At 36.8% G+C, this 288,358-nt stretch overlaps 2 protein-coding genes across 4 annotated transcripts; both read left to right on the forward strand.

Annotated features, from left to right (window-relative positions):
* Positions 1-10,887: 10,887 nt before the first annotated feature.
* Positions 10,888-164,974, forward strand: LOC131061778 (protein TIC 62, chloroplastic). 3 transcript variants are annotated; one of them, XM_059220034.1, is made up of 11 exons: positions 10,888-11,268; positions 36,799-36,832; positions 37,005-37,077; positions 37,215-37,270; positions 37,626-37,810; positions 43,395-43,476; positions 92,115-92,187; positions 92,498-92,608; positions 141,725-141,862; positions 164,259-164,407; positions 164,621-164,974. In XM_059220034.1, exons 1-11 carry the CDS (start codon positions 11,115-11,117, stop codon positions 164,667-164,669), a joined length of 1,104 nt encoding a protein of 367 aa, XP_059076017.1. In that variant the 5' UTR covers positions 10,888-11,114; the 3' UTR covers positions 164,670-164,974. The 3 variants fall into 3 exon arrangements, with proteins under 3 accessions (XP_059076017.1, XP_059076018.1, XP_057851584.1); XM_057995601.2 differs by having other exon boundaries at positions 10,891-11,268; positions 36,673-36,832; XM_059220035.1 differs by lacking the exons at positions 37,626-37,810; positions 43,395-43,476 and having other exon boundaries at positions 36,673-36,832.
* A 29,781-nt stretch (positions 164,975-194,755) lies between these two features.
* LOC131875310 (uncharacterized) lies at positions 194,756-195,646 on the forward strand. The gene has a single exon (XM_059219391.1). It carries the CDS (start codon positions 194,756-194,758, stop codon positions 195,644-195,646), a length of 891 nt encoding a protein of 296 aa, XP_059075374.1.
* Positions 195,647-288,358: the final 92,712 nt, after the last annotated feature.

Consider the following 288,358-nt stretch of genomic DNA (forward strand, 5'->3'; position numbering starts at 1 on the left):
TATATTCATAAATCAAATGATAAGTAATAATTTATGCCCTTTCCCTAAGCTCCCGATGACATATTGGTAAGTCACTAGTTTGATAGTTTCGTAGTGTGTAGCAAGCAACAACAATGAATTCCCCTCTACATTTGGTATGTAAGAAGAGACATGTCATTCTTAGAGTCAATTTTTAACAAAAGGCTAAAGAGGGTATTCAAAATAGACCATGGTTTGATTATTCAAGCTATCAGGGTGGTGCTTGGAGATGAGTTATTGAGGGAAAATCATCACCATAGGGGAAACAAATGTTGTCTCAACAATGTTTCTAGCCACATTGTTGAATGCAAGTGAAACAAAGGTGATTGTGAAGACCATGTGCAAGAAGTTGATTCGCAAAAACTTTTTGGGTGAATTGGATGACGTTCTGGAGAATGTGGACCCAGAGCATGGTGACCCTCTACTGATGGATTATTATGTCCTTTGACAACGCGAGAGGGAGGTTGTCAAGTTTTCACTAATTCATTCCCTGGACCATTCTATTGTCCCATGGAGGAAGCTTGTTGTTGAGAGGAGTGTGTCATTTCTGAATATGATGTTGGGGATGGTTCTAGAAGGGATGGATGGTTGGTTGCCAAATTATTACAAGGAAGAGAGTCTGATGGGCTTTGAGATGCGAGAGGTTGACTTCAATATGGACATTGTGGAAGAGAAGGACGAGCCTATCATTGCAAAGAAGGATTTGGATGATCTAATGACTCTGGAAGAACATGTGAATTGTGGCCTGAAATGTGTTTCAAAGCTTATACAGTTGTTGTTAAGAATGGGCGGCCTAACATGTGATGTTAGTGGTTTGGTCTGGTATGAATAGGGTTTCTAGTTAGATAATATCTAGTTTTTTTCTTTATATATAGTAGATGAATCTAGTGTTCAACTTCATTTTATTCCCAGGAGCCTAAGTGGTGTTTGTTTCTGGTATGGTTTTGTGATTATTGCTCCTTTTTGTTCTATGGAGATGGATAGGGTGGTGAACCATATGTTAACTTATGGTGTTTTGGGGTGGAGGTTTGTTACTAGGTTGATACTCTCTAATCCAGTGAAGGACATTTTCGAATGTAAGCATATGTAAATGTTTACTTTTAATTTTAATACAAATGCATGTAGCCAAGACTTATTCGCTATTAGCTTATAAAAAAAATCAACAAAAAGACCTTGGAAGACTCCATTGTTTACTTGATAAGTGCTTGAATACTTCGTGCAATTTTTATCTCAAATTTTGTAGCATAACTTTAATATCAACATAGTAGTATGAAATGGACACTTGATAGATTCTTGATAATGGATGCTTGATAATGATAATAATGTTGGCCAACTCAAGGCTATGATAATACTGTATGGTCAAATATTGTGCTCTTGTAAGAGTGCTAACTTTAGAATATATTGATCATAATGTGCTCTGAGTGTTTTAACAAAGAAGGTTCTAGCTAGGGAAAATGAAAGAGTGTCAAAGGTCTTTATTTATATGCCTCACATAACATTTGATCAATGGTAGGGATTAAGTGACAAGATCAATGTATGAGAAAATTTGAGAGAGGGTAAGACCTAAAATGCACATGGATTGATGAGGTGGAAAGATAAGGGTGTAATACATATAGTAAATAAATAAAATTTAATTTCATTTATTGGAAGTCAAATAAATTCAAATAATTTATTTAATTTTGAGAGGCAGCGTTAGCTAATTCAATAATTTTAAAAAACTAATAATTATAGTGGACCAAAAGATGAATTAATTAAATAATAAAATTGTTTGATTACTAGTGGAGGGAAAACAATGAATTAAAAAATATCTAATTAATAATAGAAGAAAAATAATAATGAATTAATGAAAAAATTAAAAACTATGTAATTAATAGAAAAATAGGATAATGAAATAATTTAATGATTAAAATTATTTAATTAACATGGATATAAGAATTAATGGAAAGGTGATGACAATAACAAGATGAAAATGCGTTATTCATTTTTAGATGTCTACACTTGCAACTATTACACAACCTTTGATAAATTTTATGTGATTAACAATATATCCAACAAAAATTACCTCTGTAATTGTCTTTGAGACTAGGAAGTTTAATATTATTACTACTTTAAGAAAGTCCACCATTAAGCCTTCTCTAAATTTAATATACTCTAATAGTGTACCAAAAGTATAATAAATATACACTCTTTAGATTTAATAAAATTTGTATGCTCCTACATCTTTCTAACATCATACAAATTACTTGTACATGGTCTTTGATCAATTAATAAACAATATAATCATCTAGGTTTACTTCTAATAAGTTCATGAATGAATTACTTAAATGCATTGATCATGATTCTATTAAATATCATTGATGTATTCTTTAATCGAAAGTGCATTATGGTATACATGAACAATCCCCATTTTATAGCACATATGATTGTAGGTTGGTCCTCTTCACCAAGTGATGTCGTAAAAAACCATTTCTAAATGATTGTATTTATTTATTTGCTACTTATTTGAGCACCTCTTCTATAAAAGGGGTGAATAAAAGATCATGTCTACATGACTTATTTAGTTCTCTAAAATTAATGTACACCCTTCGTTATTCTATTTTCTTGTGTAGTACTACCATAGGACTTATCCATTGAGTGTCTTCTATTAGCTTTCACTACCTAATTTTTTTTCTATTTCATTCTTTACTCTTCTTTTAATGTTAAGTTTTAGTTTATAGGTTCTCTATATTTATGGTTTTGCGCCATCTTTCAATTAGTTTTTCATCACTCTCACTTTCTTCGTAATATCCTTAAAATTAGTAAAGGTATGGGGAAATAATTTTTCATAATATTTGAATACCTCAACAATTTGCTTAAGGTAACATTGATTCCAATAATATCTTGTTTTAACCAATTTCGAGCTTCCTTCTAGTGTTATATCTTCTTTTTCTCTTTAAGAGTGATTAGAATGTTTCTCTTTCTCCTTTATTTACTTCAATTTCAATTTTTTGTCATCTTCATTTTCCCTTATTTTCTTTATAGTATAACAAAGTTTTTGTGGTGAAGTATCTATCCTGTCCATCATTCTATAAATTTTCCAATATATTTTTCTTTGGGTGGTATGGTATGATTTTTATTGTCTCCACATATGTTCTTTACTTCTTTTGTAGGCGAGAAGATTATTTCCTTCATCTTTGTTAATGCATTGCAGATGACCACATCAAGATTATAGAAAAAGAAGGTTTTGTAAAAGTATTTATGTACCATATTCCATTATCTTGTTTTTCCTTTTTATTCTTAGTTGATATAACATTTTTATATAAATGATAAATTCCAATAAAAGTGGGGGTGTATATTTTATCATTATACTCTCTTTTGTTAATTCAAAATTTGATACTATTTTCTATATGTATTGTAGGGTTAATGCCACCATAGTATTGCGAGATAAGCTTCTCTTCTCCTTATTTAGTTAGATAGATGTTTTTTTTGTGTGTGAGAAATATAAATGCTTTCCATGTTGGGATATTAAGTTTGTGGGTGTACGACTATTGCACCACATTACATACTAAAGTGTCTTAAAGATATTTTAGTTTGGGACCCTCTCTTCCAAATATCTTTTTCATTGTTGTAATGTAAGTTATTAGGTTTCCAACTCCTAAATATCACAAAAGATTAATGTATGATTGTTATGTTAAATAAGATTTAGATGATTTAAAAAATTAATCATTTTAAGTTTTTAATATCATTATTTTAGTTGTGTTAATTTTGTATTGGAATACTTCCATTTGTGGTAACATTAATAGATTATTAATTTTTTTTAGTAAATTGTATATCCTTTTGACTCTTAAAACCTTTATAGACCTTTCCTTTGATTCTTCCTATATCTAAGCCTCTATATCATTATCATTATTTATGCTACTACTACTATCAATGATGATCTCTCCTTCCAAGCTAGGATCTACATTTGTGTTCTTTGTAGGAATTTTCCCCAAGTAATATAGCACTCTATTACCTTCTCATTCATTTTCTTCTTGTGTTATCACTTTTCATATTTACATCAAAAGAGATTTGGATTTATCTTATCCTTATCAATTTTATAACTCTTACTTATTTGAATCAATTATGTTGCTGCAATTCACAAGCCTTTCTAAATTATATAAGAAATTAAATAAGTTAAACAAGTCCTCCATCTCAATAACTTCAAAGTTAATCCTTCTTCTAATCCCTTATAGGTTAACTTGCATGTTCCTCTAAGTTTCAATTTTGCTAATTTAAATGACATATACATGAGTGATGTTATAAGGTGTATTATATATTGTTAGTCTCCCAAATTCTTTTGGGTAATAATACTAACATATGCTTCTAGATCATTTAGTATGTATTGACTCAAAGTTATATCATGACTAGTTTCCTCTTCCATGTCCTAGGCGCTTTTCCCGTACTCCTAATTGTGGTTTTAAATTGGTATTTCTAATCTTGTTCTAATATTTTTTAAAAATAAATTTGTCTAAGAGACTTTATTATTCCACAAAGTTTGTTAATCCCTTTAATATTTGTGCTTCATTTCCTAAAATGCATGCCTTGTGGTAGTCTTGTTTTTTCTTTTATTAAGTGATGACTTCCTTAGTATCTTGAGTTATTAGATCATGCTTTGATTTAGTAGGAAAATAGTCATTTTCTCACTTGAGAACTTTCTTCTTCTTTTTTTTTCTTGATGTTAGTCCCTCCTCAAGTGATTATACCAACTTTATTTTTACTTTTATACTTATTGATAACCTTCTTAATTCCTATTTTTTCTTTAAATACTCTTTTTCTAGTTGTTTTCCTTTGTGAATGACAATGGTTTATTTATTCTTTATTAACTAGTTCCATTTTTACTCATCTCCTTGTTCTTTAAATTTTTTATTGAGGAACCCTTATTATGGCTTTGGCTCCTCTATTTGGATTTGGTCTTGAAATTTTGTCACTTTCTATTTGTGGTGGGTCATTCTTAAAGCATTATTGAGACCTTGAGCAAATTAATATATCATGATTAGTATAACCATATAAACTATGTCTTCCTTTTTTTTGACATTCATTTACACAACTTCATCAATTTGACCACCGTCGTAGCTTGTATCATTTTCTTGTAAATTATTTGATAAAATCCCTTCCTCTACCATATCATCCTTAGTAATTACTAGAGTATCCTCTATTATTGTTTGAGGGGTAGCTTGTAGAAGGTGGTTCATTCATAACTTTTTGTGGTGCAAATTATGTCGCATGGATATTCATTGATTCTTCCTTGTTGGTTATTTGTAGTCATGATCATAAGTATTCTTTTAGCCAATCCTTTATCCTTTGGCAATCCCTTATGGATCGAACCATTATCTTTGTATTGATATTCGTGTCATGGTTTGTGTTTATCTTCTTCCTTCAATTTGAATAAGAGGGATAGAAAATCATTTGTTTTGTGGTTATCCCATTCACCATAAATTTAATAGCACACACTTTTTAATTTCATAAGTATTATTTGTAAGTCAACTCTAATTACTACAAATCTTTTCTCACCTTTCATCACAAGGCATTAGAAAAATAGGTACACTAAATTTTCTTCCTCTAAATAAATGACGAGGTCATGTTGTTTGCACCTTTGACAAATATATCTTGCTTAAATTTTAGTTATTTCATTTCTAGTTTCATCTTTTCTATTTCTTTATTATGTAGGAGTTTATTGCAAACTCTCCACACTGAAGGATCACCTGAAAAAAAGTATCCTTCCACAAGAGATAATGACAAGAATAACTTGCTTGATTATGGATGCAAGATTGAATTTATTGAATATGAAATGTACATGAGATGCCTTGCTTATAAAGGAAACGTTGACAAGTAGGATAAACAATATCATGCCATGTGTCTTAATCCTATGACTTGAGACAACTCTTATGATAATTATTAAATGACTTGCGACAAGAAGTAAATGCCAAGATAAGATCACATGACAACTAATAATTCTAGAAAGATTCCTAGGACCTAAGTAAACTTAACATATGAATGAGACCTACTATTGAACTAGTTAGGTAAAATACCTTATTCACACCAACACTCCCCTTATGTGCAACTTAGGGAGTAGATGATTATTATGAAAATGATACAAAATAGGAATATTAGTATATGTCCCAACTACTAGGCCATGTTAGGTACCCATTTACAATGCAATCTCCCACAAATAAAGAAAACGAGAAAATCTAGTGGAAGAAAACTGCTCTCCATAGGAGAGAAAAGATGAACAAGTGGTGAAAGAGAGATGAATGGAATAAATGATGCCCCAATGAATACATGCATCACACATATACAATAAACTTATATATGAAGGAAATCAATACTATGTTCCCCCCCCCCCCCCCCCCCTCCCCACAATGGTAATAACCTATTACAAAGAAACACTAGAAGATCACTTTGGAACCTTAATCGAAACAACAAAGACAAGATCATTTTGATGTAAATAAACATGTTGAAAAATCTCAATGGAAACTTGGAATTTGATTGAAGCATCAAAAAAATGGTTTGACTATCTTGTTGGAAAGGAACAATGGAACAATATTTATGGAGAAATCCTAGAATATGATTGAAGCAATAGGATATTAATGTATGGTCTAGAGTTAAAATAAAGTGATTTGATCAAAATAGCACCTTCCCAAATGCCAACATGTCTAAGTAATCCTCCACAATACCCCTAATGAAAGAAATAAAAGAAAATGTACTTGGGACTAAATCTAGAAAGAGTGCATAGATGTCTTGAAAGAGCTCCTCAATACCTTCCAACACTACAAAATTTACAAAAATAAAAGATTATTGTAGAAGTTATAAGCTCAAGAGCCAAAAATATATATCTAACTTCAAATAGAAATTATTGGCGCCAAACAATAGAATCTATAAAAGTAACCTACTCCACCACAAAGTAAATTGAGCTACCTATTCAATGATATCTTTTATTTTCTAAATGAACATCATGACAATAAGTTATGGCTATTTTTAAATAAATACCCAATTAGATTATGAGGGGTCAATTTTGGGACCCTAGGCCATAGGCACTTAGGAATGGACGCGGCTAAACTGGCTCCAAAATGGGCTTATAATTTTTTTTATTGACTTTTTCAAAAATTTTGAAAAATCAAATCCGCAAAAAATTCCGTTGATCACGATCAATGATCTATGATTTTCGAAAAAATCAATAACACGAGTTTTATAACCGCTTTTTGGAGCCAATTTAGTCGCAGCCCTCGGGAACCCATGTGATTGTGAAAAAAATATTGGGTTTTAAAAAAAAGTAACACTGCTAGTGATGATGGCGCTATTAGGGAGGAATGATTGGGGGATAGGGCAAATGACACATTGCTTGGGGTATAGTCCCCTCTCAACAAATGTGACCATGACTCGGTGATTATACACAATTACTCACTAATTCAAACCAAATGGAGGTTTAAAATTTGATCAATCAATTTTAATATTAAAAAGAATGATTTGTATCATATGACACTAAATTGACGCGACTTGACCAAATTGTGTGTAGAGACAAGTTCTGTGCAAATATTGCTCTAGTGTAGGGATTATGCCAATTGAGAGAGAATATTCATTGATGAAGATTCTACAAACCACATTGACATCAACTGAGGGGAGGGAAAATATGAAGATGTACAAAATGGATTCATACAACCGTACAAATTTTGTATGATGACAAAATGGTAGAAAATCTTTGATGCCCCTGAATGAAAAATCTTAAATTTTGATAATTTGACAATTGATCTTAGGGTTTTTGGGCTTTCTAAACATAATGGAAGATTTTGTTTTGTCCCAAAGTGCTCCAAAAATTTAGCTCTCTCTTGAATTTTGCAAACATCACCCAACTTGAAACTATTGTAAATCTAGCCCATGATGTAAGATTTTGATGAAACAAAAACCAAAAATGACTTTCTTTGACGCCCTAGATTCAACTATGAGGTCATTATATCCCTAAAGTACACTTAGCAAGAAAATCAAGCCAATTTTCCTCCCTTATATTCTTGAAGGAGTTTGCAACACTAGAGCTCTGATACTATAGAGGAGTTGATTGTAAACTCCTCACACCCCAAGATCACCTACAAAACCAAAATATCCTTCCACAAGAGAGAATGGAAAGAATAGCTTATTTGATCATGGATGCAATATTGATTTTATTGATTATGTAATGTACATAAGATACCTTGCTTATAAAGACAAGGTTGATAGGTAGGAACAAACATGATTATGACATGTCTTAATCCTATGACTAAGACAACTAACATGATAGCTATTTAATGACCTATAAAAATAAATAAATGCCAAGATAAGATCACATGACACTAAGACTTCTAGAAATATTCCTAAGAACTAAGTACACTTAACCTGTGAATATGAACTATTAGTGAACTAGTTAGGTAAAAGACCTTATTTGCATCAACATATTATTACTCTCCATGGATAACATCTATCCTACATGTAAATTCTACCACACTTGAGTAGGTATTAAAGGTATTACCATCTAATACAATTCTTACTTTTAGTAAGAGTCCAAACACAAACCATTCAATTCTTTATATTTTGGTAAGAGGTTCCTCAAACTTTCTTATCACTCTTAAATCTACAATTAAATTGTTTAATGATTTCTCCTTTTGCTTGTAACATATCTCTCATTTTACTAACACCATTTGATGGAACTTCAAATGATTCAATTTTGTGTGATGAATTCATCCTTTATTTCTTGACATTCTTTGTTATGTGTTTAGGGCATTTTTATATACCATATAAGTGCATCATTTCTCAGTGTTTTGATAAAATCATAAAGTTTGCCTTGATTGGTATGGGTTCCATTTTCCTCCGTGTAAACTCTAACACAAATATGTGTTCAACTTCCTCGTCGATGTATTTGCCAAAAAAAATGGTAACTTTGCTATTGTTTTGTCTATACTTGCGTTGATGTTTTCCTTGTTTCTAGGTGGGATTTTCTTCTCTACTTCTAAATTTTATTGTTCTTTTCTTTTAATCTTTTGAATTTATTACTGCAATATTTTCTTACCACTTTTCTTTAATAGCTGAATTTATTCCTATTTAATTCTATATCAAAGAATTTAGTTCTCGACACCTCTTCCAATTTATTACAAATTCTTATTGTTGATTTTTTCTTGTTTTGGTTGAGTCACTATTTATACCTAGCACAAATATTCTTTTTTATCTTAATTAACATGGGCGACAACTCTTGATCCAAGGGGTTCACCTCTTTATGTGATCATTTAAGTTTAGGAGATGACCTTTCATTATTTCATTGCTGACATTCACATGTTGTGATGGTTAAGTTGTAGTGTTGTTGTTCTTGCCATCAAGGGTGAAAACCTGCTGGAGGTGCTATTGTTGAATGTTTAAATGGGGATAAGGTTCCCCTATTTGTGACCTCACCGTTTCATAGCTCTGGGTCAAAAGCATTTACCCCTCTAAAAAAATAAAAAAATAATGACATTTCATCAATTAATATTAGGTTTTTCCATTTTTTATTGTTCATCTCAATAAAATCCATTGTAAGGCCATCAAATATGTTTTCTCTTTATTTCTTCTACACACTCTTTCCATTTTCTTACATATTTAGATTGTTTAATATTTTCTCTTTTGGAAAATCCACACTCTTACTTACTACATTGTCTAAATATCCTTCACTAAAACTTAGAGGCTTTAATTTTGTTAAGGGTTTAATAATTCTTTAAATCCATCATTAACTATGATTTTTAGATTAGAAAGTTTAGGTTCTAGTTGAGGTGCATGAGTCAAAACTTTGAATGACAAAGCCCTTTTTCTTCTACACCCTTCTTCTAACGACTCTTGGGATATTATATAATCTTCAATCCGGTTTACTAATCTTTGAAGGATCCCAATTACATTGTCTAGATAGCAATTCTTCTAATTGCGGGTCGTCTTTCTCTTTAACAATTTTATTAGTAGCCCCTTTTTAGCACATTCTAGCTTTTCTTACCCATTCCAACAATTCTCATCTTTTGTAGTAGTAGGATGCTCTAATATGGCTTCTCTAGCCTTTTCTATCCTTTTGCAATATCTATCTTGTTTCTCCTTAAATTGTTTGTCTTTTTTTTTCCATGTTGAATTCTATTACTAACTCAATTTCTTCTCTAGTCTCTCTTTGTTTCTTGCTATCTCCTTTTGCTATGGGTTCTTTATTTCATTAATTCTTTTATTCATCCCTAACGAAATATCCTCATCTTTTTTCTAATAGTTCCATCTCTTTATATATCCAATCAAGATCCTCCTCCTTTTCAATTTCCATCCCCTATATGCCTCCCTGCCTCTCACAAAGCTAGAACCCAAGATATATTTTTTTCTTACTCATCTCAAACCCTTTTTTATTAGCTTCTTTTAATACTATAAATGATATATTTCTTGATTTGAACTTTCCTTTATCACTTTTCTAGGATTTCAACATGAAAGATGTTGGCAAGAATGGGTGTAGCTCTATATCACATAAGTAGCGATAAGAGGAAGCTCAAAGCTATTACACCAAATTTAACTAACTTATAATATATTCATCATATCTCAATATATTTTAAATAAATTCTACATCATATCACGTGACACATTATAATCATATAAATGGATTAAGTACCTCTAAAATAATAATTTTAAATAAGTTTTTTTAAAGATAAATATCTTATTGGTTTAAGATACCTAGATTAAGCATAAAAATAAATATTTTCCTTTACAAGTCACGTATGTTATGAGTAGTAACCCTCCAAATCATCTCAATGATGTGTCTTTTGGGTCCCATTATGGGTATTCCTTTCTTAGGTGGCACCACTCCACACTTACATAACCAATTGCCATTTTGAATTGTGATATTGGATAAAGCAACGTCTAATTATTTGGAAACTCACGCTCTCAGGTCGCACCAGCCATTTGATTTTGGAACCCTGCTCTTATCTTCCTTGCCTTGTGGTTTCATGAATGTATGCCAATTACATAACGAATTGCTTTTTTATTCAGGCCATCGAGAAGTTTAGCCTCCTGGGAGTTGGGAAAAAAGAACAACGTTTCACTGCTGAATGTTGTGAATAGGATTAATGGGGGCTATGTCAATGCATGTTTCTTCATTCATACTACATTCCCCAGGTGTTACATTAGACCATAAATTTGTGGGTGGCCCAACGCTTAAATTTATCAACAAAAAGAAGCAACGGGGACTATTCTCAAGATCAAGACTGATTTTAAGCTCAGGTGTGATATGCTTAATGCTTGACATTCTATGGATTTCAACTATTTTGGTAGAACTGCATTTTATGTTAGATCAATCAATCAACTCAATTCAATATTAATTACAAGAAGAATGCAGGGTTTATATTGTAACTTATACGAAATTGTACTGTATTGTTGTGGGTTTTTCTTTTCTTTGTAAATAACTCCAATTCAGTATTAATTTCAGTAAAACATTTGGGGTTTTTAGTCCATTGTGATGCGAAAATTAATCTGGACTTTTGGGAGTACCATATTCTCTGTTTCTTTTATTTTTCTGTTCGGTTATGTTTTTCACTGTCTTAGGATCTAAAAGTTGATTACTAACCATTTTAAATCTATACTGCACAACCATGAATCAAAGGATTAGCTATGGAGGTTGTGGTGTATGGCACGAGCTAAGTTCTATCCCACCTTCTGAATCACTGAAAGTGAGGTTACGAGACCCAGGTTCTGCCCCAGATTTCAAAATCTGTCTAATATCCCTTATGAATTACTGAAAGTGTGGTATAAGACCCAAGTTCTGCCCCACATTTCAAAATCTGTCTAAAACCGCTGAAATGTTGCCTACAGGCTACACCTATTTCTACACCTACAAAACTTCTTCCAGAGTGAAATTCAGTGCTTAAAAACATATGACATGTCTCCGGCCCAGGCTTGCTCAGCTAAGAAGAGATCACAGGTCTTGGCAAGTTTCAACAGATTCACCAAGTTGTGGCAAAAAAAACACTAAATACTTATTTCTTGGAGATTGAGACAAGCTTAATCGTTTCCAGACTATCCTGTCCTAAAGACTATGGGTTCCTTTATGTCAATTAAAACTTTGAGATCAAACCTCCTCACTTTCTTCGAGTTCATGATTACAAATGAGAGTATGCTTCAATAAATTTGCTATACTCCATAATATGGCTTTATATATGTGAAACTGCACATAAACGCTTCCATATATGCAATCTGCATATGTCATACATGGAACTGTATATAGTGAAATTTGATTATATTATTACTTTTTAATCCTATGGTTAGTAATTGCTTTTCTTACACTTTGTTTTCGCAAATTGTGTTTAGTGGTGTAAATGAGAAGGTGGGGATCTGATCTGTAATGTCCCCAAATTGGGATTAACTACTTGTGTCCAGACTGACAATTTCAATTTAACAATAAGACACTTAAAGTAACTTCATCTTAATCATTAATAAACTTTAGAAAGATTTTTTAGCCCAATATTAAGATTTTTCAATCTTATCTTTCTATAGGGATCATCTATAAAGTGAATAGGTATTCTATATTTAAGGTTGTTCACCTGAAATTAAGAGGAAAGAAAGAACTACAAATAAACTAACATAGATGTTATGGAGCAGAGCAAAACTATTTTTTAATTTTTCTTATTCACAAATATTTATTATTATGTGAATAATCGTTTTTCATTAGACCTCCCATTCTATCTCTCTCCCATGGAGGAGCCGAATGAAATTAAATTTTCGTGTTCGGTTCTGAATTAGAGGCGTTCATCAACTTCAACTATAACCCCTAGCCTTCCAAGCTAACGATGCGGGTTCGATTCCCGTTACCTGCTCATTTATATTCCTTATTCAAATTTTTCATGTCAACTTCTCTCTCATTCATATGAATTTTTTATGCCCATGTTACATATCTATTCTTTCTCTTTCTTTCCCGAATCTGGTACATCCTGAGCTTATTGACTGTAATCTCCAAGATCAACCCTTGAATATCCCTACCTTTGCCAACAACTATACATTAGCCTGTTATCTTAATGCAGTTGAACAAATGGGCTCTTCCACCAGTGAACAAAGTGAGAACATGACAACAGCACATGTCAAGTATCTTAGTCTCAAAAATCAAAAAAAGAAAAATAAGTGTTCTGATGGCGAAAACCACACTGGTGGTGTCAGAATAAAAAATAGTAAAAATAAAGGACGTACCTATAAAGGTGAAAACCTCATTGAGGAAATATATCGGTTAGTGAACAATTACATCTTATGGAATGATAAACATGATTACTAATTAACTACTCCATAATCAGTCATAGTTTAGTTTGGTAGGAAAACTTGAAAGGGCACCAGTAAACTGCTCAGCCCAACTAAGCCCAAGAGCGTGTAGCATCCAACTATGACAACTCACCCCTCAGCCCACAAGTCGCAGGAACTGTCATGTCCCCACCAAATCAGATAATGAAAAACTACACCTTTAAGTGATAAACCCTAGGCAACTGGAGTGATAAGGCCGACCAGGAGTAAAGGCATAATAAAAATAACAAACAAATAATAATATTAACAACAACCTTTATCTAATAAAGGGCCGACTCAATAAAAAATAAAATAAAAGCACACTAATTTGTATTAGGGCCAACCTGCTTGGTAACTGAATTGAAAAATATATATAAATATATCCTCAGGGCTGACTACCCCTTGGAGTAATAGCAAAGGACGTGTATTTAAGGGGTAAATTGGTGCGATTTCCTCCAAGCAGAAATCTAATTTTTAATGAGCAGTGATAGAGTTAGAGGGAGGAGAAGCGATTAACTAGGCTAAGAATTAAGCAATATTTTAAATAATAATTTAGGGCCGACTAAGTATTGTTTAAGGCAATGGTCAGTGAAGAGGCATCTCCTTTCAAGGATGAGAAGACCTCTGGTAAAGTCACAACCCTATGTAGCAATATAAGAGGAGAGTCTCCCATTGGAGAAGGGGCATGAAGAAAATACCAAGAATTCAATCTGAAAAGAAGCAGGTCTGATCTGATCTGGAAGTAGACAGAGCAGAAATAAGAACAAATACCAATAAAAGGGCATCAATCAATAGAAGAAGTAAACATATATGCAGCAAACTGAATATGTAATAACCTCTTCGATTGTTGTGGGCAAAGTATAATACTATAAGGTGTTCCAAGTAAAGAAAATTACATGAACATCCCACTATGACAAGTTCCATCCCTTGGGGTGGTCTACTTAGTTCAAGGGAATCGGTAAACTGCATCTCCCTAGCTTATTTCCTCCAACTTTACATCTGATTGATTATGAGATAAATATTTACATGATTTATACATTCAAAGGAAAATAGTGCCATATCAATCTTATTAGGATCAATGTCTGAAAGATCTCCATATAATAACTAATGTACAATATACCTATCTCATACCAAATTACTTGTAGATTGTTTAATCGGCTGTATGGCTTGAATATTTCTTACTCAGATCAATGTTCGATTGATTTTGATTGATTGAATGATTGACGAGTGATTGATTGATTGAATGAATACCTTTGATTGTATGATTTGAGGTATTGGTGAGTGATAATGTAATGAAGGCTGGTTTGATATATTGGTGAATGATGATTGAATGAGTGCTGGTTTGATATATTGGTGAATGATGATTGATAAGTGATCCTTTAATGATTGGAATGATCTCTTTATACTTCATTGGTGAAAGGATCACCACCTTACATAAGACTTGAGTCACCACCCTTCATTGCTACCTTGGATAATAATAAATTATTTCCCAAGTTGATCTCCCTTGGATGTCCTCCTCAAATGAAACCTTCTCCCCTTTATATCTTCCAATGTGAGAGAGAGTCTGTAATGTCAATTATTTTAAAGTTATTACTGTCAAATTTAAGAGTCTGTAATGTCAATTATTTTAAAGTTATGGCAATATCACTTTGTACTGTGGATGTATATTATGACTGTCATACATATTGCAGTCTAAATTAATATTACTATTAAATTCTGCATAAGAACATTATCAGGCTTCATATATTAAACATAAATATTAAGCATACCACCAAGAACAAGGATGTTACTGCCTGTAACTTAGTAACAGTTCTGATCTGATCGGATCAATGGTGATGTCACTAGATGCTTTTGATTCCTTTCCTTTATAGCTCTCAATGTTGTTGTAAAATGTGGATCGAAGAATAATGATAGCGATTCTGGAAGACTGATTGCCGTAAGTAATTGATCGTCCCCACCATTGAATCCAGTTTATATACAAGAGGAAAGGTTGCCTACGTAGGGACATGTCCATATGTGGCGGTTGCCACGTGAGGCAACCGTTCATAACAATATGTTTGTTAATGTTTAATTTGCCGAACTACATGCTCCATTAGTTTAGTATAATGTGATTGATAATCACATGGGCAAGATAACTATCGTGCCCACTGTGATTACATTACAGTGCATACTGCAATGTAATCACAGTGGCACTATAGATATCGTGCTCACTGTGATAATCATCGCAGTGTATACGATGTTACTGTCCATCTGCATATCGGGACTGTGTGTTAATATATCACTCTCCAGAATGACTTTCAGGCATCGAATTAATAACCACACACACACACACACACACACACACACATATATATATATAAAACAGTCGATTTGCCATCAGTTAGATTCACAAGGGCTATATCTTAACACTCCCTCTTAGCAAGAGTGGATCTAAGTAATTTTCTTGGGAGCATATTCTGTCATGACTTCTGACACAATTCGGGACAACAATTAATGTAGTCTTGTCATGACAATAAAATCAATATCATGATATCCGGCTCAGTCCGGGACAATCACTTAAGAAGTCAATCATGAGATGATCACATACTTTAGGAACAAGATATCCGGCACAGTCCGGGACAACAACTTAGTGTAGTCAATCTTGACACTTGGTCAACTATTGTCAAGATCGTCACCTTGAAATAGTAACCTTAACCATAAGAAGATCGTCATCTTCTTTGAACACAGTTAGAATATTGCAATATACATTTTATTTATTTATTCATGAACAAATTACACATGGTAGGAATTTCATCCTAATAATCTCAATTATAATCTAGTCATACCAAGTTTACTTCTGAAGTATTCTATCTTCAATCTTGTAAGTGGCTTGGTGAAGATGTCAACATTTTGTTCTTCAGTACTGATGTACACTAGTTTTATGACGTTTCAATCTACCATGTCTCTTATGTAGTGATAAGGGATCTCAATATGTTTGGATTGATTGTGAAAAACTGGATTTACTGAGAGCTTGATACAGCTCTGATTATCGCAGTGAATTATGGTAGAATTCAAAGTTTTTCCAAACAATCCAAATAATAACTTTCTTAGCCATACCGCTTCACGAGCTCCCATGGAGGCTGCCATATATTCTGCTTTGGTGGAGCTTTGTGCAACTGCTGACTGTTTTCTGCTGAACCAAGATATCATAGCAGAACCAAGACTGAAGCAACACCTTGTTGTACTTTTATGGTCAGTGGTACTTTCGGCCCAATCAGAATCAAAATATCCTTCAAGTTGAATCTCAACATTTTCATACTTTAAGCCAAGTCCAATTGTGCCTCGTAAATATCTTATAATGTGTTTAGCAACCATTAGACGTATCTTCTTAGGTTCACACATGAAGTGACTTAATACATTTGTAGCATAGCAGATATCAGGACGAGTATTTACCAAATACATGAGTGAACCGACGATTTGTCTGTAGAGTGTGGGATCTGTAGGTTCTGAATCTTCTGCCTCAATTTTTAGCTTGTGCAAATTAGTTTCCATTGGTGTAGCTAATGGCTTACACTCCATCATCCCAAATCTAGTTAGGATATCTGTGGTGTACTTTTCTTGATTTAGGAAGATGTAGTTTTTCTTCTGCCATACTTCTAATCCCAGAAAATAATGTAGAAGCCCTAGATCCTTCATATCGAATTCTGCTGCCAGATCTTGTTTACATTTCACAATGAGATTATCCTCTCCCATTATCAAAAGATCATCCACATAAAGGACCAATATAATCATATTGCCATTTGAAACCTTGAAGTAGATGTTGGGATCTGCTAGGTTCTTGGAGTACCCTAGTTTGGAGAGATAGTTGTCTATCCTTGCATACTTGGCCCTAGATGCTTGTTTTAGCCTATAGAGAGCTTTCTTCAGTTTACAAACATAGCAATTTTTATCACGTATGGTGAATCCTTTTGGTTGTTCTATATATACTTCTTCTTCAATTGAACCATTTAGGAAGGCAGTCTTTACGTCCATTTGGTGAATTTTCCATCCTTTGGATGCTGCAATTGCAATGATTGTTCTTACTGACGTATACCGGGCAACTGGGGCAAATGTCTCTTCATAATCAATTCCTGCTTTCTGAGAGAAACCCCTGGCCACAAAGCGAGCTTTATGTTTTTCAATGCTGCCATCATATGCATATTTGATCTTGAATAACCTCTTGGATGAGACAACTGATTTGTCTTTTGGTCTAGGCACTATATCCCATCATTCTTTAGTATGGATTGATATTCTTCAACCATAGCATCTTTCCAAGCCTATTTTGATAGAGCTTCTCTAACATTTGTTGGTTCAGAATTTGTAAGTTCGGTTAGAAGTGCAACATAACATTTTAGAGTTCTCGTTCTCTTATTTTCTTTGGAAATTTCATTTGGTTCTACGTTATTCTCTTCAATCATTTTCCTTGCCCATAGAGGTCTTTTCTTGTTATTGAGTGTTTCAATATTTTCATCAACTAGAGGTTCAGAAGCTCTTATGATGTCATCCCTCTCAGTGACTAAAGGTTCGGAATTTTCTATGATATTCTCCCTCTCAATCTCAGTTATGTGATCTTCTTCTTATTCAGTAATGTTATCATCCTTAGGTTCTTTGAGTGTAGTGTTTTCTTCAAACTTTACATCTCTACTTATCTCAACAGATTTTTTCCCTGGAATGTAAATGCGATATCCTTTAGTATTTTCACTATAGCCAATGAAGATACCTCTTTTTCCGGATGGTTCTAGTTTCGTCATCTTTTCTTTAGGAACATGTATATATACTGGACAACCAAATATCCTTAAATGACTTAAGTCTGGTTTGTTCCCTGTAAAAGCTTCTTCTGGAGTTATGTTTTCTAGAATTGAGTGCGGACATCTGTTTTGAATGTAGACTGCTGTATTTGAAGCTTCTGCCCAGAATGAAGTGTGTAAATTTTGGTCATGCATCATGGCTTTTGCTGCTTCAATTATGGTTCTGTTCTTTCTTTCTGCTACTCCATTCTGTTGTGGATTATATGGTACAGTATACTCCCTCTTAATCCCAACAGAATTACAAAAGTCTTTGAAGTTGTCAGATGTATATTCTCCTCCATTGTCGGATCTTAACACCTTAATTTTCTTCCCTGACTGGTTTTCTACTAGTGCCTTGAATTCTTTGAACTTAGATAGTACTTCATTTGAGTCTTTGCACTTTAGAAAATATATCCATGTTTTTCGAAAGTAGTCGTCAACAAAGATTATGTAGTATAAAGGTCCAGTTAGGGATGGTGTTGACATGGGACCGCATAGGTTTTGAGTGAATTAATTCTAAAATAACTTTTGATTTGTGCTCGCTTGAGGGAAAAGAAACTTTCACATTCTTTCCCAAGGCACATCCTTTGCAAATGCCTGTGTGTTCAGATTTTAGTTGGGGTAGTCCTGAAGTAATCTTCTTTATGTTGGATAGAGCACTATATCTTAGGTGTCCTAATCTTTTGTGCCATAATTCATTATTATTTCAAACTTCAAGATTTAGTGCTTCCTTTTGATCACTGCATAGTTTGTACAGGCTACCATCTCTTGAACCTACTGTTATGGCATTTTTGATATTTGTGTTTTTAGGCCAGAGTAGAATTTTATCTTCATTGAAGGTAACCCGATATCCTTGATCAGCTAGGCCTGAGATTGAGACTAGATTTCTTTTTATTCCAGGTACAAACAAAACATCTTTTAATTGTAGAGATACTCCATTTCTTAGTTTGATAGTACAGGTCCCAATTCCTTTCACAGGATATGTGGAGTTATCTCCAATAGTGACCTCTTCACTTGAATGCCCGTTAAGTGTTTCAAACTGATTTCTGAATCTAGTTATATGTCTTGATGCTCCACTGTCTATGATCCAAGTGTTTTTATTTGTATTTATTTCGCTTGATAGGGCTAAGAAGAAAAGTGAGTTTTCTCCTTTGACTTCGGCTAGAGTAGCTTGTGTTTTCTTCCTTTCTGGACAATTCCTGTGAGTGTGCCCATACTTGTCACATTTGTAACACTGAATTTTTGTTATATCTCTTTTCTGATGGTTTTTATTTCCTCTCTTCCGTTTGGAGAACTTTTTCTTTTTGTTGAAGGTATTTGTATTGAGTGCTTGGATTTCTCCTTCTTTATTTGGCCCTAATTCTCTTGAGATTAGTCGAGATTCCTCTTGAATGCACTCATTCTTAAGTTATTCAAATTTGGGTAAGGGAGGTGTTCTGCTAATAGATTGAATTTAGGATTCCCATGAAATTGGTAATCCTCTTAGGCCAATGAGAGAGATTTCTTGATCATCTACCTCATTTCCAATAGTTTGTAATTGGTCTTTTACTTTGTTAGGAAACTCACAGATACTGAGAGGGGGGGGGGGGTGAATCAGTATCTAACCGGTAATTAGAATTTCTCAACTTAAAACATGCAGAACATATTATAACAGTGTACCGGTATGCAAGAAATAATGAAATAAACAAAATTAAAAACATCCACATGAAAAGCACACCATAACACAAGGATTTAACGAGGAAACCCGGTGTGGGAAAAACCTCGGTGGGATTTGTGACCCACAATATCCACTTACTAGCCAATAAGAGAATATTACTTACAAAAGGGGGCCTGCACATGCAGGAAGGCCAACTGCCTAGAGTTCATTGCTCAATGGGAAGTCTCACTGACTTACAATGTGGATTATACAAATCCAATATCTTGTACTTCTTTACAATGGCATCTATAATGCCTGATCCAGTACCGGTTTCTGCTCTGTTCTTTACATAAAACCTTTAACCTATATTTCGCATAGTAGGTCTGCCTAATGTCTTCCTTTTTCGCTTACATCACTTACTTACAAAGTGTCTACAATGATCTCTTTATATATGAGTCATTTTACAACTTGCCAAGTTGGCTTACAAGGTTTTTACAATAATAAACAAAATGTAATACAACAAAAATCCTGTCGGCCTTTGTGCCGGTATGCTTCCTTTCTCTGTGCCGGTGTAGAGTGTGATCTGTTGATGCCGGTGTAATGCCTTGCCGGTGCCATAGGATTGTAAGGTTGCCATCAATGACAAAACCTTCAATCACATACAATGTCTCATTGGAGTGTGCATATGCCAACAATCTCCCCCTTTGGCATTGATGGCAACACTCATGAGAAATTTCAAAAGTGTATCAAAAAATGTGAAAAAAATGTTACCAAAAATGTGTGCTCCCCCTGAGCATATGATTCCTGTGATATTTGAATTTTCTCATACCACTACTCCCCCTTTGGCATCAATGACAAAGGTTGTCAAGATGTCAGTAGAGTTTGTAGTTTTAACCTTGTAACTGGGTAGTTACAATTTGAAATAGATCCGCCAAAATCAAGTTTATACTCTCCATAAACTTTTTACTGTCTCTTATTGCTGTCTCTGTTCTTTTAGCTGTACCGGTGAGGTGCTGCAAATGCTCTGCCAGTGTTTTCTGTCCCTGTATCAGTGCCTTAGATATTTCCTTCCGTAATGATGCTAGATAGTCCAATCTTTGACTTAGTTTTAATCTCAGGTGCTTTGCCTTATTCACTATTCTCTCCTTTTCTCTTTCTAATTTAAGTAATTCTTCCTCAAAATTTGTTATCTTTTGCTCAAAAACTAATAATGTATCAGCTGAGTTAACAAAATTATCAGCAAGTTTATTGATTTCATCCTGTACCTTGCTTATTTTCTTATCTATGTCTACAGTCAAAAAGTTTGTCTTACAGGTGTCTTTGTACAGAGTTTTGTACTCTTTCAATAAGTTACACAGTTCCGGTAGAAGTGTGTCAAAATCCCTAGTACACTTCTTTATTTGATCTTCAAAGAATTTTTGCTTTTCAATTTCTACTTTGTCCTTCAATGTCTCTTCCTTTATTTTCTCAATGTTCTATGTGATATATTTACACAAAGTATCAAGTTGTCATAAAGAATCTTTATTGTCTATATTACAGTTAGGAGCAATTACCTTCAAGATTGGGATTGTGTCATCTATAGCTTTGTAAGCCTGTGAACTACAATCTGTTATCCTTTTGATTGAATCCAAAAGTACTTCAGTTACATTTGTTGGTTTGTGGCTTGCTGAGAAGGAACCAACATTCTGAATCCCGCCGGTGGAAGAAGTAACCAAGCTTGTTGTGACCTCTGGTAGGTCTGTTTGTGTTTGCATTTCTTTAAGCAATGGTTTGTGTACTTCTCTAGTTACCGGTGTGTTGTGACCATTTCACACATCGCCCCATTAAAATGGGGACCCCCTCTTTTTGCTTTTGTTTTGTTTGTTCTTCTCTCTGCTTTTAGGGTTTTGAGTGAGTGAGTGAGTTGTCTGGGCTAGGGCTAAGCCTTAGGGGTTTCTTTTGGATATTTTTTAAGCTGAGTCCATACAAATTTTGAAAGTTATTAAGCGTCCTTCCAAGGGTTGATTATTGAAGTAAGATAACTTTGTTGGGAAGTCAGATATGTCTTAGGTTAGGTCTAGATTCGGGAATTTTTTTGGGGTAAAATTCAAATTTTGTCTAAGTGTTAGCATTTTGAAGATGAAATTGTATATTCTTGCCTAGGTAAATTTTGATCAAATTTTGGGGGCAAGATGATGCCTGAAACAGAGAAAGTGCTCCTGTCCTTCACTGGAGGCCTAGGGCGAATTTCATTCTAAGTGCAATTTCTTGTTTTGTGAGAGCTTGCTAACTGATTCCTGGCCTTGAAGATGGCCTAACTCTGCCTTGTGAAATGATTGGAGACCTAAATTTTGAATATTTTAGCCAGAAAGGACGAAAGTGCTCCTGTCCCTCACCAAGGGACCAGAGCACAAATGTTATTTTATGCATATTTGTCACTGACTTTTCTATTTTGTTTTGTGCAGGGTCTTCCGGAATGATAATTGGACACGACTTGATACTTTTGAAGATTTTGAAGGCACAAAAATGGTGAATTTTGAAGGTTGAAGGAAAAAGTGGTCCCGTCCCTCTCCAAGGGACCAAGGCAAAGTGCTCCCGTCGCCCACTAAGGGACCAGGGCGAAAAGACTTATTTGAGCCATTCCTGGCCTTGTTTGGTTAAATTGAGACATCAAAGATATGGTGAAGGACGAAATGAACATGATAAAGCATCCAGACTTGATTGAAAACAGAGAAATGATGGAGTTTTGGCCTAGAAGGTCAAAAGTGCTCCCGTCCTTCACTGAAGGACCAGAGCAGTTTTCTTTATATGTGCAATTTTAGACCTTTATTGGAAATTAACTTCTATTCATAGCATGAAGTAAGATGAAATCTTCCCTAGCAAAGAAATTTTGAGGTGAAAAGTGAGACAATTTGGCTTAGAACGCAAAAAGTGCTCCCGTCCCTCACTGAAGGACCGTGCCACTTTTTTCAAATTTGCACTATCTTTGCAAGGTTAAGGTGATTTTATGATTTGAAGAGGTTAAGGGAAGCATGTTTTGTCCATTGAATATAATTTAAGCAGTCTACAAAGGAGTAAATCAACCCAAATGACAAAAAGTGCTCCCGTCCCTCACTGAAGGACCGTGCCACTTTTTCAAGTTTCTCCTATTTGTTTGATATTTTATGGCAAAACTTGACTTGGATGGGAAGGACGAAGGATGTTTTATGCCTTGGATGCAATTGAGAGATTTAAAGAACAAAAGGGTACGCCGAGATGTCAAAAGTGCTCCCGTCCCTCACTTAAGGACCGTCCCACTTTTCCAAAAGTGCTCCCGTCCCTCACTGAAGGACCATCCCACTTTTCTAAAAATACAAATTTCTTGCAAAGGCAAGGCAAGTTGCGTGATTGAAATGAATGAAAGAGGGCAAGATTCATTCATTGAAGATAATTTGGAAGACTAGCAAAGGACGAATTGGCTTAAAAATGAAAAAGTGCTCCCGTCCCTCACTGAAGGACCGTCCCACTTTTTTTGAAAACAACAAATTCCCTTCGAGATTATGCTAAGGCAACGTTGTATGAGATGGGAAGAGTCTTCTAAGGCGTGGTGAACAAAGGTTTGACTTCAAAATTGAGAATCCTAGCCTAAAAATGAAAAAGTGCTCCCGTCCCTCACTGAAGGACCGTGCCACTTTTTCAAAAGTGTTCCCATCCCTCACCAAGGGACCAGAGCGCTTAACATGTGCATTCTTTATTTTGCAATGTCCCAACGTTAACATCCTCCAAATCGCATGAAATGCCAAAATCATCAACTTCGAAATGTTTGAAAAAAGAATTAATTAAATTGGCATTTAATAAAAGTGCATAGCATTTAATAATTAATTTTAAGCCTTGGAAGATCGATTTTTTTATTATTATTAAGGCATTTAAAATTAATTTTTATTAAATTAAAATTTAAAAAAGGGAGCGCTTGAGGTATCATTTTTATTATTTTATTAAGTTGGCCTTTTCTTTTTTAATTTTATTTATTTATTTTGGCCTATTTTCATCAATTTGGCCTATGGGGAGGTGAAATGGTGAGCGCTCTATATGTTTGGGGCATGTTTTCATTATTCAAATCATTCATTCATTGTTTCAAGTGTGATTTGGAGAAGCAAAGAAGAAGTGCGAAAGCTGGCCTATTTGGAGCGAATTTTCCTCAAGTGTTGAAGACTAAAGGTGGTGGAGTTGATGCTTGTGAAGACTAAAGGAGGCGCATTTTGCTAAAGGAAGGACTTCAATCTACATTTTGCCTAGCCAAAATTCACCTTATTTTGCTTCATTTTTTTAGAATTAATTCTCAAGTGGAGGTATGGCGAGATCATCCTAGTCCCGATGTTGAAATTTTGAATTTTGAACTTCAAGTTTTGAAAATTGCGTAGTTAATTAGGAAATGATAACTCAAGATTTATTATGAAGTTTCCTAATTTAAATCTTGAATCTTCCTTTCTACTCTATATTTCTACGTTGTAAAATATATTACTCATTATGAAATGTTGTGTAGGTGTCAAGATGGCGACCCCAAAGGCAGGAGCATCCACTAGTCGTCCAACTCTCATGAAGGAAGATCAGAGGAATGAAGAATTGGAGACCAAGATCGTGTCAAAGTGGAGCAACATTGGAGATACCAACTTGGGAAACTTCAGTGTGAAGAAGTTTCGAGAGGTCCCTTACATTGAAAAGCCATCACCTGTCGCAAAGAGAATAATTGAAAGTGGCATCATCAAGGCGGCCGGTTTCCCTCCAGCAGTCCAGTGCCATGAGCTGATGATCGAGTGTGCTCGCCATTATGACCCACAATCAAGATCAATCGTGTCCAAGGAAGGGAACACTTTGGCTTACCTTTCGGAGGAGGCTATAAGTGAAGCTCTCCATCTTCCAGAGCATAAGGATATGATTTACAAGAGCCTAGAAGGAGCCAGGTCCATGTATGAAGATGATCCAGACTCTTGCTTAAACATCATCAATAAGAGTTGGTTACTCAAAAGTCATCCTCGCCTGAGCAAGATTCCCAACACACCACATAGGATCGACTTCCAGGAGGAGTATAGAGATTTGATAACTTTGCTCAATCGAGTTACAGGGGCTCCTCAGGCCTTCTATTTTGAGAAGTGGATGTTCTACTTCATCCAAGTGATAGTTCAAGGAAAAGGAACGATTCATTGGGCTAGAATTATTAGCCATTGCTTGGATGTGCAGTTAAGGAGACTGAAGGCTACCAAGTCCTTCCACATGAGTTCATACATCATATATGCCTTGATCAGGAGTTTCGAATATGCAGGACTACCTCACAGAGGAGTGATTGGGAGAGGACCTGGGGAAGTTAGAGTTTGCGAGTCTTATGTTCATTTGCATCATCCACCAGGAAGTGACTACAAGTTAGTCAATGATACCTTCACGATGAACATCACCAGGATATTGCAAGGTGGGATTCACAATCGGTTATCTCAAGATGCACAAGAACTTATAAAGAGGTACGGTGCTTGGTTCATCCAGTTTCAAAAGTTTACATATATCAGAGTCCATGGATGTCCTTCACCTCCCTACATGTTGCCGAGGTATCTGACAGACAAGATAGTGCTACTTGAGGTGGCTAGGCAGTTGGCAGACTATGCGAAGACATTCAGACACAGGCATAGAAATGGAGCTCCCGTGCCCATCATATTGAGGAATTCAGTTGAGGTATGTCCTAATGCTCTAGCCTTGGAGGATGTAGAGAGGGAGTTGGCCTCATATTCATTCGCATTTTTTGCCTCAAGGGAAAATTTTGATCCTTATGGGTGTCTAGAAGAGGCATATGGTAGGAAGTACAAGCACGAATTTCAGGTAGAAGACTTTTGGATGAATCTCTCAAGTGATTTAGAAGTGAAAAGAAAAATGCATTCCAGATTATCTTTAGATTTCATCAGGAAATGCAAAGTTTACAGAGTGGCCGATCAAGCTCAGGACAGTGGTAGACATATCCAGTTATCCTATGACAGGGAAGACAAAGCAGTAAAGATAGATTGGAATGAACTTGAGATTACAGACTTGAGAGCTTTGATGGCTCCAGTTCTGTCATGTACTCACAGGTGGGTGGATGTACAACATCAAAAGTTAAGAGAACAGAACATACCAATGACTTATACTTTGGAGGAAAGACCAGAAGAAGGAGGATCAAGCGCAAGTGAAGACAATTCTCATCCTAGAGGCGCGAAGAGGAAAGAAAGACCTGAGAAAAGGGAACCCTCCAAGAAGAAGCAAGAGGCTAATCGAGATCGCTCATCAGGTACATCATCTCGACATGAGAAAAGGACAAGTCAAGTTGAAGGACAAGAGATGAAGATGCCTGAGGTGGATGAGTCTATGGGGTCAATCGTACAAAATGATAGACCTGAAAAAGGGAAGGCACCCCAGCATTCATCAAGTCGATCTCCCCAAGTCAATGAGTTACATGAAGACAATAATGATGATGAAGTGACATCTCCTCTCCGAGAAGAAGAACCATTGCCTAAAGAGATACAAGTTAGAGAGACAAGATCTGCCATTCCAGATTGGTTGAAGGAGAGACTAACAAGGGTGATTGTGATTGAGGATGAAGATAATGTGATTGACTTAGAGAGCCTTGTAGGAAATTCTCAGGAAGTAACAGAGAAGAATAAGGTCACCAAGATGTCCAAGATGATCAGAGATGAGACAGGATCCAGGAAGTTGTAGATAGCTACACCAGCAGTGGACAAGTATGAAGGTGAAATCCTTGCAGAGGAGTATGATGTAGAAACATTCGAACTTGGTCCACTCACCGTTGAGCAGGCACTGGATGAGGCAACCGATTCATTTGAGGCACTTAAAGACAAGCTTAAGGAAGAAATGGAAAAGAATAGAAAGCTTGAGCGAGAGGTCGGTGCTTGGAGAGGCTACTTTAGCCATCTCAATCAGCCCTTGGGACGTCAGTATCCAACAGTGTCTCCTGTGCAAGCACTTCCCCTTGAATCAGTTTGCGAGGCAGAGAGAGTCAAGAGCTTGGTTCAGCTTATGAGCTCTTGGATTGACAAATCCCACACAGTTGCCGTTGAATTTTCAACAAGAATGATGCAGACAATCCACCGAGCTATCCAGGTCCTTGAGATCATCCACAACCTAATGATAACAGTAGCCGCCTTTGCCCACACTAGAGATGTTATCATTCCTGTTCTACAAGTAATCAGGCAAACACCAAGGAAGATCAATAATGGATGGAGGAGCTCATAATTTACTCCAGTGGTCAACTCTACTTCAGATGAAGGAGGTTCTTTTCGAAGACATCAGCACCAAATGCAATCAAGTTGAAGAAGTCATCCATCCAATTCAGGACAAGGTGTTTGAGGTGTTATGTACTATCCTTGGCAGGAGGATCGAAGTTGAGACAGATGTGGATCTTCAAGAGTTGGAAGAAAGAGTCAAGGTCATCTTTTGCAAAGATGAGAATGTCATCACAGATGAACAACGGGATCAAATGTTCGCTACTATGCTCCTGATTGAGAAGATCAAGGAACTCGAACCTGGATGGGATGCAACTCTTCTCAAGGCCTTTGATCAGGTTATCCACTTGGAGGAACGGATGAGGAATCTTCTCGAGATTCCTATTGCTGAGATTGAAGGAATTGTGTCCAGATTCATTGCATATGCTAAGAAAGAGCATTGGAAAGGGAATAAGGTTCTAGAAGAGAGGTTGTTGTAGATGACGTGGCACCTTAATTATCATTGGTCTATGTTTCCTAGATTTTTGTGCCAATTAAATATTTGGCTATGCATTTAATATTGTTCAATAAAAGGGGAACTTTTGTAACAAACCCTAATTAGGGTTTAGGTGTCAGAATCTCAGCCGTTGATCTTCTTTTGATCTGGGCCATTCATTGTAATTGAGGATGCTATATATACCCTCACTCATTTTCATTTTGTAATTAGAATTAGAATTAGAGACTAGATATTAGAGGAGATATTAGAATTTAGAGAGAAGAAAGTTATTTTGTAGCAAGATTGAGCATTGAGGAAAGAATTTCAAGCAATTGTTGTCTATTTTGGCTTTGAGATCAATAAAATATTGAAGTTATGGTGTTTTATTGCAATTCTTGTGGCTATTTTCATGGTTGTTTACTTTCTTGAATCATTCTTGGTTGAAGTAGTATTTAAATTTGAAGGACTAAGTGTTGGGCTTGATCTTTGGTGAGATTCACGTTCCAAACCACTAGCTTCTTGCTGATTGTAAGGACGCCTTGTGTGGTCAACTGGAGATATTTGGATTGCTTAAACCTTCAATCATTATTGAACTATTGATATGTACCTTCATGGTAGTGTCTATGATTCTTGATGAATTGAAAAATCATTAGTCACCCTAGAAGATCACATCAATTTCAGTAGAGTTGTTATTCCTTGGCAATACTGAAATTGGTAGAATCTTACCAAGTCTAGCCTACATTGAGTCATTCTTAGGTTTAGATTAGAATTCATCTCTTGCAAACCCTACCTTTTGATCTTTTTGAGAACTTGCTAGTTTTAGGAAATTCTGTTCCTACAATTCGGAAACGTAAGGCCCCTTGATGAAACAACATTCACAACGACCACTGGTGCTTATCCACACGTAGAGACCCTACATCGAAGAACCTTGGAGTCATCCTCATTGATCCTTTTTCGCGATATCTTCAGCAATCAGAGGCTTTATTCAAGAGAGGATAAGGTACCCTTGGGTATTTTATTCTGTGTTTGATTGTGTACAAAATACACGTCAACACGGTGGCACTGTTGCCTCATGAACCCGTTCTTGTTTCTGTTGCTTTTCTTGTTGCACTGTCTCAGTCTGAGTTTCTGCCTGTTGTTCTTTGTCATCTGCCAGTTTCTCCTGCGTTTTAACGGTTTGCTCAGCTACCGGTGGCTCACTAGCCATTTCAGTCTTACCAGTTGTATCTTTGTCTACCACAATGTTGATCTTTTGTGTATCAAAATCTACTGTGTATAAGGCTTCAGGATTAGGATTGACATCCTCTACATCCATACTTTCAACTGCCGGTTGATCTTCTGTAGTTGCTGTTACCGGTGATGTAAAAGAAGGTGGAGATAAGTTGTCTTTTACTTTAATACTCAGAGGTCCACCAACCTTTCCTTTTCCCTTGTCTCTTTCTTTTTGATATACCTTTATTGGTTTGGGGTTCCGGTATTCTTCTTGTTTTTCTTTTTCAACTTGGAATATATCCCATGCATTTTCTGTCTCTTCAGTCACCTCATTGACTCTTCCAACCATTAATGCAATGTGCCGGTGTGCAGTAGAGAATATTGACCGGTTGGCTTCAGCAATCAAATCATCAATTTCTTTAGGTGAGTTCACTGGGTACACAACAAGAAGCTTTTCTATCTTGATTTTCTTGTCAAGTTCTATTACTGCTTGTCTCCTTGCTTCCTGTCTTTTGAATAGTTCATCTGCTACTTCATCTACAACTTCCATCAAAAATTTCTTATACATGTCCATATGCAATATAACACCGTTTTCTACTTGTTCTTTTTCATCTGCTGTCAGAGTGTCATATAGTTTCTCTATATTCTTCAATTTCCCTTCTTCTATAATTTCATTCAATAGTATATCAAGAGGAGCTAGGTTTTGTTTTGTTCTCTTCTTCTTCTTGGGTGTTAGTTTCTTCTTTGGTGTAGTCTTCTTAACCGGTGATCTTACTGCTTGTTGTTTCTGTCTTGTCCTCCTAGGTGAGGGTGTGGTTGCCGGTGAGGGATCTCTTTTCCTTACAACTCTTTTGAAAGCTGCAGGCATGTCACTCTCCGAAGAAGTGCCTACCGGTGATAGATGAGTCTCAGGTTGTAGAGTTCCTAGCTCATCCTTAGTGATACCGGTTTATTTTAACACATCTTCTTTAATAGCTTTTGCCTGTCTAGAGCCTCTTCTCACAACTGTCTCAACCTTATTTCATCCTTATATTTGTCAACAATCTTTTGTGATAATCTGATTCTCTTCTTTATTGTGGCCTTAAGTGCTTGAAAGAAATCATGGATATTGTTTTCATTATCTTCTCCCATATTGTTGAATAATTCTGTTAGCTGTTTACCTACCGGTATATCAAATCCAAGTTCTTTGTAACCTATACCGGGAACTTGTTTGGTTATATGTAGCATCAAACATACTAGTAGATTTCCAAACCTAAAAGTTCCTTTCTTATCCTTCTTAATCTTGCCTAGGTTGTCAATTAACTCATCCTTCAACCACTCACAGATATCAATTTTTGCATTATCTGTAACCATATCATAAGCACTCTTAATGCTTAAACTTGAAATTGAGTTGAGTCTATTTGCATGAGTAGCTTTATACCCTAAAATCATGCTAACAAATCTCACATTTATATCTGTTACATCATTTACCCTCAAGGACCTTCTGTCGGATGTTGCACCAGTTAAGTTCATAACTAGGTCACTGGAGACCTTAGTTTTGTTTGGCCTTTTACCGGTGGTCGGTAACCCTGTGACAACTTTCACAACTTCCTTGGTGATTTTGTGAATTGCATCTAACCAGAAAAATTCACCATGTACCCTGCTTAAGACTATCCTGATCACATCCTTGGGAAATTCAGGAATGCAGAGGATTTCAATAAATCCTAGGGTTTCAATGATTTTGTGTTCCGGTTTCACATTTTCGGAGTTATCACATATGACAGTTTTATACATAGTTTTGATCTCTTCATCTCCCAATTCCTCTATGTTGCAGTGAATGTAAATTCTAGGGTCTTTAGCAAAAACAACTCCTTTTGGAATTTGTGAGAAAGCACCTACATTGTCATCTTTCTTTGCTACTTTGGGAACTAGTTGAAACACGGGCCTAGGGCGTTTTATGACCTCGACTACAGTAGGGTTTGCTATATATTCAAGTGCAGAGGTGGATGCCATGATGATAAATACCTTTTTTTGCCTTTGGATGGATTGATTGCTTGAAGTGCTTCGCCTCTTTGCTCGAAATCCCTTAGCTCTGCAAATTTCATGCTCTACGAATGTTTGAAATCATGGTGAAATGAAATGGAGCCAAAACCACAAATTTATAGTGTTAATTTGCCATCTACCACATTAAATGCATGCCGGTTAAGTATTCACTTAACATTGTCTGCCGGTAATGAAGTAATTTCCAACTTCTCATCTCTAACCGAGGGAATAATAGCACATGTGTCATTAGATCGCCAAACCCTCAAGGAAACTTTCTTCAATTCGATGAAGAACTTCCTACCGATGGAGCATCACTCTGTCCTGCCGGTGAAGCATTGACTGGTTCTACTGGTGGAGGAGTATTCCCAATATTTAGATCAGCTTTTCTAATCCATTGTTTTGAGAATTCTTTCTTAACCTCTTCAACTTTTTCTTTACCTTTCAAGCTAGAACTTTTGTTGTCTGCCAGTGATCCTTTACTTCTACAGAATTTTGCAATATGCCCAATCTTGTTACATGCATAACAAGTTACATTATTCTTCTGAATAGCTTTCCCATAACTTATGCCGGTTTGTGTTCTGCATTGATTAGATAAATGTCCAAATCTTCCACAAACATAACATCTCACATTCATTCTGCAATTCTCAGAATTGTGACCAACTTTGTTGCATTTAGAACATTGACCGGTGGGTGTGTTGATATTCTGATAATTTCTAGATCTACATTCATTTGCTCTATGACTATACTTATTACAGTTAAAACATTTTCCATTGAATTTATAAGCATTAGGTTGCCTTACCGGTTTGTTGTGATCCTGTGTGTTTGCAGTACCGGAGCTTTCACCAATTTCAAAGCCAATTCCAAAAGTGTCACCTTTAGGTTTTTGATTCTTCAGCAAGGTGCCAAGTTCCTCTGAGCTTTTCTTGAATTTTTCTTTATGTTGATTTGCAATTTCTAGTTCTCTTTCTAAGACTTCTTTCTGTCTCATCAGTTTATTGGAGTCATTTTGAGTGTGCATTAGATCTGTCTTTTAATAGATCATTTTCATAGCTAAGTCTTGTGTTCTCATTTGCTGCATCACTTAGTCTTCTGGTCAATTCTTCTTCATTCTTCTTCCTATCTCCAATCTCATTACAAAATCTCATAGTCATATCCTGCATCTCATTCTTTGTAGTTATGTTCTCCAGTTTCAGCTTACTTAACATATCATTAAGTGATTCCTTTTCATCATTCTCATTTTGCATCTTTTCACAAAATTCTCTTCTCTTATTTCTTGCAATAGTAAGATTCTCTTGAAGTGCCTGAATGATATCCTGAGCTGCTTTTATATCATCTTCTAGTTTCATATTTTTCAATTTTTCTATATCATACTCTGAGAGAGCTGCTTCAAGTTGCTTCATCAGATTTTCCATCTTTACCGGTGTCAAGATCTTCCTCAAGCTGTTAGGCTTCTAAAAATAGAGGACCAAGCTCTGATACCAATTGTTAGGAAACTCACAGATACTGAGAGGGGGGGGGGGTGAATCAGTATCTAACCGGTAATTAGAATTTCTCAACTTAAAACATGCAGAACATATTATAACAGTGTACCAGTATGCAAGAAATAATGAAATAAACAGAATTAAAAACATCCACATGAAAAGCACACCATAACACAAGGATTTAACGAGGAAACCCGGTGTGGGAAAAACCTCGGTGGGATTTGTGAGCCACAATATCCACTTACTGGCCAATAAGAGAATATTACTTACAAAAGGGGGCCTGCACATGCAGGAAGGCCAACTGCCTAGAGCTCATTGCTCAATGGGAAGTCTCACTGACTTACAATGTGGATTATACAAATCCAATATCTTGTACAACTTTACAATGGCATCTATAATGCTTGATCCAGTACCGGTTTCTGCTCTATTCTTTACATAAAACCTTTAACCTATATTTCGCATAGTAGGTTTGCCTAATGTCTTCCTTTTTCTCTTACATCACTTACTTACAAAGTGTCTACAATGATCTCTTTATATATAAGAGTCATTTTACAACTTGCCAAGTTGGCTTACAAGGTTTTTACAATAATAAACAAAATGTAATACAACAAAAATCCTGTCGGCCTCTGTGCCAGTATGCTTCCTTTCTCTGTGCCGGTGTAGAGTGTGATTTGTTGATGCCGGTGTAATGCCTTGCCGGTGCCATAGGATTGTAAGGTTGCCATCAATGACAAAACCTTCAATCACATACAATGTCTCATTGGAGTGTGCATATGCCAACATACTTCAGATAACCTTGAAAAGTATGTAGATATTGTATCATCTTTATTCATCTTTATGTTTAAAAGTTGTTGTTTCAAGGTTAACATTCTGCTTGCATTGTTAACTTCATATGTATCTTTAATGGTTTTAAATACTTCATATGCTTTAGGCAGTCTGGCTATAGATGGAAGAATATGATCTTTGACTGAGTCAATAATTATTTTCTTTGCTTTATTATTACGCCTTTTCCAGGTAGATTTCTCTGGTTCATCATTTGGCATGTCTGAATTTTCTTCTATGTAATACTCTAATTCTAGTTCTTCAAGAATGGCAATGATTTGTATCTTCCAGGAAACGAAGTTTGAGGCTCCTTCGAGTCTATCTTCCACTCTCATATTACTTGACATTTTGAATATTTTCTTAGTCGGATATAGCCTCTGCGTATATAGCCTCTGGGTATATAGCCTCTGCGTCTATAGCCTCTGCGTCTATATGTTATTTACTTCCGATAATTGCTTATGAGTAATATAGTTGTCTAATTAATTCTCTAATAACCTGGCTCTGATACCATGTTGTAAAATGTGGATCGAAGAATAATGACAGCGATTCTGGAAGACTGATAGCCGTAAGTAATTGATCGTCCCCACCATTGAATCCGTTTTATATACAAGAGGAAAGGTTGCCTACGTAGGGACATGGTAATGTCCCCACCTTTTTAGCATCTCAGTGGAGTTCTTAGCCTTTACATTCTCCGAAGGCTAAGTGGAGAAATAAGGAGAAATTGATTAAACTAATTTCTTATTAAGTCATTAAATAAAATAAAATAAAAAAAGGTGACTTTATATTTAATTAATTTAATTAAAAGTGACTTAAGTGATTTATTTAAATATTTTAATGTTATTATAAAGTTATAAAGTAACTTTATAATAATAAAGTCACTTTAATATTATAATGTGTGAATATGTCTTTAATCCCACATTGGCCAAGAAAGTGTTCGAGCTCTCATAAGAAAGAATAAAAAGGGACTTAAGAGCTCATTTTATATCATCCATCTAGAGAATTGATATTTGTTTGTTATGAACTTGGGAGAAGAAGCCAAGGGTTTCTGATTCAGTCAGCCATTGGAGAGCGACAATTCTTCAGTGTTGCAACCATTTGAGGTGGTGAAATATCCATTGAATTTGGCATTTCAGGAGAGCTTCATTCTGGAGTTCTATTTGGGCTTTAAAAAGAAGGGAAGACATCTAGGGTATGCAAATTTTCGAATATATATCAATTGCAGACCTACAGTTTCATTTGGCAGCCATTAAAAATCAGAATTGAAGCAATCATTTCAAGATACAATTGCTGCTACAGTACCCGCGCTACAGTAGACGTTACAGTACTCACGCTACAGTAATCCGTGAATAGTGAAATGCTACAGTGGCGTGAATAGCGACGTGCTACAGTACTAAGAAATCAGGCATTTAATTGGCAAATTATTCGTAGCTACAGCAGGAACGTGTTTAATTGGCAGTCCATTGAAGAGTGGAGACCATCATTTGCAGCAAGCATTTTACATATCAGGTTCTCTAATTTTGCTGTCATAAGTTTTGGAAATTACATGTTATACCTTTGTAACTATTTGGTGTGAGAATAACTAATAAAAACTTCATTATGCTGCTGCCACATAATTTCTAGTTTGCATGCCAAGTGTTTGATGATTTGTCAAGCAGCTGTAGTTGTTATTTTTAGTTACTTATATGCATCAAAATCAATTGGCATATCATTTCTATGACATTGTTAGTCAATCTTTCATGGGTAGAGGCATTAAAAACATTAATTGCAGTGTACAAGACCCAAACAATACAAACAAAAAACTCATAACAGCAAGTACAGACTTTGCAAGACAAGTGTTTGACAAAATTCCCAAGGGTAGAAATCAGTGATTTAAGGGCAAAGTTAGTAAGGGTTCTTACACATGTCCATATGTGGCAATTGCCACGTGAGGCAACCGTTCATAACAATATGTTTGTTAATGTTTAATTTGCCGAACTACATGCTCCGTTAGTTTAGTATAATGCGATCGATAATCACATAACTATCGTGCCCACTGTGATTACATTACAGTGCATACTGCAATGTAATCATAGTGGCACTATAGATATCGTGCTCACTGTGATAATCATCACAGTGTATACGATGTTACTGTCCATCTGCATATCGGGACTGTGTGTTAATATATCACTCTCCAGAATGACTTTTAGGCATCGAATTAATAACCATATATATATATATATATATATATATATATATATATATATATATATATATATATATATATATATATATAACAGTCGATTTGCCATCAATTAGATTCACGAGGGCTATATCTTAACAAATGTGAGAGAAGGTCACACCTCTTTATCATGTATGCCCTTTGGCAAGAGACACACCCTTTCACCATTAGCACCCTTTGAAATAGTGCAACTCTTCATTATTTCTGCCCTTTGAGAGGGACACAACCTTTCACAATCAGATCTGCACTTCTGATTCCCAATTGTCTCCACATCAAATAAGTTCTCTCCTCCCTTTTATACCTCATATTTGGCGGAGTCACAACTTATCATTTCATGCCTTTTGAGTTTTGACCATTCATTAACTTTAATCAAATTATAATTATATTTAATTATATTCTTTTATATTTTAATTTTATTTTAACTTTAATTTTTATTCTTTTGTATTTTAATTTTATTATTATCATTTATTATTAAATTATATTTCAAAGTAGGGACATTATAGAGTCACACCTCTTCATCATGTCTGCCCTTTTGCAATGGTCACAACCTTTAACAATTACCACCCTTAATAGAGTCACAACCGTTGATCATTTCTGCCCTTTGAGAGAGTCACAACCTTTCATAATTATTACCTTTTTTGCTTCTCATTCCTTTCTTCTTCCATTAATCCTTCTTTAATTCCTACGTTCCCTTCATTCTTCCTTCCTCCATTCCTTACCCCATTATACTTTCATATTTTATTGAGACACATCTCTTTGGAAAGAGACATTCATTTAAAGGGTCATGTCTCCTCATTGTTGTCTTATTATTCAAATCAGATCTGCACTTCTCATTTAGATTAAATTGCTGCTTCAAATGAAGTTCTCTTCTCCCTTTTATACCTCATGTTTGAGGGAGTCACAACTTTTAATTTCATGCCTTTTGACCATTCATTAAACTTAACTAAATTTTAATTATATTTTAATTTATTACTAGTATTTATTATTAAAACCTATTTCAAAATGGGGACATTACATGATCAATGCCAAAGTAAGATTTAGATAACTTTACTTGTAATGTAGATTGATGAGCGAATTCACCCCTGAATCTAATTCCAATCATTTACATCTTACAGTTCCAGGGATATGTAGAAGCTATACAATATGAATGGCCCACTATTCATATGTGCTTTTAGTGATGACATGGTATTTGTAAGAAGGAACAAGGTGTAACGGTATAAAATTCCACGATGAGAAAGTTGCCAGATATAAGTCAGACAACTCTCTAGATTAATCTTGGGATTTGTAGGAGGCATTTGTACAATTCAAAGATTAGTATGTCTATAGAGTAGATGAGTTTTCTTGGCAGGAAGAGCCCATAAATTGAGTCTAAAATGTAACAAATCATCCTAGATGTTTGCACCTCTTAAAAATTAATAGGAAAAACCAAAATTTAAGAACTATTTTATCTTTGTATAACGATCTATGCCATTTCAGGCACTGTAAACACAACAAATGAAATGGTCTCTGAGAGTTACAAGGACGAATCTGGGAATGTTAAAAAATCTGCAATATCAGGTGTTGGAGAGCCATCTAAGGACAATCGCATTGTATTTGTTGCAGGAGCCACTGGTAAAGTTGGTTCGCGCACTGTCAGGTACCTAACTTCCATACTTCTTATTTTGATAAATACATATAGCTGGCAACTTTTCTTCAAATAATTATGTATTCACTTTAATTTCTGTGTAAAGATTCATTCAGCCACTTCATCTCTCAATTTGGATGGTGTGTTTTGCTGTTCTTTGACATTCTTCTGACATGTTCAACAGGGAACTTTTGAAGCTTGGATTTCGTGTACGGGCAGGTGTGCGTAGTTTGCAGAAAGCAGAGCCACTTCTTGAGGTATGCACTGCTCTTGTGGGAGTCATCCATGGAATTTAGAAGATTTCAATATATAATTGAAAGACATTTTATTATACTATTTTTTCTTGATGTATTATACGTATTCATTGTTGTGTACTATGCTGTTACTTGTGCAGAGTGTGGCACAATTAAAATTGGATTCTCAGAGTGTGAATCCTTCTGTGCCCTTAAGGTATGAGCCTATTTCTTACTGGCTATTTGTTCTTATGTTGTACCTTAGGCTGGATTGTCTTCTTTTGGAACTTTCCTTTCTTTTATTGTGTGTTCATGTACCACCTGTTCACCATTCCATTGACCTAACTGGTCATTTGTTGTACAATATATATATATATATATATAATTTTTTTTTTTCTTATTTGTTGCTTACAAATTCAAGTCAAAGAAGAAGTAAAAATATGTGTCTAGATATTTAATATTTATGTAATAAAGAGGAGACCAAGGTTAAAGTTTAAACAACTCAGACACATGTTCTGGTTTTGTGTCAAGCTGATAGCCTGAATATTCAAACAAACTTTGCTGATTTCCAGGCCAACAGAGGAAAAGAAGATCGAGATTGCTGTGTGTGACTTAGAGAAACCAAATGAAATTAGATCAGCAATAGGCAATGCACGTGTTGTAGTCTGTTGCATAGGTGCAAGCGAGAAGGAGGTTTTTGATGTAACTGGACCATACCGTATTGACTATCAGGCAACCAAAAACCTCATTGATGCAGGTAATCTAATGGATAATCCTGATCTGAGCCTTGTTATTCATGAGACTTTGATCACTATGGATACAGAAGATCAATTTAATAAAAACCTTGAAAGCTGAAGTATTTGTATGCTAGACACCGAATTATTTATAAGGTGCTTCATGGTGTTTTTTAAGGAGACTAAAATAGCTCACTCACTATATAGCCAGCATCATAAATTCATCCCTAAGCTAATTTTATATTATTTAATAAACAATATATTGCAGTGAAAAGAAAACAGATAGTCCTGTTGTTTTCTTTCAACCACAGTATTAATATTTTACTATTAACGTTTAAAATAAATACAGAATGGCAAACTTCAGATAATCTGTAATTGTATCTGTATAAGTTAGTGGATTTATCACACACACCTTAAACTTTATTAATTGCCATTCTTCGATTTAGTTTGCATCACAAACTTCATTATTGCCCTTTTTTGATCTATTATACTCTCTCTCTCTCTCTCTCTCTCTCTATCGAAAAATACAGGCACATACTTGAGACAGAAATTGATGTGGAGAGAATTTTCTTGAGGCAGAAATATCCACAAAGAAATGCCAAATGCCTGATAAAGGGAATGGAGAAATTTTATATGCAGGTTATTAGTAGAACATGTACCCATCGTGGGCATTCTATGTTCTGTGTTCTGTTCTCTTGATCAATCTGTCTCACTGATTTCTGGTATGTTCTCTTTGCGCAGATTGACTCTGCATCTATGGACATGAATGCCTCTTCACTCATCAATATCTACATGAATGCCTATGCATCCATGGCTTTGATAATCTGTCTCTTTCCTGCATGACTTTGAATAACTGGAATTACCTGAATGCTCCCAATAAATGGAACGCTTGGAATGTCCTCATCATTTTCACATGGATATTATGGCTGTGGTGAGCTGCTGCAAGGTATCAACTGTACGCTGTTGACCATCCTGCAATCCTCTCATGGTCTCCCTCACTTCTCTGGCTTCATCCCGTAGTGGACTATTTTCTCTTCTGTCGCCCATACCTGCAACCTATTCTGTTATCCCAAAAGTTGACTCCTGATGAGCCCCAATTAATCCTGAAGCTGTTTTCCCTTCGAGTACCTGTGGTGGTTGCCAAGTTTTTCAGGCTTCCCTCTGATAATACTTTCTTTCTCTGTCACTTGGTTGCATTAACAATCTGGTTCAAACCCAAAGGATGGCAGGAAACCGCCTTGATACCAATGTAAGAACCTGTCTAACCCTTAAAACAGTGTCACTGATTGCCTGTGATTGTTTGCTGATTTTGCTTGTTTTGTTTTTCCAAGGTTTTATTCTTTTTTTGTATTTTTGACTTAAAAAGCAATGCCATAGAATGCAGATAACAACAGGAAATCTACCATTTGAAAAGAGAATAATTTCAGAGAATAATTTTGCAATGGAATCCTTTATTTTATTATATCAAGGTTAAATCATTACATGCATACTCAGATAATTGATATCTTCATTACTTGAAACCCTTGTTATGTTGCAGCAGCAAAAAGCAACTATGAATCCACAAAATCCATTCGATTTGCAGCAGATAATCAATAGCTCTCTCCTAGATTTACTCTTCAACATCCTTTGATGAGGCCACCTCCTTTAGTGAAGAATCCATTGAAAAAATTACTGATTTTGCCCTTGAATAAATTCGTGGCCTCCCTTCTATGATACGGCCTAAAAAACACAGCTGTTTGGCCTCAATTTAGAGCTCAAGAATAATAAATTCTCTCAAATCTGCACACTGTTGACCCCTGTATGAAGCCAATCTGAATAACAACTTCAGATGAATATTTCACACCCTCAAATTGCTGTTACAATGAAGTAGCTACGCACTTGAATGCCAAAAAGCTCTGAAAAACCTGTAGTAACCCTTGGTCTCTCCAAATCTCAATGCTCTCCAAAATTAAGTTGAAATGCCAATACCATAATAAGTTCGATTTTAGCTTGTGCAAGCTTATATTCTCCTCAAGAGTTTGATTTCCAAGAAAAAACATTTAGATAACATTTAAAATGTTATTACATTTTAACTTAGGAAATCCTTTTAATTTTTCATTAACATTGGACCCCATATTTAATTGTAATAATGGCCCCCTTTTGATGATGACTTGACCCTCAAGTATTAAGTTAAGCTATAACTTAATAATATAACCTTTAAATAAATAATTATCATTTAAATTTTAGGCCAATTAAACATTAATATCTTCCCAAATATTTATTATTTTGCTATGTTGTCTGAAATGGGAGTCAACACTGCTAATCACCATGTGAGCAGATGCTCTGCTAAAAATAGAAAGGGTCCTTCTCGAACAACCTCTGACTTACTATAAATAGTAAGTATAGCAAATGAAGTCCAAAGGATGCCAAATGAAAGTCAAAACTGAATCAAACTGAATTCTGGAGAATACAAGAACCTCTGTTGACCAAGTATCTGCCTTAGAAGACCATCTGTCCACACTCATTAGCCTACGAGGGTCAAAATGATAGGCTAATCTACCTGACACTGATGTCTAGCTAGAAAGGGACATCACAATCTCAGATGACCACTGATATCCTTGTAGCTGTTGTACATGAACTGGTCTTTCTCTACATTTGCTATCCAATGTAGCCTTTGTATCTATTATAAACTTAGTGTATCCACTTTCCATAGCCATAATTCTGTCCAAATCAACATGAATGATTGCCATCTGCAATATCTTACCATCATCAATTGTTAGCAGAATCATAGGCACACACATCTCGAACTCTTTTTTCCATTCCTTTAAGCCCTTTATCTCCTTCTGCTTATTAAATAGGTCAGGAATTGACCAGTGTTGCAGTGTGTGAAAGAAATCAATTTTCCCTTTAATTGATTGCTCTTTCCCTTCTATAAATTGAACCTCATCAATTAACATTTTACTCATCTTTTGCTGGTCTTATTTGAGGGGGAGCATTTAATAGGTATTGTGTGGCAAGAACCAATGTTTGAAAAATGTGAACCTTAGGCTACCACCTACCATACATAATTTTTAGTATGGGCAAAGCATCTTTGCAATGTTGGGCTGCCTTTAACAAAGCCTGGTAGCAATTGTATACACTCTCTACTTTGCTCATAATTTTTTGGAACATACACATGAGAGTACTTTGCATAGCCTCCAAATCTGTCTTTTGCAATCTTTATGGTCATGAGCAAAGATTCCTCCAAGGATTCAATTCTCCCTGCATAATCTTCAACCTTTGCCTTTAGCTTTGCTATGTCATCAGTATGGAGTGCATCTTTTGTGGAAGTAGGAGGCTGATAGACTATTATGTCAGTGCTGGCAAGAGATAGAACACTACTTGATGCTGCATTCTCCATATATAGCCTATTAATCTCTTCATTCATCAGTGCATGTGGCTTGTTATACTCCTCTAATTCTTTTCCAAATTCTTCACTGCAGCTTGAGTGAACATTGCAGAGTGCATTGTCATTGTTGCTGCTTCTAATGCTGAGGTGTCTTGTAATGTCTTTATTATAGCATTACCTTTCATTTCCTGCACAACCTCAAATTGCTTAGGCTTTTCAATATTTTTAGCCTTTGCCCAATATGCCAATGCTTTAATATTGGGGTTATGCCCCGATCCACTCTTTCACTGATCAGTATTGAATTCTGCAATTAGCATTAGATCATCTTGGTCCCTAACTTGATCAAGCAGAAAAATTTGTTGCAAATACCATACTGGTACTAATAACATTCCACTTTCTTGTACCATTTTCCTGGCCTCATCAGGGCTAACATAAATTTCATCAAAACTCATCTCCTTGAAAGTAGAAGCTTCAATTTGATCATGCTTAGATTTATCTACACCAATTTTATTTGTTTCAACTCTCTCCTCAAACTCTCTCATCTTCATCTTAATCTAAAATCCTTTAAACTTAGGAAATTTGATGAAATCATCATCTACTGTAAATTGGGAAGATGCAACAATCCTCTCATCATCAGTTTGTTCTCTAGGAGTGGGCTTATGCATGTCAATCCGGTCTCCTAGCTCATGAGCTGTATTATCCTCTCTTGTAGGTGACTTTAATAGCTGCTCCACTTCTTCTTCTCCTCTCATTTGACACATTACATTAGCAATATCCTCTGTGTGCTCTGTCTCTTCTATAGTTCTCAAAACTGTATACAAGGTGGCTGGTCGTCAACCTTTTGCCTCTTTGGTGGTGGCTATTGTTGTGGCTTATGTAGGAGCATCTTTGCTGATTGAGCATTTGATTCAACAATCCTGACTCCTATTGCCTTTTAAGCCTGCAAATTGGGAGGCTGATATGATGATCTCTCTTCTTCAACAGGGGACTTTCCATACAATCTTTCAAAATTATCAATTATAAGATTGATTCATTTGATGTAATTCTTTTCCTCAGAATAAAATCTCAGGAAGCTAGCATCCAGATTTTTTCTCTCCTCTTTCTTTTTCATCAAAATAGCCCATTTCTTCTGCTTTTGCAAAATCTCTGCTTCATCAGTGCAATTTCTTACAGCATTCCCTTCATAACACACCTGATGCTCAATACCTTTTATTCTAGTATGATCCTTTCTCAGTTTGTTAATGAATCCCTCTGGATCAATACTTGCTCAACACCAGATTTCAAATTATATCTAACATCAGAATTTCTAGTGTCCTTTCTTAGTTTGTTAATGAATCCCTTTGGATCAAACACAAATCCCATGCTAACATCAGAATCTCTGATGTCCTAATGCCGTATTATACGAGGAATCATATGCATGAAAGCATTGGTAGGGTAGATATTAAAGTTGTGAGATAGTCTCTATCATTTTGCTTCTAGGCTCAAAACTTTTAAATCTCCAGTTTTTCGTCTCTTTGGTCTTCAGGTTCTTAGCTGTTGCGATTAGCAATGTAAATTATTTCTGCAGCAGGGATGTTGTGTCACTGTGCCTTGTCTGGGTCAGGGCTTGGGCAATTGTATGTACTTTTATCCTTAATTAATTTAAATTTTCTGTTGTATCGAAAAGAGAGTAGTGAATAAGTTCTCTCTTAAGTTGAAACCATCTATGATGCCAAAAATATATCAAAGTATATTACAAAGAACAAACTTAAGTCAAATTCTACCTAGGGGCCATTACTATATTTGGATTTCCTCGAGTTTTATATCTAATCGACACTTTTCAAATTTTTCATGTTTTGCTGATTTCAAACCTGTGGAATCTTTGACAGTCATACACGCTCTTTATCTTTTTGCTCAAGTGACTTGACTCCATATACTTAAAGTAGGATGGTTTTGAAAGAGTATTATTTGCTTGGATGGATGAATTTCTATTATTGATAGGTAGTGGTCATTAATAATATATCTTTTCCCGGAAACAAACTCGTTATCTTCTTTACTTGCTTTAGTTTGCATTTTCCTGGATGGATGAATTTCTATTATTGATAGGTAGTGGTCATTAATAATATATCTTTTCCCGGAAACAAACTCGTTATCTTCTTTACTTGCTTTAGTTTGCATTTTCCAAGACATAATTTTTCTTTTTTTTAACTCTCCCTTCCCAGACACACATTGAATCATTATTTTCTGCTCTTGAAATGTAGCAACTGTAGCAAATATTGATCATTTCATTCTCTTGACCTCATTGGGAACAAGCAAAGTTGGATTTCCTGCAGCATTATTAAAGTAAGTTATAATCTTTAATTTAAACTATTGCTTACGATTGTATTACTTTTTTAGATTCTTGATCCATTGTTCACTTGATCCTTTCTTTTAAGAGAATTGGCAAATACAATAAACTTTATCTTGTTACAACTCTTATGGCCACTTATTTAATTTAAACTTTTAAGAAAGAATTTAAAGTAGTCCATGGATGACTAAAAGTAGCTCAGCATGATTCAAGCATACATTAGTTTACAAAGAAAGTTCTAGAAGAGAATCCTAGATAGGCCCCACTAAGGGGAGAACAAAAAAAAAATATAAAACAGTGGGGGATCACCATTATAGGTGGTGAAGAAGTCAATACAAATAGCCAAGTAGAGGGACAAGAACTGTAAAGAGCATAAGTTGAGGAGTACTAGAGAGAGGTCTTATAGAGTATCACCGTTTGGGCCAAAAATGCAGGAGTCATTGTTAATAACCCAGGGGCCAAAGCAAAATTTGATAGTGCTCATACTGAAGTGCCTAATGCTGGGAGGGCCGAAGTGGGAAAATACACTCCCCCTAGAATTACACCTAACATTGGAGGCCAAAGGAACTCTCATATTAGTTACTTTTAGTTTTCAGTTAGAAAGGCATGTTGCATTTTAGGAATAAGGGGACTGATTCTTGTGTCCTCTAGTTGAGCAACAAATGAGTATTTGTGTATTCCAATTAAGCAATAACTGAGTTTTCAGTGCCTATTAGTTAACACCATTTATTGAGGGGTTTATTGACTCCTTAATTGCCACCAATTTAGGAGTAATTTCCTACGGTTTTGGATTGATAGTTTGAGTGAGATCATTTAGTTAGTTGCCTACATTTGAGGAAATTGATTGTTAGTTAGTTGCCATTCCTCAGACTAACTTCCCACGATGGAAGATTGTTGGGAGTTGAGTGTATAAAACAGAGCATAAGGCAAAAGAAAAGGGACTTTTTGGAATATTAACAAACATTCAACTCTCATTTTAGTGTTAGTGGCATTGCTACAACTAGGCACATCAGAGATGAAACCCTTTAAGCATGAACTTATCATTATGGGGATGGAAGCCCTCGGGAGCAACACATATTAGATGGTATAGAGTTTGTAAGTTGGGAGTATCTAGTAAGCTATATTAGATTGATAGACTTCCTTTCGAGTGTATACTGTTATCAAAGAATTATAAAAATAAAACAATATAATTGTTGTTGGAGTGTTATGTGACTATTATTTGTGCATTTAATAGGGGTTATTACACTTTGCCTTTGCTAATTGAGCACTGATTTCTAAATATATTGCCATTTTTGCAATTTCTTGGTGGAGTTTCTTTGTGGCATTGCTACCTCCAAAGTGTGCCACTCCTTTGATGATCTTTTTCTTCATTGGGTATGCCTTTCTTAAGACTTTGCCACATTTTCTTAACTCATGGTGAAGACTAACTTGATTTCAAGCTGTTGGTGCACTTTACTAATGCTTGTAGTGTCCCGAACTAAATTTTTTTCTGATTTTTGCAATTTCACAGTGCACAATGCATAACATTTTTTGATCATTGACATCCTGATGTGGGCAAGGTAACATCATATGGTGAACAATTAGAATAATGTTAAAATAAAATGCTCATAGAATGATAATATTTCTCTTTTTTGCTAAGGGTTTTCATCTTTTTAACAGTTGTTCCACTTCTAGGGTGTCGATTTTGAGAAAATCAGATCGTAAGTTGCTGATTTCAGACTTGAATTACTGCAAGTTCATGCATTACCATTCAATCATTTGAAGACGTTAGTTTATGTTTTAGACTAAGTTACGGATTTAGGTATGGGTATGGATATGGATTCAAGTGTAGATTTGTGGGTACGACAATTTTTTTTCCTTGGGTATGGGTATGGGTACTGTTGATGTGTTTTTTATGACAGTGCTTAACACAGAATAAAGTTGCCTAACGGTCACTTCACTCTCTCTTGATCAAAGTATGATTGTATGCTAAGATTGCTGTGAGTTCAAACAATCGACTCCAAGGTTCCTTTTCACAATGGACGTGACTTAGTTGGCTGATGTGATTGCTGGTAATCCAAGGGGACTTACGTTTGAATCATTCTTTCACTTCTTTGCTGTGGCTGGAACTTCATCATCAAATATGGCAATTCTGCGATGCTTCTACTTCAAACGAACTGAACTCGAATGAACTAAAAATAAAGGGGAAAGGTTAGAAGGATCTAAATCCACTCTAAGGGTAGTGATATCAATAGATAATGCTTTAGTGGACAAATTCCAAATAAACCAAATTCTGCTTCGCCAAGGCTAACTACAACTTCATAAGAACTGGTGCAATCTTCCAAGGATGTTGAAGAATTTTCAAATCGAGAAAGTGCATTTGAATCAAAGAAACAGGACTCGGACTCGGCTAGGACTCGGCAAGGCCGACTCGGACTCGGACTCGGACTTGAGACTCGGCTAGACTCGGGAAAGTGAAAAACTCAAGAAATTTAGAGGTTTTTAAAGATTTAAAACTTGTTTCAAACACCCTTTATTGAATACACCTTAAAGACACAATAACATCATCAAACTCGACTCATTTGATTACATACACAAGTATACATCAATCACATAAGCATAAACACAAATTGTAGCTGAAGAAAATAACAAACATAGATATATAAATATTGTCAAATGTATACAATATTACAAAAAATCCATGTCATCATATGATCATCATCAAATGTTTCATACAAAATTACAAATACCAAAGGTAAATAGTAAATACAACTACAAGTCTACAAGCCTATGGCTCAGAGGGCCGTGCACCCTCTCGCCCTGGCCCCCTGCGAAGGCGTTTAAGGTAGGCCCTGGATGATTCAACAGCCATAGTCGCTCCCCGTGACACCATGCCATGCTCACCAACATCAGGAACAGCTGTGTCACTCTGAGTCTCAGTATTTCCTGTCTCTGCTCGTGCTCTCTGCTCCTCCTCTGCCATGGCTACAGCCTCAGCCTCTATATCTACCTGGTCGATCCAATCAATGTCATCATCACTAAAGATAGCTACAGGATTCCCAGGAGTTGTCTGATTCTCATTGGCCCACTCTGCTTCAAGATCAACCTCATCTAGAATGATAGGAGAGATGTCAACTAATGCATTCTTTCTCATTCTTAGGCGGAGGTTGTAGTGAACAAAGACGAGATCATTCATCTTCCCCACAGATAATCTATTGCGCCTCTTGAAGTGTATGTTCTCAAACATACTCCAATCACGCTCACAACCTGATGCGCTGCATGGTTGGCTCAAGATGCGAATGGCCAACTTCTAAATATTTGGTGTCGTTGGGCCAAAAAAGCTCCACCAATGATCTGAGTTTGAAATGAGAAAAATAAATAAAATCAGTCTCACTCATGAACTCATTTAACAAGTTACAATATACAATAAAACTAAAATTAAGCCTTACAATTTATTTTTACCTGGCATCATAGTTGTCCTATCGTCTTTGGCGACAGGACGAGAGGTCTCCCCTTGTGCATCTGAGAACAACTGTAGCTCTCGAATAAGGTCTATTTGAGAAGTACCAGCAGGTCCCATCTTCTCCATGATTGCGTATAGCCCATTAAGGACCTCCACATCAGCCTTGAAAGAAGGGTTAAAACGGAATGCCGGATTCAGATAATAGGCTGCCGCATGGATGGGCCTATGAAGCTGATGATGCCATCTCCTATCAATGATCTCCCAAATGGGACCATACTTGCTCTCATCTCCTCCATAGACGAATCTGATGGCCTCCTTCGCCCTATCCATGCCCTCATATATATAGCCCATTGCAGGCTTATCTCCATCCGCAACTCGCAACAAAACCACCAAGGGCTTAACAAACTACAAAATTGAAAATATCGTGTAATTTAGAAAAATGAGCAAATAAGAGAATACATATAATAAGTTATAAAACATGAAGTTAAATTGTAGAATTTATAAAAAAATTACCTTCACTATCTCATCACAAGGGACTCAAAAGTCTTGCTCATCAAAAATGCAGTCTGCCATATCTTTCCCTGCAGGGGTGGTAGCATAGGATGAGGAATACCACTCCTCACCAACAATCATACGTCTCAAGGCAGACTTAGACCTAAGCATGGACTGCAATGTGAGGAAGTTTGTGGCAAATCTTGTGATTCTTGGACGATGCAACTCCTTTTGCTCTGTGTATTGTCTCATAAGAGCCAACACCCATGAATGATTATATACAAATTTGCAGACATTTCTTGCCCTTTCTACACATCTCTTGACCCATGGGATTTTTTCAATATCCTCCAACATGAGGTCACTGCAATGAGCAACACATGGAGTCCAAACTATAGATGGGTGCCTCTCCATCAATAGTCTACCTGCAGCAATATAATTTGTTGCATTGTAAATTGTAATTAACGGAGGTACAAACTACAAGATAGTAATTAATTTGCAAACACAATTAGTTTGTAATCAAAAGTTTACCTGTAGCAACATAATTTGCTGCATTGTCAATCACCGCCTGTACCACGTTCTCCTCACCCACATCATCAATCACCTCCTCTATCTGCTCACATAGGTAGGTGGCATTCTTGCAATGGGCGGAGGCATCAATGGACTTGATGAAAACGGTGCCCTTTGAAATAAAAAAATAAAGCTAGGTCAATGATCATTCAATAAACCATTAGATAAAAAATAAAAAATTAAAGACTATATGAAACTAAAATTAATCAATCACCTGCGGAAGAAACAAGAAAATTAAGGAGAGTTCTATTTCTCCTATCCGTCCAACCATCAATCATGATGGTGCAACCTTTAGTGCTCCATATCTGGCGTTGTTCATCTAAATCCTTCTTCACATCATCCACCATTTGAGACAAAATGGGTCCCCTCAAATCACTCTCACTAGGGGCTTTGAACCCCGCCCCACATATGGTAAGGGCATCAACCATTTCTTACCAATAAGGAGACCTGTCGCAAAGAAACTCAATGAGATAAGCTAAGTATAAAAAATCAATGAGATAAGTTAAGTATAAAAATTAAAACAATCAAACATAAAAGTTAGTAAAACATTCACCTGGCTACAAAGAATGGAATACAACTGTAGCTCCAAAACCTGCCAACTGCCATTTTAGCAGCATCATGGACCTCCTTGCTCCAACCCATGGCCTCAAGCGACGGTTGGGACCCAGGAGTAGTGCGAGGCACAAAGAAGGAATCCAACCTAGATTTACGAATCCTAGGTCCAATGCTAACACTCCCACTACAACTACTAGTGCTAGGAGCATGAGAAGTGGCGGTGGCACTGCCACTTATAGAAGTAGAAGCGGAAGCACTAGTAGTAGCAAACTGAGTGGGACGATATGAAGGTAAGGAAGAAGGGCCTCCAACACAACCTAACTGTGTCCCTCTTCTTAAATTTGCCTCTCTCCCAATGGCCGCTCGATCCTCCTTTTGTTTCTTTTTCCTTTCAATTTCCTCAACCATTACATAACATTCACATACAGCCTCAGGGAGTGCTTTTAGGCATGGTTTGGCATCATGTCCACGCACACCAGCAATATGGTATTTCAGTCTATATATACCTCCATGGAATATTGTTTTGCAAAGCATACATTTTGTTTGCCCCTTTCCTTGCCCTGGAAAATCCTCATGATATTTCCAAGCAGGGTCGTTTCTAATGGGGGGTCTAGAAGCTGAAGCAGACATTTTAGGATAGTTTTGTGAAACTTGAAGTTGAGGCAAATAATAAAGTGAAGTTTGCTGCAATAAAACATTACAAATACAAAATAAAATTAATACATACATTCAAAAAATCTAAAGTAGGGTTTGTCAAACCCTACTTTAAAAAAAAAAGAAATTTACAAACCCTACATGGTACAACACTACAACTACATACTACATGCTACATGCTACATACAAACATACAAAAGATTTTGAAAGAAAATGTAAAACTTTCAAAATAAATGGAATAGAAAATGGAATTTTTGCATACAAGAAACAAAATAATCTTCAAAAAAACAATCTTACCTCTTACAACAAGCTTGAAATGAGCTGCAAACTCTTCCTATCCAACTCTTGATGCACCAAATCCAAACCCAATGCAGCTCCAATGTGACAAATTGAAGAAAACTCGAGCTTCCTCCTTGCTGGTTTTTCTTCTATGCACCCTTGTTTTTCTTCCCAACTCACTTTACTCCTTTTTTTGCAAGTGAATGAAATGAAGGTCACTTTTAGGGATAGGAGATAATTAACAAAAAAAAACGGAATTGAAAAAACATTGCAAACTATTTTTTTTTGGTCTTTACTTTTGGTTGACGCCGACCGAGTTTGGGGCTCGGGACTTGCTGAGTTTGGCGAGTTTGAGCCAAACTCACCAACTCGGCGAGTCTGAGTTCGAGTCCCAGGGACTTGCCAAGCATGACTCGGACTCGGACTCGCCGAGTTCAGGGGAGTCCCGTTTCTCTGATTTGAATACCCAAAACGACGCAATCGAAACGACTATCCACAATTGAACTTAGCACATATTTAATGGCTCAAGCTAACTTTATAGTGCAACTTATAATCAACAAGATGCAAAAACTATGAACCATGGAAATTCATCAAACACCATTACATTCTCCATTGAAATCAAAGCACTACTCTACTTCTACTCTAAGTGAGGAAGGTGAAACCATGCAAGTTTTGGAAAATAACTTCACCGTCCAAGAACAATGTTTCATTGTTATTATCTAAAAAACTTATCGCAACAATTTCATACAAATCTCCCTCCTTTATAAGTGAGGGGGGTCACCCCTTTATATAGGATTCAAGCTTGGTACATGCAAAACCCTAATTAGGGTTTACCCTAAAAGATTCCCACACATGATGCAAAAAGGTGGGAATATTCATTAAATGACCACTTTTCCATGATAGCTCCAAAAGCTGATCATTGGATTGCAGCGAAGCAAGTGTTACGATATGTGAAAGGCACTTCAAACTATGGCATTCTGTATACTAGGTGCAACGATCCAAAGCTGATTGGTTATACTAACTCAGATTGGGCAGGATCGGTGGATGACAAAAAATCCACTTCTAGGTACGTATTCAGTTTGGGTATTGGTGCCATAACTTGGAGTAGAAAGAAGCAATAGGCCGTAGCTCTTTCCTCAATCGAAGCCGAATACCGGGGAACAGTCAAGGCCGCATGTGAGGCAGTTTGGCTCCGAAGGATGCTCTCTGACATGCAGATGCCACAGATAGGTCCTTCTCCCTTGTATACTAATAATCAAGGGGTGCTCAAACTGGCCAAAAATCCAGTCTTCCATGAACATACCAAGCATGTCAAACTTAATTGTCACTACATCCGCAAGCTGGTAGAAGACGGATCGGTTTAGTTGCAGTATGTTCCGACAGCGGACCAGACTGCGGATATTCTTACCAAGTCTTTGAGTCCGGATAAATTTGTAAAATTCAGGGGGCAACTTGGTGTTTTTCATAGATTGACCATTAAGGGAGGGTGTTAGAATAATAATTTCTTATATTGTTAATGGTCAACTTAGGTTGTTAGATTTCATTAATGTATCTACAATATTAGGTAGATAGAGGTAGGTAATATCATTAATTTCTACAGTGTTTTGTATTTCTATAAACTGTAATCTTAACTAGTTAATATGAACTAAGATATTCTACCAGTGAATCTGATTTTCACAATTAACTCTTGCATACAACTGAAAACTCAATGATAGACAATGCCAAATAAACTTGGAATGAAGTGCCTAGGTGTAGTGATGAAGAAGCAAGCAATATCACTCCACTATGTGCATTCACCTTGACAAATCATGCCTTTCTTCAAATTCGCCTCCGTTCTGATCTATAGTCTGATAATAAATAAATACCAACACAAAAAGCCTCCTTTAAACACTTAACTTCATCGTGGTGTTTCCCAAAGGTGGGCGCTTCAATCAAATAATGAATTCGATGCCCCAACAAGACGTAATGAGCAAAATCGTGGGATAAGGGAAGGCTGGTGTGAATTTGCTTCAGACTAATATATAACCCGAGACCACCTCAAATCATCACCAAAATGCTCCTAGGAAAATCGCCTTGCCTTCTTTAATATGCAGATGCAAGCGTGGGTCAAAATGAGCCAAATTGTGGCTCCCCTCCAATCTGATATAAGTGTGAAAATTACTGAGATTTACTTAGAAGTGAAGTAGATGTCGTCAGCTTCTTGCAGACAAACAATGAGGTCCTATTGCCTCCAAATGTCTCCAATATCTCCTCAAGTTCGAACCTAGCAGGTTGGCCTTCGGCCACAAATTAGTACCGATGAGATGACTGAATTATCATCTCCAGCTGCAACCCTTCAAGAGATGTTTCACTCCCTTAGTTATGCTATCAATGGGAGGTATCGTTCCCAAATACAAATAGATCTGTAGAAACCTTTGGCTCCACAAACTCAATTAATACAAATATCAATTCCTGGCTGCTCAACAATGAGGCTGCCTCCTCTATTTATTCTTTTCCTTTTAGAGGTTGGCCTCCTAGAAGAAATAAAATAAAATTTAATTGATTTTTCTAGAAGATTCCCCTTAAATAATAATAATATTATTTTATTGACTTTATTATTTAATTTGCACTTTAGATAATTAAAATATCATTATGAATATAAAGTGCAACACACGTGACATCATATGTGAGAATTCATTATCTCATGAAAAATCATATAAAATTAAAATGTGAAGCCATAAGCAACTGCCCAAGCGCCCCTCTTATAAACTCCTTGGCCTACGAAGTTCAATTAACAGGCCAAACTATCACGCGGACTGATCCTCATGAAAATGCGGACATTACAATCTTCAACCTTGTTGGCTCAGTGGTAGCGCGCTTCTTTGTGCTTCGTTGTTTTGATCCTACGCTCTTGCATCTTTGCCTCCTGGCTTTGATCGCAATCAAGTCCTCAATTTGCGCTTTAGGTTGCCACCTTAGCCTTTCTCGACGCCGTCGACCTGCAAATAATCAATTTCTACTTGAATTAATCACTTTGAAAAATTAAATAAATTTAACAATATTAAATTTTCAAGGCAATGTCAGGCTTTGTTGATTTAAATGCCTTCTCTTTTGATGAACCTTCGCAGATTTTAGACAAATCATGCGATTTTTGGGGTTTTAAACACCTAACTTCTGGTTTGTTGGAAGTCAGCTCTTGCTCTTAGAATGAGCAAACTTCTTGTGCGATTTTGCTCAAATTTTAAATGCCCTACTTACTCAGCTATTTCTCTTGAAATGTGCAACTTCTTCGAGTTTGAACGTTTTCCTTTGTTATATGAACCACGCCCTAGCAACTTCGGGCTTTTGGCCTAAAATGTGTGAATTTGCTTGTTGGTTTTAAATGAGTTTCATCTCAAATAGCAAACTCGGGTATTCTAGTCTTTTTGGGCGATTTGTCTCTAACTCACAACGTTTTACTAAAAAAAGAGTTTGGCCAATTTGACATGTTTGGGCAATTTTTGTCTTTTTAAGTTTAAATGGCTAACTTGATTTAAAAAGTTCGGGCATTTACCATGAAGTGTGTGATTTTATTGCTTGCTTTAAAACGTCCCCTTTCCTTAGTTTCAGACAAAACTCATGTATTTCGCACGAAATGTGTGAATTTGCTTTATTAACACCTCCTTTACTTGGAGCTCGGGTTTCCTAGACAAGTTGTGCGATTTTCATTAAACGTCCTCTTCTCACTTAACTCGGCATTTTTACCTAAAAAGTGCAACCTTTCTTAGCTTAGGTTTTTAAATGCCTTTACTAAATCATGGAATTTCACGAATTTTAGCCATTTTGTGCTATTTTTTGACTTGCTTAAAAAAGCCAAACTTGTTAGATGTGAAATTCAACATTTTTTACTTAAAATGCACGACTTTGGCTTGGCCACCCTATCACTTTGTTTTTAAACAAAACTTGGGCCTTTTGCATAGTTTGAGCAAACTTTATTTTCTTTGTTATTTAGATGCTGAAATAACCCTTACCTATTTTGCCTTAAATTTTCAGCTTTAACTGTTAGGCATTCCGTCAAACACTTGGCATCCAACTCATTAATAACTGATTTTTTTGTTTGACTGCTGTAAATTTTAATGAAATGAACTTGCTGATTAATAGTTGGAATTCACTGTTTAATTGTAATGATTTTCTGAGTTTGTCTTGAAGATATGTTTGCAAATTATTTGATAGTATATGTTTATATGTGTGAGATTTTGCCAAGATCAAGGGCACAAAGAAAAGTATAAAAATAGAGACAAAAGAATGACAAGAACAAACTGTATTCTCATCAATATGAAAATGATCAACTGGATTCTTCAATACAATGAATATAGGCCTGTTTATATAAGCAAGGCCATATGGATGTACGAGCACACAATTATGACATGTGGCTCAATGAGAAACAAGGGTAGGTAAGAAATACTAGGGGTAGGTAGGAGAAATAATATAATATTCCACAAGAGGTGGATGACCCACCGAATGTGGAGTGTAACAACAAAACAAGACCACAAAAGGTGGAATTTCTCCTACAAGCTCTATCCCTATGTGCACACTTCCCTAAGTGTCTCAAATCCAAACTACAAAGAGATGCATTATCCTAAGTTAACTTAAGTAAAGTGTAATAATATCCATAATGAATATTTATTTACACCAACACCCCCCCTTAAGTGCAACTTAGGGGAATGAAGACTTAAGTCAACAATGCAAGATGGGTCCCGGCTACTAGGCCATGATAGGTACCCATGTACAATATGCAAATGCAAGCAAAACTATGCAAAGCAATCTCTCACAAACGGAGAAAGGGAGAAAACCCAGTGGGAAAAAACTCCCCCCCAAAAGAGAGATGAAAGTACAAAAGACTCTCAAAGAAGAAGGACAAAACCTGACCCCCCCTAATGACACATCTCGCACCCCCAAGAGAGCTCGCAACTGTTGGAATTTACTCTCAGTGAAAGGTTTGGTGAATATGTCAGCAACTTGCTCCGTTGTAGGACAATATTGCAAGTCAATGACCTACTCCTGAATCAGCTCTCGGATATAGTGCATATGAATCTTGATGTGTTTGGTCCGCTGGTGCTGGACTGGGTTCTTCGAGATTGCAATAGCACTCTGATTGTCGCAATGTAGAACTGTCGGCCATGGAGTGGTGAATCCAAACTCTGTGAGAATTTGCTGGAGCCAAATGGTCTCAGTCGTGTTGGTGTCTGTTTTATCATCTACCAAACATTAGGATAGGATACCCGAAGGTATTCTATCCTCTCCTGAAAAATCACTACTGATTCCAAGGTCTATATGTGCGAACAAGCGACATTAGTGGAATAGCTTCTTGGGTAGTGTATGCTGAAATTTTCAAGGGGGACTTACGTTTGACAAGTATTCTTGAACTGCTGGACTTAGATGGATTTAGCAATTTTAGACTCTTCTTCTTTTTTTGGGATTTTCTAGGATTTAGACTTTCAAAAGAAAGGGAAAAAGAGATAGGGTTCAGGAAGGCTAATCTAATCCTACGAATTCGGGAGACGGTATCAACTGGGTGCTCTCGAGAAACCAAACCTTGCTTCGCCACACTAGGGACAACTACACAAGGCCGGTGCAATCTTCAATGGGTTGTGCTTATCATCGAGATGTTGGGATGCACAGGGGATGGGCTTAGACTAACTTTGCACGGTGAGATGGAAATAATCCATACACCAAAAGTATCAGGGGAGATACACCATCAATTGACACTTAACAAATCCTTCATTCAAATTAACAACAATGAAAGCAAATCTAAGTTAATTTTAACTAAGTGTTGAGGCAATTGAAACCATGCAAATCATTCAAATAATAGAGATTACAAAGCAGCGCACATGCAATATATTATCTGGAAATGACCTTAAGCAACAATACATCAAAAACCTCACCCTTTTCAAATGAGGGGAGGCAACCTTATATAGTTTCTCAAAAATAACTGAATGGCTGAGATCAAACAGTGATCAAGGGCCAAGATTGAAAGTCCTAAACCCTAATTAGGGTTTCCCGAAATACTATCAATTCAAGCAAATGAAAGAGTGACAAGTGGCGCAACTGCTAATTTTACTGAGGTGAGCGGCCACTTTCCTCTTTCAGAGATTCAACGTATCTGGACACCACGAGCTTGACCTCCTCTATGGTGACACTTGGCAAACTGCCAATTCAAAAATCGATGAGATCCACATCGTCAGCGCACGTAGCAAGGATGCCTACCCACTCTACTGCCTGGGTGAGAAAGTTGTCATCGATGGAGAGGAAGTTTGCAATCTTAGAAAGATCGCCTTTGTCAATCATCCCTGAATCTCGGAAGAAGCTTGTCTGAATCCTGGCTCTCAGGTTCTCCGCTTGTAAATGCTTCTCCCTTAGGCTTTCCTTCTGCTAGATCTCTGACGCCACCCGGAATACCTTGCCCAGGATCTCTCTAACCCTTGCCTCTGTTTCGAAACACTTGGTCTCAGATTTCTTCAGGACTTCAATCCGAGTGACTAGAGTATAGTACCACGTGCCGAAGTCGTACCTGTCTCCTGTTTGTATGATGCCTGCATCCACTAAGCTCTTCTTTGACATGCCTCGGATAACCTTTAGGTGAGGGAGTATTTCATTATGAATTTCATCCACTTCTTCCCAATTGGATGATAGATCCTGGATACGATCAATCAACAAAGAAGTTGCCTCATGCGTTGATACTAAGTTTTCTATCGGGGTGTCAGCACGTATCACAGCATCTGAAATCCACTCCTTTTCTTGAGTGTACGATCCCTTCATCTCATCATAGTCCTTCATTGATCCTTGCTGAAGAGGCTGTGGTGGAGTAGCCGGGACTTCATGGTTGAGCGGGCTGGTAAGATGGAGAACATATTTTCTCCATTGCTGGTTCTCTTCCTCCACTTTCTTTCTCTTTTCTTTCTCATGAGCCAGCCTTGTCTTTAGAACATTACTGGAGTCATCAAAATATTGGATCTCCTGGTCCTGGGTAGGCTTACCCATCTTTATGGTGGTGATCTTGTAGTCATCTGTGGTGACATTGTCCCTAGTCTTCCCTTCTTTGGGCACTGCTATCTGGACTGTCCTGAATCCGGCACTGTCTCTCTGAATAAGGGAGAACTTCCTGGCTGGTTTCGGTGGTTTAGCTGTGGCGTGTTCATTCACCTTCTCCAGGAATGCTGCGGTAGCCTTCTCGGTTGAGTGGACATCCTTGGGAACCTTGGCCTTTATCCTTGCTTTGAGCCAATCAGGAATGGTCGATTGTTCTACAGTGTTCCGATCAAACTCATCGTCTGCTTCTCCTGGGTTCGCTGGTATGCCATCCAAGAAAATTATAGGGGCTTCGTCTTGCCTCCTGTCTGGAGTTCGGAAGACCTTCTCCACCACTTCCTCAACTGGCTGGGAAAGCACTCTTACTTCATCATCACTCACATAGATGTTCATCTCTTGTTCCCCAATTGTACTCTGATCAAGCGCAATAGAAGCAGCACTTAGGATGGAGTGACTTTCGCTGGATTCTCTTCTGTCAACTACAACCCTTTTCCTACTTTCTAGGATTTTGTTAGTGTCTTGTGACCTTTTGCTGCAGTTTCACCAAGCCTTGTCCAGTTCAGAGCATTTCAGGCCCTGATGATTGAAAGTTAGTTTTTGCGAGTTATGTGATTCCGAAGTGTGAACATCACCAGAATGGTTAGAGGGGCCAAAGGACGAAGATCGCAATTGATTTGGACGAATTTGGACAACTTTAGAAAGTTTACTTTTTTTGCTTTTTCCTATTTTTTAGGAAGTTTCGTTTTTGGCGTTTTTAGCTTGATTCTCGGTATGGCTATTTTTAGAAAGTTTTTCCTATTTTTTTGGATGTCTACTTTTTGCTTTTTCCGGGATGCAAACCTAGGGTTCACACTTGCACCATTGACCTGCTGCGACCGTAATTCGAAAATTCCAAGTTTTGACCTAAAAAAGCTGAATCCCTAGATTTTAGGCTTTTTTGCTTTTTTCGGGATGCAAACCTAGGGTTTACACTTGCACCATCGACCAGCTCCGACCAGATCTCGAAAATTCCAAGTTTGGACGAATTTGGACAACTTTAGAAAGTTTACTTTTTTTGCTTTTTCCTATTTTTTAGGAAGTTTCGTTTTTGGCGTTTTTAGCCTGATTCTCGGTATGGCTATTTTTAGAAAGTTTTTCCTATTTTTTTGGATGTCTACTTTTTGCTTTTTCCGGGATGCAAACCTAGGGTTCACACTTGCACCATTGACCTGCTGCGACCGTAATTCGAAAATTCCAAGTTTTGACCTAAAAAAGCTGAATCCCTAGATTTTAGGCTTTTTTGCTTTTTTCGGGATGCAAACCTAGGGTTTACACTTGCACCATCGACCAGCTCCGACCAGATCTCGAAAATTCCAAGTTTTGACCTAAAAAGCTAAAATCCCTAGGTTTTAGGCTTTTTGCTTTTTTAGATGATCCACCTAAGCACGGATTTCAAATTTCAAGTTAATCCGATTAAATTAGATTCAATTGTGAAATTTTGAAATTTCTTTGAAAATTCTTCTAAGTCTGGCTAACAAGGGTTTTGAAGTGTTCTTGCAGGTTCAAACCCCATCACGAAGGTTGAAGAGGCCATGAAGGAGCCTTGCATGAAGTCCGCCATGCCTTAGGAGGCTGTGTGGGTGCTCTCATCAAAGTCCGCCCTGCCTTAAGAGGCTGTGTGGGTGCTCTCATCAAAGTCCGCCCTGCCTTAAGAGGCTGTGTGGGTGCCCTCGGTTAAAGTCCCCCCAAGGCTTAGGAGACCAAGGAGGAGCAAGGGTCAAAGTCCGCCCAGCCATGAAGAGGCCATGAAGAAGGTAACTCCAAAGTTTGCCTAGCCATGAAGAGGCCATGGAGGAGGTGAGCTTGAAGTCCGCCCAAGGGAGATGGAGGCTGTGTGGGGGCTAAGCTTGAAGTCCGCCCAAGTCTATAGAGGTCACATGGGTGCTAAGGTCAAAGTCCACCATGGGTTGAAGGGGCCATGAAGAGTCCCAGCCAAAGTCCGCCAAGGAAGGTGCCTACTCCAAAGTCCGCCCAGCCATGAAGAGACCATAAAGAGGCAACCTCAAAGTCCGCCCAGCCATGAAGAAGTCATGAAGGAGGTGAGCTTGAAGTCCGCCCAAGGGAGAAGGAGACCATGAAGGGGCTAAGGTTGAAGTCCGCCCAAAGTTGAAGAAGTCATGAGGAGGTGTCTCCAAAGTCCGCCCAAGGTGGGAGAGATGATAGAAGTCCGCCCAAGTTGAGAGACCACCAAAGTCTGCCCAAGATGGGAGCCGCCACCAAAGTCCGCCCGAGATAGAGGTCATGTAGGAGCCCTCTCCCAAGTCCGCCAAAGTAAGAGAGCAAGGTAGGAAGGTGCCTACTACAAAGTCCGCCAAGGTAAAGGAGGCCATGGAGGAGTCAACATCAAAGTCCGGCCCAATGCCTTAGTTAAATTTTTTCACGTTAATAGAGGCCACAAAGGAGTTCTAGACAAAGTCCGCCATACCTGGGAGAGGTTGGCTAAATTCGCCAAGATTTGAAAAGGATGGAAATAAAATTCGAAAAATCAACCTACACATGGAAGGTCAAACAAAGTCAACATGATGTCACAAAAATCCTCAGAGATTTCAAAATTAAATCCAAAATGAAGAAATATCTAAAAAAAAAAAAAATCCTCAAAATAAATCCAAAATGGAATGTTTTTTTTGAGAATATTGAGGGAATATTAAAAATCTATTGAGATATTGATTCAAAATGGAAAGTTTTTTTTGAAAGGGAATATGGGAGGATTAATGAATATCTTCAAACTTAAATCAAAATGGAAAGTTTTTTTTAGAATTAGAAGTATGAGTTGGATGATTTTAGGGGTTTTCTTAAAACTTGTCTACAAATACTTCATTATCAAATTCATTATTACATCAAGAAGTTCAAAATTACTAAGGAGAGCTTAGTAAAGTATGTCAGTTTGAAGATCATCTGGAGGAAATTCTAGATATTGCTGGAAGTAGGATAATATTTTGGCAGAAGGCTTACAGATTTTTGGAGAAAGGCATCTTTTCTGAATTTTCTCAATATTTTGGAGAAAAGTCTAGCCAAGTCAGAGGTAAAATCAAAATTGTGAATTTTCTAAATATTTTTCTAGAATTTAATAAATGATTTTGGAGAAAGAAAATTCAAATTTTTTGGCTAAGTATAAATTTTTTTTTGAAAGTTTTAACACTTGATGGTGACTTCAACCAGCCTCAAGGCTGAGGGTCTGGAGGTGAAAATTCAACTTTTTTTGGCTAAGTATAAATTTTTTTTCGAAAGTTTTAACACTTGATGGTGACTTCAACCAGCCTCAAGGTTGAGGGTCTAGAGGTGAAAATTCAACTTTTTTGGCTAAGTATAAATTTTTTTTGAAAAGTTTTAACACTTGATGGTGACTTCAACCAGCCTCAAGGTTGAGGGTCTGGAGGTGAAACTTCAAATTTTTTGGCTAAGTATAAAATTTTTTCGAAAAGTTTTAACACTTGATGGTAACTTCAACCAGCTTCAAGGTTGAAGGTCTAGAGGCGAAAATTCAACTTTGTGGCTAAGTAATGAGAGTAAAAAATGAAAATTTTCCAACACTTAGCCATTTCGCGGCCTCATTATTTTTTTTCGAAATTCTGTAGAATTTTTTCTAACTTAAAGTTTTTATCATTCATCTGCAGGTCTTAAGCACCATGAAGTTCCAGGTAGATAAAGATGCTCCTCCAGAGTCAAGGATGACTTCCAACTGGAAGAACATCAGCGACACCAACCTCGGACACATCAATCTGAGGGAGTTTAAGAAGGGAATGTCTGGTCTGGACAACCTTGTGCCTACCACCATTGCGCGGAAAATGATGAAGAGTGGTATCGTGCACGCTGCCAGCTTCCTCCCCACCATGCAGTGCAATGAACTAGTAGTTGAATGTGCCAAACACTACAACCCCATCAGTAAGGATATTGTTGCACTTGATGGAAGAGTGTTGGCGAATGTCAGCGATGAGGCCATCAGAGAGGCCTTCAGGATCCCTGAGTACCACAACACAGTATATATGACCAAGGATGAAGCTGACAGTCTGTACCATGATCACCTAGAAGAATATGATGCCATAGTTAATCATTCCTGGTTAGACAAGCCGAGGAAGGGCGCCTCTAAACTCCAGAGAAAGAGCCTAGTACGAGCATACTTCAAGGAGGACATCGGGGACATGATTGTCTTACTCAATAGGATAATAGGAAATCCTCAGGGAGCTCCATTTGAACCCTGGATGTATTATTTCATTAATGAAATAATCAATGGAGTAAAAATGATAGACTGGGCCCGTATGATCAGCGACAATTTAGACAGCCAGCTAAGGAATCTGGAGGCAAATAGGACTTTCTTCATGAGTTCTTACTTGTTCCATTCTTTAGCGAGGACCTACAGGTACAGAGGTCTCACTTGTAGAGGAGAAGTTGGGAACAAGGAGAACCAATTCCCGGTATATGATTGCTATCCCCAGCTCCATATGGAGGAGAAGTTCCATTTCAAAAGGGTGAATGATGCCTTCCTAATGCACATTACCTGGACCCTTCAAGGTGGCCTGCACCAGAGGCTCTCTCAAGAGTCTATGGACTTCATCGGTCGGTTCGGGTGTTGGTACATCCAATATCCAAAGTTCACTTACCTCCGAATTCAGGGATTCTCTGGTCCTCCATACAAGCTTCCAGCTTACCCTACCAACCGAGTGGTGTTGCTTGAGGTTGTGAGACAATTGGAGGAGTATATAGTGATTCAGAGGGATAAGCAGAAGAAGGCAGGCACATCCTCACTTACAATTGGTAATGGGCTGGAAACATGTCCATCATCACAAGCTGCAGCTACCGCTGAGAAAGAACTGGCCTGGTATCCTTTTACCAATACAAGGCAAGAAAAGATTTTGATCCATTCCAGAGGATAAAGAAGATCGAAGGGACAACGTTTGAGCACAGACTAGATCTGGAAGACTACTAGGCTAATGCAGCCGATAGTTTCAACATCCGGAAGAGGTTCTGGTCAAGAATTCCTCTAAGTATGGTGAGAGCAACGGAAGTGTTCAAAGTTGCCGATCAGGTGGAAGAAAGCCTAGAACTTCAGCAGCCGGGTTTTGAGAAGATGAAGAATGAACCTTTAGTCTTGATAGATTGGACAGAGGGAGAAAAATCAGATCTAGAAGACCTCATGAGGTCAGTGGTTGAATACTCAAGGTGGTGGGCATCTGAAAAGACAAAACAGTTGAAGACCAAAGGTATGGTTCTAACTTATGAATTAATGGGAGTGGATGATACTCTGTCTGTCCACCCTTGTACCTCCACCGGTGATGCTCGGAATCCGGAAAGTGTTGGATCTCGAAAGAGAAAGGAGTTGGGTGGAAGCTCCACAAAGTGCACAGGGAAAAGGGCTGTAGTTGAGAGAAGAGAATCCAGCGAAAGTCACTCCATCCTAAGTGCTGCTTCTATTGCACCTGATCAGAGTACAATTGGGGAACAAGAGATGAACATCTATGTGAGTGATGATGAAGTAAGAGTTCTTTCCCAGCCAGTTGAGGAAATGGTGGAGAAGTTCTTTCGAACTCCAGTCAGAAGGCAGGACGAAGCCCCTATAATTTTCTTGGATGGCATACCAGCAAACCCAGGAGAAGCAGACGATGAGTTTGATCCGAACACTGTAGAACAATCGACCATTCCTTATTGGCTCAAAGCAAGGATAAAGGCCAAGGCTCCCAAGGATGTCCACTCAACCGAGGAGGCTACCGCAACATTCCTGGAGAAGGTGAATGAACCCGCCGCAGCTAAACAACCCAAACCAGCCAGGAAGTTCTCCCTGATTCAGAGAGATAGTGCCGAATTCCGGACAGTCCAAATAGCAGTGCCCAAAGAAGGGAAGACTAGGGACAATGTCACCGCAGATGACTACAAGATCACCACCATAGAGATGGGTAAGCCTACCCAGGACCAGGAGATACAATATTTTGATGACTCCAGTAATGTCCTAAAGACAAGGCTGGCTCATGAGAAAGAAAAGAGAAAGAAAGTGGAGGAAGAGAACCAGCAATGGAGAAAGTATGTTCTCCATCTTACCAGCCCGCTCAACCATGAAGTCCCGGCTACTCCACCACATCCTCTTCAGCAGGGATCAATGAAGGACTATGATGAGATGAAGGGATCGTACACTCAAGAAAAGGAGTGGATTTCAGATGCTGTGATACGTGCTGACACCCTGGTAGAAAACTTAGTATCAGTGCATGAGGCAACTTCTTTGTTGATTGATCGTATCCAGGATCTATCATCCAATTGGGAAGAAGTGGATGAAATTCATAATGAAATACTCCCTCACCTAAAGGTTATCCGAGGCATGTCAAAGAAGAGCTTAGTGGATGCAGGCATCATACAAACAGGAGACAGGTACGACTTCAACACGTGGTACTATACTTTGGTCACTCGGATTGAAGTCCTGAAGAAATCTGAGACCAAGTGTTTCGAAACAGAGGCAAGGGTTAGAGAGATCCTGGGCAAGGTATTTCGGGGGGCATCAGAGATCTGGCAGAAGGAAAGCCTAAGGGAGAAGCATTTACAAGCGGAGAACCTGAGAGTCAGGATTCAGACAAGCTTCTTCCGAGATTCAGGGATGATTGACAAAGGCGATCTTTCTAAGATTGCAAACTTCCTCTCTATCGATGACAACTTTCTCACCCAGGCAGTAGAGTGGGAAGGCATCCTTGCTACGTGCGCCGACGATGTGGATCTCGTCGATTTCCAAATTGGCAATTTGCCAAGTGTCACCATAGAGGAGGTCAAGCTCGTGGTGTCCAGATACGTTGAATCTCTGAAAGAGGAAAGTGGCCACTCACCTTAGTAAAATTAGCAGCTGCGCCACTTGTCACTCTTTCATTTGCTTGAACTGATAGTATTTCGGGAAACCCTAATTAGGGTTTAGGACTTTCAATCTTGGGCCTTGATCACTGTTTGATCTCGGCCATTCATTTATTTTTGAGAAACTATATAAGGTTGCCTCCCCTCATTTGAAAAGGGTGAGGTTTTTGATGTATTGTTGCTTAAGGTCATTTCCAGATAATATATTGCATGTGCGCTGCTTTGTAATCTCTATTATTTGAATGATTTGCATGGTTTCAATTGCCTCAACACTTTGTTAAAATTAATTTAGATTTGCTTTCATTGTTGTTAATTTGAATAAAGGATTTTATAAGTGTCAATTGATGGTGTATCTCCCGTCATACTTTTGGTGTATGGATGATTTCCATCTCACCGTGCAAAGTTAGTCTGAGCCCATCCCCTGTGCATCCCAACATCTCGATGATAAGCACAACCCATTGAAGATTGCACCGGCCTTGTGCAGTTGTCCCTAGTGTGGCGAAGCAAGGTTTGGTTTCTCGAGAGCACCCAGTTGATACCGTCTCCCGAATTCGTAGGATTAGATTAGCCTTCCTGAACCCTATCTCTTTTTCCCTTTCTTTTGAAAGTCTAAATCCCAGAAAATCCCAAAAAAAGAAGAAGAGCCTAAAATTGCTAAATCCATCTAAGTCCAGCAGTTCAAGAATACTTGTCAAATGTAAGTCCCCCTTGAAAATTTCAACATACACTACCCAAGAAGCTATTCCACTAAAGTCGCTTGTTCGCACATATAGACCTTGGAATCAGTAGTGATTTTTTAGGAGAGGATAGAATACCTTCGGGTATCCTATCCTAATGTTTGGTAGATGATAAAACAGACACCAACAAGTCGCTGCATTAACAGCGCCTCGATACTCAGCCTTAGTCGAAGAGAGAGCAATAGCATGTTGCTTCTTGCTCTGCCAACAAATGGGGCCTGTACCAAGGTGAAAACTGTAACCGGAAGTTGACTTACGATCATCAAGATCGCCAGCCCAAGCGGAGTCTGTGTAACCAACCAAGCGAAGTCCTGTGTCTGCTTCATAGTGAATCCCATAGTGATGTGTACCCTAGATGTAATGAAGGATGCGTTTGGTAGCTTTCCAATGAAGCTCGTGTGGTTCCTGCATGAAGCGGGAAACCATGCCAACTGGAAATGAAATATCAGGGCGTGTATGAGTCAAGTAGATGAGACTACCCACAAGCTGACGATACAAAGTGGCATCAATTGGTGGAGAAGAACACTGAGCCTCAATCTTGACTCCTGAAAGAAAGGGAGTCGGGGCAGGCTTACAATCAGCCATATGAAAGCGTGCAAGTAGATCAAGAGCATACTTGGGCTGTGATAGTGTAATCTCGGAAGGTGACTGTGAAATCTCTATCCCGAGAAAGTAGTGCAAAAGACCCAAGTCAGTCATAGGAAATCTGTCATGCAAAGCAGATTTGACCCTGCCAATGATGGATGCAGTACTCCCTGTAATGATCAAATCATCAACATAGAGCACAAGTATCAAGTGAGAGTCATTTTGTCGCAAAATGTAGACATTCGGATCAGAATGACACCTGGTGAACCTTGCTGAGAGAAGAAAGGAATCCATCTTGGTGTACCAAGCCCTGGGGGCCTGCTTAAGGCCATAGAGAGATTTCCTTAGTCTGCAAACCAAGGAAGTATCCTGGATGAAACCCTGTGGCTGCTCCATATAATTCTCCTCATCAAGATCACCATGAAGAAAAGCACTCTTCACATCAATCTGATGGACAACCCAACCATGAGCTGCAGCAATAGCAAGTGTCAAGCGAATGGAGTTCATCTTGGCTACGGCCACAAAGGTCTCAGTATAGTCAACACCTGCAACCTGAGAGAAACCTTTCGCAACAAGCCGAGCCTTGTACTTATCCACACTACCATCCGCTGCAAACTTGGTCCGATAGATCCACTTACATCGAACCATCTTTCTCCCCTTAGGGAGATGGACTAAATCCCATGTGTTGTTCCTCATCAAGGAACTATACTCTTCCTCCATAGCTTGGTCCCACTCAGGAACCCCTGATGCTTCCCGAAATGTCTGTGGATCGGATGCGGTAGCAATGAATGCATGTGGAAGATCCTGATGTTGTGATCGAGTTCTCCGTGTATCTGAAGGATCCCCAACAAGAGAACCCACGGACTCAAGTGTCTGTTGGGCCCAACGAGGTCTAGGTGGAGGTGGAGAACGAGGCTCCTCAACTGCAAGTGGACCCGGCAGAGGTGTAACCCTGCGAGTCGGAGTTGAAGGAGTCTCATCATCTAAATCACTAGCATCACTATCCACAATGGAGGAAGGTGGAGGAAGTAGAGAGGCTAAGCTAGGAGAGCTTTCCTCAAAGTGAACACTCCTCTCAATGAACACCTCATGTGTCTCAGGATCTATCAATCTATATGCCTTAACACCCTCAGGATATCCAACAAATATGCAAGGCCGACTCTGAGGTTCCAATGCCTTGCGTTTCTGCGGAGGTATGCGAGCCCATGCTGGACACCCAAAGACTCTGAAATGTCTCACAATCGGTTTCCTACCAGCCCAAGCTTCAAAAAGAGTAATACCTTGCAAAGCTTTGTGAGGAACTCGATTCTGGATGTGTGTGGCACAACTGATAGCCTCTGCCCAAAATGCGAGATCAAGAGAACGTGCATGTATCATACAGCTAGCCATTTCTTTGAGAGTTCTATTCTTGCGTTTTGCAACTCCATTCTGCTATGGAGTGTATGCAATAGAATGCTGAAGATCAATTCCCTCAAGTGTACAAAAATCCTCAAGTCTCTTGTTCACATAGTCCCTTCCATTATCTGTGCGAAGAATCTTGACCACTTTCCCGGATTGCTTCTCCACACGAGTCTTGAAGTCCTGAAATCTGTCAAATACTTCACTCTTATGAATGAGAAAGTAGACCTAAATGAAACGGGAGTAGTCATAAATGAAGGTGAGGACATAGCGGGCCTTGCTAAATGAAGGTGCTGGAAATGGACCTGCTACATCACTGTGAACAAGTTGAAGAACTTCCAAAGCTCTCCAAGCTTTCCCTTTATCAAACTTCTCCTCGGGATGCTTGCCCATGGAACAACTTGAACATACACCTTCTGAAAAACTGATTCGAGGTAGACCTGTGACCATGTCTTTAGTGCTTAGCAGCTGAAGATAGCGGTAGTTGAGGTGACCAAACCGCTCATGCCATAGCTTACTTTCGGAATTTGAATGAGTAAGCAAGGCTCTAGAAGGTGAACTTGGCACAAAGTGGGAGAATGAATAAAGCCTTGAGTTGTCATTGACTTGTCCCACTGCTACCAAGGCATCATCATCAAGTTCCTTGACCACAACTGAATCTGGTGTAAACTCAATCTTTTTCCCATTCCCATAGTGAGTGATTTGGTAGATAGAGAGAAGGTTGGTAGACAAGTTAGGAACATAGAGAACATTCTCAAAAGTTCCATCATCCATGTCAACCAAACCTTTCCCTTCAACCTCGACTTGTGTATCATCACCTATGCAAATGTGAGGTACCTTAGATGGCTCCAATGAAGAAAACTGCTCCTTTGTAGAACCCATGTGATAAGAGGCACCTGAGTCAAGTATCCACTGCCATGAAGAACCTGTAGTAGCCACAAATGCTTGCCCTTTTCCCTTAGACTGTGAGGAAGAGGAAGGAGTTGAATCCTTCTTTGTGTAGGCGGATGGCAAGTTGATGTTGTTTTTCATAAGAATATTAGTTAACTCATCAACTTGCTTTGTGTGGCATCGATGCTCATCATGACCATACTTCTTGCAATATGCACAAGTTGGTTTATCCTTCTTAGGTGGTGTTCCCTTCTTGGAAGAGGATGAAAAATCGCCTTGAGATGGAGAGGATGATTGTCCTTTTTCCTGCTGTGGCTGTGACTTAGATTGCTTCTTCTTCTTGTTGGAATCTTTGCCTTGACTTCCTTGATTCCCTTGATTAGCCACCAAAGCCTTGGACTTTGAAGACTTGAGAAGCCCCATGTTCAACAACTTAGATTGTTCCAATATCAACATTTCTGTGAAAGCATCAAATGAAGGCATAACATAGGAACTCCCTACTGTCAAACGATGAGTTTGGAAGCTAGACACAAATGCTGCATATTTTGGTGCAAGCTTGTCCAACAAGTTGAATATCAACTGAGCATCCTTTTTGTCAATTCCACAATCCTCAAGCTTTGCTCTTAGCTCATTTGCTTTGGTGACATAATCTTGGATTGTATCAAAACTCTTGGGATCCGAGTTGGTGAGCTCATTGTCAATCTTATAACCTCTGATTTCATCAACTTGACCATACAATTTTTGAAACATATCCCAAGCATCTTTGATTGTAGTACACTTCTCAATATGAAAGATGAGGTCATCTGATACATACTTGCTCAAAGTTCCAAGAGCCATGCAATTCTTAGTGAGCCATTCTAATTGAGCATTAGGATCAGCCTTAGGATCAGGTGGTGCTGCTATTGTTCCATCTATGTAATGCGCGAGACCTTTTTCCATTAATTTGCTCCAAACTTTAATTTTCCATGATGCATAATTATGTGGAGTTAAAGGTGGAAATTTATGAGGACTCATTGCAACAAAAATGAAAGAGCACAAGGAAAGAGAGGCACAATCACACAAGACACCCCCCCAAATTCACTCAATCAAAGAACCCCCCCAAAAGTGATGATTTGACACTTTATACTTAGTGCGTATACAATGGGCCACTTGCAAAAAATGGCAAAGTGGGCTTCTGATTTCAATTTTACAACCGCCTCAATAAGGCCAAAAGAGACTCAAACTAATAATGCAAGAGATCTAAACTAAGATCCAAGCACTTTACAAGTACCTAATAGGCCAAATAAGACCAATATCTGAAAGTACAACTTCTACTCAAAATCTTTGAAATCTGATCATAGATTATAAAAGTAGACGAAAAAACATGCACTTTCAAAAAATGGCACCTGAAAAGGAGGTCGTATGAGCTCAAACGAGGCCTTTGAAGTTGCAGAATTGGGGATTGGACAGGTACAATTGAGAGAATCCGAAAATTCCGAAAAACCGTCGGAATTGGGCAGAAAATTTCCTCCACACCCAAAAATCGATTTTCGCCAAAATAGGTCGAATTTATACTCTATTTTTATGGAAACGGCCTTCCGGACGCAATGGTGAGGTAAAAAACGCTCTAAGATGCCTCCCAAAAATGCAGTCCCTCAGATCCGAAAATAGAAGCCTTCCACGATGTCTCCAAAAACCAATCAATGAAGCCCCAATGGCTCTGATACCATGTGAGATTTTGCCAAGATCAAGGGCACAAAGAAAAGTATAAAAATAGAGACAAAAGAATGACAAGAACAAACTGTATTCTCATCAATATGAAAATGATCAACTGGATTCTTCAATACAATGAATATAGGCCTGCTTATATAGGCAAGGCCATATGGATGTACGAGCACACAATTATGACATGTGGCTCAATGAGAAACAAGGGTAGGTAAGAAATACTAGGGGTAGGTAGGAGAGATAATATAATATTCCACAAGAGGTGGATGACCCACCGAATGTGGAGTGTAACAACAAAACAAGACCACAAAAGGTGGAATTTCTCCTACAAGCTCTATCCCTATGTGCACACTTCCCTAAGTGTCTCAAATCCAAACTACAAAGAGATGCATTATCCTAAGTTAACTTAAGTAAAGTGTAATAATATCCATAATGAATATTTATTTACACCAACAATATGTTTATGGAACCAATGAGCAATTTGCTGACTGATGTTTTTCAGATTTCATTCATGGCAAAGAAATGCACAAAGCATGACACATTTGCAACATAATAAAGAAAACATGGAGCTAACAGCAACCAGTTTTAATTACCATCTCATTAACTTGTTCAAACATTACAAACTATCTTTGAAATACACTGCTGACCTGGTAAATCTCTCAAGCATAGAATGAGTGCACCCCATATGCTACCAGCACCATTACTAGTCATGAAATAGACAAGGTGATTCGTAGGAATACCTTTCCAAATCCCCAAACTTCCGTGAATTTGTTCCAGCTTCTTCCATTGTGTGCACGGCTGCTAGAAATTCACTACTTTAACTATTCACCAACTCTAAAGTTCACACCTCCTGTAATGCGATTAGCGATATTATTTTGGCTACCTAGAACCCATGCAGGTTAGGAAGGGTTCATTCAAAAGTTACATACTCCATGTGCTGCTAGCTACGTCTATTCTCTCTTACATTCGCTGTAGATAGACAATAGCCAACTATGGGTGTGAGCCAATGTTTGTCTGGTGTGCAAACCGCAAATTCCTACACCCACGACTTCTTCCTGCTTGAAATTTGATGCCTCCACGAAGGGGTTTTAGTGCCGTCATGAGATTTTGGATTGGAGCAAGACAATGGTGCGATTTGAAGGAGGAGATACCATCGTATGCCCTGGATTTTCGTCCAGAATGGGCTCTAGGGTTTTGTCTAGAGCTCAGAGAGTGCGGAATGAAAAATTAGTCCAAAACATTTATCGTGAAGAATGCCCTCTTCAAGCTCTACGAAAACCATATATATTTTTTGCCTTTTTTTTCCATCGATTTACTTCATGTAGTAATAATATTTCATTGCCAAAGTCGCTCCCTTTATATAAATCAATTTTATAATAATCCTTGTCTTGCTCATGTCCCTTACACACAGTTGGTCTTCAAAACATTTTTCGTAATGGCATAAATTAATTATATTGCCTTCTTAAGGAAGCCGCTCAAGTTACATAATACTTGAACCTTTGCAAATGGGAAATAATATCAATAAAGTGACCCTTTTAATTTTTTAATTGACATTAAAGTCACTTTTCCGACCTTGTTAAATAATTAAATTAAGTCGTTATTAATATTTATTAATTTTCGACAACTTTAATTTAATTATTTCATTAATTTCAAAGGTCGACAAAAAGGGGGACATTATAGACACCTTGGTCATTCAGGTATTTGACTTAGATGTGAAATTTTGCCTTAGGTTTTCTTTTGTTCATGAAGGCTTCAAAGGTGTTGGCTTCTTTCTCATTCAATTTTCACATGCAGAAAGAAGTTGCAATCAATATTTCAGTGCATTTGGGTTGCTCGCCAAATTCTGATTTTCAAGATGTGAACTTTCTAGGACTTAGGACTTTGGCCAGTTGGAATTTCAGGTTGAATCATCTTTCCCAGCTCGACTTACTCATCGTCGCACTCCATTCTGCCTACTTACAAAAAATCCTACTCAATTTCTCGACGAGGCAAAACATAGAAAGGGGGGGGACCCTGTTGATGACGGGGAGTGTGTGCAAGGCACAACGAATGGCGACTCGGCTGGGAAATGTTCCTGAACATTTCAAGGATGACTATTTGGATCGAACCTAAAATCTTTGGTTTATACCCCACAAAACAACCCAAATGACAAAAGACAAATTCAAAGTAAAAATGAGGTCGCAAACTGAATCAAGTGATCAATCTTGGGAATCAAGTGTGTGCAGTGAAGTTCATTCCTTCTTAAAGACAGTTGAGACATTATTGTTCAGTCAAGATAAGCTACATGTAGTGAATCTAACTTCAAAAGCAACTTGAATATTGCCTTGTTGCCAACGCGTGTCTATAGCCTCGGCGAGGTTATCACCTGTAAGCTTACAAAGATTGCTCTATTTCTGGTAGATTTTCTTTTGAGTACCGACAGAGGTGTTTGCACTCCCGAAGCCAAATATTCTTGATATTTCTTTGCTTTTCAATTTCTTTTCTTTTGATTCTTTCTTTTATTTTCACTTTTTCACTTTGTTTGGTAAGCAATGAAGCCTACATGGGATTGAGTGTTACAGTGGTCGCTGAAGCAAAGCCTCAAAATTTTCACTTGCAATGACTTCCCTTTGATAAAACAACATACTTAAGCGATATTACGAGTTGAATGTGCAGTGATCACAATGTTGGTGACAAAACGCAGTAAGCAACTACCTTTTTAAAATGACTAAGCTTTAAACCAAATGAGTTAACTATGGGGGCAACCGTCAATTAGGTGCTTTACCAAAGTTGGCACCCAAGAAATAGATCGGAAAACATCCTAACTTCTTACACCAAAGCTATGCAAAGCAAACATGCCCCTACAAAACGATAGGGAGACAACCCCTTCCGAAAGGAAACCTACACTACAGCAAAGCAAACTAAACTAAAGCAGAAAACAAGAAATCTAAGCTAAAATAGAAAACAAACTACTCTAAAAGAGAAAATAAAAACCTAAACTATGTACAAGGAGAAACCGGTTACACAAAATGTGTACTATATGCATGCGTTCCCGACCCAGGATGATTTCTCAGTACGTGCAGTAGTAACAGGATAGTGGGAGTAGTTCTAAGTTTGGCTAGTTTGTCTTTGTATTCTGAAAAGAAAATTTTCAGTTGGCCACTCTCAGGTTTAACCATGACATCGGGCAGTATTACCAGTTGGAGAAGTTCATTAGGTCCATGGTTAATCCATTTACAGGTTGCTTTCCTGAAATATCCAAAAGCAAACTAAAAATATTCAAAACTAATAGCAAAAAGGAAAGAAACAACCTGGTGTGTTTCTGAGTCGTGCGGGGGGTTGTGCGACGGGAGATCTTTAGTAGCCTCAGGAGGTCGCAATTGGTGGTGTAGCATCTCGCTCGCGTCCGGTTTGTGCAAATCAGCGTTGAATTCTACATCGGGTTGTGTTGACGTGACTAAAGTCGCATCGCTGCAACTCTATCCGGACAACGCATAATAGAATGACCTTGCCGAGTATCCTATCCTCTTGTATAAGGAAGCCCTAATGTTGTTTTAGTTGATCAATGGGGACAACCTCAAGGTTCCAAATGTCAGTTCTTGACTGCGGGATAACTCAACGGTCGATGTGTTTTGCTGAGAGCACAAGGGGTCTTGCATTTTGCAACAAGCTGGTCAGTGTCTGATTCTCGAACTGGGAAATAAAAGAAAAAGAGAAGGGTTTGGGAAACCTACGATTAATAAGGCTGGTATCCGGGTAGACGGATTCAACATAACCAATCCCTATTTGGCCAGAATAACTCACAGCCTCGCAGGAATGGTGCAATCTTCAAAGGGACTTGGAAGATTTTCAGACTGCAAATGCATGGCTAAGCTCCCAATTCTGGCGCAGCTCAGACGGACACCTATAATTGAACTAAGCACGATTCAAAGGCTCGGGTTAACCATACAAAAGGATACACAATCAATATATCCTCAATTCTATGAGCCCGAATCCATCAGATACTTGCACACCCAAAAGAGAAAGATCTATTTAAAATGCTGAAAGAAATCATGCACACAGACTAAAAACCAAGATGATAAACACCAAATCGATGTCCATTTTATTGATTCCAGCTGCCTATTACAACAATTTCTGCAACATCTCTATGCTACTCCTAAAATCTAACCCTCTAACAATCTAACCTATTCTAACTGAAATCTAATAGCCTAATTGCCTAAAAATCTAACAATAATCTAACAGTCTAACTAGAGTCTAACTATCTAACCCTTTACAAAAGAGAGGCCTCTGCCTTTTATAGAATTTACAATATGAACTGGTGGCTAGGATTGACTACATCTAAGGGTTGCAATCTGCCTTCTAGAAGCATGGTAGCTTTAACCCATGCCTACTCAATTCTCAGTTATCCCTTCAACCACTATCTCAACTGCCTACAACTGTTTGGCATTAATTCGGTCCTCCTGGTGGTTGGGAATAGTTGTCCATAACTGATTTGTTCCCCTTTGTTTCAAAATATCTTAAGTGAGGCCCACAAGCAGTTTTACATTAAACAATTTCAGTTTTTTTAGAAATTGAATTTTTGGAATTAAATCCAGCTGTGTATTCTTCTGAGAATGCATAATTTGGTAGCATTCGGAGTGTTCTTCGGTCTTTAATTGCGCTGGTGGATTTCAACTCTGTGGTTCAGGTGGTGGCCTTTAACTTTGTCGTTTTGGTGATGACGCGCTTCCCAATGCTTGGTTCCAATCCTGCGCTCCTACATCCTTTTCTCCTCCAGCTTCCAGCACCTGGCCTTGATCGCGATCCTTCTTCAATTTGTGTTTAAGGCCTTCTCCTGGTTCTTTCCGATGATGTCCTGCAAACAATCAATTTCACTTTAATAAATCGATTTGAAAAATTAATTAAATTAATTTGACAAACATTAAATTTTATGTGAGGTCGGGCTTTGGTTTGGCGAAGTTCGGGGTTGAGAAGCTCTTTATGAGATGTATCTTTTAAAGTTAAAGCCACTCCTTTTGAATTTCAGGCCTTTGGTAGAAAATGTGCAATTTTGGTTTAGGCACGATTTAGCCATTTTACCTTCTTGGCTCATTTGAGGGTTCTGCGAGTAAAATACGAGACTTCACTTTGCTTTCGAACTTTAAAAATCTCACTCTCTTTTTGGAATTTTCGGATTGGAAGCCGATTTTGAAAGTTTTCGGCAAGATAGGCTTGATATGTGCGAACTTTAGTCTCTTTTATTTTTGTAATTTTCGGCCTGAGGTTGGAATGTAAATTTTCAGCCTTTGAAGACCTTTGGGCTACTTTAATCTCTCCAACATTCGGCCCATAGACCTCTTTTGATAGAGTTCGAGCATAATGATTAAATTGCACAAATTTGGTCTTTTCTTATTTTCGGCTCTCTGGGCTGTTTCGCGCGACTTTGATTGATGCCGAATTTGGCTTTGATCTTGTCGGCCATTTTGACTTGTTAGCGTGATTTTCTCTTCATTCCATTTTTGGGTAAAAAGAGGATTTTGTGAGAGTTTGACGTTTTACCCTTCGTGAACTTTATCTCCTACTTCGGCCTGGGAGACGATGTTGCACATTTACCTTTCTCTTGACATTTTTGGCTTGAATGCTAGAAGTGCATGATCTTAGGCCCTTTTGATCTTTTCGGGTTGAAGCTCTCCTTTTCGTGACTTAGGTCTCGTTGTCAAACTTGGGCCTATGGGTGTCGTGATTTTCAGGGCCTTTGTGTTTTTCGGCTTATGGAGGATTTGTGCGAACTGTGTTGTTTCACCCTCATTTCGGTTTTTGAGCCCGAATTTCATGTTCTAAGCTCTTGACCTGAGGCTTATTGAGCATGACTTTCGGCCAAATAATCCCCTCTTGTGCGAGTTAGCTTAACGTCTCCATATTGAACTCACGAGCTTGGCCATTTAGATGAAAACGCGTGACTTTCACCAACTGGGCTTTTCGGCCTATGAAGGAGATTTGGAAGTTTTGTTTGCATTTCGGCTTCTAAGGTAGAATGTGGCGACCTTGGATGACATTGCACTAAAACTCGACATTGAGCGGGTTTCGGAGTGATTTCAATTGCTTTTGCCTTGAGTTTTTCAGCCTGAAGAGCAACTTTGCATGATTTTAGACTTTTGAAGATTTCGGGCAAATGGGGACGTTTGCGAGATTTTGAACTTACAAGAATTCGCGTTTTCGTTATTACTTCCCATTTCAGCTTCTCACGCGATCTGAACTTAGCTATAGGTTTCGGGCCAAGGAGTCATTTTGCAAGGTGTTGATTATTTTTCGGCTCAAAAGCCTCGTTTTTGTGAGATTTTGATCTTTCCTTTTCGGCTTATGGGCCCATTTTGAAGCTTTAGATGTTTTTCCATTTCGGCGAAGTCGAGTCTTTCTTTTCTTTTTGGCGAATTTCGGCTTGAAGGTGGGAGGCGCGAGTTTGAATTTTCCTTTATCTTTGGCATACAAGATTATCGGCCAAGTGAAGGATTTTGAGAGCCGTACCTCACATTTCGGCCTTTTAGGCCGATTTGTGAGCTTTGCGTTGTTTTTCGGATCAAATGGCCAAAACACACGACCTAGTCTTTCTTCAATTCGACCCTTTAGGCTGAATTTTGAGATTTTTACTTTGGTGAAAGTCAGGGTTGATGAGCTTTGTATGACATAAAAGGTGCGACTTCTTCCTACGTTAGCACTTTGCAGGGTCGAGAGGCTTCGAACTACAAAAATCACTCACTCCTCACGCGAGGGCAGAATCAGAGGGGGTCCCTTGTGAAGCAAAGGGGTGGGGTGTGCATAACGCACAACAAGTTGCACAGGCTTAAAATCGATCTCGAATTCGAACTCAGGAAAGTGGAATGCATCATCCACTAGTGCATCTTCAGGTTGCATAAATCATGCAGCTTTATGTACTTCTGTTAGCATATCTTCAAAGAGCAAGGACTCTTTGATAGCTTGGTCCTCAAAAACATCTTCAATGGGCTCTTAGACTGTATCCTCCATTGGTGGGGCTGCTGCAAATTGCTCTTCAGTGTCTGGCTGTTCAACAGGGTGCACTTGGTCATCTTGAGCACTTTCCTCCTCAGGCACAAGGACAACTAAGTCATTTGCTGTCACAGTCTGATTGGCAGGTTCATCTTGGTCAGCACTTGGCAACTCCATCTTTTCATCCTCATAAAGTGTGGGGCTGCAACGATCATGCGTTCTTTGCTATTCATCTGCAACAAGGTAGGCACTCCACACTTTGCTGGTGATGGCACTCCTCTGATACTTTCGGCAGTCCGTACTGGGCTTTGACTTGATTGACTGCCTCTAGACATAGTGAGTAGGTGAATCCTGAATGAGGGGTGCCATGAATTCTGCACCACCAAGGTGACAGTACACTCTCCAAGCATAATTCTTCATTGAGACCGAACTAGTTTTGAATCAAATTCTTGAATTGGGTAAAATCATCGATGCTTGATGGAGGATTGGGAATATCCGACTGTATGAGCTCCTCTGGTTTGGGGATATCCCAGAAAAATATTTGTCCCTACAACGTTAGCTCGACTCTTGACATAAATGTCAAGCATTTCAAGTCTTCGTTCTCTACTGTGTTGTGGATTCTACAGTGACCTGCAGATGCAAACTTAAATAACTGCTTGGGGTACAACTGTGTACCTAACCTTTGCTGGAATTGGGAAGTATCTTTGAGGACAATCTTCATGAAGTGGCTGCTCCCATCTTGACTCAAAGTTTTTATTTTGTTTTTTGATTTTTCAGAGTTTTTGATTTTTTTTGTTTTTTTTGGTGTAACAGGGATCCAACATATCCCAAATGTAGCATTTAAAGGGTCTAATAGACTCAACTTGCTGCAAGGAACTTGACAGGGCCCCTCCTTCTAGCACCAATTCTGTTGATGTGGCTAAAGCCAGATTCCGAACTCTCTTCCGTCAATGCAGAATAGAATGTTGAGTATCCTATCCTCTCTTGCGTAAGGAATCCCTAATGCTGTTTTAGATGATCAAAGGGGACAACCTCAAGGTTCCAAATGTCAGGCCATGACTGCCGGATAGATCAACGGTTTGATGTGTTTTGCTAGTAACTCAAGGGGGCTTACATTTACAACAAGCTGGTCTGCATCTTACGATGCTGATTCACAAGCTGGGAAATAAAATCAAAAGGGAAGAGTTTAGGAGACCGACCTAAGGACAATGATGATAATAGTTAATGCAACGAGTAGACAAATTTCGATAAAATAGTTCTCGTTTCGCCAGAAACACCCTCACAACTCGACAAGAACGGTGCAAGCTTCAAAGGGATGACGGATTTTCAGACCTTGGGGATTCATCCAGGCACCCAATTTTGGCGCAGCCTGAGGCAAATACTCACAGTTGAACTAGGCACAGTTTTGGGTTCAGACTAACCATACACGGTGACCTAGAATCAACAGGTTCCCAATGGTATGAACCTAAAATGCATCACATACCCCCCACATTTTGCCATTAAAATCACTGAACTCGACTTAACAAACTGAAGGAAACCATGCAAAGAGAATAAAACCAAAATAACAAATACCAGATTCATTGTTCATATATTGATTTTAGCTGCCATTACAACAATTACCTATTGCAGTCCTATTCTATTCCTAATCTGAAAACTACATTTAACTGTTCTAACTCCTAAAAAATCTGACTACTAAAATCTAACTCTCTAACCTCTAAGAGTCTAAAAATCTAACCCTTTACAAGAGAAAGGCCCCTGCCTTTTATAGATTTTACAATTTGAATCAAAGGCCAGGATTGATTGCATCCAAAGGCCCTGATTTGCATTCTAGAAACTTGGCAGCTTTAGCCCATGCCTAGTTATTCTCAGTTGTCCTCCCAACCACTTTTCCAGCTACCGACCACTATTTGACATCAATTTGGTCAATCAAGTAGTTGAAGCATAACTGACTTGTGTCCCGTTATTTTAAAGACATTAGATGGGACCCACAAGCAGTCCTTTTACAATAAAGCAGTTCAATTTTTAAATTGATTATCTGGAATTAATTCCAGTTGTGAATTTATGAGAATGCACATTTTGTAGCACTTTGAGTGTTCTTCTATCTTCAACCTTGTTGGCTCAGTGGTGGCGCGCTTCTCCGTGCTTCGTCGTTTTGATCCTGTGCTCCTGCATCTTCGCTTCTCGACTTTGATCACAATCGAGTCCTCAATCTGTGCTTGAGGTTGCCACCTTAGCCTTTCTAGACGTCATCGACCTAAAAATAATCAATTTCAACCCGAATTAATCACTGTGAAAAACTAAATAAATTTAAGAAATGTGAATTTTTTCAAGGCAATGTCGGGCTTTGTTGTTTTAAACGCCTTCTCTTTTGATGAACCTTTGTGGATTTTAGACAAATCACGTGTTTTTTTGGGTTTCAAACGCCTAACTTTTGGTTTGTTGGAAGTTGGCTCTTCCTCTTAGAATGAGTGAACTTCTTGTGCGATTTTGCTCAGATTTTAAATGCCCACCTTACTTGGCAATTTCTCTTGCAATGTGCGAGTTACTTCTTCCAGTTTGAATGTTTTCCTCTGTTATATGAACCATGCCCTAGCAACTTCAGGGTTTTGGCCTAAAATGTTCAAATCTGCTTGTCGGTTTTAAATGCGTTTCATTTCAAATGGCAAACTCGGGTATTCTAGTCTTTTTGGGCGATTTGTCTCTAACTTACAATGCCTCTTTCAGTCATAAAAATGTTCGGCCAATTTGACATGTTTGGGCATTTTTGTGTTTTTAAGTTTAAATGCCTAACTTGTTTTAATAAGTTCGGGCATTTACCATGAAGTGTGTGATTTTATTGTTTTCTTTAAAACGTCCCCTTTCCTTTGCTTAAGAGAACTCGGGTATTTCGCACGAAATGTGCGAATTTACTTTATTAACACCTCCTTTACTTGGAGCTCGGGTTTCCTAGACAAGTAGAGTGATTTTCATTAAATGTCCTCTTCTCACTTAACTGGGCATTTTTACCTAAAAAGTGTGACCTTTCTTAGCTTAGGTTTTTAAACGCCTTCACTTAATCATGTAATGTCGCAAATTTTACCCATTTTCTGCGATTTTTTGACTTGCTTAAAAACGCCAAACTTGTTAGATGTAATGTCCCTCCTCAATTCAGATATAAAATTTCAGTCTTAACCCCCTTAAGAATTTCGTCAAACACTTGTCTTACAAGTGCTATCTTGCTGTTCTCAGTTCAGCTTGTTATAGGGACATTGATTACTAGAAACTTAATGAAGATCATTCAATAATAATCTGAAAATAAGAGTAGACAGCAACTAGCACAACTGGAGCTTATAAACAAAATTGACTATGGACTGTCTTTTAGTCAAAAATATGGCACACAACCTCAGAATTCAGTCATGTAAAGTGCAGCCCTATAAGCCTTGATCCTCATTCATACAATAGCTCAATAATTCATTACAAACTCATGAACACATAGACTGATATTTATTTCTAATTCTCTGATTTTCTGAGGACAAGTTTCATTCCAATGACTCATGCAAACAACTGAAAATTACAATGAAATGATGCCTTAGGAACCTGATAAAATTCGCCCAAGAGAGGCGATGAAGATACAAGCAACATCCGCCAACATGAAGACTCCAATGTGCAAGATCGAGCTAGGTCTTATGCCGCCCCTGCTGCTGCTAAGGGTAAGTCTGAGAACCAAGTTATATCTGCACACCAAGTGTCCAAAAGCCACTCCAATCTGGTCGATCTTCCTTCCAATGAAAGTGCCTCACGTCAACAATGATATCCCAAGGCCGAACCATACATATTTAACCCAAATCGAGGGTTTTAGTGCCATGGCCCTGTCTGATCAGATTTTCATATGCAACCACAAACTGTCATCAAAATGTGATACAAATTACCAAGAGGGAGTCGCTTAAACCTCCTATTGACATCGCTGTCTTTCAATGCCAAAATCGATGCATTAGGGATGGTGAATGGGCAAAATCGAGGGGAGGTATAGTCTGCTGCAGTCTGACCACCAGCATGTAACTTGGTTCGATTTGCCTTCAGAATACAACAAACAATATCGCTCTCTTCCCTAGGAGAGATTGATGTCTTCAATTCTCAAAAACGATGCATCCACCATCATTAATCGGCAAAATTGTAGAAGTCTAGAGGTCTGAAACAACCACCACCAAAATCTGACATGAACCCTTGATAAGCTCAACTTGGAAGACTGAAATGTCTCCCACCCTTAATGCAAATTTGTCTTCGAAAGAAGACTTCACAAATTTAGACACCGATGTAGATTACGTCATGATCCTACTCCCAAAATGAAGAACTAGGGTTTCGTCCAACCCTTCTATCAAATCTGTTGAAGGTTTGCGTCCTCGGAGATTCAACCAATGCCACGCATCAGTCATTTTCATCATATCCAAATCTCCAATCTGCAATCTGCCTGATCATCAATCACCCTCTTCTATTTATCCTTTTCATAACCCATCACGAGATTCCTTCTAGAAGAGGGTAGGTACACTTTATTATTATTATTTAAGTGACTTTATAATTTAATTTTATACTTTAGTCACTATTTAATTAAATTAATTAAATATAAAGTCACTTCTTAATTTTTAATTTATTTTAATGACTTTATAAGAAATTAATTTAAATAATTTCTCCTTATTCCTCCACTTAGCCAAAAGGCTAAGCCTTCATGAAAGGCTTGGAAAATGGGGACATTACATTAGATGTGAAATTTGGCATTTTTTACTTAAAATGCACGACTTTGGCTTGGCCACCCTATCACTTTGTTTTTAAACAAAACTTGGGCCTTTTGCATATTTTGAGTAAACGTTATTTTCTTTGTTATTTAGACGTCTTGGTCATTCGGGTATTTGACTTAGATGTGAAATTTTGCCTTCGGTTATCTTTTGTTCATGAAGGCTTCAAAGGTGTCGGCTTCTTTCCCATTCAATTTTCACATGCACAAAGAAATTGCAGTCAATATTTCAGTGCATCCGGGTTGCTCGTCAAATTCTGATTTTCAAGTTGCAAACTCTTTAGGACTTAGGACTTTGGCCAGTTGGAATTTCAAGTTGAATCATCTTTCCCAGTGCGACTCTCTAATCGTCGCACTCCATTCTGCCTACTTACAAAAACTCCTACTTAGGACCTCGACGAGGCAAAACACAGAAAGGGTGGGACCCTGTCGATGACGGGGAGTGTGTGCAAGGCACAACACATTCTTAATGAATTCATTCACCATGATAGAGAGCATGAGGGGCATTCACATTAGGGTTCCCTGGAAATCTATCCTTTCTAAGCCCAAAGGCAATATCCTTTGTACCCCTTTGTTCTCATGGGACTCCCTGGTCATATACCATGAGGTGGCATACCTAGAGGATAATCCCAACACCGTTCCCCTACTTGTAATCCTTTCTCCCTCTATCATGGCTGAAAACACTCAGAATATATGAAGATACACATTTTACATAAATCAACTGCAAAGTACACTGGTCTGATTTATATTTACTATGGCATATATGAATAATCATATCAACAGTATATAAATATGCAGAAATAGATCTGTAGATATTGATATGCAGAAACATATATATAAACATTGTCACAACACTTAATGATTTGCACAAAAAATCCATACCACAATACAATAATCAGACGGACTGCCTGAGGATCAGTGTCTTAAGAAATGTCTGATTTTGAATGCCTTTGATGACCTTCCTTGGAGTCTGGCATGTTCCATTTACATCCCTACAGTTGGTTTGTTGGATGACGATTCAATAATCAAATAATTACATTGAAGGATATACACACGTATATATAGAGCCTACAAGACTATGTTCTATAAATAGAACTAGTCGTTAAAAGTAAAATCAAATAAGCTAAAAAGCTTAAAAAGCTAAATATAGCTTAAAAGGCTAAACAATTAAAAACTAACTTAACAATCTAAATATGTCGACTAAAAAGCTATATAGCTAAATAAGTCAACAACTAAGATGACCGCTAAAAATAGAAGATGACCATTATAGAATATATTAATATTATTTTAACACCCTCCCTAATGGTCATCGTACTCAATACCCTATAGAAGACATTACAGGTGTTATGATCACAGATGCAAAGAACACTCTGCTGCTACGGCTAATGTAACCCTCACACATGAATTAGAGATCTAGCACACATGAATTACTGAACCCTGAAACCATGATTTTGAGGAAAAAAATCAGCAAACCCTTTTGCAGAAGAGTACCAACTCCAAAACTGACTGCAAGATACCACGGTTGCAGATGTTCGCCCTGGTAGGTGCGACCCAAACTGATTGCAACAAAGCTCGATTTTTGAGGAGAAATCAATCAAAACAAGAGAACTTAGCGAATCACAAATCCCACGCGAACTTCGCGTATTATAGATGATTTTTGAGGAAAAATTCGTAAAAACCAGCAAACAATTTTTGAAGAAAAAATCGTGAAAACCTAGAAATCCCACGCAAGCTTTGCGGATGATAGATAATAATTTTCGAGGAAAAAAATTCGAAACCTTGTGAACAATTTTTGAGGAAAAAAATGTGAAAACCAACCAAACAGGAAATTTGCTTATCACAAAACATAGAAGGCTGACTCCTTCTCTCCAGAATGCTCTGCAACATGAGCCTTCTCTTGTTCCTGAGACCCTCCCAGCCTAGATTGCACGGATGGCAACAATTTCCTGCAATCTTTCTTCATATGGCCAAACTGGTGACAGTAGTTACACTGTACACTTTTCTTCTTTGAAGACTGCGTATATTGACCTTGCCCCTTCTGCTGGAAGGATTGACCTTTACCCTTGTTCTTATCCAAAACTTTAGCTGTGAAGGCTTGTTCAGTGGACGAACTAGCGTTGCTTCCAAACTGCTGCTTCCATTGATCCTACTGTAGAAGCTTGTTGTAGAGATCAAGAAACTTCAGATCAACACTAGTAGATGAGATATTGAGAGTATCAATGAAATGCTCGTAGGATCTAGGAAGGCTTTTCAGCGTGAACACTACTGTATCCTCTTCTGCCATGGTTCGGCCTATAGCTTCTAACTGGTCACGGATCTCCTTGATCTTTGTGAGATGTGCTTGGATAGATGACTTCTCATCCATCATGATAGAAAACATGTTCTTTAGAAAGAAAGCTCAGCTCTTGTCGGACGTTTCATGAAGATCCTTCAAGATATCCCAAATCTCTTTTGCTGTTTTACCTGAAGGCACCTGTGGGAGTTGATCATCTGTGACAAAGAGTTTGATAAGCATGATAGCCTCTCGATTCTTCACATCATGTTTGTTTTGATCATCACCTGTTGTTGTAGGACAAGATTCCTTGCCCAAAACAAGCTGATCAAGGCAACAATACTCAAAGATTGATAACATGCGCTGTTTCCAGGTGTTGTAGTTGAGGCTGTTGAACTTCTGACTGTGTTCCAACATGATGTTGGTCAAAGATGCCATCACAGAAATTGAGGTTGAACGTGGTCAACCTAGTGAAGGCACAAAGAATGAGAGAGAAGATTCTGATTAAAAATCAAAATAGAAGCAGCTGTTGGGAAAACTGAAACCCTATAGGAGAATTCTGGCACAAATTCCAAGGCACAAATTTCGAGGTTTGGAAGAAACCCAGAAATGAATTTTTTTTTTGCAAACTTAGAATAGCATAAACGATGCCCAGAAAACAACAAAATTCCCAACGTCCACAGAATTAGCCGAAATTGTGAATTGTTTTTAAATTCCAAGGCAAATTCATTGGCACAGAAAACGAGGCACCCAAAAAAATATGAGACCAACCCAAAAAAGCTCTCGAAAAACCCACCAAAAATGTGAAAACAGAATGCAGATCCGATAGCTCAAAAATTGAGGCACGAAAAACGATGCACCCAAAAAAATATGATGACCCAGTTGAGGTCTCAAAAAACCCACCAAGAATCTGCAACCAGAATAAAATTTCAACTTGAACTGAAGCGTCAAAACCCTAGTCGAAAATTGTAGAAACCTTAGGAAAAATTTCAACCTGCAAAAAAAAATCTGCCCAGGAAGAGAAAAAAAACCTTTAAAAACTTCAAAAAATTTTAATAACAAAAACTTACGAAATTTTTAATTTCCATGCTCTGATACCATGAAAAATGAATTGAATGAATGATTCAATAATCAGATAATTACATTGAACGATATACACACATATATATAGAGCCTACAAGACGATGTTCTATAAATAGAACTAGTCGTTAAAAGTGAAATCAAATAAGCTAAAAAGCTTAAAAAGCTAAATATAGCTTAAAAGGCTAAATAATAAAGACTAACTTAACAAGCTAAATATGTCGACCAAAAAGCTAAATAGCTAAATAAGTCGACAACTAAGATGACCGCTAAAAATAGAAGATGACCATTATCGAAGATATTAATATTATTTTAACACCATTTATATCCCTACAGTTGGTTTGTTGGATGACGACTTCTCAAGAGGGATGTGACCTATGAGATGAAGAATCTACTTGATGCTAATCACTCCCTTGTTTGGTTAACTAATCCTAATCGACTAGGAGAGATTATTGTTAAGGAAAGTTAACTAATCCTAATCGACTAGGAGAGATTATTGTTAAGGAAAGGGAAGGAGATGATGTATAAGAAAATCACAATCTGTATGCATAAATAAATCATCATCTGCTAACCACAATAACCACGATCTGGTAATGACCATGATCCGCACGAGTGGGTTTGATCTTTGCTTATTGCTGATGTACTTATTCTATTGAACAAGTGGTTATTTTGTATTAATTTTTCTGACTGAATAAGTGCAAGTGCCCCCTTTGCTTTCCCACAGCATAAGTGGAAGTGCCCTCTTTGTTTACCCACTGAACAAGTGCATGTGTACTTACATTCTATTGAATAAGCATCTAGTGTTCTTCTTTTTTTTGATTAGTGCATAAGTACTCCATTGAGTAAGCAAGAATGGCTGGCTTGCTGCCTAGTGTATTACCTTTTCTATTTCAGCATTTAAGTTAATGTAAAATCCTAGACACCGTATGCTCTCACCTTGCCCATTCCGGGTGTTGTTTGTAATTAGGGCTGGCGGATTCCAATTGCCTTGGGCAACATTGGAATCCGCCTCCAACATATAGGGCCAGGCCCAATACCTCTCGGCTCCACCTAAAAGGCCTCCATGCTACATCCAAACCCAACTCGCCTCCATGATAGGGCCGACCCTATCCAATTCACTTAAAAGGAATTAAAATAATTAAAATGTTTAATTTGCAAAGAAGGCCGACATGATTGAGAAGTATTATGACTCCTATAAATATAGCATATACTTCTCATAATTTTATCCATTTTCAGTTCTTGCAAGAAAGGTGCGAAATATGTTCTAAGGAAGCGAAATATTGAATCAAGGCAGTTGACATCAGCGATCTACATTGAAGTGCAGTAGAACATAATAGAAGACAGCGAATTCTACCAAATGCAACAGATCACCACCAAGAGATAGAGAACTCCATTGAAGGCCCAAACAAACCCTATAGAAGGATTGCGAACTACTTGAAAGGTGCTGCTACCCTTGTAACACACAGCAAATCTGATTAGGAGGACTGCAAATCATGATCTTCATTAGCAAACTAATTGTGAAGACTTCTATCTCATCTTCCTTGTGACTGCAACCTCTATACTCCAGATAAGTGTGTAATGATCAATTGAATTCAAAATCATAATCAGATCTGAGGATCTTTTGGCTGGGTTTTTCCTCCTAGGAGGTTTTCCTAGGGTAACTGTGCTTTGTCTTTTTGCATTCATTTCCTTTACTATGCTTAAATCTGGAAAACAATAAATTTAATTAACCTAGTTAAAACTAATTGTGATTTTCTGAGTTTTATTCAATCTGAAAGTACTAAAATTAACATGGTATTAGAGCTATAGGTTAGATCAATCTTCAGATTTAAAATTCAGTACACCTTTATTTCCAGATTGCTGTAGCTTTTGCAGATCAGGTCAATGGGGTTGAAAGTTGAAGATAGACTTGATGGGAATCTCAATTTCATTGCATGGAAAGTTCGAATCAAGTTGGCCCTAGAGGAAGAAGATCTTCTCCAATTCATAGAAGCGAAAGAGCTAATTGAGCCTACGGATGCTGCTGAACTAAAACAATTCAAAAAGGATGCTGTCAAGGCCAGGAAGATTCTCATTGATTCAGTCAAAGACCACCTAGTCACCTCTATTGCCTCATTTACCACTGCAAGGGAAATGTTCAACCATTTACAAGGTACATATGAAATTAACAATCTCAGTAGGGCAATTACTTTAAGACAACTACTTAATATCAAAATGGCTAAAGAAGATTCTGTTATTTCCTACTTCATGAGAATTTCAGAATTAAAGAATCAGCTAGGTTTAATTGGCCATAACCTGGAAGACAAAGACCTTATCATGATTGCCCTAAATGGCCTACCTCACTCATGGGAGTCATTTATCCAAACTATCAGTGGCAGGACTGAGTTACCTTCCCTTGATCGCCTTAAGAATGATTGCATTCAAGAAGAGTCTCGCCTCATCACAAGGGGGCAAACTAAAAGTCCCCATGTAGATGATCACCTCATGCTTGCAGCTCAATGCAAGAAAGGGGGAAATTGGAGGAAACCTTATCCAAAAAGAAATAGGGATTTCAGATCATTTAGTTCCCAAAACCCTTGGAAGAAACCAAGAGATACCTCACGTGTCCGATGCTTTAGATGTGACAAATTTGGTCACTATGCTAAAGAATGTTAGAATAACCCTAACCAAAGTGAAGCCAACCTAAATGAAGTCTCAGAAAGTGAAGCCAACCTAAATGAAGTCTCAGAACAAAATAATGACTTCCTATTCATCTCCGCTCTATCTAGCAGTGTTCCTTCAGATAGCAATACATGGTTGATTGACAGTGGTGCATCCAGACACATTACAGGTTATTGTGATCACCTTTCAGGCTTAGTTGAAAAGGATACTAGCCTTCACGTGGTAATTGGTGATGATGCTCGTTATTCAGTAAGAGGTTCTGGCTCTACTTCCCTGAATTTAGATTCTAGTATTTCCTTGCACCTCAGTGATATCTTGTTTGTTCCTGGAATTAAAAGAAATCTAATTTCCATTTCTGCTTTAGAAGATAAAGGTTATCAAATTGCATTTTCTGAGGGAAAAGTCCTTGCTTGGCCTAAGAAAGCTAATTTTAAATTTGCTCGCATAATTGGTCATAGATATGATAGTCTTTATAAGCTCTCTACTAACCCTATTCAAACACTCATTAATGAGGCTCCAGAATCCTCTGAGTTATGGCATAGAAGACTTGGACATTTGCATTATCAAGCCCTTCCATCTCTTGAAAGATTAGTCAAAGGTATGCCTAAACTTAGTCAAATTCATGATAACACTTGTAAAGGTTTTGCTATAGGCAAAAATGTTCAAAGTCCATTTCATAAAAGTGAAAATAGAGCTAAAGACAAACTAGAACTTGTTCACTTTGATTTATGTGGTCCTATGTCTATAGCATCTCCTAGTGGATTTCTGTATTACGTAATCTTCATAGATGATTTTTCTAGGAAAACTTGGATCTACTTCTTGAAATCTAAAGAATCTGATGAAGTCTTAAGTAAATTTAAAGAGTTTAAAGCATTAACTGAAAACTCCTCTAGTAAAAGAATTAAATGCTTGAGATCTGACAATGGAGGTGAGTACACCTCCGGATGCTTTTATGATTTTTGTGTTGAGTTAGGAATTAAGAGGGAGTTTTGTGTACCATACAACCCTCAACAAATTGGTGTTGCTGAAAGAAAGAATAGGAGTATTATGGAAGCTGCAAAGGCTATGATACACGATCAAAACTTGCAGATCTTTCTATGGGCTGAGGCCTCTAGAACAGTGGTGTATATCCAGAATAGATGTCCTCATCATGTCCTAAAGAACATGACCCCGGAAGAAGCCTTCACAGGATCCAAACCAGACATTAGTCACCTCAGAATCTTTGGAAGTCCCGTGTATGTTCATGTGCCCAAGGAAAAGCGATCAAAGTTGGAACCTTCCGGAAAGAAAGGCATGCTAGTTGGATACAGTGAATCCTCCAAGGCATTCAGGATTCTCATCCCAGGTCAAAGGTACGTTGAGGTAAGTAGAGATGTTACATTTGAAGAAGACATTGCTTTTAAGAAATCGAAAGGTTCTTGTGTTATTGATGAAGCTAATGACAATCAAAATATAAATGTTGATTCTAACCCTGAGATTCAGAGGGAGCAAGTTGAACCTCCTCCTCAAGATGATCATGATGACCCTCCAGAACCCATGAATCCCACTGATATTCCTAGTGACATTGTCATTACCAAAAAGAGGTCTCTCTGGGTAAAGAACACCATTCAAGAAGCTGAAAGGTTTGCTACTCCCAGAGGCACCTTCCGTGAAGCTAAGAGACCTCAGGTATTCTCCAACTACGTTTCCTTGATGTGTAATCTCATTGAAACTGAACCTTGCAGTGTTGAAGAAGCCTTAAGTCATCATGCCTGGAAGCTTGCTATGGATGAAGAATATCAGTCAATCATCAAGAATGATGTGTGGAACATTGTGCCCAGACCCAAAGGTAAATCTATTGTTTCCTCTAAATGGTTATTTAAAATTAAACATAATGCTGATGGTAGTATTGAAAAATATAAGGCTAGATTTGTAGCTTGTGGTTTTTTTCAAAAGGAAGGCATAGACTATGAAGAAACATTTGCTCCTGTTGCTAGATATACTTCTATTAGAACTATAATAGCCATTGCTGCTTCTAGGGGTTGGAAACTACATTAGATGGATGTCAAGACTACCTTCCTCAATGGTGTCATTGAGGAAGAAGTCTATATTGAGCAACCTGAGGGTTATGAGATTCAGGATAGATTAACCCATGTGTGCAGGTTAAAGAAAGCTCTGTATGGTCTTAAACAGGCTCCTCGTGCTTGGTATGAAAGAATTGATAAATACTTGTTAAGTCTAGGGTTTTGTAAAAATGATGCCGACTCTAACATATATTTTAAAGTAGCCAATGATGAAATGCTAATTCTAGTTCTTTATGTGGATGACTTATTTCTTACTGGTAAAGATGAACTTATTATTAGATGCAAGAAAGAACTAGCTTCAGAATTTGAAATGAAAGATTTAGGTCTAATGCATTATTTCCTAGGTCTAGAAGTATGGCAAAGATCTAACGAAATTTTTCTAAGTCAAGGAAAGTATACTATTGACATTTTGAAAAGATTTATAATGATGGATTGTAAACCTATGTCTACTCCTATGGAATCTAACTTGAAGAAGTTAAGTGTTTCTGCAGCTAACTTTGAATTTGCAGATCCATCCGAGTACCGACAGTTGATTGGTTCTCTGATGTATCTAGTTAACACTAGACCAGATATATGCTTTGCTGTGAATGCTCTCAGCGAGTTCATGAGCTTGCCCAAACATGTTCATCTTGTTGCAGCCAAGCATATCCTAAGATACTTCGGAGGCACAGTTGGTTTTGGGCTGAAGTATCCTCTTAACACTCCAATAACCTTAGAAGGTTATTCTGATGCAGACTGGGATGGAAGTGTCAAAGATAGGAAAAGCACCTCCGATATTTGCTTTAGCTTGGGATCCGCAGTAATCTCTTGGGCTTGCAGGAAACAATCCTCAGTGGCATTAAGTACTGCTGAAGCTGAGTATATTGCAGCAAGTGTAGCTTCTAGAGAAGCAGTGTGGCTTCGCAAGCTTCTTGCAGGGCTATTTGGTCAAGCTAGGGATCTTACAGTTATTCACTATGATAACCAGAGTTGTATTAAGATGTCCATCAACCCAGTGTTTCATGACAGGTCAAAACATGTGGAAACCCATTATCATTTCATTCGAGATATGGTGCAAAGAGGTGCTATTCAGTTGAAGTATGTCAGCACTGATGAGCAGGTTGCAGATATTCTTACCAAGCCTCTATCCAAAGTGAAGTTTGTGTACTTCAGGGATAGACTTGGTATTGTGGAAAATGAAACCCTAATTGAGAGGGAGTCTCAATCTCAGTGATACCTTGTGCTGTATCAAACCACCCTCTGCGGGCAATGTAAGGTGGTATTGTAAACTTCTCAGGGAGAAGTATAATTATTAACCATCCTCTGCGGGCAATGTAAGATGGTATTGTAAATGTTAACCACCCTCTGCGGGCAATGTAAGGTGGTATTGTAAACTTCTCAGGGAGAAGTGTAATTATTAACCTTCCTCTGCGGGCAATGTAAGATGGTATTGTAAAACTTCTCAGGGAGAAGTGTAATTGTTAAACCATCCTCTGCGGGCAATGTAAGATGGTATTAGTGTAATTGTTGACCATCCTCTGCGGGCAATGTAAGATGGTAGAAAAAGATCCTCTCCACCTTCTGTGGGCAATGCAAGGTGGATCCAGTCTATGCTTGTGTGCAAGCTGGAAGATTATGATTATGTAGTTCCATACTTGCTTGTGTGCAAGATGGAAGATTATGTTTATGATTCTCTTCCCTAATTAAGAGGGAGTGTTGTTTGTAATTAGGGCTGGCAGATTCCAATTGCCTTGAGCAACATTGGAATCCGCCTCCAACATATAGGGCCAGGCCCAATACCTCTCGGCTCCACCTAAAAGGCCTCCATGCTACATCCAAACCCAACTCGCCTCCATGATAGGGCCGACCCTATCCAATTCACTTAAAAGGAATTAAAATAATTAAAATGTTTAATTTGCAAAGAAGGCCGACATGATTGAGAAGTATTATGACTCCTATAAATATAGCATTAACTTCTCATAATTTTATCCATTTTCAGTTCTTGCAAGAAAGGTGCGAAATATGTACTAAGGAAGCGAAATATTGAATCAAGGCAGTTGACATCAGCGATCTACATTGAAGTGCAGCAGAACATAATAGAAGACAGCGAATTCTACCAAATGCAGCAGATCACCACCAAGAGATAGAGAACTCCATTGAAGGCCCAAACAAACCCTATAGAAGGATTGCGAACTACTTGAAAGGTGCTGCTACCCTTGTAACACACAGCAAATCTGATTAGGAGGACTGCAAATCATGATCTTCATTAGCAAACTAATTGTGAAGACTTCTATCTCATCTTCCTTGTGACTGCAACCTCTATACTCCAGATAAGTGTGTAATGATCAATTGAATTCAATTTCATAATCAGATCTGAGAATCTTTTGGCTGAGTTTTTCCTCCTAGGAGGTTTTCCCAGGGTAACTGTGCTTTGTCTTTTTGTATTCATTTCCTTTACTATGCTTAAATCTGGAAAACAATAAATTTAATTAACCTAGTTAAAACTAATTCTGATTTTCTGAGTTTTATTCAATCTGAAAGTACTAAAATTAACACCGGGATGTGAATTATCAGAAAATGGAAAAGGTTATTGCACTGTATCTTGTTTTCTGTTGATGAAATTTTCAAAAATATAAAATTAGGGGCATATATTACATTTTAACATAGAATTTCATGAGAAATTTATTGATCTTTTCTTGGTAGAATCTATTTGTTGCAACTTCGTGTGAAATTGACATTGCTTTATCAAATTTAATGTCAATTATAACTATAAATATTTAGTCTCAATTATTGTTATGTTAGAACAGTATTTAGGCAACAAATAATATTTAGATTATAATTACCTGATAGGTCTTCAGTTTCAGTGTTGACAACAAGTTCCTTTTTGGAGAAGCATTTTTGTTCTCAATAAGACTTATGGTTCAATAAAGGAAATCCATGCCAACCATTCACATCATCTATATTTTATACATGATACTGTACCACCAATTTTAAATTCCATGAATTTAATTTTGGAACAGACTCTGAATACTATCATTTATCCTTGGCATTCTTATTCCGGAGTCTTATGGATTCAATTTCCACAATTTGTCCATAGTATTTAAAGCTGTCATATTGCATTATATGGAAAATGCTTAAAACAGGGCTATGGTCTGGAACAAAAACACTTGATTTGATTCATTTTCAGTGGCATGCTTTTCTTGAATTTTATTTTAGGAAGTACATAATTTTGAGCTCTCAGTTTTCTGATTTTTATCTGATTTTAGGAGTTGTATTTTTAAGCTGGACTTTAATGGTTTTATCACCATCTTCTCTAACATCATTGATGATGCTTCGTCATCATTCTGAATTTAGTTCCTTGAGCATGATCTTCTTCACCCATAGCATTTAAGATGTTTCAATCATTGCAATTCAGTGTTGTAATTGGGCCTTGCATTGATTTGACCTCTCCTTGGGGTGTAATCTATCTTGTTTTATGCAATTGTACCTTTTTTCCTTTGAGATATGGTATTACTTCAACTTGGAACAATTGGCAGATGATTCTGCTATTGAGCATCTCTTGAAACAGCATAGCTGAAATTATACTCGAAGCAATTTCTTGAACACCTTACATTATACTTTTTTTTTCTTTTACAGCCTTTTTTGGGGTGTTCTTATATGGAAAAGAAAGGCGGAAGAAGCATTGATTAGCAGTGGCCTTCCATATAGTGTGAGTGCCAGCAAAAAGAAATTTAGCACAGCTCTTTTTTTCTGTATTTGAATAGCTTTTCATAGTTCAATTTCAGTATACTTTGTATTATAAAAATAAGGTAAATATTACCCCAAGCATTGGTCTTTAGTCTTGTGTCAATAAATCTAGTTCAATACTTAAGGCTTGAATTGAATATGGAGATCATGAAATTAAAAATGCTACAGAAATAATTCCTAGGACATTTCACAGGCTTTTTTTAATAAAGGAGCTGCAGGATTTATAAATAACACAAGTTACAAATTCAGTTTTGTTTATTGACGATTTTCAGATTGTTAGACCTGGTGGGATGGAACGACCAACTGACACTTATAAGGAGACCCATAATCTTGTTCTTGCTAGCAAAGACACATATTTTGGTGGTCAGGTGTCAAACTTGCAGGTGAGTTTATCGGAATTCAATAATTTTCAATATTTTTATCAATTCAAATCACAAAAGATTGGAGGATAGCAGATTGGCATGGGTTTGAGTACTTTTCTATAACTAGATAAATACTTATATTTCACAAACTTAAATTCGCTTCAATTATTTCATCTCAGTTCATCTACCACAAAATTATGATAGTGTTTAGCATGTTGGTATTTTGTTGTGATCCATTAGGAACACCATAAGTATATGTATCCATATCTATCTAAGTTGTACCTATCTATTTATCTATTCATATGCCCTAACGGAATGAAGTTGAGCAATCATGCAGCTTGTGAGCAAAATAATTACAACAGGATTGTGTGTATGAGAGCTGACTCCTCCAAAGTGGCATGCATAGGTTGTCGCTGGTATACATCCTTAATATCATTCTATAATGCATGCATTAGGCATATACTATTCCTTTAGTGGTGATCAAATCAATAACTAAAGACTTAAACACAAATTATTGACAAGATACTATTATTGTGCATCTAGGTGTATATTTCTCATGTGAGTTCTACATATTGTATGTATTTTGTATATATATGTTGACGTGTCTAAAGTCGTATCGCTACAAACTCCATCCGGTCAACGCAGAATAGAATGTACTCGCTGAGTATCCTATCTTCTCTTGAGATAAGGAAATCCCTAATGCTGTTTTTTGCGTTTGATCAAAGGGGATGACCTCAAGGTTTTGATTGTCAGGTCTTGACTGCGGGATTACTCAGTGGTTTGATGTGTTTTGCTGGAAACACAAGGGGACTTATGGTGAGATGGGCAATTGTTGGATGAGTTCCCTATAATTCTAACAGTCTCGCTATTGGTTGATTTCAGTTGGATCGATACTAATTCAGCTGGACTGTGGATTCTTCTTGGTAGAAAAAGGAAAAAGGGAGGGATAGGGAAAAGAGATACAGAAAATCTAACTAATTAACCAAGATAGCATATTCAGGAAAAATAGACAGACACCTCCAAATAACCAGATTAAACACTATCAGCTATTTAAGCACAACGTTTGTAAGAATCTAGTGTGATCTTCAAGGGAAAATAAGATTTTCATGCTATTAAACATAGATTCAGAATTTTATATTCATTCACTAATTGTTTAATAACCGAACTAAGCATATGAGAAGGTTCAGATTAACCATGCAAAAGGAATGACAATCAGTTAGTCCCTAATGGTATGAACAACGAGGATTCTATCAGATGTTTATCTAAAAAATGCTATAGAAAAAATGAAAGCTATAACAAAATAATTTAAATGATGAAGAAGGAGACCATGCACTCACAATGAAATAGAAACAACCTTAACTTTGCATTAAATCCTATGTAAATTTTGCCAGAGCCTCAACAACAATCCATGAACTTCTTACAAAATAAGGGAAAACCAGTCCCTTTAAATAGATTTCCAAAAATAGATGAATGGGCAAGATCTAAACTAAACAAGTGACCCAGATTCATCTTTACAAAAGGTACCCATATCCATAAATGGAAGGTAAATATCAGCAACCACCTAAAAAGGGAGCAATAACTACCTAAAAAAAGTAATTAAAATTATCCATAACAATTCAAAAAGTGCACATGCACAAAGTTTTAAAGTCTACAGTTGACTTGGTAGTCAAATATGGACTTTGGCCAAAAAGGTGCTTTTCAAATTTAAAAGAAAAATGCATTTTAAGAGAGCACTTTCTCTTTTCCAGTTGTAGATTCCTTGGTGATGAATTCGACCTCGTTGTGCAGGTACTCTCCCCAGATATCCTGATCGGCTGCACGCTCTACCCGAATGTAGTCCTGAAATCTTAGACATAACTTGAATAGTTCGGTCATCGGCGGCATAGGAGGATTAAACATTTTGTAATGAATACCTTGTAGGAGGCTATCCAAATTCTCCAGATCCTCTCTCCAGTATGACTTGTGATTTTCAAAACATGATATGTCTACTTGTAGCCCAACAACAAAATCTAGAGCCTCCACGGTGTAAGTGACCCTAGGATTAAGCTTGTCCTCCCACTGTGGTTGTACCTCACTATCCTCCATACTATTTTTCCAACCGGGAACCATGGATTTGAGGATCCTTTCACCAAGATCCTTCACATTTGATAAACTGTCATCGCACTTATCATGCATTTTATTGATATTATCCTTCATGTCGTCCTTCATGCTGAGGGTCCGATACCATTCTTTGAAGGTATTGACACTATAAGGATTTAGGATAGTATCAATAGCAGGGATTTGAGAGCAGGTCCAAAATAGAGCCCTAATGAGGGGCAATGCCTTGGCAATTGCCTCATGAGTGTTATAGCATTCCTTCTTTAGCTTACACATTTTGATAATAGTGGCTTCCCTATGGAGAGCCATTTCGCGCAGATCTTGGAAGATTTGCTCCCCTCTTTCTTTAATGCCTCGCATCCATTCCTTGATGACCTTGACAGTATCTCGTACTCCTTCAAACTTTGTGGTGGTCCTTTGCGCCAATGCTGTAGGGGGAATGTGGGATTCGGAAGCATTATGCAATGGTCTCAAGAGTTGATCAATGTACCCCTCGGCCTGCTCAGCACAAACTCGATACATGTCCTTTTCAACAGTTATCTCTTCGAGTTGTCTGAGCATGTTTTGCACTGAGTCTTTGAATTCCTCCCTTTCCTGCTCCTTGGTGGCTCGTCCGATGGGGATAGTTGTGATGCTATAATCAGCCATTGTAACTTGATCTACTGGCTTATCAACAGGCGGGGTGGCGATATGAAGGGTACGGTTCCTTTGCTCATCATGGGTTATCCGGGAATATGCCTTAGGCTTTTTCTTCCCCTTGGCCTTGGCTTGGTCTATGTGTGAGAAGATGTCTTCCAAGTCAATGGGTGGCTTGGTGGCTGCCTTGCGCTGAGCTCGAGCAACCAACCAATCTTGAGGTATGGTCTGGACTGATGCTATAGTTAAATTTGCACTCTGCTCTTTAATGTTTTCAGCCGGCTCATTGCATATTTGCAGCTGCTCTGTGACAGGAGGAGTGGAGGAAGTGTCAAGTCCTTTGCTCGCAGTTGAATTCTCTCCCACTTCACTGAACAATTGTTTGGTATCTTCATGTGATGGTTGTTCTTCGGTCTTTTCAGGCTCGCGGGTCTCATCTGTCCTATGCTCTCCTTCAACAGTGGAGTCATCCTTGGCAGTACTATGCAGCTGCAATTCATGGCGGCTCTGCTGGGTGGGTTCATGCATCTCCAGCCCTTGAATGGATGGAATCTCTCCTTCCTCCACTTGATTCTCAGGTTCGGCAGATTCAATGGCTCTTACCTCTATATTTAGCATGTCGGGTGTAGGAGGATCATCAGCTCCAAATGCGTCAATATCGCTCTGGGAAGGCAGAGCAGGTATATAATCTAGTTCAACTACATCATCAGATGAACTGGGGTCTTTTGATGATGAAGTGACCTCCGGTCTCCTAATAGGGATCTTCTCCCTTCTTGTTCTTTTAGATGTCCGAGTCCCTCTGCTGGCTTTGGCTTTCTTCCTTTTCTCGGGCTTTTCAGCCTCTTCCTTAGGTGCACTAGAGGTTCCCTCATCTTCAGAGGACTGAGAATCAAGGCTACCCATCATTTGGTAGGTGAATTGGACTCCCTCATGAATCAGTCGCTCAATTTGCTGGTGCAACCACTGGTCAGTGTATCTTCTTGGGGTTGCCATAACCGCCTCAAAATCAGTGATTGGATCTTGCGACCAATCGATGCCTAGCAAAAGATTTCTTACCGCCTCGAATTCCCGGACTTGTAGGCAATTTCCTGAATTTGTTAGTTGATCCGGGACCCGACGGTATTCATAGAGTCACATTTGTTGCACACTCAACCTTGAATATTCGCGCCTTCCGACTTCATAGTCATCAGAGCAGTTCTTCCAATAATCTTCAACTGACTCCTTTGCTCTGTATCGCCTGCCATAGGCTCTCTTTGCTAGATTGTCGTGATCAAAGCATTTCCTTGGGAAATGTTCCTGTAGGCCGTAAGAGGCTAGTTCTGCAAGGGATTCCTCGGCATGAGTTGGACTCTTCAGATGGACATCAAGGTTACCTATGATCATAGGGAAGGTGAATCTTGACTGCTTCTTGTCTTTGAGTAAACTGTTCACTCGATGTGACTGCCTTGCGACTTCCAGAAGAACTATTTTATCGGTCGGGTATCGCGGAAGTCGGAAAGGAGCACCCTCAAAGCCAGCTATTCAGATGTAGGAGAATCTTGGGAATTGGATGAACCAGGCGCCATACCTCTGTACCAGAATAGTAGCTTGCTCTGAGAGCCTTATGTGTAGTCCTCCTTGCATCAGCTTGACTAGGCGCATTGTGAAGGCGTCATTGACGCGCTCATACTGACCAACTGCATAGGCAGGGCTATTCTTTTCCCTTTGAGCTATGTCCTGATAGTGTAGCTGTGGATAACAGTCATATACCTTCACCTGATTGGGTCCATTCCCAATTTCACCTTTCATGATCAAACCTGGAAGTGGCTGGTTTCTGGCGAACATGTAGACCAAATAGGATGTCATGGTAAAATATTTTTTCGCCTCAAGTTCGATCAATTGGGTATGGATGTTGTCACTTATGATCTGGGCCCATTCGAACTTGGATTTCCCAGCGAAGACCTATTCTGTGAAGTAGAACATCCACTCTTCAAAGTAGTTGGATTGGAGGAGTCCCATAATCCTGCTGAGCAATGTGACCATGTCTCCATGCTCATTATGGAAGTCGCTTTTGGGGGTCTTTTTCCCAATCCTGATGCTTGGAGGTCTTCTCTGTTTGTACCACTCCTCATTTATGAGTGTTTTGCATTTGGTAGGGTTCATATCATACGCCACTTGCGCTTCATCTATAGTTGTTGCTATGGGGTTGTTCGGGAAGGGGATGTCAAAGGTGTTGCCAATGGCTTCACGAGCGAAGTCAGTGAGGACCATATTTTCAAGGAGTACCAATCTGGTGTTTGGTTGGTAATGTCGGGCAGCCTCTACTACCAGTTCATAGTTTTGCACTGACAGGGGAAATCTTGCTGCCTGAGCGATGCCACTTTCCATCATCTGCCTAGGTCTACCATAGGCATTAGGGGAGAAAACTCGGTCTCTGAAATCTTGAATATCAATGTGCCCTAGGTCAGTATCACCTACATTTTCCTACACACTTTGAACTTTTGATTCCCTCAATCCTCCTCCCTGATACTGATATTTCTTCTTTTCGACTCTGGGAGGGATATCTGACTTGGATGCTCGTGATGTTTCGGCTGCACTAGGCGTCTTTGATGATTCTACTGCCGATTTAGGCATTTATCTTGGCGAAATGAACGGTTTTCTCTGGATTTGAAAAATGCCTCTCTAATGCCCTACGTTTTGTAAACACAAACTCACAATTTGCAAATTTGGGAATGAGAGAGTTCTGCAATTTCAAACTTTAACGGTTAACTCCTTATTCCCAATTTTGCGCCTAAGTTTGGAGACAGAAATGCAGCAATTTAAAAACTTAGATTTGGCAATTTTTACCTTGGTGATTTGGCAATTTACTTCCTACGTGATTTTTTTCAACAAACTACTTGACCTCCTACACTTCCGCGATTTTACCTTGGGCGATTTTGGCTTGGGCGTGATTTAGGTTTAAAGCGATTTTGAAAAGGGGTTGTAATGTTAAGAAATCGCGATTTTTGAGTTTTGAAGGGCTTTCAGACTTCACGTTACAAGATTCATACGATTTTGGGCGAATTTCGGAGAATGGGGGAAGGGTTTGCGAATTTCAAACTCTGCAGTTCTTCCTCTCGCTGCGTCAAAGATGGGCATTTTAACCTCAAGATATCTAATACTTGCCAAAAAAATCGCGAATTACCTTGCATGGCGAATTTCGACCATTTGGAGAGTTTTGCAAGTTTGTAAGTTTACCAAAAATCACGGTTTGGGGAGTCCTTCCGGATTTTGGCGATTTGGGATGCTTTGCAAGCTTTAAAACCTTCAACTCTCTCTCACACTTACCCTCCAAATCGTGATTTTCGGGATTTTGGTGGCATTTGCAAGTCTTCACTTGTGGTATTTCCCTTAGATCGCGATTTTTCCCTATACTGCGAACTTCTTAAGAAAATCGGCACTTTGGGTCCTTATGTGACCTTCAGACGCTTTATCTTTTACTTGGGGAATTTTGCCAGTTTCTATCATTCCAAGCCTACCTCAGGCGATTTCCCAAGTTTAAACGAACTCTTGAAATTTTAAATGCCCAAAGGTTAAACTGATCTTATGGATTCACAGGCTTCCGCCCACGACATCATCATCTCATGGACTGATTACGGGCACACTCAAAAGGATGCGAGACACCCTGCGCAGGACACAACAGGGCGAAGGCGAAAAGACCAAAAAGAGGAAAGGGGAACCCTGTCGGCGACGGGGAGCGTGTGCAACGCACAACAATATATAGACACACAATATGAAAAACTCAGATGAGAAATATACACCTAGAAACACTGATAAATAGATAGATAGATAGAGGGGGGGTGGAAGGAAGGTGAGCAAACAAAATGGTCAAATGTCTATGGTAACAAGTTTTTCTAAAAGAGAGACAGGGAAACAGAGATTATATTCATGTCTATAGATGAGCAAAAATAGGTTAAGAGGAGTAAAGCTATAGCAATTAGCAATAGAAAGTTCTAGGAAGAAAGAATCCTTGAATCAAAATGCTAAAAGTATTTAAGACAAAATAAAGCATTGTGCCACTAACAAATAGCAATACAATTAGCAATTAAGGGCAAACAAGAGCACCCAAAGCATATGTTGGTGAAGACTAGAAGGAAATATTTTTGAATATTCCTGTTTGCATTTGAAATGGTGTTCTTAGAGCCATCATCATTTATTGTGAGAGATAATGCTTGTTGAGGGGTATCCAAGGTCAGGAGGCCATGTTGGGATAGCCAAGGAGGACTGTCATGTCCCCTTTCTAGAGTGGACATCAGAGACGGAGGAGTTGGCCTATCATTGGAGTCTCGTAGGCTAGCAGAGGTTGATTGGGACTCATTCAGTGCATATAGTGACTGGATTTTGGCTTTGTAGGTAGTTTGGAGCAGTTCCTAGATTTTAGGGGATATTCCTAAATTTTAGGAGGTCGTGACAGTTGCTAGTCGTGAGGTTATTCATGACTTTTCAGATGGTTTCAGTTTTAGGACGACAGGGTGTGTTCCCTAGTTTCTAGGAGCATCCCTAGATTTTAGGGAAGGGACTGCCAGTTGACCCATCTTGTCCCGTATCAGTCACAGACAGGTGACATGGTCAGTTGCATGATTATTTGGTTGATTTGGGCTTTCAGAAGCATAAAGGGAAATATTTTAATATTTCCTAAGTTAGTAATTAAATAAAATATAATAAGGCTATTTATATAGCCATTTCAGAGTAATAAGGAAATAATTGAATAATTTGGGCGTGTATGCCTATGTGTGATAGCTCATTGGAAAGGTCTCGAATTATTATAAACTATTTTCACTATCCGGAGGCTTTTTGGTGCTATGAGTTATGACATTTTAATAAAGTAGTGTTTTTCCTATAGTCTGGATGCCTTTAATTGGGAAAATGTTATTTTATTATATTTTGTTTGAAGTGCAAAGTGTAATTCCCTTTAGGGTTCGATTTGCACTTGGAAGGGGATATAAGGAGATGGAGACCTAATTTCTCATTATCTTTTGACATTTGAAACTTGTGAAACTTGAAATTGCTTTGGTGGAGCGATTTAGTGGCTTGGGACAAAACCCTCAAGTCTGGATTGTTGGAACGCAAACCTCAACAACGAATTGGTGATTGAAGTTGTTCTTTCTTGCACTCAGATTGATAGAGGAAGAGGTCGAACTTGTACTGGAATGCACATATTGGCAGTATTGAGGAGTTTCAGTAGGGGCGGCTACCTATTTCAGCTTGTGCGTTCTCTCTGGGCAGCTCATGTGAGGTTATTGGAGACGTTTTCCTCTTGCATTGGACGCCATTGTGTTCAGACTGGTATTGGAGGGTTTGAGGCAGAGTTTTCCTCAGGTTCTTGACTCACACCAAGCATTCTCCTATAGCTGGCGTTATTTCATTATTGTAAGACAACACTGAATCTTTGCATTAATTCCATTCTGAAATAAAAATCAGTTTGCTGGCTTATTCTGGGTATGTACTGTTTCAGATTACAGTATTGATTAATTTCTTGTTATGTATTTACCTTTCATAGTTGGAATCTGTTTGCTATCTTTTATGCAATTATTTATATTCCCAAAAATCCAAAAAAATTGAGAAAAGGCAGAAAAATCAGAAAAAAAATCAGATTTCTAGAAATTCCATTCAGAGCTTTAAACCATTGGTCAAAGATTCATTTGAAACAAAAACAGTATTGTCTTGGTATCCGGGATTGGGGATCTTTCAAGGACCAAAGAACTCCCTCTTGATGCTAGTAGAAAGAATCAAGTGGGTAGCCTATCAATAAAGATACCAATAGAAAGAAGAAGAAAATTGGTGTAATGTCCCGTACCAATTTTATTTCAACTTGCTAAGATTACAAGTTTTGGCTCACAGACATTCCATCAAACAATTAGGGAACGGCTGCAAGTATATTAATTCTACATGAATATAATCACAAACAGTTGTAGACCTTCAATAGTTTATGGACATCTTTGTCAGACAATTGTCATGCTACACACTTCATAGACAATCTATCAAAGAAATGGCAAACGCTCTACTTATTTGAATTCAGCTGATACATCCCAACAATATTAATATCAATAGCAATGTTCTGGTCTGAAACTTTATTGTGGAATTGTTACAAATGTAGAAAGTCTATACAACGGAGGCTTGCTGATTGAAACTGTTCAAACTGAAGTCCTTCACTATTGTAGAACCTAGTAAGTTAGCAGCTGGACTTCATTAACATCTCTCCATACATTTGTTGATGTCTTATATACTGCTGCAGCACTACAAACAACTGGTATGATCAAATAAGAGATGATTATACTGAGAATAACCTTCTGTAGCTTTCATAACATAAATTGTGTAAAATTTATGATTAGCAGAGGGTTGTAAAATGCCTAGAATTGGTATTTTGTTTATTTAGAACCTTGTTATGCTGTTATGGACCTCCCTGCTTATATGACCTGAAATCTGGCAGTTAGTCACCAGTCCTGTTGTGTATTCATCCAAATACTCAATTCACAGCTTTATCTACCTTTCACTATCACTTATCCCATCTACTAACTTGACCACGACTTTGCTAAAGCTATTAACCCAGCAATGAAGTTCGAGTTGCTTCCCAAACTCACACAATGCTTCCCTAAAAGGAACTACTTCCTCTTTACTTCTCATGCTCCCTCCTATCTTCCTCTAAACATGCCACAACTCATGTTTCTAGCACTACCTTGCGTGGCGGCCAGCTTTCCTTGTATAGTCTGCTAATGTATATTGATTTCTAACTAGAAATTGGGCAGCCAACATCACATGCCTGTATTTGCAATCCACTTGGTACAGCTAGGGTTTTGGCTGTCCTAAACTTGGATGCCTAGGGTTTTGTAACCCAAAAGTGTTGTGGCCAGGCCAGGGTTTGTAAAACCCTAAGATAGAGGGTCCTTGTCCTTTGGTGTCAAAAAAAATCTCTCAAAAAAAATCTCTAAAGTCCCCTATATCCAATATGCCCCACATAGATTATTTTTTGTAAACAAATCTTCTTGGTGTAATTTGTAATAAGCCCCCTTAATTTTTTTTTGATTTTTCAATAAGAATTAAAGAGCAAACACAATAACCCGTTAAGGTTAGAGAAATAATCTATAGCAACTGAAGGGAACCCTTCCACTTTTTGTTTACCGAGAGCCCAATCTAGGAGGGTGAGAGCATACGGTGTTCTGGGGATCGTTAGCACCATAAACTGAATTGGAATGACAATGCACGGGCGGCAAGCCAGACCCTTCTTCTTATTCAGCAGGATATAAATTAAACTACTTGGAGGTGAACTAGCCAAGGAAACAAGGAATTTCAACACAATCACTCTACAGCCTATGCAGCGGGAGGACTTATACATATCTACCGCATATTTCAGTGGGAGGACAAAAATGAAGATTACTATCAACTCCACTGCTTATTCAGCGGGAGGACATTATTACAAACAAAGATAGGTGACATGGCCAGCCTCTTCCACTTATGCAGTGGGCAAGCAACACTCCATAAATGGTTAGCAGTACTACTACTTAACCTTACAATATAGAAATAGAGAGATAGAATAGAGAAGTAATGCTGTCCAATGCTGATAAATATCTCCAAACAATTACTAACTCCCAAAAGATCCTTCAACATGTAATTATGAAATTCTAGGATCAATAACACGCAGACCAACAACTTCAAGAAACTATGAAATGCTCATATCTCTCTCCAAACTCACCCAAATCACCCCAAATCACACCCAAATCAACTAATCTGCTCACACTTCGAAATGCACACCCAAAAGCCAACTTCTGGAAATCTGTAATTTATGACAGCAAGCTGGAAATGCACAACCAGCAACACCAAGACACACTAAATGCATAAAAATCACTCATCACTCACACAAAACATCCCCAAAAAACTCCCAAACCGCTAATATATCATAAGTGACCAAATACAAATAGAAAAATGACCTCTATATATCCCAACCACCACAACTTGCTTCCAAATGCCCACACAAAGAATGGCGCCTAGGTTGGGAAGTTCAATTTGCATAATAAAATTGAAAACTCAAAGTTTAGAGCTGAAAACTTAAAAATGTCATCGCCTAGGACATAGAAAACCAAAGAGCCAATGCCCAGAAGCAACGAGAGATCACACGGAGACTTATGAACGAAAGTATGCTTCAGCCATGTCGTCCCCAACAGCTTGGAAACACACCAAAACTCGAACTACAGAAAAACCAGCAATCCCACACTTCAACAAACTCACTAATATCACTCAAAGATCATGGAAAATAGCTAGGTACTATCTTGCAAGTACGAAACTGCACTTAGCTAGGAAGGCTCATTTCGAAGCTCAGATTTCAATCGCCAAACCGGCAGCATAATGGTGTAATTTCTTCAAGGTCTCCAAATGAGAGGCCAAGCACCTGTATTTAAAGATTTTTCCCTCTGAAATTCAATTGTGATTGCTCCCAAATTCGCCCACATCTCATTGCATTTCATTTATCACATGGCATCCAAATTACATTTCATTTCATTACCAAAGTGGGCGACCAAGTTGTATTTAATCAATAATTAGACAATTTCGAACTTGCCTAAGTCCTCAAACAATAACATAAGGCATTCTTCAAATTTCAACGTGTAACTTAGGAAATAATAACAGTAATATCAGATATAATTATATCTTTTCCTAAGTCACCTAATATAACATTAACCGAAGGGAGTTTCGATTTACCCTTCTTCTTAACCTTTAACCAGCTGGTTGCAATTCAATTCAAGCACCATTCCCTTTTATCCAAAAAATAATTCTAGCTAGACATCACAAATACATTTACAAATTGTTCCCTTTCGGGAAGCCTAAGAACTTGAGACACAATTTCAAAATTAATTCTGACAAGCACTAAACCATTAAAAGTTCAAATTTCATGAGATTCTAGGTGGCAGTGATTAGCACAAGAATCAACTAACTCAGGGCAACGGATGACATGCAGGACACTGCCAACTTCGAGGAGACCACTTTTAGCGACTTTCTTAGCTAGAGAGGAGGCAGACTCTTCCCTCATTCTTCTTAAAATGCCATGTAGACTCACATCACCTAGTTTTGTGTCCGCTACACCTCCTAAACCATTCTCAATGTTGGGGGGCATGAAAGAAACAAGGGTTTGGAGTTGGTGATATAAAAAACAATTAATAAAAAGTTTTGTGACACCAGTGGGCAGGGAGTGACCATATACTAGAGTCTCACTAAGTAGACTCGTGAGGGGATTCTCAATTTATCATAGTGGTCAGGCTCTTGAAAAATTCTTCAACTTTAAATTCAAGAAAAGAGAACAAGAAAGGAATTTTTCCGACCTAAGTTTGTAATCTCCTCCCGCCACGAAAACTTGAAGTCTCTTTCTGCTAGCTCTTGAGATGAAATGAAGTCTTTTGAAATGATATTACCTTTAAAGAGGGAGCATTAAATTCATTTAATTCTGGTAGCAGGCTTCCCTTCATTCTCTTTCGAAATGCGTGCAAACATGCTTGTATTACTTTTGCCACCCAATCAACCATTAGTGCCTCGTACTCACAAGTACTTTGGAATGACCACTCCTTGGGGAATGAAAAACCTTCTAAGTCAGGGCATCAGTGGCTTTTTGAACTTAAGAACCATCAATGACAAATGCATTAGGGTTCGGGAAACTATCGACCTGACGACTAGAAAGACAAGACCAATGCAAAGGCTTAAAGCTAAGGCATCCTAAAGTGTAGTTGGATGGTCGGCAAGCTTAAGAACTCAAGAACCATAAAAATGAAAGGAGGTAAAGGTTTGGACTGAACCCAACTAATCGATGCTGAGGTTTCTTTGCATATATCATTGACAATGAGAACTCAAAAAGGGGAGCATCTGGGTAGTCGACGGTTTTGTGAACTTAAGTACCATGCAGATTGGGTTCAAAAAATCGAAAGATGACCGACTTGGTGCTGCATTTGGATAAAGAAGCTGTTGTGCTTGGCACACCATCCCCATCTCTGATAGGGATTCCCCTTTCTTGTTTTCCCTGCTAGCATGTGAGAGAGAAAGGGCAAAGTGTTTGATGTGCTAAGGTAAGAATGAGGTCTAAATTTTTGCTTGCTCAACTCCCCCCTCTCCCCCCCCTGGACAGTCCAAGAAGCCTAAGTTTATTCGATCATTTGAACAAAGTTTGGTGTTTTTATCTACACAAAGTTCGGTGTTATAAAAATAAAAATAAAACTTGTCAATGCCCTTACTTTAATTGAGCTTTTTATCGAAGTTCAATTTTTATGGTGGAAGGTCAGTGTTTGTAGTGCTTTAGGAGGGAAAAAGGCCGAAGTGTAGGCCAGTAGTCATGTTTTTGCAGCGAAAAGGATAGGTCCCCCCCTCTACGTACTGTTGTGACCATTTCACATATTGCCCCATCAAAATGTGGACCCCTCCTTTTTTCTCAGGTCCTAGTCTCTTAGTCTAATATCTCCCTCTCAGATTAAATGAGTGACTTTGTAACATCTAGATATCATGAGAGTCAAGTCTATCATGAGTTCAACCCAAGAGTGTGAAAGACTGCTAGTTAGGGATACTTCAAGTGCTCGAGGTTGAGGGCAAAAGCTTCAAGTGCTCCTTATGAGGAGCGGAATTTGTTTTGAACGCCCTTAGTTGAGAGCGAAGTTGTTCTGACAAGTTTGAATGGATGAAGTGAAGCGAGGTAAGCGAACAAAAAGCTAAGTGTTGAATTTCAATCCACTTCATGTGCATAGCATTTGGAGCGAACTTCATATGTACCTTTTGTGGAGGGAGATTTTGCCTAATACTTCATGTTAGGCATGGCATCACGCATTAGAGTTGAGAGAGTGAGTGAAAGTGAGCAAAGGTAAGTCAGAGTTCCAATTTGAAATTCACTTCATGTGCTTAGCCTTAGGAGCGAACTTCATGACCATCACTTTTGGAGCGAATTTCCCCTAGGAGCATTGTTTGAGTGTGAATTGGAGCGTAGGAATGAGGATAGTGAGTATGATTTCAAATTGACATCACCTCAAGTACTCCTTTAGAGAAAAGTTTACTTCATGTATTCTTTAAGAGGAGAATTTTTTTTTTCATTTTAGGCCTCCATGAGGTAAGTTTGACATGTTTTTTTAGATGAAGACTTGAAAAACCTAAGGATTGAGTTGATGAAACAATGAGGTGATGGAAGGAAAGTTAATTTTGGTTTGAAATTCACTTCATGTGCTTGCCTTGAACAGCGAACTTTATGTGCAAGACAAGGGGAGCGAACTTCATGTCCAAGCCAAGGGGAGTGAACTTCATGTGCAAGTCTAGGGGAGCAAACATCATGTCCAAACCAAGGGGAACGAACTTCATGTGCATGCCAAGGGGAGTGAATTTCATGTGAAAAGGCTTAGGAGCGAACTTCATGAAAACCTTCATGAGAGAGAAATCCTTTATATTTCAATGCACTTTAAAGATTAACCAAACATTACTTTGGCGCCAAAAACAAAATGGCGAATTTCATCAGAAAGCAACAAAGTTCACTGAGGTCAGCGAATTTTCAACATTGAGATTGCAGATTGAAGGGCGAACTTCATCTTCCAACAGCAACATCAATCAAAGAATGAAAGTGAATTCAAGTATGAAGATGCAGATCAGCTGATTTAGGAGGCGAATTATAGAGAAATTCACCAAGAAGACAGCGAATTTGCTCAGGAAGGAGGTATAGTTACAGCGAATTTCATCAGCATCACAACAAATACAAGAGAATTCACCTTTTGCAAGGCTAAACTATCCAGTTACAGTCCTAGCCGTCACATTGTTAATCAGATTTCAGGTTGAATCATAAAAAATCAGTGAGAAGATGGCGACACCTAAACCAAGTGGAACCATGACCCGTCAAGCACTCATCAAGGAAGACTCGAGGAACGGTGCATTAGAAACCAGTATCATGTCTCATTGGAGCAAAATAGGAGACACCAATCTTGGGAAATTCGACACCAAGAAGTTCTGTAACCTGTTGTACACAATTGAACCTACTGCTACAGCAAAGAAGATGATTGATAGTGGAATTATAAATGCAGCTGGCTTCCCTTATGCGGTGCAATGCTATGAGTTAATCGTTGAAAGTGCTCAACACTATGATTCTCCCTCAAGAAGAATAGTGGCGAAGGATGAAAGAGTACTTGCATATCTCTCGGAGAGAGCAATTAGTGAAGCATTTCATGTACCTGAGCCTAAGGACATGGTCTACATAAGTGTGGAAGGAGCTAAGTCTGCCTATGCCGATGATCCAAAAGCTTGTTCTAAGATCGTCAACAAGTTTTGGTTAAAGAAGAGTAGAGGCGGTAAGAGCAGATGGCCCGACATACTACATAGAGTGGACTTCAAAGATGAATACAGAGACTTCATCACCCTACTTCATCGAGCGGTTGGTGCACCTGAAGCTTCATATTTTGAAGACTGGATGTTCTACTTCATAGAGACGGTCACTCATGGCAAAGCTGCAATCAATTGGGCTAGGCTCATCAGCAACAGTATTGAGCTGCAGTTAAGAAGGCTGATGCGCACTAGAACATTCTACATGAGCTCCTACGTCATATACTCTCTTGCAAGAAATTATGAGTATCCTGAACTGATGTAGAGGGGTATAGTTGGAACAGGACCAGGAGAAATAAAAAGTGCATGAATGTTATACACAACTTCATCATCCGACCAAACAACACTATGGGAGAGTGAATGATGCATTCACTATGCACATCACGAGGTCGCTTCGAGGTGGACTTCAGCAAAGACTCTCTCCAAATGCACAAGCATTGATTCAGCAGCATGGTGCATGGTTCATCCAATTTCCGAAGTTCGCTTATATCAGAATTCAAGGATATCCTTCTCCTCCCTACATTTTGCCACGCTACCTGATAGACAGAGGGGTGCTACTTGAGGTGGTGAGACATTTGTGGCATATGTCAAGGCAAATAGGCATAAGCATGGAACGAGTGTTTCTTTTCCTATTCACTTGGAGAATCTATTGAAGCGTGTCCTTCCTTCCAAGTAGCTGAAGACGCCGAGAAAGAGTTAGCACTCTATTCACTCAAGCCATTCACTCCCAGTGATCACTTTGAGCCATATGATAATGTAAAAGGAATTTTGGGAAATAAATATGGACTCCAGTGGCAGTTAGAGGACTATTGGATGAACATTCAAGATGATGTGGAAGTGAAGAAAAATATGTCTTTGAGACTACCTCTCGATTTCATCAAGAAATGTAAGTTATTTAATGTTGCTGATCAAGTCCAGGATAGCGGCAAATATCTCCAATCAGCCTATGCCAAAGAAAGAAAGGAAATCAAGATCAATTGGATTGACATGGAGGTCGTAGAATTGAAGGAGTTGATGAAACAAGTCCTGGAATACACTTGCGTATGGATAGACATACAACATCAAAAATTGAAAGAGCAGAACATAGCAATGACATTCCACTCAGAAGTGGGGAAAGACAATGAAGATGATGCAAGCGCGAGTGGGCGTGCTTCTCAACCATCTCATTCAAGAGGTTCGAAGAGAAAAGATGATCGTGGAGAAAATGAGTCATCAAGAAAGAAGCATGAATCAAGTTCCAGTCATCCTTCCTCCAGGCGCGAAGAAGAGTTGAACCAAGATGAAAGACACGAAGATTAGAGGGTAGACAAGGAATTAAGTCAAGGGGCAAATGAATCAATGGAATCCACAGTTGACAATGATAAAGGCAAAGAGAAATCATCACAAGGACAAGAAGATGTCACTCATCACATTCAAGAGATTGAAGGAGATGAAGAAGAAGACAATGATGAGACTACCTCACCACCTAGAGATGAGCGGGTTCTTGGAGAAACACAGGTCCAAGAAGTGAGATCCTCTATTCCTGAATGGCTTAAGGAAAGACTAGCCCGAGAAGTGATAGTAGTTGATGAAGAACCAACATATGACATAGGGAGCCTTCTAAGATGAACTCGAGAAGTCACCGAGAAAAGGAAAGCTACGAAGATGTCTAAGGTGATTAGAGATGATTCAAGATCTAGAAGTTGCAAATAGCTACTCTAATGGTTGATAAGTATGAAGGTGAAATCACAACAAATGAGTATGATATGGAGACTATTGATTTGGGCCCACTCACCTTCGAGCGAGCCATAGGTGACGCAAATAATTCATTGAAGGTAGTTAATGATATGCTAAGAGGGGAAGTAGAAAAGAATAAAAGGTTAGAGAAGGAGATAAGTGCGTGGAGGAACTACTTCCAACAGTTCCAGGAACCATTGAGACATCAGAGTCCAACATCTACACCACCACCCTTGCTTCCTGCAGAATTAGTTGATCATATGGAGAAGATGAAGGATTCGGCACAATTGATGGACACATGGATAGAAGACTCATATACCAAAGTTAGCAAGTTCATGAAGGGCATAATGAAGACACTCGACCCAGTCATAAAAGTCCTTGGAAGAACTCATGTCCTCATAGAAGCCTTTGAAGCATTTGCTCATGACAAAGATGTTATCATTCCAGTATTGCAAGTAATAAGGAAAATACCCAGGGAAATCTTATCAAGAGAGAAAATAAGAAGAGAAGGATCTACGCCTAGCTTTCTACAATGGAGTAGCCTACTTTGCACAAAGAAGATCATTTTTGACGATATTGGAAATGGGTGCAGTCAAGTTCAAGATGATATGCATCGTATTCATGATAAGATAGTAGAAGTGGCACAAATCGTCTTGGAGAGGAAGATCGATCCGGGGATGACTATAGAGGCCAGAGAGTTGGAAGAAAGAGTATGAGTTATCTTTCATGAGACCGATGGAATGATCACCAAAAGACGGTTGGATGACATGCTTGAACTCTTAGTATTAGCCAACAAGACATAAGAGCTCGAACCTGAATGGGAGAATGCCATTGTCAAAGCTTTCGATGAAGTCATGCACTTGGAGGAACAGTTGAAGTCTCTACCAGAAGTTCCGATGACTGAGATAGAGGGCGTAGTGACCAGATTCATTGAATATGCCAAAAGGGAAGAAGAGAGAGGAAATAAGATTCTAGAAGATAGTTTGTTATGATCCTACTTGGCAATTCATTTTCTCATTGGAGGATGCTACCTCGATTTCTATGCCAGCACATATCATTTTCTTATTGGTTGATTTCATGATAATGTTTATCTAGATAGGGTTTGAGTTGTATCAAACCCTAATTAGGATTTAGGTGGCAAAATCTTGGCCCTTCATTGTATTTGGGAGTATTATATAAAATCCACTCATTTCATTTGTAAAAATGGTTAGATATCAGTTAGAGAGATTAGTTATTAGATATTAGCTATAAGAGATAGAGTTCAAGAGTGATAAGAGGACTTGAAAAATTGTTGTTATTTGGCTTTTGGATTAATAAAACATTGAAGTTATGGTGTTTCTATTCAATCTTTGAAGCTTATTGCATGGTTTTCATCCTCTCAAGTCAATCTTTTATATTAGTTTAAGTATTTAGATTGAATGATGGAATGTTGGACTTGATTTATTGTGAAGCTTGTAATCGATACCACTAGCCTCTTGCTGATTGTAAGTGTACTGTGCGTGATCAACTGGAATCATTGAAAGTACTCAAGTTCAATTGATGCTTAATCATGGGTATGCAATCAAGTGATGGTGCCTATGCTTAGTAACGATTTGAAAATCTTCGAATGTCCTTAGAAAATTGCACTAGTTTTGGTGTTGTTCTTGTATGGCGATACTAAGACTAGTAGAGTTTCACTTATGTTGTCCTTCATCCATCCATTCCTAGGATAGCTTAGAACCTCTCAACCCTCATCTTTTGCTATTTTTTGATAAACATCCAATAGTAGTAGGAAATAACTTTATTGTATATCATCCGCAAAGTACTTCATAAGTCTCTCCTTATGCGAAAAGGTCCCTTGATGAAACAACAATCACAACGACCACTCGTGCTTATCCACATGTCAAAACTTGGCATTTATAAAGCTTGGAGTTGTCTCAAGTGATCGTTAAGCTAATCTTGAACATTTGAGAAACTTTGTTCAAGAGAGAATAAGATACTTTTGGGTATTTTATTTTGTGTTCGCATGTGCCTAAAAAACACATGAACACGTACCACCTACTTTCAGACTAGGGCATTGGAAACCCCCCCTTCACAAGCTTAAACAAGGGATGACATTATTAAGTATATGTGTTTGGGGAAAATGGATTAAGAGAGTGAAAGGAGAGCAAGCCCAAGCAAAGTCCATGCCTTTTCTTGGGCAAAGTTCGACGTTTGTAGGCCAAAATGTGATTCCAAGCGCTTGTTTTACTGAACAAAACACTGAAGTCCATCAAACATAAGCAAGGTTCGAAATACTTTTTGATGTTTGTCTTGGAAACCCCATAAAATATGAAGGAAAGATTTGAGGTTAAGGGTCTTGTTTTCTCCATGGGGCATGTGAAGGTGAGCCTTAGCCACGTCTCAAGTAAAGGCATCATAAACCAGGCCTCAACAAGATCGAATTCATCCCATTAACCAGCCTTAGCTTATCACAACATTTGGAAAGGTTTGGTATTTTTGTCTACAAAAGTTCGGCATTAGCACTCCAATCAACCTAGTAACATCCTTAAAAGGTCCAAACTAACTACCGAAATTCCTCCAATTTGAACAAAGTTCAGTGTTTTTGTCTAGTAAAACTTCGGCATTTTCAATACCTCTGACTTGCTAGCACCCCTCAAAATGTCAAGAAAAACACCGAAAATAACTAAATTCCAAGCAAAGTTCGGTGAAAAACCTGATAGCACTCTTGTTTTTACCGAAAATTATATCGAAGTTAGTAGGATGTGAGCAAAATTCAGTATTTTCACAGCTTTAAACTTGATGATCCCCTTGCCAATATCGAAGATAATGCTGAAGTTTTTCCCAAGACTTGAAATTATGATGTTTTAGCTTGCTAGTCCCATTTGCTAGATTTTGGGGGGTGTTTTGTGCATGTCTTTCAGGTTTAGGTGTTTGTTTAGGGGGGGGGGGGGGGGGGGGAAGTAAACAACATTTCTAGTGATCCTTAAGGTCACTCTTAAGCCAAGGTTTGGACCAATTAACCCTTTCAATGCCAAGATGGAGTGTGAGCTTCCTCGACTCATGCTAACATTCAACGATGATGCTATTTCCCCCTTCTTATGCGAAGAGGCCTATTCCTAAGGTTGCTCCCTAGGGTGTCTCAAGGTGGGTCTGCGATCACAAGGGCGAGGTTGGGGAGTGTCAAAGGACTTTCTAATGCTTATTTGAAACTTAGAATTAGGAGAGGTCTTCACCTTCCAAGGTGATCGTCCCAAACCAATGCAACTCATCATTTCCACAAAGCCCTAAGGCTTTCTTAGACTTAGTAGTGTTCACATCCTTCAGAGAACAAATGAATTATGAGATAATGATTAATCCCTTACCTATGTGATCATGCAGGATGATGGATACGACGAAAGATACTATTTGGGGAGATGCTTGGGATTGAGCATTACGCGAATGGAGCCCATGAACAAAGTGATAGGATTTGATGAGCAAGGACTCTCACCACCATCACAACCAAAAAGTTGAAGACCAAGGCACAAAATTGAAGGCAAGTGCTTACACAAAATGCTATAGGAGTATGCATAATCAGAAATAAACAGCTGTAAACAACAAAAAGAGAATTTGTTTGTAAAAGCAATTGCTTTATTGTAAGATGACTACTTGTGGGCCCAATTTAATGTAAGTTCAAAAGGATACCACAAGTCATTTATTACCCTAGCTACCTAATTTACCTTTTTGGTGCCTCAAGCCCAGTGAAACTTTGTCTTCTAGAAAAATTAATTGAAAACAATTGCAGGTAGCTTAAAAGGTAGTTGGAGGTGGTTGAAATCATTAACTAGAAAGTTGTCAAAGCTTCTAGAGGGCAAATCAGAGCCATTGGATGAATTGAATCCTGGCCATTGATCTAGAATATAAAATCTATAAAAGGCCAGTGCCTCTCTCATTGAAAAGGGTTAGAATTTTTAGAATTAGAACAACTAGAAGGTTAGAAATAGTTGTAATTAGGAGTAAAGTAGAACAAAGTAGGATTGCTCAATAGGAAATTGTTGTAATGGCAGTTAGAACAAATGAATGGAGCATTGAAGTATGGTGTTTTATCATTTGCCCTAATTTGTTGTCATGGTTTCTCTTCGTCTGGTTAGTTAATGTTCATTGATCTTAATGGTGAAGTGTGAGGGTATTTGATTTTATTTCAGATTCATACCATTGGAGGCATGCTGATTGTCGGTCTCTATTTATGGTTAGTCTGAACCTATCATTGTTCTTAGTTCACCTATGAGTGTTTGTCTCAGGATGCGCTAGAATTGGGTGTCTAAATGAATATCCATAGTATGAAAATCCTTTTATTCCCTTGGAGCTTGCACTATTCCTACGGATTTGTGAGTGTATCTCTAGCTAAGTAGGAACTAGTTTATTTGAACTCTGTCTACCCACCGCACCAACTGTTACTGTCATTGTCCTTAGGATTCCTAAACTCTAATCCTTTTGTTATTTATTTCCCTAGTTTGAGAATCAAGGCATCACCGGATTTAGGCCAAGTTGTAACATGCGTAAGTCCCCTCGTGTTTACCAGCAATACTCATTAACCGCTGAGTTATCCTGAGCAGTCAAGACATAACAATTGGAGCCATGAGGTTATCCCCTTTGATCATTTAGAACAACATTAGGGATTTCCTTCCAAGAGAGAATAGGATACACTCAACATTCTATTATGTGTTGACTGAAAGCAACAGTTTTCGCACGTCAATAGAAGCGACTAGGAAATGTGACTTAGTGGCAAATGAAGGTGGGGTCATGTGGTCTCTTTTTTTGGTTTGAGCTGGACTTTTTGTTGCTGGTGTATGTCTGCTTTTTAGTTGTTGAATGGCTATGTGTATCTATGTAGCAGCTTTTTGTAAAAAGGGTTTTGGGTCTTGTTGTGATGTATTCACACATCGCCCCATTGCAAATAGGGACCCCTACTTTTTGCTTTCTAAGGCTGGTTTTCCTTGCTTGGTTGTTTGGTCTTGGCTATTAATCTTTGCATAAGAGAGTTGCCAGAGAGATCACTAGGATAGAATGGTCTGCTTAGGCTCAAATGGGTCAGTAGGTGGTCCCGGTCAGGGTCTCTGTTGAAGCTTCCTCTTAGTAGGCTTGGGTCTTGCTTCTAGGGTTAAGTCTTGATTGAGTTTGGGAAAATATTTGTATCATGCTAGCAATCTCGCTTTTGAGACCTATGTCATTAAGTTAAGAAAGTGAATGGAGGTATGTGAGCAGGTGTTCTCAAGGATTCTTCCCTTTGAGGGTTTTGAGATTGGTCCGGTTGATGAATGGTGAAGTTATAGGCATTGATTGATGTGAAACTGACCTATTTATCCTTGGAAAACGCCTAATGATCAAGTCTAGACTTGAAAATTTGGAGAAAGGTCAAGAATTTGAGCATTTTTGCAAAATTCGCTCTTGACCCTTCCAAAGGGTCCAAAACGAATTTCCTTAGATCTCCTAACTTTGATCAAAAGGATTACTCCAAAGTTTTGATTGAGGAGAAATTAACTTATCCATGCCTTTGAAGAAGTATAAACATCATGTTTGACCTAGCAAATGGGAGAAGTGATGAAGAATTTGAACACAAAATCAAATTTCACTCCTGACCTTTACAAAGTTATTAAGATGAAGGAAGGACCCAAAGGCCAAGTCTAAGAACAAAGTTGAAGGAAATGAGGAGAATTTGTGCAAAAAGAGAAATTTCGCTCCTGACCCTTCCAAAGAGCCCAGAGCAAAATTCTTGGATAGGTCCTGTCCTTCTAAAGGTACCTAAGTGAAATTGTTAATATGCACTTTTGATCCAAAGTTTTGAGGTAGATGCGTCCTTAAGGTGATTTGTTGGCGTGTCCTAAGGTGAGAACAATGGATTTGAGGCTAAAAGACAAAAAATCGCTCCTGACCCTTCCAAAGGGTCCAGAGCGAATTTTCATAGGATCCTTCCTTTTGCTTCAAATTTGGACTAATTTTATGCCTTGGAGCCTTAGCTACGATGTTATCATAGCTTGGAAGCAATTGAGAAGTGAAAAAGTGAAGGATTTCAATCTAAAGGAGCAAATTCTCTCTTGACCCTCTCAAAGGGTCCAGGGCGAAATTCATCCAAGCTCCTGACCCTTCCAAAGGGTCCAGAGCGAATTTCATCCAAGCTCCTAACCCTTCCAAAGGGTCCAGAGCGAATTTCTTTATAGCTCCCTTCTTGGTCCTAATTTGCCTCATAAACCTTATCCCTATGGTGTGATTGAGAGAGTATTGATGTGTGAAACAAAGTGAAGTGATGGTAAGTGAAGGATTTGAGCATAAATGCAAATTTCGCCCCTGACCCTGCTAAAGGGTCCAGAGTGAAATCCTCCAAAAGACCGATTTCTTCACAAGGGACATCAAATGGTGGACATACATGGCAAGGAAAGGATTCAAAAGACAAGTCTAAAGCCAGATTAGTGAAAAGAAGGAAGAATTGGGTCTAGAGGAACAAATTCGCTCCTGACCCTTCCAAAGGGTCTAGAGTGAATTTCTCAAAAACATGTATTTTCCTTACAATTTTAAAGCAAATTGCCCTCAAGGTATTTTCCTAAGATGGTTTGAAGCTAAACAAGCAAGCTAGGAGAAAGCTTTATCAAGGACAAGCCCTATTTTCCAAATTTCGCTCCTCACCCTTCCAACGTGTCCATAGCAAAATCCCTAGGATAACCTAATTTATTGTCAAAAACATTGAGTACACACCACTTTTAGAGCAAATTGACTTGAGTATTATGAGGTAAGGGTGGAAAAGTCAAATCCAAGGCAAATTGAATGTGATTTGAGCCTACAGTGCAAATTTCACTCTTGACCCTTCCAAAGGGTCCAGAGCGAAATTCCTAGGACTCCCTATTTTCTCTAATGCACCTAAAAGAGCCTTGTTTTGAGCTAAATTGATGGCAAATTGACTTGATCATGATGGGAGGAGGTTTGATAAGTTAGGTTCAAGGCAAAGAAGTGATGAATGGAAGATGAATTGAGCCTAGGAAGAATTTCACTCCTGACCCTTCCAAATGGTCCAGAGCGAAATTCCTAGGACTCCCTATTTTCTCTAATGCACCTAAAAGAGCCTTGTTTTGAGCTAAATTGATCGTAAATTGACTTGATCATGATGGGAGGAGGTTTGATAAGTTAGGATCAAGGGAAAGAAGGGATGAATGGAAGGCGAATTGAGCCTAGGATGAATTTCGCTCTTGACCCTTCCAAAGAGTCCTGAGCGAATTCTCCTAAAAACACATATTTCCTCCTTGTTCAAATCAAAGTTTTGTTCCTAGGACATGGTTGAGGGAGGATTGATATATTCTTGCCTTAAGAAGTGAATTGAGGTGAAGGCAATGATGAATTTGAGCCAAGAAGACAAATTTCGCTACTGACCCTTCCAAAGGGTCCAAAGCAAAATTTACCTAAGGTCCTGATACTTGGAGAGGGTCTAGAGCGAATTTCTGAAGGAAGCCTTGTTCCTTGCCTAAGCCTTTGGACTAACCCATTCCCAAGCATTTTTGAAGGTAAAGACTTGTTTTTGATGAGGAAAGGTTGAAAATAAAGTCAATGATGAAAAATTGAGCCTAAAGGAGCAATTTGATTTCTGACCCTTCCAGATGGTCCTGAGCGAAAATCTCATTATAGGTCCTATCCCTTGAGGGGGTTCTGAGTGAAAATTTCATTATAGGGCCCGTCCTTCGAGAGGGTATAAAGCAAAGTTGATCTTAATGCCTTCTTGTTAATGGTTTGAAATGAGAAATGCCATGTTAGAATCAATATATTATGTATTCTTAATCCTCTTTTGGTTTGTTTTGCAGATCAACAAGACTGGGCTAGAAGGAAGAACAGACAACGGCAACCTATTCAAGTTTCATCATCATTAAAGACATCTCAAATGCATGGAGGAGAGCTCAAAGTGCTTCTAAAGTGTTCGAAGACTTCAAGTGTTCAAGGAGTTGCAAGCTATCCTCAAGATCTTCATTCTACCACATGAAGAAACCACAGGATGTCAAAAGAAAGATCTTATAAACACTTCAAGGCGATATGAGCTACCAGAGGAGTGACTTGATCGGGAAGGAGGCTTCATCAAACACATGAGAGTCAAGGGGCTACATCATTCATCAAGTACATCAAAGGCAGAGGAGGATCAACCAAGGCTAGTGCAAGGGTACTTTGGAAGAAGCAGATAGTTTCCGAAGAGTTAATCAAAGTTAGCTTCTCATCATCATCATATTGAATATCAATAAATACAAAGTTCCTTGACCAAGCACAAACGCAAGACAAGGTGGCATCCCAGTCACTGTTCCTCTAGGTAGATAGCTCCACTTGAGCATGTCCAAATTCGATGTACCTGACTCACCAGTGATGACACAAACTTCGAGGCACCTACCCTTGCATCTATTGGTCCATTCTTATGAAATGTTATTTTCTCATTGGAGGAGAGTTTGTTGTAACAAATCCTAATTAGGGTTTCATCTTGTAATCCTAGCCATTGATTGTAAATGAATCAGAGCCATTGAAATGTAAAGGGCTCTCTATATAAGGCTCTGGGTCTTCATTTGAAAAGGTTAATAGTTAGTTAATAGAGGTTATAATAGCTAATAGCTAAGAGTTAGTAGCTAGAATAGTGAATAAAATAGCAATTAGAATAGAATAGGAGGAAAAGGCAAGAAATTGTTGCCTAAATTGTAAATGAACTCCCTTTTCATTGAAGTTATGGTGAAGTGTGTTGTTTCTTTGCATTATGCATGGTTTCTTGTTGAATCTTTATTTTAGATGATAGATAATTAGATTGAATGAATGAAGTCACTGAATGCACTCGCGTGGAATCTGCCTAGTCCAAATCACTAGCCTCTTGCTGATTGTAAGGGCGCCTTGCGTAGTCAACTGGCATTGAATGAACTTAATCTCAAGTCATTACGCGCCTATTGTTCATGCATTAACTTGAATGGTGATCAATATCAGATGGTGTAATGATTTGAACATATTCGAAGCATCCCTTAGAAGATCGCACTGAGCTGGTGTTGAATTGTTCAGTTTGATGGTGAGACCTAGCGCAGTAGGACTCCAACTAGTCATTCATCCGTTTTCTTGCATTCTAGGCCTCAGAGTAGACTTTCTGAGTCTTTGACCTTTTTCTATTTCTTTATTATCGCGGTGAGTAGATAGGACTTGAGTTCCAGCAAATCAGACCGTCAGACATTCAAATGTAAGTCCCCTTGTGATTCCAGCGTAATCACATCACACCATAAGAGCTTATCCACACATAGAGACCCTACATATAAGAACCTTGGAGTTGCCTCGATTGATCCTTAGGCGAAATCTTCAGCATTTGGGGAAACTTTGTTCAAGAGAGGATAAGATACCTTGGTATTTTATTCTGTGTTCGCATGTGCATGAAAAACACATCAACAGAATTGGTGCTAGAAGGAGGGCATGATCGCGATGAACACTAGAGCAACTGAAATCTAGATTTTATCAAGTCATATCTAGACGAGTTATCTAGGGCTTTTACCCTCTCCTTCACGCTCAACAGAATTGAAGCAGAATTAGAGGAACATGATAGCCAATGCGAACTCTTGAATCCAAGGAAGATCAGTGGAAAGCCATCTTCAACGTTCGACATAATTGGTACAGAGAAGGAGATGATCGCGGGGTCGTCAGTTGGACTTGCAAAAATAAGGAAGCACTTTGTGTAGCTGGAACTAGTTGAGCTTTCGAAGCTAGATTTCATTTTTAAAGATCTCTCTTATTCCAGAAAATCCAAAAAAAAGTAAAAAACCAAAAAATCCAAAAAAGTGAAAAAAAAATAGAAAATCTAAAAAAATCAAAAAATCAAAAAAGAAAGAATTCTCAATGGAGCAACAACGGTTTCATGATGAGCAACAAGTTGATTTTCTTCAACTATGGTGGAGACTAAATACACAGCTTTATCCACGCAGATTGTCCGAGTTTGCGAAGCCAGGGCAATGTAGGATCCATGAGACAAATGAACATGATGAAATGCATTGCTTGAAATACTTATCAAGGATAGAATCGATAGCGCAAGGAAAGATCTTCTTTTGGGATGTCCCCAGGCCAGAAGCAGAAGAAGGCAGTTTCAGCGTCCCAGAAAGCAAAGATCCTCATTCAAGCTTCTTATGGATAATCGAGAGTTAGCTTATTTTGAATGGTGAAATGCGTTTAGAGGGCATATTACTACCATTGTGGTGTAGGATTCATAACACATCTCACTCTGAATTTACTTGCTCAGTATGTGAAATGGCCATCAACCAAGTCAGATATTAGTTTGGAATGCCGGCTTTATCCGAGGAAGAGTGTATTGTGAATAGATCTTGGTGTGCACATCTCGCAACTGAATTTAGGAGAACCTATGAACAAGACATTGCTCCAACACCTGATTGTGAGAAGAGCCAGTTGCAAGTTGACGATGCAAGCTCCTTTAATGATCATGTGTAGCAGTGAATGATACCTCTCTACACCTTGTACCAAAAGAAGAAAATGATTCAACAACCTTTCAAGAAGGCGACTCATTCCTTGAAGAATTTTCATTCATGCTACAAAAGAAGATCCTTGAGAGTGAATTGCAAGAGGTTTCAAATAGCATTCTTAAACAGGACAATCAAGTTGAGATGTTGAATGAGGAAATACAAACCATCATAAGTGAGCTTAGATATGATGAACATTTCGAGGGGATGCTCAGCGACACCATCATCATCATGCTATTTGAAGGTGTGCTAAAAGATCTCACAGAGGAAGTACAAATGAAATCATGGTCAAAATTTTTTCAAGATAAAAAGTTATGGTGAGTGATGTGATTCATCATCAGATCCGGCCTCTCGAGACTATGCTTGAAGATGAAATGCCATGAGAGATTATATTTGATCAACTAGAGGAGATGTTTGACGCTCAATCCATCAAGGAGTGCTTAGTTTTTGAGGATATGCTTACAAAATTTCATGAAGATGCTTGGTTTATGCCAGATGTCTCAGTGAAAGCAAAGAATGTTGAGCTATTCGAAGGGGCACTAGGCTTATTTCAAATGGAGCTTCCAAATCAAGATCAACATACTGTGAATGCTCGTGGAATGGTTCATCATCAATGGCGACCTCTTGAAGCAGCTGGTGATCTCGCTTCCAACAATGCACTTCCATTCAAACACAAACAATGCTAGGTTGTCTCTTTCCTTAATCCTCGCCTTGAAAGTTATTATGATCTTGATTACGGGGGTTTTGGAAAAACAACTTGCATTTGGATAGATCATGGTCCTGATGAGTTACCTCAACTGATTATCTTACATGAAATCTTGCCTGAATATGAGAGATGCATGGTGAGAGCTTGCTTTTCCTTATTTAAGGATGGATTTCCTAGGTTGAGAACCATCACCTTTGCCACGCTCCTATTGCATATCCTGAGAAATCATGTGAAGTCATGTATATATTTCGCTTCTTTGAGTCGTGTGAAGTCTGGGAATCTTGTATATAGCTTTAAAGTAGGTTTTCTTTTTGTGTGCTTTTAGATTAGAGGTCTTTTGAGCCTTGTTATTAATTTGCCTTGAGTCATTTGACTTGTGATTCTTTGGTGGCTCAGGTAGTTTAGTTTGTTGGCTTTTGGTTTGCTTTAGTTTAGTTTTCTAAGTCGGTCTGTCGGTTGGTTTGCTGTTGGTTGGTTTAGTTTATGTGCCTTGAGTGGGAGCCTCCATTTTAAGAATGGCGTTTGTGTTGTTTGCTCACACATTGGCGACATTTTGGATCTTATGTTAGACTCATTTCTTAGATATCTATTCATGAAGTGCTTTGAATCCGAGGTTGTTCCTCTCCAACTTTATCATCTGATCAGGACTTGTACTTGACTTAGGAGGGAATCACAGGTTGTGTCTTGATGCCGACATCTGTTGATTACTATATCTTTACACATTAATAGATTTTGAGTCATTATGGTTTTCAGGCGAAGTTGTGATTAGTGAAAAATCCCAAATCTTGCTTTAGTGCCACCACAATCCTCAAACCCTAGTAGGCTTCATTGCTTATGAGCCAAAGGAATTGACGGAATGAAAAAAGCAATATCAAAAGAGAAAAATGAGAAAATGAAAGAGAAAAATCAAAAAAGAAAATGAAATGAAATGAAAATGAATTATCAAAATTGGCTAATGGGAAAATGTGAGTAACTCCCTCAGGGCTATGGACGCTCGGCTGGCTATGGAGCAATATTCGTGAGATTGAGGCCATAACCTTGTCGAGACTATAGACGTCTCACTGGCAGCGAGGCTCTATCCAGGATGCTTATGAAGTTTAGATACACTTGGTAGCCAATCATAGGGGAACCTAAAGGTTATAGTCGTCTTGTTGAGAGGAATGAATACAGTTGCACACACATGAGTAATCAAAGACTAAGTGTCTTGATCTGGTTAAGGATTCTCCGTCCGCTTTGAGTGTATTTTCTAGTCTCTTGACAAGTTGGGTTGAATTTTCCGGAGGTTCTAAGTGTCGATTGGGTATTTATCTCTATAATGTTTAGGAACATTTATTCGAGGTGGCGCTAGATGTTGTGACGTATTCACACATCACCCCATTGAAAATAGGGACTCCTACTTTTTTCTTTGTAGGGTTGGTTTTGTTTGCTTGGTTGTCTTGTCTTGGCTATTAATCTTTGCATTGGAGAGTTGCTAGAGAGATCACTAGGATAGAATGGTTTGCTTAGGCTCAAATGGGTTAGTAGGTGGTCCAGGTCAGGGTCTCTGTTGAAGGTTTCCCTTAGTAGGACTGGGTCTTGCTTCTAGGGTTAAGTCTTGATTGAGTTTGGGAAAATATTTGTATCATGCTAGCAATCTCGCTTTTGAGACCTATGTCATTAAGTTAAGAAAGTGAATGGAGGTATGTGAGCAGGTGTTCTCAAGGATTCTTCCCTTTGAGGGTTTTGAGATTGGTCCGGTTGATGAATGGTGAAGTTATAGGCATTGATTGATGTGAAACTGACCTATTTATCCTTGGAAAACGCCTAATGATCAAGTCTAGACTTGAAAATTTGGAGAAAGGTCAAGAATTTGAGCATTTTTGCAAAATTCACTCTTGACCCTTCCAAAGGGTCCAAAACGAATTTCCTTAGATCTCCTAACTTTGATCAAAAGGATTACTCCAAAGTTTTGATTGAGGAGAAATTAACTTATCCATGCCTTTGAAGAAGTATAAACATCATGTTTGACCTAGCAAATGGGAGAAGTGATGAAGAATTTGAACACAAAATCAAATTTCACTCTTGACCTTTACAAAGGGACAGGAGCAAATCTTCTTAGACTCTTCTCTTGCTCCCAGTTTAGACCTCAAAGCTTGCTCCTACGCCTTGAGTAAGTGAGGAATGACCTATCTATGCCTTGTGAGCAAGTTGGAACGAGATGGGATGAGGAAATTGACCCTAAAACATCAATTTCGCTCCTGACCCTTCCATAGGGTCCAAAGCAAAATCCTTAGAAAGGCCTAATTTGTCATCAAAAGGTATTGAGTTGACTTCACCTTGAAGGCAAATGGACTTGATTAAGATGAAGGAAGGACCCAAAGGGCAAGTCTAAGAACAAAGTTGAAGGAAATGAGGAGAATTTGTGCAAAAAGAGAAATTTCGCTCCTGACCCTTCCAAAGAGCCCAGAGCGAAATTCTTGGATAGGTCCTGTCCTTCTAAAGGTACCTAAGTGAAATTGTTAATATGCACTTTTGATCCAAAGTTTTGAGGTAGATGCGTCCTTAAGGTGATTTGTTGGTGTGTCCTAAGGTGAGAACAATGGATTTGAGGCTAAAAGACAAAAAATCGCTCTTGACCCTTCCAAAGGGTCCAGAGCGAATTTTCATAGGATCCTTCCTTTTGCTTCAAATTTGGACTAATTTTATGCCTTGGCGCCTTAGTTACGATGTTATCATGCGTTGGAAGCAATTGAGAAGTGAAAAAGTGAAGGATTTGAGTCTAATGGAGCAAATTCGCTCCTAACCCTCTCAAAGGGTCGAGGGCAAGATTCATCCAAGCTCCTAACCCTTCCAAAGGGTCCAGAGCGAATTTCTTTACATCTCCCTTCTTGGTCCTAATTTGCCTCATAAACCTTATCCCTATGGTGTGATTGAGAGAGTATTGATGTGTGAAACAAAGTGAAGTGATGGAAAGTGAAGGATTTGAGCATAAATGCAAATTTCGCTCCTGACCCTACCAAAGGGTCTAGAGAGAAATCCTCCAATAGACCTATTTCTTCACTAGGGACATCAAATGGTGGACATACATGGCAAGGAAAGGATTCAAAAGACAAGTCTAAAGCCAGATGAATGAAAAGAAGGAAGAATTGGGTGTAGAGGAAAAAATTCGCTCCTGACCCTTTCGAAGGGTCCAGAGCGAATTTCTCGAAAACATGTATTTTCCTTACAATTTTAAAGCAAATTGCCCTCAAGGTATTTTCCTAAGATGGTTTGAAGCTAAAGAAGCAAGCTAGGAGAAAACTTTATCAAGGGCAAGCCTTATTTTCCAAATTTTGCTCCTAACCCTTCGAAAGGGTCCAGAGCGAAACCCTTAGGATAGCCTAATTTCTTGTCAAAAACATTGAGTACACACCACTTTGAGAGGAATTTGACTTGTGTATGATGAGGTAAGGGTGGTTAAGTCAAATCCAAGGCAAATTGAATGTGATTTGAGCCTACAATGCAAATTTCGATCCTGACCCTTCCAAAGGGTCCAGAGCGAAATTCCTAGAAGGAGTCCCTGTTTTCTCTAATGCACCTAAAAGATCCTTGTTTTGAGCTAAATTGATGGCAAATTGACTTGATCATGATGGGAGGAGGTTTGATAAGTTAGGTTCAAGGCAAAGAAGGGATGAATGGAAGATGAATTGAGCCTAGGAAGAATTTCACTCCTGACCCTTCCAAAGGGTCCAGAGCGAAATTCCTAGGACTCCCTATTTTCTCTAATGCACCTAAAAGAGCCTTGTTTTGGGCTAAATTGATGGCAAATTGACTTGATCATGATGGGAGGAGGTTTGATAAGTTAGGTTCAAGGCAAAGAAGGGATGAATGGAAGATAGGAAGAATTTCGCTCCTGACCCTTCCAAAGGGTCTAGAGGGAATTCTCCTAAAAACACATATTTCCTCCTTGTTCAAATGAAAGTTTTGTTCCTAGGACATGGTTGAGGGAGGATTGATATATTCTTGCCTTAAGAAGTGAATTGAGGTGAAGGCAATGATGAATTTGAGCCAAGAAGACAAATTTTGCTCCTGACCCTTCCAGAGGGTCCAAAGCGAAATTTACCTAAGGGCCTGACCCTTGGAGAGGGTCCAGAGCGAATTTCTGAAGGAAGCCTTGTTCCTTGCCTAAACCTTTGAACTAACCCATTCCCAAGCATATTTGAAGGCAAAACACTTGTTTTTGATTAGGAAAGGCTGAAAATGAAGTCAATGATGAAAAATTGAGCCTAAAGGAGCAATTTCGCTCCTGACCCTTCTAGAGGGTCCTAAGCGAAAATCTCATTATAGGTCCTGTCCTTGGATGGGGTCCTGAGCGAAAATCTCATTATAGGGCCTGTCCTTCGAGAGGGTCTAAAGCGAAGTTGATCTTAATGCCTTCTTGTGGATGGTTTGAAATGAGAAATGCCATGTTAGAATCAATGTATTATGTCTTCTTAATCATCTTTTGTTTTTTTTTGTAAATCAACAAGTCCGGGCTAGAAGGAAGAACAGACAACGACGACGTATTCAAGTTTCATCATCATTAAAGACACCTCAAATGCATGGAGGAGAGCTTAAAGTGCTTCTTAAGTGTTGGAAGACTTCAAGTGTTCGAGGAGTTGCAAGCTATCCTCAATATTTTTATTCTACCACATGGAGAAACCATAGTTTGTCAAAAAAAAGATCTTATAAACACTTCAAGGCGATATGAGCTACCAGAGGAGGAGTGACTTGACTGGGAAGGAGGCTTCATCAATCACATGAGAGTCAAGGGGGTACATCATTCATCAAGTACATCAAAGGCAGAGGAGGATCAACCAAGGCCAGTGCAAGGGTACGTTGGAAGAAGCATATAGTTTCAGAAGAGTTCATCAAAGTTAGCTTCTCATCATTATCACATTGAATATCAAGAAATACAAAGTTCCTTGACCAAGCACAAACGCAAGATAAGGTGGCATCCCAGTCACTGTTCCTCTAGTTAGATAGCTCCACCTCAACATGTCCAAATTCGATGTACCTGACTCACCAGTGATGGCACAAGCTTCGAGGCACCTACCCTTGCATCTATTGGTCCATTCTTATGAAATGTAATTTTCTCATTGGCTAAGGAGAGTTTGTTGTAACAAACCCTAGTTAGGGTTTCATCTTGTAATCCTAGCCATTGATTGTAAATCAATCAGAGCCATTGAAATGTAAAGAGCTCTTTATATAAGGCTTTGGCTCTTCATTTGTAAAGGTTAATAGTTAGTTAATAGAGGTTGTAATAGCTAATAGCTAAGAGTTAGTAGCTAGAATAGTGAATAAAATAGCAATTAGAATAGAATAGGAGGAAAAGGCAAGAAATTGTTGCCTAAATTGTAAATGAACTCCGTTTTCATTGAAGTTATGGTGAAGTGTGTTGTTTTCTTTGCATTATGCATGGTTTCTTGTTGTATCTTCATTTTAGATGATAGATAATTAGATTGAATGAAGGAAGTCACTGAATGCACTCACGTGGAATCTGCCTAGTCCAAACCTCTACCCTCTTGTTGATTGTAAGGGTGCCTTGCGTGGTCAACTGGCATTGAATGAACTTAATTTCAAGTCGTTACGCTTCTATTGTTCATGCATTAACTTGAATGGTGATCAATATCAGATGGTGTAACGATTTGAACATATTCGAAGCATCCCTTAGAAGATCGCACTGAGCTAGTGTTGAATTGTTCAGTTTGATGGTGAGACCTAGCCCAGTAGGACTTCAACTAGTCATTCATCTGTTTTCTTGCATTTTAGGCCTTATAGTAGACTTTCTGAGCCTTTCACCTTTTTCTATTTCTTTATTATCCCGATGAGTAGATAGGACTTGAGTTCCAGTAAATTAAACGCTCAGGCATTCGAATGTAAGTCCCCTTGTGATTCCAGCATAATTACATCACACCATAATAGCTTATCCACACTTAGAGACCCTACATATAAGAATCTTGGAGTTGCCTCGATTGATCCTTAGGCGAAATCTTCAGCATTCGTGGAAACTTTGTTCAAGAGAGGATAAGATACCTTGGTATTTTATTCTGTGTTTGCATGTGCATGAGAAACACATCATCAGGTCCCTTGAAAACTTGTTTTACCCTTAATTAAAAACTTCAGGCTAAATAGGTTGAGAATTTTAGCTTGGGACAATTGTCTGTTGTTTTGAACAAAAAAGATAGATTTAAAGAGTGACAACTTGATATTATTGTTTTATTGAACTTGAAGTTTGAACAATGAATATTTATCATGCATGTTTTAAATGACATTCAAGTTTATGGTGGTTTTGTTGTTTATACGATGTTATGTGATATTTTAATCTTAATTCATGCTTCTAGGATATATATATGCATATATGAGTTTTACATGATGTTTGTATGGATGAACCAAAAACAAACCAAAACCCCCAAAAAAATTTAGCTGAGCCTATGAACCCGAACCAAGATCAGTACCAAAACCGACAACATAGCAAAGAGATAATAAATTCTATGATTTTCTTTTAGTGTATATATTATATATAGGTTACTCTATGATAATGTTATGAATACATGCTTCTTAATTTGATTGTCTCCTACATTATACTGCATATTCTTAGAAATAAGTAAATTTTCAAGGAGAGTAGAAAATTTATGTCTACACATTCTTAGAAATAAGTAAATTTTCAAGGAGAGTAGAAAATTTATGTCTACACATTTCCTATATGATTTGAGGGTTTGATTAGTTCATCTTCAAAGAGGGTGGTTAACATTTCTAAGCAGCAATTGGGGTTGTGTAGTATTCATGAAGGATTAGTAAGTAGAATTTCATTCAATAAGTCAATGAGGAGGGTTTATATTATTATAAGAAAATAATAGATTATTATTAAAACCAAAGATTGAATGTCAGAATAATGTCTTATTGGAATAGTTTTAGACTTGATTACCCCCAAGGAGTAGGCACTGATCTTCTCCAGTATCCTTATCCTTTCATAAAACTACTATGTTCCACCAAGTTTTGAGGATGGGAATGGCATGGGATGAGGGGTTGCATTTTGGGGACAGATTTTTTGGAGGCCATTTTAGGGGACGATAAAGGGGATGGCTATTAAAAATAAGGAAATTTTAAAAATACAAGGAAATTTTAAATCATATTATAACATTGATAAGGCATTCATCATATACATTTTAGATCCTTAGTACATAACATTTACAACAAAATGCTTAAAGGCTGCAAGTTCCAATTGCAAAATGACAAAAACATAGAGCATATGCTACTATTCCTAAACTTGCAAAGAACTTGTGCAATCAATGAACCTATCTCCATTGTATCATAATCATAGTGGTTGACGAAAGAGACAAGTTCCTAGCTTTGTATTGCAATTGGAAAGAAGGCTGCCTCAATAAGACTCTAACCTTTCCTGTTATATAATGTAAACTTGCAATTTTGTGACTCAAAAACTACTAAAATTTGTTGCTTTTAGTGATACAAAATTGCAATCTTGGGATTGAAGCACCACATTGAGAGATACAAATGGAGCTTGAAATCTGAATGCTATTTAACTTCTTTTCCCTGATTTTATCTTGAAAACGCTGTTATTTTATCACTTGGAAATGTTTGAAAACTGCTTTCAGATCTTGCAAAGTCAACCTTAACAACATGTGATTGTCATACACCATAAAGGAGTTTGAAAATCTATTGTTTGGCAAACCAATATCTTTCATTTAATGTTGAGAGTGGTGTGGGGGCGCTGTTGATGTGTCTTTTGTACATGACCAAACACAGAATAAAATACCTAAAGGTACCTTATCCTCTCTTGACCAAAGTTTTTCGACTGCTGAAGATTTCACCGAAAGATCAATCGAGGCAACTCGAAGGTTCTTGTATGTAGGTTCTCTACGTGTGGATAAGCTTCTTGTGGTATGATGTGATTTTGCTAGAATCACAAGGGGACTTACGTTTGATTGCCTGAACGTCTGATTTGCTTTGGATATTGCTGGAACGTGAGATTTTACTAGCCGTTGATTTTGAAAACAAAAGAAAAAGGAGAAAGGTTGAAACGGGATCTATTTCTAATACTAAGAATGTAAGAGCAATGAATGACCTTTGATGAAATTCTAATTAAGTCTTGCTTTGACATCCCAGGACCATCTCCACAAGGTTAGTGCGATCTTCTTTTGAAAGCTTTATAATGTTCAGATCACCACTACAAGCATGGACACCATCAGGCTGATGCATATCAATGAAGAAGCGACAATTGAAGTTAAGCTTAAGTTGAATGACTCCAGTTGACTACACAAGGCAAGTCTGCAATCAACAAACTGCTAGTAGTATGGATATACAAATTTCACCATCGATCATACACATTTCTTCCACTCATCTAATAACATGAAATCAAATTTGAGAAGTATAGAGACCATGCAAATTGTTGAATCGACCCATAGAATTCACCATTTCTTCAATGAAGTTTACAAGTCCTTTACAACAACATCTTGGCAACAATCTTTGCCTTCTCTTTCTATTCTACTCTAACTATTTCATACTCTCTGATTATTCACTACAATCTATTCTCTATTAACCAACTATTAACCTTTACAAATGAGGAGCTAGGGCTTTATATAGAGAACCCTTTACAAATAGACGGCTCTGATTGATTTAGAATCAATGGCTAGGATTACAAGATAGAAACCCTAATTAGGGTTTGTTACAAGAAACTTCCTTAGCCAATTAGAAAATTACATTCCAAGGGTGAGGACCAATAGGAAGCAGGGGTAAGTGCCTCGAAGTTTGTGTCATCCCTGATCAGTTAGGTACATTGAATCTAGACACGTTGAGGTGGACCAATCCAACTGGAGGAATGATGACTGGGATGCCACCTTGTTTGACACTTGTAACTTGGTTGATGTTGAATTTGATGATGCTGAGAAGCTAACTCTGATTAACTCTTTTGAGACTATCCGCTTCTTCAACAGACCCTTGCATTGACCTTATTTGATTCTCTTTTGTCTATGATGTGATGGATGGGTGATGTACCTTTCCTTGAAATGCTGGCAATTCCTTGAACACCTTGAGTCTGCCCTTTTGCTTGTGGAACGCCCTTGATGATGATGGACTGGAAGTGGTCGTCCTTGATGATGCTGGACTGGAAGTGGTCGTCCTTGATGATGATGGACTGGAAGAGGTCGTCCTTGCCTTGGCCTGGTTTTCTCCATCTGGAAAATAAACCAAAAGCTGATTAAGTACATATGACATGTTCATTTCAACAAAGCATTTTCCACCTTAAATCATCAACAAGAAGACTTCAAAATAAAGTTCGCTCAAAATCCTTCCCAGGGACAGGCCCTATAAGAATTTTGCCTTGGACCCTTTGAAAGGGTCAGGAGCGAAATTTGCTATTTTGTCCAATTTAGACCTCTTTTCAACATTATCTCACAATTAGCTCTTCGCCTAGCCCAAACAAGGTGAAAAGTAGGAGTTTCAAAAGATTTCGCCCTGGACCCTCTGGAAGGGTCAGGAGCGAATTTTGCATTCCAGGATAATTCTATCACTTGTTTACTCCAAAATTCCTCCGAAGGCAAACATATGATAGCTTTCCTTCCTCCAAAGCCTAGGGATCCATACTTTGACCTTTATCATGAGCAAGTCAGGTGAAATTGAGGATTTCGCCCTAGACCCTCTAGAAGGGTCAGGAGCGAAATTCACTCCTTAGCTCAAAATCCTTACCTCTTGGACTCAAAACCTATTGAAGCACATGCCTATGGCCATCTTCAAGTCCAATTCGCCTTGATCACTGTCTTGGCCTAGCACAAACTTGAAGGAATAGGACATTTGATGAATTTCGCCCTGGACCCTTTGGAAGGGTCAGGAGCGAATTTCGTGTTTAAGTTTAAAATTTGCATTTTTGGTGATCAAAAGTCTCTCCAAGGCAATCCAAAGAACTTTTCTCACCTAGGTCTAGGCCTGACTTCACTCAAATTTTGGAGAAAAAGATAGTTTTTAGGGTTTTCACCCTGGACCCTTTGGAAGGGTCAAGAGCGAAAATCTTGTTTTGAGCTTATTCCTCCATCATTTCAACCTCAATCAAGTCCAAAAGGCAAGGAAACATTTCTTCACACTTACCCAAGCTATAAAACCCCAAAGTTTGACTTATCTTGCAAGGAAAGTAGGTGATTGTAGAATTTTCGCTTTGGACCCTTTGGAAGGGTCAGGAGCGAAAATCTTGGTTTTGCTCAGTTGCTTCAAATTCATGGATCACTAGCAACTTGAAGTCATTCCTAAGGACTTCTCTCATCACAATTCACCTTAGTTTGCACTAGGCTTGGCATAAGATTGAGAAAAAAGGTGGTTTTAGTGAAATTTCACCTTGGACCCTTTGGTAGGGTCAGGAGCGAATTTCTATTTCTAGGACAAAATCTCCACCTTTCATTTCTTTCAAACATTCCCAAAGGCAAAAACATGTCCATTCTTCATTTCAACATGCCTTGGATATTAAAATTTGATCAATCAAGGAAGAAAATGAGGGCTAGGTAGATTTTCGCTTTGGACCCTTTGGAAGGGTTAGGAGCGAAATTCATGATTTAGGCAAAATCTTCATCTTTCAAAGCGTCCAACTCACCAATTCACCCTACAACATGCCAACGCCTAGCCGAAACAAGGAAGAAAATAAGAGCTATAAGGATTTTCGCTCTAGACCCTTTGGAAGGGTCAGGAGGAAATCATGTTTTGAGCTTGATTCTTGATTCTTCCAACTCCAATCCTCTTTGGGAGGCAAACATAGACCATTCTTCTTGCATCTCAACCAAGGTCCTGATCTTGTCTAAGGGGAAAATGAGTGTTTTCAAGAATTTTGCTTTGGACCCTTTGGAAGGGTCAGGAGCGAAATTCAATTTTTAGGCTAAAATCCTCCATTTCCTCCACCTCTAGTCATTCCCTTAGGCAAAAAACATGTCAGACACTTCCATACATGCCTTAGAGACCAACACTTAGCCAAAATCAGGAAGGAAATGAGGGTTATGAGGATTTTCACTCTGGACCCTTTGGAAGGGTCAGGAGCGAAAATCTTGATTTATCCAATTCTCTCTCAAACTTGATCAATTTCAAGGTCCTTTCAAACTCTATTCATCATTTTAGGCAAGATAGAAGGTCAAATGGAAGATTTCGCTCTAGACCCTTTGGAAGGGTCAGGAGCGAAATTTCCATTCTAGGTTGATTTTCACCATTTTGTAGTCTTAAACCTTCTCTCCAAGGCAAACATGCATCCAAGTCTCCTCAACTATGCCTCAAAAATCCAAAACTTGGCCATATGAAAGAGCAAAATAGAGGAAAAGGTGAATTTTGCTCTGGACCCTTTGGAAGGGTCAGGAGCGAAATTCATGTTTTTAGACAAAATCCACACTCTCCAATGTTTGCCCTCTCGGGTAAACGGTTAAATGCAGAAAGTAAATGCCCAGAACATAACGGAAATATATTAAATAACCAGCCTCCGTATTAATTCCACAGTCCATGTACAATAAGTGCTTATAACATTACATCTGACATGACTAACATGATCCTCCTTCGAAGAAAAGGTACACAATATATAATACCCGAAGGGGCGCGACACAACCGTCGCGACTCCAACTACCTACCCGTCGGCTAACTAACTGACCACCGTAACTCATTATTACCGACAACAACATAAACATAATATGACAACATAACATAATGATTATTCCCGTCAACATCCAACTCCTTCAATCACTCCCTAGGGCTAGAACATATCAAATTGCCTTTACCATGCCCAAGGAACAAGGTTTTAAGTGCAAACAAGGAAAAAAAAGGTGACCTCTAAGAATTTCGCTCTGGACCCTTTGGAAGGGTCAGGAGCAAAATTCACTTTTAGGCTCAAATCTTGATTTCATTTCTCACTTTTCTTCATCCAAACAAGTATTTTGCCCTCAATAATGCCTGGGAATGAGTTAGTTCTAAGTTTGGGTCAAACTAGAATGTCTTATGGAGAATTTCGCTCTGGACCCTTTGGAAGGGTCAGGAGCGAAATTCGTTTTGGACCCTTTGGGTGGGTCAGGAGCGAAATTTGACATTTTGGTCTCTCCGTTAGGATTCATGTATGGAATATAACATTTAAGTATAAGTGACATTTCCTTATATCTTTCTTGTTTCTTATTCTTTAAGTTATATTCCATATATACTGTCAAGATGTTTAAGAGTGGTTTCGGACCTCCAGGAGTTATAATGCAAAATCTAGTTTTTGGAGGATTCTTCAGTTTTCTAGACTTAGTCAAATTTCAGGATCAGGATGACATTCCAGACTTAGCCAAATTTCAGGACATTTGAAGATCAGGATGACATTCCAGACTTCATCACTCACCAACTCAACCTAACTCATACCTTCAAAGATGATATTCACTCACCAAGCAAGACACAATTAGTAACAAGAGCAGAACCAACCCCTAAGGAAGACTCTCAAAGAAACCCTAGTTCTGGGGCCTTGTGGACTCACCTTGGCTCAAGCGGAGCCTGCCATCCTAGTGATCCCTCTGGCAACATTCAGCATGCAAAGGCTAACAAACAAACCCTAAAAACCTAGAAAGCAAACCCCAGAAAGCAAAAAAGTAGGGGTCCCCATTTGCAATGGGGAGATGTGTGAATACATCACAACAGGCCCACAAAAGAACAATAAAATAATTTTGAATATATTTTGGGCTCTTTTTTATAAAAAAACTGTGTGATTAAAAGGGTACGCCATTGGCATACCGAATTGTCTTTGGGATGTCCAACCATCCACAAGAAGTTCCCATGTTTTCAAGACATTCTGGTGGGATGTTAGGAACAATTTCTTTTTATTGGAACAATAGGGGGACGTTTTCGAGGCGTCCAGAAGTTCCCAAAATGTCGTTTGTGTGGGGACGTGTCAAAAAATGGCAAGAATGCATAGTAAAAATTTAAAAATACAAAATAAGGAATCACATTTTGGTTGGTGTCATATATTAGTTTAGGTATTTTTGATATGTTCATGCCATTAAGGTACAAGAAAGCTAATAGTGTGAAATTATCTTCAAACCCTTGCTATATTTGCATGAACCATTTATCAGCATTTTTAAGTGTGATAAACCCATTTTTCTACAAAGATCTATTGTTGTTATTAATTACTCTTGCCTAAGTTATGAAGAGTCTGAAGTGTAGGACAGAGTCATATATCTCTCATTTGTTGGTCTAGCATCTTAATTGTTGTGATCATAGGGATTCGCAGCCCCTTAGAAATAATTAACAGCAGGTTTGAGAACCAACATCTCTCATGACCAAAAGTTGAGGACCCCATGGATTGAAGTTTGTAGATGTAGAAAGTGAGCTTGAAGATTGTTTCATGGCAAAGCAGTTGGGTAGCGCTTGGATTATGCACTGAAGAATTGTTCATTTGTAACAGATCGTGTGCTAGAGCATGAGAGTCAATACAAGAGCTCATTCAATAGCCCTCAAAAGAGATAATAAGAGAGAGGGGAAGGGATTCACATACTCTCTATCCCCCATAGGAAGATGCATTTCTATATCTAGAATGATGCATTTGAATGGACTCTTGAGAAGTTTGAGATGATAAGGTTTTCTAATCAAGAGGCAAAATGCTCAAATGCCTAAGTTGGCAAGCTTTTTTTTTGTTATGTTGAAGGTATAATAGTTGTATCAACCAAAAATTCTAGAACTTTCAGAAAGGGGAAAATATCATGGCGTATTTGGTAAAATAGAAGGGAAGCCTTGATGGATCATGGACGGTCCATAGTTGAAAACTTGTATCACCAACACTTGCATTAGTTCATGGGAATATCATATACCTACTGCAATATTTGATCAAGTGCAAACTGATGACTAACATACTAAAATATCGTCTAGGGATGTGTATTTATTTGTCAATTGTTGAAATGTAGCTAGGTCGAATCCCTAGCGTAATTAATTTTAATGTGGCCCTTGGCCTTAAAATTAATGGTATTGATATAATTAGGGCTGAGCCCCAATTTGGATAGTTTGTAATTGAGCTGGGCCCAAATAGATATCAATGTAACTTGTGTATGTTAAGGGTAGGCCTTATTTGGGCGCTCAACTTATGTAACTTATAATGGTTATGGGGCAAGACCTATTCGTTGTGTAACTTGTAATTCAATAGGTCGGGACCTATTGAATATGTAACTTGTAACTTGGGGTAGTGTTGATGTGTCTTTTGTACACGACCAAACACAGAATAAAATACCTAAGGGTACCTTATCCTCTCTTGAACAAAGTTCCCGACTGCTGAAGATTTCGCTGAAGGATCAGTCAGAGTAACTCCAAGGTTCCGTTATGTAGGATCTCTACTCGTGGATAAGCTCTTCGTGGTATAATGTGATTTTGCTGGAATCACAAGGGGACTTACACTCAATGACATGAACGTCTGATTTGCTGGAATCACAAGTCCTATTTACTAACTGGAAGACAAACAAATGGTAAAAGATGCAGGGTTCAGGAAGTTTACTCTACTACCTAGAATGCGAGAAGATGGATGAATGACTAGGTGGAGCCCTACTGGGCTGGGTCTCACCATCAGGCTTGAACAATCCGACACCAAATCAGTGCGATCTTCTAAGGGATGCTTCCAATACGTTTAAATCGTACATCATCAAACAATGATCACCATTCAAGATAATGCATGAACAATGGAAGTGTAACGACTTAAGATTAAGCTCATTTTATACCAGTTGACCATGCAGGGCGCACTTACAATCAGTAAGAGGCTAGTGGTATGGATTAGACGGATTCCACATAGGTGCATTCAACAACTTCTTTCATTCAAGTTAATTATTTACCATCTACAATGAAGATTTGACAAGAGACCATGCATATTGCAACGAAACAACACACTTCACCATAACTTCAATGAAAATGGAGTTTGTTTACAATCACTGGCAACAATTTCTTGCCTTGTCCTACTAATTTACTCTAATTGCTATTCTATCAGCTGACTATTCACTATCAGATAACTATTTACCCACTATCAACTATTGTCTAACTATTAGCCTTCACAAATGAGGAGCCAGGGCTTATATAGTGCCCTCAATACAATTCAATGGCTCAGATCAATTTGAGATCAATGGTCAAGATTTTACAATGAAAACCCTAATTAGGGTTTGTTACAACAAACTCAATTCTATCCAATGAAATAATTGCATTATTTGGACACATGTCTTCTATGGAATATTCGACCAATGGATATCCGGGGTAGGTACATCGAAGTTTGTGTCATCTTTGATGAGTCAGGTACATTGAATCTGGACACGCTAAGGTGGACCAATTCAACTGGAGGAATGATGACTAGGATGCCACCTTGTCTGACACTTGTAACTTGGTAGATGTTCAATTTGATGATGCTGAGAAGATAATTTTGATTAACTCTTCTGAAACTATCTGCTTCTTCAACGGACCCTTGCTTTAACCTCTTTTGTCTTTGATGTGCAGGATGGATGGTGTACCTTTCCTTAAAATGTTGGACTGGAAGAGGTCGTCCTTGATGATGCAGGACTGGATAAGGTCGTCCTTGATGATGCTAGACTGGAGGAGGTCGTCCCTAATGATGCTGGACTGGAGGAGGTCGCCCTTGATCTGGCCTGGTCTTCTTTCATCTGCAAGACAAACCATAAGATGATTAAGGACACATAATATATTTATTCTAACATAGCATTTTCCACCTTAAATCATCAACAAGAAGACATCAAATGAAGTTTGCCCAAGATTCTCCCCAGGGATAGGCCCTATAAGAATTTCACCCTAGAACCTTTGGAAGGGCAGGAGCGAAATTCTAATTTTAGCTCAAAATTTGCATTTTTAATGATCAAGAATCTTTCCAAGGCAATCCAAATAGCTTCTTTTACCATAGTCTAGGCCTGACTTCACTCAAAATTTGGAGAAAGGATGGTTTTAGTGTTTTTCGCTCTGGACCCTTTGGAAGGGTCAGGAGCAAATTTCTCTCTATGCCTGTTTTCCCTTACTCAACTCCATTTCTTTCACTTTCTATACTTAGAATCTCATCCTTGGATCCCTTTCCCATGCTTGCAACATTTTGTTTGACCTCAAAATGACTAGAAAAGAGAATTTCGCTAGGAATCATGGCCAGGGACAGGACCTATAATGAATTTCGTCCTGGACCCTTTGGAAGGGTCAGGAGCGAATTTCTTCCTCTAGCCCATAATCATCATTATTGGAGACAACAATCCATTCAAGGGCAATCTCAAGGGCTTCTACCATCTTTGTCTAGGTTTGGCTTGGCACAAATTTGAAAGGAATAGGTGGATTTTAGGATTTTCACTCTGGACCCTTTGGAAGGGTCAGGAGCGAATATCTTTTTTTAGGCTTATTCCTCCATCTTTCAACCTTAACCAACTTCAAAAGGGCAAGAACACCAATCGTGACACTCATCCAAGTTATAGAAACCCAAGTTTGACTTGACTTTGCTAGGAAAATAAGGGTTTTTTGAAATTTCGCTTTGGACCCTTTGGAAGGGTCAGAAGCGAATTTCCTATTTTAAGCTTGTTTTGGCTACTCCATTACCTCAATCCAATAGTCAAAGGCAAGAACACATCAAAGTCTTCTAACCATGCCATAAAACTCAAGAATTTGACCATCTCCAAGAAGAAAATATGAGTTTCCAAGAATTTCGCTCTGGACCCTTTGGAAGGGTCAGGAGCAAAATTCTTATTCTTGATTGATTTCTCACCTCCTTCATCCAATCCATTTTCAAAATTGATCTAACTCAACTCTCCTCTCCACAATCAAGTCCACTCACCACCAAATTAGCTTGAAAACTTCACCTCTCAATGCCTTAGGCAAAATAAAGTGGGTAAATGAGGATTTAGCTCTAGACCCTTTGGAAGGGTCAGGAGCGAAATCCATGTTCTCAGTTGATTTCCACCATTTCTCAAGGAAAGAACACATAAATCCACCTTTCAACATGCCTTAGAAACCAACACTTGGCCAAAACTAGGAAGGAAATAAGAGCTATAGAGATTTTCGCTCTGGACCCTTTGGAAGGGTCAGGAGTGAAAATTACTTTTTAGTCTTCTTCCTCCATCCTTTCAACTTGAATCCACCTCAAAAAGGCAAGAAAACACTTCTCCTCACTCATCCAAGTTATAGAAACCCAAGTTTGACTTGATTTTGCTAGGAAAATAAGGGATCTTAGGAATTTCGCTCTGGACCCTTTGGAAGGGTCAGGAGCGAAATTCACTATTTGTCTCAATTCCTTCACTTTCAATGATTTCCTAGCACTTGAAGTCATTCCTAAGGATCTCTTTCATCTCAATTCACTTTAGTCTGCAATTGCATTGGCACAATATTGGGAAAAAGGTGATTTTGAGAAAATTCGCTCTGGACCCTTTGGAAGGGTCAGGAGCGAAAATCATGATTTGGGCTAGATTGTTCGTTTTTCAAACTTCAATCTTGTTTTGGGAGCAAACATAGATCATTTTCCACTTAAGGAACAAGGTTTCAAGCTCAAACAAGGTAGCAAATGAGGTTTATAGTGAATTTCGCTCTGGACCCTTTGGAAGGGTCAGGAGCGAAATTCACTATTAGGCAAAATCTTGATCATCCAAAGCATCCAACTCCCTTTCAAGGCAAGAACATACCCATTCATCCTCCATCATGTCAACACCTAGCCAAAACAAGGAAGAAAACAAGAGCTATAAGGATTTTCGCTTTGGACCCTTTGGAAGGGTCAGGAGCGAAAATCATGTTTTTGACCTTGATTCTTGATTTTTCCAACTTTAATCTTCTTTGGGAGGCAAACATAGGTCGCTCTTCTTGCATCTCATCTTGGTCTTGACTTTGGCTAAAGGGAAAATGAGTGTTTTCAAGAATTTCGCTCTGGACCCTTTGGAAGGGTCAAGAGCGAAAATCTTGTTTTAGGCTAAAATCCTCCATTTCCTCCACCTCTAGTCATTTCCTTAGGCAAAAATATGTCTAACACTTCCACACATGCCTTAGAAACTAGGAAATTAGTCTTGACAAGTGAGAATTTGAGGTTTATAAGGATTTTCGCTCTGGACCCTTTGGAAGGGTCAGGAGCGAAAATCTTGATTTAGGCTAATTTTCATCATTTTGTAGTCTTAAAACTTCTCTCCAAGGCAAACATGTATCCAAGTCTCCTCGACTATGCCTCAAAAATCCAAAACTTGGCCATATGAAGGAGCAAAATAGAGGAAAAGGTGAATTTCGCTCTGGACCCTTTGGAAGGGTCAAGAGCGAAATTCATGTTTTGGTCAAAATCCTCCATTTTTCCACATTCTATCACCTCAAAAGGTAAAGACATATCATTCTCCTTCCAACTACGCCCAAGGAACTAGGTTGGTAGTCTTAGCAAGGACGCAAATGAGGCTTATGAAGAATTTCGCTCTAGACCCTTTGGAAGGGTCAGGAGTGAAATTCCTATTTTAGGCCAAGACCCTTAACTTCATCTCTTTTAGTCACTCCCTAAGGCAAGAACATATCCGTCTACCCCCATTGTGATCAAGGAACAAGACTTTCAGTGCAAACAAGGAAGAAAAAGGGGTCTTCTAAGAATTTCGCTCTGGACCCTCTGGAAGGGTCAGGAGCGAAATTCCTCTTTGAGCTCAAGTCCTGGCTTCATTTTCACATTTTTTCATTCAAACAAGTGCCTTTTCTTTCATTCAAACCTAGGAATGGGTTAGCTTATAGTTTGGGTCAAGATGGAGTGTCTTGTAGAGGAATTCGCTCTGGACCCTTTGGAAGGGTCAGGAGCGAAATTCCTATTCTAGGCTCAATTCACCTTCAAACTGACTTGACTTTGTCTTAGACTTTATCCTAGATCCATTTCCTTCTATATCCTTGCCCGTTCGCTTAACCACTCTTTGACTTAGGTGAGATCCTGAGTCTTTGGTGAATTTTCGCTCTGGACACTTTGGAAGGGTCAGGAGCGAAATTTGACACTTTAGCCTCTCCGTCAGGATCATTTTATGGAACTTATACTTTAAGTTATATTCCATATATACTGTTAGGATGTTTGAGAGTGGTTTCAGACCTCCAGGAGTTATAATGCAAATTCTAGTTTTTGGAGGATTCTTCAATTTTCCAGACTTAGTCAAATTTCAGGATCAGGACATTCTAGACTTAGCCAAATTTCAGGGCATTTGAAGATCAGGATGACATTCCAGACTTCATCACTCACCAACTTGACCTAGCTCGGACCTTCAAGGATGATACTCACTCACCAAGCAAGACACAATTAGCAACAAGAGCAAAACTAGGCCCTAAGGAAGACTTTCAAAGAAATCCTAACCTGGAGCATCTACTGACTCAACCTAGCTCAAGCAAAGCTTGCTATCTAGTGATCCCCCTGACAACACTCATCATGCAAAGGCTAACAGACAAAACCCTAAAAGACCCAGAAAAAACCCTAGAAAGCAAAAAGCAGGGGTCCCCATTTGCAATGAGGCGATGTGTGAATACGTCACAATAGGTAGGTTCTATGTAATTTGCAAATTGAATTTGTAATTTGGCACCAAGGCCGACCTAGGCATAAGGGTTAAACGCATGTATATAATATTATAAAGGAAGTGACTTGAGGTCACAAAATATAGATAATAGCTAATGTGATCTGCACTACTTCAAAGGTCAGCGAATTCAGTCACAAAGTCAGCGAGCTAATCATAGGGGCCAGTGAATCTCATCTAGAGGTCAGCGAACTCCTTCCAGCTGTGAGCGAACGACTAGTCGACAATCTGCCCTTATGTTCTGATCTGCAATCTTCAGCAAGCGAAGTAGAGTTACAGCCCAGCGAACCCTATCAAAACTGAGCGAACATCTTGCAAGGCTGAGTAAACTTCATGTAAAGACAACGAACTCAAATCTGGGCTGCCAAATTGAGCTACAGGGATTTGATTCTTCAAATTGTTATATCTTAGATAAGTTGTGCTTGTGCCCTAGAAGGCTATATTGTAAATCTGTTCTGTGGTTAATATAATACAATCTGAGATAGTTGTTGCTGGGTTTTTCACCTCCAAGAGAGAGGTTTTCCCAAGGTACATGTTTGTTATGCGTATGATTTACTTTGCATTCTGATTTTCTGTTCTATACTGCTAATCTGATTGCTAAAACTAACATCAATGACTTTTATATGCTACATAGGGCGCTTATCACGATAAGTTATTGTAAGAATATAGTCTGTAAGGAAATTGCATTTTTCCACAGCAGCAGTGTGTACATTTTATTAAAGTTAAATTATGACATTGGTTTCTTATGGAACAAGCATTTTTAAAACCTGCTCAAATATGATTTAATATGTTTGGATAACTGTCTAACTTTATTTCAATCGTTCTCACATGCACTAGAGTTTTTACCCACTATCAAGACTTGCATATGAACATACCAGTCCTCAAATTCAACTTAACGTTGATGTATTTCAAGTTAGAATCTGTGTGCAAAATGATTGGGAAAAGGTGACGAATTTGTCATCTGGTATGTTGGATGCACATACCAGCTTACCTGCCCTCAAGCGTCTTCCAATTCCAAACGAATTGATCCTATCTCCTCTCCTCACCTTCAGCCTTTACATCATAGTGCTATATGCCCCATTTATCATTTGTTGACACTTTGCCAAAATATAATTCTTTTTCCTATTGGCTAGTTTCCAGTTTACACAGATCTAATGCAGTTAAACACCCAGAAAATCTGGAAATTCCTCTTGAATCTGCTTTAGAGAAACTCTAGTCTTATAAGGTTTATAGGATTTTAAGTTTTGATTTGATGATTAGTTTAGCGTGCAAATCTTATACAAAAGTCCAATGGAATGAGGGTAGGGCCAGCCCTCATTGGGGATGGAAATTAGCTGAAGGATTTAGAGCAAGACCTGTGCAGAAACAATGCAGAAGAGCTTGATTTTACAATGTAAAAATAAGAAGCAATAAGTTCAATAATAAATATTATCAATAAACCTTATTGCAATAAATGCTGATTATAAGAGGTTATGGGTTAGCTCACCATTTTTAAGTATTTAATATTTAGTTCTGTAGATTTCTTTTTCATGCATTTGTTTTAATAATTTTTAGTTAGCTTCCTGGATAATGTGATAGTTATATCTCATTTCCTAGCTAGTGGATTTACTACTATGATTTTAACTTTTAAGAAAAGTTAGAGAAAATGACTATTAAATAATTCCAGGTGGCAGAACTCTTTGCATGCATGGCAGATAATACAGAGCTTTCTGTGAATAAAGTTGTTGAAGTAATTGCCGAGACAACTGCTCCTCTGCTTCCTATCAAAGAACTCCTGGCTAAAGTTTCAATAGCAGATGGCATGGTAAGGTTTTCTACCTAGCATTTTGAAAATACAGAAACCAAGTGATTTCAGGCTAAACCATACAAGTAGAAATGTCCAGATGGGCTAATTTAATTGACAATCAAGTCGCTTATTTCAAGAAATGTAGCATATTGTGTTTATATCCTTTTAAAGGAAACATGTATTTGTATTCAGCTTCGAGCTGGACTTCAAATTTGCAAATAATAATAATGCTAGAATAAGTGAATATAGTTACTAATGGAAAGAATAGATTCACATGAAACACAAACCTTATATATGTCATTGGTGTTGATGTTGGAGCATTCATTTTTATTTCTTATGTTATCACTATGAAGGCTATGAATAATTGATGTATGTTTGTTAAATAATCATATAAAAACACACCTTATTATGGTATAGGTTTGTTTTGGTGACTTGCGATGTCAAACAACAAAGAAGATAATATACAAGTAGAGAATGTGCACTTATTTTGGTAAGAAAATAAATAATAATATTAAACTTTGGCTATCTCCAAGATGTGCATTGCGATCGAAGTGCTAAGTCTGACTGATAAGCAGTACAGATATAAATGTACAGAAGACTTATGATAGGTACAATACATTGTAAATTCCTCAAACTAGATAACACTTCAATTGCTATCAACCAAGCTCTTTGAGAAAACAGAAGATTATATATAATTTACCACCACTGCCTACCATTGAGAATAGTCTGTTACTCTAGAGTGTTATATTAAATACTGTCACGTTCTTTTTATATTTGTATTTGTTTATTTAGATCTGCAAGTAAAGAGTCTCAAAGAGTTGCTCAAGGACCTTTCTTGGATCTGCTTATGCTAATCGCTTGCAGATCAATATCCTCACAATAATGAATGAGATTTAATATGGTATCTGTCTCATCTATGGTAAAAGTTTTGAGTTTACAGAGTAAATTCCCAATTATTTAGCATTTGTCCTGTATTTTCTACTCCAAGTTCATAAGAGTTTGTGCTTGAAAGTTATATTGTCCAATTAATTTTTCAAATCAAACCGACCCCTCATAGTGAATCATTCATGGTCTGACCAGGCAATGTGTGGACATTTCCCGTAAGTGATGGGATAGATGAGTTAATCATCCCTTGCTTGGATTTGTTGGGGTGCTACATAGCTAGAGTAATTGTCTCTAGTGATTGTGTGTGATATAAGAACTATTATCACAAAAGCTTGCACCCTTGTTGAGCTATCAACTCAGCAACATTGTGAAACATGGAAACAACCCCGAAGTGTGGGACCTTGCGCATGGGGGTTGAATCTCCGGAGAAGGCCGACTTCCTTCTCTGTCTAGGTGCAGGTGTTGAACCAACTCAACACTTCAAAGCTAATTCCTAAGCCTACCCTAACAACTTGCAGAGGAAAAGAGAAGAGAGAAATTGCTTGAAATAAGGGAGGTGATGCACCAAGAAGAGATAGTTCCTCTCCCTACCTAAACGACACAAGTAATTAACTGAAACACCCTGAAAATGCACAACTTTCAGTTATGTGAGTAACCCCAATGCATAGATGAAGGTTAGAATCCACTGAATGCCAAGAGGGGAGAAGGATTCACACAAGTCACACTCAGAAAACCAGTTAACACAGCATATATGAAGAGAAAGAGTCACAACATGCACCTATGATGAAGGTAAGAAAGCATACACGACATACATAGGTTGAAAGAAGGCAAGAATAGTGTTCTTCAATTAATCATAAGGCCAAACGCCAATCTTATAGTTGTAGAAATGCAAAGATTACAAGTCTTCAAGAGAAGAGAAGAGAAGAGAATAAGAAAGCTCAAGGCAGCAGGGAGAGAACCCTTTACAATGAGGCTTAAAAGCCATTATATAGAAAAATGGGTTACAATGGTGATCATGACCCCTGCATGTCAGTCTGGAAGTGTAGGGAAGTGCATGCACTTGGCTTGTACATGCAAGCAACCTAGCCATACCCACAAAGGGCAATCTTGAGAAGGTGGATTGACTAACCTTCCAAAGTTAGACATGACATAAGTCACCAAGCATGGCCCCGTACCTCCCTTGATGGAAATCTTGCCAAAACTGTCGGAGCATTTAAAGCCTTGAGTGTCGATCTCGCCATTCAGAAGTGTTGCCAGTCGGAAGGAAGCCCGGAGACTTCGAAAATTCGAACTCCCGAAGTAAGGAAGACAAGAGAAGGAGCAAGGAACCTTGGAACATTGGGGTTCCAAAGTTCCGAGATAGGAGAAAGGAGAGCTAGGAAAGGAACTTCGGAACCTCGGGGTTTCAGAGTTTCGGGAGGAACTAGAGGAGAAGGCAAAAGGGGAAGGAACCTCGAAGTTCCGGAGTTTTGGGATAGAGAGGGAAAGGGTTAGAGAGAGAAGGGGAACTTTAGGGATCGGGGTCATCGTAGTTGGGGAACTTCGGAGACTGGAGTCACCATAGTTGGACAAGGAAGTTGGGAACCTGGGGGTTCCGGGGTAGAGGACTAGGGAAGTTTGGAACCTGGGGGTTCCGGAGTTTCGGGGTTTAAAACTAGGGAACTTCAGAACCTGGGGGTTCCAGAGTTCCGGGGTTAAGGACTAGGGAACTTCAGAACCTGGGGGTTCCAGAGTTCTGGGGTTTAAGACTAGGGAACTTTGGAATTTGGGGGTTTCAGAGTTCTGGGGTTGAAGACTAGGGAACTTCGGAACCTGGGGGTTCTGGAGTTCTGGTGTTTAAGACAAGGGAACTTCGAAACTTGAGGGTTCTAGAGTTCCACGGTAGAAGAACAGAAGAAAAGCTAAGGGAAGGAAGGGAACTTCAGAAACTGGAGTTATCGTAGTTCCGGAGCAGGAAAGAAAGAGGCTAAGGCAAAGAAACTCGAAACCTCGGGGTCCTGGAGTTCCGGAGAAGAGAAAGAGAGGGCCAAGGAACTTCCGACAAAGGCAACACTTCAAACCATGATTTCACTTCTTTTCTCCTTGATCAACTAGGCAGCGCTGGTCCATGGAACATATCTCTGATTGGTTCTCACTGATGGACCAAGGGTGTCATAAGATGACAACATTTTTGGCGACTTCTACGGGATGCTTGCCTGCTAAGCATGAAGTCCAGAAGCCTTAAACATCCATTGGGCACTGAGTCATGGAAGACCCAAACATGTGTGTGCCATCACTTGGAGGAAAACTGAAAACTAGAGCACACACCCTCTTAAGGAGAATGCGGCATGTGCATAAGCACTTGTGAAAGCAAAACAACCTCTAGTCTAATATTTACATAGTCACCAACACCCTCTTTAGAAGCAAGGCTTGAGATGAATCCCATTCACTGGGATTGGAAGAACTTCACCATCAAGCTTGGAGAGATGAAATGCATTGGCCTCCTTGCAACTAGTGATGATATATGGACCACTCCAGATAGCATCAAATTTGGAGTGTCACCCAGCTTTGGCTTTGTCTGCATCCCACTTGAGAACTAGGTCTCCCTCTTTGAAGACCCTATTAGTAGCCTTTTTGTCAAAAACCTTCTTAACCTGCTCTTGATGAGTCTTAAGTGTATGCATAGCCTGACTTCTAACCTCCTCCAACTCCATCATCTCAGCTAGTCATACTGTCATGGCATCATTCTCTATTAATTCCAGCTGATGCGCTAGTTCAAGAGAGCGTAACTCTAGGGAAGTTGGGAGTCTTGCTTCCTTCCCATATACTAGCATGAACGGGGAGTTACCAATCACCCGCTTTGGTGTGATCCTGTCAGCCCATAAGGCTGTCCTCAACTTAGTGTGCCATGCCCTCTGATTGTCTTCAATTGTCCTTTTAATTATCCTGATGATGTTCTTGTTGGAAGATTCAGCTAAGTCATTACCCTGCGGGTAATAGTTGGATGATGTCTTCAAGTATACACCATGCTTAACTGCCCAAGAATTGATTTGGGTTCCAACAAATGCCCTAGCATTGTCTGATATGATGGTGGAAGGGACACCGAATCTTGTCACAATTCCCTCAAGGAATTCTAACACTGAGGCCTCAGTAGCATCTCTCAATGCAACTACCTCTGTCCACCTAGTGAAGTAATCTGTTGCGGCTAAGATCCACTTATGGCTAGCACTAGAAGGTGGGTTTATCATGCCAATGAAGTCTAAGCCCCATTGGGCGAATGGTTGATCTGCTTGGATGGGATGAAGGGGTAGGGCAGCTAGTCTTTGCTTTCCAGAGAAGAGAGCACATTTCTTGCAATTCTTCACCCATCTATGTGAGTCACTGAATAAGGATGGCCAGTAATAACTAGCCCTCATTGTTTTGATAGCCGTAGTCCTTGCAGAGAAGTGGCCCCCTGAAGAGCCATCATGAAATTCCTCTAACAATTTGCTGACTTGGTTTTGCTCGATGCATCTTAGTAAGACTCCATTGGAGTCTTTTCGAAAAAGAGTGCCATTCACTAAGACATAGGGAATGGACTGCAACCTGAAATGTCTTCTTTTGGTCCGGTCCAGACCTTGGGGGTATCTACCTTCCATTAAGAAGGTGGTCATGTCACTTATCCAACTGAATTGAGTTTTGTTGTCAGTTGGTTGATCCTCTTGTAACACAAGGGCGACCTCTGAAGTAGTCTCAGAAGATGAGACAAGTTGTTCACATAGGCCCCTGCCTCTTACAAGCTTGGTGATCTTGATGTTGATGTCATACTCCATGACCTTGGTTATCCACCCAGCCCTCTTCTCACTGATATCCTTGTTTAGAAGGAAATCCTTGACACTTGCATGCAGAACTAAGAGTTGGATCCTGTTGTTGGACGACATGTGCCTGAACTTTTTTAATGCCCTTACAACAGTGAGGACTTGCTTCTCTACATAACTATATCTAAGTTCATAGTCCTTTAGCCCCTCACTAAAGAAAGCAATAGGTTGCTCCAACTTGTCATCGTTCAGCTGTGTTAGGACAGCTGAAATGTTGGATTCTCCTCCAAAGGTATAAAGGATAAAATCCCTTTCATAATTAGGATTGACGAGGGTAGGGGCTTGAGCAATTGCTTGTTTGATCTCTTCGAAACTGGCCCTTCCTTCCTTGGTCCAACTGAAAACCAAGTTTTTCTTCAACATGGAAGTGAGGGGTTTTACCATGGTGGCAAGGTTGGGAATGAACCTCCTCACAAAGTTGATCCTTCCAAGGAAACTTTGCAATCCTTTCTTGTGATTGGGGAGTGGAAGAGAAAGAATAGCCTCCACTCGCTCTGGATCACTGGCCAAACCCTCCTTGGATACGATGTGTTCTAACAATCTTCCTTGATCAGTAGCAAATACACACTTGCTAGGGTTCAAGGACACACCATACTCCCTGCATTTCATGAACACTTGCTCAAGATGACCAAGATGGTCAGCTACATGCTTCGAATAAACAGTTATGTCATCAAGGTTTACAAGCACAAACCTTGCTAATACACCCTTGAAGGCCATGTCCATTGCTCTTTGGAACGTGGCACCTGCATTGGTTAGCCCAAAGGGCATTTTACAATAAGCATAGGTGCCCCACTTAGTAGTAAATGCAGTCTTGTATTGGTCTGATTCTCGGACCAAGATCTGATTGTAGCCTGAATACCCATCCAAGAATGAAAATCTTCCTGAGCCACTGACCTTTTGGAGAATCTACTCCATAGAGGGAAGGGGATAGTGATCCTTGAGGGAGACTCTATTGAGATCCCTAAAGTCTACACATAGTCTGATTTCCCCATTCTTCTTCCTTACAGGGACAAGGTTGGCCACCCAGGAGGAGTGCTTGATAGGGAAGATGATATTGGCTTCTATTAGCCAACTCCTTCCTCATTAGTGGCTCAATCTTGGGGTTTATTGGCTTTTGTTTCTGTCTTACTGGCTTTGCATCCGAGTTTAGCTCTTTGGTATGCTGGGCTAGGCTAGGATCAAAACCCTTCAAGTCTTCATAGGTCCAAGCAACTATGTCATCATATTGTTGGCAAAGCTCAACGAAGGCCTCTTGCTCGGTTGAGGAACACACCTTGCCCAAGTTCAAGGACCTACCCTCAGCAACAACAACTGGCTTGTAATCACCCCTCTTTGCAGCCAAGTTCATCCTCTTCTTCAACTGATCATCTGAGTTGAAAATGCCATCCAAGGTAACTAGACCTTTAGGCAACTTGTTGGAGTTGAGATGCATGATTTGATCTCCATACTGGTCTTGCAGCTTGGACTGATTTTTAGTAGAAAACTTTGCTTCATTTTGTAAGAAGTTGACGATCTGTTGATCGCTTTCAAACACTTGCCAATTCACTTGATTGTCTAGGACAGCAGGCCTCACAACAAGTTTGATGTGTTGCTCTTTCTCTCGTGCAACATGCACTGGTATGTCGAACTGAGCACCAACTGCTGCAAGCCTATCAGCATGCTTATTCTGACATCTAGGAATGCTCTGGATATTGAAGGCCTCAAATCCTTCAATCAAATCCCAAACCCTGTGTTTGTATGATTTGAGTAGGTTGTTCTTTGCTACGCTTTGGGCTCGGATGTGTTTAACAACCAACTCACTATCTCCATATACTTGCAAAGATCTGATTTTCCTTCTTTGCGCAAGTTGGAGACCTTGGATTAAGGCTTCATACTCAGCAACATTGTTAGTGCAACCAAATTGAAGCCTAAAAGTGAAGAAATATTTCTCCTGCTCAAGAGAAACAAGCATTACCCCGGTGCCTGCACCATTCTTGTTTCTTGAACCATCAAAAAACATGCTCCATAACCCCTCTGAATCTCCTTGCGTCTTGATGAGGTTAGGGATAGGAGTATTTTCTTCATGGATCCAATAGGTGCCAAGCCCAGTCTCTTCAGTCTTAGCTATGGATCAAACTGAAAACCATTGACCCATTCGTCCAACAAGCAATCAGGAACCTCTTGCAAGAGAGTAGTAGGCTCACGGACAGCACACTCCTCCCCCTCTTCATGCAAAGTGCAATTCATGTTTATAGGGCTAGGGGTGTAGGGCTCAATATGGTTTTGGGCAATGGGCTCTGCCCTTATGGTGTCCTTGGTACCATACCTTGTTTGAAATAGCATATGGGACTAGTCGGAAGATAGGTACCCACCTATCTTGGCTGTGAAGTCTCTAGACAGGCAGATGGCGAAGAAGGCAGGGAGGTCGATGATGGATACGTCTTGCAAGAGAGTGCAACCAGGGCATGCATGCAAGGTTAACTTCAGATTTTTTACCACCCCTACTGTCTTAATAGAAGTGCCATCTAACTGGACCACCCCTTTGGTCACGGGTTCATATTCTATGCCAAGAAGATCAACTACCTTCTTAGGCATGACTGAGCTACTAGCTCCTGAATCTATCATGCAGTTGTGAACCAAGTTGTCTCCTATGATTAAGGAGAGATAAAAAGGGGGAGGCTTGCTGATCTTGCTTGAATCTTCTTCCTCGTTGGGCTGCACCAAGCTGGTGGAGGCTGCCCTTTTGCTGACTGCTGCCTCACCACCTGACTGATTGACATCCTTTAATGCCTCTTTAAGCAAATCCCTTTGGGATGGGATTGAAAGGGCCTCCCACATAGTGACGTTGAGGTTGGCCTTCTTCATCTGATCAACTATGTTGAAAGGAACACGAACTGACTTTAGAGGCCCCTTTGAGGCTACAAGGTCTACTTTTGCTCTTTGGACGACTTGGACCTCTTCCTGCCTCTTGTTCCTTTGCATGGTACTTTGGCTTGTATCATAGACAACTACATTGGGTGTTGGAGCTTCGACTGATGTTGAAGGTGAGGCAGTCTCCATGGCTCTCTTCTTTGACCTTGTATACTGCAGCATGGACTCACTATTTGTTTGGTTCAAACAACAAAATTTTGCCTCCTGCCAATTGACAAAGGTAGACTCCCCTTGTAAGTGAGCCCGGGGACTAATACTAGGCTGATTAGGGTCATATTGCTGGCCAAAAGTGGTCGGCTCATTTGCACCACTAAGGTTTGGGCAAACCCTCCATTTTGGCATACACCTTGGTTGTGTGGCTGATTACATGGTTGACACCAATCTTGTTCTTGGGAAAGGTTATTTTGCATTGGAACTATTGCCTTTGAGTTGCTTGCATTTCTGGGGTTCACACTATTCAAAGGCTTGACATTGCTCCATTGGTTTTGCCCTTGAAAGGGTGGGCTGTTTTGCTGATAATTTTGACCTTGTGCTTGGTAAGGTCTGTTATATCGAGTTTGTTGTCTTTTTAGTGCCACCAATTCATTGCCAAAGTTTTGTAATAGAGCCTTGACCTCATGGAGCTCATTAGAGGACATAGATGGCGTGGATGGTTGCCTTGCAGGTGCCATGGGAATAGGAGCCAAGGTTGGTTGTTGAGTAGGAGCTTCTGGGAAGAGAGGCATTGGAGGTCTTGGAGCTATCTTCCCAGCTTGGACCAAACAATTTTCTGCTCTTATGGCTATATCATATGCACCCGGTAGAGAGGCTCCACCCATCGATTGTACCATGATAGCTATATCGCTATTGAGAGCTCTAAGATAATACAAGAAGGCATGATTTGGGGATGGCTTCACTAGAGCAGGAATCTTATTCCATGTCTTATGGAATCTGAAGTTGAAGTCTCCCATGAACTCGTGGGGTGCCCTCTTGATCGTAGTTAACTGCTCCACCAGTGTGATCACTTTTGTCTTCAAAATGGTTGCACAATTTCTCCCCCAATTCGTCCCAATTGTGGATGGAGCTAGACGACAACCCTCTATACCACTGCAAGGCTTTGCCTTTCAAAGATGTCGCCAAGAGTCTGATAGCAACATCGTCTTGAGTGATGTTATGGATGGAGCAGATGTTTGCAATGTCTTGAATGTGCTCAATGGGTGTAGTAGTTGTTTCACTAGTGAAGTATGGTATACTCTTCAACGCAGCCACTAGTATGTCATTCCACTGAGTCAAAACAAGGGGACTCCTCCCATTGAAGGTAACAAAGACTTGATTTCTTGCCATGTGAAACAATGGTCTATTGATATGAGTGGTGGGAGCCCCTGATAGAAAAGGTCTTGTAAATGGAGGAGTAGAACGAGACCTGGGAGATGGAGTGTTTACAACCTCGTCACCCCTGACTGGTGATAATGAAGGTCTACCTCTCCTCCTTCTAGAGCCTGCAGATGGGAGCTCTAGGAATTGAAAACTGCCCCTAGAAGACGCCCTTGTATGAATTTTGGGCATGAAATCTGCAACTGCACCTCGGGAGCTCGGATGTCCGGAGTGAGGAAGCTCGGGAGTTCGGAACCTGGGGGCTCTGAGTTTCTAGGTCTAAGCACCTCGGAACCTAGGGGTTCCGGGGTTCTGAAGTAAGATGGCTTCACTGAATTCGAAACCTAGGGGTTCTGGAGTAAGCAGAGTTACGATGACTTGTGAACCTGGGGTTCCAGGGTCCCAGAGTTATGAACTTTGTGTGAGCACGAACTGGTCCTTGAGCAGAGTCGCTAAGTGCTTAAGAGATGACTGCCCCTAAAGGCCAAAACACTAAGAATAACACTAAATCCTTAGCACGTGAATTGAGTAGGTCCCACCGGGCATGCCAAAAACTGTTATCACAAAAGCTTGCACCCTTGTTGAGCTATCAACTCAGCAACCTTGTGAAACATGGAAACAACCCTGAAGTGTGGGACCTTGCGCAAGGGGGTTGAATCTCTGGAGAAGGCCGACTTCCTTCTCTGTCTAGGTGCAGGTGTTGAACCAACTCAACACTTCAAAGCTAGTTCCTAAGCCTACCCTAACAACTTGCAGAGGAAAAGAGAAGAGAGAAATTGCTTGAAACAAGGGAGGTGATGCACCAAGAAGAGATATTTCCTCTCCCTACCTAAACGACACAAGCAATTAACTGAAACACCCTGAAGATGCACAACTTTCAATTATGTGAGTAACCCCAATGCATAGATGAAGGTTAGAATCCACTGAATGCCAAGAGGGGAGAAGGATTCCCACAAGTCACACTCAGAAAACCAGTTAACACAGCATATATGAAGAGAAAGAGTCACAACATGCACCTATGATGAAGGTAAGAAAGCATACACGACATACATAGGTTGAAAGAAGGCAAGAATAGTGTTCTTCAATTAATCATAAGGCCAATCGCCAATCTTACAGTTGCAGAAATGCAAAAATTACAAGTCTTCAAGAGAAGAGAAGAGCATAAGAAAACTCAAGGCCGTAGGGAGAGAACCCTTTACAATGAGGCTTAAAAGCCATTACATAGAAAAATGGGTTACAATGGGGATCATGACCCCTGCATGTCAATCTGGAAGTGCAGGGAAGTGCATGCACCTGGCTTGTACATGCAAGCAACCTAGCCATACCCACAAAGGGCAATCCTGAGAAGGTGGATTGACCAACCTTCCAAAGTCAGAGACGACATAAGTCACCAAGCATGGCCCCGTACCTCCCTTGATGGAAATCCTGCCAAAAACATTAAATGCACCCTTGTGGCTCCACAAAATAAAGTGCATAAGTCACCAAAACTGTCAGAGCATTCAAAGCCTTGAGTGTCGATCATGCCATCCGGAAGTGTCGCCAGTCGGAAGGAAGCCCGAAGACTTCGGAAGTTCTGACTCCCGAAGTGAGGAAGACAAGAGAAGGAGCAAGGAACCTCGGAACCTTGGGGTTCTGGAGTTCCGGGATAGGAGAAAGGAGGGCTAGGAAAGGAACTTCGGAACTTCGGGGTTTCGGAGTTCCGGGAGGAACTAGGGGAGAAGGCAAAAGGGGAAGGAACCTCGGAACCTTGGAGTTCCGAAGTTCCGGGATAGAGAGGGAAAGGGTTAAAGAGAGAAGGGGAACTTCGGGGACCGGGGTCATTGTAGTTGGGGAACTTTGGAGACCGGAGTCACCGTAGTTGGGGAACTTCGGAGACCGGAGTCACCGTAGTTGGACAAAGAACTTGGGAACCTGGGGGTTTCGGAGTTCCGGGGTTGGGGACTAGAGAACTTTGGAACCTAAAGGTTCCGGAGTTTCGGGGTTGAAGACAAGGGAACTTCGGAACCTGGGGGTTCTGGAATTCCGAGGTAGAAGAACAAAAGAAAAGCTAAGGGAAGGAAGGGAACTTCAAAAACTTGAGTTACCGTAGTTCCGGAGCAGGAAAGAAAGAGGCTAAGGCAAAGAAACTCGAAACCTCGGGGTTTCGGAGTTCCGGAGAAAAGAAAGAGAGGGCCAAGGAACTTCCGACAAAGGCAACACTTCAAACCATGATTTCACTGCTTTTCTCCTTGATCAATTGGGCAGCGATGGTCCATGGAACATATCTCTGATCGGTTCTCACTGATGGACCAAGGGTGTCATAAAATGACAACAAGAACCAAGAGAACTCTCAATTGCAAGTTCTAGTACAGCTCTCATGGCTAAATAAAAAATGCCAAGCTCACAAAGGTTATGTGCATGCATTCCACACAAGCTGAGAAATGTAACTTTACATCTTGTTTATTTGTTTTAGGGAAAATAGGAGATAACACATTGGCCTTTAAGTGGACAATAAGAGATATAAGCATGCTAAGTATAATATTTGAGGAAAATGCCTATTGCTCAATGCTTGACAATTTGGCAAAAAATGATGGAAGGAGATTTACATAGTCATAGTATAAAATATTAAAAACTCACTGAGTACCTGCTAAAATTGTGAGTACTTTTGAATATCATCAAAGGGCAGAAATTGTAAGTAAACTTGCAACTGAGTCAACATAAGTTCGAGCTATGGACTGAGTCTTAGTGACTCCGTGAGTCAGACTATTGACGGGTTGGAGATGTGGCTTGTGCGGAAAAAATGCGCCTAGATGTGAAAATTCAGAAATTATGAAGATTTTTTGCCTAAAACATCCCTGCAAACCCTACATTTCATCTCACATTGCATCTCATATCTCCTTTGAGCTATTGAAGTTAATATAATCATTGAAGCTTTTATGCTTTTTTCTTATTGTTTTTACCAAGCTTTTACAAATTTCTTATACATTTATAGATTCTTCCCTTACATGTTTATTCATGTTCCATATGCATTCAGATTAATCTAGGGTTTATGCATTAAATTTTTCATTTTGTTTAAATTTTTTCAGAGTGATGGTTGTGTAATTTTTTTGTTGTAATACTAGGATTTGAATTAAACAATTTTTTTCTTTTCATTTTTTAACACTTGCACATTGTATCCAATGTGGCATCAACATATGAAAACCAAAGCATTTCCAAACTTACAAGTGAAAACCATATCATCTCTCCTACTTCACCTTTTGAAGGAGGCAATATTTGTTTTGATTTAAAACGATCTCCACAAGTGAAGGTGCATTTCCAAACTTACAAATCAGACCTAGCAGACACCACCTAGCGAACTTCATCAGATTCTGGAGCAATTTTCTTATTCCTGGAAGTGAGTTTGGATATCAAACATGGGTGTGAATTTATAAGGTTTGATACGAACGAATCTGGGAAACATTTGTATCTGTTTTGAGGTTGATTTGGAGCGAAATCATAAGCAGCCCTAATGTGAGTTATGCAGACCTGATTCAAATTTCCAGATTCAGACCTGCATCATCAAGTCCGCCCTAATAAGCAGATTATAGGTTTGATGCAAGCAAGGAATAGTAAATGTGGAGCATGGAATGGAGAACTTTTCCACCACATGAAAGGGGCAACACTTACAAATTCATTCTCCAACATGGTGTATCGAGAGGAAGATAACCAGCTAAGAACACAAGAATAAGGTGTTACAATATAGGGAGGATGAAGAATAAGGGTGTTGCCTGATGAGTTTGTGGAGAAAACGTAGGAGCGAGTGGATGGAAAGATCTAGCACAATGGTGTACCAACAATAAAAGATAAGTATTCCTTTGTTGTTTGTACCTTTAATTAATGATCATGAATTTTATGTAGAGTATAAATTCATGCAATTACATTGGATTAGTGAATCTTGTATGCTTCATTTGCATTGGATGAACTATTATTAATCTCCTTTGTAGCTGGAGAGCTTCTAGGTTGCCTGGCAGCGCTTGGTATCATATTAAAGTTGCCACCAGCCTTATTAGGTATAACAGTGTTGGCATTGGGAAATTCTGTAGCAGATGGTGCAGTTGCAAAGGCTTGATAGCCAACCATGGCTATGGCTGGTTATTATGCAGGGCCAATGTTTAACATGCTTTGGGCTGGTACTTGTGATTCACTCAGCCCATGCATATCCTTCTGAGTATTATCCTCACCTTCATTTGTGAAGATTTTTGAGAGTGTCTCAAAAATAAAAGGAGAACTGCAACTCGATTGTGATGGTTGGTCACATTGATTTCATTCTCTATGTACATGGATTGTAATGGTGCCTTGAGAGGCCTGGTCCTATATTGAATATACTGGCTGCATAGTGTGTCCGAGAAATCTGAGTTGAGCAGATTGCTTTCTTCTTGTGGTGAGATTAGCACTTCCGGGAGTAGTAGAGATGAAAGGAAGATATTTCAGAATCAACAAAGATAAGTTCTATTACTTGTTTAATTGATCCTTCAATGATATTTGCCACTAATTGATCCTTCAATGATATTTGCCGCTTACTTCACTTGTAGTTCGATATAAACTATTATTAATCCTGTTAAAATGCAGGTTGGATTGAGAAGCAAATGAATGATGAATTAATTATCTGAGATTAAGGAATTCAAGGAAGGAAGAGCTTGAGGCATCTTGTGAGGAAGCTTCACAAGCTGAAGGATGGAGACACAGCTTGCTGCCATGGGACTGAGTGTGACATGTATGGCCACATTGCTCGAGAGTGCAAATTTAGGTCTACTTCTCTAGCTTCTTCTACGGAAGTTGACATAGGGGCACCTCAGGAGGAGCCAAGGTCAAATGTCAACTTAGAAGGGTTCTTGTTCTAAAAGTAGGAAATGTCATTTCAGCTTCAGAGGGAGCCTGACATTCCAGCTTCAGAGGGAGCCACATCTTCTTGAAGATTTTGTTAATGCATTCTTCTCTGCGAGAGAAGTTTGAGGTGCAAGCCCTTGGTAATGCATTCTTCTCTGTGAGAGAAGTCTGAGGTGAAAGCCCTTGTTCTACCCTCTGCGAGTAGGCATGGTGGTAATGCACTCTTCTCTGGGGGAAGTTTGAGGTGAAAGCCCTTGTTCTACCCTCTGCGAGTAGGTATGGTGGATCCACCCTCTACGAGTAGGCATGGTGGATGTCATGTGAGAGACTCCATGACTTGGCTGTTGTGTTTATTCACCCTCTGGGAGTAGCCATGGTGAATGTCATGATGAGATGACGGCATCACGTTGAGGATTACGTGATGGGCACTTGTGTTCACTTGTTTCCATTCATGGAAGGAGCCATGATGGACCCACCCTCTGGGAGTAGCCATGGTGGTTGTGTTCACTGTTTCCATTCATGGGAGTAGCACTTTCTAGAAGCCTCTAGAGATCCCTTGTTAAGCTTATAAATGGAGGCCTCTTCCCTTCATTTGGCATCTTATGTCTATTGTAATGTTACTCTGCCGGAATGGTATTGGGGTTGCTTCGAGGAATGAATGCCTCCTAGCCTTGGCATTGCTTCTTGCTTGAAAGATAGCAACTAGTGGTGAATTAGTGTAGTTGTGAGAGTTTGTAGTGGGGATTGCATTGTAGTTTGAGTTGTGCTTGAAGTTTAGTTATTTGCATTTCATTTCATTTTCGGGAGTTGCGGTTGGCAGGGCAGATTTGTAGTTTCACTCATATATTTCAAAATAAAAGCATATTCATTCTGGGTATTGGCTGGGCGCTCCTTTGTGCAAATTTGCAGATTCTAATATGAAGTGTTTTATTTTATAGAGAAGAATCGCCATTCTTGCCTGGCGTCATCGCTGGGAATTGCCTTGGGGTTCGTGATAAATAATCTGTTGGGTTAATGTCTGATTTCTTGGTATTGGTTGGGTCGCCTCCTTCATAGGAAGCCATTGCTTTTGGTTTTGGGTCATTCGGACTAGTATTGAGAGAGTAATGAGCGTTTTAGTGATTCCATGTGTCGCTGATTAAGCATTTCACGTGCAGGTCTGTCATAAATCAGAATATTAAGATTGATCCTTGAGTAGAATTTTTTGGACTTGTCATTTTTGTTAAGCCTGGGAGAGCCTTCTATATTGTTACAGCATTGTATAGTCTTAATCCTATGATCTTGGCAAGCATTTACTATCATATTGTAAGCTGAACAGTAGTACTGGTAGCATTTCTTCTCATTTTCATTTCACGCTTGTTATTTACATTTAATTCCATTTCTAAGTTCTTAGCATCTCCGCCATATGGGAGCTCCATTCCCACCCTGGGTTTGAAAGCACATGCTTGGTGTCAAGTTTTTCCTTTCAACAGTTGTAATTGTAAAGATCCTCTGACCATATGTTAGTCCATCTTGGGCACATTCTTGGTTAGAGTTGCTTTCAGCATGCACCAAGATCCTTTGACCATATGTTAATCCATCTTCACATTCTTGGTTAGAGTTACTTTCATAATGCTTTAAGACCCTCTGACCATATGCTCACGCCTTGCCCAACCCGAGATCCTGGTGTACATTCTTGGTTAGAGTTGTTTTCCGCATCGTTTTGGTTTAAGTGCTAACCCTAATGGATGTGTGTTGCATTACTCTTTGTAATTGGAAAATTGAAAAAAATTGGTCTAGGATATTTCAGTGAGCAAGGTAGTGTTGGAGTGTTGTACTTGGACAGTGGATGCACAACCAGAGGAGTGGTAACAAGAATGTTACATATGAGATAAAGATAGGGAACAATGAAACAATTCTACTTGTGGGCAAAGGGCCTATTATGATTTGCACCAAGCATGGTGAGAACTGAGAAGAAAGAAATGGTAAATGTCTAGTTTTCCTCAAAGATAAAACATAACGTCTTGAGTGTTGGACAGTTGGTCCAAAGAGGTTACAAGGTGCTGATGGAAAAAGGAGAATGGATCATCATTGGCAAGAATGAGAGCAAGAATGTAGTAGCAATGGTCCAAATGACAAGGAATTGGATGTTTCAAATAAGGATTCAAACCATAGATGACACACTCGCAGAGTACTCAGCGAGTTTCAAAAACTCGCCGAGTTTTTGAGCTTTGCGAGTTTTTCTGACTTTAACTCGCAGCAAAAAACTCGTCGAGTTTTTGCAAAAAGCTCGCCAAGTAATCGCCGAGTTTTTTGCAAAAACTCAGCAAGTTTCTTTTAAAAACTTGGCTAGACTAAAAAAAGAGGCTCAAACATGTGAAAAAATTATCAATTTTTGTTTTTTCAGGTCAGTTTCATTCTCTTCATCAGAATATACACATGAAATATAACATTTAAGTATAAGTGAAATTTCAATATGTCTTTTTCCTTTCTTATGCTGCCCCTTGACCTCAACTTGGGGGCGCTGCCCCCAAACCCCTGTCAAAAAATATAGGGGAAACTGCGCTGATGGACGTAGGGAGAATTTAACCTCCGAGTCTGATTAGGCTCCATATAACAGCATAATTAGCATTGAAGAAATCTTGGTATTATACATTTTAGAGTTGAAAGTCTGAAACTATGAGTATGAATGATGAAATTTCAAATATGATGAAAGTTTGAAACTAGTTTTAGCTAGAGCTGGGAAGAGGAAGTTGTAATTGTAATTTGTAATGATGTATTTACTTTTGGTTTTACAAAAACTATTTACTATTTTGCTTCCAGCCATCAGTATTTCTCATGAGGATGCGATTTTGTAGAAACTTTGCATTTAAATATATCTAGAATCAGCTTGTTTCTTTTGTGTTATCATTTATTGACTCATTGGATGCATCTTCTCATTAAATTTTGCAAAAAAATGCATTTTTTATTAAAATTAAGTGTGCTTTTACGTTGCCGAGTTTTTCGCCGAGTTTTTTTCTCAGGGGCTTGGCGAGTCGAGCCGAGTCGCGAGTAGTTCAACTATGGTACAAACTATAGTAGTACAATAGCAACCAATTTTCAAGATAGTCATCAAAGACCCTTAGGCTTTGACATCTAAGGTATGCACATTTAATTTCTTCCAGACTGACTTTTGTCCAAGACATTTATGGTTAGGGGTTTACGAACCATAGTAAAGCCTAATGGAAAATGTGAAGCCTGCACTTTAAGCAAGAACCATAGGTAGCCCTTTCAATCAAGGAACTCTAGAAGAACAAGAGCATCATTGGAATTGGTGCATATAGATTTGTGTGACCCTATGCAAACTCGAACAATTGGAAAAAAATAGTATTTTTCCGACTTTTATAAATGACTACAATCGGAAGACATGGGTCTACTTCTTGAAGAACAAATTTAAGGTGTTTAAGGCCCAGGATGAGAAGAAAAGTGGAGACCTTATTAAGGTCCTTAGATTAGAAAGAAGGGGAGAGTATACCTCAAAAGAATTTGTGAATTTTGCAGAAATGAAGACATCAAGAAAGAGTTGACAATCAACTACAGTCCATAGAAAAGTAGAGTAGCTGAGAGAAAAAATAGGACCATCATGTAGATGGCAAGTATGTTGAAAGCCAAGGGACTCAAATAAATATTGGGGTGAAGTTGTTGCAACACCAATTTATTATTAAATAGATCCCCTACAAAGGTTGAGTGTGACAAGATTCCATAAGAGGTGGACAAAGCAAATGGAGTGTGGTATATATATTTGTGCCAAAAGATAAAAGTCAAAATTTGGATGACAAAGGTGAAAATTACATCTTTGTAGGCTAGAACAAAGAGTCTGAGCCATACAAATTGTATAACCCTATCACTAAGAATATTGTATTCAGCGGGGATGTTGAGTTCATAGAAAATGAGTCATGGGAAGGCATAGTGGACACCTCTACAGGTGTTTCAGTTACAATGCCTATAGATGATAAAGAAGAATGAAATGAAGAGAAGCAAGTTGCATCTATAGACGGAATGGAGGCCAGAAATCAGCTTTGAAGATCACCTACAATAGTTCTGGAGCCCTCCAGACAAATCCGGAACCAATAGACAACAATTATCTAAAAACCAGTTAGCTCGAAAGACTTTCTGCATAATCAAGTAGCTACAACAATAAGAGTTTAGATCCCACTCTTGCCTACCAAGTGCTGAGAGAAATGAAAAGCTTGAGGGATATTTATCATAATGAAAGGTATGATGTGAATCATATGGAAAATTGAAATATCTCTCAAGCAAAGTATGTAGCAAAGATTTTGAAAAGATTTAGAATGCAAAATAGCAAGCCTAAACCAACACCAACAACCACAGGTTTGAAATTAAGGAAGATTGCAACAACATTAATCCAACTATGCACAAGATTATGGTTGGAAGTTTAATGCATTTGACAACAACTAGGCTTGATATAATGCATGCAATAAGACCGATTTTCAAATATATGAAAACACCAAAAGAAACACATTGGAAAGAAAGTAAGAGAATTGTGAGGTATGTTAATGGCACCAAGGGATATGGTATTTTCTATACTACAACAAATGAGTTTGGATTGGTTGGATACATTGACAATGGTTGGGTAGAAAGTATAGATGATAGGAAGAGCACATTGTGACATGTGTTCCATTGGGGTTCAGGAGCCATTTCACAAGATTTGAAGAAACAACCCATAGTTTCTCTTTCCACAGCTACAGCTGAGTATATGGCATTAAATGCAACATGTCAGGTTGTTTGGCTATGGAGTATCCTAACATATTTGAAAGAATAAAAGAAGATAGTACAACCATATTTTGCGATAATGTATCATCAATAGCCTTGAAGAAGAACCCAGTCTCCCATGGATGAAGCGAGCACACAGAAATCAAGTATCCTGTCATAATGAAGTTGGTGGAACATGAAAAAACTAAAGTTCCCTATTGCAAATCTGAGCAACAGCTCATATACATTTTTACCAAGCCACTCACAAGAGACAATTTTTGATTGTTTGAGAAGCAGTTCGGGTATCATGGATATAGTGTTAGCTTCTTTGGAGCCCTCTCGATCATCTCCAAATTCATGTACAACCAAGCTTCCGAGCTTCGAAAGCTCTGCAAGTTAAGCTTGAGAAGGTCCAAAAGGTGAGACCCAGAAAAGCTCCAGAAGGTGAGCTCCAAAATGGATAGTTTAGCTTCAGAAGTATAGAATGAGCATGGAGACTTGGGATTAAGGGGGAGTGTTGGAATATTGTAATTCTAAGTCAACACATTTTTTTTTTTGGTGGGGGGGACTTCTATTTTTTATGCCTAGATTTGGATTTTAAACAGCAGTTAATTTTTGGGGAGAATTTATTGTGGTAGGTGAATTTGAAATTGGTAGAGATAAACAAAATGAAAGAGAAGAAAACTGTTAGTAGAGAGAGAAGACGATGAATTTTTGTAAGAATAGAAAAGTCAACTGCAGCGGCAGCTATGGAAGCCAATTACAGAGCAGATCTAGACTCTGAGCGTACACACTAGCTCCAAAAATGCATCTCCCAATAGTTTTGTGATTAGTCTGTAATAGTTTTGTTGTAAATGACATTCTGGCATAAATAAAAAATATAATTTCTTTGTTTTATGAATCTTGTTATTCTTATTTGATCTCCATAGTTTGTTAGATGTTTTTTATTGCCGACTGTTGGTATCAGAGTAGCAGCCTCTGTTTTATTTGGGTTTTATCTCAACAGTTATAGGAGAAATTCTATATATATGTAATTCATGTTATTGTAATATAACGTTGAGTATGATCAATTGATTAATGTTTTTAAGCCTTTGGCTTTACTTCATTTCTCGTTTTTAAAATGTTATAAGTGTAGGTTTTCTATGAGACCTCTCTATTCACCTTCCATTGTGTTGTGGCATGTTAAAATGACACAAAAAACATGTAGCGCAGACCACATGCAACAGCCTTTGATTTGTCCATCCACAACTCTTGCATTTTGTAAAACAATTTTGTGGTGCAGACCTTGTGCAAACTTGTTAACATTCATCATCCACTTGCATTCTCTTTTTTTCATACACCTTGTTCGCTCTTTCCATTGTATGCATTCCATTTTTGTTCACAATTTTTTTCATACTTAAAATAAATAAAAATTACTGTATATCAAAGGCATTGGGAAATAGTCTTTAAGTGTTGAAATCTACTTCATGGGCTTTCAAGCTATTGTTTGCATTGGCTTTATTCAATCTGCATTGAATAATCTACTAGAAGAGAGCATGGGGTTGTAGATTCATTTCCTATACAATGGTTATTTGAGCCAGCACTGTAGCTAAGTAGCAAGGTCATTAAGCACAAAGCATATAACTGAACAAAGACCTAGAACAGGTGTGAGAAAGTGTAGAAAGGGCTAGAAATGGCATTCAAATAATTTGCTTGCTGCATTGAATTTTCTTGCCATTGGCATTGAAATGGAGCCTCCTTTACAAATGAATAACGTTCAAAGTTATCAAAAAGGCATAACATTTCTAAATGTCTAAATTGTAGATTCATTCTAGCAACTCGGAATGCAAGTAAATCAGACCTGCAAAGTCCTACCCAAGTGTATCTTTTAGTTTATTTAATGGCATTCAATTTCTCGATGTAGTTTGCAACAGAATCAAAATCTCTGTGATGGTGGGCAAAAATTGGAATATTTATGTTCAGACAGAGGAAATCTAAAATCTGTGATTTTGGGTGTGGATGGCCAAAGATTGGTTGTTTTTTGTTTGTTTCTAGCATGAATGGAATCTTGGATCTTTGTCATGATGGAAGAAACCTAATAATTTTGTTGTAATGATTGAAATCTTGCTCGATATTGAGGAGATCTAGGATCTTTGGCAATAATGAAAATCATACCCATGCATAGTTAGTTAACCTCTCCAGGAGTAATCAGGTACACATTCTTGTTCATCGTTCCAATTTGTGTCAATCAAGGAAACAAGAAGAATTCAATTGCAACCATACTTATTTAGCAGGTGTAATTGTTGACAGCTTGTTCATAGCACTTGTATGCTTGTCACGGTCATGCTACAAAGCCTTAGTTGTGAAAATTATTTTGCAATTGATGGTTTGTCCGCTACCTTACTGTCATTAACACTTTGTCTTGACCCAAGGATATTCACGGATAACATGGACTTTGTTGATTCTTGTAAAGGGTGATATAAGGGGGATGTTGTGTCAAACTTATATTATTTGAAATTATTGGTTGGTATCAATCAGTAAGTTGTTACTTATTAGTTGCGAGAGTGGTTATAGGAGAAATCTCATATGCATGTAAGTCATGTTATTCATATTGTAATGTAATGTTGAAGATAACCAATTGATCAACGTGTTTGAGCATTTGGTTCTACTTCATTCATAATTTCATATCTTGTTTTTAATAATATTGACAATATGGAAGAGATCCATTTATAGTTTTGGCAAGGTGTTTTAAGTTTATCCTGATCTTAATGGTGGCAGAAATTTTAGTACTCCAAGGGGAGATATGAAGTTGAAAAGACCTGTTGAGTTTGTCTGCATATGCAAAATATGGATGATTACCTAGGTTTTGTTTAAGGATCAGAACAGTGTCAAATGCATTCTTTGTTTGAAAATCATTTGATAATGGTGTCATATGCTGAAGTCCCGCTATAATAATCCTTGGAAGAGGAGTTTTATATCCAACCAAATTAAGAAATATAATTTACTATATCTTTTTAATCTTATTTCATCAACAAGATGCATCATGCAATGATCTTTTTTCTACCTTTGAATTTTATGTTCATAAATGTTTCCCTCCACTTCAAGTTAAATAAAGGATCAAATCTAAACTGACTCCAACATGTCTTCCTTACGAGTCTTTAACCCATGTTGTAGAATCGCATCAATCTAGACATCCATAAAATAGAATGCAGATGATAAAGACATCCATAATGGCTCATTGACCTAAGGGGATGCATCCATATGTAATCATATGTTAATGCAATAATCTTGAAGTAGGCTAATCTTGTATATCAGTAGATGTAGTCACCAAGGGATTGTGGCTAGGAAGCCACAACTAGTTAGTTAACTCTTTATATTACAAAGATAATAAAACGCTAGGATAAAAACATGACTTGCAGCCCCACTAATAACACCATTAACAATATTATAGACAACAAGTGCAATATTGTTAACGGTGTTATTAGTGGGCTGAAGTCATGCTAGGAAGTCTCTAATACTGTTACGTTGTTTTAGTGAGCTGTAAGTTAAGCTTTTATCCTAGCGCTCTATAATCTATGGATGGTAACTTTTCATCCAGATAAATTTATTTAGCGGCAAATTATCAAGTTGCTTTGGAACTTAAAATTAAGTTATACAAACAGTTACTTGTTCCTATCTGTATGAAGTAGACTAAATTTGTATGCTTTATCTTAACAGGTTGTGTATTATCTTCCACAGGAAACTTTCAACATAAAAATAGGCACCCTACATTGAAAAAGCTAGGTATATAAGATAACAAAGAGACTGCTTATAGCTTCAAGGATGAGAAAATATTGCAGTGCATACACTGACCCATTCTTTTGGGGTGTTAGCAGGAGCAAAAGTCCACTTCAGAGCTTGTGGCATCGGCTCCAGTGTCCCAGTCATCAGTGGAACAAGATGCTTCTGAATCTGCTCCTCCAGTAACTGCAGAGAAAGCTGAACAGCAGCCAAACGCAATGAGATCCCTTTCTCCTTATTCAATGTAAATTTTCATATACATAATTCTTTTATGTCTAGTATTTCAGTTAGAAAGTTGCATGGTATAAATTATTCGGTCTCCAAGTATAATGGTATTATTTAGAGGCAAAAATAACTGTTCTGTTCCCAGTTGAAGTTGCTTAAAACTTGATTTATTTAAATTATGATACGTCCATAAACGTTGAGTCTAAATGATCCAATGTTCAATTGTATGTAGGTATGAGGATTTGAAACCTCCAACTTCTCCAACTCCAAAGCAGTGCTGATCCTTGAATAGAATATGATTTCGTGAAATTGTATATCCAATTTGTTTTGTGGACAAGATAAATGAGATTTATTTCAAGTGGCTATCATATTCAAGCTGCTGTAGATGAAATAAAATATATTTTTAAAAAATTATATTTTACGATCCTCTAATTAATTGATGAAAGCTTGTCACGCTGAGAAGAGTATATGTGCACACTCCATAGCTGAAAATTGAAATAACTCATTCTTGAAGATTCTCTGCAGATTTGTTTTGGTACAAAGATGAGATTGGATAGTTTTCAAGGGCTTTCAATATTTTTCATCATAACACTGAAATTTGTCTCTTTATCTACACTGGACAATGCAAACAGAATTAAGTATCGGATTCAATAGTACGGATACACACCAAAAGGTAAATACCCTATTTACTAGGTGCAAACTGATTTTTCTCTTGTTATTGTATTCCTGCAAAGAGCGTTTATACAGAATAGCAAGAAAATGACAGACCGAGAATTTTTTTTGTTGTAGAATAAGTACTACAAAAGATTCTTGGAGCAACAAAAATATCGACGCCATAAATGTCTGCCCACTGTGAGTATGGATGGTGCTTGCTCATGAGTTTTGTGATTTTTTAATAAATTAACAACTGAAGAAAAAATATTAACAAGATCACAAGATTGATTCAATCGGAGTCAAGTTTTGCACTTTCTACATTCTGCCATTCTGGCCAAGTCCACCCTTCGGTCCCTCTGGATTTTGAACAACAGTTAATTTTTGGGGAGAATATTTTACTACGAAATTTTTAAAAAGTTTTTATTTTGCTATATTTTATTTTGATATTTATTATTAGTAAATTAGTAATTATTAGTTGATAATAATTTAATATTAATATATAATATATATGATTGTATAATTTTAAAAATAACTTAAATAAAATTGAATTAAATAACTAAAATGAAATTGATTTAAATAACTAAAATGAAATTGAATTAAATAAATAAAATATTTTATTTAGCTTCTTTAGTTTAATTTTAAGTTCAATTTATTATTTAGTCCAATCAGCTTGCAACTTAAAAAAATTGTAAGTTTTCCTTATTAACCAATCAACTTATATATGAAAATTGAATTTTTTTCTTATTAATTAATCAAATTATACTAAGTCTAGTTAATAATAATTATTACAGCTAAGCTAATTAAAATTCAAGAATTTGTTTAAGAATTAAAAATTAAAGAAAATAACTTAAATTAGTTAAATAATTTCATTTAAATTAAATCAAATTAAATAACTTAAATGAATTAAATCATATTACTAAAATTAAAATATTATTCATATAATAAGTCAACTACATACTAGATAAGATTTTTATATATGAATTTAAAATCTTAGTCAATTTAATTTTCAAAATATTTTTAATAAGATTGTCTTAAATATAAATTTAGAAACTTGTCATAATTGAAATAATATGGTATAATTATTTTTAAGTTTTGAAATATTTTAATATGAATTTTTTAAATAGTTTCTATTTTTTATATGAATTTAGAAACTTATCATAATATATAAAATTTAAGATTTTGACATTTATTATTAGTAAATTAGTAATTATTAATTGATTATAATTTAATATTAATAAGTACTATATATGATTGTATTTATTTTATGAAAATTGCAAGATTTCTTTATTTATATTCTAAGTTTTCCTTTATTAATATTACTCTTAACTAAAAGAAAAGTTGCATAATTTGCAAGTTTTCCTTATTAAACAAACATTTTATACTTAGTCCAATTAGCTTGGAGTAATACAAACATTTATTTTATGCAAATTCTAAGTTTGAGTTATTAATATTACTTTTAACTAGAAAATAAGTTGTATAATTTGTAAGTTTTTTTTATTTATAATGTTTTTTAATTAGAAGAGGAAATCTTCTTCATTTCATTATTTAAGACGGTTTTGTGAACAAGTTAGTGGCTATCCATTTGAATAATATAATCTCTCTTTATGAAAATTGCAAGTTTTCTTTATTTATACTTCAAGTTTTCCTTATTAATATTACTCCTAACTAGAAGAAAAGTTGCATAATTTGTAAGTTTTCCTTATTAAGCAAACATTTTATGTAATACCCCTACCTTGTTCATATCCATTTTGACCTCGTTGACCAAGGTTGATTTTTATGTGGCTTACAAGGATGGTTGATTTATTGTGATTGTGGTGTGTTATTTTGGTGTTATGCTTGGGAATGTGATTAGGTGTACATGATTATGCACTATTTTACATTGAGGAATAGATATTGAATTTACATTATTGCTTATTGATAAGTAGTTGTAAACTCTGCTTCTGCATTGTACTTTATAAGTGATGAAATGTTAAGTTTATTTATGTGTTATTAATGATGGACTAACACATTTACTTTACATGCGAGTTGCGTTATGTATATGTTGGCGTGTTGTGTGAAAGTGTATGAGGTGCGAGGAGATGATTTTCCTTCACACACTTCAATGAGACAGGGAACGTCACGATTCTTCTTCACTGACGCGTCTATTGTGTTTGTATATATATGCATATGTGGTTCGTTGATGCAGAAAATTGCAGGTATATGTACCATAGGTACGAGGTATTGTTTCCACCTGGCTCCTCAAGTCTGAGCGTACCTAATTAACTTAAAGGAAGTCGAGGAGGTAGTTCTAAGGTCTTAATGTTAACCCTAGCCTTGCTCAATTGTGAGTGTCGTCAGTCTTTTATTTGCCTTGTCAGCTCGCCAAATAGGCCACTTCCGATGTTGGTATGTGTCATATTCTATTTTGGTTTCAATTGAATGTTGTGTGTTATGCGTTTTGTGTGTTTAATTATTCTCTCTTTGAGTTGTTAATGAGAATTTAATATGTGTCGTGTTGATTAAAGGGAATTAAGAATAAATTATATTAGAATCATTTTTGTGGTTAGTTAATTTATCGATTATTTTTAATTGTCTGAGTTAGAGTGAATGTTGAATTATTAGCGAAAGTTAAATTATATTTGGCTTGAGTAATTGTTTAAAAATAAATAAAAATAAGACCATTGTTTTTATAAATTGATAAATCCAATTCTACTAAGCTAGCAAAATTAGAGTATTTATTTATTACCATATGGTGGAATAAAATATGTGCTATGTATTTTTTTGAACAATTAGTAATATTTTCCAAATTTTGGAGATTTCCAACCCTACAATGGATTTTTGAAATTTTGATTGGGTAGGATTTGCTTGAAGAGATTTTGTGGGTAGGAGCTTGTTGGATTCGAGCGGGAAAACTGTTGTTGCTACTCGGTTTTAATGAGTTCTTTCAGAGCCTTTGGCTCCATGTTTCATTTTGAAATTTTTCAACTTGAAGATGAATTTTATTTGATTTCTCCTTTGATTCTTTATGAAACTGTGTAATTCTTGTTGCAAATGGATAGTAAATGGATTTAAAACCTTTCTCCAACTTGAATTTTGGATTTTAGTTTAGATATGAATTTGTATGTTTCAATTTTTAAAATGAGAGTTGCTTTAGGGAAATACTGCTCAAATTTTTATGTATGCCCAGAAAGTAAATTTTATTTCAAAAGTGTGATGTTGTTCACCCATCAACCAATGGGTTTTAAGGAATTTTTGATTTGGCAAGTTTTATTTTTTTGAGTTTTTGTAGGTCCATCAATGGTGGATGGCCTCCAAAACCTGGTTATTAATCTCCTTAGATTTTTTGAAAAATGTGAATCTGATGTTTTAAATGTAAAATTATTATGTTGATTAATGATATTATATATTAAAATTCCATTTGTGGATTGAATCGGATCCGTTCTCCTAGCGTTAGGGTCAATTGACTAATTGAATACAAGTGTTGGAAATGCATTGTTTCCATGAGTTATTTGTGTGGATTTAAAAAAAAAACTCAGTCAAAACAAAATCATAGTAGATGTTATTTCTTGTCCAATGCGTAAAATTGTATATTGATTTTAAATTCGATATGTGTGTGTGTGTAATTTGTAATTTTTTATTTGTTAATGGTAATTTTCAATTTGTAATTTTTTTTTGGAATATGGTATTTGATGAAATTCGTTTTTTTTTTTTTTTAATATCAGTCTAGTAATTAATTTATAAATATGTGTATATATTTATACTATGTATTTTGAATTTATTATATGAAAAAAATGTTAAATATTGATTTGATGTAAATGCAAATTAGTTGTGCAAATGAAATTTATATTGTTAGCCATCAATTATGTTTAGTCGATATGACTTTGAATTAGAAAGATTATTATGATTTATATATCAAATTTAGTTTTCAAAAATATTTTAAATGTTAATTTCATTATCTTGAAATTTAAAATTCAAGTCATATTTGTTATAGCCAAATTGGCTTAAATTGAAATTATTATATGTTAGAGTTATCTTTTATTAGCTAATAATTATTTATTTAATTATTAGTCTATTATACTCTATGCTTAAGCTAAACTTAGGAATCTTATAATTCTTTAGGGTTTTGAGTATCCTTTTATAAGAATTCTCTCTTTGTAATTTTATAACAACTGTAATTATTGAATTACATTCTTGTTGCACAAACGATATGACTCCTCTTTTCTGGATCTCTGAATTCTGGCCTCCATAGATTTTTCGCTTCTCTCATTCTGTGATAGGTTTGCATGCAGGTAATCTTTGGGAGTTTTAGAGTTGATTTTTCATCAACTCTAATATGGTATCAGAGCTCCAGATCTGCATGCCTTTGTGCTTTTCATGAGAGTTTTTGAGTCTTGTTTTTTAGATCTGTGTATTCGAGGGTTTGTGCAGTTTTTTTTTTTCTATTTCTGGGGTAGCTGATTTTTTGGTACATTTTGGTGCCAAAAAGACCTCACAGTTGGATTCAGAAGGTTGATAACAAGTGTAATTATTGAATTGCATTCTTGTTGCACAATCAATATGACTCCTCTTTTCTAGATCTCTAAATTTTGACCTCCATAGCTTTTTTGCTTCTCTCCTTCTATGACAGGTTTTGCATGCAGATAATCTTTGGGAGATGTAGAGTTGATTTTTCCTCAACTCTAATATGGTTTCAGAGCTCCATATGTATATGCCCATATGCTCTTCATGAAAGTTTTTGAGTCTTGTTCTTCATATCTGTGTATTCGGGGGTTTATGCAGTTGTTTTTTTTCCATTTATGGGGTAGTTGATTTTTTGGTGCCAAAAAGACCTCACAGTTGGATTCAGAAGGTTGATTTCATGAATTTTGATATATAATTTGCCTATTTTCAGTGACAGGGGCATCTGAGGCATGATTTTTTATTGACACTTTTTTCGAGGCATGAAAATCCGTACGGCTATACCTATCAATTCCTCAGAAAATTTTCGTCAATATATGTATATATATATATGCCCTACAAAAAGTGTTTTTTTCTGTTGGTCGTAACTTGGTCATACAGAGGCATTTTTTTCAAAAATTTTATATCGTCGAAAAGCTCTATCCAGATTTGAAGGTTTGAACTTTTGATTTTGCTTTTTTGATGACGTTTTTTTTGTTGTCAAAGCCAGAGGTTTCTTTTGCACTCCGGGAGACATAACTTGAGCATCTGAACTCTGTTTTTTGAAAATTTTATATTGTTGGAAAGCTTGTTCTTTGTTTTTTCCATTCATATGTGTTTTCTTTCCATATTTTTCTCCAAATATATTTTATTCGGTTTTTTATTTTTTAGCACTCTGGTGAATATCTTGGATGTTTCAGGTCCTGGGATCTCTTTATTTTAGTAGGATGCCTCATTTTTTGCTATTCTTTTTGTTTCTGATCTTCTGTCTCTTCTGATCATTGTAACATTTTATTTATGCAAATGCATTGAGATAAAGTGTCAGCATGCATTATATATTTGGGATCTTACACATCTTGTGTCTTACTGTACATGCACTACTTATAAAGTGTCATGGGGGTTGATGTTTGTCTTTGTTTGTCATCTACCTTTGTCACGTGAGTGTTCATTCCACGATATTAGCTTCATGATGTGTGTCAAGTGAGTGTTCCTTCCATGACACTATGTACTTTCTCTGCACTTTTGTTGTTCTTAGTTCTTCGTCATGCAGTTCTTGTTGGTCGTATTTTTCAATGTCCCCGTCCCTCTCCTTTTTCAACATTATGGGGAGGTTTGTCCTATTGTTCTAATGTTTTCTTGGTTCGATTGATCAGCTCTTCAGGCTTTGGTGTTTCATGTCATCTGCATCTTCGAGTTTAGTTGTTTATCTTTGTTTGTCATCGGATTCGAGTAGTGTCATTTGAGAACACTCGTGGAGATTACAGCCTTCTCTACTTGGTCATGTTCTATTTTAGTGGAGATTCTTCAGATCAGCAGTTACTCTTCGATAGTGTTTGCAGCTATTTCATGCTTCAATGGTGCTCTTCATGTTTTTTTTGTTCCTATCTTTTGGAACACTCTTGTTTGGATGCTTCTTAGTCCTTCACTTGAGTTTTCATCTCTTTTTGGAGATGAGTTTTGTTCTCACAGGGTTTCCTCTTTTTATTCCACTTTATAGAGATTTTATTGTACTTGGATACCTCATCAGGCCTAGTTGTCAGGACCCATTGTTGCTTTCCTGTATTTTTTACATGTTTTTTTAGTCCTTAGTTATTTTTTAGCTACTCCCTAAGTTCATCTTAAGGGAGGGTGTTAGAGTTATATTTTATTAGCTAATAATTATTTATTTAATTATTAGTTTATTATACCATTTGCTTAAGCTAAACTTAAGAATCTTATAATTCTTTAGAGTTTTGAGTATCCTTTTATAAGGATTATCTCTTTGTAATTTCATAACAATTATAATTATTGAATTGCATTCTTCTTGCACAATCAATATGACTCCTCTTTTTTGGATCTTTGAATTCTGGTCTCCATAGGTTTTTTGTTTCTCTCCTTCTGTGACAGGTTTGCATGCATGTGATCTTTGAGAGCTATAGAGCTGATTTTTTCTCAACTCCAATATTATATATTTGTTTTTAAATGATGTGTTGTTCCCTAATGTGGATTTTATTATCATGAAAGAGTCAGTTATTGAAATAACTACAATTAGAGATTGTTAGTTTTAAGTATATTTTGAGTGATTGTTCTTAATCCTTAACATGGATGAATTTAGAGTGGAAGTAGATTCATTTTAGTGTTTACTCTGATTGGTGAAATTTTGGTGTTGATTTGGTAAAGTTATTCTTGTGTCATGATGACATGTTGAATATTAGTTTATTGTGCAAGTTGATTTGGTTAAGTTTTGGTTGTGGTCGTACATGTTTTATTGTGGTTTTGGTCTTGTTTTGTGGATAGACTAGTTGTTTGTTTCACACCTCCAATTGATTTAACCTTGGTAGAAGGTTGGTTTAATCAAGTTGTCCTTTAGTTTTTCTTTTTGAACTCCTTATGTTGGTTGTCTTTTGTGATTTGCCTTGGGGTTCTTTAGAGGTTGTGTAGTGTCATAAGGAAGAGTGACTTTCGAGTGGGGGTCGTGCCCAAAGAGGTAGTAGAATAACCCATCAAAATTTGAGTAATAAGTGATAACTTAATTAAAAAACGGGGGGTTGGGTTCTACAAACACTAATCAAGATAAATTATGCCCCGCTCATGGTTGAGTGCTAGTATAGACTCAGGATGTAGTGGGAAGGCTTGTAATGGCAAACCAACTACCTTGTCTTCACGAAAGGTTTGTTGGATATCGCATGAGACATGGATGGGAGTCGGAGGTTCAAGAGAGGCTACTAGGGTAACCTAAGATGGGGGTCAGGGCCTATGGAGGCCTGTCAGAGTCCATACTAGCTATGTGATAACACTCTTCCCTTATGTTTATTAGTGTATAGTCATGTGTTGGCTTTACTTGGAGCACTCTTGCAAGAGTCATGCTTGTATACTTATGTCTTGTGTGAGTTCCTAATGTACATGTGAGACCATGTGATGCTTTGTTATGACTTGTTTGAGGGTCTTAGTTCTATCTCCTAGCATGAAGGGGTGGTTCATTTTTGGGCCACATGGTTGGGTGGTAGTGTCGCTTTCCATTGAGTATTTTGATCGTGCCTTCTTGCGATGGATTAGTCTTGTAGGTGCTTCAGTTGTTATTTTGTATTTACTTCATTCCATGTTTCAGATGGATCCTTTTGTTCTTCTCGGATCATTCATGTATCGTTTGAACCCTATGTGGTCATATGTATCATTTGTTCATGTACGCATTGATGGTAAGTTGTAATTGATGTAAACTCTATGTATTTTTCATCTTTTATTTATTAGAATGGTCTTGCACTTGAAGTGGACCTGGTGATGTAGCCCATTAGGGGTGAACTCCGATATCAATTGGTGTTGTATGGTGTATGTGTTCATCTGGTTCCTTTTAATTTTAGATGTATGAATTGTATTATAGTCAAAATGTATAATGTAATTTAGGTGATATTAATCTTAATTGGATGTATGAAGGTATAAATAAAGTGTGGTAATATGGATTATGATGAATGTAGCTTTAGTGATGTAATAAAACTAATGGCAGTTGTATATATTCAATTGTGCTTAGAGTTTAATCTCTTATGAAATTTAATTGCTATGTTCATGTGGTAATCATTCTATCATGAACATGTTTGATCAATCTCATTGTTAATTGGATTAATCGAACCCTTTATGTGATTAGTTAAGTCTTCCTCTTGTACAAATTTTATTGCAATGTTTAACTTATTGCATCTTAAAGTTTATCACTGTGAGAAAAAAATTATTTGCACTCTTTTCGAGTGTTTGTAGTTGTTTCCTTTAGGGTATCTTGATGGGGCATTACATTTTATACTTAGTCCAGATAGTTTGGAGTAATACAAAGATTTATTTGATGCAAATTCTATGTTTTCTTTATTAATATTACTCTTAACTAGAAAAGAAGTTGCATAATTTGTAAGTTTTTCTTATTTATAATATTTTTAATTAGAAGAGGAAGTCTTCCTTTCACTTCATTATTTAAGAGGGTTTGGTGAACAAGTTAGTGGCTATTCATTTCAACAATATAATCTCCTTCATTCTTTCATTCTATCTGCTAGAGCATTGCTTAAGGTATCTATCACAACAACAGTCGCCTTTGATTCTTTAATCCACAATGAAAGCTATTTGTAAATTTTAGGAAGAGATATTATTTTTATATGTTCTCCTATTTGAAATATGATAGTTTTGAGACTAAAGTAATTGCATGGTCTACCATTTTGTTGTTGCTCTATTGGTTGAAGTTTCTATTGGACCCAGTAATGAATAATTTGTAGCTAGCTTTCATTTACAGAAAATTGGTCTTGTTTGTCCTTTTGAAATAATTTATTTGCATGATTTTTTTTATTTTTTTATTTTTTGTAACTTGCAAGAAAGTTGTAATTATTGTATTAATTCTTTTAATGGTAGTATAAATTGAATTTACATAAAAAAAAAATTTACAAAGAATATTTTTTGACAATTTATTATTTAATATTTTTCAAAAAATTATTTTGTAGAAAAAAAAATTATCATATCATTTTTTTTGTTTTTTAATATAAATGTTTTTTAACATTAATAAATGTTTAGAAATTAAAATAAATAGATGAATAAAATTATTTCCTAATAAAGATTAAGATTAAATTGCTAAAATAGTTTATTATAACAATAGATATGTACAAAACTTTCCTTTTAAATTTAGTAGTATATTTTGGAAACATTTCGTTATTCCTTTATACATTTGTTTAATATTCCATTATGGGTGTTTAGTTGAATTGTCACTCGTTCACAAAACCATCAATTTATTAATATACTACTTTTATATTGGAAAAAAAGAGACTTGCCAAAGCAATGATAGTAAGATACCACAACAAGGACATTTTTAAAGAAGTTAAACCAAATCTCACTATTAATCAAGAATTTTCTTTCTTGGTTTTATAAGTGTTTTATAAAATTGTCACTTGGTTTTAATATATATTTTAAATGTATTTATTTAAAACATATCGAAATTTTCAATACAAAATACTAATTTGCCATACAATTACATAAACCTATTTTATGTATTAAATATAAGGTTTACTCAAGGTTATGATTTATTTAAGGTTATAGTTAAAGTTCAATTAGGATTAGCTATAAGATTCAACTAGGGTTGTTGTGATGGTTAAGAGGTTAAAGATTAATTCTAATAATTAAATTACAAGTTAATCACAGGTTAATTTGAAAGTATTTGGATACAAGACATAGTTTGGATAGAAACATACAATATCTTTATGTTAAACACTCAATAAAATTTGTATTTGAATAAAATTTAGGTTTCAATGAATTAATATCATTAAAAAAATTACATTATAAGTAAAATAGAGAACCATAACAAAAGTGTCATCTGAATATTTCGGTAACACTTTATATGGTTAGTTAAAATATACAAATATAGATAAAAATATAAATATGTCTTGACCTATCAAAAGAATTTGACCGTCATTTGAATTAAATGATGCACGTATGACCAATTAAGTAGTGAAAACATTTTGTACCTGTTGTCCTCATTTTTTGTTTTAAAAAATGGACCATAACATGAAAGTTTTGTCAAAAAAAATTGTAAAAATTATTCTATGGCACGTTTCTCGAGGCAAAATTTTGCTTCGCCCTTGGATTGGCTTGATTCTCAATGTATCCTCAAACCAAAATTCAAATTTTATCGCATTCTAGGTTTGTTAGCTATGTCTTTCCTTCAATTTCAGGGTTTTTCTCCCTGACTGCAGGTGATAAATTTTCCTTAAGTTGCAAGTTTTAATGCTTTCCTTTGTTTTAGTCTTTGTAGTGAAATTTTTATCTAATTAGAAGTGCACTTTATTGAAAAAAAACTTGTAACTTACTTTTTATTTCCCCTTTTATGCTTTTTGGTTTTTTAAGTCATAATAGGGAATTTTTGGATGAGTTACAAGTTAGTTTTAAATTGCAAATTTAAAAAGTCACTTGTAATTCTTTTATAAAGTTCCTATTTAGTCTTTTTACTTGTAATGGGGATTTTATTCCCCTATTACATGTGTTAAGTTATTAAAACTTGTTGAAAGGATTTTATTTTCCCCTTTACAAGTTATTATAACTTGTCTTTCTCTCTCAAAAACCTGATTTTGCTTAGAATGGAGATAAAGTGACTTTTTAAACTTGCAGTTGAGTCTCAAAAACCCAATTTGCTCTATAAGAGAAAATAAAGGCATTTTAAACTTGCTAAAGGGTTTTTAAAACCCGATTTTGCCTTGTACAGAATAAACTAACATTTTAAACATGTAATATGAAGTCCAAAACCCAATTTTCATTATTGCATGTAAAATAAAACTTGTTCTTCATTTCCAAAAACCTGACGAGCCAGGAAGGCAGATTTGTTGAAGATTTCAAGCAAATTTTGTGGAGATTTTTAAGGAAGAAGAGGCATTTTGGATTCTCATGCTATTTTCATGCATATTCAAACTCTTTCCACACCATCTGGTATATTTGTTTGTTGGTTTGAAGGCGAGTTTGCAGCAAACATGTGATTCTTCCAAGCCACATTTTGGTGGATTCAAGTGCCACAAATCTCTTCTTCCCAAGTCATTTTTGCTTCATTCACCTAGGCGTGGGGTTTGGATAGAGTTTCAACCTATTTTCTTGCATCTTCAACCACATTTTTGTTGTTTAGTCTCTAAACCCGAGTTTGGAAAATGTGGCTAGGGTTTTGGGAGTTCGTTTATTGCTTATTTAAGGGATTGTCGTCTTCATTCAAAGATTGTTTCATCTTTTGAAGAGACATTTCAAATTGAAGCAAGGTATGTTTTCTTTTCTTGTTTTCTTGTTTTTCCATTCTAGTTATAAATTTGTATATATGTTGGTTTTGCCCCCAAATCGGTTTTGTGAGGGAGATTTTCCCCTTTGCAAAGCAATTTGTGAATTGCATTGTTCTTCTCCATTTTCCCTCTTTACTTGTGTTCGGGATTTTAAATCCCAATTACAAGTTGGGTGAAAATAATTGATCTTCCCTTATGGTTATAAAAATTTAACCATCTTTTGTTGAAATTCCAAGTTGCAAAGATGAAAAACTCCCATTCTTCCAAAATCGGGTTTTTAGAACCGAATTGCATGTTGAAATTTCTTCCCATTCTCTTGAAAATGGCATTCCTAAGATCTTCCCATTTTTATCCTTTCATATTGCCTATATCCGTACTTTCCATTCACATCATTTCCCACAAGTCTAAATCTCATTTTTCACTCATTTCTCCATTTTTCATTTTACAAGTATACATGCATTCGGGTTTTAAAAATTTGCTTGCATGTTCGTTCTTCCCCACTTGTATGCTTGTAAAATTTTTCCCCAGATCTGAAATTGGTCAAAGTCAAATTTCCAGCATTCCCATTTATTTCCCATCTTTCTCTCAAAAAGTTGTGGAGTGCAAGGGTTGGAGTTCTTCCAATTTGAAGAAGGAAAAATGTTAGTTGCAGTTGATTATGATGTTGCCTTAACACTTATAAGTCTTCATCACAGTAGACCAGGTTGTCCTTTAATGTCAGATTTACCATCTTCTCTCATTTCAAAGAAGATGAAATATAAATATGACAAGTACCAGAATGAAGTTTCACCTTTGCAAGTTTCCTCTCCTTTGGATCACATCAAGGACACAGAGATAGGACATGTGGACATGTCAGAATTCATTAAGAGGGTGGAGGATTTACATGATAGTAATATGCAGCGGTTGTTGGACAGACACATTCATCATGCATCCTCTTTTCCAATGGCTGCCATAGAACCTAAATTTGTTCTCGCTTGCGCCCATCACTTTGACAAGGAGAGGAGAACCATTAGAAATGATTATGGTGAGGCAATATTCCGCCTTGATGCAGATACTATTGAGAAAGCCTTCAAAATACCACCACCACCTATTTATATGGAAATTTCAAAGGATAGTGCAACCGAGTACTATGTCAAGAGGGAAAAGGACTGCAAATGTCATATTAACAGGTGGATTCATGAGCCACGAGCCGCCTTCATGAGGTGGGCTAAGTTGTACCGTTGTGACTTTAAGTGGGAAATTGGAGACATCATTACTCTCCTCCATAGGATGATGGGTCTTGAACACTCTAAGTTTTTTGAACCTTGGATGTATCAGTTTACCATATTCATAAGGAAGTCCCATCATATATCATAGGGAGAGATTATCAGTGATGTTTTGTGCGAGCAACTTGTAGCAGTCCCTACTACCATGACTTTCTACATGAATTCATACTTAGTGTATTTGGGAGCATCACTCAGACATTTCCCTAGTCTTTCTACCAAGGGTGATTGATCGCTTATACTCGTGTGGGAATATTATGATCACCTGCCTTTGAGACCCAACAGATTATATTTTAGAAGGGTTCAAGATGCATTCTTTGGTTACTTCATGTGCTAGTTTGACAAGACTCTAAAGAAAAGAAGGGTGTCAGATGAAGCATGAGAAAGAGTGAATGAGTATGGGTGCTTGTTTCTTGAATTCCCAACTTTCACTTATGTAAGGGTCAGATGCTACAGTGAGCAACCATACATGCTTCCTAGGTACTCGATTGATAAGATCATTCTTATGGAGTTGGAAAGACAAATCATGGTTATACACGCTCATCAATTTGTCAAACATAAGATCGAAATGGGGATTTCTACAACAAACCCATTGAAGATTGCTTGTTATTTTCTTGTCACATCCGCCAAAGCCAAAGCTATGGAGATTGAGATGCAGGAGATTAAACTCAAAAGATTTAAGTCCAGGGCAGATTTTGACTATCGAGGTATGAAGGAAAAAATCAAAAAGTTCTTCGTACATGTGCATCGTATTGAGGATATCTGGGTAGGTCTTCGTAGAAAAATGGAGATTCTCAAGATGGACTACTGCAGGCTCATTGTTGAGCAGGTCATTGATCTTAACCTGGTAGACATTCCGCAAGAAATGATTGATGATGGGAATTTGCTCGATCCAGAGTTTGTCTCATGAAGGGTTGAGGAAGCCCCACTTCCTTTAATCCAATGGTCACATAAAGATTGCACTTCCATTCTTGAAAGATTCTAGCCTATCTTAGCTAACACCAACACTTGGATCAAAGGTAATGGTATTAGACTCATCAAGATCAAGGTTGGAAAAGAAGATGACTCTACAGGGCCTCTTAAATGCAAGTCTGAGATTTAGATTAACAACAAGGAAGGTGCATCATCTTCAAGCACTAGGATCAAATTGCAGGTTAGTCGGGCAATAGTGCTTCCTTCTGAGGAGGTGACAGTTTGTGGGAAAGAAAAGTATTGGCTTCACGTTCATGTGATCAAGCTTAAAAATCCAAAAGGACAACAATCAAATGATGCTCCTAAGTCACCAGCTTCAGACTCACCTCATGAGATTCCCCCCTCAATTTCCATGGAGCCGCCTCTATCTCCTCCTGACATAATAGGGGAGGAATCTCCTCAAACTGTCATTCCTATTTCAGCAGTTGAGCCACCTCTTGATCATCAACAAGAGAGTTTGCTGGAAATTCTCGAGGATACTCCCACATCTTTCCATTTGTTAGAGATTGATACCTCTACTTTTGACTTTGAATAGTTTATGAGGCAATCTTCATGCCCTTTGGTTACTGAGAAAACTATGGTCGCCATCCAAACAGATGCTCCTCCCAGGGTGACCACGACTATTCAAACAGAAATTGCTTCTCCTTCGCTTTCAACAACTACTAGAGGAGAACTAGTCATTTTACCTCCATGGCTTAGTTCTTTTACCCCAAAGAGGAAGAAGCAATAAATCTCTCTTGATGTCTTTGATTATCAGCAACTCAAGTAGTTTAGGCCCAAGGTTGTTAAAAAAGCCAAGACAATCTCATGAGTAACTGTTGACAACAACAAGATGAAAGTGGCAGAAATTGTTGAGCCCCTTGCAGATAATCCACGTGAGGAAATGCAAGTTGCTGATTGCAGGGTTACAAGGATAGATTTGGGTAGACAAACACATGAAGTGGTCAAGCATGATGCCCAACAATCCATAGCTTCACTAGTACAGTGGTATGATTAACTTCTAGCAAAGAAAGACAAGCTAGAAGAGGAGAATAGGCAATTTGTTGTAGTTGTTCATAAAATTACAAAACCTGTTGGTGAAGGGAGTAATCCTACAAGTTCTTCTGGTTCACAAGAATCAATTCGGGGAGTTGAAAGAGCTGCTCAGAAAGTACAAGCGTTGGATTCTTGGGTGGATCAACTTCATGATCTGTGTGCACAAGTGTTGAAAGACATTTTCCAAATGATGTCTAAGTTGGAGACCATTGAAGAAAAAATGAATCATACCTCTGAGACTTTCAAACATAATTTGGAAAGGGTTGAAAATAGCTTAACAATTTGGTGCACAATGCCTCGACAACAGTTGAGTGTTCTTCAGGAGCATGTCATTATTCCTTCCAGGGTTATGTACTTGGAATTTGAAGAACTTCTAAAGAATAAAGCCCTTGTTCTCAAATCCCTCATTGAGGAGATTGATGATGCAATGAGATTGCGAGTTGAAGTATTCCAAGGTGTTGTTTTTCATTGCGAGAAGGCGTCTTGCAATATAATGAGTCAGAATGGAGAGTTGATACTAGAAGAAGAAGTGCTCGCAGATCTACAGATGAGGATTCATAATGAGTGGAGTGAACAATTTTCAGCTGCCTCAATTCAGGTTTTGATGAAACATCAAATATTTTTGCACGAAATCCAGTCCACTTTGGAGAAGAACGATTCTATGCTTCTTTGATGCCATGACACCATCGTGAAGACCATGGTTGTTGCCAAAAACACCCACGAACTGAATCCTGCTGAGCTACAAATGATCATCCAAAAGTTTGAAGCATTCATGTCTTCACATGTTGCAGCTTAAGTGTTTTTCAACACTTAGTTGCATTTTTTTCTAGAATTGTAATCTCTTAGTTGTAGTTTTTCTTTTGACAAGTTACATGTAAAAACTTTTTGTAAATTGCAAGTCAAGTCTTTACTTGCACTTTTGTAATTACATGTAAAGCAAGTACAAGTTGTGTTCAGTTAGGACTGTAGTTGGAATAAGTCATAATTAGCTATTGAATAAGTCTTGGTGGTTGAGATAATGTCTCAAGTTAGTTAGGATCATCCCACCTTTTTCTCAAGACTCCTCTTTTATAAATACTTGAGGGGTCTATTGTAATCTTTATCTTTTAGAAAGAAAACAAAAACTCTGCAAAATTTACAGCAAAGAAGTCTTTGAGTTTTCGTGTGTGAATTCAAGAATTGAAAGAATTAGAAGAAAATTGCTCAAGCTTGGAGTCTTTGTGCTACATTCTTGAGTTTGTGTTCTATATTATCTTTTTTGCAAGTGTTTCTTTAAGAGCTTAATCAAATTTGATTTGTAGTCTTTGTGCTGCAAGTATTGAAGGTTAATATAAATTAGAGTAAATATTCTTTTGAGAGGAGCTGTAAGACTTTGTAAGAAATAGCTGTGAGTTTAGAAGCAGATTTTGTAAGAAATAGTTGTGTGTCTTTGATCTCGTACTAGTTCCTATTGTTTTATGTAGAAGAGAATAAGGTATTTCAGTCTTTGTGCTGATATAATTTGTTCTTAATATCATTAATATAGAAAAATGGTAGATAGGACTTCACATAATCAAGACTTTGAGCTTGATATTGTTCTCCCATCCCGAAGGAAGTGACAGGAGTCTTTGAGCTTTCAGGAAACTTCATTTCCTTTCTCTCGCTTCATTTCACAAGTTGTTATTGTTGTTTTATGTTAAATTGCTATCACTTTTCAGTGAAGAGAAAAGGATATTGGCTTTCTTGAAAGAAGAAGAAAGCTTGTTGTCCCATCCTATTTTAATTTAAGTTGTAGATAGATAGGGGGAGCTTTCCCTTAATTAGGAGAGAAAACTCACACACTGTGGTTGAAACCATAATTTTGTATATTTCTCCAAGTGTACAAAATTTTCAACCAATAGTACCATGTTATCTTCTATTTATTTCTCAAATATTTGAATGTATGTCATGCCAGTTAATCAAAATATTTAATTACTATTTTTCAATTGTTTCTCATCTAATACTATTAAATCAATAGTTATAAAAACAACTACTACCAAATTTTATTAACTAGATTATTATTTTTTTTAAATGAAATTTAAAGAAAACTTAATTTTTTTAGAAACAAACTTTTAATTTTTTTAAAGAAACTCTGCTTTTTTAAAAAAAAAAAAAATTTTTTTAAGAAAACCTTTGTTTTTTTAATAATTTTTTAAGAAACTTAAAAAAATTTCTAAGAATTTTTTTAACATTCTAATTAATAAAAAAATATCTTTTGTACATTTTCTCTTAAATTTTCATAGGTAGAAGGTTTTCTTCCAGCTAGCTTTCATTTGTATAAAACTAGTCTTGTTGGTCTCTTTGAAATTATTTATTTGCATTAAAAAAAATCTAGCTATAACTTGCAAGAAAGTTGTAATTATTGTGTTGAATTTTATAATGGTAGCATAAATTGAATGTTTATAAAATTTATGTTTAAAAAAATTATGTAAGGAAATTTTATTCTCTTTAAATGTAATTGTGTATTTGAAAAAAAAAAATTATTCTTTTAAACTTGAAAACATTCCACGTTGAAATAAAGTGGATTTGCATAAAAATTAAATAGATATGCATAAAATTCAAAAGATATCCTTATCCATTGAATATCAATTTATTAGTTTTCTATTTGGATTCCATTTTAAAATCAAATGGATCTACATAAAATTTATATGACAATTTATGATTTAATATTTAAAAAATATTCTATTTTTTAGAAAGGTTGTCTTATCCCATTTCATTACATAATGTAATTTTTTTTAATATTGATAAAATACTTATAATTTAAAAATTAAAAAATTAATTTAAAATAAATAGATAAATAAAATTAGGAAGGGTTTGTGATTTAGTTTTGTTTTTCATTGAAGTCAAGAAAATACATATGAATTATTGTATTGTCAGTGGAATGGTTGTTGTGCAAAAAATCATTCATACTACGTGGTTGCAATAACAATGATACCTCTCATCCACTAACTATTCGTATCTACTGAATTATCAGAAGAAAGACTTGAAAGTTTGTCATGGCTACACTCTCCAGTTGATAGTGATGGTTTGCGCCCTGCTACCTTGTATGGAAGGATTGTTGTAGTACTTTTTTGAGGTTGGCAATAACTATATAATGAGATGGTCCACTGCTTGATTGGTTAGAGATTTGGGTCAAGTGCCTCCAATCAATAATAGACTGACATACGATAGCAATAGACGAGAAAAGTTATTGTTGCAAGAATTCAAAAATGTGGTTATATTAGATACAATATTTAGACAAGATGGAGAAAACAACCAATAACAAAGGTTTCATCAACTTTTGACAAATTTAAGAGATGCAAACCCACAAATTGATGATTAGAGGTTGCTTATGATAAGAACCTCTATTAGCATAGATGCTACAAGTAATGTTGAGTTTGACAATATTGTCTATTTGTTCTCCACAAATGAAAATGTTCACAATCATAACAAAAAAAATTATATTCATTAAAACATCTTGTTGCTCATAGTTTCACAACAAAAGTGGGAAGTGTGCATCAATCAGAAGATTATTCAAATGATGAACTTGACCTAGAGATATTGATTAGTAAGAATTCAAGGGTGATGTTGACTTCAAATCTTTGGATACAAGTAGGACTTGTAAATGGAGCTCTAGGATATGTTTGAAAGATTATCTATAAACAAGGAATTTCTCCATTGAAACCACCAACATATGTCATGGTTTAATTTGACAATTATTCAGGAATACAATTTGAAGATCATCATCCAAATATGATTCCAATAACACCAATACAAAGAGGCAAAATAAGTTTCAATTACCATTAAGATTGCCATGGACATTGGCATTACATAAATCTTAGGGGTTGACTTTATCAAAAGCCACAATTGATATATGACCAAGGGAAGGAACAAGATTGACATTTGTGGCAATGTCTCGAGTAAAGTCTCTAGAAGGTGTCGGAATAATGCTAGCATTCACATATGATCGTTACAAAAAAATAAAAATGGGTAGATAACTTGCAAAGTAAAAAGCCGAAGAAAATAGATTAAAATTTTTAGAAGATAATTGATATAATATATCTTTGTTCAAATTCATTTCCATGGCTTTTCAGTGTTTTAATATCATATTATACCTCATAGCTTCTTCTCATAATATCTTACATAGAAAATCATCTATTGCATTGTAAATTAATAGAATGAAACAAAGTAGAAACCATTGTAGCATCTTGATATTATAAAAGAAAAAATAATAAATCGATAATTTTTTTTTTTTTAAATATATAGTATTACATAGCAAATGTTTTTTTTTTTAGGCCAACTCCACCATATAGATGTAGTGATTATATTGTACATAAATAAATAAAAAAATATTATAAATAATATGACATGAATTATCGTTAATAAATGTGTGATTTTCCATCATTATAATAATTACTAACATCCTTGCATCACTTTTTTTTTGTTATAATAAAGTAAAACTCTACATATATGTTATTTTGTTCTATTTCCTATTTAACTTAATACATTCAATTTATATCAAGCAAATTTTTATAAATTTATCTAGTCAAACGAACTTTAAAGAAAATTATTCTTACATATATGACTTAGATTTTTATTTTTTTATTTACTTTGATAACATATAATTGCTTAAACTTTAGAAGCATATATGATATCCTAATTAGTCTATAAAATTTTATCTTTTCTTAATTATTATTAATGTAAATGCTAATAATAATTTTCATTCAAGTCACCAAGATGTCACACAATGCAAATATATGGGAGTCTAGTTGGTTGTCAAAGTATCAATGGAAACTTCCAATCAATGTCATCTATTGTATAGAAGAATTCAGTGTTTGCTATTGGTCGAGAGAAAAGATGGCCAACAGAATTTAAAAGAATGGACCAAGAACTAGTAAATGAAAATTTGATAATTATGCTCTATATTTTAATTTTCTCTATGGATCTAAGGTGAAAATGAATCTAGATGCAAAATTCAATAATCTACAAATTGAGATTACGAATTTTTCTTATTGATCAATTACTCTATACCATGAACTTTGAGATCTCTACCTTGTTGGATGTATCTGGAAAGTCACTATTAGGCCTACAATGACCATCATAAAGCACAACCTATCTAATCAAGTTAGTATTAAGTTCATGAGATTTCTTAAGGGAAAATCACAAATTAATTATCACATGGAGCCACTTGAGGAATGGTTGCTTGCTACTTTTAAATTCAATTATTCAATCAGATTCACAGTGCATCAGGTCATGCCATCATTCAAGTTGTTACATTATACTATGGAATACCTACATTACATGTCGTGAAGTCCAATGTGACAATTAAAGTTCAAGCTCTTCTTGATGATATTGAAAATGGAGAGTTATTGTCAGTGTATAAATGGTTAATTAATTCAAACAAGATTTGAAATTGTATTTGACAAATTTTTTAAGTTATTCACACATTGTAACTATGACCAAATTCTATTTTGACACTATTTTATAGATGTTGTCTCAGAGTTATTATTACTGCATAAATAGTTAATTAAGACTATAATTATCAAAATGAACAGTTAATGATGTATGCATTTTGCTCATATGTGTTACCCATTACATTCTAGAATTTCTTTCTAACACTTTGAATGATCAATTCAACCATTTCTTTTTAAACTTGTATTAGAGTATGGTAGTCATATTATGGATTGAAGCGTATTAGAGTATTTTGTTCTAATAAACCTACCTTTCTCAACCTTTAAAACTTCCATTCCATATGGAAGTTTCTATTTTAAATAAATCATTTCAAGCGGCCATTCGAATCACAAGTTTCTAATTAGAATGAAAAATCAGTTTTTCTATTTGTGGAAGTGACGAAAATGACTATAAATGTGGGGTTCTTGAATATGGCAGTTGTCGTGCTCTTCCATAGAAAGAGATGGTGGAGGTTGCATGTTATACACAAGGTGAAGTTGTTGGTCTCTTTATCAATTTTCAGAATACAAAAGTGTATCAAATGTGTATATTTTTTCTTTAAAACCTTGCTTCAGCAATGAATTTATTAAATAGATTACTTATATTTTCCAAATTAGTTTATTTTTTAAAAATAATTCAAAAGTTATTTTAATTATATTATTTTTATTGTAGATTTTTAATTTTAGCTGAAATTGAAAAGATTTTCCGAGATTAATCTACTTACAAAATACTTTATAAACATGAAGGAAAAAATTATCAAATTTTGATTATATTTTTGAAATTATTTCTGTTCTTATGTTTAAAAAAAATCATATTCATCTTTTTAAATTTTGGTAATATTTCTACTTGATTATAATTAAATTTAAGTTTTGAAAAATTTGTGATGGCTTGATTAATTATATCAAATAAAATAATGATCTTTTGAAAATAGAATTTAATTGAATTATAGAATATTAAATGATCTGCATACATAAAAGAATTTGATTGAATTTTAGAATATTAAATGATCTGCATACATAAAAGAAAAAAAATAGAACACAAAATGCTTTTATATTTGTTATGATAATTTAATTAATTATTTAACAATTAGATAATAAATATTTAATCAATTTTATAAATTAAAATTTAGTATAATTATAGAGTGAAATTTAAATTTGGGAGGATAATACAACTTAATAAAACACAAAAATGAAAAAGTGAAATTAGAATTTAGTATAATTTTAAAAAATAAAATGAATTTTTGATAATTAATTTTTAAGTTATTATTTGAAAATAGATAATTGATTTATTTAATTTACTAATCATTTAAATATTGAGATTTAGTTTAATTTTAGAATATGAAATGATTTTTATGTGAGGAAATAGAAAAAAAGAAAAGAAAGTTAATTGACATTTTTTATTGATTTATAGAATTATTTTTGTTTGTTTATTATGTAATTTCTTTTTCTATTATTCACAATTCACTAATTTATATAATGATATTATTTACTATGATTAAGCATAGGTTGATTTGCGGATATGATATTAAGTTGATTTACATTTATGTTAAAAATATTTTTTTATATTTATATATTAAATTGAACTCTATCATTAAACACCGAATCAAAATAAACCCAAAAAAATCTATAAAGTCTTTTTATTATATATAATATTTTATGTGAAATATATCTTTCCATATTTATAAATATCAATATAGTAATTATAAATATCAATATAGTAAGAAAATTGTTATTAGTTTCTACCAAAGAAGAAAATTGTTATTAATTCCTCCAAGGGAAGATACTGTTGCATCCATTCAATTCAACTTTTTGATTAGTTTGTCATATCAATGTATACAATTAAAATTTCTCAACAAAATTTATAGTCTTTATTTAATTTTTATTTTAAATAATTATTAAATTATCATTCTTCTTTTTTCTTATTGGCTACAGTATTAGAAATTTCAAAAAAAATAATAATAATTTTCTTTGTGTAAAATAATATATTTATTTCTTCTATTATTATTACTTGTCTAGGTAAGAGCCCAATTAATCAATTAGTTTGCACCAATCAAAAGTATTTTTGCTTTCAAAATAAACTTGGTTTTTGTAAAGTTGAGATTTATATATTTTAATTTAAGATTGTATAAAAATTATTTATCTACACTATGATTGGTTTAAAATATTTGGTGTTATAAGAGCAAATTTTTAGGAATGGTAGATTTTTAGGTTTTCTTTTTAATTTCTTTGTATTTGTTTTATATTGATAATAGAGAGTAAATTGATTTACAAAATAGTTAGAGTTGTATCTGCAATTCATGTCAGCCTTCTAAGTAGGTATCCACATCAGAGAGTATGTAAAGATTAGGTTATTAACATATGGGTTTATACAAACCCATCAACATATACAAAAAAGCCTATACTGTCCTAATCCAAGATATATGAAAAACATATACAAGCCTATACAGCTATAGAGGCATATACAAAAAGCTATCCAGCTATATACATCCACCATGAGACAACTCTGTGCTAGATCCAAGCAATCCATCCTAGGGGGCCTTCCATCCAGACCAACCTCTAACCATCCATCATTTTGGCAGAGTGTACCATTTCCTGGTGAACTAGCTCTCCATTTCCTTTGATTTCCTCCATAAGAGCATCCAAGGCGTTGACAAAGGGAGTTCTGTTTGCATTCATTCTCCCCCAGGTATAGCCATGAGAGAGCTCAAAGATAAATATTCTTGTATGCCTGTCAATAAAGAACCTACGAAATTTCTCCTTATTCAGCTTGATAACCATAGTAACCTGCGAGAAGATAAAATGAAAGGTGAGTCTACGAAAAGACTCGGTAAGGGCTCTTTCTTCCCCTTGAAATCTTTCTATATTCCTAATTCTCCATAGATACCAAAGAATTTCACAAGATAACAGATTCCAAAAAAGATTAGTGTCTTTCTTAATGCCTTTAATAAATCTAGTAACAACATCAAGTATGTTAATATGCATCGGTATAATCAAACCAAAAATAAGCCAAACTTCCTTAGCAATAATACAATCAAAGAAGATATGTTTACAAATATTATAGAGATCTTCTTTACTATAATCAAATCTGATAAGCAGTTTATCAAGCATTAACAACCATCTAAAAGTTTTATTTTTAGGAGCCAGAGGAGAGCTCCAAAGAGCCTTAAACATTTTGCCCCATTGAGTAGGTGATAGATCTGAGTACCAATTAGCATTATATGATAGAGTTTTAGAGATAGAAATTGATTTCACATTACAGAGTGGGCCGCCATCAACCCATGAGAAGGATACAAACCTATCTTCATTCACATCGCATCATTTAGGAAGTTGCAAGAGATCACATGCATTGTACATAATGTTATATGTTCTTTTATTAGACAAGGGAAGTTGATATTTATTGGAAAGATTGTCCCATGAGATGAGAGCACCATTAATAATAATATCTTTAAGACAACAAACACCTTTGTTGGCCCATTTCTTGGCCAAACATCCTCGAGTGAGAGCGAGGGGTTTACCATTGTGGGTTAAGTTCCACCAGATTGATCTTTCCCCAAAAAATTGGTTATCTCGGCTGACCCAATTATTGCCAATACTAAGCCTAACGCTCTCCCATGCCTTCCAAATAGACTTAAAGACAACAGAGCCTGCGGTAGAGAGTGAGAAGTTTCCAGCTAAAAGGTCACTAATAGGAAGGGATTTCTAGGATTTAGCTATCTTGGGAACACCTAGTTTGATGTTGTTCCGAATGAGCACTTTCCAAGGTTCATTGCCTTCCAATGCATGGAAGATCCATTTAGCAGCAAGTGCAATCCCTTGCACTTTAAGATCCTTAAGGCCTAGTCCTCCAATAGTCTTATACATACAACACCACTCCCATTTGACCGAATGTGCTTTTCTGCGACCTCTACCATCCGACCACAAAAAAATCTTTGATGATCTTTTGCAATTCATTGATTTGATAATTACTAAACATCCATATAGAGGCATAGTAGATATTGTAGGATGACAAAATCTTCTGATAAACTTGTACTCTGTTGGCCAATGAGAGGTAGTGTTTGTTCCATTTGGTAAGTTTGGTTTCAATCTTTCCCTTAATCTATACCCACATATCTTTGAGGCAAGGAGAGATTGTGAAATGAGTCCCCAGGTATCTAACAATTGTATTAGGTCCTCCCCATTGAAACCCATAGGTGGAGAGCCAATGTGGTGGCCGCTCAGACCAACTGAGCAAAGTATATTTGGCTTGGGGAATATTTGCCCCTGAAGCATCACAGAACTAAGTGAGCTTGGTAGATAAAGCACTCATGTTCTCCTTGGATAGTTCAAAGAAAAGTGCAGTGTCATCTGCAAAATGAATGTTAAGCAATTCAGATTTATCCAGAAGGGAGATCCCTCTAACCTTAGGGGAGAGATAATTGTCCCTAAGGAGGTAAAACAAAGCGTTTGAGGCTATTACAAAGAGAGTATGGGCTAGAGGGAACCCTTGCCGAATAGACCTACTAAGCTTGAAGGTTTGAGAGATCAATCCATTAACTTCCACCTGGGCATGAGCATCCCTAAGGAGTACCTAAACATATTGACAGAAAACCTCAGGGAAACGAAAAGCTTTAAGCATCATGGAAATAAATTTCCATTCAATCCTGTCGTAAGCCTTTTCAAAGTCCAACAAAAACATGACCACCTTTTGATTTGAAAGTCTAGCCCACTCCATAGCCTCCCAACTGGTAATGAGGCTCTCCAAGATGTATCTCCCTTTAATAAATCTGGTCTGAGTGGTACAAATAAACTTAGGTAGGATATTTTCAAGTCTAATAGAAAGCATCTTTGCAAGGATCTTATAGGATACATTAAGTAGTGTAATAGGATGCTAGTTTTTTATTAGAGCCTTGTCCCCTTATTTAGGAATAAGTTTGATAAGGCCTCTATTAATGTCAGCACCCAAAGAACCTATCTTAGTAGCTTCCTTATAGACCTCTAGTAGGTCATCCGTAATCCAGCTAATGTTAGCCTTATAGAATTGAATGGTAAGCCCATCCGAACCAGAGGCTTTATCATTATGCAAAGAGTTGATGGCTCCTTTGATCTCCTCAACTGAAAAAGGTCTACTAAGAGTCTTACCTTCTTCAAGAGATATAATCTTGGGGACAAGAGCCCGACACTTGTCTCTAGCAAGCACGGATACGGGAGAATCCTCTGAGGAAAACAACATCTTGTAGAAGTTGAAGAGTTCAGCCATGATCTCTTCTTCTTCAAACACTTCCTTGTCGTCCACCCATAGCTTGTTTATCTTCTCCTTGACCTTTTTCTACTTTAGAAGGTTGAAGAATAATTTAAACCCTTTATCTCCTCGAGACAACCACAACATCCTAACTCTAGTCATGGCTCCCATGGCTCTAACATGCTAAATTTTTTTGAGTTTATCTCTAGCCACCGCCACCAAGTAAGATGTGAATTGTTGGGATCTCTTTGAATGTCTTGCTCTGCCTTATGTAGATTAGAGGAGAGGATAAGCTCCACCTGTCTAGCATCCTTGGCCTTCTTCTTGCCAATGATACAAAGAACCTTCTGCCAGCTAGACACCGAGGTATTCCACCTAGCAATATTAGAGATAACTTGAAAATCCAATTTATTGAACGATTTCACAATATGATTAGAAACAAAAACATCATGGTTTTGCAATAATTTACTGTTAAGGATGAATTTGCCACCACTTTTTCTATCAGTCTTGTTAGAACTTCTAAAGACAATATTGGCAAAAATGGGGTGATGATCAGATAGGGAAGATGGCCTCACAATCATCGGGCACCCTTGTTGATCTGGGATAAAGGAGAAGGCATCCTTGTTGGTGTAGAATTTGTCTAATCTAGAGAAAATCATGTTCCCAGATTTTTGATAATTGGACCAGGTAAAACAGATGCCCTTATAGGCTTGTTTTAAATCTTCCAAGGGGTCAAAGAATCTCTTAATGATTTCCAGTCTTTCGCAATGTAACTTCTCTCCCCATTTCCACTCAACATTGGCTCCCCCTAACTTATCTTCCTTGTTCTCAACCATGTTAAAGTCTCCCCCCAGGATCCATGGGATATCTGGAAGGGATGCAAGCCATTGTTAGAGGTTGGATCTATCCCTATAATCATTGGGAGCGTACACAGTGCAGAGCCCAAAGGAAGAGTCACCATGCTCAAAGGTGATCCATACAACCCTATTGCAGGGGGACACCCCTGAGCAAAGGATAGGTTTTCTCCACTTAGGGTTAATAAGAATAGAAGCCCCCCCTTTGCCTTTCTCATGTTTAGTGCAAAATTTGAGGGCATCTCTCCACACAAAATTAAGATTGATTTCCAATGAAAAACTAATGGCTTTAACTTCCTGTAACAGGGAAAAGTCCAAATCCTTATGCTGATTAAACGTCCTTCTCACCACATATTTCCTATCAGAGGAATCCAACCCCCAGATATTCCAAGATAAGAACTTCATGGTAACTAGATAATTAATTATCATTCTTGTTAGCTTTAAAGCTACTAAAACACTTGAGGAAGACAGACTTCTGGTTAGACTTTTTGTGCAGGGGAGAGTGCTTACTTCTAGAGCCTAGTGGCCTACCTCTTTTCCTTCTAGTGATTGCTTCAGCCTTAGAGATCTTGTCATTCATATTATCTTTGTCCCTAGTCCCTTCACAACTAGTAACCGAAAAGTTGGATCTCAGCTCAGTCTCAATCTCAGACTCTTGAATTTCTACTAAGGAGGCTTCCTCAGGGGTATCACCCTTAGATAGACCTAACTCAAAAGGGCAATCAGGTTTAGGATTGTCAATCATTGGAGTAGTCGAGATAACCTCATAGAAGACATTGTCATCATCAACCAAGGAGTTAGATTTCATAGGGACAAAGACCGAATAGGCAATGATTTGAGAGGGAGGGGGGAAATCTCCATCCCCCTGGGGATCCTCAAAACTAGTCTGCACTATGGCCGAATTGGACAAGTCAGACAAGGCTTGGAATTGATTAGAGTTAGGAGAAAAAGGAGGATCATAGGGGGGAGAAGAGGTTACATCCCTTCTTCTACTATCACAGCTTCCTCGATCAATCCCTTCAAAAGACTTAATAATAGATTTAACAAGGGAGTCCTTGTCTAAATCATTCATTAATAAGATCTCAGGTGAGGGCCTACTAGCATCGTCATCCATGGGTGCCTCAATAGAGCATGGCTTATGTTGCCCTCTAGCCCTAGTTTTCTCCAATGCCAATTGTTGGGCATTTTTCTTCTTAGTCTTCTTATTCTTTATAGAGACCACCTGGTAGACAGAGCCCTCGACTCCCTCCATTTGGGAGATGGCAGCAGATACAGCCAAATGGGGGAGGGGGGGTCGGTATTAAAGGAGCCAAAGGTAAAGTCTTTTTCAATAACAGGGGGGTTCACAAGTTGTTCTTTTGGAAAGATAGCCACAACATTATTAATGGCCTTTCTGAGAGAGTCCAATTTATCCAGGATAGGAGGGGTTCCTTCAGTCTTAGCAGCTGAGTTGAGGGAAGAAACGACCCTCAACTTAGAGACGGTTTCGGAAGGGTTTACACTTTTTCTTCTTGGTCGAAAGGATAGGGCATAATCTTCCAATGTGGCCTTCCTGTCTACACAAAAAGCAAGAATTCAGGTCTCCTAGGGTTTTGACAACACGTGAATGTGTCACCTTGGAGTTTAATCTCAATAAATCTCGGAATATCAATGCCAGGGTTAATGGAGACTAGGAGTATGGCATCCAGATGGGGGACAAGATTTGAGGAGTGATCAACTCTAATCACTCTACAGACGGATTCTAGAATCTGGAGGATAAAATTCCAAAAGATGGGAGGCAAATTCTTAATCAGGAGCCAGCGAGGGCAAGAGAGAGCCAAAATCTCTTCATTAATCGCATCAAAGGACCATTTGAGGGCTCTGAAAGTGGTTTGACCAACAACCCAAAATTGTTTTTGGAGGACCTCTGCCTGTGACTTATTATCATTGAAAAAAATAATAAATAAAACTTTCTGAATCATTCTACAAAAGGAGAAATTAAACCCTAATTTTTAATCCAAACATTTTCCATCTAGTCATCTAAAATTTTTCTAGTCGGACATCTATCTAAATCAGTAACAACAAAGAAAATGGTGATATCTTGAAGCTTGAGATTTTCTAATTCAAGAGCCTTGGTCATAGATTCATTAGGAGAAATAGAAAATGTACAGAGAGGCGAGGAAGGACCCTTACCTCATCCTTCATCTCTGCCATCCCACCCAGAGGAGGAAGCACTTACCAAGTCGAACTTGGCTTCAAGGGGGACCTGCGTAGAGTCTCTAATAATGGCATCTCTGAAGGACTTGCCGATAAGACCTTCTTCCACCACCTTTGAGGATATCAGTTGGGCTGAATTAATGCCCATCCCACTTGAGTCCTCTTCCATCGGGCATTGAATGCGGAGGCCTCCTTCACACACTTGCAATTAATTCTACCGAAAGGAAAGAGCCAGGCAGAGAAAAAAGAATGGGTCACAAAGGAAAACGAAGAAGTAAGGCGAGAATATTTTCCCACTGTGGGGGAGGCCTTGCCACCTCCTCCACACATAGGAGAGAGAATCCCAACATCGAGTGCAGCCAGACGGTCCACATCAAACCCTAGGTTGCAGACCTCTACTTTTTGTTGGGTGAAAATTTTCGGTACTCATCAAATAAATATATTTCTTTGTATTTTGAAAAAAAAAAATATCTATACTAAATAGTTTTTTCCATTTTTATTATTTATAATATTGTAAATAAAATATTTTTTAAAAATAGATATATAAATGTGAAAATAGACATTTTTTTGAATAACTTAATGAAAGATATTTAAATTTATGATTAAAAGTTATTAAATAATTCTTTTTACCTCAAAATATAGATAATAAAACTAGGGGATTTGATTCACTTTAAATTAAATTAAATGAAAAAATAAATACAAGTATTTCTATTAAAAAAATAAATCTAATTATTATATGTATTCTTTATAATTGTATTATATATTATTTTGAAATCATTTTATTTTTTAATACTTTTTGAGATTCATAAATGCTTTAATCATTTTAATATATACAAAATAATTTAATAACTTTTAATCATAAATTTAAATATTTTTTATTAAGTTATTAAAAAAATGTCTATTTTCACTTTTATAATTATTAATAGTTATGCTATTAAGATCAATTATAATTAATATTACATAAATATAAAAAATAATATAATATTTCATTACAAATTAATAATTAAATTAAGATTATCTATCAAAATAATAATAATAATAATAATAATAATAAGATCCTTCCTGTTGTTACTTTGTAGTATAATATCTTTCATAAAAAGAAAAAATGCAGAGGGTTTAGCAAAATGGAAATCAAGATGCGAAGGGGAAGTCAGATGAATATATCGGCGATGGCAGAAGAAACATTCAAACCATTGATGTTAGTGAAGAAATTGAGGAAGATGTTAACTTTTTAGAAGATCTAGCAATCATCTGCAGATTCATCGATCCACGAACAGACAGGAAAACAATTGAAAATTGGATAGAAAAAACATGGAAAACACCGCAAATAACAAAATTCATGCCAAAGGGTTTCTTCATTGTGGTTTTCGCCTCGGAGGAAGAACGGCAAAAGGTATTGGAAGGAGGGTTATGGACCATGAACTCGAAGCCGCTGTACATCCAAAAATGGTTTAGAAACTTCAATCCATTAAAAACTGAGCCCTATGAGAAACCAATATGGATTCGATTGAACAATCTGCCAATGGAATATTGGTCGGAAGAAGCCTTAGAAAAGATAGGCAGATCTTTGGGAACCCTAATGGAGATTGATGCGGAAATTGCGACTGGGAATTCGTATTTGTATGCAAGGATGAAATTAGTGGCGGTTAGGAGAATTCCACAATTGATAAAATTGAGAAGTCAAGATATGGAATGGATCCAAACGATTGAAATTGAGGAGGAGAAACATTACTGCTCCTTGTGCGGCCGAAGAAACCATGATTCAGACAACTGCCGAAATAACAAAACTGAGAAAAAAGTTTGGCGGGTAAAACAAGTGGCTAATAATAAAAACTCAGAAGAACCTCTTCAAATAACCAACAGCGAAGATATTAATGAAAACACGGGCAAGAAACAGAGTGGAAAGAGCTTGGACGCAGTGGGGAGTTATAAAAAGGACATAGATGAAAAAATTGGTAATTTTGAATCCAATGATCAAAATGACATTGGATTGGAGGAAAACGGAATCTCAGAGGAAGATGAAGATAAAGAGGAATTAGAGACAACAGACATAAGGAATATAAGCCAGTCAGTGGTTATAACTATGGAGAAAGGGATGAGAGGTAAAGGTCGGAAATCCAACAAAACAAAAAGGGAGGAAGAGGCAGCTGAGAAAGGATTGATCAGCGTGTCAGAATTCTTGAATAGGAAGAGTACCAAGGGAGTGAACCACTCCCTTGGGAAGCAATGAAGATCGTCACATGGAATGTTAGGGGCCTAGTGGCCTCTGACAGATGCCGAATGTTAAAACGGCATTTGGCAAAGATCGCAAGTGATATTGTGATGATTCAAGAAACTAAATGTAGCTATGAGGAGAGCGATAAGTTTATTAGAATTTGCAAAGATTGGAATGGCATCTTTACACCAGCAACTGGAAGAGCAGGTGGACTTGGAATCATATGGAATCCCTTAACGGTAAATATCATAAAATTTTTTGAAGGCAAGCAATGGTTATCTTGCCATGTTCAGCATAGACTCAGTAAGCTGGAACTTGAACTCTGGAATATTTATGGTCCTTCTAATTCACAGGAGAAAGCAAAGTTATGGGAAGAGATTGGAAGTAGAATAGCTATGAATGGGAATAAGAAAATTATTATTGGGGGAGATTTTAATGTGATCTTGGACTTGGTAGATAAGCAAGGAGGCAATAGGAAAATAACCAGGGACATAGTAGATTTTAGGAATTTTGTACAAACAATCGAGGTGGAGGATTGCAAGCCGTCAAATGGTTGGTTCACATGGAACAACAGAAGACATGGTCTGGATAATATTGCAGAGAGATTAGACAGGTTTTTGAAAGGATCTTTTTGGGAGGAAGCAAACATCGCAACTATTGTCAAAACATTGCCTTACAGCATCTCCGACCATTTTCCTGTATAGTTAGAAATTGGCAGCGAAATTCAGAGGGGCAGCGGTTATTTCAAGTTTCAAAACATGTGGTGGCGAGAAGAGAAACTGTTAGATAACTTGGAAAAATGGTGCAAACAATGCAATGATATTAAAGGTATGCCAAGCTTTCGTTTCACAAAAAAATTAGCTTTCATAAAAAATCAATTAAAAATATGAAATAGGGATGTTTTTAAAAACATTTTTGCTGAGAAGGAAAGAGTTGAAAACCAATTGGAAACACTGAATCTCAAAATTTTAAAACATGGAATGGAGCAAGATGACTTCCAACAAGAAAAGGCGCTGAAGGCCAATTTAGCAGAGATATTAACCAGAGAAGAAATTTATTGGAAAGATAAATCCAGAGAGTTATGGATCAAGGAAGGTGACAAAAATTCCAAATTTTTCCATGCATCGGTCAAAGCAAGGAAGGTACAAAATTCAATTTACGAAATAAAGAATGAAGATGGGATGATATACTCAGATAGGGTCAGTATAGGACAGGCTGCGGAGGCTTACTTTAAGCAGATACTGAATGATTTGGAACGGAGGGAGGACGCAGATTCAGGATTGATGGTAGAAGCGGTGCCACGGTTGATATCGGAGGAAGACAATCAGATGCTTTTGGAACCCTTCTCGGAAGAGGAAATTCGCAGGGCTGTTTTTGGGCTTCATCCTGATAAAGCTCGAGGACCAGATGGTATGACTGCTAGATTCTATCAGAATTGCTGGGAATTCATTAAAGCGGATTTAGTGGGAGTATTGGAGCAGGTTAGAAAGAATGGGAAATTCGTGAGAGAAATCAATAATATGGTTCTAGTAGTGATCCCCAAAAAATCAAATCCCACATCATTTGAGGAATATAGGCCAATTGCTCTATGTAATACAATATATAAGATTATCACAAAGTCATTAGCAAATAGACTGAAAAAAATATTACCAAATTTGATTTCCATAGAACAGAACGGATTTACTCCAGGAAGAGAAATTGTTGACAGCATCATTCTTACAACGGAAACATTGCACTCAATCATTCAAGAGAAAAGGAAAGCGATGGTGATAAAACTCGATATCTCTAAAGCATATGACAAAGTTAGATGGGAATTTCTAATAGAAGTAATGCAAAAGATGGGGTTTTCACAAAAGTGGATAGAAATCATTAGGGTATGCATAAGCACTCCACACTATTCGGTGGCAATTAATGGAGCGTTATTTGGTTTCTTTAGAAGCTAGAACGGATTGAGACAGGGAGACCCAATTTCTCCATTCCTATTTGTTATCATGGCAGAAGCATTAAGCCGGTATATAGCTAAGCGCTAGGAAGAAAAGGCCTGGAAAGGGATTAAAATACATGCAGAAATTCAGGCCATTATGCACTCTCAGTTTGCAGACAATACAACTCTCTTTGGGGAAGCATTGGTAATGGAGGCAAGGGTAATAAAGGAGGTACTGAACGATTATGCCAAGGTTTCTAGATAGCACATTAACAGTAAAAAAACCGAAGTTTTTTTCTTCCATGTTAAAAAGGTAGCACAGGCTAAGATCGCGAAGTTTCTGGGATGGCCTATAGGTACACTTCCTGCGAAGTATTTAGGAGTTCCTCTGATTGGGGGGAGAGCTAAGGCTGATGTATGGGAGGAGATGATTGCAAAATGCAGACAAAAGACAGAGGCCTGGAAACATAAATGGCTTGCACTCCCAGGAAGAATTATGTTAATTAAAGTAGTGTTATCAGCCATGCCAATATATGCAATGTCAATATTTAAATTATCCCACAAGGCAATACAAACACTTGAAAGTTTTTTCAAAAGATTTCTTTGGGAAGGTGCGAAGCAGGTTAAGAAAATACCATTGATTGGTTGGGAAACAGCATGTAGGTCGAGAGAGGATGGAGGGGCAGGACTCAGGAATCTAGAAATGCAGAACCTGGCTCTTGGAGCAAAGTTAATTTGGAAGATATACCGTTCACCTGAGAAACTATGGTGCAGAATTATACAAAAGAAGTATTTAGATAATGACGATCCAGCTAGAGTTTTAACTGCCATTGATTATAAGGGAGGGTCTATTATTTGGAAATTTATGAGGGAATGCAGATTCATTATAATTGACCATATTTCTTGGAGAATTGGAAATGGGAAAAGTGCCAAGTTTTGGGAAGATTGCTGGGACGGACATGAGAGCATCAGTAAAATTTTTGGAAACAAGGATTGGATCAATGAGGCCAAAAACAAATATGGAGAATTGGTGGCGGATTATGTAAAGGAAGTCTCCCATGGGATTGGAAATTACGAATGGAAAGCTATACAACTGCAAACTATAGATAATAGCGATTTAAGGATACTAGTAGAAATCTTGGAATGTAGAAGGATTGTTATAAGGGACAAAGAAGATGAAATAATTTGGTGTGCGGCTAAGTCAGGGGAATATTCAGTTAAATTGGGATACCAAATACAAGAGGTTGTCAGAAAGAAATGTGATTGGCGACACACGTTATGTTGGAATAAACAAGTTGCCCCAAGGGCAGGATCATTCTTATGGACTGCTATTCACGAAAGAATATTAACATGTGAACGATTGAAAATGTATGGGATACAAGGACCTAGCATATGCATACTATGCAAGCAAAATGAGGAAACAATCAATCATTTATTGCTAGATTGCTCCTTTGCTAGGCAGTGCTGGAACTGGTTAAATAATAGTCTTGTGTGGGTGTGCGCCAGTGAGATCAATTTTAAAAAATGGATCACAAGTTGGCCAATAATGTATCAAAAGTCTTTATGGGGATCGTTATGGATTATTGAGCCCTCAATGGTGATTTGGCAGATTTGGAAAGAAAGGAATAGAAGAATATTTGAGGGAAAGGAAAACTCAGTAGAGAAAACTATCAAAAAAATTCAAATTAGTATATGTGAGGTGGCTAATGCAAAGGCTTACAATAGAAAAATTGAATATATTAATGACTGGGATAAAAGAATTCAGATGAAATGGAAACAGTTAATCCCACCTAAGATAAATTTAATATCAAAACAGGTTAGAAGAGTGAATGCGTTCTGGGAACCTCCAAAGAAAGGCTGGGTCAAGCTCAACTTTGATGGGGCAGCGAAAGGCAATCCGAGATTGGCAGGATATGGAGGCATATTAAGAAACGAAGACGGAATTATGTTGGGAAGCATTGCAAGCAATATGGGTGTAGCAACTAATAATGAGGCAGAAGCTTTGGCGATGGTAAGGGGCATCCAATTTTGTGTTGATCAAGGGTATGACAAGGTGGAAGTAGAAGGTGATTCACAGATAATAATTAACGCAGTCATAAAACAGTCTTCACCTAATTGGAAATTGCAACAATATATGGAAGACATAAGACAAAATTTAAATCGAATACACCAGTACAAAATTACTCATGTTTATCATGAAGTTAATAGAGCTGCAGATATGTTGGCAAATGATGGGATCAAGGTGGGAAGAGGGGCTGAGATAATTAATTTGAATGGATGGAGTAAAGAAATTAAAGAGATTGCTAAAGAGGATTTCAAAACCTTTAGGAATAAACAAAAGAAAGGAGTCGGATAGGGGATTGTGAGTGGTACTAGCTTGGCAGGTCTGATAAATGTCAGAATTAGGAAATCTGAGGAAGATAGGGATCTATAGCTAATCTCGGGAGGACAGATTTGAGAATATTACTGGGATGGAAAGTTGCAGTCATAGTACTCCGATTCTGGAGATCGAGTCAGATTTGGGATAAGCATGTGGGATTGCTAAAGGATCTAGAGTAGATCGTATCTATTTATGGAGCGGATCTGAAATGGGAAGACAGAAGTTTTGGCTAGGGTAGCAATGGTGCATCAGTTTGGTCTCAGCTGTTTGTGCAATGAGGAAACAACTCGAGCACAGTGTAGGAGGTTATTCAACACAGATGAAATAATGTCTAGTGCGGTTTGGAGGGTTGCAAACGAGGTGCTGGGTGGAGACCGTCATTGGTGTGATGGGTTTATTTATGAAGTTGTGCTATGTCTACTGATAGACATTATTGGCTCCAAGGAATTATGTGTTCAGCGGATAGATGGATTTGTCCGAGCCTGTGATGGACCGGCTGTAGCTAATGCTATGATGGAAGTAGACACGGATTATTGGTCAAGTGCGTTGCGGATATTTTTCAATTGTGCTAACTACATCTCCTCAGATTCGGACGAAGAGGATGCTTCAGAGGATGAAAGGGAGGAATGGGCTCGAATAAAAGAGGCGAAAGACAAGAGAAGATCCTTTATCACGGAAGCTTGGGAGGTTTTTAGAATTGGAGTCAGGAATAGGGATATGGGGCCATTCCGAAGACTTCTCAAATCGGAAGATAATTGGTTCTCTCTTGCAGCTGCGGTCCATGTGGTGGAAATTGGAGAAAATATGGCCTCTATTGTAAATTATCTAGGGTTTTAGGAGCAGAAAAGCAGATGGTATTAGGAAGGACTGGCATTAGTTAGTCCATTTTCACCGTATTATGTAATGAGGAAGTAATGTACAGGAGTTATCCCCCTTGGATAACACTTACCTATTAAAAATAAATAAAAATAAAAATAATAATAATAATAATTAAATTGAGATTAATTTTATTATTATAATTATAATTATATAATATAAAATAATAATAATAATTAAATTGAGATTAATTTTATAATTATAATTATAATTATATAATTTTATAAATTAATTTAGGATTATGCTTTTAAGTCATATATTTTTACTATAAAATTTGTATTATATTATAATTATTTTATTAAAATAAGAGTTATGTTAATATTACACTAATATTATTTTAAAGTAACAATGATTCAAAATTATAATAATTAAAATTTAAAACAAATATTTTTATTACAAATGTATTACAATTTAAAATTATAAAATTAAAAATTAGCAAATATTTTTATTACAATACTATGATGGCAAGTACTATGCGATACTTCTCAAAGGATATTTCAAATCTTCTATTTTTATAATTTTAGTAAAGACCTATGTAACATCCAATAATATTATTTAAAGATCTTGTTTTATGCTTTAATTTGATTTAAAAAATTATATTATAAAATATAATAAAGAATAAAGATCAAGCAAATTTAAGATAAAAAACATATTTTACAAGATAAAAAAATATGTTTTTTTAAGGAAATAAAAAATACAATGTAAATGTTTTTATCTAAATAATAATAAATTTGATTAAATAGAATTTAAATTATTTAAGTGATTTAAAAAATATTTTATTATTAGATATTATATAATAATCTAAATAAATTCAATTTAGTATCGTATACTATTTTGACATAAGTTTAACTATGATTTTTTTTTAATTTAATATTATATTATATTTATGCTAGATATATGATATCTTTATTATTTATTTGTGTTTTATATAAATAAAATTTATATTTGTTATTATTACATCATGCTTAATAATATACATTATTAAATATCCCGCAACTTGGGCAACATAGGCCTTTACCTACACCCCAAGTGATTAGTCTCGCCTCACCTTGCCTCAAAATGGGTGTCAGGCTAGGTAATGGAGATACCCTTCGACAACAAAAAAAAAAAAATATTATTAAAAAAAATATATTATAATTTTAACATATAATATTAATTAAAATATTAATATACTATTTGTATTATTTATTCATATTCTTTAATTAAATATAGGTATCTCTTTAGCTCTTTTTAAATATTTGTTTATAACTCTTTGGCTCATTTCATGCAAATATCAAGAATGTCATCTGCAACTAATAAATATATTTCAAATCATTTTATAACTAATAATACTCACATACAAACTCTTTGTTTCTCTCTCCCTATCTCTATCTCTATCTTTATTTCTAAGTATTCCCCCTCTATCTTTTTCTTCAAATCTCTCCTCTCCCTCTCTATCTATACCTCATTATCTACATATCTCTCTTTCTCTCTCCCTCTCTCTATGTTTATATCTACTTTTCTCTACTCTATATATCAACTCTTATATCTTTAACTTTCTATCTGTCCATCTCCCCCTTTCTCATTATCTCCCTCTTTCTATCTCTATTTCTCCACATCCCTTTTACTCTCCCCTTCTAAACATCTCTATCTCCTCTTCTGTCAACACTATTGGAGGAATTTGACGCATTGCATCCATTGTTTTTGAATATATGTTTTTTGCTTTTACATACAATTCTCAATTTTATGATATATCTAATTTAGAGAAGTTATATAAAATAATAATTAATGTGAATAAAGATGTTTCTAATTATTAAATAGAATCTATATATCAAACTATTTTTATGTATAATTCATTATATATTATATCACAATTAAATAAAATTACTATTAAATAATTAAATCTATTATAAATTTTCAAATACTAATATTTAGTAATAAAATTTTATATTCATCAAGTTAAACTCTATTCTTAACACTAAACCAAAATAAACCCTAAAAAAAATCTATAGAAAGTTTATTTCTTCTATTATATGATTAAATTAAAAAAGTCATTAAAAAAGTAATTAACTAGCATAGCTATATTTCAAAACATCTATGTAAAATACACTAAGATATATCAAATTTGAAAGCACGTATTCATAAATAATAAAGATTTTTATAGTAATAAATTTGAAGCAAAAATTTTAATAATCAAAATGAGATAATATCTTAATATAAGAATATAGGCATTTCGTTTGTCAAACAATATACACACAATAATCAAATTTGAAAACCATTCTTCTTGTCTCTTGCAAGAATAGTGCAACATTAAAGGTGTCATCTTATAACTATGCCATTTGAATTTTCTATAGCCGTAAAATCAAATAAAGGATTTCATCATTAGAGTTTTATTTTGGGGAAAGCAAAGTTGGTAATGGGCTTTTGAATTGTTCCCCAAACAAAATCCTGCAAGGCTCTTTTGCCTCCACTTGAGTATTACGATTGATATTTTTAACCCTCCCCATCAATTTATTTATGTGGTCTTACAATATTTATTGAACTTTAATTCAGGGATAAACAAGCATAAACATAAGGAAATTGTGTCTTGAGAATAAAATCAAAATCACTCTAAGAATTAAAATCAAATAAACTGTTTCATCAAGCTCATCTACCAATTCACAATCACCCAAATGAAGATCACAATAATAAAACTTTGTTAAACCACCTAAATTACATGTTGAGTCCATATCAAACTTATATTAGAGAATCATTGTAGCTAAATTATCATCAAGGAAATAGAACTATAATGCAAGGGAGAAAAACACAACTTTTCAATCACCATAAGTGCATAGATGACAATCCATTATGGCTAGAAGAAGATGAATAACAAACCAAACTTATAGTATTCAATTTTCTAAGATTCTATTCATAACATGTGAGGCCCTACCCCGAGTCGTCATACAATTGCGGTTGTTTTTCATGTTTTGGAACTATTATTGATACTTTACTTTGATGAAATATGGACATAGATTATATATGATCCAGTGATTGGATAACATTGATATGGTGTATGTCATATATCTCTAATTTGCAGTACTTTATTTAGGATGTTAGAAATTATGGATGCATGCCTTATGAATGATTGAATTTCATAATGATTATGATGATGCCATTGAGTAAATTATTTTATGTGGATTTTATTGGATAATTGGTAACTTGGTTATTATAATTGAAATTGTATACAAATGTTTGAATTGTATTTTTTTCATATGCTAGTATTATATGTGATTATTGAGATTACTAATGTGCAAAGTGAGATGTGCATGAAAACTAATCCATGCGACCATAAAAACTATTTAGAGAATCAAGATAAACCTATGTGCATTTGTGAAGCCAAGGGCTGTCTATATGGAGAGACAACACCTCATTTGTAATGTGTTTTATTTGTAAATATTTATGCTTAGATGTGTGTTTAAATTGATTTTGTTAAATTTGTTAATTCAAAAAAGGGACATTGCCATGTGTATTTAAGTATTGTATATTTGTGTGGTGTCACTTGACACATGTGTTGTGAAGTGGGTTGGTAGTGACATATCCCTTGGAGGGAATTTGTTTAACCAATGCATTTTTCAAAATATCCTAGTATGGTCCCAAGAAAGTCTTGGATAGAGAGCCATTAGAAAGGTCAACTCAAGGTTGACCCGTAGGTAAACTTTGGGTGAGTTTCTAAAGGGTTAAACTAACTCCTAAGGTTAGGTTAGGGGCATTTTTAAATGTCCATATGTTATATCTATGGGTAAAGGTCAATTTTAGCCATGTGTCCACTCCCAGGTGACTGTCAAGTCACCTCAAAAGTTGAGTTTTTCAAGATGGACGAATTTCAACTTTTGAGGATTTCTCCTAAGTTAGACAACCTCCCAATTGAGTGATATTTCCTCTTCCCCATTTTTATTTTACCTTTTTGGGTTGCCTTGTTTAGAGAGCTTTTAAGATGTTGGGAAGACCAACCTATGAAATCTCTCACCCTTTCCAAGAGGTTGGAAAGAGTGAGAAGAGTCTTCTTAGGGAAGGGATTGAGAGGGAGAATTTTGGTCACCCACTCTCCATTTTTGGAGACATAGAATTCTTGTTGAATTTTTTAGTTTTTGGAGTTGGATTTTCTAAGTATGGAGGAGGAAAAAGATTAGTGGATTGGGCAGCTCTCCTACAACCTCTCCTCATTTCCATTTGCAAGTTTAAGGTTGGTAGAAATTCATTCTTACATATGCTTGTATTGTAATGTGAACAAGATTGTATGTGCCTTTTGATGGTTGTTTTCTTTGTAGACTTGGGAAGTTCATTTTGAGTCCCTATGTTTTTTTTTCTTGCATGTTGAATGATATTGTAGCATCCTAAAATTGCGACACTTGCAATTTCGACTGCATTTGGGTCTTCACGATGGCGGCGCAACGTTGAACCTGGATGGAGACCCCGAAACCTGTTTACAACATCAAAAAATGCATTTTTCCGCACCCTGGCCTGATCCCTCCTTGCACCCTGCTGTCCCGGGAGGTGGGACCAAGGCGCCCAGCGCCGTGGTCCTTCAAGACTAGGGTGCCCAGCGCCCTGGTCCTTCAAGACTAGGGCGCCCAGCGCCCTGGTCCCTGGCCCTATTTTGGGCCCTGTCTCTTGTGGGCATCAGGTCTTTAAGTTTGCAAATTGGAAAATAATGTTTCCTGGTCGGCCTAAGGTCAGGAAAATCAGCCTATCAACCCTAATTGACAAGTATATAAACTACTTTTCCTCTCCTAAAAAGGAAGGAAGACATATGCAAGCAAAAGGCGGAAGCAATATTCAAGCATTCAAACATTCAAGCATTCAAGCATTCCTTCAAGCAATTGAGCATTCTAAGTCTCCATTCAAGGCTAGGTGTTGCATTCAAGACAAGGATTCAACCATTGAAGAGGAGATCACATACAACATACAACATACTACATACATTACACCTTCGCATGTAAGAATACAAACATTCTTACAACAAGGTATCGGTACTTGTTTACATTACAAACATTTACATTTACAGCATTCTCATTTCTTGGTTAATTCCAAAACCGGGGTTTGACCTAAAGGCAAACCCCTCATCCCTAACCCCCCAATCGTCCTCTCTTTTCTGTGTGTAGGTTGCAGGTACGCGGCTGTAATTGAAGATCTGGAATCCTTGTGCAGAGACGAACAGATCCCCCTTCGTTTCGCGGATTTTTTGAAAGACTGTGTGCACACCGGGCGCCATCGTCCCGTCAACTTTCTCTCAAATTTGCAGAACAGCACCGTCTCGACATTTTACTGCTAATTCCAAGTCCGCAGCTTCATCCCATATCCCTATCTCTGTTTATAAGCGAATCTTTCCTACTTTACATGCATTCCTAGTTCAATCTTTCTATCTACATTCTTTACAAAAGAGGGTATCCTTGATGTCACAACCCTTGAAACTCATTTAGAATCCAATCTTGCATTGTGTGGGATTGGATCTTGTGGGTTTCAACCCCTCTTTTGAATGTAAAGTCTCTCCTAAGTGAAAACCGTCAACCCTAGTGACTCTCCCTTCTCTCTCCTTGGAGTTGGGGAGGGGAGAACAACTAGGGTTCGATTTTTCCGCTTTACATTTTGGTGAACCCGACGTGAACATCCTCATTCTGATTATTCATGGTTAGATCTAAAAATTTTGCTTTCCTAATTATATTTCCATGTTTGATCTTTTGCAAATTTTAGAGGTTGATTGCATAAAAACCCTAAAATTTTCTTTTAAAGTAATTAAACTTGTGAAACGTTTAATTGTTAATGCTTGTTTCAGATCTACCCTTCTATTGCAAATTGTCAATTCATATTTGTGCTTTAATTCTGAAAATTAAGTGGTTAAATGTCAAAACCCTAATTTTTAAGACCTTTGTGATTCAACCTTTGACTGATAATTTCGTTAATCAAAACACCTCCAAATCGGCTGTAACTTTGGATTCCGCAATAAAATCACAATATCTTTCATCCCTGAAAATTTGGAAAAAAGTTGCGAGGACCGTGTGCACCCTGAGCGCCCTCGTCCCTGACATTTTTTCCAAAATTTCGGGAGCTAGATCTTACTATATTTTTCTGCTAAAATCCAGAATTTTGGCTGATTTTATCAATTTTAACACTCTCAAAATTAAAGTCAAAGTTGGTCTAGCGATTACTTGGATTGAGGCTTCTAATCATTCAAAAAATTTTGAAATTGAAATTTGTATCAAAATTGTGTTTCTTACAGTCCTAAATCTGAAAAGTGTGTTAGCATTCATTCAAAATTTCAGTGTTTTATTCAAATTTTTGCAGTTTGTGACTTTTGAAATTAAGTGTTTAATTGCAACAACCTTGATTTCCACTTTCAAATTCGAATTTTGCTTGAAATCGAGTCAACTTTTAAATTTCAAAGCCTGCATTGCTTTCAGTATTCCCTCTAAAATCATAAAATTCAAAATTTCAGTTTCCCCCTCTTTTTCAAAATTCAAATTTTGCATTTTTCAACAATATTGGTAGGGTTCAATTTTGAGATTGCAACTTTAATTTGGCCTATCTACAGATCGTAAAATCACTCAATTTTTTCAGATTAGCTTTAAAATCATCATAACTTTCATCCCTGAAAATTTTGAAAAAAGTTGCGAGGACCGTGTGCACTCCGTTCGCCACAGTCCCGGACATTTTTTCTGAAATTTCGAGAGATTGTCCTGATTGCATTTAACAGCTTAAATCTAGGAGATTGGCTGATTTTATTGAAATTTGCTACCTCTAAAATTCAAAATCTTCTCTCTTTCTTTAGTGCATGAATTTTACAACAATAAGCCCTACTTACACTATTCCCGTTAGACGAAGCCTTAGAATTAAGTCTTTCCAAGGTTTAATTACTGAGGAGATGGAACCTAATTTGAATGGCCTTTTTAACGAGGACATGGGTAATTCCTCTAATCCTCTTAAAGATGAAGAATCTCTCCATGAGGTTTTTGTAGAACAACTTTCAAAATTGGATAACCAATTTGATGATTTTCGATAATGGATGTCTCAAGAATACCCCGATAGTCAAGCTCTTTCTTTAATTGAGGGTCTAAAACGTATGGTTCAAAGTGATAAGAATGGAATTGATATTTTGCGTGGTATTGCACACATTGTGGATTTGAATGTGATGCCTATGAAAAGTTGTGCCGAAACCTTAGGTTATACACAACCTCCTACTCAAGTTAATCATTCTATTCCTTTGACAACTCCTATTGCTAGTATACCTACTTTTACATCAAACATAATGACTACTTCAATACAAGACATTCCACCTATGATCACTAGTCATGGGGGCAATCCTTCTTCTTCAATCAACCCTCTTCCTTCATTCAATCCAACTTCTTCATTCATTCCTTCAATGAGTGTCCCTATTACATCTCCACAAATAAACATGACGCAAGGGGGCAATTCATTTAACCCTTCCATTCCTCCTTGTAGTGTTCCTCCTTTCCAATCATCTCCTATGACTAACTATCATAGTGTCCCACCACCTTACTCTCTACCTTCTTTCAATAACATAACACCTCCATCACAATCTAACACGTCTAATATGAACTCTTCGACTGAAGCGACCATTAACAATCTTGCACAAACTGTCTCTTCTTTACAGCAACAAATTGCCTCTATGAATCAATCTAAGTTTAGTGTGCCCACATTTGATGTTGCGAGCCCACTTTCTCTTGACATTGTTCGAGCTATCCCCCCTAAACATGTTGAAATTCCACATTTGGAGCTTTATAATGGTAAGGGTGATCCTCTAACACATGTTAAGACCTTTCAAACAATATGTACTGATTTTGCTTATGACCAAAGGTTGCTTGCCAAATTGTTTACTAGAACATTAAGAGATAAAGCCCTACAATGGTATTGCTCATTGCCTTCTTATTCTATTACTTCTTTCGAACAACTTGCAAATGCTTTTATTCAACAATTTCAAAACAATATAAGTCCTAAAGTTACTTTGATTGATTTTAATGCATTGTAAACAAGGTGTTAAAGAAAAAGTGACTGATTTCATCGGTAGATATAAGCATTTGTATGCTCAGATTTCTTTTCCAGTACCTGACAATGATATTCAAAGAATCTTTATTTCTAATTTACAAAAAGATATTAGAGAAAAACTTCTATTTTCTGAGTTTACTTCTTTCCAACAGTTGTGCGCAACTCTTCACAATTATCAACTGACTGTGAGTCAAATGGAACAAGCAAATCCTATGGCTCCGGGTGATAAGGGTGATAGTAGTCAACAACCATTTGGGAAGTTTAAACCGAACAGAGAGTCCATTAAATTCAATGAAAACATCATCAACAACAATGTGAATGCAGCATCAGGTGTGCCTCCTATTTCTAAGTTTTTCAAGAAAGAAAGAAAGTTTACTCCTTTGAATGAATCATTGAATAGTATTATGAATAAATTATTGGAACAAAATGTGCTTACTCTTCCTCCTATAAGGAAAATAGACCCTACAAAGATTAATTCACCCTATTTTGATAACAAATCTTTTTGTCAATTTCATCATCAACTTGGGCATGATACTAAAAAATGTTTTGCTTTAAAGGGTAAAATTCAAGATTTGATTGATAATAATACTATCTCTGTTTCTGGTGTGAATGATAAAGGCAACACATCTATAGTTCCTCCCAACCAAAATCTTCAGATTTTTACTGATCCATTGCCTTCTCATACCTCTAATGCGATTGATACTACTGATTCCTTTGTCTCACCTGATGATCTTGTGTCCATGACTCCGAATGTGATTAACTTTGTAGAGCAGCAGAAAATCCCTAAAGAACCTTCCATCACCTTTGATTCCAGTGAAATTATCAGGGTACCTGATGGTCCTTTATATATAGTTGCAAAATTCAAGAATACACCTTGCCGTGGAGTGCTTATTGATCCTTCTTGTATGGTTAATATCATTACTAAAGAATTTCTTTTTACTTTGCAATTGAATCAAGTGATCTATGATGAAACAAATGTGGTTGTGAAATTATTTGATGCATTTTCTTCTCCTGCAATTGGTTCTATTACATTACCTATTGAGGTCCATAACAAATCCCTTGATGTGGACTTTGCTATTATTCCATCATCCGAACAATTTCGTGTGAAGCTAGGCTATCCTTGGCTATCTTCCATGAGAGCTATTGCTTCTCCTATTCACAAGTGTTTGAAATTTCCCCATAATGGTGAAGTTGTTACTGTCAATCATAGTCTCTTTAAACCAACTGAAAGAATTTCTAGCGTTCCTATTGATTACTTTTGGCCTAAACAATTCCAATCTCTTCCTCCGCGAAGCGATCATCTTTTCAAATCTTATCAAAAATGGAAAAAAGACATGATCCTATCTCTAAGTGAACCTAGAACACCCAAACTTGACATTCCTATCATTCTTGAGAAGGAAGTTCTTCCTTTGAAAGATAAAACTAATGTCTTTCGTCAAGAAGATTCCCAACCCATCCCTATGAATTTGACTATGCCTATGATTAATAAACTTCCTAAAAGTAGACCTATCCCTCCTCGTCATGATGGACTTGGTCTCCTTCCTAAACCAAATATTCCTCCCTTATATGGAGCAGTTCCTCCTCCTTCCTCTTATGGAGAGAAGAGACCTTCCTCTTCTCCTATTGTTCAACCTAAGAGACCACAACCTAAACACCCAAGTGATAAGGATGAGAACATTCCTCCTCCTCAATCTTCACAACTTCCTACTAAGACTAGACGAAATCGTTCTACACGTGAACGCCGACGAAAGTGTCGTCTTAGAGCTCAGGCAGCTGCTTCTCAAACTTTGCAATCCCTAAAAACACCTTCAGCTAGTATTATTCCATTTTCTCCTTAGCCGACGATTGAGCCGAAATATCCTAAACATAAGATGCATGATGGTCTTGATCCTGTGCGAGTTAAAGATCCTATTTTTGTAAATCTTGATGATGATATAGATGAAAATGTTATTCATGATGAAAATGTTACTCCTGTTCATTCTGATAGTGAATATGAATATGTTGATAATCATTTATCTAACGAATTTTCTAAAGCACTTATCCTAGCTCCTAGACAAGAACACCGTGGCTTGGGGTATGAACATAGCCCTTGTTTGGATCTTGTGATAGCTCCATCTGTTGTGTTGGATGTTCCTCCTCTAGCATGTTTCCTACCTTCCTGAAATATTGATCAGCAAGATCGGGGGGTAGATGACGTGCTAGGCTAGTTCATTAGCATAGCAGACTCTCTCCTCCTCTCTTTTGTTACTTCTTCTATATGTTATTCTCATTCTTCTATTTGTTGTCCTTAGTGTTGTCTACTTGAGGATGATGCAAAGCATTGAGATCTCTCTTGGTCTCTCTCATGTTGACTCAAAAGACACATGTGTTCCCTTCTTCTAGGTGACCTTCCTTGATTGGGAAATGAAGAACAATTATGCATACATACATATGATATACATGAATTATCATACAAGCATATTGACCCCGAGGAAAGCGAAGTCACCTTGTGCTTTGTGTTTTGTGTCTATTATCCTTGGGCTTATCTCACACTTGGGGGCTAAATCCTTGTGATAACGTGCTCCTTTCTCATTTCTTATATGTATCACTACCTTAAAGCAATCACCCCCAATGAGGCGTGTGTGATCGCTTTAGCGTAGGGGGGCATACATCCCGTTCATATCTTTTCAAGATACTTGAAAATTTCTTGACAAATTTAGCTTTGCCTTGAAAATTTTTGATATCTTTCTTGCATGACTTATAGTGAGGGAACCTTACTACTGACAGTCATGGTTCTCCCTCGTGATCTTCCCTTTTAGTTTGTCAATCGAAGTCGTAAGATCCTTAGTCAACTGGGGGCTTGGTGTATCTTGCCTCCTTGACGTGGTGAAAGTTTTTCAAAGTTGTTTCCTTGTACTTTATCGGATGTATGAGCGTACGCTTATACTCCCGCTAAAGTGGGGGCTAAATGTAGCGTCCTAAAATTGCGACACTTGCAATTTCGACTGCATTTGGGTCTTCACGATGGTGGCGCAACGTTGAACCTAAATGGAGACCCCGAAACCTATTTACAACATCAAAAACTGCATTTTTCTGCACCCTGGCCTGATCCCTCCTTGGACCCTTCTGTCCCGGGAGGTGGGACCAAGGTGCCCAGCGCCCTAGTCCTTCAAGACTAGGGCACCCAGCGCCCTGGTCCCTGGCCCTATTTTGGGCCCTGTCTCTTGTGGGCATCGGGTCTTTAAGTTTGCAAATTGGAAAATAATGTTTCCTGGTCGGCCTAAGGTCGGGAAAATCAGCCTCGGCCTAAGGTCAGGAAAATCAGCCTATCAACCCTAATTGACAAGTATATAAACTACTTTTCCTCTCCTAAAAAGGGAGGAAGACATATGCAAGCAAAAGGCGGAAGCAATATTCAAACATTCAAACATTCAAGCATTCAAACATTCCTTCAAGCAATTGAGCATTCTAAGTCTCCATTCAAGGCTAGGTGTTGCATTCAAGACAAGGATTCAACCATTGAAGAGGAGATCACATACAACATACAACATACTACATACATTACACCTTCGCATGTAAGAATACAAACATTCTTACAACAAGGTATCAGTACTTGTTTACATTACAAACATTTACATTTACAGCATTCTCATTTCTTGGTTAATTCCAAAACTGGGGTTTGACCTAAAGGCAAACCCCTCATCCCTAACCCCCCAATCATCCTCTCTTTTCTGTGTGTAGGTTGCAGGTACACAGCTGTAATTGAAGATCTGGAATCCTTGTGCAGAGACGAACAGATCCCCCTTCGTTTCGCTGATTTTTCGGAGGACCGTGTGCACGCCGGGCGCCATCGTCCCGTCAACTTTCGCTCAAATTTGCAGAACAGCACCGTCTCAACATTTTACTGCTAATTCCAGGTCTGCAGCTTCATCCCATATCCCTATCTCTATTTTTAAGTGAATCTTTCCTACTTAAATGCATTCCTAGTTCAATCTTTCTATCTACATTCTTTACAAAAGAGGGTATCCTTGATGTCACAACCCTTGAAACTCATTTAGAATCCATTCTTGCATTGTGTGGGATTGGATCTTGTGGGTTTCAACCCCTCTTTTGAATGTAAAGTCTCTCCTAAGTGAAAACCGTCAACCCTAGTGACTCTCCCTTCTCTCTCCTTGGAGTTGGGGAGGGGAGAACAACTAGGGTTCGATTTTTCCGCTTTACAGATATATATGTTTTTGGGTGTTTCAAGGCCATACTCACCCTTGGGAGGGTAGAGTAGCCTTGGGGGTGAAGGGTTTCTTGACAACCTAAGAGTGTAGAGACTCTCTTCTTGGAAGAGAGAGATACACAAGAGTTATGGGATCCTTGCTGCATTATATTTTTATGTTGTTTATTCAAAGGGGGTCATAAGGGGAGATTTTGGGTTTGTATGCCATGGAGGACATAAGGGTATTTTGGGACAAGTATGTGACTTGTGGTGGTTCTATTTTGGCAGCCTTGTAAAGGCATTGTGTTCTCCATATTACAGATTCTCCTCTAGGTACTTGGTCCACCTTCACCCCACAAAGAAATAGTCACTTGGTGACTTCGTTTATCCTTTGGTTGGGAGTTCAAATGTTGTGAGTCTTTCTTGTGTTGTGTTTGCATTGTTTGTATCCCATTTAGCCTTGGCTCTCCTAGCTCGGGGGTGGCTTCATGTAAGCCTAGGTTGGGAGGTGAGCCTTTGTGGTCACAACCTACAAATGTAATTGCAGGTTTGCTTAGAAATAAAGAATGGAGTAAAGCCTACTTGCAAAGTTCCTATTTAATATATTGAGTTTTCAAAGTAAAGAAATGTATTTTTGGACAAGCCCTCATTTGGTAGAAATGAAGAGGCTTGAGTTTGTAACCTTCCTACTTTGTGTAAAGGACACAAAGAAGAAACAAATGTATATTTACTTGAGTAGTTCATTTCAAAGAAATAAAAGAAAAGGAAAGCATTTGAGTTGTCCCTTTATATTTTTTTATTGCTTGAATAAGTTGGAATGAAATTTGTTTTCTATTTTATTAGTTAATAAAAGATATGCATGTTGGAAATGGGAAAAAGTTAGATAAATATTTAAGTTGTTTTCATTCTATTAATCTTATAATTTATGCAAAATAAGTGTTAGAAGTGCAATTGTAAATAAAAATGAAATGTTATTGTTGTCTATAGTTTTAAAAAGAAATGTATGAAAAATATTTTTTAAGTGTTAGTTTAAATCCCCTTTAGTATATGCATCTTGTTGCTTTATTGATCAAAGATAAATTTGAAGAATTTAGTTGGAGTTGTAAAATAAATCATTTCTGTTACATTTTATAATTCTGGAAATAAAAGTTCATCATTGCATTCCTATAAAACTCTACGTTTAGTAAATTTGAAAATGCACATTTTAGAGGAATTTAATCTAAGCACTCTTATTTAAATAGAAAATATAAAAGAAAGTCATTCTATTTATTTTGACATTCCTGCTCTAAGCTAGTGTAAAAGAAAATAAAAATGCAAATTTAAGTATATATATATAGCACCATTGCCGCCATTGTGGGTAACCACAGTGAGTGGCATCATGGCCACCACTATGGGTATCCACAGTGGGCGGCACTGTGGCTGCCACTGTGGATAACCACAATGGGCGACACTGCAGCCACCATTGTGGGTATCCACAGTGGTGCCCGCATGCTGCCATGTAGCTTGCAACCACCGCCCCTCTACGTTACCCTTCCACTGCTAAGGCCACGACCTTTGTGCCTCCTTTCAACATGCCTCTGCCCTGCTTCACTTGCACACACACAAACAAAACAAAAATATGTGTTGCTAAAATGAAACCCTAACCCAATTTTGGGTTAGGGTAAAATGAATAACACAAAGGAAAAGTAAAGAGAGAGAGAGAGTCATAGAGTAAAAAAAAGGTAAATCCTAGTTAGAGTTGAAATAAAAAAAGATAATAATAAAAAAAATAAAAGAGGGGGAGTTCTTTTAAAATTTGAAATGGGAAAACTCCATTTGATTTAAGTTATTGTTTTAGGTTAGTTATTCTTTTAGGAATTTAGTTGGAAAAATAAATAATTATTTATATAGGTAATATTATACTCATGTTTGGGTAAATTTCTTAAAGAAGTTTATTAATAGAAATTTTACATAGTAAAATGATTAATTTTATGTTAAGGGAGTAATTTGATGTCGAATATTAAATATTTAATATTTATAGGGAAAATTATTTCGGCATTAATGTGAAGTTACTGACTAGGTAATTATTATATTTGATTTAGTTAATTTTAATAGACGGATTTTAAAAACATTATTTACTATTCCTTAATTAATTATTTTTAATACAATGGAATATGCGTTAACATTATTTTAATTAGTTTCATAAGCAATTAAATACTATTTGGGATGATTATTATCTCTTGATTAAAAATTGAAGAATTATTTGGGGTAAATTAATTAATTAATAAATAAAGTTGTGATGACCCCTTGGGGTAGAATTATTCAGTGTTAAAATTTTTAATGCTATATTTGTTGCGTTAATTAAATTAACTTTAGGAACCCATTATTTTAACGCACGAGTCAACCCTTAGTATAGAAAAACTTATTTATCACATCTTTTACCGTATAACATCTAGTATTTTTGTGTTGTTTTAAAAAAAAAATTGTTGTTGTGTTTTTGCCCAAAAGTTTGGGCATGACATTTTGGTATCAGAGCAGGGTTTCCAACACTAGGAACCTTTCTCCATTACGTTTCACTTTAAATATTATTTTCTTTAAAAAAAATTATTATTTATTTTATTTTATTGCCCATGAAGGATGCCTTTGACTACACGACAAGCTCATAGGTGCGGTAGGGGTCCTAGACATGCTTGCATGCATGCGAAGATGTTGTGTGGGAAGAGTCGGTTCCAAAAGGGAATCAGGAAGCTCCTCCCAAATAACCTATTGACCCTAACTGAGACATTTTGGTTGCACTTCAAAACCTGATAGGAATAGTTCAAGATAGACTCCCAACAATAAATCGTCAAGCAGAGCACTAGATTTCTGAGAGTCATAGATCAGCAAGGGAGCGGAGTAGGAGTCCACCTCCTAATCATATAGAGGCTCAGGCTAAGGATGAGCCTGAGTCCGTTCATCAACCTGAGACACCTCCAATTGTGGCACCAGTAATTTTAGAGAGAGCACCCTATGATCCTGGGGATCGGATTAGAGAAATTTTACGTCTTCAACCACCATCATTTGCAGGGTCTACCGATGGGGTAGAGCTCGAGGCTTGGCTATTGAGTCTAGAAAGGTGCTTTAGATTGCTCCCTATGAGAGCAGTTTGAAGGAATGAATTTCTATTCACCTTTTGAGAGGGATGGCTTCCACATGGTGGAGGCAGGAGGAGTATAAGAATGACATAGTTGCGGACACCGTCATGTGGGACATCTTTATAGAGAGATTCAGAGACAAATACCTATCAGAGCACTTCAGGCAACGTAGAATTGATGAGTTTCATGACCTTCAATAGAAGGGTCTTTCAGTGTCCATGTATGAGAGCAAGTTCTTCGAGCTCTTACCCTATGTTGACTACCTGAAGGACGAGAAGCTACTCGTCAACTAGTTTATTAGAGGATTGAATGTTGGAATAGCAGGACTAGTTAGGATGGTAGCTCTAGGAAGCCTTTGGGTTGCCGTGGAGAAGGCCTTGCTATCAGAGGAGATTCAGGGTAGACCTCAAGACACACGAGATCGGTATCAGAACCGAAACCCTACACCTCAGTCTTTTGGGTTTTAGAAACCCCGTTCGAAGGGTAATCATAGACATTCATCAGGGTCCTTCAAACCCCCTCCTCCACAGTAGCCATAATAGAATCAGAGGCAAAGGCCTCCACAGGGTTAGCAGGGCTTTAAGCCCAAGTAGTGGCAGACATAGGGTCTTAGGCGCGATCAGCAACCATGGATTCCATACACACCTCCAGCACGGACTTGACAGTCCTCCAGGGGTGGTTATAGTGGATCAAGCAGGATAGGAGGACAGACATACTCTAAGCCACATGGTGTTCATTTTTAGACACGTGGTGCTTGCTTCACTTGTGGGACCATGGGACACATGGCGAGAGAGTGTCCACAGGGTCAGATAGTAGGCAATCAGTAGATGGAAGGTTCAAAACCTACAGTTGGGGACATGGGTAAGTCCCACAAAGTCTTCGCAGCGGTTAACAACCACCCACCAGAACATCAGGCCACAGGTATGATCAGAGGTAGCAATGTTTCTATCTTGTTTGATTCAGGAGCTACAAATTCTTTTATATCTCCATTGGTTGTGGAGCATTGCGGGCTAGTGGCAACTAAGCAAGGATTTAGTTGGGAAGTGGATTTGGCTTTAGGAGCTAGACTATTCATTGAATCAGTGGTTAGGGATTGTCAGCTTTAGATTGGGAGTACAACCACCTTAGTAGACCTTCGAGCTATGGCATTGTTCTTGGCATGGATTGGCTATATGCCAATAGAGCTAAGATGGATTGTCACCAGAAAAAGATCAAGTGTGTGGATGATCATGGTATTTCCATAGTAATTTTAGGGATTCGAAAACCTGTATCACTTCGTATGATTTACACTATGTAGCTTAAGCAAAGCATGTGAAAGGGATGCCAGTTATTTTCCATCACCATTAGTGATAAAGAAGAAGAGGATGAGAAGGAGCCTTCACTAGATGATCATCCTATCCTTAAGGAATTTGCAGGCATGTTTCCTTTTGAGCTACCTGGTATGCCACCTCATAGAGAGATTGATTTTCACATAGACCTTGTACTAGGAGATGAGCTAGTTTCGAGAACACCATATAGGATGACCACTAATGAGCTTAATGAGCTCAAGATGTAGCTTGAAGAACTCTTAGAGAAAGGTCACATTCATCCTAGCATCTCCCCTTGGGGCACACTAGTCATCTTTTTACAGAAGAAGGATGGATCCCTTTGGTTATGTATGGATTACAAACAGTTGAACACAGTGACCATCAAGAACCGATACCCTTTGCCCAGGATCGACGACTTATTTGATCAACTTCAGGGTGCCAAAGTATTTTCTAAGATAGATCTGAAGTCAGGGTACCATCAATTGAGGATAATAGAGAGAGATATCCACAAGACCATTTTTCATACTAGGTATGGCCACTATGAGTTCACAGTGGTTCCATTTGGTCTTATGAATGCTCCAGTTGTATTCATGAGTCTCATGAATGGGGTATTTTGCACTTTCCTTGACCGATTTGTGATTGTGTTCCTTGATGACATATTGATATATTCTCAAAATGAGAAGGAGCACGAGGAGCACTTTGGGCAGGTATTACAGTGCTTGAGAGACAATCAATTGTATGGCAGTTTGTCGAAGTGTGCATTCTTTAGATCAGAGGTCAGATATCTAGGACATGTTATATTCGGTGATGGGATCTCATTTGACCCATTAAAGATCAAAGCTATTATGAATTGGTTGGCACCAACTAGTGTGACAAAAGTCAGGAGTTTCATGGGTCTAGCAGGTTACTACAAATGCTTCATTGAGGGGTTCTCTAGGGTTGTACATCCTATTACATCTCTTTAGCGAAAGGAAAATAAATTCGACTGGATAGAAAAGTGTGAGAGGGCCTTTCAAGAACTCAAAAAGGCACTTACTAGTGCACCTATTCTTGTTGTACCAGATCCCTCAACTGATTTCATGGTTGTATAGATGCTTCCTTGGATGGTTTAGGAGCATCCCTTATGCAGGATGGTCAAGCTATAGCATATGAGTCTAGGGAAATTAAGACTCACGAGATGAACTACCCTACTCATGACCTTGAGCTTGCAGCAGTGGTGCACACACTTGTGGGGTGGAGACACTTTCTTTTGGGTCATCATTTTGAGTTTCATTCAGATCATCAGAGCTTGTAGTACATATTCACTCAGCCTAATCTTAATGCTTGTCAGAGAAGGTGGATGGAGTTTTTACGTGAGTATGATTTTGATGTTCACTACAAGAAGAAAGAAAATGTAATTGCAGATGCATTGAGTAGGAGATGTCATGGGATATGATCCATGTCTATATACACATATTTGAGTTATCATATATTGCACCAATTGCTAGAGGATGAGTTGTATTTAGAGGTATTCCAGGTAGTGCGATCTCAGGAGACTCTGGAAGGGAAGTATGTAGATTATTCATTAGAGTCCGATGGACTACTATGCCATAGAGGGCACATCTATGTACCTTCTTTTAGAGGGTTGCGTGATTTCATTGTGATGGAGGCTCATAGAGCTCCTTATGCAGCACATCCTGGAGTTAAGAAGATGAATGCAAATTTGAGACAATTATATCATTGGCCAGGTATGCGGCAATTCATTGTTGTACTAGTAGCCTGATGCCTTGAGTGTCGGAGATTCAAGGCAGAGCACCACCATCTAGGTGGGTTGCTCCAGTCTCATGCGATACCAGAGTGGAAGTGGGATACTATATCAATGGATTTCGTCATTGGTCTTCCTATGTCATTGCATCATCATGATGTCATCATGGTGATAGTTGACAAGTTGACCAAAGTGGCCCACATCTCACCAGTTTAGACTACCTTCATAGCACCAGCAGTGGCATAGCTATTCTTGCAGGATATTGTCAGACTTCATGGCATTCCACACAAGATTATTTTAGACAGAGATTCCCTCTTCACTTCTTCCTTTTGGAAGGCTTTGCAGGCAGCGATGGGTACCAGACTCAACTTTAGCACAACCTATCATCTAGAAACATATGGATAGACAAAGAGGGTAAACTAGGTGTTAGAATACATGCTCTATATGTATGTCATGGATCATCAGACTAAATGGGAAGAGTACCTTCCTTTGGTAGAGTTTGCCTATAATAATGGACATCACACTTCTTTGGGGATGCCACCTTTTCAGGCTTTGTACGACAGACCTTGTAGGACACCTTTGAGTTGGGACCTCATTGAGGATAGAGTAGCTATTGGTCCTGAGATAGTTTGAGATATGGAGCAGCAGGTGGATTTGATTAGACAATGCCTTAGAGAGGCACATGATAGACAAAAGAAGTATGTAGATGCAAAGAGGATAGATTGTAGCTTCATGGTTGGGGACAAAGTCTTCTTGAGAGTGTGACCACATAAGAGTCCAATCTGTTATGGAAAGTGTTCTAGGTTCGTACCTCACTTTCTTGGACCAATTGAGATCCTTGAGAGGATAGGACCAGTTGCATATTGTCTAGTTTCGCCACCTAGCCTATCACACATCCACGATGTGTTTCATGTATCAGTTATGAGGAAATATATTTATGATGAGTCTCATATTCTAGATTGGGATTCCTTGCAGGTGGAGTCGAACAGGCAGTTGGCTTTGGAGCCCATTCGCATTTTGGCTCACTGGACGCTGGCTCTTCGAGGCCGAGATCTAGACCAGGTTAGGGTCCAGTGGGATTGTTGTGACAAGGTTATGACATCATGGGAGGAAAAAATATGGATGAGATCTTAGTACCCCCATCTTTTTGATGAACTCCAGGAGGAAGTTCATGCCTAGAGGGGGAGGGCGTGAGGCCCTTCCTCGAGCCGTCATAGCATTGCAGTTTTTTTTCATGTTTTGGAACTATTACTGATACTTTACTTTAGTGTATTATGGACATATATTATATATGATCTAGTGATTGGATAACATTGATATGGTGTATGTCATATATCTCTAATTTGCAGTACTTTATTTAGGATGTTAGAAATTATGGATGCATGCTTTATGAATGATTGAATTTCATGATGATTATGATGATGCCATTGAGTAAATTATTTTATGTGGATTTTATTGGATAATTGGTAACTTGATTAATATAATTGAAATTGTATGCAAATATCTTAATTGTATTATTTTCATATGTTAGTATTATATGTGATTATTGGGATTACTAATGTGCAAAGTGAGATGTGCAGGAAAACTAATCCATGTGATCATGGAAACTATTTGGAGAATCAAGCTAAACCTATGTGTGTTTGTAAAGCCAAGGATTGTCTATATGGAGAGACAACACCTAGTGTGCAATGTGTTTTATTTGTAAATGTTTATGCTTGAATGTTTGTTTAAATTGAATTTCTTAAATTTGTTAATTCAATAAAAGGGACATTGCCATGTGTATTTAAGTATTGTGTATTTGTGTGGTGTCACTTGACACGTGTTGTGAAGTGAGTTGGTAGTGACATGTCCCTTGGAGGGAATTTGTTTAACCAATGCATTTTTCAAAATATCCAGTATGGTCCCAAGAAAGTCTTGAATAGAGAGTCATTAGAAAGGTCAACACAAAGTTGCCCCATAGGTAAACTTTGGGTGAGTTTCTAGAGGGTTAAACTAACTCCTAAGGTTAGGTTAGGGACATTTTTAAAGGTCCATATGTTATAACTATGGGTAAAGGTCAATTTTAGCCATGTGTCCACTTCCAGGTGACTGTCAAGTCGCCTCAAAAGTTGATTTTTTCAAGATGGCCGAATTTCAACTTTTGAGGATTCCTCCTAGGTTAGACAACCTTCCAATTGAGTGATATTCCCTCTTCCCCATTTTTATTTTACCTTTTTGGGTTGCCTTTTTTAGAGAGCTTGTAAGATGTTGGGAAGACCAACCTATGAAATCTCTCACCCTTTCCAAGAGGTTGGAAAGAGTGAGAAGAGTCTTCTTAGGGAAGGGATTGAGAGGGAGAATTTTGATCACCCACTCTTCATTTTTGGAGACATAGAATTCTTGTTGAAGTTTTTAGTTTTTGGAGTTGGATTTTCTAAGTACGGAGGAGGAAAAAGATTAGTAGATTGGGTAGCTCTCCTACACCCTCTCCTCATTTCCATTTGTAGGTTTAAGACTGGTAGAAATTCATTCTTACATATGCTTGTATTGTAATGTGAACAAGATTGTATGTGCCTTTTGATGGTTGTTTTCTTTGTAGACCTGGGAAGTTCGTTTTGAGTCCTTGTGTTTTTTTTTTCTTGCATGTTGAATGATATATGTTTTGGGGTGTTTCAAAGCCATACTCACCCTTGGAAGGGTAGAGTAACCTTGGGGGTTAAGGTTTTCTTAACAGCCTAAGAGTGTAGAGACTCTCTTCTTGGAAGAGAGAGATACACAAGGGTTATGGGACCCTTACTGCATTGTACTTTTATGTTGTTTATGCAAAGGGGGTCATAAGGCAATATTTTGGGCTTGTATGCCATGGGAGATCTAAAGGTATTTTGGGATAATTATGTGACTTGTGGTGGTTCTATTTTGGCAACCTTGTAAAGGCATTGTGTTCTCCATATTGCAGATTCTCCTCTAGGTACTTGGTCCACCTCCACCCCACAAAGAAATAGTCACTTGGTGACTTCATTTATCCTTAGGTTGGGAGTTCAAATGTTGTTTCTTTCTTGTGTTGTGTTTGCATTGTTTGTATCCCATTTAGCCTTGGTTCTCCTAACTCGGAGGTGGATTCATGTAAGCCTAGGTTGGGAGGTGAACCTCCATGGTCACAACCTATAAATGTTATTGCAGGCTTGCTTGGAAATAAAGAATGGAGTAAAGTCTACTTGCAAAGTTCCTATTTAATATATTGAGTTTTCAAAGTAAAGAAATGTATTTTTGTACAAGCCCTCATTTGGTAGAAATGTAGAGGCTTTAGTTTGTAACCTTCCTATTTTGTGTAAAGGAAACAAAGAAGAAACAAATGTATATTTACTTAGGTAGTTCATTTCAAAGAAATAAAAGAAAAGGAAAACATTTGAGTTATCCCTTTATATTTGTTTATTGCTTGAATAAGTTGGATGAAATCTCCTTTCTGTTTTATTAGTTAATAAAAGATATGCATGTTGAAAATGGAAAAAAGTTAGATAAATATTTAAGTTGTTTTCTTTCTATTAATCTTATAATTTCTGCAAAATAAGTGTTAGAAGTGCAGTTGTAAATAAAAAGGAAATGTTATTGTTGTCTATAATTTTAAAAAGAAATGTATGAAAATACTTTTTAAGTGTTAGTTTAAATCCCCTTTAGTATATGCATCTTGTTGCTTTATTGATCAAACATAAATTTGAAGAATTTAGTTGCAGTTGTAAAATAAATAATTTCTGTTACATTTTATAATTCTGGAAATAATAGTTCATCATTGCATTCCTATAAAACTCTACGTTTAGTAGATCTGAAAATGCACATTTTAGAGGAATTATTTAATCTAAGCACTCTTATTTAAATAGAAAAGATAAAAGAAAGCCATTCCATTTATTTTGACATGCCTTCTCTAAGCTAGTGTAAAAGAAAATAAAAGTGGAGATTTAAGTATATATATATATATATATATATATATATATATATATATATATATATATATATATATATATGTATGTTATACATTTTAAATATCTATTATTTTACATCTAACTAATCTATTGTATTAGAAAAATAAATTGAAATGTATGTTGCATTAAAATAACAAAATAATAATAATATACATTTATCCTAAATGAAAAAGATTTTGCTATTTCTATTCCAGTTTATGCAGAATGAAATTTTATATTTACAGTCATATATGTTTTATATATATATATATATATATATATATATATATATATGTATGTATGTATGTATGTATGTATGTATGTATGTATGTGTGTGTGTATGTGTATGTGTATGTGTATATACACATACACATACACATACACATACACATACACATACACATACATACACACACACACACACACACACACACACACATATATATATAATTATTTATGTATGCCTTTAAAAAAAAAAGCTAAAAAAAAAAAGAAAACCTTGCTAGGGAAGCTTGGGTGCCACCATGGATAACCACGATGGAGGCTCAGCCCACCACTATGGGTATCCACAGTGGGCGACACTATCGTCACCACTGTGGGCAGAATCGCGACCACCACAGTGAGCGGCACTGCGGCCGCCACTATGAATAACCACAATGAGCGGCACCACGGCTGCCATTTTGGGTATCCACAGTGGTGCCCGCATTCCGCCAAGCAGCTTGCAACCACCGCTCCTCTACGTCACCCTTCCACCACTAAGGCAATGACCTTCGTGCCTCCTTCGGCCTTCTTTCGACATGCCTTTGCCTTGCTTCACCTGCACACACACAAAAATAAATAAAAAATATTTGTAGCTAAAATGAAACCCTAACCCAATTTCGGGTTAGGGTAAATGAATAACACAAAGGAAAAGTAAAGAGAGAGAGAGAGTCATAGAGTTCAAAAAAAAAAAAGGTAAACCCTAGTTAGGGTTGAAATAAAAAAAGATAATAATAAAAGAAATAAAAAAATAAAAGGGGGGGAAGTTCTTTTAAAATTTGAAATGGGAAAACCCCATTTGATTTAAGTTATTATTTTAGGTTAGTTATTCTTTTAGGAATTTAGTTGGAAAAATAAATAATTATTTATATAGGTAATATTATACTCATTGTTCAACCCAACAATAAGAATAATAATTCTAGTTGAAGTCTCAACCCGAAGTTTGGATATTCACTTGGCAAAGTTAGTATTTCCATAGCTAGTGTTCATTTGATTGTCAACCCAGGGACATAATACTTGAAATGGGTCTACACTATATATGCACTAAGTTCGTGCAATAGCTACCCTGCATTACTACAACAACTAACATCTATGTAGAAAAGATAAGAAAGAATTGAAACTATTGAAAGGCTACATGAAAACTTCTGCATTAAGGTAAATTCATTCAAGCAATACTGGCTAAGTTCAATGCTGCTAAACAAAAATTGCTCTATTTTGGTTTGGCTGTAGGAACAGTCAATGGATCTGTTTCCAATGACTGCAGGAATAGTTAATGCAAGAACGTCTAGTGCAGCTAAAGAAGAAAACCAATTTTAACAAAGGCACAAGAACACTCACCAAGTGGGCCCCCTTGGATGAGTGACTCCAGGCTTAGCAAAAACAATTCTAAGTGCTCAGAATAACATATCTTTATTCATTGTTCTTTGAAAGTCATTACATGATTCAACATCAAAGGAAACTCAAAACACTTGTAACTTTATTTCTAAAATCCTCTACTATGCTTTCTCTCTTTTCTATATAACCTATGAAAAGAGATAAAGACCTTTATTTAAAAGAAAACAATTACTTCCTATTACAGAAATCACGCCGATTAGAAGAGATAGATAACTAGCCAAGAAAGGAAACAACCGGAGTTAAGTAACTGATAATGCGGATCTAAATCGAGCCACAGTCATAACACATCATGGCGGTATTTTCAACACTAATGTCTACTTGAGTAAGACATCAGTAAACATTGCGCAATTAATTTTCCTTTGTCATTCCTTACACTCATCAACATTTCTACTAATTCGATCTTTCAATCTCCTCCTTGAATATCTCCTACTGCAACTGGCGCAACAAGAGAGCCTTCCCAACAACATCAATTTATTCTTGCAATCCCAAAAAGAAAGAACATACAAGAACATACACATCTATTTTGATTAATCAAAACATCTATTAATTTCACACATGATATTGCCTAAACAATTCGCATGGCAACAAGAATGAATAACATGGCTGCAGGAATAAACTGGCAAAGACAAAACATGTTTTAATAGGTTCAGGCTAACATCTGAAATACATATAGTAAACTTCCAATACATCATTACTATTATGTAAATCAAAATGTGAGAAAAAATTAAGAGTTCTGAGGATAAAAATATGCTAATGTCTCAACTCATCATGCCCCCCAACTTTAAGGTCTTGTTGATCCTGCAACAAGAGGAAAAATCTTGATTCTAGCACTAACTCTTAAGTCACCAATGGTTCCTTGATTTGTTCCTCCTGAAGACAAATTCCAATAAAACCCCTTCATCTTTTCTAATCTAGACCATCTGGCCTCCTCTGTAGCTACTTCATAGGGGTAATCTGTAACCTTACATCCCAACAATGGCCACATAAGTATAGGGGTCTGAAAGATCAAAGGTAACCAATTATTGGTTTTCATCCTGCCCAGTTGGATATATTTAAGGGCTCTTTGCATAGCTGCATGAAAATTTGACAATGAATGAGGTTCTCCTTGTTTCAATTCTTCTGGAAAATTATTCCAGTGTTGAGTTAGGCCTTCAATTGCAACTGCACTTTCATTTTGAACTAAATGCTTATATGCTTGGAATATTTCTTCCCTCATTGGAAACACTTGATTCCTCACATCTTTCCTTACCAATAGCTTCTTCTATTCATATTAGAGAACTCTTGGCTCTTTTGCTTCCTTCCTTAGTGGTAATGGACAATCAAATTCAACATCCTTATGTGTTTTGGCCTGTGCTCCCATGCTAATCTCATTTTGAATCCATGACATTAAGGCTTTTATGTGGATATCCCCAATGTATAACAAGGGATTCCACTCACTATCAGAAGTTACAACATAGTTATGCAAGTAAAGCTCACACAATAAATTTTTCACAGCTGCTAGGGAAGTCTGATAGGCATCATAAAATTCCTCGGGGGTTTCTAAAGAAGGGCTAAGGTCACTAACAATGCAGTTTAATTTAAAATTTAAATACTGCCCTTTCAAATGTAGAGCATAAACTTTTGGTGGTGCCCTACATTGCATTAACTCCGGGACTATACTAGTGATTGTATCAACTTTAGCTTCTAATTCTTCAATTTTATTATCCTTTTTAATTTCCTTTTGTTGTTTGTCAATAATCCCCTATAATCTAGCCCTTTCTATCTCTCACTGTCTATAAAATGTTAATGCAATAGATAAATTGTTGAGGGATGATGGAGGTCTAATAGTTGTTACCTTTGGACATGGAATTTCTTCAATAGGTTCCTCAAGTTGTCTTGCCACATATGCCAGGCTTGAAAGTCTATCAACATCATCCTCCTTCTGAATTTCAACCTCTGGTGGGCTCTCTTCTTCTGATGCTTCTACTAAAATAACCTCCGTTGCATCACTTACTGGATGAACTTTTTGGGTAGTACTCCTAGTTCTTCTTGCATAAACCTTTGGAGTGGTTTCATGAATGGTTTCTACCTGTGGCTTTGCTACAGGAGTATTTCTCTTTGGTCTACGCCTCTTGGCTGCAGGGGAAACTTGAGTTTCCTGTGGCTAAACCACAGGTTCATCTTCTACATTAATTCCTTCTAATTCCTTCCCTTTTCTTTTAGAAGATGCTAATTCTCTTTGAAAAGAAGTGGAGGGTTGCTCCATGTTTGTCTCAACCATCTCTTCCTCCATAATAATCACATCTCCTTCAACGATGAGCAATTCATTCTCTGTAGAAATTATGGGAGAAAAGGGTTCTCCCATTTCCTCCTTTTCAACTGCTATTTCATCTGCAACAGGAGCATCTTCAACCCTAAAATGCAATATGTCTTCAAATACCCCCCATTCCATCTATGAAACATCCCTAAGAGAATGTTCTACCAATAATTTTATCAAACCATGATGGCTGATAGAATGATTTGCATTCTTCCGTGTTTCTTTGGCACTTGTGGAAATGAGGTGATATAAAAAATTAGGAACATTCACTCTCCGGCCATGTCATAAATGACTAAGCAATTTGAAATGGGGTGAATGTAAATTTGAATACCTCCCTTCGCAAGTAATGTACTTCATTACATATAAATCCACCTAGGGCCACTTTGTTGGAAGCGAAACCCTCCTGGTTCCTTGCTTGTCCACTATCAGAGGTCCATCTATGGGGCATGTAAATTCTTCTCTAGTGCTTCTGGCATCTTTTGATTCTTGAAACAATTCTCCTTCCTGCAGCAACCCTGTAACCTCAGCTATCTGCTACTCTGTAGCAATTACCCTCAATCCTTTAATAGTAGCCTCCCCTTCATTGAATGAATGTATAAACTTAGAGGCAATTTATTCATTATAATCCCTTATTTTCAAAAAGTAGACAATCCAACCATGCTGCCAGAAATAATGCTCACAAAGAGCATCCTGTAGCAACACATCATGGATTATTGGTTCATGGCGGATTGGATCTCCACCCATTTCTTAATCTGTCAATGTAGCAATCCTTGCAGCTGAGAAACAAAGAACCAAAATACCCTACAGACTAAGAATTGAAACTTCCTTACCTATTTCCAAATTTGGCGGCAAAATTCATTACTTTCTTATGCCAAAAAATATCTCATTAAAGGAATGATGGAAAGCAATCAAATCAAGGTACCGAAAAGGATGAGTAATTACTAATTTTAGAAACCAAACCATAAAATAGCCCCCCCCCCCCCAACTTACTTTGGCATGTGTCCACACAGGCTGAAAGGATTTAGGGAAGTGTACACAGATTGAGCAAAGGCAATAATCATAATGAAATCATAAATGCCTAATTAAATTAAAATAAAATATGTACATACCTGCAAGCATTCAAAAAGAATGGTGAAATGAAATGAAATGACAGATAAGGAAATGAGATGGGATGATGTGGATGGAAAAATTTATTTATGGAGAATAATATTTCCATAAGACATGGAAATATTGTTGTGAAATGACGCATGGAGAATTATGAAGTGGCAAACATGTTCACTATAGAGGCTGTAGGAACCTTATCTTCAATACTTTGTTCAATTGCAAAAGGAACTTGATCAATTGCTGAAGGAACTTGTGTTTGAACCTTTTGAGAAAATTGTTGTAGGAACTCCTCTTTGCTGGCAGGCTTATGATAAAGATGCAATATGTGACCATTTACCAAAAGCTTGAATTGAACCAGGTCAATTGTGGTCAAATGAACAACTCCATTGTTGAAAACTTCCTCTATCTCATATGGACCTAACCATCTAGTTTGAAAATTCCCATAGTATCTTTATATCTTGAGTCATACAATAGTGCCTAGTCACCTGCTTTGAACTTTTTCTCTTTGATGTGTTTATCATGCCACTTGGCTCTCTGATTTTGTATCAGTTCTGTCTGTTGGACAACCATTTTTCTCCATTCATCCAAAGCATTCAATTGATGAATACGTTCTTTTTGTGCTTCAGAAAGTGTCATATTTAATTGCAAAGTTGTCCTTAGAATTTTATGCTCAAACTCAATAGGCATCATCATTGCTTTTCCATACACCATCTCAAAAGGTGTAAAACCAATCGGTGTCTTCCAAGTTATTTTGTATGCCCAAATTGCTTCTGAAAGTCTACGAGACTAGTCTTTTTTATGAACAACTACTGTCTTGGTAAGAATAGCCTCAAGCTTCCGATTTGTAACCTCTACTTGTCCATTAGCTTGTGGATGATATGGGGTAGATTTTATGTGCCTTATATTGTATTCATTGACCAAGGCTGCAATCAATGTTGAAGTAAACTCTGGTCCTTGGTCTAATACAATTTCCCTTGGTACTCCATATCTTGTAAATATCTCCTCATAAAGGAGCTCAACCACCTTATTATCTCTTGCATGTGTCATGGCGCAAGCTTCCACCGATTTGGTTACATAATCAGTACATACTAAAATGTAAGATTTTTCATTAGAAGGGGGATCAATTGGGCCAACAAAATCTAATCCCCATTTATCAAACGGTGCAACCAATATTTGTGGATGCAATGACATCTCATCAGATTTAGTAGGTCGTGATGAATACTAAGAGCGAGGGGGGGGTGAATTAGTATGCCAAAAATCTTTGCACTTAAACGCTTTGCAAGACTAATAGTAAACCGGTAAAATAGTTTAGCAGACAAACCAGTTAACACACATGCAAACCAAATAGCTAATAATGCATTCACCCACAAAAGCACAAACACCATAACACAAGATATTTTGACATGGAAACTCAAATGGGAAAAACCACAGTGAGATGGAACTCACAAGTAACTATCTACAGAATAGGAACCAGACCGGTTAAGGTCTTACAATGTTCTTTACTAGAACAGATCCTGTTAGGAATCTCAATCTCTGTTAGGAGATAAGTCTGATTAAAGACTACCTTGCTAGAGGATTTTAGATCCATAGATGTGAACCACCTTGTTAGAGGATTTACAAAAGGCTTTTGGGCCTACCTAGTTAAGGGCTACAGACTTGTCGAAGATGTGAGTAATCAACAAGTGATTGATCTAGCTAATAACACAGACTGCTTGGTTAGATCCTTGATAGCTCATTCCTAATGCATTCCAGTATTACTTCAATCTTCTACACATTCATACTCTCTCTAACTCCTCAACCACCTTAAACCCTAGCCACAATATCCACTGTCGCAGCAACAACATTATCAACAACCTAAAACCCTAGACATGATGTCCTTATAAAGGAATCTGATTTCATGTCAGTCCAATAGGATTACATTACAATTTCCTAGGTTCAATGAACTTGGACATACTTGGTAACATGACACAAAAAGCATCGTTAAAGTGTCGGCATCGTCAAACAATAGGTGGATGGCAACTCATCACAAAATGTTGGTTGATAACTCATCACAGAGTATTACCGGTTCATACAAAATACAGGTTACTGGATAAATGAAGACTGGGAAATATGTGTTCTGCTGCTTTGATCCTTCATGCCACTTGAGATCCTCGAACCGCTTGGGGTCTACATGCCCCTTCAAACCGGTAAACACATTCTACAAAACACCAATAGTCTAATGACTATAATACAACATACTGGTTGCAACATATTCCGGTTGAGCTTAGACTTATACATATAAAGAAGATCTCAATGCAAGTGTGTGTCCATCAATGACAATCACATCATAAACATAAAAAATGCCAACGGGTCTCCCCATGAGCTGGCATCTGTCATATTTTGTTGTATACTGTGTTTATAATGTGGGCCAATAACATCATGTATTCAGTATTTTGAGTGTTGTTCTTTTAGCAGCAAAATGTCCTCCACATAGCTCATTATGACATGCATCTAGGATATCATATGTTTCATCCTCTCTTACACATCTTCTCATGACTTGGTCAGGTCTAGTATAAAACAAACAATCAGCAATCCATGAGAAGTTAAAGCTTTTCTCAACTAACAACCTTCTTTCTTTAGGAGAGAAATGAAGTGGCATTTTAGCAGCAGCTAAATAATTGGCAATATCAACATACAAGGGAGTGTGGGCTTGTATAAGGAATAGATGTTCATCTGAAAAATCATCATCTATGGTTGTAGGATCTTTCTGTAATTGAAGCCTTGAAAGATAATCTGCAACCACATTGGACTTTCTTGATTTATCAATAACTGTGATATCAAATTCTGGCATCAATAATAACCAACAAGCTAATCTATCAGTAATTGAAGGCTTGTTCATGAGATATCTAATTGCAGTATGATCAGTATGCACAAATATGGGATACCCTGTTATATAATGCCTGAATTTGTTGAGTGCATATATAATTGCTAACATTTCTTTTTCAGTGACTGTGTAATTTAACTCAGGCCCCTGCAAGTTCTTGCTAATATAATATATTTCACTCTCCAAGTTATCAACCTTCTATCCTAAGATTGCTCCTATTGCATAATCAGATGCATCTGTATGAAGTTGAAATGGTAAAGACCAATTCAGACCTTTAAGAACTGGTGCTTGGGTCAAAGCATGCTTGAGCTTTAAAAAAGCTTCATTGCATGAAGAAGTCCATTTAAATTCCATATCCTTGGTAAGTAGAGAATATAAGGGACTTGCTGAAATCTTTGATAAACCTTATATAATATCCAGCATGACCAAGGAAAATTCTGACATCTTTTTTCTTTACCGGTGCGTTGATATTTTGAATAACTTCAATTTTTGTTGGGTCAACCTGTATTCCTTTTATAGAGATATGATGACCAAGGACTATTACTTCATGCATCATTATGAAGCACTTCTCACTGTTTAATGACAAACTATAGTATTCACACCATTGAAAAACTTTCTTTGAGTTCTCTAATGCTTCTTCAAATTTAGAACCATAAGTTGTAAAGTCATCCATATAAATTTCCATGATGTCTTGGGAAATATCTGAAAATATGCTTATCACTGCTCTTTGAAAAGTGGTTGGAGCATTACACAATCCAAAAGGAATAACATAATATGCATATGTTCCCCAAGGACAAGTAAATGTAGTCTTCTCTTGGTCCTCTGGGGCTATCTGAATCTAGTTGTAGCCACTGAATCCATCAAGAAATGAATAGTATCTCTTCCCAGCCAAAGAGTCTAAGACTTGATCCACAAATGATAATGGAAAATGATCTTTTCTTGTTGCTAAGTTTAAAGCTCTATAATCAACACATACTCTCCATTTTCCTCCTTTCTTAGGAACTATTACCAAAGGTGATACCCATTGACTATCAGAGATAGGATAGATAAACCCAACTTTTAACAACTTCTGCAATTCCTCGTTAGCTATTTCTTTTAATGCAGGATTGATTCTTCTTTGTGGTTATCTAAGTGGGAAACAATCTTCTTTTATGTAGATACAGTGGGTACAAACTATTGGATCACTTCCATGCATGTCCTTGTAATCCCATGCAAGGGCATGTTTATGACATTTAAGCAAGTCCATGAGTGCTACTTTTTGAGTATCTACAAGATCACTATTGATATTCAAATATTTATTCAAATAAAATTCTATTTTGATAGTAAGATCAATCTCAGATATATCAGAAAAATGAGAAGTACAGACATCTTGCAGCAATAGAGTATGCAATATATCAATGGCTGCAGGAAAGTCTAAATCTGCAATATTTGGTACCAACTCCTGCAATTGTTGTTCTTATTTTAACTCATCTATCAGAATTTTATAAAGAATTGAGTCTTCATCATGGTATTGCATGAATGGTCCTCTATTAATCATCATAAGGTGATTAATAGAGTCAACTCCCTCAGATTCTTCTCCCAAAGTAGGCCAAACGACTTCTTGTTGATCAAATTGGGGCTGAGCAAGAGAATACAAAGCTAATGTTTTTGTAGAGTTCCCATTTGAAATAGTCATATCCCCTGATCTACATCCAATATATGCATCAGCCGTGGCAAGCCCAAGTCTTCCCAAAATCATCGGATATCCTCCTAATGTCGCCTTTGGAGACAGAATCATAAAGTCTACAAGGTATTCCCAGGAATCCAAAGTAACAACCACATCTTCAATCATACCATCTGGTCGAATTGTAGAGTTGTTAGCAAGTTGTAGGACTGTAGGTGTAGGTCTAAGACTATTGATTTCAAGTCATTGTATTACTTCTCTTGTCATCACATTAATGGATTCCCCTAAATCAACTAAAACATTCCTTATCTAGGTGCCATTAATGACTATATTCACAACAGGACTACCAGGATCAGAATATTTAAGAATTGAAACCTTTCCTAGCATAATATCTACCAGTTGACCCATCACATGCACTATTTGTGGATCCTTCTTCTTCCTACCAGGTTTTTTTAGACATGCCTCCCTAAGTGCCTTATTGTATATAGGAACATCTTTTATTACTTGCAATAATTGGATTTTAATGCATACATGTTTCAGTTGATCTATGATATCAAAACCTTGCTCATGTTCTGTAAGAAATTTCTTTTCTTGCAATCTCTAGGGATATAGGGGTAATCTCTATTTCTGAGGTATTGTAGTTGTTGGACTAGATATTTCTTGTTCTTCTTGCATTTCAGTTATAACTAGAGGAGATGGATTAGGTAGAATTGTTTTGGATTTGAGGTGATTATCACTTATAGATAGAGAATAGGTTGGGTATTAGTTAGGGTCAGCTAAATAAACTTGTTGTTGTTGCTGAGATTTAATATTAGGATTTGGCATTGGCTGAGTGGGCAACTACGTTGGTTTAGGTGGAACAATAGTGGCTATAGGGGGAGGCATATTGTAGGCGGCTGTTGAATAGGTTGTTGATATCCAGAAGATTGGGTAGTCCATGGTTGACTCCCCCTCCATTAAGGAGTAGGTTGCCAATTCCCTTGAAACTAGTTCCCTTGTGCTTGAGGTGGATACCAATTTCCCTGTGGCTGCTGCCACTGCGGTATTTGACTAGCAAAATGCTGCCCTTGGCCTTGAGGACCATACAAGTTTGGATAATTACCAAAATTTTGAGCATATGGTGATTTCCATTGATTATTTGGTACATAAGAATTTCCACTATAACTAGAAAAAGAAAGCGGATATGGGGGCATACCTTGTCTTTGGAAATTTGACCTTCTTTGAGCAACATAGAAAACTTGTTCATCCTCACCTTGTATTGGCTTGAAGTCAAGAACCTCAAGATTTGCAAACATTTTATATCTGCAGTCCTTTTTCTGCTGTCTACAATGAGGGCAAAATTCTGCAAGAAACGCATCAACTTCGTCATGCTTCTTCTTAGCTGAGAGTGTATCTAACTGAGTAGCCATATTGTTTATGATGTCCTCCTTAAAGTCCTTCAACAAATGGTTAAGTTCAATTCTAGAAACTACAGTACTAGATTGTGTAATGTCATCTCCTCCCATAAGATCTAAAGCATCAGTGCATTCATCACTGATTCCTTTTAAAAATATCAGCTTGAGGGAATCTTCATTTAGAGTGCTATGATTGGACTTTTTGACACTAAACAAAAACCTTTCTAGGTAATCCTCAAGACTCTCATCTTCTTTTTGTGTCATTCTAAAAATATCATCACCATGGCGATCAGTGCCTCTACAATAGTCTTTATACTTTGCAAGAAACAATCATTTCATCTCATCCCATGTATTGATTGTGCTACTACCCAATCTCATAAACCATCTTAAAGATGATTCTTTCAAAGTGGCAAGAAATATTTTGAGTCTATGGGCATCTTTAGTATAATCAAAACTCCTACAGAGAGCATCAAACTCAAATAGAAATGTGTCTGGATCCCGTGTCACTAATCCATAGAATTTAGGAAGAGAAGAAGCTAGAATGTTCTTGAGATCAACATTATCATGCTGATCTGATATGGGAAACTCAAATGTTGGGTCCAAAGGTGGATTATTCCCACCAGGAGGTGGATCATTCCCACTGGGAGGTGGATTTCGTTGCATTGGACTTGTGGGGGGAGTTACCAAATAAAATTCTTCTTCTGGTGGTCCAAAAAGGAAATGAAGGTTGCCTTCAAGAAATTCAGATTCAGGGTGGTTCAAGTTCTCTAGGGTTTGATAAAGTTCAGCAAAAGGATTTATATCTAGGGAATTAATTTCTGCATGATTAGGATGACCAGGTTGAAATCTACCTAGAACATCTCTTCTTCGCCTATGCATGCAGGTTCATCAATTTTTTCGAATAGTCGGGTATGCCAGAAAAACAATTAACTGAAAACTAAAAAAAACAATAACCATAATAGGTTCTTAGTTTTACACCATCCCTGGCAATGGTGCCAAAAATTTTCAACCCAACAATAAGAATAATAACTCTAGTTGAAGTCTCAACCCGAAGTTTGAACATTCACTTGGCAAAGTCACTATTTTCATAGCTAGTGTTCATTTGATTGTCAACCTAGGGACGTAATACTTGAAATGGGTCTGCATTATATATGCACTAAGTTTCTACAATAGCTACCCTGCATTACTACAACAACTAACATCTATGTGGAAAAGATAAGAAAGAATTGGAACTATTGAAAGGCTACGGGAAAACTTTTGCATTAACATTAAATTCATTCAAGCAATACTAGCTAAGTTCAATGCTGCTAAACAGAAATTACTCTATTTTGGTTTGGCTGCAAGAACAATCAATGGATCTATTTCCAATGGCTGCAGGAATAGTCAATGCAAGAACGTCGACTGCAGCTAAAGAAGAAAACTAATTTTAACAAAGGCACAGGAACACTCACAAAGTGGGCCCCCTTGGATGAGTGATTCCAGGCTTCCCAAAAACAACTCTAAGTTCTTAGAATAACATATATTTATTCATTGTTCTTTGGAAGTCATTACATGATTCAACATCAAATTAAACTCAAAACACTTGTAACTTTATTTCTAAAATCCTCTGCTCTACTTTCTCTCTTTTCTATCTACCTTATGAAAAGAGATAAAGACCTTTATTTAAAACAAAATAATTACTTCCTATTACACAAATCACGTCGATTAGAAGAGGTGGATAACTAGCCAAGAAAGGAAACAACCAGAGTTAAGTCGTTGATAATGCAGATCTAAACTGAACCACAGTCATAACATATCATGGTGGTATTTTTAACACTAATATCTACTTGAGTAAGACATCAGTAAACATTGCGCAATTACTTTTCCTATGTCGTTCCTTACGCTCATCAACATTTCTGTTGATTTGATCTTTCAGTCTCCTCCTTAAATATCTCCTACTGCAACTAGCGTGACAGGAGAGCCTTCCCAACAACATCAATTTATTCCTGTAATCCCAAAAAGAAAGAACATACAAGAACATACACATCTATTTTATTTAATCAAAACACCTATTAATTTCACACATGATATTGCCTAAACAATCCGCATGGCAATAGGAATGAATAACATGGTTGCAGGAATAAACTAGCAAAGACAAAACATGTTTTAATAGGTTCAGGCTAACATCTGAAATACATATAGTAAACTTCCAATACATCATTACAATTATGTAAATCAAAATATGAGAAAAACTTAAGAGTTTTGAGGATAAAAATATGCTAATGTCTCAACTCATCACTCATGTTTGGGTAAATTTCTTAAAGAAGTTTACTAATGGAAATTTTATATAGTAAAATGATTAATTTTATGTTAAGGGGGTAATTTGATGTCGAATATTAAATATTTAATATTTAATGCTTAGGGGAAATTATTTCGACATTAATGTGAAGTTATTGACTAGGTAATTATTATATTTGATTTAGTTAATTTTAATAGACAGATTTAAAAACATTATTTACTATTCCTCAATTAATTATTTTTGAATACAATGGAATATGCGTTAACATTATTTTAATTAGTTTCATAAGCAATTAAATACTATTTGGGATGATTATTATCTCTTGATTAAAAATTGAAGAATTATTTGGGGTAAATTAATTAATTAATAAATAAAGTTGTGATGACCCCTTGGGGTAGAATTATTCAGTGTTAAAATTGTAAAAGCTATATTTGTTGCATTAATTGAATTTACTTTAGGAACCCATTATTTTAATGCATGAGTCAACCCTTAGTATAGACAAACTTATTTATCGCATCTTTTACCATATAACATCTAGTATTTTTGTGTTATTTTAAAAAAAAATTGTTGTTGCATTTTTGCCCAAAAGTTTGGGCATGACATAACACACCTTCCAAGATTCTATTTAGAAGCCATTAATGAAAGGATGTGGTGGTGAGGTGATGGAAATACTTCTAGGTGAAGAGTTTTTAATGACTAAACACATGTATAGGACAAATTTAGACATTGTGTCAATGGTGTCAACGTGGGGGTTAGAGGTTGGATGGAAAGAAGATGTTGAATGGGTGTTGAAGGGTTGTGTGAAAAATGATTGATTATATGGTCTACATTCAATGTTAAAAAGGGCAATTTTGGGGGTAGGGCTTATGCCTTCAGAGGTGGCCAAGGGCATAGATGAGGAGACTCCTCAATAGTTGATGTTGTTTATTCATTATGCGTAGGGGATGAACAAGGATGAGCATCATGTAGAAGCATATATCAGTTGGGATTTGTTGATTCAATACCTGCAAGGAACAAGAGCAAACCAAAGGAAACAGGAAGGCAAGACCTGAGGAAGAACTAGAAGCAAGATTTGAGATGAAAGACCAGTGGGTTAATGGGCCTTTGAAAGCAATGAGGAAAAATTAAAAAGAAAAATATTGTTTTTTGTTTAAAGCTTGTTTACATAGTTACTTGATTGATTGTTATATGTTTTAAACTGTTAAATTGTATAAATGGGTGTATAGGGCAGAATACTAGTAGGCGAGGGTAGGGTTTTGGTTGATGTTTTGTCAAACTATGGACATCATTTTGGAGCAAATTTTGGCAATGTTTCTTTTTGATGTGGGATAGATGATACTACAACTTATGTACTTTGTTTCGAATATCAATAAAATACATATAATTACCAACCAAAAAATGATTAAAAAATTTATGATTTTTAAAAAGTATTAAAAAATAGAATGATTTCAAAAAGATATATAAAATATAAATGTAACACCCCGCTATGAGGCCCAGAGGACTTAAACCAATAAAACAATGAAAATGCGAATAATTTTATTTTGAAAGGATTAATTATACATATGCAATGTGTTACAACATAATTAGGAAAAGATGATCAAATAAATACTAACAAAAGTCCTCAAGGCCCCACAACGTAGTTACTCAAGTAATAACATCAACCCAATATACAAGATAATAGGAATCAACATTAATAATTAAAAACATCATTATTTACATGGGATCATGGTACATATTACATTGTTATGATAATATACGTAAGATCATCAATAACTTTACAAGGTATCCATATGGAAATAATCTCAAAGAGTACAATTAAGTAATAAGTACATAGATTTGCATCAATATGAAAGTCTTCAATCTTCCACATTCCATCACAAACATGAAGAAGGATGAACAAAATCCAATGGGTGTGAATAGTACTCCACCCATCCATGTGGTACCATTAGGTCCACCCCCCGTGCTAGGAGATATCAGTCAAACCCACAAGATAGAAGCAAGCACACAAGAGTACCAACATGACTCACAAGAGAACCAACAAGACTGTATTCACATAAGACTCACAAGGCTATAATCATAGGAGACTCACAAGTAAATCAACCAAGCTCTAGAGGCCTAAGCAATCCACATAAGGTAAAAAAAACACTAGAAACCACTAGGTATGCAATAGGGAAGGGTGTCGTCACTAGATTGTCATGGGATACCCTGTAAGTCTTCACTAGGTTTCGGCCCCCATCCTAGGTTACTCTGGTGACCTCTACCAACCCCTGGCCCCCATATAAACACTAGTGGACCGCACCAACCTTTCGAAGGGGTAAGATTTGTGGATGCCATTTCAGGCCTTCTCTACTTACCTCAAACCTAAACGAGTGTTTGAGAGTAAGAGAGGAAACGATTATTCTTTTTTTAGTGTTATCTAGCTACCCACCCAAGTTCATTAATTAATTTCCACTTAATTACAAACCCTCATTGAGTTACCCTAGTGACCACTTTGGGTCTCGACCCCCAATGAGAGCCACTCTCCCTTGAATTGCACCTAGGAAAATAAGAATAACACAAGGTCTACATCACTCATAGACTCGAGATGCCAAGGTCTCAACCACAACAAGGCTTAAATCCCTCACTAGAATAAGATTACGATACAGAGAAATAAACGAAGGCTAGGAATGACCATCTAACATAAAAATGAGAAACAAATATGCAAAACAATCATCATCAAGAGAGGGAATAAAAACACACGACAAAGGACTCAATGCCCACATAGCCTCTGGAAGCCAAATGCCTTTAAAAAAACAACCCCATCATTTCAAACAATGATATTTAATCACAACATCAAAGATATGCCTCAAAGGCCAAGAAAGGGACTCAATTTGCCACACCAAAGAATTTTAAATCAAAATATTTATACTATAGTATAATCTTAACGTTTCCTTCACATCGTTAAGTTTCTTAATTATTAATCTCCATATATATGTATATATATATGTGCGTGTGTGTGTGTATATATGTGTGTGTAAAATGATCACACACACACATAGATATATATATATACCTTAGGTGTAGAGATATCACAATGAAGAGGCATGTCTCCACATATGTGGAGGCATGTGTATTCATCGACATGTCTCCACGTACGTAGAGACATTTATGTCCATTGACATGCCTATACCATAAGGTATATAATACGGTGCAGTTCGAGTTTAATAAGGTAAGTACAGTAATTATAAGTGCAAGCCTTTTAGATATCGATCTGCCTCATACATCAGACTCTCATATAAATTATGCATTAAGTTGTGTTCCCTTCATATGTGCAACAACCTGCATTCAAGAGTTCATTGACATATAGTTTAGTAAGAACTAAGTAAAAAAAAAATTGTTTACATATCTAATCTGATCCAAACTTTAACATGGTATCAGAGATAGTTTGGAGAAAAGATTTGATCAGATTTATAAAAGGGAAACAACCAAACTTCTTTAAAATCTCTATATTTCTATATTCATCAAAATGATGAGTGGAGTTAGACCAGAGAACCGACTTGAAGGAGCTGCAAATTTTGTATCTTGGAAGTTTAAAATGATGCTCACATTAAAGGAACATGAATTAAACACTCTTGTGGAAAAAGTCTTACCCATGCCCGATGAAGAAGATGAAAAACTCCTATGGATAAGAAATAATAATAAAGCTATGAAACTATTAGTGGATGAAGTAAAAGATCACATTGTTCCAAACATCTCAAAATTAGATATTGCTTATCTAATGTTTTCAACACTAGAGAACATGTTTGAGATAAATAATACTAGTAGGGTTCTTGCTCTAAAACAACAACTTCACCACATCAAAATGAAAAACTATCACTTCATATTTCATGAGGATAACAAAACTAAGAAACCAATTATCTACTATTGGTCACACATTCGATAGCAAGGAGTTGACTATGCTGGCACTCAATGGACTTCCCACTTCTTGGGAATCTTTTATTCAAGGAATTAGTGCTCGATCCAAACTCCCCAAATTTGATTGATTAAAGACTGATTGTATGCAAGAAGAATCCAAATTGATTACTAGAGGGAGTGGAATTAACTCTGAAAATGAAGAAATGCAAGCCCTAAACTCTCAGTCTCACAAAAGAGGAAAGAGGAATAACTTCAAGAAGAAGAGAGGTAAAGGCTCAACCAAGAAGAAACCCTTCAAAAGGAAGAGGAACCTATCTAAAGTACAATGCTTTAGATGTGATAAATATGGTCACATTATTGTAAAGTGTCTTGACAGACCTAAGCCTCAAGCCTCAATTATTGAAGTCGGTGAGCCCAACATAGACTCTAAAATACTTGTATTCTACTATGCTCTATCCAGTCACGTATCAACCAGCCTCAACACTTGGGTAATAGATAGTGTGGCATCTCGGCATATAATAGGGTTTAGAGAGCACTTAGACACTATGATAGAAAAATTTGATGAGGAAGTCACAATTGGGGATGATTCAAACTACCCAATGAATGGGATTGGAACTTGTACTATTCAACTAAAATCAGGCATTACCCTTCAATTAACAGGTGTATTACTCATACCAGGCATCAAACGTAACCTAATCTCAATATCTTCTCTTGAAGACAAAGGATATAGAATCACCTTCATGGATGGAAAAGTCTTAGCCTGGCCTAAGAACTCAACCATCAAGAAGGCTCACATCATTGGAGTTCGACATGGTTGCCTATACAAACTTTGCATCTCTCCTTCACAAGAACTTTTCATGAATCTTCTAACACATGTGAACTATGGCATAGAATATTAGGGCATCTTCATTTTTTGTGCTTTACCTTCTATTGAGAAAATGGTGACAGGGATACCTAAGATGACTCAAGAACATGAAGGAATCTGCAAAGGGTGTGCCTTAGGAAAAAATACCAAGGGCACATTTCATAGTAGTGAAAGTAAATCCAAAAATGTATTAGAAATTGTTCATTCTAATTTATGTAGACCCATGTCAGTGCCCTCCTTAGGAGGATTTTTGTATTATGTCATTTTTGTAGATGATTACTCTAGGAAGACATGGATATATTTTCTAAAGTGTAAAGAGTTTGATAAAGTCCTTAAAAGGTTTAAGGAATTCAAAGCTTTAGTAGAAAACACCTCAAGTAGAAGTATAAAGACTCTTAGATTAGATAATGGGGGGAATACACCTCTGAAAAATTTAATTTTTTTTGTAATAATGTTGGGATTAAGAGGGAGTTCATTATTCCTTACAACCCTCAAAAAAATGGGGTTGTAGAAAGGAAAAACAGAACTATAGTAGAAGCAGCCAAAGCCATGATGCATGACCAAAACCTTCACACCTCTTTATGGGCTGAAGCCTCTAGTGTTGTTGTATATATCCAAAATAGATATTCACATTCCTTTCTTAATAAAAAAAACTCCTGAAAAATCATTCACAAGAATAAAACCTAACATAGGTCACTTAAGAATTTTTGGCTATCTTGTTTACATTCACATCCCTAAAGAGAAAAGATCTAAATTAGAACCCTTTGGGAGAAAGGGAATCCTTGTTGGGTATAGTGAAACTTCCAAGTCTTATAGGGTATATATTCCAGGTCAAAAAAAAATTGAACTAAGTAGGAATGTAATATTTGAAGAGGATGTTGCATTCAAAAGATCTAAGGATGTTAATGAAACAAAAGATGAATCCTCTCAATACAGTGAAAAGGATCACTCCTCTAAGATTCATAATGAGACTCATGAACCAATTGAAGGCAACACTCACATTGAACCTATGGACTCTATGGTTGAACCTAGGGACACTAATGTGACAAAGAAAAGACCACTATGGGCCAAGAAGATGATTGAGGAGGCTGAAAATTATGCAGCTCCAAAAGGAACTTTCAGGGAAAGTAAAAGACCTAATAGAATCTCTAGCTACATTTCTCTAATGAGTGAAATCATTAATTCAGAACCGTCTACTATTGAGGAATCCTTCCAACATCAAGCCTGTACAGAAGCCATGACAGAAGAGTATAAGTCTATTCTCAAGAATGATGTCTGGGACATTGTGCCTAGGCCTAAGAACAAATAAGTAGTGTCTTCTAAATGACTTTTCAAAATGGAACATGTTGTGGATGGAAGTATTGAAAAATACAAAGCAAGGTTTTTTGCCGGCGGTTTCTCTCAAAAAAAGGGAATTGATTATGAAGAAACTTTTGCTCCTATTGCCCGATACACTTCTGTCAGAGCTGTGATTGCTATTGTTGCATCTAAAGGATGGAAAATCCATCCAATGGATGTAAAGACTACATTTCTTAATGGTGTGATAGAAGAGGAAGTCTATTTGGAATTACCTGAAGGATTTGTAGTACATGAACAACTTTCTCATGTTTGCAAATTGAAGAAAGCCTTATTTGGGCTCAAATAGGCTCCTCGAGCGTGGTATGAAATGATAGATCACTATCTATTAGGACTTGGCTTCTCAAAGAATGAAGCAGATCTGAATCTTTATTTTAAGGTAATCAATGGAGATATGTTAATTCTTATTATTTATGTTGATGAATTGTTAATAACATGTGAAGAGCATCTCATCATCAAATGTAAACACAAACTTGCAGCTAAATTTGATATGAAGGACTTAGGGCCTCTACACTTTTTTCTCAGTTTAGAAGTGTGGCAGAAAACAGATGAGATCATTCTAAATCAAGGGAAATACACTATTGACATTCTAAAAAGGTTTGGAATGATGGATTGTAAGCCTATGTCCACTCCCATGGAAACAAACTTACACAAATTAAGAGAAGCAAATACAAGTTCTGAACCAACATATTTCACCCTCTACCGGCAGTTGATTGGATCATTGATGTACTTGGTCCATACTCAACCAAATATTTGTTATGTTGTGAATGGAATCAGTCAGTTCATGTGTGAGCCAAAGTAGCTACATATAGTTGTAGCAAAAGACATCTTGAGATATCTTCATGGAACAATGGATATGGCTTAAAATATAAAAAATATAGATCTAAACATACGGATATACAGAATCAGATTGGGCTAGAAGTGTGGTAGATCAAAAAAGCACATCAAGGTGTTGCTTCAGTTTAGGATCAACCATGATATCCTAGTTTAGCAGAAAGCAATCATCAGTTGCTTAGAGATCCATAGAAGAAGAGTACATTGCAGCATCCATGGGAGCATGAGAAGCAGTATGGTTGAGAAAAATCCTTGTAGGATTTTTTGGACAATCCTTAAGTCCTACGATTATCTACTGTGACAACCAGAGTTGTATAAAGCTTTTAGTAAACCTAGTATTTCATGATAGGTCCAAACATATTGAAATACCTTATCACTATGTTAGAGACATGGTGGAAAGAAAGGTAATTTAGCTGAGATATATTAGTACTGCAGATCAAACAACATATATTCTCACCAAGCCTCTAGCCAAAACAAAGGTAGAACACTTCAAAGGTAAGCTTGGTACGGTTGAAATGTAAAATTCTAAGTTTTGAATCTCAACATTGTTATTTGTTAGCCCCATTTTCAAATAAGTAAAAATTTCAAAATTTTCATGTCAAACTCTTCAAAATAATAACTTTCATGGCCAAATATTGTCTCACTTCAAAGTTATGTGTTCTTCTCTTTTTTCAAATCAACGGATCTATCAAGAAAATTCACAATCTCCAAGGAAACCAACTATAATGGTTCAAAATCATTGACAAAATGAATTCTATAACCTTCTCATATTGGTTGAAGACTAAGGGTTGATGACTTCACTTGTAAACTTTCTCTTACTTTTGCTAATGTTGAATTAATGACCATATTTTATTAGCAAAACATAAATGATTATATGTGTTCAAAATGAGAAGGCTACCGATGGTGAGAAAAATGCCAATGATAAAGGCCAATGGAGAAATGAAAATAATGTCTTGTCAATGCTTTTGAAGCCATTCAAAACTCACCAATCGATCTTCATTTCACCATTTGCATTGGCAAAAAAATGTTGAATCGTTGGCCAAAACTATTCTCAATGGTGAAAGAATTGGTTATTTTGTCCATCAACAATTTGGAAAAGTGACCTAAGTTACCGATTTGCCAATGGATATTTTAAAGCATTTCAAGCCAATACAAATCGGTGTTTCGCACAAGACTCATAACTTACTGAAATGGCAAATGCTATCTCCATTTTATATCTCCATCGACCACTTTTATTAAGTTGGCCAAGTTAACAAAGAAGCCATTGCACTTGGGTTTTTCATCTCAAAGGATCCGAATGTTGGCAACTTGAGGCACTTTTGCAAATTACTCCACCATCCATTCTTATCGGCAGCTTGTTCGAGTTTTACTTTCTTATCGGCAAGTTGTGGTGTTTTCATAAATCACCGATGAAGTGAAGATGCACCGTGGTTCATTATTCATTCAAACTTTGGCAAGTTGGTCAACTTTCACAAGTTACTGACAAAGGATTTTCTTGTTTGTTTTCAAATGGTTAAATCGGAGTTAGTTATGATAACTACTTCATCGAATGCAATGACAGTAGAATTCATAGAACACAAGTAACTAGTAGAAGCAAAATCAAATTCCAAAAAACCTTTGTGAATATCCTCCCTACCGGCACGAAACAGAGCTTTCATACAGGTTATGATTATGCATGCAAAATGTACAAGCAACGAGAGGTGTCAAGACAAGATTTGCAACATTAGCCGCCTCCATCTCTACTAGTGCAAAAATGGAAGCTTCGAATGATACACAATGTGATAGCACAAACTTCGAATGATACACAATGTGATAGCACAAACAAGGCATGGTGAAATGTTTGATAAATGTCTCAAATCAATGTCATCTCATGACATGCGATTATTGCAAGATATACAAAGAGGAAACTTCTAAGCCAGTGCAGTTGCAGATGTAAAGTCACATTCCACAGCCTTAGCCAACAATGATTGCATGACATGCTCAAAACCGAGAAGTTGAAATGGCCTTAGGAACCTACAAGCAAATGCAACGTGCAAACAAAGAGTGGAAGCATTAACAAGTCTCATTAATTGCATGATCAAACACCTCAAGAAGATGTCATTTCTAGGAATGAAATAAAATGATTGCAGACCGAGCACAAAATGGAGTTGTTGAAGATGATTTAGAAACTTCAAAGCAATGCAAATAGCAGGTGTAAAGCCATATTATGCAATCACGTTGTCATCTTCCTTTCCCACAAGTTAGAATGGGTGCTCTTGAATAGGTTATGAACATGCATCAAAGCAACAGATAAAAAAACTAGTATTTTGACAAAAATGAGTTAAAGAAGGTCATCATACAAAATGTGATGATTGCAAGGTATGAATATTTGAAAGTTTGAAGCAAATGCAATTGGCTAGTGTATAGCTGAATTTTCACATCCTTTCCCTGCATCCTCTATACCTTTGTCGACATTGCAACTTCAGAATAAAGGCATAGAGAGGTTTGCAAGATGTGGAATCAAAGATTCATGTTCTTAAAAAAGGGTGGACTGAAGAGTCACATGGAAGAACACAATGGGAGAGAAGGTTTTGTTTCAAATATCGATACCAAATGATTAAAGTTCAGCAATGCGTTGGTTCCAAAGGTGTGGATATTCTTGTATGCAGCTACACTTCACAGTACAAGAAAAGAATTGATGATGAGATCATTACAAAGACTAAAGATGCACATGAAGATGGATAAGCACCTCGCTCCATTGCTAACGTGAAATTTTCAAGATGTTCTTTTGAAGAAGTGGCTATGTTACTCATGTAACTATAAGTTAGAATTTGGACTCAATTCTTGTAAAAGCTAGTTATCCTAACTTGTTTCTAAGGAATAGTTATCCTAACTCATTTCTATGAGGATAGTTATTTTAAGAAGTTACTTAGGTAGTTATCCTAAGTGGATTAGCTAGGTAGTTATCCTAAATGGTTATCAAAAGTAAGTTATCTTAAGTGGCTATTTAGGAAGTTATTCTAAGTAGTTACACAAAATGGTTAGATTAAGTGGTTACCAAAAGTAGTTATGAGTTGGTTACCAAGGTCATCATTGCAAGATGCCTATAAATACAAGGCAATTTCATTTGTAAATGGGGGGGGGACTTTTTCAAAAGAGATAAACTTTGGAGAAATGGAGGGTGATCCCTTTATATAATCATGCAAATCATTAGTAACCAATGCAATTGATTAAGCACATCATATATTGGTATCTTGAATTGTATGTGTTAGTACAACTTATTCCTTCGTATGTTGAGGTTTATTGTCCTTGTTTCATCATCAGAGCATGTCTAAAACTTTATCCCCTTTGTAATCGTTATCTATTGTGAAATCTCAATTGGTATTCGTATGTCTATTGTTGGGGTTTTTGTTTTTTATATTTCTTTAGTTCTATGTTTTCTTGTTTATGTACTTTTAGGTTAAAAGTACACAAAATACCAAATACCCCCATCATACGAGGGAGTTGTCCCTCTCAAACACAGAGGAACATTGTGGCTTCACCACAATCTCTCCAACTGTTGGAACGATTGTCACTTCTCTTCGGGCGAACAAGATCAATTTTGAAGGAGAATTCACAGTGACAAATATGTTTACCAACATATTTTCGGCAACTCTGCTAGGGAGTGAAATACCAATGTGCTTTGTTCCTCATAAATTTTAAGGTACCTTCTATAGAATGAAGGTTGGTGAATTTGTTTGAAAGATCAAATTTAGAAGAATGGTTTGGTACAAAGGAAAAATTGAAAGTGACAGTGAAATTGACAATGAAGACTATTTATATCAGAAGAAGCAAGTTCCTGATGAGCCCATACAAGTTGAATTCTTGAAGATCTTTTATGGTGGTATGTAGTTTATTCTTGATAAGATTCACCCCTCTTTACGTCAAGTGTTGTGAAAGATTGAAGAAAAGGATGGAAAAGAGATTGGTTTTCTTTCTTGTGATCATTTACCCAAATCAGCAACAATCAAGAAAGATGAAGACAAAAGTGATTTTTCTCCTGTACTAGTTCCTCAACAGAGTCAAAGTCTTGATGATCCTAAACAGGTTATCTTTCTGAAAAATTTCTATAGTGGAAAGAAAATTGAACCAGAGGTAAACAACATTAATGATGAAGAAAAAGATTCTCCTGTTTCATTTGTTGTTTAAAGAAATTAAGATCATTATGATGCTGAACAAGTTCAATTTCTAAAAAGCTTTTATGGTGATAGGAAACTTGATCCTAACAAAGTGCATCCTTCCTTTCTTCAAAAATTGCAAATGATTGAACAAAAAGAGGAGGGAGAAAATTATTTTCTTGAAGATGTGCACATTTATGATGAGATGTCTTGTGATCCAAGTTTTGAAAAAGATCCATCATATTATGCATGTGTTGAGGAAGATGAAGCCATACTGGTTAACAAGGATACTTGTCAAAAGAAAGTTCAAGATCAATTGAGTGAAGAAGAAAAATAAGATCGCATTCATGGATGCCAGGAGCATTATGAATATTACCACAACATAGAAGAAGTATTTCATCAATCTGAAAACAAGGAGCTTGAACAAAAGGTATCAAATGCTTTATAGGTATGCGTGCAACCCAAGAATGAAGAGTATGGTGAAGAAGAGATGCATAAAGATGAGACTCAAGTATTCTTTATTCCCAGTTGGTTTCTCAATGTTCCAGATGATGACTTCCTTTATGGAGAAGACATTCCTATTATTCCATCACCAATTTATGGAGATGATAGTAGTATTGATGATGTCAAATTTTTAGTAACTTTTGAGCAACTTTGTACTACCTTAACTAGTGGAGAGATAATCATAAAGGAAACTTTGCAGATTTCTTCTTTTCCTTCAGAATTGGAGACCTTTACTTTTGAAGATATTGATGAAGTTCCAGATCAGTCCCAAATGAAAGAAGATGAAACACTAAGCATCCAATCTTTATCATACATGCAATCGGAATATGAAGTTTTCAAATTTCATGAAGAATGTTAAGGAGAAGAATCATTGAGTCAAGAGAATATAGAAGGCTATATGGGTATTGTTGAGAAAGCTGAAAGTGAAATTTATGTAGGTGTATGTTTGTGGAAGTACAATTTATGCCTCATGAAGAATTCAAAGTTCTATCACCTATATCAAAGGATAGCTTTGGGAATTGTGCCAATAGTAAATCAAGGAATGAGGTAATGGATGATCTAATGAAGGAAGCCAATGAAGTTAACTCTCATAATGTTTGTATTCCAGATTGGTGCTCGAAAGCTCCAAATGATGATCCCTTCTATGGTGAAAATGTCTACATCAATCCTTTGTTTTCAAATGAATTATTTTCTACAGAAGTTGACATTCAAGGAAAAGATTCAATACTTGTACCAGCTCAAGCTTCTTCACTTCTCAAATTATATAAAGGATGTCCAATTTGAGGCTTGATTTCTTCCAATCCAAACTATCAAAGGGGTCTTCAAATAGAGAATATTGTTATTCTTGAAAATCTTCCAAAAGTTATCAACAATATTCAGGGAGGTACTAATTTGATTCAAGAGGGCTCAAAGATTTATGATGAGATATGGCTGTTCGATTTATTGATCAATGATATTTCTCATTTTATACATGTTGATCTTGCCAACCTTATGAGATTACATGTGTCACATGGATGCACACCACTTTTTCACAGAGGTGTCTATTTCTCCTAACCCATAAATGGATTTGTATGACCATTCGGGAGAAATTTGAGGTAGGCTTTGCCTACCATGTACATATTCAGTCTGAAGTTTTAGTTGTGTTTGTCTCATTTTTGGTGTGTGTTTTGTCTCTCTAGTTAGTTCCTTTTGTCCAGTCTCCTCTTTTCATGACTTTGTTGCCCAATGCTCAAGGCATTGATCCTTTCCAAAGATTCAGGATTCATCTTGCATCCTTTATGGTCCTTGTCCCCAATCAGAGCCACTTGTTAGCCCCATTTTCAAATAAGTAAAAATTTCAAAATTTTCATGTCAAACTCATCAAAATAATAACTTTCATGGCCAAATATTGTCTCACTTCAAAGTTATGTGTTGTTCTCTATTTTCAAATCAACGGATCTATCAAGAAAATTTAGAATCTACAAGGAAACCAACTATAATGGTTCAAAATAATTGATAAAATTAATTCTATAACCTTCTCATATTGGTTGAAGACTAAGGGTTGATGACTTCACTTGTAAACTTTCTCTCACTTTTGCTAATGTTGAATTAATGACCACATTTTATTAGAAAAACATAAATGATTATATGTGTTCAAAATGAGAAGGCTACTGATGGTGAGAAAAATGCCAATGATAAAGGCCAATGGAGAAATAAAAATAATGTCTTGTCAACACTTTTGAAGCCATTCAAAACTCACCAACCGATCTTCATTTCATTAATTGCATTGACAAAAAAAGGTTGAATCGTTGGCCAAAAGTATTCTCAATGGTGCAAGAATTGGTTATTTTGTCCATCAACAATTTGGAAAAGTGACCTAAGTTACCGATTTGCCAATGAATATTTTAAAGCATTTCAAGCCAATACAAATTGGTGTTTCGCACAAGACTCATAACTTACTGAAATGGAAAATGCTATCTCCATTTTATATCTCCATCGATATTTTTTGCTAAGTTGGCCAAGTTAACAAAGAAGCTGTTGCACTTGGATTTTTCATCTCAAAGGATCCAAATGTTGGCAACTTGAGGCACTTTTGCAAATTACTCCACCATCCATTCTTATCAGCAGCTTGTTCAAGTTTTACTTTCTTATCGGCAAGTTGTGGCATTTTCATAAATCACCGATGAAGTGAAGATGCACTTTGGTTCATTATTCATTCAAACTTTGGCAAGTTGGCCAACTTTCACAAGTTAATGACAAAGGAGTTTCTTGTTTGTTTTCGAATGGTTAAAGTGGAGTTAGTTATGATAACTACTTCATTGAATGCAATGATGGTAGAATTCGTAGAACACAAGTAGTTAGCAGAAGCAAAATCAAATTCTAAAAAACCTTTGTGAATATCCTGCCTATCGGCATGAAACAGAGCTTTCATATAGGTTATGATTATGCATGCAAAATGTACAAGCGATGAGAGGTATGAAGAGAAGATTTGCAACATTAGCCGCCACCCTCTCTACCAATGCAAAAATGGAAGCTTTGAATGATACACAATGTGAGAGTACAAACAAGGCACGGTGAACTGTTTGACAAATGTCTCAAATCGATGTCATCCCATGGCATGCGATTATTGCAAGATATACAGAGAGGAAACTTCTAAGCCAGTGCAGTTGTAGGTGTAAAGTCACATTCCAACACCTCAACCAACAATGATTGCATGACATGATCAAAACCGAGAAGTTGAAATGGTGTTAGGAACCTACAAGCAAATGCAACGTGTGAACAAAGAATGGAAGCATTGACAAGTCTCATTAATTGCCTAATCAAACACCTCAAGAAGATGTCATTTCCAGGAATGAAATAAAATGAATGCAGACCGAGCACAAAATGGAGTTGTTGAAGATGCTTTAGAAACTTTGAAGCAATGCAAATAGCAGGTGTAAAGCCGTATTATGCAATCACGTTGTCATCTTCCTTTCCCACAAGGTAGAATGGGTGCTCTTGAATAGGTTATGAACATGCATCAAAGCAATGGATAAAAAACTAGTCTTTTGACAAAAATGAGTTAAAGAAGGTCATCATACAAAATGCGATGATTGCAAGGTATGAACATTTGAAAGTTTGAAGAAAATGCAATTGGCTGGTGTATAGCTGACTTCCACATCCTTTCCCCACATCATCTATACCTATGTTGACATTGCAACTTTAGAATAAAAGCATAGAGAGGTCTGCAAGATGCGGAATCATCGACTCATGTTTTGAAAAAAGGGTGGACTGAAGAGTCACTTGGAAGAACACAATGGGAGAGAAGGTTTTGTTTCAAATATTGATACCAAATGATTAAAGTTCATCAATGCATTGGTTCCAAAGGTGTGGATATTCTTGTATGTAGCTACACTCCGTAGTACAAGCAAAGAATTGATGATAATATCTTTACAAAGACCAAAGATGCACATGAAGATGGATAATCACCTCACTCCATTCCTAACTTGAAAGTTTCAAGATGTTCTTTTGAAGAAGTGGCTATGTTACTCATGTACCAATAAGTTAGAATTTAGACTCAATTCTTGTAAAAGTTAGTTATCCTAACTTGTTTCTAAGGAATAGTTATCCTAACTCATTTCTACAAGGATAGTTATTCTAAGAAGTTACTTAGGTAGTTATCCTAAGTGGATTAGCCATTTAGTTATCCTAAATGGTTATCAAAAGTTAGTTATCTTAAGTGGCTATTTAGGAAGTTATTCTAAGTAGTTACACAAAATGGTTAGATTAAGTGGCTACCAAAAGTAGTTATGAGCTGGTTACCAAGGTCATCATTGCAAGATGTCTATAAATACAAGGCAAATTCATTTGTAAATGTGGGGGAACTTTTTCAAAAGAGAGAAATTCTGGAGAAATGGAGGGTGAAAATTGTAATGATTTTTGGTTTGACACTTCACATTTAAGGGCTTTTGGACTTGTATATTTTCAAAAGAATAATCAAGATTGAATTTTAGTTTGTATATTTTAAATGCACTCTTATGTTGTTATTTTATGATTTCTCATATGTTGAATCGATGATCCCTTTATGTAATCATGCAAATCTTTAGTAGCCAATGCAATTGATTAAGCACATCATTTCTTGTTATCTTGAATTGTATGTGTTAGTACAACTTATTTCTTTGTATGTTGAGGTTTGTTGTCCTTCTTTCATCATCAGAGCATGTCTAAAACTTTATCCCCTTTGTAATCGTTATCTATTATGAAATCTCAATTGGTATTCGTATGTATATTATTGGGGTTTCTATTCTTTATATTTCTTTAGGTCTATGTTTTCTCCTTTATGTACTTTCAGGTTAAAAGTACACAAAATACCAAATACCCCCATCATACGAGGGAGATGTCCCTCTCAAACGCAAAGGAAGATTGTGGCTTCACCACAATTTCTCAAACTGTTGGAATGGTTGTCACTTCTCTTCGGGCGAACATGGTCAATTTTGAAGGAGAATTCATAGTGACAAATATATTTACCAACATTATTATACTAATATATTTTAAAAGATGTTTATTATAAACTCTTTCTGTCATTTTGGGCACCTGTGTACATCATTAAGAAGTGACAACTTCTGGATGATAATCACTTGTATTTTTAGTAGTTATTGAAAGGTGACAACTTTAGAATAACTCTACAATCTATCATGATAGATATCATATGGTTGATATCTTTGAATAGGTCATGATAGTGCATATTTCTTATAGCAATTTTATCATAAGGTTAATATCTTGAAATTGTTGGGATATAGCATGGTGGATATTAAGTGCTTAATATCTGTGAGTATGTCATGTGTGTGTGTGTGTGTGTGTGTGTGTGTGTGTGTCTATGTGTGTGTGTGTCTATGTGTATGTATATATGTATATATATGTGTGTGTATATACACACATATATATACATATATACATACACACACACACACATATATATACATATATATGCATACATATATATACATACATATATACATATATACATACATATATATACATATACATACACACACACATATATATACATATACATACATACATACATATATATATCTGTGTGTATGTGTGTGTATTTATTTAGATGTATGTATAAATACATAAGTATATATATATATATATATTCTCAAAACGAATAGAATGAGGTAGTCGAAACAACTCAAGTCGCAGATTTAATAAATCAATACGTATCAATATGATTGTGGTTGTCTGGATACAGTGCCACAGAAAAGTAATATTACCATATGAATTTACATGCAAAAATATATGCTTATAAAATATTGAGCATGCTAAAATCCCTCGAAAGGAGTCTCGTGGCTGACTAGCTTGAAAAGGGGTTGGTGAACGACAAGCAACCAACGGTGCTTAAAGACCTATCAACTAAACAGGAAATACATGCAAGCCAAAATAGAAAGAAAGGCTGGTAATAGATATTGTGAAACTCACCAAGTACAAGTCATTTCGGAACAAGAAACTTACCTCTAGACTTACGCCAAAACCAAAGAGCATAAAATGCAGGGATAACAATGGGGATACGAGACATAACAATTTCAAGGATCAACGCAGGGAAATAAACCAAGTAAAAATGATTCACAAACGATTCCATAGTTTCTTCCCATCATTCGATGTACAAGAAAAGGACGAATAGAGGGGGAGGGTGTCGAAGCTTATACAAACATGAACAACATCCAGCGGTGGTTCGAAAGGAAACTGAGTTAAACAATTTGCAAGATGCTCGAGTTATATAAATCAGATGCTAAAGGATTTCAAACCAAAGAATACGATAAGACCAAAAAAAAATTCTAATCCACAATGCAAAGAAAAGAAAACTTGGCGTAAGAAGAAATATGCCCTACAAGAGAGTAAAAAGCCTAGCCGATTCAAGGATTTGGCTTAAGAATGAAAAACATTCTGAGTGAAAAACATCATTGAAAATAAGATACAAACCAAATTCGATTGATTGCTCCTCAGGAAAGAATGGAAACGGCAAAAAAGGAAAATAGCTCATGCAGATTGAATACAGTGTTAAACATTGAATACAACAACTATATCACTATTGATGATATGACAACATTTAATTGAAAGAACAAGGTAAATCAATTCCCAAATGATTAGCAAAAAATAAAACAATCTATAACCTATTGAAAACTTAAACCATTAATTTCTACAAAGAAATAATAAAATCAAGGAAGCATCTCCAACCTAGAGTCCAATGCTTGAAGAAGGCTTCCTGGTGTTGCAGAGATCCCCAAATTCTTCAAAAGCCTAATTTGAGTACCTAATAAGTGCCCTTTGATCTACTCTAGATTCTAAAACATGCTCGAAATCCAAAATCCTCCAAAAGATTTCCAAATTTCCTTAAAACCAGAATCCCCAAAACCCCAAAAATCTCCTAGCAAAAACTTGTCACCGAAAAACACAATTCCTCCCCCCTGCCTTTTTGAAAAAAATAGTGAGATATTCCATCTCCCAAAAAGTAACTCCCCACTCAAAATGCATGCAAAAATCCTCCCACTAACTTCAAAAAAATCAAATATAATTTGTAACTCCCCTTTCCCACTATTTCAATTTTTTTGAAATAATAAATTTAATTAATTTTTAAAAGATTTCCATGGGCACAACAAAATACCAAAATAGATATTTAACTCCCATCTTAATCAATCATTTTTTTTACAAAGGTAAAATAAATTAAATCCCCTAGCTAATAAAATTAGCTTAATTTATTATTGTACAGATTTTTACTTTATTAGTTATTTAATCAATAATACTCAAATACAATAAATGTATTAATATTAATTCTTTTTCTTAAAAACAATATTACATAAATATTAACCCATACTCTAGAATAACGAACTACAAACTAACATAGCAGAAAGACTAATAGGACATGACCGGACAACCACAAAGCAATCCACAACCACAAGAATACCTAACAAGAATCTCGTTCCATAGGAACGATGACACATCAAGGGGTCTGACTGATAACTTCATATTTTCCATATTACCATTGGGTCATAGAGCACACTTAGACCTGAAGATTCAGGTGGAGTCGATGCTCAATACCTGCAACTTGCATAAACAAATAGTCGAGCATAGATACATATAAAATTCATATAAAATCATACCGTGAAAAGGGAATGGAAGAGATGTAGCTTGCTTGTAAAGAGAAGTGCAACATTTTTCCCTTTCACCCGATCACATCAGAGGTAATAAGCAATGCACATCAAGTCAGTAACATCAATAAACGTAAAGGAGCTCATAGATAATCCATCTCAATAATCATCTAGCTACTGAACATAGATAACATCGTATAATCACATCATAGAAATCATCATATAACTCATCATCTAATGATCCATACATCATAAAACATGAATGTTATATATACTATTCATGAGACATAATAAGCATCTAATGTCAAAATCGACCATCACCAAAAGGGGTCTAAGCCACACAGAAAAACAAAACCACAGAGTTTGACAAGACAAAAAGATAGTGGACACTACAACAATTATAAAGAATACATATAATAATTAGGTTTATTATTTAATAGAAATATTTGTATTTAATTTTTTGTTTAAATTAATATAAACTGAATCAAATCCATATAATTATTTTTATTATCTATATTTTGAGATAAAAAAGAATTATTAAAATTTCTATATCTATGTAGAAAAAATATTTTATTTACAATACTATAAATAATAAAAAGGAAAAAAATATTTAAAATAGACATTTCTTTTTTTAAAATACAAAGACATTAACAAAAAAAAAAAAAAAATCTATCATTCCTAAAAATTTGCTCCTATAGCACCAAATTCTTAAAACCAATCATAGTGTAGATAAATAATTTCTACAATATCTTAAATTAAAAAATCTAAATCTCAACTTTACAAAAATTAAGTTTATTTTGAAAGCAAAAATAATAATCACTTTTGATTGGTGCAAACTAATTGATTGATTGGGCTTCAATGAATGCAATAGTATTGCCTACGACAATTACTAAAAATATCTATTTTGTTATGTAGTTTTTCTTTTTCTTATTTAAAAACATTGTCTTCATAAAATGAGAAATTCTATTTTCCTGTTTTTAAAATAAAAAACATTGCTTTTATAAAATTAAAAAAAAAAAAGAGTCTATTTTGTTATAGTTTTCCTTTTTGTCTTTATTGATGGGGGCTTTTTCATTAATAAAAATAATAATAAATTGTTTAAATCATATTACAAATATAATCTAATAACTATATCAAATTGAACTCTATCATTAACACTAAACCAAAGTAAACCCTAAAAAAATCTATAAAAGGTTTTTTTTGGGGTCAATAAATGTATATTTTTAGTATTAATAATAATTTTTTTACAAACATAATTCACCATGCTCAAAAAACTAGGATTAACCCCAGAGAAGTCTGAGCAGTATGAAAGCTTAAAAACTATAAGCAAAAAGGTCTATACATAGACAAACACCCAACTAGAAACTAAAAACTACTAATCAAAAGAGCCACTACTAGTTGAGATTAAACCTAAAATAGAAACCCTACTTCATTTTTTTTCAACCCGAGACCATTTACTTAGTAATCATCTGCTTTGAACTTGATCTTCTTCCCCTTACCCTGATGCTTCATTTTTGCCTCTCGTGTCATTCTCCTCTCCAATTTAGCGGTGCGAATGTAGACCTTTAAGTCTTCCCATGCCTCATGGGCCTCCTAAGACCTTGCAACCCTATCCACCCCATCTCTCGAGAGCACAAATGGATGGTATTCCACATTAATACGTTCTGGCATCACACCTTCTCCAAAGGGTCACCGCAACCCCTACCCAAGAACCGCCCTTCCCAATCAGGACACCAAGCCACAGAGAGATTGTGTAGGAACACACACTTTGGCCACCCATTCCACTTTTGATTTTGATCTAAAGGTGAGTCCCCAAGCCATCAACATTGAAATAATATCCATGTTAGTCCTATATCAGAATTTGGACACCAGAAACTCATTACCCAACAGACTGTTGATGACTTCTAGAAACTCCTCCTCATCAAGCAGGAAAACACCCCCAAATCTTTTATTTGTAATTCATCCCAAAAAGGCCAACTATTGTTTGATAGAGTGCAAAGTAAAATTTTCTTCCATCTTTGCAATATTTGCTTTGGAGAAAATTCCCTCTATCTGTCAAACTTCTACACTACACCACACCACCAAAGCCAACCCTTTTTTAAACTTCAAAAAATAAATGGCATGCATAAATTAAAAAAAGTAATGAATTGGATAAATTCAGACACAAAATCCTCTTACCCAGCTCAAATCCACCTCAACTCATGTACCACCTTCTATCCTACTAGTAAATGAGAGCTTTTAATAATGGCATGCAAGGTGGCAGCGTACTTAAATATGATGGGGAAATTTAAACTCTGATTGAAGAAATTAAAAATGTCTATCACCACCCAACATCAAGGTGTAATATCAAGTACCAAGGAGCATATATTAATCTGCACTAGCCACATCGCCCCCTTTGTCATCCCACCATCTGAATAGTTGTCGGTCTAGCTCACAACCTAGATTGGATAGAGTATTTGCCTCCATATTTCCCTCTCTTTGAATATGGGAAACTTTAAAATCTTGAAAAAGATTTACTTTTTGTAAATAATATTAATAAATTTATTAATTCGCCAACACTGTGAGGACCCCTTAGCAATTTCATGAGTCACAATTTTTTAATCCCCTTCTAAATGTAATTTTGAAACTTTGAGATTTCCCACCAAATCAACCGGCAACATTGCAGCCTTTACCTCAACTTCAATATTTGTGCCATTTGGTACCCTTTGAGCTCCTTTTGCAACAATCATACCCTCATCATTTTTTGCAAGCTCCCGCTCCTGAGATACTTGGGTTACCCCACAATGCTCCATCAAAATTGATCTTCATCCAAAATTTCTCCAGTTTCTCCCACTGACACATGTTCTTAGACACAATCATAGGATTTACCCTACCAAGACCATTGAGGAGCCATCTATAAAATGTTTCTTTCTTTCTATTATATGATTAAATTTAAAAAGTTATATAAAAAAGTAATTAATGAGAATAAAGTAAATAAATATATATCATGTTTCTATATATCAAAGAGATTATTATATACAATTCACTATATATTATATCATAATTAAATAAAAATAATTATTAAATAACTAAATCGATTATAAATTTTATAATATTGATATTTAGTAATAGAATTAAAAAAATAAATATCTTAAATACATCTATCTAAAAGAAGTCAAGATATCTTAAATATAATTAAAATTCTTAATACTAAAATATAGCGAGTGGTTAAGATAGATGAGGGGAAAAAGATAAATGAATTAGTTAAGTAGATTAAGGAGCTTATTTAATGAATAGAGGGGGGACCACATAAATTAAATAAATAAAATGTTTATTTAATCTGGAAAAAAAATGAATTTAAATAAATAAATAATTATTTAAATTAGAATAGAAAAGGTTCAAGAAAAGGTTTAGTGAATTAATTAAACAAATAAAAATTCATGTAATTAATAGAAGGGGAATAATTAAATAAATGAAATATTTATTTAACTAGGCTAGGACAATTTTAGGTTTCAACATATGGCACATGAATGAACAACCAATCACCTTCCATACTTGGGTGCCCAAAGCATGAACTTTCATCTTCCAAAAGTGGATGCCTAAGAAGGATTTTTATCAATTATGTTGTGTAACCCCCACCAAAACATGTTCATCTCTTTGAAATACAATTATAATTTTTCATAGGAAACAAATATTAAATGCCTTTCTACTCATGTCCCCTAGATGTTACTTTCCAAGGAATTTGGAGAGACATGAATGACATAGGAATACAAGGTTAATGTCACATATCCTAACAAAAGAATGGTATGAGTTGCCCACTCACAACATAGAATATCCCAAGGAACTCATCTAGACATTCCTATAGTCAAAGCTACCTTGTAATGATGTGAAATCCCATACAAATGTAACAATGATTTACGTAAGTAATAAATATAAATTGATGGCTGAGCACATTCGTACACCAAATAGTGATATTTTTATTACTTTAAAATAAATTTAAATATGAAGAAGAAATCAATCACAATGTGAAAAAGATAAGATCAATGATAACAATATTGTATAGAAGGTGACAAAGAGAAATAAGGATCCAGTGTAGTTGATGGTATTGAAGAAGAATGAGGTGGCAACAACTCATGAGCATAAATTTCTACAAGGGATAGGTTTGAATGATGAAGCATAATTTGTTCCACCCTATCCACTAGAAAAATAATGTATGGTCAAAGAATAAGAAGTGTACATAATTGAGCATTCAAGAGAATCAATTCATTAAATTGATTATGTGGGGCGCACATATTTATGATATCAAGGATGAATAAAAAACAACTTTCTTATTTGATCTTGTAGAGTCATAAATCATAACCCTATACAATTTACACCACTTTGTGTGCCCTTGCCTTAGTGTGATCCATTTTAGCCTCATCCAAGCTTATTTCTGGTCTCTCACCTTGAAACTGATGTCATATGATCACATGGTGGTTCAAGCCTCTATCATGGGCTATGTTTACACCATCTTCAACATATTCACCTATTTTTGGGTGGAAAATGGTGCCTGGGGAGCCATTGTCCTAGACAGTGGTGCCCAGAGTACATTTGTCTTCCCAAATCAAGCCCAAATTTAAATGGGTAGGTGCACATTTCCCTCTCGTTGGTTTTGGACCACAATGTCTCAATTTGACCATTGGTGGTTGGCCTAATCATGTAAATACCTTAAGAACCCTATATAAGAGAATTCTTCCTACTTATTTTCATATCTACAATCAATCCACAATTTATCATCATAAGAATTTGTTATCAAGCATTGAGAATCAAGGAGACATTTCATCCCACCACATTTTGCAAGAATTATTCAAGATTTATGCATCATGGAGAAAGGAAATTACTTCAATCTTCATGCAAGCATGTGTGTTTGATTAGGTCATCCATGTCTTATCTTGTCATGTCATTTTATTTCATCAACTCTTGTGATCACATTCAAAGAGCATTGCATCATCAACCTACAATCATTTACAATATATCAAAGGTACAATATTCAACATTTACTTCAATATTTTAATTCATTTCAATGGTTAATTCAAAACCTAAGGTTTGACTTAGGCAAACCCCTATTCCCAACATCTTTCTTATCCTTCTATGTGTGGGTGACAAGTTCAACAACTATAAATATGGAATCTAGCAGACTAGACAAAGACAATCAAATCTAGCTTTTACAAGTACAAAAAGTGGAGGAAATATTTGGCCCACACTAAAATGTTTGATGAAATTCTTGGAAAACTTCCAGGGTAGATTTTGAACAACATTTTGGTTTTGGATCAATAATATTTGTCTACATAGATGATATTTGGGGGATAGATTTGCTCGGAGCTACTTTGTCTTGATTTTTCAGGCCCAAATTTCGGTCACAGGTTTCATTCTTCTTCTTCAACTTTTCTCTATGATTACAACTTCATATTTGATCTGCAATTACCTATTCATATTCATTTGTATTAATTCTTCATCTTTAGCCCTAGGTCTAGCATTCATTTTCATATTTTCAATATCCAATTCAATTCCCACAAAGAGGAGTAGAAATCAATCAATATTAAACCCTTCTCACAACAAGAGAGGTTGAATCTATCGATCTCACTCCTCTCTAATGTAATGTGGTGTAAATAGGTCTAGTTTGTATGCCTAAACATATAAATGCCTCATTTTCACTATTACATTTTGGTGAACCCAACGCTTTTAACATTTTGCATATTTTTGATTCGGTGTTTTCATATCTAATTTTGTATAATATAATTTACAAAATCTCATAGTTTGTTATTTCACATGTGATCACATTCTTATCAGTTATTTTTATCAAATCATGTGTTGGATAATATCTTCTTTCAATTCGTGTTACTTGCATTCTTTCAAAAAACTTTAATGTATTGCATTATAAGGGTTTCAAACATTTTTCCTTCATTTATATCATCCCTCAAAGCTTTCATTCATATTTCATGTTGCTACATGGTAATATTTTTAAATAAACTGATGGAACATTTGAATTTCATAAAAGCTTTAGTATATGTTTCAAACGAAACCATAGCCAATCTTAAAGATGATATTGAAATGAATCAACCTCTCAATATATTTTATTTATGATGAAAGAATCAATATGCTTATCAATGATCACTCTAATGGAGATGCAACATTGAAGAGTAAAATTTAACCATCCTCTTCTCACAAAGATACTTTGGTGCAAAGAGAGAAAATATATATGTTAATACATCTATACCTATAGATCCTCCTTATTCCCCTAGAGCTTATCTTAATCATCAACATATTTTAAGGCAAGATAATGTTATGCATTTTATTCATGACCTATCTCCTAACATAACATTAAGAAAAGATGAAGCTTTAGATGATGAGAATACTTCACCACCTAACAAAGTGGATAGGAATAGTAGTGATAGGAATGAGAAGCTTCCTACAAAGGATATTCCTTCCTCATATATTCATCCCTTTGGCCCTTCAACATGTCCTTACACAACAAATTATAAACAAGTTCATAATGAAAGTCCTTCTCCCTCACCATCGAATACATTTTATGAAGTTGGCTATGATATAATTTCAAAACAAGGCTATAGTGGAGAAGGTCTCAAAAAGTTACAAAAAGGAATCAAGGTCCCTATAGATCCTCCCTCACAATCCACTAAAGAAGGCATAGTATATCCCCCCTCATCATCTCAAACATTTATATATGACTTTCTTAATGTTTAGATAATTATCCATTATTTTGCAAAAATAAATAAAATAATTTCTAAACCTAATCAAGACACAAACCCTTTCTGCACATATCATCAAATTCATGGCTACCACACAAATGAAGTCCTAATTTCAAAAATCCAATACAAATAATCATTGATAATTAAATGATAAATGAATATCAATACATTCTTCTATTATGTTCCTCCTCACTATGTGATCTTAGTATCTTACCTCTTGGGGGCTCTTTATCATTCGTAGTGGTACAATCATTCATGGTGGTACAATTTCATATGCAATCATACTTGAGTAGAAACACAATAGCCTTGTTATTCTTGTCTCTTCATTAGGGGGAAATAATAGTTTTTCCAATCATTCCTTCTTTTTGATGTTTATAGCTTTGGTTGGATTCCAACTATGGGCCGACATAGCTAATCTAAATGTCTAATTTCCCTATCGGTCTTAGACATTTTATATGTTCAATTTATAAACATTTACATATATACCAATTGAATAAATTCAAAAGAGACAATTAAAAATGTCAATTAAGCAATACAATTTGCTTATGTATAAATAATACTTATTAAGCTCACTTGAAAGTCCACCACCCTTAGTGAATACATACAATGAATCTTGTGAAGACGTGTTCTTTGGAAGGGTGTCGATTCTTGGGTGAAGGCCACCATCAGTGGATATAAAGGGAGATTATATCTTCCTTCCTTGTCATTGAATCAAAACACTTCAGCAGATCATATTCCTCCATCAGCAAATTGACATACTTTAGCAATTCGATAAACTCCTTCAGCAGTTCATGTCTATCCTTTAGTAGTTTGATATCCATCTACAACAGATCAAACATATCTTCTACAACTTGTGGTTTGCAAATCGGATTGTGCCATCAATTGATTGATTATACTTCAAGGATTGAAGTGAATCTATTGTAAAGACATCTTGTGTATTAATAAATATAATAAAGAACTTTGTTGTTGGGTTTTTCATCTTCAAGAGGAAGGTTTTCCCAGGGTATATACTATGCAATTGTATTTGAATTATTGTCTATCTAATATGATCATTAAAACTTAACATGGTATCAGAGCCACGGTGAAGTAGATCGTGATCAAATTTCCCTATAACTATGAAGTTCTCTTTCATCTCTCACCTTCAAGAAGAGTCATCAAAACCTCAAAAATGAACGGTCTTAAAGTCAAGGATAGGATTTAAGGTGAATCAAAATTCACTTCATGGAAGTTTAGAGTACTTATTAGACTTGAGGAAAATGGTCTTCTTCAGTTTGTGGAGGATAAAGACTTATCTTAGCCAGAAGATAAAGAGGAGAAACTTCAATTCAGGATAAATGCCATAAAAGTAAAAAAGATATTGATTGACTCCGTGAGAGATCATTTAGTGCCTCTCATTTCCAAGATGACAACTGCAAGGGACATGTTCAAGATCTTGGAAGGTCTATACGAAATTAACAACATAAGTAGGGCTCTTGCATTAAGGCAACAACTTCATCAAGTCAAGATGGTGAAAGGAGAATTTGTCATGTCATTCTTCATGAAGATATCATAATTGAGGGATCAACTAAGCATTATTGGATATCTAGTGATTGATAAAGACCTTGTCATATTGGCATTGAATGGCCTCCCTCATTCTTGGGAGCCATTTATTCAAAGTATAAGTGAGAGATCCAAATTGCCTAATTTTGATCATCTTCATGCAGATTGTATCCAAGAAGAATCCAGATTGGCTTCTAGGAGAATTGTCAAAGGTTCTCAAAATAAAGACACTTATGTTCTCTCCACCCAATCTACCAAGAAAGGAATAAATTGGAAGGAGGGAAACTTCAAGAGGAATAGGGATCAAAGATTATATTTTGCACCTGATTCAAAGAAGAAGAAGAAAGATCTCTCTCACATTCAGTTCTTTAGATGTGACAAGTTTGGTCATTATGCAAGAGATTGTTTGACAAGGCCTAAGCAACAAATGGAAAACATTAATGAAGTCTCAACTCAAAAGGAAGCAAAAGACAACTCTAATGGATTCCTCTTCATATCTTCCCTTTCAAGTAATGATCCCATAGATAGTGACACTTGGATAATTGATAGTGGAGTTTCTTGACACATCATAGGCTATCGAGATCATCTTTTGGACTTGGTGGAAAGGGATTCTAATCTCCAAGTAATCATTGGAGATTATGTATGCTATTTAGTAAAAGGATTTGGTGCTACATCACTCAACCTAGAATCTGGAATCTCTCTTAATCTAAGTAATGTTTTATTCGTATCAAGAATCAAGAGAAATATTGTGTCTATTTAAGCCTTGGAGGATAAGGGTTATCAAATAGAATTTTCAGAAGGTAGAGTTATTGCATGACCTAAGAACTCCAGTATCAAGATCACTCATGTGATCAAAAATTGACATGAGAGTTTGTATAAGCTTTCCACTCATCTTGTTCAAGCTCTTCTTCATGAATCTTCTAGTTCCAACAAACTATGGAATAGAAGACTTGGGAATCTACATTTTAGAGCTCTTCCACCATTGGAGAAGATGGTTAAAGATGACTACTCTAGGAAGAATTGGCTTTATTTCTTAAGGTATAAAGAGTCCGATGAAGTCCTAGGTAGATTTAAAGAGTTTAAGGCTCAAGTATAAAATTTATCTAGAAAGAGAATTAAAGTTTTATGGTTTTATAATGGAGGTGGGTACACCTTTGATAGATTTCATTATTTCAGTATTGAGGTAGGGATCCAGAGGGAGTTTTGTGTCCCTTACAACCCACAAAAAAATGGGGTTGCAGAAAGAAAGATCATATCCATTGTTGAAGGTGCAAAAGCCATGATACATGGTCAAGACCTTCAAACTTTTCTTTGGGAAGAAGCTTCTAGAACAACAGTGTATGTTCAGAATAAATGTCCTCATCGGATATTATAGAATATGAATCCACAAGAAGCCTTTTCAAATATTAAGCCTGATGTAATTCACTTGAGGACCTTTGGTTGTTCAGTGTATGTTCATATACCCAAAGAAAAAAGAACCAAGTTGGAACCATCTAGCAAGAGAGAAATATTTGTGGGATACAGTGAAAACTCTAAATCCTACAATATTTACATTCATGGTCAAAAGAAAATAGAAGTGAGCAGAGATGTTACATTTGAGGAAGATGTTGCATTCATAAAATCTAAGGGTTCATGCATGGAGATAGATGATGAAAATCATGAGACTCCTCAAGACATGGATATTGATCATACTCCCGAGATTCAGAGGGAGTCCACTGAACCTATAGTAGACGATGATCTGATTGAGCCTTTGGATCCTACTAATGGGCCTAGAGATATTTTTGTGAATTGAAAGAGACCTCTTTGGGTAAGGAACAGTATGTAGGAGGCAAAAAAGTTTGCGGCTCCTAGAGGCACATTCAGAGAAAGTAAAAGACCACAAAGATTCTCTAGCTATGTTGCATTGATGTGTAATCTTATTGAGAGTAAACCTTATAGTGTTGAGGAAGTCTCAAACCAACAAGTATGGAAAGATTCTATGGATGAAAAGTATCAATCCATTATTGAGAATGATGTTTGGAATATTGTTCTTAGACCTGAGGGGAAGTCAGTTGTATCTTCCAAGTTGTTGTACAAGATTAAGCATGTAGCTGATGGAAGCATTGAGAAATACAAGGCTAGATTTGTGGCTCATGGTTTCTCTCAGAAAGAAGTTATAGATTATGAAGAAACATTTTCTCCTGTTTCTTGCTAGACTTCCATCGTGACCATCATTGCCATTGCAACAGCTAAGGGATGGAAGCTACATCAGATGGATGTGAAGAAAACTTTTCTCAATGGTGTGATTGAGGAAGAGGTCTACATTGAGAAACCTAAAGGTTTCATGATTCATGGGAAAGAGTCTCATGTATGCAAATTAAAGAAAGTGTTATATGATATTAAGCAGGCTCCTTATGCATGGTATGAAAGAATTGACAAATACTTGGTGAGTTTTGGTTTTTGCAAGAATGATGCTGATCTAAATCTTTACTTCAAGGTATTCAATGGCGAAATTAAAATCTTGGTGCTATATTTTGATGACTTATTTGTTACCGGGGAAGATCATCTCATCCTTAGATGCAATAAGGAGTTGACTTCAGAATTTGAGATGAAGGACCTAGGACTCATACATTTCTTTCTAGGGTTGGAAGTATGGTAGAGGCCTAATAAGATTATCTTGAGTCAAGTAAAATACACCATTAACATCTTGAAGAGATTTGGAATGTTAGATTGTGATTCTATGTCTACTCTGATGGAAACTAACTTGAATAAATTGAGGGAATTTGCAGCTAGTTTAGATCTTGTGGATCCTACTATGTATAGGTAGTTGATTGGATCCTTGATGTATATAGTTAACACCAGACCAAATATTTTCTATGCAGTGAGTGCACTTAGTTAGTTCATGTGTGAACCAAGATAGATACATCTAGTTGCAGCCAAGCATATCTTGAGATACTTGCGGGGCACAATAGGATATGGCTTGAAATATTCTTCTAGTGTGGGCCTGAATCTGCAATGCTATTTTGATTCTAATTGGGTAGGGAGTGTTATTGATCAGAAGAGCACCTCTGGTTGTTTCTTTAGCTTGGGATATGCTATGATCTTGTGGTGTAGCAGGAAGTAGTCTTCAGTGGCATTGAGCACCATAGAGGCATAATACATTGCAACATGTGTGGCAACTCATGAAGCAGTGTGGCCTCAAAAGCTCCTTTTAGGATTATTTGGACAATTGTTGGAGCCTATAGTTATTCATTGTGATAATCAAAGCTGGGTGAAGCTATTTGTCAATCCAGTGTTCCATGACATAACAAAGCATGTTGAGATCCAATATCACTACATCAGAGATATGGTACAGAGGAATGTTGTTTAGTTGAGATACATTTGTACTAAGGAATAGACGGCTGGCATTCTCACCAATCCCCTTGCCAAAGTGAATTTTGTGCATTTTTGAGACAATCTTAGAGTTGTGGAGAATGAAGCACTTGTTGAGAGGGAGTCTCAACATCAGTAATTTCTTGAGATGTACTATAATGAATTCTTCTCTATGAAAGAAGTTGGAGGTACAAGCCCTTGTTAATGCATTCTTCTCTGTGAGAGAAGTTTGAGGTGCATGTTAGGCCCAATATGGAAAGCTAATGTACTGAGAGGGGAGGGGTGAATTAGTACTGAAAAACTTTTCTTGAATAATAACTTTACTATTATGCATAAACAAAATGGTGCAGTAACATAAAACAAAGTTAAAGCAAATAGATAACAATCATACATGATTCACTCCATAACACATATATTTTGGTTACATAGAAACTCTTGGTTAGAGAGAAAAACTGTAGTGGGGATGGCACCCACTACTTCACTACTGCAATAATAAAGAGTGCTCAGTTAGAGCTACATTTTAGCTATTTTTGATAGCTTACCCTATTAGGAGTAACAAGATCTATTAGATCTACCTTGCTAAAGGATTTTACAACATTTATTCTAAATGTTGCACCTGGTTAGAGGCTTTACAATTTATAGACTTGATTAGAGTCTTTTACCCTGTTAAAGGTTTCTCTTTCAACTTGACAATATTATAATAAAATCATTACAAATATCTACAACTTTACATCTGAAATGTTATAGAAGATTCTATGTGCTCAGAATAGATTACCTTGCTTATAGCATACCTTGGTAACCCATATAGTAACTCGGTAAACCCTTCTGTTTACTCTATTCTTCAACTATTCTCTGAAAACCTTCTTGGTGACCTTTGTGTCTCTGTAATAGTCTTCTTATACACATATACACCCTTAACTCATGCTATATAAATAGATCTCTTAAGACGGTGATCTAATTCATTTCTTTGATCTTACAAACAAGATTCCTTGAATGAATAACTATACAAAATATTTCATTGGTTAGATTGATCTCAAAATCATACACAATCTTTTAGTACAATTTCCAATGTAATAATGGTTAGATGTGCCTCAATCTTGTAACACATTTTCATATGCATGCCCAGGTTCAATGTATGTGGTAACACATTTCACTTGGTGTATATCAACTTGGTGTGTCATCTTTGCTACTCGGTAGATAGCTCAGTGTATACTACGCTCTGTGACTGCTTTCCTTTGTAATCGACTAGACTATGCATACCGACTTCTTTGTGTATACCGATTGCATGATTCGGTAGTGTTAACTGACTAGAGTATATAGTATGACTTTGAATATAAAAACTAATGGCAACTTGATAAGTAGTAACAATCTCCCCTTTTGACATTAGTTGAGATGTTTGACAAAACTACTTTTAAAGTCATAACTCAAAAATCTATATACTTTGCAAAATGACTATACTTGACAGTATATACAATAGTCAATGAAATGGTATAATCAGATATACTCCCCTTATCATTATACTATACATAACTTTGATTTTGCATGCTCGGTTTTGTGCTTGTGTGCTCTACTTACTATCCTTGGATACTCTGCATAAGCTGCTCGGTATACTCCCCCTATATACAATACTCTGAATACTATATCAAAACTATATCACTAAAATTGTATCACTCCCCAAATATATAGTATCACTCCCCCTTTTTGACAAACATCAAAAAATTAATTTCCATCCGGGGGTGGTAACTGATCAAAAATGGATTTATACTTTGTCTGGGCATCAGTGAGTGCGACAGAGAGTGCATCCTTTCCACTTTCCATTAAAGAAGTTTGTGCTTGAATATCAGCCAATAGGGATACTAAGCCATCAAGAGTGCTTCCCTCTTGTGTTGTAGATAGGCATGTAGCTTGGTTAATATGTTCTTGAACTAATGAAAGATGAGGAAGGAATAATGTCTGGAGTGTCATTATATCCATTCTGATCATATGTTCTTCATTTCTTAGTTCCAGTTATTGAGCCATGAGCTGTTGAAGCTTGGTATAAAAATTTTGAACTGAATTGGGCTCAGGGGTCAACTTATTTAAGAGATCGGTGATCTCTTTCTCAATTGCATCATTTTTATTTTTGATATCTTTAATGAATATAGAAAATGTACAAAGTTTCTGAAATAAATAAAGAATATGCTTGAGTTGTGGGGACAACTCAACAATGAATTTGACAAGTTTGACTTTGCCAATAGCTAGAGCTTTTTGTACCTCTTCTATCATTTTTGCAATAAGCTCCTTGTCTTTGAGCTTGCTCAAATACTCAGATGTTTCAATTTGATTAAGGAGTTCATCTAGTTGAATGTGGATGGTTGCATTGGTGAGTGTGACAGAGAGTCCATCCGGGGGTGGTAACTGATCAAAAATGGATTTATACTTTGTCTGGGCATCGGTGAGTGCGACAGAGAGTACATCCTTTCCACTTTCCATTAAAGAAGTTTGTGCTTGAATATCAGCCAATAGGGATATTAAGCCATCAAGAGTGCTTCCCTCTTGTGTAGTAGATAGGCATGTAGCTCGGTTAATCTGTTCTTGAATTGATGAAAGATGAGGAAGGAATAATGTTTGGAGTGTCATTATATCCATTCTAATCTTATGTTATTCATTTCTTAGTTCCAATTATTGAGCCATGAGCTGTTGAAGCTTGGTATAAAAATTTTGAACCGAATTGGGCTCAGGGGTCAACTTATTTGAGAGATTGGTGATCTCTTTCTCAATTGCATCAGTTTTATTTTTGATATCTTTAATGAATATAGAAAATGTACAAAGTTTTTGAAATAAATAAAGAATATGCTTGAGTTGTGGGGACAACTCAGCAATGAATTTGACAAGTTTGACTTTGCCAATAGCTAGAGCTTTTTGTACCTCTTCTATCATTTTTGCAATAAGCTCCTTGTCTTTGAGCTTGCTCAAATACTCAGATGCATCTACTCTAGATGTTTCGATTTGATTAAGGAGTTCATCCAGCTGAATGTGGATGGTTGCATTGGTTGACACTGTAGCTGTAGGTAGCATATCTGATAGCAGTGTCTTCACCTTCTGAAGTACTTTATTCTTCTTTTGTATGGCCATCTATTTTTCTTGTTCGGCCTTTGCTTTGCAGAGTTCACTGAAATCAATGAGTGCTTGCCCCTTTAATTTTGATATATCCACATTGGGTAACACTATTGGTTTAGATAAATTGACTTTGAAGCTATGCTTTTTCACCTTCTTCTCTTTACCTTTGGTCGGTTGGACCAAGACAATAGCTTGAGAGGCTTGCTGACCCTCGGTAGGTTGCTTGGTAGAGGCAACACTTTGGTCGATTCTTGTAGTTGTTGTGGTGTCTTTCAGTGCCTCGGTACTGGGTGTCTCAACTGCTACATTTTCGATGCTCGAAGGTGCTTTAGAGGTCTATTCTTGAGTAGTCTCTTCTCTTGTTGTAGACTTGTGACCTTTGGTGCCTTGTGTTGTATCCTAAGGAGCTTTGGTAGAGACGGGTGGATTGATCGGTGGATAAGGCTGAACTTGTTCTAAAATAGATTCACTCGATACAAGTTTTGCATATGTAGTGCCTTCTATCATTTCCTGCTCTAGTTCCTCTGTATCCATGACATCTTCATCAATTTGAATAGTGTCAGCTGGGTCTTGCTTGGTAGCATCAGGACTGTGCTCGGTGACATCAGGATCTTGCTCAGTGACATCAATGATTTCAACTGTAGATTGTTCACCAGCATCTTTAGTTTTGAAGATTTCCTGCCATTTTGCTTTTGTCTCATTCTCAACGTCAATGTATAGCCCATTCATCAGTTTTAAGGCTCTTTGTTTGACAAGAAATTTTGAATTGTAGGTTGTCAAATGTTCCTTTATTTCTGCTACAGACATATCAGGAAATAGATGGACTATACTTATTTCTCTGATTTGTTTCTCTGAGTCCATTGCATATTTCCACCTATTATCAATATGCAAGTAAAGTTCATTTGGAAGTGACTTTACTAGTTCCAATGGAGCTAGCCAAAACTTTAGAAGTGTGCAAATGATAGCTTCTTCAATTTGTCTCTTCTCATCATTATTTCTTGTTTCATACTTGAAATATCTAAAAGAACCAAATCCACCATATTCTTTCAGATTGGCACAGAAGTTTTCAACACTATGTATATTTACCTTCTTGCTCTTGACAATCTGGAATTTGTTTGCATCTTCAGATTCTGTATCACTAGACTCTTTTGCCAAAATGAGTCTCCGGGTAGATTTCTTGTAGGTCTTGGTTACCTTGGGAGCAGTAACACTCTTTTGTTTCTTACTTGGTGATGCAGCCGATGCTCTTGTATTAGGTCTCTTTGTTGGAGGAGTCGGTAGGGCCTTTGAAGTGTCCAGTTTCTTTTTTTTTAACACTTTACCCTTAGGCAATGCGGTGCTTAGTGTTATTGCTGCCTCTTGAGCTTCAGATTCCTCTTCGGTGATGGCAAGAGTGCCTTTGACAGGTGTGGAGGAAGAATCTTCTCTGAATTTCTCCGTTAAAATCTTTATCATCTTTGTTGCTTTTCTTGTAGCTTTGGGTACTACAATGCTCATTTTTACTTTTCCCTTCACCTCTTCATAGGTTCCATATCTCAGCTCGGTAGCATGCCTTGGTAATGTAAGATATGCATCAATTTTCTATTGTATGATATCAAAGTCAATCTTGTAACCCATAGGTGGCAAAGATTGAGTTCTTGGTTTCACAACATTCACATAACTGTAATCAGTATCTACCTCAAAGCATATATCATCCTTATATTTCTCCACTAGCTGGGGTGGAATTTGGTACTTGTTGTGCATTTTCTCTTGAAATTTACTAAAATAATCATACATTATAACATTGAAATTATCACCTAGCTACTTGATAAAGTCATTAATTTGATGGGTGATTGGTCGGTGTAGCTCCCAAACTACTTTACCGACTGATGGAAAGAATTTCTCAAAGTAGAAAAACATGCATACAAGAAGTGAACCAAACTTTAGTGTATTTGCCGAGTTGATCTTCTTTGGCTTCCTTATTGTGTTCAAATTATTAAATAGGTTCTTCAATAACACTTCACATAAGTCAATTTTCATTCCCTTTTTCACAATTTTGTAAGCTATGTCAACTACGGCACAGGGTACACTGTTTTCCCTTGCAGATTGGAAGAAATAGTAACTGATTACTCTAATGGAAAACTTAAGTTTTGCATCAGTGACATTGTTCAATTTCAGTCCTCTATAATTAGATTCTACTCCGGTTAAGCTGATTAATTCCTTCTGTGCTATCATCTTTTGAGCACAAGCATGATCATAGATAGGATAACCGGTGATCACATGAATGATTTCCTTGGTGATTTTGAATGGTTTCTCTTCTAGCCACATGAAATCACCATGAACTCTGCTTAGAACAAACTTGACCCATTGGGGCTTGAACACACGAGGGTAGGTTGATGCTTCAGTCAATCCCTTGATTCTAATGTGTTCATACTTGTTGTTTAATACACCATCAGTACATAATTCATCATAGGTGTCTCTAATCTCAACATGACCAAGTTCTTCAACACGACATTTGGTGAAGAATCTCACATCTTCGACTAACAAGACTCGATCCGGGATGAGTGAAAAGGCAGTTTTGTCATCCGGTTCAGAGGCGACTTTAGGAGTCAAAGTGTATTTCAGTGAGGGCTTCTCTACATTCTTGACAATAATGGGATCTTGGATCTTGGGTGTCATTGTAGATTTCAGGTAAAAACTTAGCAAACTATCCTTAGGGTTTGATGGTTTACAAATGACAGATGCTTCACACTCAGCAGATACTAACAATTTGATAAGATCAGTAAGCTAGCTTAACAGTGTGATGAGATTTGATGTAAATACCTTGAATTCACTTAGAATGAGGTTTGATCACCTTGGAATTGCTCTGCTTTGCTCTTTCGAAAACTTGGTAAGTGTAAATGACCGCGAAAATGCTTTTAAGAACACAAAATACCTTATTGGGCTGTGTGCGAGTTAGGTAAAAAATATTAAATGCACTCGGTTCACCTTTAACCGATTTACTCTCCTTTTTGTTTTAACCAAGTAACCAAATTTCCTTCATTTACCGACTTGACAGGCTTCTTGTATTCACCGACTTGACAGGTTTCCTGTAAAGTACTTTTGATAGAATTTCAAACTTACTAATGCATCTTAACTATGCAGATTTTGAATTTAGTACATAATGGAATAGGAACTGTTATGATTTTAACCTTCAGAGAATGAAGTCCCTTCATACCTTTTCTGATTAATTTGGAATAGGTGCACCTAACTCGATAGGTAAGGTGCTTTCTTCATTTGACACAATTTCCTTCTTTTTCCAAATCATCTTTAATTTTTCTTTTATTTCTTTAATGTCTCTTCTAGGTTGATCTCTACAATCTCCAACTAAATGTCCAACTTTGTGACAATGAAAACATGCCATACCAAGATTTCTCCATGATCTTTGGTTGTTCATTCCAAACCTTATAAAATAGTTGGCACTTATATGTCCATATCTTCCACAACATTCACACCATATCCTTGTGTTGTAATCCCATGGTACTGCTGCATATTGTCTATAAGGATTTGTGTGAGTTCGGTAACCTCTAGTGTTTGCTCGGTGTGCAGACCACATGTAGTTCTTTTGCTTAAGCCAGCACTTCTCATTACTATGTCCATATCTATTGCAGTTTCTACAAAACCCTTTGTGTTTTGCCTTCTGATAGTTGTTAACAGACTTTGTCCTACATTGGTTAAATGTGTGACCATATTTATTGCAATTGTAACAATAACCATTGGACTTAGTGATATTCAGTTGCTTACCTTTTCTGATTTGGCACATGTTGGCAGTATGACCATAATTTCCACAGTAGTAGCAAATAGGCTTCTTTCTTTTGATTTTATTCCTATTTCCAACTTGCTTTGATGATTCTCCTCTCTCGGTAGTATGAATTCCTTTCTCAGTGGAGTCTTTTCCTTTGTAACCGAGTCCTACATCTTTGTTGGGTCTTCTTGTATTCAATTGCCCATCCAACATCTTTGATGTTTCATAACTCTTCTTTAGTGTTTCTTTGGATTTCTTCTCTATTTCAAGTTCATCGGTCAACCTTGATACTTTGAGTTTCAATGCTTGATTTTCATCATTCTTCATTATTGCTTCATGATGTGCATAACCTAGTTGATCTATCATATTTTGTTGAATCCCAGTCAACCTTATGATTTCATCATTTTTATCAGATACTAAGACTTCAACTTGTTGTTTTTCTCTTTCTAGATCTCTTGCTTTATCCTTAGCTGTCCTTAATGCATATAGATTTTCAGTCATTTGTGTGCTGAAATGTTCATGTTCTCTTTTCATTTCTTTTAGTTGATCAGCCAATGCCTTGTTCTTTTCTTTCAATACCCCAATCATTTCTTCAGTTTCTTTAGATATACTATTCTCAGATGATGTCTCAATTTGTTCCACTAACTCTTGAGAATCCTACAGGTCATCAGACAATCTTCTTCTTACTTTTAGAGATTTTTGCATTTGCCTTTGCATGTCTGCAATCACTTGATTAGCATGATCCAGCTCTTCTTGCAGATACACAATCCGCCAAGATTGTTTGTAGCCTTCCATTGATAAGATCTTTCTCTTTCGGTAGTTAAACCCTTTTCCAAGATTCAAGCTCCGATACCAATTGTTAGGCCCAATATGGAAAGCTAATGTACTGAGAGGGGAGGGGTGAATCAGTACTGAAATTTTTTTCTTGAATAATAACTTTACTGTTATGCATAAACAAAATAGTGTAGTAACATAAAATAAAGTTAAAGCAAATAGATAACAATCATACATGATTCACTCCATAGCACATATATTTTGGTTACACAGAAACTCTTGGTTAGAGAGAAAAACTGCGGTGGGGATGGCACCCACAACTTCACTACTGCAATAATAAAGAGTGCTCGGTTAGAGCTACATTTTAGCTATTTCTAATAGCTTACCCTATTAGGAGTAACAAGATCTGTTAGATCTACCTTGCTAAGGGATTTTACAACATTTATTCTGAATGTTGCACCTGGTTAGAGGCTTTACAATTTATAGGCTTGATTAGAGTCTTTTACCCTGTTAAAGGTTTCTCTTTCAACTTCACAATATTACAATAAAATCATTACAAATATCTGCAACTTTACAACTGAAATGTTATAGCAGATTCTATGTGCTCAGAATAGATCACCTTGCTTATAGCATACCTCGGTAACCCATATAGTAACTCGGTAAACCCTTCTATTTACTCTGTTCTTTGACTGTTCTCTGAAAACCTTCTCGGTGACCTTTGTGTCTCTGTAATAGTCTTCTTACACACATATGAGCCCTTAACTCATGCTATATAAATAGATCTCTTAAGATGATGATCTAATTCATTGCTTCAATCTTACAAACAAGATTCCTTGAATGAATAACTATACAAAATATTTCATTGGTTAGATTGATCTCAAAATCATACACAATCTTTTAGTACAATTTCCAATGTAATAATGGTTAGATGTGCCTCGATCTTGTAACACATTTTCATATGCATGTCCAGGTTCAATGTATCTGGCAACACGTTTCACTCGGTGTATATCAACTCGGTGTGTCATCTTTGCTACTCGGTAGACATAAAAAGATACTTAATAGACAGCTCGATGTATACTACGTTATGTGTCTACTTTCCTCTGTAACCGACTAGACTGTGCATACTGACTTCTCTGTGTATACTGACTACATGATTCGGTAGTGTTAACCGACTAGAGTATATAGTATGACTTTGAATATAAAAACTAATGGCAACTTGATAAGTAGTAACAATGGAAGCCCTTTTTAATGCATTCTTCTTTGTGAGAGAGAAGTTTAAGGTGAAAGCCCTTGTTCCACCCTCTGGGAGTAGCCAGGGTGGATGTCATGTGAGAGACTCCATGACTTAGCACTTGTGTTTATTCACCCTTTGGGGGTAGCCATGGTGAACATCATGATGAGATGATGACATCACGTTGAGTGACTCTGTGATGGGAACTTGTGTTCACTTGCATTTCCATACATGGGAGTAGCCATGGTGGATGTCACTATGTGACTTAGGTATCAAGAAGGATTCCTCCCTAGATAAGAGGGAGTGTTGATATTTATAGCTTTGGTCGGATTCCTTGTATGGGCCGACATAGCTAATCTAAATGTCTAGTTATCCTATTAGCCATAGACATTTTATATGTTCTATTTATAAACATTTACATATATACCAATTGAATAAATTCAAAAGAGACAATTAAAAATGTCAATTAATCAATATGATTTTCTCATGTATAAATAATACTTATTAAGCCGACTTGAAATTCCACCCCCCTTAGTGAATTCATACAATGCATCTTATGAAGACGTGTTCTTTGGAAAGGTGTTGAATCTTGGGTAAAGGCCACCATCGATGGATATAAAGGGAGATTATATCTCCCTTCCTTGGCATTGAATCAACACACTTCAAAATATTGTATTCCTCCATCAACAAATTGAAATACTTCAGCAATTTGATAAACTCCTTCAGCAGTTTGATATCCATCTATAGCAAATCAAACATATCTTCTACAGTGTGTGGTTTGTATATTGGATTGTGACATCAATTGATTGATTCTGCTTTAAGGATTGAAGTGAATCTATTGTAAAGACATCTTGTGTATTAATAAATATAATAAAGAACTTTGTTGTTGGGTTTTCCACCTTCAAGAGGAAGGTTTTCCTAAGGTATATAATGTGCAATTGTGTTTGAATTATTGTCTATCTAATTTGATCATTAAAACTTAACACTTCTTTCCCTCCATGGAGTTGTATCTTTTATAATGATCTCTTCTTGATTGTGGAGGTCCATATCCCTACTGAGAATCTCCTTCCTCTTATTGGAAAAAAATATTCCTAATAAGGATCTTTTCTTTTCTTTAGAAGCATGTTCCTTTATAAATGATCTCTCTTTGGTTTCTTTCTTATTTTTATCTCCATACTTGGGGGGCAAGAATAATGTTTCAATCATCTTCTCTCTTTTCAAGGATTTCCTTTCCTTTGTGGAGTTGCATCTTTCATAACTTGATGTCCTTTCTTACATATAATTGTCCTCCATGTGAGTACATGTATGTCCCTTGGTTAGGACCTATTCTTTGCTTGAAACAATTTGTCTTTGATGAACAATCTCTCCTTGTTGATTGTGTGTAATCCTTCATCAAGAATCCACTTTTCCTAGCAATGAGGGAGGTGTGTAGTCTTACTTTCCTTTCCCCTTTCTAAGATGTCATATTTATTAAAGATCTCCTCTATTTTAGGGGTAGAAATCTTTAGGAAAATATCTCTTCCTCCTTTCACCATGCATCCCTCAAAAGGATCCCTTTACACTTGTTGCAAGATACTTTTTTTACAACTATCTTCTCCTTACTTTAAAAGAGTTACGCCTCTTTAGCTTGGAGTATTATACATTATTTCTTAGAGGATACCTCCTTGGTGTTGAAGGTTTATATCCTTGTCTCTTGTTTCTACCTTAATACATCAACATCAAGCTATGTCGACATCTTAAGAGGGGGTATACATGTGGCCTCCTTGTTGCATATGTTGTAGATTTCCTTGCATGCAATGCTTTTCTTGGTTATCCTTTTAATAATTCATTTTGTAGGATCTCCTTACATACAATGATTTTTTTGGTTATCCTTATTGTGGTATCCCAATAACACCTTTACAATTGCTTTCCATGTGATAAGAAATCTTTGCTTGACAAAATATTTCATTACAATTTACACAAATCAAATGCCTTGTAATAAGAAACCTTTTCTCAGCATCCCTTTTGCAAGATGAGTTGTCTATCATAACACAACTTGATATACTATTTGACTCTTCCTTTTCCTTTTGCAAGATGGGTTGACTAGCATAACACAACTTGCCAGACTATTGAATCTTCCTTCTCCCTTTGTAGGATGAATGGAACTACCATAAAACACCTTACTATACTATTTTGACTCTTCTTTTCTTTCTCTCCCATGGATTACCTAGCATTACACAACTTGCTAGCCTGTGGAATCCATGTTTCCTATATCCTTCCCCATGAACCCATAAGCATAAAATACATTTTTAGTTGTTGGATCATGGTTCATCATTCGATGCGTGCTCTTTCTCTTTCCATGTGACCACTTGTGTTCTTGAAATAGAATTATGAGAATGATAGTAACAGTTGAGACATTTTGACTATTGAGGTATCTTCAACTAGTTGACTTAGAGCCTTGGTTTTTAGTACTAACCCCCTTTTTTGTGTTTCAATTTGTCTTTATTTTTCTTATGGTCTTTTGTTTTTGTCTTGTTTTGTGTGTCCTTGTATGTGATTGTGTGAGCTAAGATCCAAATCTTAGGCAATTTTTTTCCTCAAATTTAGTGATTTCTTATCTCCTTGTAATCTCTCTCTCTCTCTCTCTCTCTCTCTCTCTCTCTCTCTCTCTCTCTCTCTCTCTCTCTCTCTCTCTCTCTCTCTCTCTCTCTCTCTCTCTCTCTCTCTCTCTCCTACTTTACCATGCATATGCACGTAATCTCATACCCTTGCAAAAGTGGGGCAAAATGTATCATCATAAATTATAACCCTATACAATTTACTCACATTTTTGTGCCCCTACATTGGTGTGACCTGTTTTAGCTCTCATCTAAGCCTATTTTTGGTCTTTCACCTTGAAATTGACAGTATTTGTTCACATGGTGGTTTAAAATTATTTATTGGTCTATGTGCACACCATCTCCAACATGTTCACTTGGCTTTTGGTGGACAATGGTGCCTGGGGCACCATTATCTTGGACAGTAGTGCCTAGAGCACATTCGTCCTCCCAAATTGGCCTTGAATTTGAGTGGTGTGGTGCACATTTCTCACCCGTTGGTTTCAGATCATGATGTATCAATTTGACCATTGGAGGTCGGCCTAACTAGGGAAATACCTTGAACTCTATATAAGAGAATTATTTCTATTCATTCCCATATCTACAATCAATATACAATTTATCATCACAAGCACTCATTATCAAGCACTATCATCAAGAATTGAGCATCAAGGTGACATTTCATCCCACTACATTCTTCAAGATCTATACATCATAGAGAAGGAAAATTACTTCAGTATTCATGCAAGCATGTGTGTTAGATTAGGTCATCCATGTCTTGTCTTGTCTTGTCATGTCATTTTATTACATCAACACTTGTGATCACATTCAAAGAGCATTGCATCATCAACCTGCAATCATCTATAGGAGATCTAAGGTATAAAATCCAACAAGTACTTCAATATTTCAATTAAATTCAATGGTTAATTCCAAATGTGGGTTTGACTAAGACAAACCCCTATTCCCAACATCTTTCTTCTCTTTCTGTATGCAGATGATAGGTTCGAGAGATGTAAAACTAGAATCTAGCAGAGTAGACAAAGGCAATCAGATCCAACTTTTAAAAGTGCAAAAAGTGAAGGATAGATTTGTCTCACACTATAGTGTCCAATGAATTTCCCACTAAACTTTTGGGGTATATTCTAAGCAACATTTTGGTTTCGAATCAATAAGACTTGTTTGCATCCAACATTTGGGAGAGATTCACTCGAATCTACTCTATCTCAATTTTTTAGGCCTAGATTTTGGTCACAAGTTTCATTTATCTTTCTCATCTTTACTCTATGATTACAGATTCATATATGATCTGCAACTACTTGTTCATATTAATTTATGTCGAATTTCCATCTTTATTCCTAGATCTAGCATTCATTTTCATATTTTCAGTATCTGATTCAATCCCCACAAAGAGGAGTAGAATTCAATCAACATTCAACTCTTTGTATAGAAAGAGAGGTTGAATCTATTGATCTCATTCCTCCCAATGTAATATGGTGGAAATAGGTCTAGTTTGTATGCCTAAACATATGAATGCCTAATTTTCACCACTACAAATATATTTCCCTCCTTTGTTTCTATCATTGATAATGAAGCTATTAGTGTTTGTTCATATAAAAATAGCATAGACATGGTTGCATTTGGTGAGGATAATGCCAAAATAAATTCTTATTTAGAGAGTGATGTTTAGCTAGAGTATCACACCCTTGATGAATGTGAAGGTGGTGACCATATGGATACGTATTATAACATGTTCATTTGGTGTAATACCGATTGCTTTTCCTCATGCAAAGTGTGCTTCAATAAGGTCACTAGATGTTGTTGTTCCAATTATTGAGGAAGAATAAATAAAAATAATAAGAAAATTTTAAGAATTTAGTTATTTAACCAAGGTGTCTCTCGGTCTAAATTGCTATGCAAGTGAATATTGCAGTAGCATAAATAACAATGAGGTATATTGGATTCTTTTTTTTCCAAAGGAGAAATTAAATATGAATATTTCCTTTGTGATGAAGGTGTAGTTTCTCATAATGCAGATGATAGTGTTTCCAACTTTGAATATTTTACTTGGACCCAACATATAGCTTGTGATGGTGTTGAGCACCAACAAGTCCTCTGTGTTGATGACCAGATGACTACTCAAGTTTCTTTTATGTCCAAACTTTATTTTTTTCAATTTGAGTTGTCAAAGGACAAGTTTCCTTTTTTAGTTCAACAAGGAGTGGCATACTCTCATGTGCAATGTGAATTGAAGTTGTTCTATTTTTTCCTCAATTCACTTGGGGAGGTAATCAAGTATGAAAATATAGTGGTTTATTTGTTCTTATCTAAGTTTTAAATTATTTCCCAACTACTATAAAGTTAAAATATGCAATGCAAGGTAGTGTGGTGGCCTATGTTTTATTATTTCCATACAATGGAAAGGGTAACAATGTAGCAATTCTTCACTTGTTCAAATGTAATCAGAAAGTTGATCTTGAAAGGAGAAGGTTGCATTTGCTTTTGTTATGTGAAGGAAACAATTGTGGATTATGGAAAATCAATTTCTTTAATAGGAAGATATTTGACCAAGGTAATTAATTTCATCTTTCCTCTTCAAGTTTAGCCCAAATTGTGTTATTAAAAAATACACAATCATTATTTATTAGTCTTTGTGTTTTCATGTTATTTGGCTATTATTTTCATCATGTATATAGTCATGTTGCTCGTCAAGTGTCAATTCTCATCCACTATTGCTCCCTATTTTTCTCTACCTAGAAATCTAGATTCTCATTGTTCCTTCAAGAGGCACACATCCCCAGGTAGAGCCAATATTGACATTGTTGCAAACATAATTTTATGTTGTCATTGATGTCAAAATAGTTGGTCTGGATGTGGACTGGTTGGTCCAGATATGGTTTGTTATAGTGTGTTTCCATAGAGTAGTGGTTCAACTAGCGAAGGTGAACTGCAAAATATGTACTCATTTGATTTTCATACATTTTATTTTGTCTAGTTATGGTTCCAAAACTATGGTGATAAGTCTTGTGGACTGGTAATGTCATCTTGTTGGTCTGAGTATATAACTTATGTAGCTTAATATAGTGTAGTGGTTGTTGTTTGAAGCTGAAGATGTGTAATTATACAAAAATTTCTTGAAGGCATTCTAAATAGCATAACATATTGTTTTACGATGTTTTTGAATTTTTTTGTTGATCTTCTTAGTCTAGAATCGTGTCTCACATAAGTATGATTGTTCTAGGGAACAATCTATTTGTTTGGACCTTTTTTTTAGTCTGTGTCAAATGGGTATTAGATGACTATGCGGTTGAACTATGTTAGTTGTAAGGCCATATTCTTCATATTTTAGATATTCAAGTGTTGTAATGTTTAAGACATGATTGGTATATGCTATGGATAATAAAATAACAGTTAGTATAGAAGGGATTCTAATCTAAATTGTGGAAAAGTTGTGACATATGTTTATATAGTGGTTGTATGGTGTTGGTGGACATAATATATTTTCTCCTTTCATATGCCATGAGCTCAAGAGGTCCAAAATTGGAGTTAATTATGTCAGAGGTCTAGTTGATACTGTTGTGGTACAATGGTGTGGAGGAATGCATTGCATTCCTTAGATTATAGTTGATGGAGTATTGTAGATGGCTGGTTAAGGTTCCCTGATGTTCTATGTTGGTTCTTTGGTCATTTGCAAGCCGTGTTGGTGGTCCGGATTGAAGTTTGAAGTTTGTTGTATTGGCATATGTTAATTGTTTCATATTTTGGGATAACTCATGTGTTGTTGGTCCATGTACTAGTGTGGGGTTACATGGAAACTATTTTGAAAATATATAGAAGGTGTGTTGACATGGTGTCACATGTTTCATTTTCCTTTCACACTTGCTTCGAATGCTATTTTGGGGTCAATGTTTTCTATGAACACGTTACATTGTATTTGGCCGACCTAGTAAATAGTATTGAGGTTGTGGTTGATATTTAAAGGGCATAATCATTGTATTGATAGATGAAAAAATGTATTTTTGGTGCATGAAGTCATTGTAATAAAGAGCAGAGGTCTGGATGTGAAGCATAACAAAGATGAAAACCATTTTAGATGTGTACTAAAGTGTGAATTATTACTAGTATTTCAGTAGATGCTTGTCTAGAGCTCAATTTTGTTGTTGATGTTATTTTAAAAGAATTGTATCTTACCCTGAAGAAGTGATCTTCAATGTGTGCAAATAATTACTATATCTTGCCCTAAGGTTGTGTGCCTTCACTTGCAAGTCAACTTTTGAAGTAGTGAGCTCCTTGGCCTTTGGCTTGAACTCTGTAATATATGAATATATAGAGAGAGAGGGAGAGAGAGAGATGTGTATATATAAATGTATACATACACATGTATATATAAACCTATATATACACACCTATCTATACCCTAATATATATACAGGTATGTATATACATGTGTGTATATACAAGTGTGTGTATACATATTTTTATAGATGTGTGTACACATGTGTAAATGTATACACATGTATATACATGTGTATAAGTACACATATATACATACATATATGTATATCTATGCATATATATGTGTGTATATATATGTATGTATATATGTGCATGTATACATATGTATGCATATATATGCGTGTATATATATGCACATGTATGTATGTATGTATGTATGTATTTATGTGTATATATGTATGTATATATACATTATATATGTATATGTATTATATGTATATATATACATATATGTATATCTATCTATCTATCTATCTATCTATCTATCTATATATATATATATACACACACATATATGTATATATAAAATGATTTTTCTCACCATGGTTTTTTTTAGTTTGGGTTTTGCACGTAAAATCTCATTGTTCATGTATGTTTGATTTGATGGTTTCAATTATCTGATCAAGTTTTTGTATATGTTGATTCTCCCCCCCCCCCCCCAAACCCTCTCCCCCCGTCCTCTTAGCATTCTAGTATTGTTCAACAATTGGTATAAGAGTTTAGTGCCTGAAGAAGTAGTTTAACCACTTAGGTAGATCTAGGATTTGAACATTATGTTTGAGGAAGAGAATTTGGATCTGAATGAGTGGAATTCTGAAGCTATTGTTGATTTGGAAGGAGAATTGATATATGCTCTAGCAGATCTAGATGAAAACAGAAAAATTTGCAAGAAAGAAGAATAAAATATTGTCTATCTAAGAAGGTTACTTGATGAAGGAAGAACGATAATGGATGTTCTATAAACAAAGCTAAATGATGAGACTAAAGAATGCACCAGACTTGAAAAGGAAGAGACTATGTTGAAGAAGAAATTGAAGGATACAAAAGAAAAAATTGACAAAGGACTAAAACTTAAAGGTGGTAGTGCAGTGCTTGATGTGATGCTAAGTGCTAAAAAAGAGAACAAAGACAAAGGTGGTCTAAGCTTTGATGAAGGTGAAAATTCTAAAGTTTCAAGCAAAGAAGATAAAGGAAAGGAAAAGGTCAAGGATGGATTGATGAAAAATAATAATAATGATCAACAAGGTTTCACTTAGATTTAAAACAATAAGAATTTCAGAAGGACTCCCTCTATTAAAACCAGGTACTCATCAACTTTCAATGGTAACTATTTAGATTGCAATAAGTTTGTACATAGAGCTAGTGAATGTAGAAGTCATATCAGATGTCAATCTCTTAATGGTTGATGTTACAATTATAATAATTTTGGATATAAGGTAAACGGATGAGGAGGTAGGATGAATTGGAATGTATATGGAAATACCAATTATGGGAGAGATGCTCAATATTTGAAAGGATATTACTATTATTGCAACCTGTATGTGCACAAGGCTATTGTTTGCGAATCTAATTTGAGAAGGAATGGTAAAACAAAGGGAAATGGTTCTCAGCAAGGTTTGGTATGTTACAACTTGTTGGTAAATAGATTTGTCATTGCGGTCATTTATTTGAAACTGGCCCCGTTTTCCCGATGAGCAGTGACAAACGTCCCAATAGTTGGAGAGATTGGGGTAAAACCACAATCTTCCTCTGCGTTTTAGAGGGGAAACTCCCTTGTATGATAGGGGTATTTAGGATATTTGTGTACTTTTAACCTGAAAGTACATAAAGGAGAAAACATAGAGCTTAAACAAGATTAATAATAGAAACCCTACTAGAAGACATACAAACACCAAGTAGGATTCCATAAATGATAACAGTCACAAAAGGGGTTACCACCAAAAAGGGTAGTCATGCAACAATGATGAAAGAAGTACAATAAACCTCGACACACAAAGAGACACGTTGTACTAGCACATGCAAGTCAAGATACCATGAAATGATGTGTTTCATCAATAGATTTCGCCAATACATAAAGGGATTACTAATTCAACATACGAGAAATTAGTAATAATAACTCATGAATACATTCAAGACACACAAATTCAATGCATTATTCATTATTCTTTTTGAAAATATACAAGTTAAAAAACCCCTTAGTGCAAAGGTATGAACCTCAAAAGATCTCACTTAGTTTTTCTACAAAATTCTATAGAGTTTTCCCCCTCTGTTAGAGTCCCCTTTACAAATGAAATAGCCTTATATTTATAGGCTTGTAGGATAACTACCTTATAACCAACTTAAATCTTGGGTTAATAACTAACTCTTTTCTACTTAAATTTCAAGGATTTAATAACTTACACTTTTATGCATAGAAGAAGTCAACTTTCCAACCTTTGGTTACAATAAGTGACATAAGTCACTTTTTACAAAAAGATTTTCAAATCCATTAAATTGAAGAAATAATTCGTTGTCAATTTTTTCAAGGTGGCCTCCATCTTCATTTGTTTCATGTGCATTGGAAATTATCTCAAAGTATCAATTATTGCAGTGTTATTCCCATGTCAATGGAGGATTTTAATTGCAGTGTCAGTCCCATCTCAATGGAAGATTTTGAGATGAATTTCGAAGATCTTGAGTATCCTCTTTCAATAACATATTCCAACATACTACCATAAGTTGTGTACTCTGAAATCAATGCACCGGCAATATCATTTTATTCTATGCTTTGCAAAGTTAAAATTAGCATCTTTGAGGTAGGTTGACTATCCTTGATACAAACTACTCTATAGGTTGAACACAACATATTAGTACCAAAGGGTTTATATGGGCTAGACTCTCCATGGCACTTGAAATTGTCAAGAAGTATTCTGAAATTTTCTTGAGGATCTGAAACATTGCCCATTATCAAATTCAAATAGAGCAAGGAGCATGTGAGGAACAACATACTATTTTCAAACAACATGAGAAAACTTTTTAGATCAATCATGGTAACCAATTGATTCTCTAAGATCAACATTTCCCACTAAATGAGAGCCAAATGTAATGCATAAAGGATACATATTTTTTAGCCTCTTATCCAGAAAGAAGATTGTAGCCAAGGTCACTATAATACCTCCTATAGAATGACCCACAAATATAATGGGTTATTCCTTGTTTTGTTTGGATAAATTCTCGATCCTGGTTTCAAAGTCTGATCACTGCATAACATGAAAGAATTTGTAGAGAGCTCCTTTGTGAACAAGAGTCGATTGATCATCATCATCATCCTTGAAACGGTCAGAGAAGAGCTCATTCTCATTTTTGATATCGCATTGCTCATATGAGCTATCACTGACAATGAAATCTCTAATGTGAAAGGAAGGGAATGTGATATATACTACGCCTTTAATTTTATACTCACTCCAACAAAAATGAGTATTTGCATTATTTTCTAGAGTATTGCACTAATCCTGCAATCATTGCATTACATGAGATGGCATCTCTTTGAAACATTCTATAAACAGTTCGCTTACCTTGTCTAAGCTTTCCACATTACATATATTTCATGGCATTCATTCACTTGTCATGTCTAAGCTCCGGTTAGCTCGACCATCAGTTGTTCAAGGAGAGAAAGGCTTGTGGGTTGCCTTGCCCAAAGGCTCAGTTCGCTATCTCTCACTGCACTTTATCCCTGGTCCATTCGAAGGATATCGACTATCTCTATCTCCCTTCTCAAAACATCGCTAAACCATACGTGAGAAGACTGTTATGCTTGATTTAAAAGGTACACTCTCTATCCTCATTTAAACTCTGTCAAAAATTTCACTTGTCATGATTATGCTCTACGCTCGGCATACAAGTCTACCAAAGCAGTTGCAACAACATGGTTGACAAAATTCTTGTATCCTCTACGCTTTGCTGAATACCATGACTGGTTTTGTGCATATCCTATGATCATTGTGTTAAATGAGATCACATTTCTTTAAGGCATCATGTCAAGCAATTAACTTGTTGTGAACATGCTCCACATTTAGAATTAAAGACATTCATGGTAGCTACAACTCAACTTTAGATGAAATCACCCTATCTTCTATGCATTTGATGGATGTCGTGATATTTTGAAGACATTCAACTGATTATCGGGAAAAGAGGGAATAAAAAATATAATTGCTATAACAAAACTTCCATATTCTACAAATTTTAACCACAGTTGGTATGCATGTAAACTTTACATTATTTACTCAAACAATGCATCATATACATCATTCTGTGGGAAGATAGTTTGTTGAGGCATTTTGTCAAATGGTTTGCACCCTATCCATGCATTCTACATTATACACACATCTACATTTTACAACATGTCTTTGCTTTTAAATCTTTTGAAAACATCTCATTCGGGGCATAAAATGTATTATACTTTGGTGGATGTCAATACTCTTTTTCAGAGCTTCCATTTTAGCACAGGCAAGGAGGATACTGGCGTAGGTTGCAGAGGAGTTCATTACCCTTTCCAACTGCAATCACTTGAAAGTTTCAAAAGTCTATTCAATAAATACATTATGTGTGTTCTACCATTATTGCAACCGTGAGATGAAATCTCTTTTAGAGGCTCCTGTAATTCGCTTTCATGTCTCCAAAGCAGTTGCAATTTCAACATCAGGCGAACTCCCTCTCTTCTTCAATGCATTGATGAATGTTCATAACTTGTTGTTTGAATTTTCTTTTTAAAAACTCTTACGAAGGAGGTTAAGAATGCTCCAAAATGGAGCATTTCTAACCTTCTTGAAAAAGCGGGCCCACAAGGTTAGGAAATAAGGTTAGAGATGCTCCGTTTTGGAGCATTCCTAACCTTTTTGTGAGAGGTTATTGTATGTGGGAAAAGTGGTGCAATGAAACGAAAATTATGAAATCATGACTAGTCCACACACCAATGGGAGTCTTGGTGCAAGTTATGGAGCTATATGGAATAGCTCAACTTCCCAAGGGATGTTCCATTGTTATTTATCTCATGAGACCCCTTAAGCCAATGCCTTTTCTCTCAGATCACTGAGCAAAGTGACTTAGGGATGACAATCATGAGGATGAGGGATTTTTTGATCAATCTAATAGGAATGCAATCCTAATGTGCATGATATTAATAAAAAGATGAACTAAAATAACATGCATATGATGATAAGATGAAAGGATTAGTAGAAAAACTATCCTAGCATATCATAGTAGTCTACCATTATTATACAAATAAAGATGTTATGATTATTTCTATCAAAGAGAGGCTAAATGCTAGATAAAGATGATTTAGATGCTTAGTAAAATGTCTATAAGTTTGATGCTAAATACTTGGATATGAGAATGATAGAAGAAGGGCTCTATTTGTAGGAAAAACAGGGCAATGAAGGGTCAAGATTGGATGATCCTATCAAGGGTCAGGATTGAAAGTTATCAATCCATGTTTACAATTCTCATCAATGAAATGGTGACAATTGTCAATAAGAGACTTCTTGAGAGGAGATGTAAGAAGCATTAAATGCTTGAGAAGACCTCATGGTTACCTTAGAAGGTAAGGGTTAAGGTTAGGTTAAGATTACCCATTGGATAAAGCTTTTACCCAAAGGATAGATTATTGTGCAAGGGTTAAAGGAATAACCATGGTCAATGCAATGAATGCTTGATGAGAACCTATGGTTAGATAAGGGTTGAGTTAGGCAAAAAGTCTCCAACCATGTAAGAAGGTTGAGTTAACCATTAATGGTTATGCAAGATACTTAAATGGTTAACTTGTTGAGGACATAAAGCCTTTAATGGCTATTGAAGACTTTGAGGGTTTGAGAAGTGACTTCCCTTGTTTAGGGATGTGACAATATTTAGGAGATGGGTTAGGCTAGTTTAGAAGAGATTAGAAGAATCTAGAAGGGGTTTAGAGAG

This window comes from Cryptomeria japonica, chromosome 4 (genome assembly GCF_030272615.1).
Source record: "Cryptomeria japonica chromosome 4, Sugi_1.0, whole genome shotgun sequence".
In the NCBI taxonomy this organism is placed as follows: Eukaryota; Viridiplantae; Streptophyta; class Pinopsida; order Cupressales; family Cupressaceae; genus Cryptomeria; species Cryptomeria japonica.

Excerpts from the sequence above, each read along its gene's own strand:
- LOC131875310 (XM_059219391.1), top strand. The coding sequence starts at position 194,756 with ATGCCAAAGGGTTTCTTCATTGTGGTTTTCGCCTCGGAGGAAGAACGG.
- LOC131061778 (XM_057995601.2), top strand. The coding sequence starts at position 11,115 with ATGGGGGCTATGTCAATGCATGTTTCTTCATTCATACTACATTCCCCA. Across the intron at positions 11,269-36,672 it reads AAGACTGATTTTAAGCTCAG|GCACTGTAAACACAACAAAT; the intron begins GTGTGATATGCT and ends ATGCCATTTCAG. Across the intron at positions 36,833-37,004 it reads GTTGGTTCGCGCACTGTCAG|GGAACTTTTGAAGCTTGGAT; the intron begins GTACCTAACTTC and ends CATGTTCAACAG.